The sequence below is a fragment of the Lissotriton vulgaris genome, unplaced genomic scaffold, assembly GCF_964263255.1.
Source record: "Lissotriton vulgaris unplaced genomic scaffold, aLisVul1.2 SCAFFOLD_2758, whole genome shotgun sequence".
Taxonomy (NCBI): domain Eukaryota; kingdom Metazoa; phylum Chordata; class Amphibia; order Caudata; family Salamandridae; genus Lissotriton; species Lissotriton vulgaris.
Genome location: NW_028253228.1, coordinates 11946 through 300303, shown reverse-complemented (window position 1 = coordinate 300303; position 288358 = coordinate 11946). Strand labels below are relative to the sequence as shown.

Genomic DNA, 288358 nt, shown 5'->3' with positions numbered 1-288358 from the left:
TGTGTTTACATACAGAATCAATATCGCTGTGCCGTTACATATATAGCTCCAGATGTTACCACATGGCAAGTACAGCACAATTTACCTCTGTTTCGCAGTAGGCAACATGTATTGGCAATTTGGCAGGGGTATATGACTCCCGTATACCGTCACCTCCAATTGAGGGGTAGGACCTATCTATTATATACATACATACAGCGAGTAGTCAAATGCAAACATGTCCATTATCACAATTACATTAACGTGTTTGCAATACAATTGTTGAATAACAATAGACAATAAAGCATGGGAGATAAGAAGTGAGCAACATCTCTGATTGCAAGACATCTTCATTGTTTTATTTTTTTTTGTTATCCTTGAAGTCATAACTAATAAACTTAATACGAATGCAAATGTGAAAGAGACATCAAGTACACAGTGAAACATGTATCCGGTGTATTGTGTGCCTTCCAGTAAGGACCTGCCGAGAGTTACACACTTTTTAACAGGTTTGGGTTGCTTTACCTGGTCAAACTGTGTTTGCGCGGATGCCAAGGTGTCATGCGTCTAAGGTTACGTCCATGTAGTGACATGAAGGAATGTGGGGTCATTGTCTAACCTATCAATCATGTCCAAGAGTGTCTTGTGCACACTGCCTATGCACGCCACCCGGGCAGCACTTCAGGTATCAGCTCCAGCTTGCTGAGTCAGGGGGGCACATAATGCTGCGCTAGTGTGTAAGAGAGCCTTCAAAATTCACCTCAGGCCTGTGCGAAGGGAAACTTGCACAGCCCAGCCGTTTCTTCCCTGTGAAGAGTGGTGCTCTCCGCCTATGCCCAGTTTTCTGGTGATTTTAGCCAATGGGGTATCTCCGGAGGGTCCTTGTGTTTCCATCTCTTGGTTATTAATCGTTTTGCGGTGATGAAACCTAAGTCGCAAAATCTGGAGCTTACTCTGCTAGTTTTCGTACGCCTGTAAAACCCTAGGATGCAAACCCCCCACGTGTGTGGCACTTCCATGTCTGTGCTGCTGGCGAGATTGGTTGTTATTGTGTGCTAGTAGGAGTGGAGTCGGGGGCAGTGCCACAGCATGTATAGTAGGTCAGCGTCTAATAAATGGCATCTTGGGCAAGCAGAGGTAGTGATATTAAAATATCTATTAATCTTGTCCGGCGAGAGATATGCCCTGTGCAATATATACGTTTGTATGAGTTTGAAACGTGAATTACGTGTGTGGCACTGTCTAGGACACGTTCCCAGTCACTATCTGTCCATGGTTGTCCTCTATCCTTAGCCCATCTCGCCCGAAGTTTCTGTGGTGGCTTTAACACGTGCATGAGTAGGGCCTGGGAACTTGACAAGAGATCTTATTTAACCTAACACAATCCACACTGCTCGAGTCTTTATTTTTGCACATTGAAACATTTGACTGTGTGAAGTTATCCATGCAAAGGGAGGCAGCGGGTTGTGCTTTTCACAAAATGCTCTATTCTGACTGGTTAACAACACTTTAATGATCGATGCAGAAGGTGAATAACTGACACAATGGTACTTCAAAGAAATTGTTGAATCCCTATGCCATTGTAGAAAACTGGGTTTTTGTTGCATTAGCCCCCCACTTTTTGCCAGGTACCTGATGCAACTTTGACTGTAAGTGTGCTGGGTTCCTGCTAACCAGGTCCCCAGCACCAGTGTTCTTTCCCTAAACTGTGCCTTTTGTTCTACAACTGGCACCACTCTAAACTCCATGTAAGTCCCTAGTAAATGGTACCCTTGGTAACTAGGGCATTGGATCTAAGGTGCGTCCCGAATGGCTGCAGCATGTATTGTTCCACTCTAAGGGACCCTTCACCAAGCTCATGCAAAATGCCACTGCAGCCTGCGTGTCTTGATGTAGAGAAAAACAAAGAGCCAACACAGCAAACATCCCTGTGTGCCATGCCTGCTGAGCACTGCAAGTGGTAGAGGTAAGTCACCCTTAAAGCAGGTCTTACAGTCCTAAGGCAGGGTGCACTATATCCCATGTATAGACATATCTGCATGAGAGGATGTGTCCCTGTGATATCCAAGGCCATTCTTGGATATCACAAGTGCACAGTGAAGCCATAACGAGAACACGGGCAGGACACTTGTGATTATGAGTTCCTCAGCTACATGATGGCTTTATGTAACCACAGATGTTTGGTACATAACATCTTGCCTTAAAAAAAAAAACACACACTGATGCCATTGTTGCTGAAAACCTACCAACTACCAGTGTATTGGCTGACTGGTCTCGACCAGCTAGCCACCAATATGAGTTACTGACCCCTGAGGTGAGAGCCTTCACTCTAGGAGGTCAGGAATAAAGCCTACTCTGGGCGGAGGGGTTTACACCTCCTCCACACAAAAACTGCAGTCCAGGGCTGGAAGCTTCAAAGGCCTCACCACTTTTTTTATGCGACCAAGGCCTCTCCTGACATTGGAGATGCCCTCCCCTGAGCAGCCTTTGAGGGACGTCAGCATCACGGAGACCAACTTCGTGAGTGGAAGGTGTCCCAATGTTTCTCCTGCCAGCTATTTGTCCTAACTGTGAGGATCAACTTTGCGCATCTAGCCTAGCCGACCCAACAACTCTGCATCAGAGCTGCGTGGCCTGTGTTACCGAAAAACCTACTGTGCCCCCTTGCTCCAAGGCCCCTTGCGACCCAAGCCCCCGTTAGAGAGCTCCTGGAATTGTCCCCCTGTGCACCCAGTTTCCAAGTGGTCCCCCTTCTCCGTAGCGCACACCCTTCTGGCTAAACCCGAGCAGTTCCTGAAGAAGTGCTGGTAGTACTTTAGACCTTGTCCCACTACATTCCGAATCCCAGAAAATAAACCACTGAAACCGTTAGGCATAAATGACTTTTCCTTCCATAGTATTGTATTGTGCGTAAAGTCATACAATTTAGAAATATTTACTTACCTGTAAAAATCGATTACAAAAACAGCGCTTTACTTGAGAATAAAGTTCTCGGTTTTACAACATATATAACAAGTAGTACTATTTGTCTAATTTGGCTTTGGATTTATTTTTGGAGTGTGTCTCTCATTTATTGTCTCTGTGAGTACAACAAATGCTTAGCACTGCCCTCTGATAAGCCTAACTGCTCGTACCACAAAAAAGAGCGGTAGTATCATCTACTTTAGCCTCTGAAAGCCAATTGGGGATCCACTGGACTTTCTACACCGTTGACTTCTTTTTAGGGCATTATACAGAGAGCCACCTTCCTACAGTCGTAAATAGCATTCTTCTTTGGAAAGAGCCGAAGCAATTGCCAAAATGTCTTTTAAGGTGCCACAAAAGTGTCCGGTCATAGCAAGAAGTTTAAATCTCAAGGGAAAGAACAGCAGATTGTAGTACAGGTTGCCATCAAGCTGGGTATGGGTAGGATTAAAAGCAGAAGAAATAAGAATGCGAATTTATGCAAATATCTTTGCTCCGTATAATTACCAGGCTTGACATGGCCAAGAGCAATATGTGCACTGAACGAAAATCTAACCAGCAGCATTTTATGTAAAAGATTTTCATGCGGTCTGATGAATAAAAATTGCAGACTGCTGCAGGGAATGTCCGTAACTGCATTTTAGGTCAGAAAAGGCAGCCCCTTGTGCAGAGCTCTCTGCATCGGAGGAGGCAGCCAGCAGGCGTTCAGAGCAATTACTGATAGTAGCCAATCTCACACCTCCCGCTAAGCTGCCTCAGCACTGCGGCCCTCTCAGCGCACTGAACCGTGAAAACTGTGTCCAGCAATTTCATGTGGACTGTGCAAAGGAAGACGCTGGCGTGGGTGGAGCCCCTCGGTCATCTGGCTGCAGCACCACTCGGCAAGGTGACCTTCCGCCGAAAGAGAAGAGGGCGTCACACAACGGCAGCAGAAGCCCTAAGGGCGAAACCTTACTATAAGATCCACAGCCAATATTACGATTTACCTCCGATAAGGAAGGGCTGATTTCAAACTCATTATTGCTGGTACTGGAAGCGACTATGATGTCTTCAATATAAAGTGGTGAATATTTACCTTTAATTGGATACGTCTTACCCTTTAGAGTTAGTCCTCAAACTGTGTGTGCAAGCAGTGGAATAAAGAAACAAGATGGGGTCCCCTCCAGAATGTGGCGAGGGCTCCACTACCACTCCTTCCACTACCCCACCTTCCCACCCTAGACCCTCACGTCTCACTGGCATTCAATGCATTGGGTTGAAACTGGTGCCCAGTGAAAACTTGGTGCCCCCCTTTGCCGCAGGTGCAGCCAAGGCTTGCATTAAGCCCCAGTGTAGATTAGGTTTAAAATACTTTATAAGGTACACATACCATAGAGGCAAACGTCAGTGGACCTGCAGAAACAAGTGCCCCAACTGCACAACATTAAGAATCTGAATTCAATCAAATTAAGCATGGAGGGTGGACTCTGAAGTCTGGGGCGCTAGGGTGCGCAATGGTATGAAATTGCACATCTTGCGTTTTACAATATGCCTTGCAGCTGAACAATTAAGACCTTAACATCCAACAGAGCTGCAACTCGTGACCCAAGAGTGTCGGCTTAGATCAGCCTCTTTCAATGAATTAAAATCTTAAAAATTCTGGCACAACCAAAGGGCTCTGAAGTAACCCTCTCTAATGCTAACCACCGCTAATGAACTCAAGAAGAGGTTACTACAGGCACAAATCTTCTACAGTGCACTACATGAGGCCCTAGTCCTGCCAAGTCAAGCCATACATGACCAATGTTTCTTAAAAGAAAAAAAATCCATCCCTAATGAATACGTTTGTAGAAATGTAGTGCTTTGGCAGCAAAAAATGATAAATGCACTTAGGCATCGACTGAAACTTGAGATCATTTGGGGTGGGCTGAAGGCATGGCTTTTCCCAAACTCACTTTCATATGTGGAATCTAATCATCAGCAATTTCACCAAGTAATGTACACTTTGAGGTCAGAGCTCCCCTGCCTCGTTAAACCATGCTAAAAACCCAACACTCCCTGTCATGAAGATAAAAATCCTGTAACAGAGTGAAATAACAGTTTACTGGAGAAGTTTCATATACAGGAAGTATTTCCACATTGGTGGAAGTACACTGTGGCTTACTGAAAAAAATGTGCATGCTAAAAGGCATAATCTCAAAGTCATGTTGCAACAGCTTATTGCATGGCAAGAATGTAGAGAGCGAAAACCACATACAATATTGTATTAAAGGATATTGAAGAGAGAGCATGGGAGCCCTTGAATAGATTACAAGTCTCTCAAAAGTATACACAAACAGTATGCAGTATGTCTAAGAACATGTGTTAGGTTATGAAATCCATAGGTTAGTTGCAATATCATCCTGTAGAAGCATACTCAGACAAAAAAAAGAAACCTATACAAAATATATTAGAACAGTAAAATAAATATCAAATGGAAAATCGAAACGCCCCTGCCAATGAAAGCAGCGTGACATGTTTCTTAATAACTGAAACAGTGGCACAATTATCGAGAGAAGCAAGTAGCAATTACACTAATTACACTGAATAACTAAGGGACGCCCATATCAGACAACCCCGCTCTCCCATTATGGTGTCACCGTTAAAGTATGTTACTGACAGCAGAACTGTTTTAGTGCTAATCCATCCAACATCTAAGTTAAGTGACTATCAAAACAATATTGGATGCATACACATCATACACCGACTAGGAAAGAAACAATCTATCAAAAATGTGATAAATGGGCCCAAGTAACTTTGTAAAAAAACTGCAGAGCAAATGAAGTTAAACAAACGAGCAAATTTCTCACAGCACTGCTACCTCACAGATACAGAATCGAACACACTAATCACACACCAACCACCCCTATCCTTTTCACTCTCCCCTTCCAGCACTGAAATCCTTTGCTGGCCACCCTACCTACAGTCAGTGAGTCAGTCCGGCCTCCGCATTCACCCAATTACAGTTTTGAACAAGGAATTCCCCCCAAAATATGTTGGAAAATGAAAAATGTAATACCAATCTGAGACACACATTGTGGGAACGTGATTTTAGTGTGCACTCCAAGGGGGTGATGAGGTTTACTTTAAACTCCAATGCCAGATGCTGGATTTTTCTGCAGGAGGACAACGCAATCCGCTGCGGCAGCCTCTGTGGCCACCATCACTTCAGGAAGGTGGCCAGCAGTAAATCTGCTCCTACGGTGAGCTCAGAGGGCACCCCAAGAACCCTGCTCAGTGTCTGCACTAGAGTACCCCATGCATGGAGCTTTTTTGGCCCCATTTATTTGTTTTAAGTAGCTTTGGCTGTGGAGACTTGAACCCATTCCTAAATGGAGACTCCAACCTGTAGACCCACAAGTGAATTATATCTTGCCACGAGAAGTAGTTTGAAACAATTTGTTTACATTTCCCCCAGTAAATCCTACTGTTAGGAAACAACTAAGAGTCTGGGAATACCAAGTTACAACCATCACAAGCCCAATTTCACACATACTTCAGTCAATAGCTAGTACTTGAAAAACAGCAGGAAAAAGCAAAGTGTTCTTGTCGTGCAAACTTAGCTCGGAAGCCAGCGATAATCTGGGGCGCAAACAGGCCTTGAAGAAACACTGACCGGCTCAACATGGTGGAAAAAACCTGTCCCTCTCCAATCCTAACTTTGTCTTTATCACAAATATCACATGTGGAGCAAAACTGAACTAAAAAAAAATACCCAAATTCCCTTTGCCTTCAGACCTAAGAAGCAGACCGAATTTGCAGCACTCCCTAACACAAGGATAGCCATGAAAAGTCACAATGCCAGTCAGTTCCTGGGTGGTGGGCCTCCCTTCTTTGGTAGATGGAAGTGGATTTTGCAGCATTGCAGAAGTATTTGCTTCTGCATACCAGACCAGAGACAAAAAATCGCCTAGCCTTAGGAACAAATAAAAGGGTATATCTGCAATGTTACTTTAGGCTGGCAGCGCCAATCAAGCACCAAGAACCCCTACTTGTGTCAAGTTTCTGAGTAATGCCAGTGTGTGCGTCTGTTTAGTTGGTAGGAGCACCTTTCTCAATAACTTAACCCAATCACTTCACAGTAATTAGCAGATTTTGGGGGGGGGGGGGTTGGCAGGAGGGGGGTAGGTTATAGGTCAAGGAATTGGAATTTTGTATGCTACAAGTCCACTTCTTATCGGATAAAGGACGAAGATTCATGTTGGAAAACTAAAAAAAAAGAAGTCAATGCATTAATGTATAGGGTAAATGTTAAGCCTCGGTTCCCAAGTGGCTCATGGAGTCTTACGTACTGCACACCAGCAGGAACTGTGTGTCCGGCCGCCTTGTGCGTCATGGAAAGGCCTGGGGCACGGTGCCATCATTGAGTGGCACTGTTTGCTGCTGAGGCAAGGCGCACGAAGTTCATGCCAAAAATCATCCTGGGGCACAAATCCAACAAGGCCAGAGGCGACTGGCTGTTGGGGACTCCCAAAGAGAGAGCAAGAAGACAGTCTACAGGCCAGGTAGGTGAGCGAGACACTGGTTCCCAAAAGATTTCTGTACTATATAGCGCTTCCCATCATGGTACTGGGGGGCCCAAAGCACATTCTGGGTGGTCCCATTGATTTATGTATTTATGTATGGATGGTGAATCGCTCCGACTTGTGCTTGGTTCAAGCAAGGGTGAAGCACGTGCTTTATGGGTGAATGTGTTGATGTCTGCCTTTATTACTCGGCTGCACATAAATACTGCATGAGAATATTGTGATGTCCGGCTTCCTGCAGGCAGCAGGATGAGAATGCAGCTGAAGCATCACTGAACATCGACCTGCTGTCACGGCCGGAGTTTGCAGCAGCGGCCTGGACAGGCGCCGATGAACGAGGGGCCCTCTGTCCTGCTCCAAGGGCTGCCCGAGGTTTGGGATTTCCGGCAGAGACACGTCTGCAGGCCGGTCTGGTGGCCAAAGCGGCTTGCTGAAATCCTCTGAAGATTAATCCCCCTCCGGCTGAGGTCCTGCCGCCCCAGGGGAGGTGGGGGGGCGACGGGGACTGCAGAGGCTAAAGCGGGATTTCTGAATGAGACCGTGGGAGGGGAGCGCGGGCGTCATGAGGCTTACAGCGCTTCTGCCAGGCAGAGACCCTCCGTCACCATAGACCCCAGACTTCTAGCCGCCTTTGGAAGGCCTGGCATTGCCATATCGATGCAAGCAGGAATGACAGACTGCTGCAATGGAAGAGTTATCACAGCAGCAAACATCCTGCGCCCCCAATGCCCCATAAGGAACCATGCTATTAGCCCTCACCATGCAATCACATGTGATGCCTAGGCCAAGGTGCTGGTTCCCTTTTACTGCTCACGCATGGAATCCATTCACCAGAATGTCTGGGGTAGAGGCATTATGCATCCTTTTACTACAGATCACATCCCAAGGCTGACCGCTTGGCCTCCACTCTCCGCCTTCGATTTGCCGGAGCGAATCCTGAAGTGCCGATCCATGGCAGATTTTTGCGTTACCTCATGAAATATTTGCATGCACCATATGCAAATCATTTCCACAGCAAGTTGTTATAGTGAAAATCTGGCCTGAACATCATCATCCTGGACCTAGATTGGGGATCACTAGAGGAGGCCATTAGCAAGAGCTAACGTCAACATGGCCCTCCCATCTAGGCATGCCTTCTGTGGCCGCCTCTGCCTTTATGAGCCTTAAGACACACGCCGCAAGAGCAATGACCAAGGAAAGCAACGAACAAGTCAGGGCTACCATCCTGGCTAATCATCACACAAATGTGCTCTGGGAACTTGCGGACCTTCATGATCACTGATGTGAGAAACACTGCAGTCACCAGCTTGCACAAGCAGAGTGACCCCAGGGCCACAAACCTTAAACCACCCCAGCAGCATAAGCAGTGACTTGACAAATGAAGGGCAGTACTTCTTCTGAGGAATGCCTTCGGGGCTGCCAAGCGCAGGTGTCCTTTGCACAGCTTAGCACTGGGATGCCAAGCAGGAGGAAGTAGAGACTGATTGAGCTCTCTTCAAACACAGAGCTCAGTTATGATGAGAGTGCCGAAGCAAACATCGACGCTTTTCGTTTTCAATATTTACCTAGATCTTAGCAGCGAGCCCACAAAAGTTAGTAACATAAGGAATGTAAATAGAGGTGCAGCCCATGTTTACTGGCAAGGATATGAGAAAAAGACTAACTGGATGCAGGATTTGTGAATGGTACAGAACCCACAGGTGTACAAGCAAGAGGACTGAGCAAGTTCCACTGACTAATGTTAAATCTGAGTTCACACGCAGTGATTCAACTCAGGGTAACACCGACTTGCATATTAGTTGTGCTACAAATGCACCCTCTCATACGGTTATAAGGATATCCCAAGTCACCTGGGAGTTCTGTGACCAAATCGTGAAACACCAAAGGAACAGCTGCTTTATAAGGTCACAGAACTACGCGACTTACAATATTCTCTTTATGCATGGATGCAGATCGTGGTATTTGCACACCCTGAACTCAGCCAAAAGGCATTTTACTGTAAAGTACCAAAACAACAGATAAAAATCAGCATGTGGTTGGAGGGGATGCTGGTTTCTTGTCACTGCACTTCAATGCAGTGTTCTTTCAGGAGGGGAGTCTTCAGCTTTTTTGTAAATAAGAGCAGAGTTTTTTTTTTTTTTTTTTAAACCTTTATTCGCAACAAGTAATGGAAGACAAGCATGAGATCATCAATGACGTACATACAAAGCATACAAAGATACAGGTGTAGTGTAGTGCAGCGGCATACATAAAGTGTCCAGGTGTCATATCCAGAGGGGGAAGCACAGTGGGCAGAAATGAAGTTATGGCAACAGCAGTGGCTTGCGACGTAACACATCATTACAGAGCATATAAACATATCAATAATACGAATAACAAGCATATATCTTTCCAAAGAGGAGAGCAGTGACAGGGCCGCGGGCATGTATTCACAGTGCAGTAGTCCCTGAGGGAAGGCATCATAAGCAGCACCACAAGAGAGAGGGATGTAAATCCCTGCTCCCCCGCCGATGATCATAGCATACTCCCTATATCGAAAGAAGCAGCAGTGCAAATAGAGGGACCCTCACATCGTGCAGACTGGACAAGTGGCAGAGAAGCGTGTAAGTCCAACAAATGAAGCCCCATTAACCCACCCCAACCCGATCAGCACTGTCCGAATCAGAATCCTGCACAGCCCTGGTAAGGAGGTACACCTGCAGTGGGCTCCAAAAGTCTCTGGGCCTACAGCGCACAGGCATTAACTCTGCGTAAACATTATATTGGTCCTGACAATAAACGACATCTTTCAACCAGTCCTCGAACTGCGGTATCCTGCCCCTTCCCCAGCAACAGGCCACACGCCTCTTTGCCAGCAGCAGAGTTACATCCACAAACCTACGATACAACGCCGGCACCGCCTTGGTATAGCCCAACAACAGGACCATGGGGTCAAGTGGCACTCCATTGTCGGTCATAACCTGGAGAGCATCATGGACTTGCACCCAGTACTCCGAAACTACCCCACACTCCCACGCCAAATGAAGAAAATCGGCACCTGGCATATGACAACGAGCACACCTATCATCCTCCGCTAGCCGGAACCTGAGCTTCCTAGCCGGGGTGTAGTAAAAACGCTGTAGGAACTTGTAGTGTATGATCTTTAGGCGACAGCTAGAGGAGATGTTGGCGGTAACACCACAACAATACTTCCACTGGTCATCAGAAATGGAAATGCCAAGCTCAGCATCCCACTGGGCCCACGTCCGTCCAGGCGAGACAGCACCATACAATCTAGACACCAAATGACGTCCATCAGAAAGTAACAGCACATGAAGCGGTAGGGTCACACCCGGCTCCCCAGGGAACTCAGGCAACAGCGACCTCAGGCCCTGTCGCAGCCGGACATAATAAAACATTTCAAGCGGGGAGTACGCCCCATCCCCGAAGAACTGCTCCAGGGTACGGAAGGTGCCCTCACGAAACAGGTCACCCCAGGTATGTATCGCAAGACGACTGCACAGGCGTTGGAACCCAGTTTCCTGCAGAAGAGACAGAGCAGGGTGATATATCAAGGGCAACGCAGGCGAGTAGAGAAAAGCAACATCCAGCGCCTTTGCGATACGCTTCCATGCATCAACAGTGCAGGTAACCGTCGTTTGGTGTGTGTCAATGTCCCCAACATTACCCAGGACCATGCCCTCCAATGGGAGAGGATGAGCAACCCACTGTTCAGCGGCTACCTGAGGCATAAACGGCGTGGGGCGCATCCAGTGGTAGGCGTAGTGCGCTTGAGCGCTGACATAATAAAGTTCAAACTCAGGGACGTCGAAGCCCCCGTCGACATAAGGCAGCGTCAGCGTATCCCACGCCACTCGTGGCTGTTTGCCCCCCCAGAACAGCCGAAGCAGCTCTGAGCGGAGACGTGTGAAAAAATAAGCCCCAGGATAATACGGAATGTTTTGAAACAAATATAAGAAGTGAGGTAACACCACCATTTTAATGAGAGATGCTCTACCTGCCATAGACAAATGGTAAAGACATCCACCTTGTGACGCTATCTGCCAACTTAGTTATAGCCACACCGTAATCAGACCCCCCAGGATATAGCGGCATGGATTAGCAAATTTAGCGGCACAAAAATAGAAATTTAGCGGCACAAATATGGAAATTTAGCGGCAATTTTGCGGCATTTTATTTGGCCATTTTTCCTACAACAAACACAGATATCTTGTTTTTTTAGTTATTTAACAACATGAAGCTATGTATATTTGGTTTATTTACAATGTAGACACTTTGTTTCCCTCGAAAAGCAAAAGACTGCCCGCAAGATCGCCGACATCCACAACAGCTTCAACGCCATGACCGCCCCAACAAACACTGAGACTTCTGCCCCCACGACCACCACCAGCACCAACCGCATACTCTCCTGGACCAACATCAACGACGACGACACCATCACGATCATGAACACCATCCACTCCGGATCTCCGTCAGACCCATGCCCACACCACATCTTCAAGAAAGCCAGCACAGCCATCACACCCCATCTCCGGAAAGTCATCAACATCTCCTTCAAGACAGCAACCTTCCTGGAGAGCCGGAAGTATGTTGAGATCAACGCCTTACTCAAGAAACACAAGGCGGACCCCAAGGACCTCAAAAACTTCCGGCCCATCTCCCAGCTCCCGTTCCCGGTGATTATCGACAACAAACAACTGACCTGCTACCTCGAGCATCAACCACAGCACTGCCCTCATCGCCGCCACCGATGACATCAGGACCCTACTAGACAATGGAGAAACAGCTTTGTATCCAGCTCCTGGAATTACTAAAAATGTTTGGTTTCATAAATCTGCTATGCAAAGTTACCATATGAATACCTTTTACCTTTGATAGGGGTGTTTAATGCAGAAATTGGTGTTTCTTCAACTGTTGGCAGTTTTTCCCACATTTTATGAGATCACATTTTGCAAGCTTTTACTTGCAAAGTGTGCTCAAGGAACTCGAGCTTCCAGCACCACTGTAACAAGACAGAGACCATAACACTGGATCCAGTACATGGGTGTGCTGATTAGAACTTTCATCATTGCATCTTCAGGATGCAAGTCTGCCCTGCTTGGAGAGTTGGTGATACCCCCACTCACAGAGGTAGCTTTGGGTGCGTAAGGTAACTTTGTGAATGTCAATTGAGGGTGGTTGAGGGTAACACGCCTTTAGCACTCGTGGCAGCATCTGCTATCACTGGACTCTACTTCCCAACTCATATATGCAAATGTGTTATTTATTGCAGTAATAGATATTGCAGACAAGTGTGCAGGTTGATGTACAGGCTTGCATCGTATTCCTTACTCCATGCTTAATGTGATTTACTGTAGGTTGACATACGGCCTCACCTTCTATAACGAAGAACGATGATAAACCCCTTCACTCGTCACATAACAGATGCGTAATGACTGAGTAGGACAAATATCATTAATTTCACCAAAAAATTACAGAAGCTTTAAACTCTGAAAATGAAAGACAGTTTTATGAAGTAACACAGCCACTGCGAATGTTTGGTAAAAAAGCATCCTCGTATAAAACAAGACTTGGCCTACAAGAATACTATCGCCCTTATGCTTCTTATGGGGTGTACTGCTAGATATATTTTATTTGGTGGGTGGGGATTAATGAATGCTTGTATCAGATGATGTGTAGGTGAAATGAAGAACACCAGGGCCATCAGGAATGCGCAGCCCCCTAACTGTAGAGAAGCCGCTCCCCCAGGGAAGGTGTTTGCAGCTCAGCAGAGTTAAAAACACGCAGCAGGGGCACAACACCCCCTGCATCAGGAGTGGCATGAGAAGTGGGGTCAGAAGCTCACTTCCAACCCCACTGCCAGGCAGGGCGCGGCTACGAGGATATCTACCCCACATGCATCATCTTCCGAATGCCCCTCAAGTTATGCTCGCCACACACAGGAGGCAGAAACCAGGATAGCAGGGCTGAAATCGATATTGTGCTTCTTACCATCACAGCCTCAAGCTCTCCGGGCAGGAAACCCATCTGCACACCAATTCCACCTCGTACTCAACAACCTCACAAGGAAAACATATAAATATCAGAAATTACACCAATTTGAGCTACAAGAAACTTTAGGAATATCTTAAAACTGCTGTAACCCACTAGGAATGGAAGGGCAACAACTAAATAAAAAACAGTAACTCACAGCTAATTCTCATAAAATAGAGTTTTGAGAATAAGCGTGGCTCATATTCTTATGGGAAAACTGTCACTCAATAAAAGCTGCTCTTGCCCCAGCCCTCCATCATTCACCAGAGCTATCTTGACATATGTGTTAGTTTCATGAAAACTCCTGGGCAAACGAAGAATTCAGCTCCACTAACGTTGGTTTTAACTTCATGTTATTTAAACGGATCTCATGATATATGTGCTTCCCTAATCACTGCAGCAAGGCTGACACAGAAAGTGTTTTTGGCCGGGACAGTCTGGGTGGGGGGGCCATGGGCTGCAGCTACAGTGTGGTGATAGGGGCCTGACGCGCCGGCCTGCAGGCCTGCTTGTGAATATCTTGGCCTTGTAACCTTCTGCAACAGGCCGTTTCAATGACGGTGCTCAGAAAAAGGCTTTTTATGCTTTCACTCGTTGCTGTCCGCCCGCTTCCAGATTCACCTTTACTCCCTTGCGCCATTAATTATTCAAGTCTAATGCCCCTAAATACGGTACATAAATGTGCAGCCCAGCCCGTGGCCTTTAGCCCGTCCAGCGCACTTATTGACCAGGCTCAACTGTAGATAACAGTCACGACCCTATGATGAACAAAAAAATATTATCCTAAAGGAATGATTAATACCTGTTCATGAGTGGCACGCACTCAGAGCAAGCCACCACTGTATGAAGGGCCAGCCGCCACGACTTCTCTGGCCCCAGACCCCGATGCAGGGACCCGCGGGTGGCATGAAAGCCAGCTGCCGCACACAGAGTCGGCTGGGTGAGGTCCGGCGGACTCGCTCGGTATGCTGCATGGTCACTCGGAGGCACCAACGAATCAGGGCACAACTACTAACAGTGTGACTGAGCGAGCAGCACGTAACTCTTTAGCTGCCTAACCTCGGATTTAATCCCATGAATAGGATTACAACCATTAGACCCCCAGGATATGGCGGCTTTGGTAAAAATGCCGCGATTTCTACTAAAGTGCCGATTTCGCGGGCACTTTGGTAAAAATCGCGGCATTTTTTAAAAAGTGCCGATTTCGCGGCAAATCGCGAAATCGAGAAATCGCGATATCCTGGAGGGTCTGCGTAATTAAGCCGTAGCGTCTCCTCCTTGAGCAATGACACAACAATACCCAGATACCGCAGTTCCGAGTCACACCACTCCAGGGGGTAGTCAAGTGGGAAGCGATGAACGGCTGCAGTGAGTGGAAAGAATTGGGATTTCTGCCAATTGATATGAACTCCAGATATTCCGCCAAAGACAACAAACTCACGTAACAACGCATTAAGATTCGACTGCGGATCTTTCACATAAAGGGTAACATCATCAGCATACAGGGATATGCCAATCTGCCGCTGAAGACAATTAAACGCGCTCTGTTGATGCAATTGCCGAATTCTACATGCAAGGGGCTCAATAGCAATGGCAAACAAGAGGGGAGAGAGTGGACACCCCTGTCTGGTCCCTCTCGTGATCGGGAAAGGGGAGGACAACACACCATTTACAACCACTCTGGCCATAGGGTCAGTATAGAGTAATTTAACCCATGAGATAAATATTCTGGGAAAACCCATCCTGCACAGGACATCTATTAAATAACCCCATTCCACCGAGTCAAACGCTTTTGTCGCGTCTAGAAAAATAGCAGCCACCGGGAGCTCCGGGGATATGGTCGGAATCAAGGAGAATAATGTACGAAGATTATGGGACGTCGCCCGTCCAGGCACAAAACCTGACTGGTCAGGCAGCACTATAATGGGCATAAGTTCAGAGAGACGCATCGCCAACACCTTGGCCAGAATTTTAACATCGCAGTTGAGCAATGAAAGAGGCCTATAGGAACCCACATCAAGGGGATCCTTTCCGGGTTTGAGCAAAGAGGTGATGGCAACTTCCCTCATAGACCCTGGTAGGCGCCCCACTTCAAGGGATTCCTCAAAAACCTCCCGCAACACCGGAGCCATAATATCTATGTAACATTTATAAAATTTGGCGGGGAGACCATCCAGGCCTGTAGCCTTGCCATTATTAAGAGACATGATGGCACTCCTGACCTCGTCGACCTCCAGGGGCCTACCCAGAAAAGCCCTATGATCATCAGAGAGCCAGCAAAGCGACAACTCATCCAAAAACCCCCCATATCTCACATCTCCTGAGTGCTGAGAAGTGTATAAGTGTGTGTAGTGTTGCAGAAACGTGTCCCGAATAGTCGTCGTGTCCGTACAGCGCATACCATCAGCCAAGACCAGTTCCAAGACATCCGAGCTATGCCTCTGGTGTCTCGTAAGAGCAGCCAGTACCTTCCCCGGTCTTTCACCTTCACAATACCGTCTAGCCACCCAGTATTTTCCCCTATGCTTCGCTTCCCTGACCGCCTCTTCCTCGTATTCCGAAAGTTTACCTCTAAACTGGTGCATGAGATCAGGGTCAGAGCCAGCAAGCAGGCCACGCTCTAGGCGTCGTAGGTCGGCTTCTAAATCAGCAAGTGTACGAACAATAGTCCTGAGTACCCCACAACTCTTGGAGATTGTGACCCCCCGGATCGTAACTTTGAATGCCTCCCATATTACCTTCACACTGTCCACAGACCCCCTATCCTCGGAAAGAAAGCCTCTATTTCCTCGCCCAGCTCTGCCTTAAAGATGGGGTCCAGGAGGGCCGATGGGAAGAGCCTCCAGGGCGGGCGCGGTCGGTGCAGTCCAGGCACCGATACCACAACCCGAACCGGACAGTGGTCAGAGAATGTCCTGGGGAGGTGTGTCACCCCATGCAATCCAGCCACTAGTCCTCTGGAAAGGAAGATATAATCCAGCCTCGCCCAGGTACGGGCCTGTGTCGTGAAATGCGTGCCTTCCTTAACAGTGGGGTGTACATATCGCCAGCTGTCTACCAGCCCTGCCTCTTCCACAATGCCCCGCATGACATCCCTGGCTTGCATGGTTATTTAACCAATAGCCTTGTATATCTTCTTTACCCCAGTTGCTGATCCATCCCTTAACTAGCGCCGAGACGCCCACGGGTATTCGCCGCGCTCTACAAATGTCAATAAATAAATAAATAAATAAAATATTGTACTGATGACTCCCCTCCGATCTGTCCTCAAGAGCCACCATAGCCAGATTAAAATCCCCCCCCCCCCCACACAATATGGGAAGCATCCACAGCAAGTACATGACCCCACAATGCAAGAAAAGAAGCAGGAGTATCAACATTCGGTGCATAACAATTCACAACAAGCATTTACAATGCAATAGGTCTCGCATTTGTGAGAGTTTGAGCTATTGGCATTGTAAATGCCAATGCCTTTTATTTATGTGTTTTGAAAAGCTGCAAGCGGTTCGTAAACACGCACTTTGTATTTCTAGTCCTGCTTACGAGAAGCAAGGCTGGCAGAAAAGAGGCGCAGTTATTCCCAGTCTTGAATCTCGTAAGCAAGAACTATATGTACAAAGTGCGCTCTCGCATATTTTCAAAACACACAAATTAAATGCAGTTATTTGCAAAGCCAATAGCTCAAACTCTCGCAAATGCGAGACCTATTGCATTGTAAATGCTTGTTTTAATTTACATACAAAGAAGACACTGCACAGGCATAAGATGGCTCATTTTATTATCACAGGTAAAACAGTATTAATTTTTTTGCATTGAAAATCTCAGCATGGTTATGTAGGTCTATCGATAGCACAGTGTCAAACGTTTTTGCTTTAAAGTTGATGTAATATTTATAAGTTCTAATCATAACAACAGTAAGCAGAGGTAACATCAATTCTAATACTAATATATGAAGCACTGTGTATCTTATAATTTATAGTCCTTGTTAGCAGTGGCAACTTTAAAATTTGGTTAAAAAGTTGCACCTGGATGTTTTACACATGCAATTTATGCCATGTCAGAAAGCAAGAACTTTATTATGGGTAAAGTACATCCAAATAGGTAATCTGTGTTATTTACTTAAATTTGTAGTACGGAATTTGCACTCGCTACGTGGTTTGCTACGTGGTTTGTTTAAGAATGCATTTTCCAGGAAGGACCCAGCTCTGACATTGGGTTACACTAAATGAAGTTACAGATGATGGATGAATGATGCTACGGGGCAGAAATTATTGCGGGAGGTGCAAGGCTCCTTCGTGCTCCTTCAGAGCAAAACAAGCACTATTGATTGTAAGCTCCAGAACCCTGTGCACACAAAACACTACTGCACGGCATTTTACATCATTGGAGACAGATTCATTTTCTGGATATTTCGACCTTTCAAAGCACAGAAGAGAACAGCTGTTATTACACAGTTATGGGGTGCACAAGTGAAATGTCAGGATATCCGTTTGGCATCAAGTAAAACAACTGTTTGCTGAAGGTACTTGTGAATCCATGATCTTAAAATATTTCTGCTCCCTTTTCAGAGACTTCTGTGCTAACCTTTACTCGTTTTTTTCTTCCTTCCTCTCGGTTATCTTTAAAGCTGCAGTTGGCACCCAAAGGTGCGCTGTGGCTTAACGGCTACGGAGGACGACTGAAGCAGGGGGACCAAGTTAGAGAAAAATGAATGTGTCCATCTGTAATGCATCTAGTGCTCATTTAAAACGCTCGGATACCTTTGGGTCAAGTTTGCACTACATAAACCTACATATGCAAAAAATAGGATGCCACAGGCGAAACCCCAAAGACTAAATGCAATTTGGAACACACGGACGAGTGCTGATGCCTACCACACGCATCATCCGGCACAAATTAAGCACTGCGACCCATCCATCCATCCTTTCCCTCCCACACGTCTACTCACTTATCCGTCCAACCACATATTGCGCATGAAGAACCATTCCCGTGCTACACACAGAAGGCCTAAAGAACGGACTACACTGAAGCTAAAAGAGTGCATACACAATTCGACACATGCGGCACAAAGGAAACACTATTTCACAGAACTTTAAATATTACACACATATTAAACCCGAAAAACCTCCTACATAGACACCCTAAATGTTATGTACATGGAGCCCTGAATGTTTTGCAAAGCAGCCCCAAATACCGTGGCCATAAAACCCCTGGAATTTCCAGAGGCCTTAATAGTCCCCACCCCATACAGAGTACACTTAACACACTAGCCCCAAAGCTTGCACGCAGACCACAAAATACTGCGAATATGTGACCTTAGAAAATACACACAAACTCAATATTCTACTAACGGAACCACAAGTTGATGCACACACCAGAACCCTGAATACCGCGAGAACAGTACTCAAAGGCTGCACATGACATCACCTTAACACATGGGGTGGCGGATATTCCAAAAAGTGCGCAAGTACACAGCATGTAAGCAATGAGGACTGTAAATACATGTGTGAAAAAGTCAAAGCATGCAGCATGCTACAACCAGTTTGTGAAACATTCCTTCCCATTGCTAATAGTGGATGTTCAGTTCTCCGTAGTCCTGCGTAATTAAAGGCGAGACCTTTGGCAAAGATTAATTTACCACCGTTCGCTCTTACTTTAACTTTAGTGTATTCGAGTGCCAAACAGCTACGAAGTGTGTGTGTTGGGGGGATGGTGGGGGCGGGGGGGGGCAGAGAAATGTATACCGCATTATTAGTTGTTAGAATATCAAAAAAATACTAATGTTTACATACTGCATTTTCTTGCTGCACACGTTTGCCAACCCTGATTAATAATTTGATCCACTGGTGCAGCATAATTTCAGTTTGCCTTGGAGATGTAAAGCCACAACAGTAAACATTACATTTATCTAGTACACACTTTGTTACTGATGGTTTACAGACTAAATAGTGTAATTGTCCCAAAAAACAATGATCATGCATGTTTAGGGCTCGCGTGGCAGAGCATGCGCTGCTCCCAGCAATGTTGCTATGCCTGCTTTCACGGGGGCTCAGAGAGGACGACAGGTTGTTGTTGTTGGGAGGCCCCAGCTGCGGGCGGGGACACAGCGCTCCGGGCACCTGAAGTGCAAGGGATACGCGCCCTCCTGGATGGGCGCGCAGCCTGGGTGCACGTCTGGGTGCAGTGGCGGCCGGCGGGAGAGCGCGGTAAGGGGATCTGCGCGCGAACAGCTTCGGCATTTGCCTCGTGTGACTGGAATTAACATAAGCACTTCTGGGGCACTGGGCTGTTTACTGGAGAGTGTTCCTCCAGAATTTATAAATGGAGAATATAAACTTGCGTACACAATGCAGTAGTGGAGATAGGCACCAGTTACAGCAAAGCGTAGAACGTTGGCTCAGCAGCAGACACTTCTTGGCACTTTAATTTATATTGCAATGACCAAATCAAGAAACTTTAAAAAAAGGCGTCAAAAAGTATGAGTCGGTATTAGTGTAGCAGCCGGCCCCTGATGGTTTCCGTTTTGAACGTGGCAGTTAAAGCCTAACTGGGCATGGTGTGCATTGAAAGAATGTGCAGCGAACCAGCCGCGAGGGAATGGAGTGAGTGTGCATTTTGTTATAAATTACTGGGAGGTGTGTTTTTGTGCGGACGCGCAAACTGCTGGGACTGAACAACAACCCCAGCCGGCAGCTCTCCTATGTTGAGTCAGCGTTTATTATTTAAGCCACACTCGAAATTGCCGCCTCTCAAACTACCGCTTCTAATCCCGGCCCCAAAGATGTGAACGTGGAGCAGACGGGGGAATGGAAAGTGAAACTGCAGGCTGACTTGCCTGGGAAGCGGGACAGGAGATGTGCAAACCACGTGCATGTACACCTGCTCAAATCGCCAAAAGCTCTGCGCGTGCCCATCTCCTGTCCTACTTCCGAGGCAAGTCCACAACAATAAGCCTCGCTGGTGACAGCTTCGCGCTGTGTACGCCAGGCTCGACCTAAAAAGGAGGGAAATTGAAATAAAACAATTGACCAAATTGTGTGACCCTGTGCAAGTGGAGAAGCATCCCATTTTTTATGGTTTGACATTGGTCAATTGATTTTAGCAGGTAGATATAAAAGCTCCCCTTCTCCTACACCCACTTCACAAACGACCCACCTCGCCCCCACAGTGGCATCAGCGTGGCCCACACCAAAGACCAAACTTTGCGGCCCCTGGGAAAATGTTTGTGAGTTCCCATGAGATAGCGGGGACAAATTCTCTAGAGTGATTAGCTCATTGCTCAGTTTACTGCAACCGAGGATAGGGGAAACATCTGTCCCTCTACTGAAGATTTTTAAAATACTAAGTCTCCCAATTGCTACTTATGGGGCTTAAGTCTGGGGCATTAATAAGTGTAATTTAATCCAAGCTGAAGAAGACAGATTCTGAATACCCCTTTTGTCGAAGATTACATTAGCGCCCATCCTCTGTTGTGGCTTGCTGTGTGGAGAAACACAGTCGCAGGTCTCAATAGAGACATTATTGCGGATTGCCTCCTGTGCGCTAAAAAGCAAAACCAAAGGAGATGATGGACGGAGTGTTGAACATTGCAAGCACTCACCCCCAGTCAACTGATCTGGGTTTAATCCATCATCATTCTTTAGCTCGCTCTGCCACCCCAGTTCAGACATGGCCATATGCAAATCAGTCTGACCCTGTGCCTCATGGGAACAGTCCAGCCCGAACTGCCAAGCCAGGTCTTCCCTGGACCGGAAACAAGCAGTTCGGGCTGGACTGTTTTTGCATTTGCCACCCGACGTGAGTCCCGTGCTCTCCATGCCACTGGAATCAAGCTATTCTGGCTGATGAGGGCTGAAAGCCCGAAACCCTTTCTAGGATGCTTGTTTCCAGTCCAGGGAGGACCTGGCTTGGCAGTTCGGGCTGGACTGTTCTCATGGGGCACAGGGTCAAGACAGATTTGCATATGGTTGGGTTCAAACTGGAATGGCATGGTGAGCAAAAAAACAATGGATTTAGGCCCAGATCTCTGTATTGGGGTGAATGTATTACATTCTTCTGCATTCTGTCCACCAACTGTTTTTGCATTTATCACCCAGAGTGGGACGGGTATGCTCCGACGTGAGTCCCATGCTCTCCATGCCACTGGAATCAAGCTATCCTGGCTGATGAGCGCTGAAAGCCAGAAACCGGTCCTAGGATGCTGGTTTCCAGTCCAGGGAGGACCTGGCTTGACAGTTCGGGCTGGACTGTTCCCATGGGGCACAGGGTCAAGACTGATTTGCATATGGCTGGGTTCAAAATGGAATGACCTGGTGAGCAAAAAACGATGGATTTGGGCCCAGATCTCTGTACTGGGGTGAATTGTTCTGCATTCTGTCCATCAACTGTTGTTTTTGCTCCTGTGCGATAAAGGCAGGTACATTCGATGGAAGGTGTATGTAGAATCTAGTCTACGTAAGGCAGGTTACCTACAGCTGTTTGAGAACCCTGGGGGACCACACATTATTTGCATCAGTCACTACTACGCTATATGAAAAGCGATGTCACCCTAATCCAAGTTAGTTTTTTCATATGCCAACGTAAGTATTTCCCGCCCTTAAATAAAAACAAAAGAAAAGGGAGCCCACATCCTTCTGGAAGTGCAACCCTGCATGTTAATGCATGTGCATTCTTAACAACTTGCATGCCAGAAATAAGAAGCAGCCTGCAACAGCGGCAACCTCAGTGCGCCTTTTCCTGTCTTTGAGCATTGGTAAAAAGCATTGGCAGATCCAGCAGGCCAGAAGGGGTGAGACCTATTGGCTTTGCCAATGCTTGTTCCCCTTAGAGCCAACACGCGTTTCGTCATGATGGGGTGTGCTCCACAACTTCCTCTGGGCCGTATGTTCTATGAAGTTTCCTTAATGAACTCAGTCCTTAATCCAGGTTGTAATTCCGTGCCGGGTAAAATCAACAACTATCTTCACAAAACTCTCCACCATCTTCCACCTATTCTCTCGTCTTATAATTCTCGAGTCCATCAAGTTCAATATTTTGAAAGTATTTGGTTGATCCAGAAAAGTTCTCCCTGAATATCCCTAGCTGTGCATCCCTCTGCAAACGTATGAGCAAGGGTACTCTACGATGAAAAGGAACATCCAGTGTAAGCTCTTCTGCATGTTTAAACAGCCATTAAAATGGATTCCCCTACACTTTACACATGCTGATGACAACCAAATCTTTTAAACATCCAACAAAAGTGCAGATCCAATAACAATCAGGAGACATCTCCAACTTTCTTAAATTAATTCTTCAAAAAACATTTGTCAACTGGCCACAGATTAATCCTGGGAAGAGAATGTGTGCCCAGGTTGGACTGATCAAGAAATCCACTTTTGGAAAAACTGGTGTCTCAGCCCAGTAGGAATAAATAAGAACAGGAGTTCTCCCATCAACTTGTCCAAGTCACTAACTACGCATGCCAGTGCATTAATGTTACATTCAAAAATCAGTTTTACAATAATTGCCTTTTTAGTTCCCCATCGAACCTTGCATATTTAATCATGAACCCTTTTCCTCATGATTATGTAAATATTTGAGGGTGCTGATATGTGCTTTCACACCTAAATGTGTAAGCCAACAGATACAATCACATATGATCAGTACTAAAATCATTACACTAGTGATCAGTGGCCAAAATGGTGCATGACGAGGCCAGATCCTGTGCAAAAACGTGTTAATGGTGCCACGCTGCTGAGGAACATGCTAAAGTAAGACTTTCCTCCTTGCTTCATATCATTAAATTGTTTTTATTTGCTCAGTGACACTTACGCCCACTGGAACCAAGCTACACCTGGCTGAGGAGCCCTAACTTGCATTCATTGGGTAAATACATTCTTTTTTGCCTTCAGATTTAATTTTTTGAAGGAGTGTTAATGTTATCGAATTAGCAAGAATATGCTGTCATCTGCATTTGAATGGCTCCCGATATCCTCTCGCACACTGATCTGTTTACTTTTTGACTGCCTTCTGGAAAAATAGCCGGAAGTCCAGTGCTTCATTTTAATTAGCACTTTTACAAGTCTACCAGTGGCACTATAACACAATACCTACAGCCAATACTGGCAATTCAGCCAACAGAATATTGCACTGTGGGACTTATGGGTTTGCTTTTAACGCTGCATTATGAGTTAAAAGACATGCAAAGTGCAGTTGGCCAAAAAGTCATGATTTGGAAGAGGTATTATACACGACATGGAGTCATGTATCACATATTGAGCAGCAATAGCGCAAGCTTTGCTTCCTTGAGGAGCATGTACAGCTTGGCAGCAGGAAAGCAAGCTACTGTTTTTCAAAGAAAGCATCAAGTGTCATTTATTTTCCCTTCACAACAGATTCGGCAAGGCAGACTAGCACACGCTTTCATCGTTGCACTGAGGCAGGTGCAGGTTGTAGCACCTACGAGGTCCAGCCGGGACTCTGAGCGTCCCTCATGAACAAGGGCTTGTTATTAATCAGAGGACTATACAATGAACTTACTAATGATAAAGGACCTGCGAGCCCTTCCCTGCTACTCGTGTCGTACCCACCTATGGCACTGTTCCCCCTACAACACGTAGCAACGACCCTACACCACTGCAGTTCTCGAAATAGTGGCTGGGGGCCTCCCGTTATTTTACTTCATGCCTACTTTCGAAAAAGCCATCCTTTGAAATTGTGACAACCTCACAGTATGGACCCACAGCATACAATAAAAAGAACAACATAGACCAGAATATCAACATCAGACATCATTAAAAGTGACTGGTCTCAGTGCTAGAAAGGGCCCCTATGTCCAGGAATCACCCCTGACCCCACTGCACCCCCTCAGTACCAGGGTCCGGGTCGTCGTCATTCAGCTCCAACACCTCGATGATCTCCTCGTCACCATGAAAGTCTCCGACCTGCGCCCCTGCCACAGCCCCCTCGGCGTCCTCCATGGGTACAAGAGCCCAGCCTGACACACACGGGTCTCTTCCACTCCCACGGCCGGATCTTACGGTGCAGCCTACCGAGGGGGCGTCAGGCAGCTGCAGCCAATGGAAGCGAGGCGTAAACAGGAGTGGACCAATCACAACTCGCATACATTCCGCCGTCCCGCCCTCCCTGTAAACCTGGGAAGCCTGCATGGACAACGAAACTAGAGAAAGCCGGGAAATATAGTTTTTGGATCGAGTCACTAATTGTGGCATTAATCATACTAGACTGTTTTAGTTGCGTGTTTACACTCTATGCGAAGTAGAAAGAGGACAGAACAGACGCAACTGTATTCATAGCCTAATTCGTGCAGTTTTGGAACATTCGAATTACGTTTTATTTAGCAAACATGTACCGTATATGCCACGACTGTAGAAATTTTAATTTACTGTACGGGCATAAGTAAAAATAAATAACTCTACTAATGCTTGCATTTTTCTTTTCGTGTAGGAAATATATTTTACATTGGGTAAAGTTATTCCGTTCCATATTAAAGCAGATACTCGTGAAGATTCCTGACTTTTCCTTACATAGCCGCTTGAATAACTCGAACTATTTCTCTAGCGAACAAAAGTTAGCCCGTTTTTTAAGGCTAAAAGAATATGTAGTACAAAACAAGATTGAAACGAACTGCTGCACGCGCACCAGGTTCAGGCGTGAGTAGTGCACGAGGTTGGAGAGCTCGAGACGCCGCCGTGAGCGTGCACGTAAGCAGGGGAGGATCGCCGGAGAAGACATGGAGCCTGATGCCGATGCCGAGACTGAAAGAGCCAGGTGAGTGGGGGTGTGTGGTATTGGTGGGGGAATGTGTGTATGTGTCTGAGTGTGCCGCTTAGTTGTGTGGGGTGGGGGTTCTGTGCACTCCTGTGTGTGTGTGTGTGTGTGTGATTGAGAGGCGAGAGGCTGCCTTGCACAGTTGGAGCAAGAGATGTGCACGGCTGGGGGGGCGGGGCCAGGGGGCGCGTCCACGAGGTGTAATCGGCGCTCGTGGCCAGATCTAGGTCGCTTGACAAGGATATTGGCAGCAATAGGTCTAGCGAGACCTAAAAAACTGTACACAATTAGTAGTTAGGAAAGCAAAAATGAAGCACTGTTTTTGTTGTAATTCTGAAGTGTGATGAAACAAAGATTTTAATAGGATTTAAACAAATCAAGCCACTTTACTTGGTGGGGCATACACTAATATTAACTGAAACCTGATTTCCACACAATATAATTTGTGTGCAATATAGTTTTAACAGTAAAACTGTATGCCTGTGCAAATTTAGTGGCCATTTCAATGGAAAATGTGCTGTCTGTAACTGACAGTGCACTGCACAGTATGCTTTAGCTACATTAAAGTAAGCCCGTATCATCTCCAATAAAGCTAGTGGGTCGCGAACGTTTGTCATTTTGTCATGGTTCTAAAATGCTTGGGAACCACTGTTTTAGACCATGTTTCCTGTGCGGCAGTTCGTTTACAAATTCTTAAGAGACCAAATACATTCAATGTAGTACAACATAATATTTGAAAAGTAAACAATGCACATTCAAAACTGTTCACTTTAGGGACCAGCCTCTAACCCTCGTTCGGATGAGGGTTGCATGTGGCATCTAAGAAAATACAGCATCAAGCAGAGCTGCACCCCCGCCAGCTGAGCCCGAGTTCAATGAACTCGGGACCATGGGTGTCATTTAAGGGTCGCCACTGCGACCCGTGGCTTGCCCCTTGTGACCCCTGGCACTGCCTTTGGGACCCCTGGCCTCACAGGTGGCAAATCAGTGCTTGGGGCACTGATTAATGGACGCCAGTTGGGGCTCTACTTGTTTATGTTCGGTCACTTTTTTTAGTACACTAATAGTGAATAATGTTATTCAATATTCGAGTGATAAAAAAAATGAACTACACTTAGCTGGAATATGACCCTATCTGGCATCTAAGGTAAGTAAAAATGCTTTTAAATGTATGTTGTATGTGTGCTTGCGGGTGAGAGTGTTTATGTGAATGTGTGTGTATGCGTAAGCATGTGATATGAGTCAAAGTAAAGTTAAATTGCCATGTATTGTCACTTCCCCTACCCCAGGCATTTTGGTGAATTGACGCTCATGCTCTGAACGCTGGCAAAGTATGATCATTTTGTTCCAAAATATCCATCAGCACATCCTCTGAAAATGTGCATTCATTGTAAAAAACAAAAAAATTACAACCCTGGCACGAAAACACGGAAACTCCTAAAAGTAGCTAAGCTTAATTAAACTAAAACAAAGATCTTTTCTCAGAACCGTCAATATTAGAAAATGGAAAACGGGTGACATTTCTGGTCCAAAAGCAACATAAGTCCCAAACTCACCAGATGAATGCATTTTGCACAAACCATATTTAGTGCTCCCGTTCTTATAAGACAAATGCTCTTCCCAAAGAGGGGCTCACATTCCTCAAATGTGCGGATAGGTTTTAGGTTAACAAATACAAGACTACAGTCCCCAGAAGGCACTGCTATGTTTAGATGGGATAAAACACGACTTGAATCAGGGATAAAAGAGCCACATGGGGGGGGGGGGGGAGGGGGAGTGCTCACTTATCCAGCCCCATGGAGGTCCAAGTAAAGTTGAGCCAGGGGTGTGAGACACTCGTTACAAGGCTGACAGGCTGCAGCTATGCCTTTACAAGGTATATTCTCCGCCCCTGTGAGAAGAGGCTCAGAACACTTCACTTTCACTTTCAAAATACTGGCACAGTACCAGACACAATGTGCGATTATCCAGGGGCCGGGCGGGGGGCGACGGAGGGGGGGGGGGGGCCTTAGGGGACAGTAGCGCCTTGCTGGGGCTGTTGCTGCACCGCGAGGCCCCCGCACACCTCTCCAGGACCGGACACCTGTCAGGTCGGAGGGGGCGTTCCTCCTTGGACATGGACAGCAGGCGAGGGGCTCGAACACGCTGTCAGTCAGACACACCCGGGGGTTGGGGAGGGAGACTTACCGGGCCCAGACAATGCCGGTGGGATGGAGAGCCCCTGGTCCCCACAGGAGCCCCAGCCGCTGCTGCTGCCTGCGCTCCGTCGCTGGGACACTTCCTGGTGGAGGCTGGGAGCAGCAGGATCTCGGCGCGTCACGGGGCACGCGCCGCGGCATGACACAGAATGCGTGGCACGTGCCGCAGCCTTACCAGCACCTGCCCATTGCTCCCACGGTAACGAATGCAGTGTGCTCTGTTGATGAGCACATCAGCTGCGACACATAGTTTATTTATTTATTTTAAGCGTTTTTATATAGCGCGGACTTTACCCGAAGGTGTCAGAGAGCTTCACAGTAGGGACAGAACTGATACATGAGGAGAAACAGATACTCGTGAAGATTCCTGACTTTTCCTTACATAGCCGCTTGAATAACTCGAACTATTTCTCTAGCGAACAAAAGTTAGCCCGTTTTTTAAGGCTAAAAGAATATGTAGTACAAAACAAGATTGAAACGAACTGCTGCACGCGCACCAGGTTCAGGCGTGAGTGGTGCACGAGGTTGGAGAGCTCGAGACGCCGCCGTGAACGTGCACGTAAGCAGGGGAGGATCGCCGGAGAAGACATGGAGCCTGATGCCGATGCCGAGACTGAAAGAGCCAGGTGAGTGGGGGTGTGTGGTATTGGTGGGGGAATGTGTGTATGTGTCTGAGTGTGCCGCTTAGTTGTGTGGGGTGGGGGTTCTGTGCACTCCTGTGTGTGTGTGTGTGTGTGTGTGTGATTGAGAGGCGAGAGGCTGCCTTGCACAGTTGGAGCAAGAGATGTGCACGGCTGGGGGGGCGGGGCCAGGGGGCGCGTCCACGAGGTGTAATCGGCGCTCGTGGCCAGATCAAGGTCGCTTGACAAGGATATTGGCAGCAATAGGTCTAGCGAGACCTAAAAAGCACAGTGATCTGCCCAATCCTCCCCCACAACAGTACATATCTCCCGTCAGAGTCTAAGTGTGATCCCAACTCCTGGAAGGCAAGCGATTTTTTAATCAATATTGCAACCCCCCTTGCATAAGAGGAGTACGATGAGAATTTCCTCACAGTGGCCCACCTCCCTCCAAACGCATGTGCCGGTGACCGGCGCAGATGTATTTCCTGTAGAAGCGCCACCTGTATGGCATGTCGGTCCAGATACTGCAGCACATTACGACATTTCCTGGCATCATTGAGCCCACGCACATTCCAAGAAAGAATCGATATCCTATCCAACACTTCGACCGACATTACTCATAAGGAATACGTGCCAAGGAACCCCGAAACCCTGCAACAGGCACACCACACGAGCCAGAACAGTAGGCCGTAGCCGCCACACACTCACTCCACCTAGTAACCCGAAAACCACAACCATCAACGCCGTCTTCCAAACCCAGAACCAACCCCCCCCCTCCCAGAACCAAACAGAGCACAACCGTGCAACAGGCACGCAGCGCTACACGAGAACATTCTGACCGCAGCACATCCAGCAAGTGAATGTAAAAGTACCAAAGTGTCCCTACCTCCCACCACCCACCTGACCAACCCCAACCTGTCAGGACCCCCTACCACCCCCCCTCCCCACACCCCAGGCATCCATCCATTCGTCCAGAAAAGCAGTCGCACAACAAAGTAAAGTGTGAACATAGAAGGGGAATTCCCGTTGGGGGTGCCCACCAGAGGTGCACCTCACCACCCTCTCACACTATGCCGCCCTTCCAGCCGAGTAGGCAAAGAGACAAGGCGGCACAGTGCTGGGGTGGGTGCCCGGAGCAAAGAATAGAAAAAACCAACCATCGCCATCCCAATAGACACACCATACAGCCTCTCGGAGAGGTCCGGAGGTTCACCCAACCGCCCACAATAGCACACGTCTATGGAAAGCCAGCAGTCAGCGGCAGGTGTAGCAGTATCAATATGAAGTGTTCAACACAGTCATCATGCCATCAAAAACCTGGTCAGGAGTCTTCTTCCTCTCCCGCCGATTGGCGATCATTCTGTCCCAGTCCATCCTGGCGGCCAGCAGCAGCCCGTTCCCTCCTCAGCCGCTTCACAAAGTCTTCCGCCTGCTGCGGGTTTGTGAAAAAAGTCTGCTTCGCCTGATGAGTGATCCTTAATTTTGCAGGGTAGAGCAATGCGTAGTCCACCTGGAGGTCCCTAAGCTTCTTCTTAACCGCCAAGAATTTACGCCGTTGTTCCTGCACCATCGGAGTGAAGTCCGGGTATATGGTGAAGTTGACCCCCTCGAAGGAGAGCGAGCGGGAAGTGCGAGCTGCATGAAGAGCCGCATCACGATCCCGATAGTTCAGGAGGCGAGCAATGATAGGGCGCGGGGGCGCACCGGAGGCCGGTCGCGGTCCGAGCGAACGGTGTGCTCGTTCCACAATAAACTGGGTAGAAAAGGCTTCCGCCCCAACTGCCCCAACCAAAAGCCTCTCCACATACGTTTCCATCTTTCCAACATTCGTCGTCTCCGGCACACCCACTACGCGAATGTTGTTGCGCCGACTCCTCGCCTCCAACTCCTCATTCTTGGCGGCTATCACTCGTAGGATATTGTCCATCCTCGCCAATTGAGTGGTATGAGTGGCCGCAGTGTCATCGTGATCCGAGATTCGCTGTTCCGCCGTAGTCAGGCGCTCTTCATGGACATCAAGTTTCTGTACCACCGCGTCCATGCGGGAGGATAGTTTGTCCACTTTGTCCACTATGGTGGCGAAGCCCTGCCGCATCTCCTGCATCATCTGCTGGAAATCAGGGGTGGCCGGCTGTGAGACAGCATCAGCGACAGGTGGAGGTGGAGATCGTGAGGTCCCAGCCTCCTGTACTAGGCGGGCGCCCCTTCTGGAAGCCGCCGAGTCAAAGGAGAGCTTAGGTTGCTTATTATCCGGTTTGCCCATGGTGTTACACACACCGCATGCACTAATGGCGTGAACAGGGAGGCAAGGGGGGTCGATCCTCGATAACAAGCCCACGGTCAACCAGGCAATGCACTCAACAGGAAACGCGACGCAAACAATGTCAACAGTGGGTTGTAGAATGCACACCTCCGCACAGAACCACCAGCATCCTCAGTGCAGACACAGCAGGCCGACACTGCCAACAGAGCAGCCGTTTTAAAGATAATAGGACATAGTCCAGAGGGGCACAGTGATGACCCCGTCCACCACACCACAAAGTAGAAAGGGTAATGCCACTCACAGCCCTCGAACAGGGACAGCGTGTATGAGTCAGCTCCAGCAACGTTCCGCAGGATCCAGGGTGGTGCAATCCAGGATCACCGGGCAAATCAGGCGCAGCAGGGGACAGCCGTGGGCTGTGGCAGGCGAATGGCGCCAGCGCCGCGACATCCAACGGAAGATTCTCGCCGCGAAGTCTGACACGGCAGGTTCCGCAATACAGCGACCGTTGCAGTGAAAAAGGGCGCCAAATGGTAAAAGTCTAGGTCCGCCGTGTCATGCCAACTAATCCCATATATAGACCTTATGCCGATGTTAAGTGATGAAGCACAGCAGGGAGTGACTGTGTAGTCAGTGGGGTACACCGCCAAAATATCGAGTATGGCAGGCTCCACAATTGCTGCAACGATAATGGCGCCAAATAAGCGGAAAGCGGCCCCCCCGCAGTGCGAGTAGAATATGTCCTCTCACCAGCAGCAGGTCACCTCCGCTCGTATCACGCAGACCGCAGGCGTCCAGGAACAAACCACAGAGGGGGGCACGAGCAGGCATGCATGCCCCGCCACTCCCCTCCGTGTAATGGCCGGTGTCCTACTCAGGGGTTAGATCGACGCCCCTGCCACAGCTCCTCAGTCACAGTCCAGAGTGACCCCCGTGATACCGCTGCTCCCCCTGTGCCGCCGAGTACCAGCCTCATGTGCCGCCGCCGGCCGCGTCCAGGCAGGCAGCAAAGGAGAGTCCCTGAGGGGGGAGGGGACAGGCCTCCTCCCCACGTGTCAAGCAGCGGGCTGGAGTGGGCCGGGACGCCGGACCGCGGAACGTCTGACCTCCAGAGCGTCAGGCGGCAACTCTTCGGGAGCCTCTAACTCCGGCAAGGAACCACCAATCGGTGCGGGAATCGGACCGAGCGCAGACTGCAACTCCCCAAGGCAGATTCTTGGATCAGGTCAGGGGACGGCGACGATCCGTAGGATAAATGGCCGGATGAAAGCTCCGGGCTGCAGGAGCCTCACGGCAGTGCGGCCATGCTGCAGTGCGCCCTCTAGAGCCCCCCAAATAAGAGCAGAGTTGACGCAGTCCTGATGGACACAGCGATATTTTTCCAGATCCTAGGTGGATCGATGAAGAAGGCCAGTTGGCTTCTGTATTAGCTCACAACAACTAGAAAGCTTTCAGGTGACTGTAGGCAACAGCCTCTTGTGGACCATACCATAAACTCAAAGTGGGCTTAGAGTCCAGCCACCGCTTACCATTGGTCAACTTTATTATCACTCTCATTGGCTTGTTTCTTAATAGATGTCTCACTTCCGCTTCGTGTTTGTCCCTCCCTTGCAGCATAGCCTCTTTAACAATCCTTTAGACTGGCTGACTTACACCATCCACTGCTCACATTTAGGAACTACTTTTTTCTTTCTTTAAGCCCTTAATGAGAGCACAGGTGCTTTCAGTATCTCTCCCTCGTGTTCCACTTCTTCTGGCACCAAATCTCCACACCGCCCCACTGACCGCTCCATGTTGCTCTCTGCTATCTAATAAAAAATCCATAGGTCAGACCGCCTTTTCCAATCAGGAACTTGCTAATGTTTTACACTTCACAAGATGTTAAAGGTCCATGAACAATCTGAAGATAAATCCAACTAAAAATGATTTTATCTTAATCCCCAACAGTTCAGAACATTTTTATTTGCTCCAAGATGGGAGCATAATATAATCAAGCAAATTTAGTTAGACATTTAGGGATTAATATGGATTCAAATCTATTATTGAAAAGTCAAGTAGCACAGTTAGCCAAACCTAATTTGGAATTTAAAATGCTTAAAAAGCCTGCTTCCTTTTCTTAAAGAGAATGACCCTTCTGCAGTCATTACTGCAAGGATACATTCTAGACTGGATGATGGAAATGACAAGTATTGGCCTCACTAAAAGCCATGAAACCAAAACACTAACTGTCCAAACTTCTGCTGCGCAACTGATTTTAAAAGGACAAAGAATACAAGAACAACTCGCATATCGTCAGTCTTACAGATATTACACTGAACCTTCACTGTGCAGTTTATCTGTGTATCACACACGGAGAGCTGGATTCTCAGGAGGAGAGGCACCCAGGCTGCATACACAAACAAACCCCCACACACAGCTTACCATGCTGCAACCACTGCAATGCACGAGGTCTCTTGCCCAACACACACAAAAAAACAGAGTCACATTAACAACAATACTCAGACCCACACTGCTCTGCGGGTACTGAGTTGGTCTGCAAGATACCCATTCTAACTAGTCCTCTTTCTCCAACCCACCCCATACTGTCTCAATGAGCTGGTTCCGAGTCTCTCCTGTGCCTACGTACCCATCAGCCTCCCAACCCCCCCAACACCATCACACTATTTGACCTGTGGAGGAGCCCCCTGATTACCATCTGCATCGTAAACCAGAGTCTCCTCCGACTAATCTCCCAGGTCGGTCTTTAGGGCCACCCACCGGTTGGCAGTATCTAGGGAGGTTTGACCATGGAGATCTGCTACCACTCACACTCTGTCAGTCAGCGCTCGCTCTTTTGATAGGGTGGTTGGCGACCTACTCTGCATTGCCTTTCGTTGTTGCTTTCATTCCCGCCATTGCCGGACCTGAAATCGCTCCTCCTCCACAGGAGGCTGGTACCCCCCTCCTTTTGAACAAGTCCCATAAGGCTTCCGACGCCGCAAAGAATCGAGTCTCTCCTCGATCCATGACCTAAATCTGTGCCGGGAATAGGAGAGCACACCAGATAGCCAACTTGCATGGGTTTTGCTTAACCACCCAAAAGGATTCCCACTGACACTGGACTACCATCGTTTAGTCAGGGAAGATGTGTACCAGTGCACTGCCCACGCTCCATGTGCTCTTGCCGCCTGCAGTATGGCGTCCTGATCCCGAAAGTTCAGCAGCTGGTCCACCATTGCACGGGGCAGGGAATCGGGGTAGAGGACCCTGAAGGAGGCAGACAGTCGGGCACCTTATGGGCTCTCTCCACTGTAAACCAGTTCAGGGTTTACTTCTGCAATACCTCCGATGACAGCCATTCTTTTAGATTCAGCACTGGGGCCTCCATCCTCTCCGGGATCTCTACCACTCAAATATTGTTACAGTGGGATCTGCCCTCACAGTCATTCAGTTTGTCGGCTAATGAGGCCACCACTCTCTCCAGGGCCCTCAAGTAGGTGCTGTTCTCAGTCACTGTCAGGCATAACTGGGCTACAGTGCTCTCGGTTTCTGCCACCCGTCCACCAGTTTATTGTGATCAGCCGAAGTAAATGCACCTCTTGCGATACCGGGTCAATTTTCTCCTCTAAGGCCACCATGGCCTCCTTTATTGCTGCCAGAATGGTGAGTGTGAGCCTCAAGGGCGCTGTCTATTAGTGGGATCGATTGGTCGCCTCCTGCGATACCGGGTCAATTTTCTCCTCTAAGGCCACCTTGGCCTCCTCTATTGCGGCCAGAATGGTGAGAGTGTGAGCCTCAAGGACGCTGTCTATTAGTGGGATCGATTGGTCGCCTCCTGCGATACCGGGTCAATTTTCTCCTCTAAGGCCACCATGGCCTCCTCTATTGCTGCCAGAATAGTGAGAGTGTGAGCCTCAAGGACGCTGTCTACTAGTGGGGTCGGTTGGTCGCCTCCAGGCGTGCAGCCCCGTCCCCTGCAGTCTAAACAACCTTAGGGCGGACCATGGTGAAGCACTCCGGGAGCCGCCACCAAAAGGCCCTGGCTGCTCAACCCCTCTGTCGCCACCATCCAAGCAGGGGGGAGTGGGTCCCGTTCAGGAGTGAATAGGACAAGCACCATCCAGCACAACAGTACCTCTGTCCAGCCGTTCAATTTTGATGCCTCCAAACACAAAGCCCAAGGGGTGGGTGAGGAGGGGAGGGGCCCCATCCCCACCGTTGTGTCCATGCCTAAGTCTGTAACCTCAGCTCTGTCTCACAGCCGCCAGTCGAAGGTGACCACCAGCCTATGCAAAAGGGGGCCCACAAGCCAGCACCAGTCCACAATCTGCCCCCCTGCTCCCCCAGCAACCTCAAGCAATCCTCAGGGGGCCAAACTCCGGGTCACTGCTCCGACCTGGGGTGTATGGTACATCTTAGTGATAACCCTCATGGCCCTGGGGCCATCAACCAACCAAGCACAGTTGGGATCTCGGTGACTTGTGGACCGGGATCGGAGCTCGGTCCTCAGTCGACCAATGCTATCCTGCGTCAAGCCGCGCCCCTATGGACATTACACTCGTTCCTAAAGATAGCTTTAAAATAAATTCTGAGGTCCTAGTCCAGCATGCCCTATACTGTCCGCTTCAGGATTTTGTTTATGGAAGGAAAAAAAAAAACTGTTTGGTGCAGGGCTCAATCAGCTGCTGACACTCGGAAGAACCAAAAAAGAACACAGCACAGCTGTGGCTGAGCACGTCGATCCTCCTGCCTTTACTCATGCCCGAGAGGCCTGACAATGCTGGGTCACAACAGACCTGGCTGTGTGCATGACCCAGCCACACTCCACAGGGCATGAGAGCTGTTGTGGAACCTGGTCCAGCGCACAAATCTCCCAGAATTCGACCTTGTGTCACATATCCCTTTGACGTCTTCAAAGAATGACACACAATGGAGTCTGCGACACCTACCATCACATCTTAAAAGACGTGGCACCAGTAAAACTGCCAAAAAGCAAAATAGGGGGAAAGGAATAAAGCCAGGCTTTGAAAGGTAAAGAAGGCATTTAAGCGGTCTTTGCAGCTGAAAAAGTACTGAAATTAAGATAGAAGGTAACAGTTAATTTACAACAGGCAGTTGTTTGACCAAAAATTTCTAAAGAATAAATGTCAATTATTTAAAACATAAAGAAGGAAACCCCACACAGTTTCACAGCTACTACTGCGATATAGACCATATCGCAGCAGTAGCTATGAAACTACGTGGACAGCTGAAAAGCATTCTTTCTACTTCAGTCTGGAGAGCAGTTTGGCCCTTATCTCAGTATCTGGCAAGAGCTCCATGAAAAAGCAATATAATTCTACGGAACAGGCCTTAAGCTGGTTCAAAGACATTGCTAAATTAAGGCTGTGACTGCTGAGTTGGAAATGCTTAAAAATAACCCTTTTCCATACACATTATTATGAATACTACAATTACCTGCATCCAACAGCACAGTCAAACACTGCCATCAGGAGCACTATATGGCGTAAGAACACACTAGTCAAATAACCTTTTTCTTGAGCTCATCCTGCAGGTGTAGGCTTCTAATAACAGCAGTGCACAGGTTTACACCTCACACTGTCAGTTGTAGTGGGCTCCGATCTAAAGTAGAGTTCCCGATTTCCTGAAAACCGGCGCTGGTACATCACAATGGAGGTTACCCACCCAAAGGAATGAAGTTTCATATTCAAGCCGGAGAAATGAGCCTAATTTAAATTGTTCAATATTCCTTTTGGTAGACTCGATAAAAGACCCGGAGAGCCACGGAACATGTATGACTGGGGTGTATTGTTTTTCCAAGTGATGCAGGACCTCTTGCGAGTTAAGCTTCTGGTGTCTCTGAATGTGCTTCCAGGCTCCAAGGCCAGAATTCTATGCATCTCAACCAGAAGGGAATGCCGAATAGAAGGCATAGATAGAGGACCCAGCAGACCGAAGACGCAAGCAAGTCTTGATGCACTACTTTTGGGAGGGGGAGGGGAGCACGGCAGGCAGTTTGGAAAAATAATACATTTGACATAAACCAAAATAAACGAACCCGCAAGACATGCCATTATATATATTTTAAACTATTTGCTTTCTAGGGTGTTGCTCTTTAGGGTCTAAAGACCTGTTGAAGAGGAAGTCATAACGCTGAAGAAGCGAGGAGGGGGTGAGTAAAGACTGTTAGTTGGGCACCCCACGTGGGGTAGGCAGAGAAAAAAGTTGCTATGTCAATATTGTTATGTTAGCCACACTCTTGACCCAGATGGAGAATCCCACGAATTAACGTCCACATGTATGATCAGCTATTGCCATACACACAGAATGGGTAAAACTCTGATACACCATGCCCTAAATTTAAGATTGTGTAAATGTAGGGTAAATAAGTTGACGTCCTGCGCGGCGTGTCTGTTGGTGGAAGTGGTTATTTAATATTGTCACACAGACATCCATTCACCAAAGCCAGGCACAGCAGTATTGTTTTCACACTTTCTTTGACCCAACATATTAGGGGGTCCCTGCCCCACACAGTCCGATCTGTTTGGAGGGGCTATGAACAGGGGAACGAGCTGGAAAATGACAGAAAGTCAACATTTGTCTTGAGCCCTTTTTACTAACCTTCCTGCTGCTGCCTTTGTGACAAGTGAGACCAGGGGTAGCAAAGCACAAGCCAGGGGGTACACTAATGTTACCCCTGGGGCCCAAAACTGCTGTGTACGACCACTTTTGATTTATGGGGACAGCCATCAGAGAGCTAGGGTGACCAGACGTCCCGGATAGCCCCAGTTTTCTGAAGACTGCCCCGGTGTCCCAACACTTATCTTAGTTTTAAATGCATGTCTCGGTTTGTAGAACAAAGGTCAGGTCATTCCACGAAGCAGAATAGAAAGGTAGGCTCTCCTTTCCTTTCACAGGGGCCTCTATAGTCTCAAATAATTAAAATATATGTTTCTGTTAGGAAGCACACAAGGAGGTCCACTGCATGCTCCTACCAGAGGAGGAGAGCAGGGGGCGGAGATTCTGCAATAGAATGATATATATATATGCACATACACACACACGCATATACATACACATACATATATACACACAAACACACACATACACGGTTACGCAAAAAAACGGGACAGGCCAGATATGGACGCAAGACTAATGGCTTTATTCCAATGTTTATATTTGGCCAGTAGGGGATTTTGCTTCTCAAAATCTGGTCCCCCTACCGAGAGCTCATGTGAACAATGATGAGGCTGGCGGATAAAAGTGAAACCAGCAAACACATACTGAGACTCATAAGGGTGCCAAACATGCTGCAGCATTCTCCCACTCCAGTGGATTCAGCATCGTGGCATACACCCACCCAACCCCTCAAATTCTTTACCTTACACTAATAGTTGAGGCTCCTTTAACCAATACATACTAGGTGCTTTTAGGCACTGCTATAGAAGGTAAATGCAAAAAATAGATGAAAGATGGCGAACGGTTGTCACATGGACACGATCTCTGCCCTAGTTTCGCCCAGGCCTCCAGGCTTCTCAAGTCCCTGTAAACAGCATTGCGTGTAAAGTAGGAGGAACGAAGGCAGGTTACAGAGATTCGAAAAATCATGAGCTTTTTGTCAAATAACAGAAACCGGGTGCAGTGGGAGAGAATATTCCAGGTCAGGCTACAAGGAGCTGGGAATCCTTCTGATCACGAACCCGTCTTTCTGCAATGAACTCTTAATAATGAGGGCTTCTTTCGATTTCTATGTGGCATAATCGAGTCTGAAATGCCAGCTCCGTCACCTGGTTTCCCAGCCCACATGCAAATGACTCAGCGAGCAGGGTTATTTACAGCAAGCCCACACACTGCCCGGAAAAGCCACGAAAACACAGCATAGTAATGATGGAAGAAAACAACAACACAAAATGTAATTATTGGTCATCGTAATGGGAGGCTCTGGCGCAAGAAGCATGTTTTCGGTTTCAGACATCTGTTTGACCTTGCGTGGTTTCAAAGGCATGTACAGCACCAAGCACTGCGTTCACCCTCGATGCGAGGCAGACCCTCTACTGAGGTGCACAGAGTCCTACTGCCGAAGCCGCACTGTGCACAGTAGGTCTGATAGTTGCCTTCTGGCCTCGAAGGAGTTCTAGACTAGTGAGTAGACAACCAGCCATATCCTTGGATGAGGATGCTCTTGCGTGCACGATTGCTTATTCAAAGAAATGACGGATGCTGCAATACACGACTTTTTATCCAATGGTTTGTGTATTCTTCCCCTGTATGAAGACACCTGCAGTGTAATGGTTCATTCGGAAGACATCCCCCTTGTGATAGCATGCGCTCTGAAAGACTAGGAGCACCATCTCTGAAACCTATTGTTCGATGGTATCGGTATGGTACACTCCAAGCTAAAACAAGGGCATCTTTATGAGCTATACATACACTTGTGGCCCCAAAACCCAGCCATCCATCCGTTCAACTCAACCATGACCAGCAGCGTCAGTGCGGGGACGCCCATGCGGCACTGATGGTGTACACAAAACGCCCGCTACTTTCCCAGTATTGGAACCTATGCTGAGCTTTGCGAATAGGCCTCAAAGCGAACCTACGACACACCCTGCAACAGTAATTAGAGAAAATAAGCTCTGCCAGCTTGTCATTGCTTTGATTTAATTGGAGCACCAAACTAGGACCAGTCAACAGAATCCTTGCTTTTTCTGTAGGCATTCCGTCTTGACTTTTTTTCTATTTTCAAGCTGACCCACACTTCTTCAGATCCTTGAGCTCCTTTATCGGCCTTTTCTTCAACTTCATATGATGCGTTAAATTTTTCAAAGTTTCGGTCTGTCTAATACTTGACACTGCTGCAGGACATCTACACCACTAGAAGAAGCTAAAAAAGTATTTACATTTATGAGCTCCCCGGATTGCTGGCGAGATGGTTGAGGTCACTGGCAGCCTACACAGGTCAGATAGTTCCAGTGGTTAAAAGTGGCAGTATCTGTGGTACGGGCTATTGTGTGTTATCACAGTGCTCTGGCCCCAGTTACCACTCTACACCCACTGAATAACGATGTTATTACTATGTAGACCTCACACTCCCAAGTAGAGCTGGGTCGAACAGTCATGGCTTACTCCAAGAATAGGTTTTTATTAACAAATAATAATGCAGGCTGGATGCGCTTTAATAAACAGAATAAACCAGATGTTTCCAGCACATCTGTAGATGCAATGTAACCAGACCCAGACGTATTTATAGCCTTGCCAAAACCTAGAGAAGAATCTTCTTGTATGAGGACAGATCGGGAAGTCTCATTCGCTTTCGGAAGTAATCTGGCCTCACTCAGCTTTCTTATTATGCCTTTGATACAGTCCACATTAATGGAAGTAAAGGTGTCAGACAGACCGTAACAATGTATCAATTATAGTAAGATTACATATGTCTTTCATTTAGGCCTTTCCATTGGTCCTGGATGCAAAGATTAGATTCCCTGGCCATCACTCGCAAACAAAAGTGTGTGGATATTTCTATTTGAACCACATGCTCACGACAAACGTAATCACCTCTAGGTGCTGAAGAGTCTTTGGGTTTTCTACAAACCGAGAAGACGACAAACCATATAGGGGAGGAGTATAATGCAGATACTAGTAATCTCATCAGCTACAAATCTAGGTGAGAAAAGTTTGATCTTCAGCACTACCTTTACTCTAACCCTCCCCTTACACACAACACAACCATCACAAGGGTCCACACAGAGTGAAAGCAAAAATACCAGCAGCCAAAGTATTTGTTTCTCAAGCAATAGGAAATGAAATTACTGCCTACTTCCTTCCCCTGTTCAGTTTTCTGAAATAACAATGCCACGCCTTAAAGGATTCAATGGTGTGCAGCAACTAAACACTGAAGGTTCCCGCAGCTTGATTCTGGTCTTTCAGCTAGCATCAATGTCGACAAAAGAGCTTCTGCCTCTTCATATTAACTTGCTGAAGTGCTGTTCTGTGGACGTACACACATTGCAGGGCAATCACCGATCCCCAGCTTCAACAACCATAGCCCCCACACCTCCGACATCAACATCAGCCTCAAATTAAATCTTCAGTGGGAGGAGGAGCCAAGCCGGCGACCGCAATGGCCGCCTAGTCCCTCGGCTCCGATCATCGTCTCCTGACGAGACTACATCCTGGGTGCACCGTTGCGGCAAGACGGAGGGTACGGGGTCGTGAAAGCATCCGATCATCGGGGGTGCAATCCCGAGGTCCGTGCCTGCTTCTGGAGGCGAGAAAACGTCGGCGATTCTAGCGGCCCGCAGCAGCTCTGAGACCGGGGTCTCGGCCATCTTGCGAAGCCGGACCCCGAGTAAACAACAGCGGCCGCCGCTGACCTGGAGGGACCGGTCAGCTCTGAGGGGGCGTGTGACGGCGCTTCTCCTGATTGCAAGCGAAGATCGAGACTCTCCCTGTGCCCCTGCGTCCCCGGACAGTGCAACATTGTATCCACTCCGCCGAAAGGTATTTTCTTAAACATCCCGACTTCTGCGGGAGGCTCCCTAATTTATCGCGAGCCACTCTTCACCTGCACTAATTCCGGCGGCACCTTTTGCTTGCTCTTTGCGACCCTGCCGGGGGGACTACATTGTTCGCCGCTTTCCAGCCTGCGCCCCGGCCCCACACCGGCCCTGATCTGCCCGTGCTACTATGGGTATGGAGACCGCGCCACCAGGGGTACACAGAACTGCTTTGCGCCTCGACGCATTCCTTGCTTCTTTTGCTGCCCTCCGTGACACCTTGGTGCAGGGCGCCCTATTGTTGGGGGGCAAGATGGATACCATGATCCTAGCGGTGGAGTCAATGATTTCGCCTGGCCCGCTCGTGTACTGTGAGACGCCCTCTTCAGCGCCAGGAGGTTTCAAGATGGCGCCTTTCACAGCAGCTAGATGGTCGAAAACACGGCGTCTTCTCACCTTCCATATGTGTACTGTTGGATGCACCGGGCGTTTTGGACATGCTAGTCTGGATCTGGCTGCAATATCCTTTCCCAAAGACCTGCTGCTTGATACTCTTGCGCTGTTCCTGCTGTACTTTAACATTGGACTGGGGCTCTCCTTTGTTGCTTCGTTGCATGGAGTTTGGAAGGGCTGTATCACTGACTGGTTTCACATGCCGCACTTGCTGGAGATTGGTACTGTCGCTGATTCTGGTACTTTACGCAAGACTGGACAAGGATAAATATCCCCCCTCCGGGTCACCGTCCTCTGTGCTACTACTGTGAGGGCTGCGTGACACGTTGACCTCCGTGATGCTGCGCCGAGTTGACTCTGTTCTCGGATATTTTCCTCTGACCTGACTCTTGCTGCTTTGGTTCATGTACTGCGCTCAATAATTTCACGTACAAGAAGGGCCGAGGGACTGCTATAGGCTGGCTTCCATTCTTGCTTGTGCTTTTGGTTGCAGGGGGTATTGCTTCACGACATTGCTACTACAGTGGGTATGAATGCTTTGGGTATGCGAACTGTACTGCTTTGTGATTAATCCTGTTTTCGGTGTGTTAAATCTCGCGCGCCGCTCGTAGATTTCCCTACTGTGTATACATTGCTACATGATTACCCCTTGTGCTGAGATGTTCACTTGCCGGCGAGGGGGCACCGGGTGCCCGGGAGCGGGTTCGCTCCTCTCCTCCTCCACTCTTTATAATTTCCCTTCTGTGGGGCAGTTCCGGGGCGACAGGCACGCTGTTAGTGGGTTAGGCCGTAGCCATTACAGGGGTGCAGGGTGGCGGGTGCGGGGGGGGTTTGTTGTTTTAGTTTGTTTTGTTCTATGGTCCCTATCGCTCTTTTCCGGCTTTGGGAGGGTCTTCCTCTTTAGTGGGGCTGGCGTCACGGGGTCTCACACCTTTGTCTCTTTTTCTATACTTGACTTCTCCATATTTCTCTATCCCTCGCTCTTTAGGGGTGGGCTTATGGGATCGGTCTTGGTAAAGTTGCCCTCTATATCGTCGCTATTGTTTAGGTTTTTGCGCTATGGCTGCTTGATGGTAGAGTTGCTTTACGTATAGCCCACCACCGAATACCACTGGGGTTTATCCCCCTTGCTTCTTCTCTGTCTTTATGTAAGGTGTGTGGTCCTTGTTGTTGCAGCCCCCTCTCTTCTTCTAAATTTAAAAAAGAAAACCTCATATCCTATGTCGCACACCCCACAGTCCTTACAATGTACTTTGATGTATCCTGCTAGTATATTGACCTATTGCACGCTATTCTCCTGTTTTTATTGACTGTCTTTGCAGCCGGCCATGATGGTTGTGGGCTTGCGCATGTATATCCTGATTTTCCAATAAAGGTTTTCAAAAAAAAAAAAAAAAAACATTAAATCTTCAGTGAGACAGTCACAAATCAACAAGGCTCTGGGGTTTTCCCTTCAGGATGGATGCAATAGTCTACAAAAAACACCCCTTCCATTTTGTGTAAATGAAAATAATACCCGTGTGATCACGTTCAATAATAGATGGAGGGTGTGACCTAGTGCAGCACTGGCAGTCTTTACTCAGAAACATTTATTCCCACACCCACAACAAACTTTTATCAACAATCGCTGCTTGCAAACCCAGAGCATGGAGAATGATACAATGCTAACTGCATTGCCAGAGTTAAGGCCCCTAATATTACATCAACCTCCCTTTCCGATTAATTCTGTACAACCACTCTTCCACAATCTACTAACAGTCCAAAAACAACCTACAGCTCCGTACAGATGTAGACTGTATCCTTGCCTTTGACCATGTGCACCCAGCACTCGACTCCCTGTCGCTACACTCTCACTTAAATACCACATACATGCATCAACTACCTCAACACTGCACCAAAGGTTCATCTAAAACAGAGCCTGAATACTCCAATGACCAGCTTACTCTGCCTTCACCATCTACTTCCTGAACACAGCACTCACTTCCCTTCCAACATGTAATGAATGAGTCCTGACTCAACTTCCCTTAAGAGCCAAAACATCAATACAGCACAAACTGCCTTTTATCAACTACCTTCTGAAAAAGACATCCATTGTGAATCATGCACTAACTGACCTTAACTTGGAGACGCCACACACAGCTATTCACCCGGGCATCTACCCAGCCGAAATAACACACCAAGCGCTTTTTGAGCAAGCACAGCCTGAAAATTAGACAATGCCCCTTATCAACTTCTACAACCTGGACACTAGATCAATCACCATTCACTATCTAATGCCTCAAAGTTGCTCTTCCAACAAGAACACCCCAAATACTTCAACTACCCTTCCAAAATGTACATCCACAAAACAGTACCAACTGCAACTTCAGCGTCTAGAACTCCAATGCTGCATAAATTGACGTTACAGCATCCACTAGTGTGGACATGACAGCAACAGATTACAAAGTACACAACTGAGCCATACTTGTTAAAAGATATGGTTCCTAAAAAGATATGGCTTGCAAGGCCACAGAAGAAGTGGATTTTATTCAATTTTGGGGAACTAGAGAACATCACTACGATGCATTGGAGCACTCTACATGGGAAGCAGGGATATTCCATTAGGTACAGGCTACAGTTGTCTCAATTAATGTTTACAACAGCAGCAATATATGGGCCTTTGCAACTTAAGGATAAATGTACAAATCTTGAGTTACTTTGGAAAACTACACAATTTAGACGGGGTTGATTATCGGCCAGGTTAGTGGGATTGGAGAATATGTAGAAGAAAAATGACAAATTGCTGGTTTGTCTTCTTGGGTTTGGATTATTTCGGGATTTCAATAATCAGCTAAATGAGGCTTCAAATGTAAGAACGTTTAACTAGGTAGTTGGCGTTATTGGTGTTAATGGGTCTGTACATGAAGCACAGGCATGTATTCTACCCAGGCTGGTCGGGGAGCCGCTAGAGGATGCCTTGTGTGTGTGTGTGTGTGTGTTTGGGTGATTTGATCTATGCTGGTCTGTATGACCTAGCAGTGTCATGCAAAGGGGTATCTGAATCAGAAAGGTAGTACCTATGGGTTCAGAAACTAGGGTGTTATTCTCTGTTATGTCCACAAGCATGATGTTCCTTCTGCCAATGTTTGACCAGCTAGCTTCTCCTAATCTAACCCTGCTACTTCCTCATTTCTCCCAAGCAAATCTATCCAGGCACAAAAACTTGCATCCACTTCGGGTGCTTTTAGTGTTCTAAAAACAGTCCATGTTGGCCTCGGTTGAAGAAACCAAACTTGTGTCAACACTTCCGAGCAGGTCTATCACACAAGCTTGTAGTTTCATCAAACCATACACGTATATGATGTCTGAATGGATACTACAGAGTACCCACTGTTTGTGGTCAAGCCAGGCACAGCGTACTAAGTACTGAGCAACCCACACAGCAGGTCTACCTAATGTTCTGTTCTCGCCATCATACCATCCATGTGGAAATCTATAGTCAGCCCAAACGTGCTCAAAAATACTTGCCACTCGTGATTTTGAGGGCAACATGTTTTCACGTGCTTTTTAACGGTTTCAGGTTGTCTAGAGTTTACTCATGGTGTATTTGGAGGTGTTGAGCTTGATTAGAACTTGCTGAGGTTTGTCTTGTAACATTACGTAGAGATACAATGAAGAACTGCCTGACGATAGTTCGCCATACTAAAATCTTGAAATGAGCAGCAGGCATCCATCAAGTGTTGATTCCAGTCCTAATCGAAGTACTGTGTAGATCTGCCATGGCTACAAATGTTCAAATTTAAACTAAAGTGTTTCCTTTAACGGTCAACAAAAATATCTCAGAGGAGCCAACATCGGAGTGTCTTGGCATCAGACTTACTAGATGCTCTTAATTAGCATGATGCACATAAATAATACTACTGCTAGAAATTTTAATAAAAGAACAACAAATAAGTTAAAATGGAACTTTCCAGTGTATAGAGAAATTAACTCATGGGCATTCAGGGACAAAGTTCACCACACACGGGGTGAAGAAACCAAGCACTGGCCACGGGGTGGCACAATGTCCTGAGCCATAGGACCTAAGCCTACTAGAAGGACTCTGGAACTACCAGGTAAAAATGCACTTCATTCCGAGACCTACAGACTGAGGATTGCCCAGACAGGCTAGGGTCCTATCACTGCCTGGCTATGTGGCTTGCAGTTTTATAAGGAAAGGGTTTAACAGGGTAGTCTCCCATTCTCTTTGTTTGCCGAAGTCTTGTCACATTTATTTACTGTCCAGCCCTCAGGTCCATGGAATGTTTAAGGGCAGCAGAGGAGGGGGACATGGGTAGGACTTACAAAAATCTAGGGACCCATCATAAAATAATTCTGGGATCCATGAATAGACTAAATGAGGTGGCCATTACAAATGGTAAAAACATGTATGGAACTTAATACACATGGTTAAAGTTGAAAGTGTGAGGCTTCTGAACAGATCAATTGAGCAGTTTAAAGCGAGGTAGTGTGGAGAGTAGGAAAACACTGCCAGAGAGAGGTGCTTTCATTGCTTCAGGGAACACTTCAAGTGGCTCCCAATCAACACCAGGAAAATGGAAACACAGTCCCTCATCATCCCCTGATTGTACTACGGCAACGTGCTCTATACCGGCACCACTACCAGATCCATGTAGAGACTACAGCTGATACAGATCGCAGCGGCCAGACTGATCCTCAATCTGCCTAACAGAACCATCATCACCCAACACCTGAAAGTCCTCTGCTGGCTCCCAGTCCAGAAAAGATGAGATTTAAAAATCCTGAACCACTCATACAAAGCCCTCCACAACCAAGGACCTGCCTACATGAACCACAGACTACACTTTCACCAGCCCGAAAGGAACCTTCGCTCAGCACACCTCACCCTCGCAGAGATACCTCGCCGCCAAAGCCTGCAATGCCACTCCACTCCGCACTGCATCATCGCTGACAGACTTCAGGAAGGGACTCAAGACTAGGATGTACGACTAAGACCAGCAGCAAGCGCCTGGATACCTACGGGGTGAATAGCTGCGCTCTACAAATAGGACTTGATTAATTGATTGACTAGCCTTCCAAACACTCAACTCATCATCTATTATGGGCAGTGTAGACCAAGGCTCAGCAACAATTCAGCTCTTAACACCACCTACGTAAAGTGTACTTTGCTACATGCTGATCTAATCTTTAAGCTGTACAACCACTTGCTAACAGCATCGTTTAAGAAAGGGTGTCTTCTGCTAAGCTATGTCAAAACTTATCTCTACCCCAATCCGAAAATTCTCAAGTTAAGTAAAAAAAATATCAGTCTGACTGAGAATCAGGAAAAAAGCTTCTTCCTCCAAACTTCATTAGTTTGAAACCAAGAAATCTGATACAGAACATATGGGATATGTGTAAAAAGCCACGTGTTTGCATAGGATCTTCTGATGTGCTTAGTTTGGGTTCTTCCTCTCTCCTTATAAAGCACAGATCACAGACGGACAGGAGCTCGAAGTAATTTAATAACAATCCCTTCAAAAGTCAAATCCAATATGACCTATTCCAGCCAACTACAAGGCTTAAGCCTTTAAGAGAAATAAAGAACTTTTCAAATGCGCACAAAGATGTACCTCTACTGAGGTTGCTGTCTAGTTTGAAGAGGACATTTTCCATTTGAAAAGAAACTATAGATTGCAAAATAATACAAGTCATTAAAAAATCGCAAGCTTTTCAAAAAACAAGGTTTACTTTCTTCAGCTGAAAGCAAGGTCTAAAATTTCTCAATCTCGAAATATTATCTAGCGAACTGGCCACAACCACGATGAATAGTGATTTTCAGATAAATCCCTCCTCTTCTTCCTGATCAAACTGTATTTTAGCTCAAGCATATTAAAAAAAAAACACTGGGATAAAATAAGATGAAATACATACAGTTTCACATTGTCAATAAACCCTACGAGAATGGCTGGATGTGCAAACATCCTGCCCCACATGCTTGGATCAATCATTGTGCATACCAACACTGGATGTGGTTTAAAGAAATACAATTGTATTAAGACATTTTCATTTAAATACATTACCAAAAAGCTAGTCCCTACGACAGAGCTCCATTGCCTTGCCGGCGACTGACATGACCCCAAAGATATTATGTGACACACACAGTGTTTATTGAGGAGTCTGTACAAGGATGAAGCCAATAAGATTGTGATTGTTAGTACACCTTTATTGTGTTTGTTCGAAAATTGATCGGAACAAAGAAGCATGCCAGTAGAATTATTACATGCAATAAACAAGAGTGTTTGAAAGAAAAAGAGGATGCAATGGTGGATGCCGAATGAGACCCACAAACTGTTTTTAGGCAGATGACATAGATGATGTTTCAATACAGACTTAGAAGCTCTTGTGTAACCCAAAGAACTAAGCCCTTCTTCAATGTCAAACACAGAGAAGATAAGCAGCTGAAGGAATATAGAATAAAACTGCATATAATAAAGCAAAAAATATTTCTTTAAATACGATGCATTGAGGCAGCCAATTTTAGAACTTTGCTGCCACCACAGAAAATAATTTGCTTCCTCATCTACTCAAAAGCTATTGAGGAGTCTGTGGAGACTGATATTTGTTAGAAACATACCAAGACGCTTTCTCATTGGATCCAGATGGGTTATTTTGTTCTCCTAAAAGATCAACAAGAACATAATATAAAATGGCCAATCAGGCATATTGATAAAGGTTTCCCTTTTTTTTAAAAAGGGAATATAGAATAACGCGTCACCTCAAGTGCTGCAGCTTTCAGTCAGATCATAAAAACAAATCCATACAGATACCTCGTGGCTCATCAACTGCTCTCTTCACTTCTCCACCCTTAAGACCATGTGGTGCAGTTTTCTGTTTTCAACATTCTGGGCTTACCGCTTCAACTGCGCTTTCCAGATCCAACTGAAAGCCCAGAGCTCCAACCAGAAAGGAATTAATTCCATTTTAGATGCTTCATCCATTCAGATCTGGACTTAGCATTATGTTTGGCATTCATTTAGAGAATATTTCACCTTGAGGTCATAATCTAGAGACCATCATAAGCTGGTGGTGGCTGTACCTTGTAGCCAAACTCAAAATACAGCCCCCCCCCATCCGCCTTCACAATATATATAATCCGCCTGGAAATCACTACCCATTCATTGACGAGCTATCTAACTTTCTTACCCAATCCTCAATTTCCAAATCTAAAAACATCTTCATGGGAGACTTTAACCTCCATTGGAATGATACTAAAGATCCCTCAATCTCCCTCCTCTCTGACCTTCTCGAAATTAATGACCTCCAACAAATCTGTCAGTCACCAACCCATTCCAAAGGAGCCACCCTTGACGCTATCATTACCAGCAAAGATCTAGCCCTCCTATCTAACATCATTCCTGTTGACTGGTCCGACCATCACCTTATCCTGTTCTCTATAACCAACTCTGCCTCCACCCCTCCATCCAAAACTATTAAACCCATGAAACTGATCAGAAATCTCAGTCGTATCCCTCCCGACTTACTTGAATCCAAACTTCATGCCCAGCTTCTCGCTATCCCTCCCTCCCTTAACACGAATGAACTAACCGAACAATATAACAAAGCTGTCACTGCTACCCTTGACCTTCTAGCCCCTCTCAAACTCAAAAAACAAAGAAATATCCCCTCCAAATCATGGTTTAACACAGACCTAAACATTGAAAGACGTAGACTCAGACTGACTGAAAGATTATGGAGACAGCACCCCTCTCCTTCTAACCTGGCCCACCTCAGACTTGCTAGATCGTCCTACAAAAAACACATCTTTAGACAAAAAACTTCCTTCTTCAGGTCACAACTAGATCGAGCTCAGAATAGGCCAAGAGAACTATTCAACATTGTGCGCAATCAAACTGCTTCCGCTCCCCCTGTCCCACTGGCCTCGAAGACTAGATGTGAAGAAATAGCTCTCTTTTTTCAGACAAAATTAAACTAATTGAACAATCCTTCCTCTCTACTGCGATCCCTACCACCAATCCGAACATCTCTCTTAATATCCCACCCTCCATCATAACTCCCCCCTACACCCTCTACTGCCCATCATAACTCTGATCTCCCTCACCCCTCCTTGCCCCCTAATTTCCTGGACTCCAATCATCCTAACTCTCTTACTAAAAATAATGCAGCTTGGCTTAACTTCCAACCAGTCAAGGAAAGAGGCGTCTTTAACATTTCCAAACTCAAGCCTTCCTCCCACACCAAAGACCCTCTCCCCTCCAAACTTGTCCAAAACCTCAAACATATCATCACCCCTTCCTGGACCTCTATTATCAACAGTTCCCTTGCCACCGGCTGTGTCCCCACTTCATTGCAACTAGGCCAAATCACCCCCATTATCAAAAATCCTTTGGCAGACCCAAACTACCTCAATAACCTTCGTCCCATCTCCAACCTTCCCCTTTTTTCTAAAGCCCTTGAAAAATGTGTTCTTCTCCAATTAGATAGACACATCGAACACTTTAACTTACTAGACCCCTTCCAATCTGGCTTTAGGAAAGGATGCAGCACTGAAACCGCCATGCTAAACATTGTTGATGACATCCACCACTCACTTGACAATGGTGAATCTAGCCTTCTGATCCTCCTTGATCTCTCTGCAGCGTTTGATACTGTTAACCACTCTGCTCTACTCAATGTTCTTAGAGATCGATTCGGCCTGAATGGTACGACACACAAATGGTTCGTCTCATACCTACAACACCGTTCTCAACAAATCAAAATCCAAAATTGCCTATCTAACCCTACCTCCATCTCCTTAGGAGTTCCGCAAGGATCCATCCTCTGTCCCTCTCTCTTTCACCTTTTCATGGAACCCCTCACACTCATTCTTAAACAAGCTGGGATCAACTACCATCTCTATGCCGATGTCACCCAACTCTATTATAAGATTAAAACTCATGCTGACATCCTTCACCTCAACAACACTCTCATAAAGATTCAAGCCTGGTTCCACATTAACCACCTCAAACTCAACCCTAAAAAAACTGAAATAATTCTTTTTTCCCCTAAAAACAACAAGCTCCCCATTCAGAATTGGATCTCTGACCCTAATGCCCTCAACTGCTCCTTATCTTTGTCCTCCTCAGTCAAATCACTAGGTATCTCACTTGACGACCTCCTAACCCTCATGACACACATCAATAATTCTGCCACAGGATCCCTCTTCACTCTCCGCCACCTTAAGAAAATCAAGCCCTTCATCCCTATCAATGACTTCAGTCAATCCAATCCCTTGTTCTTTCTCGCATCGACTATGGCAATGCCATTCTCACCGGAATTCCCAAGATCCACCTAGCACCGCTTAAATCTGTGCTTTACCTTGCAGCTAGGCTTACCTCAGACTGCAAGCGATTCGACCACATCTCCCCTACCCTTTAAACCCTTAAATGGCTCCCCATTGAAGGTAGATCCACTTACAAAACTGCCTGCAATACACACAAAATTCTCCATCTCTTCCTTTTTATCCCCCCCCCTTCTAAAAAAGAAAACCACCCAGTCTGGATCCTTTTCCGGCATCGCTCCATGCATTTGGAATGCCCTTCCAATTGACCTTCGTTGCAACCCTTCCTTCTCTAGCTTCAAAGAAGAACTCAAACTACATCTCCTCAATAAATATTGGGGACCATAATCCATATCTGTTCTCTTCCACTGGCCACATCTGTCCGAACCTAGATGCATCCGCCCTCCCTTCTTTTTCAGCCTTACTTCGCCCTTCCTCCTCGTCACTTCCACCTCCCCGTTTACCACCTTCACTCTTCCCTGCACCCCCCCCTTCCCTTGTCCACCCTCAACACTCATTTCTGCCCCTCCTGCTCTCTTCCTTACTAACCCAACAGACCACCAACCTCCCTATCCTCCTCTGCAATTTTCCGGCTCTCTTTTCAATTTTTGCCTTGTTATTTTTGATTATCACATCTCCCACATTTTGGTTTGCTTATTTCCCATATTTATCATTTTGGAATATGTCTTATATGTTGTTTATGTACATTGATGCTATGTATGACCCATGTCTTACTGACCTTCTTGTCTCAAAATGTAAAGCGCTCCGATACCCCTGGGTCCAGCCAGCGCTATATAAAACCTCTAAAATAAATAAATAATGCTTGCCCCATAGTTACCACCCCAACAGTTATCAGAAGACTACGGAAAGTTACTTTAGAATACCCTTGCACTTTAGCAGCTTGAATGGACATTGTTTCTGTTTCACAGACTGTTACCGTCTATGTTCACTTGGGAGGGGAGGGTACATTAAATTACATTATTGCTGAGGATGCTGACCTTTGCTTTGATGAAAGTTTTCTTATTTAAGAAAACTTCCTTAGTTGTCACTTCCTTCAACTCAGTAAATGATTTACTATTAAGTAACCCCAGCAGTCCCACACTGGGGAAACTGATGAGGTATGACCCTAAAGTGTACAGTGAACGATTTGAAGAATTTGGGTGATTGATATAACACTGTCCAGAGTATTTTAAGTCTGAATTGACATAACTTTCGGTGACTGGGCTGTCCGGGGTTAAACTGTCCATCATATTCTGGCTACAAATTCTACGGTAGGGGTTACAAATCAGATCAAATGAGAAAATTATATTTAGGAAATGTATGGTAGTAAAGGTCTGCCATGAGGCTTTTAATGTTGCGTGTCAATATCAGTTATCCTAAATGTTAATCTGGCCACAGCTACAACCAAAGGTCACAAGCAGGTTTCTCATGTTAATCTGGCCACAGCTACAACCAAAGTTCACAAGCAGGTTTCTCAGCCCCAGTATTAAGTATTAAAACCAATGTGTCCTTCTGGGCTGAGGTGCCATTTCCAGTGTTTAACCAAGCTTTGCAGAATGATATGGTCCATAAAGAGTGGCCCGGAAGTACCCTGGCCCAGATAAGCAAAAATGATGCACAGAATGATCCCACAACTTCAGTCAGAACAGTCCTACTAGATATTTTTTTTACTTAACAGAGTTTTATATAGTGCGAACTTCACCCGAATCGGGTATCAGAGCGATTTACATTGCACCAGTTGCATTACAGGAGGACACATTAATTTTTGTTAGGCACAGGGAGATTAAGTGATTTGCCCAGAATCACAGGATGTTCAGCGTCATTGCCTATACACGAACCCAGTGCAAGATTGATGTGGTAAATTATAATAAAATCCTCCATGTTTCGAGATGTCTGCCCAAATGAAGTCATTGGTTAGAAACATGTGCCAATCTGAAAAAACTTCACAGTACATAGGGTGCAGGTTTAAGTTGTACTACTATTAGGCCCAGATTAAAAGAGTGGCATGCAGGAATGGTGTACTTAGTACACTGTGTAAAAAATATTACACAGCGCGGAGATATTTACTGGGTGCAGCAATAACATCTTTTCCTATGTTTTTCACTTGGAAATTAATCATAGAATGCAAAATTACTATTTAAATCACCCAATTACACAACTTTTGCCTTTTTATTGGCTTGTTCGACAATTAAATGCCAGCAGATGAGACCTACCAAAATCTGTCAGTGGAGAACAAGGTATGTGATACTTGTTGCACATTTTGAATTCTGATGAGTGCGCACAATCATGCTTGCACATGGATCATAATTTAACCACCTGCTTGTAATCAGGCCTAGGAGTGTTTTTTATGTATCATCAGCTCTCTTACGAACCACTGTAGATGTTGTAAGCTACAAGTTGTCATCGTGTTTGAATTGGGGAGAACCGCAGCAGGGAAAAAGTCGAATTAACTTTAAACAACCTCTCAGGTTTTTGTCTTGCTTTCTGTAGTGATGTTTTGTAAATGTTTTCTCTACTTTTGGGAAAAAAATTGAAGTTCCAAAAAAGGTAACAGTTCAGGTTAGCTTGCGTATTTATTGTATTTCTATCATTTAATGTTGTTTGAGCGGTTGATGATTAACCAGTCCCATTTAAACTTTTGATGCATAGAGGGGTTAAAAAAAAGCTTTCTTGATTGCGGATAACTTTAAAAAAAAAATCTTTATTGAATTTGAACAATAACAAATCATGTATATAGTCAAGATATGATTGGCGTATTTCATCCTGCATCACAGTACAATTATGCTATACAATGGGCGCAATTAGGGAACAGCTTGCCTTCTCCGTTCTGTCGGGAGCATTTCTAATTCTATTGTTGGGAACACACACAAATCACCTTGATAGGCATTCCATTTCCCCACTTTTTATCCCATTTTTTAGGGAACCCTCTGACTTTAAACACCTCTTTTTCCGCAACCATACACTTATCCAGTTCCCTGGTCCACAGCCGAAGTGAAGGACTGTCTGGGCCCCCCGCCCTTCCCCCCCCTCCCTATCTCCCTCTTGACCAAACGTGTAGCCCAGTGTCATAAATTGTTGTTCAGTATCCGTTAGATCTGTTCGTTCCCATATATTGAGGAGGCCCAGCCGAGGTGTGAGGGTGTTAGTTTTCTCCAATGCTTCAAGCATACTTTCCATGGCCTCCTCCCAAAGAGGTCTCCCTCCCAGGCACTCCCATATCATATGATAGAAAGAGGCGTCTTGCTGACACCCTCTAAGGCATGCTGCACTGGCTCTTGAGCCTATCCTTGCCAGGGTTGTTCCCGTGAGGTAAGACCTCTGCAAGATCTTTAATTGGATAAGTCTGTATCACAATGTTATGGCTGCCTCGCGAGGGGACATCAGTGCAGACTGCCAATCATTGTCGTCTATCTGACCTATGTCTTGTTGCCACCTCTCTCGGAGTTTATGGAAGGTGTCAGGTAGGTTTTTACAGAGTTTTTTGTATGTAAGTGATATGGCCTTAGTGAGAAGTGGGCCATCAAGAAGCCAGTCTTCCCGAAGGGACGAGTCTGGTAAATCCGTCATGTCTGGGTTGGCAGTAGTGAGGGCATGCCTAATCTGTAGATATATAAATGATTGCGGATAACTTGAGTGTGTATCTGGTTAGATTTCAGTTACACGAAAGGTGAGGCTCAGCTATATCTCAAGGAAGTGCTGAGAACAAACTAAGGCAGAAAGAAAGTCACTTCAGATTCCATTAAGCCAAGGGAACAAACTGCATGTAGTTAAGTGTGGTCGCTGGAGTCTACATAGACAGTGTTCAGCTTAATTAGTTTAGATGCTATAACCCAAACCCACTGGTTATGCATTTGCCCTGGAGAGTTGGGTGCTTAAATATCGAAAACTTTTAATAAAAACAAGAGTTGTGCTGCAAAAGAGTCCTGTATCGTTGTGTCAATATTAAAGCATGTGCTAGAGCGGTTCAATATTTGGAACTGGCTATGTCAACTACGGCAAGAAAATGAAGTAGCAATCCATTAAACAACATGGTCTTCAGAGGGTTATGTCAAATAAGTGCAAGAGCAAAACGAGGGCGAAAGGTTACAATAAAGAGATTTGTCAATGTATATATACACATTTTGTTGCTAGCACTGCAGGAGGCACTTTTTGCTATCCGTTGACAGCAGCGGTAATGAGGATAAGGGAATATCCGAAAACAGATGATTTTGTCTCCAAGAAAAGTTTTGGAGGATGAGGAATGGAAAGGTTATAAATGCACATCTTCTTGTGGCTGATAATGGCAAAGTGACTAACAGCCATCCCCTGAATGTTTTAAGTAGGCCACATGGGTGAAACCCGAGTGTAATTTAAACTGGGGTGTCGATCAGATTAAATGGTGAAGACCTACATTGTGATGTTTCAGAATGGTTTCTTGTCTGAATTCAGCAGCAGTTCATAATCTGCACCCTGAGCCCATAAGGACTACAAGAGTGGAATTATCGGGAAAAAGGAAACTTGATGGTTCAAACATGCCTTGGCATCAGATAAGATTTAAACTTTTTGAATAAGCTTCACTAAAAGAAAGAAAGCTTGACACTCTTTACTATAACAAAGCAATGAATCTGAAAACAACAGGTGTGTTAAATTGAAAATATATATACTCTTGAACTACACCAGTACAACTTTAATTCAATAGGATGCAATTTTGGGGGGCGGGGGTGTAATTAGATTTATGTTACTTGCAGGACTGTTCTGGGGATTGTTACACATTTCTGTTTTCCATAACATTTAAAAAATATAAATGTGTTTAAAAAACGTGTTTGAAGGGGTAACTATACAGACAAGCTCTGAGAAGGGGTCTAGATGTCCATTTGTCTAGGCAGTCCACTTGAATACACACTTCAGATTTGGTAGCTGAGTAACAGAAACCGGCTAAAATATATCAGAGTTGAAGGCCTGAAACACATCCGTGACGCCTGTAGGGAGGGGTGGAGGAGTTAAACCATAGGACAAAAATAAAATGTGTGGATACAGAAAGGGGCCCTTAATTAGCACCTTGGTATGGAGTGGGCGCAATAGGGTACCTCCACATAGGTGTGGTTCACGTGGATAAATTAGAGATAAGGAACCTCGTCGCAAAACAAAGCGAAGGGAACTAAATGATCGAAACTCAAGGTAATCCTCAGAGAACATTCTGTGACATGAAGATTGGGGGTTTCCTTGGACTTATCTGTAAACAGAGCTTTGGGAACATCTAGTTGAGTATTGCTATCCTAGGTTTACATCCTTGGACGGGGTGTGCTCTACACATATGTGTGATCCCTCTTGGTAAATCCCTTTGGTAGGGCACAAGTCCTAAAACAAGAAGTGGGGGAATGCTGTCACCGGAAATGACGTCACAACAGGAAGTGACGACACGAAAGGTGGCTTGCACCATCAGCCTCATTGCCTCCCCACGCTCACCCCTTAGATGCGATTGCATCTGAGAAGCCAGTGTGTGAGCAGCCTGCTGAGTGAGCTCCGATCTCGTCCCAGAGAGGCCAAAGAGTGAAGTCCAGCTGTCTGGCAGGGGGGGTCGGCGTCCACCCAGTAAATTTAGTGGGGGGACACCATCCACCCACGTGGTACCCCGACTCGAGCCCGGGCTGCCTCCTTCCTAAACATTGCAACCTCCACCTAAGATGGTTTCGAGCCCTGCCCTTTGTTGATTAGGGCTGCCTAGGAAAGCCTTCAAATGACATAGGGGGTTTGGATGGGTGGGGTCTGTACATACTTGGGTTCTCTCCAAATGCAATATTTTTGTTTTTCTGTCCGCTACAATGTCAAGTGGCATGGGAGGGGGTTATTAGTGCATGCATGGGTGGGGCTAAATATATTTTTGGGACAGTCCAAACGGAAGAGCGCAAGAGTGGCCCTGAAAACATTAATTTGGGGTTCATGGGGCTCAAGGTACAACTTGCAGAAAGGAGTGAACACAGATTATATTCTTGGGGTGCTAATCAACACAGCATCGCCCCCAGGTTGCTCCACCACTCACCTGTTGAATTATCTCCGGCACCTCCTTCGCCCCCCAGTGGAACCACCTCCCACACGGCCTCCTCCTCTTCCTCCACACCGCGACCCCGAGCCGTGCTCCTTCCACCGGTGGCAGCAGCAAAGGGGGCCGCGGCCTCCTCTTCGGGCGCGGGTTCCTCCATGCCCTGCCCTGGGAATCCGTGGGGGGAGACGCGGGCCCCTCCTTTAGGCTCCCATCCGTCCCCGCGCGCGCCCTCGGTTGCCTCCGCGTCCAGCAGCGACACCGTTAGCTGTCAGACTGTCAGTCAGCGCGCGCTCCCGCGCCGGCCATCCCAGCGCGTCATCAAGCCCCGCCCTTCAACAGTGACAGTCACGCCCTTACGTCGGCAAGCCAGGCCTCTGGAACAAATCGCTCCGCCCACCTCGTTCACCACGCCCTTCACCGTAGTTCCCTAAATCGTTCCCTTACTGAGGAGTGCGTCAATTTTTGCGCGACACGTTATTACGTCACTACGTACACCATAGTGCGACAATGTTCCTCGGCTTTACATAGCAGCAATTGAACGCTGGTAAAAAGAGAAATAGGACTACGGACGGAAACGTGCACGTTTACTTCCGGGTTACTGCCAAACCGGGACCGATGGAGAGACCGCCGTAAGCCCCCACCGTCAACAATGGGGCGGCACTCGTCAGACTCGGACGAGGAGAGCAGAAGCCGAAAGAAAAAGAGTAGAAAGCACAAGCGGTCGTCTTCCAGCAGCTCTTCGGACAGCAGGACCGTGAACCGTAAGAAATCGGGAAGGAGGTCGCGGTCCTTGTCTCGAGAGCGCCCGTCCAATTCCCACTCGTACGACCGGCGGCGCAGGCACGAGTCCAGCAGCAGCTCTTCCTCCTACGAGTCCCGGAGGAAGCGCAGCCGGTCCAGAGACCGGGGGAAGTCCTCCAGGTCCCGCAGGTCGAGATCCAAGAGCCGCTCGAGGCGCCGCCAGCGCTCCCCCAGCCGCGGCAGCGATGTGTCGAGCCACAGATCCCACCACAAGGGGTCCCGGGGGCACTCCCGGGAACGAGAGCGGCGGAAAATTAAAGAGAAGGAGAAAGCGAGAGAGAAAGAGAGGGATCGAGGCAAAGAAAAGGAATATAGCTCCAAGAGGATGGACCCCAACAGCATGATTCCAGGGATAGAAAACATGACTCCGGCGGAAAAGGTCAAAGCAAGGCTGCAGCTGGTCCTCCAGGCTGCAGCAAGAGCGGACGAAGCGTTGAAGGCGAAGGAGAAGAAGGAGGAGGAAGAAAGGCGCAGGGAAGAAGAAAGGAATTCTCTGTCCGAGCAAGTTAGGAGAGTGAAAGAAATCGAGAACATCGAAAGTGACTCCTTTGTCGCACAGGCTTTCAGATCAAGCAGGGAAGCAAAAACTGCACCAGGAGCAGAGGAAGCCAAGCACGAATCTCCTGTTCTAGGTACAGCTGCCGCGGACACCGAAGACGACGACAAGGAATCTAAACCAGGAAACTTTTCTATTCCTATAAAATACCAGGATGACAACTCACTGGCACATCCAAGTTTGTTTGTTGACAAGGCCGAGGCTGAGGAACGGTGGTATAAGAGATTGGTTTCTCTGCGACATGAGCGATTGATGGGCAGTCCTGTGGCCTGAGGCAAACCTTGGTACACCATTGGCACTGGATAGTGGGATTTCTGTTTTTTAAATTTTGCTACTGATAGTATGCCAGATTCTATCAGGCCGAGCTTACCATACTATATTTCCAAATCAACAGAATCTACAGACTAAAACGTGCAGCGGCAAGAGAATAATTAATTAACTCCCTAATCTCTCAGTTGATCGCCTTTTATGTATTTGACAGATTGTTCATTATCTTTTGGAGAACCTGCAAGAGCAGTTCATGGAACAGACATCTTGCTATATAGTAGCTGATGGAAAAGATTGGTATCTACAATGTAGTTGTGTTTTTCCATTGGTTTGCGTTAGGCGTCTTCATTATCTTTTTTATATTTCATATGAAAAAGGAACACTTCAACTAATCGGATGCCAACGTCAGAAATGGATATCAGAAGTGAACGACCCGTTTCTCATTTATTACAGTTGTGATTTTTCTGTGATCCTAAAAGCAAACACATATTTCAAATGTCTAGGTTGTTGACAACTCGCGGTAATAACACGTCATATGGGGCAATTTTGGTCAGGTCATTGCAACTATATTTTACAAGAGGCAATCACGCTTTATGAGAATTGTAACTGTAATAAATGTGGTTAATTGTTGTGTTTTTGTTTGTGTTCTCTTTGTTAAAAAGGGAGCACCAACGGAGTACGGCTGTTCGGTTATCATACCCCCATCCCAAATGTGCCACTGGTTTCAAGCTAGCCTGGCAGATGAGGGGTGATGCCCCGAAACTGGTCCGAAGATGCTTTTTTCCGGTACAGGTAGGACCTGGCTTGGCAGTTCGGGCTGGACTGTTCCCATGAGGAACAGGGTCAAGACTGATTTGCATATGTCTGGGTCCAAGTTGGGGTGGCATGGTGAACAAAAGAACAATGAATTTAACCCAGATCACTTGATTGGGGGTTATTGTTTGATTTGCTCTGCATTCAATGATGGCAGAACCAATTAAGTTTGCTCTTAAAAGCGCAATGCCCTTTTAAGAAGTGTTTCAAATGTTCTGTATGTATAAATACAAGTGTGTCCGTAATTTCATTCACATCCACAAAGTGCTCCTTTCTGACTGTGTGGCTTATAGGGTGTAGGGTAAAAGTCTCCTACAAAGAGTTGTCGGGTGAGGTGTGTTAATTTCAAAGATGAGCTTAAAATATCGAGTGCCGGCCAGGAAGCTATGCATAAGAATATGTTGCAGAACTGCATTAGAACAGATTCAGCTACATTTACCATTAGCTACTTCCTTCCAATTACTGTCTGTCATACAGATTGAAAGAAACTGTTTTTTTATTGCTTTTTGAATTTCCATATTATTTGCAATTAGTCTTCAGCTTGTGGCAATTGAGCTCTAGTGTATATTTGTATGTAGGTACAATGAGGTGCCTGCAGTTATCAATATTATAAAGTCATTGTCATGAAGGCTCTCAGCAAATAGAGCATTATAGAGTAGTGCAAAATCTGAAATATTCTAAGTCCCAAGTGAGCAGCAAAATCAATAGAGAGGTTGGGGTCAAGGCGGATGGCGAAGAAGGCCACTGATCAGAACCTTTTAAAATACGCTTACATTATGGCGGGTTGCTAGGGACTATAATTATTGTTTCCTATTCCCCCAGGTTGGGTATTGCCTCAACACGCCTCCAAATGTTCTTATGATGAAATATTAGCATTTTTGCACATTTTGCTGGCATTAGATCAACACTCCTCCGAATGTTCCTATGATTGGATATTAGCCTTTTGCATGTTTTGCATAAATTTGCCAACTGCATAGGCACCCGCCAGCTTTATTTATCAAATAATAGCATTTTTTGTGCACTTTCTGTGTAATTCTGCTCATTGCATAGGCCCCGGGCATTTTTGTTATAGTGGCCACTGACCAAACAAGAAAGAAGATCCACACGAATGTACTTTACGCTGTACCTCACGTATGCTACAACATTCGAGGCAGCCTGGTTGCTCTTCTGGCATAATGTTGCACTTTGAATAGTTTAAGAATAAGAGGGGCCCCTTATAAACCCAACTGGACTAGGGTACTTGCACAGTGAGACGAGAAATTCCCTTGCGTAGTTTTCTATACAAGTTTTGAATACCATACACCACTTTGCACCCCCATCAAATACACTCTTTCATCTTTCTCTCTTTTCACACCTAAAGATTGAACCATATATAACGGGAAAACGACTATAAAAATTAAAATATGCACATAATTTTATTAATTACATAAACACAAAATTCATTAAATTGAAAAACCTAACAGTAAGCTAGATGTCTCAAAGTTTATAAAACACAATACATAACAATTTGAATCCAACATAGTTAAAAAACATACTGGAGAGTAAAAAAGCCAGACAGGTATACTAAGTCTTGACAGGCTGCACATCCATTGCTACACGCTATCACTATCATTGAAAAATGCAGTTCACAATTCGCTTTTTTGAACAATGCTAGATACGTGGATTGTGTATTAATTTGGCGTCGATGTGTTTCGATGGCTCATTAAATCATTCCATCTTTTTCAAGACCAGTTTATAGACTCTCTGTGCTCGTTATATTCTTTCATGCATTCACCTTCAATGAGATGGTAGACTGCCTTGTCTTCATTGAATTTGTCTATCCCATGGGAGTGTAGACAGTGGCCCACGATCAATTACAATGTCTCAATGTTAAAACTCAGGGCTGATTATGTCAGGTATCTTTGACTATGTTGTGGTATATTTGTAAAAATCGCCCCTTAAGCCGGGGAGATAGTATAGCCACCGGGAAACAGATTGTCTTATTAGTCCCAATTCTTTTTAAGTTACTTAATTTCCTTAAGCCGGGGTCTTGCTCAAGGTTCCTTTTATAATTAGGGTCAGTATTCCGTCATTGCGGGCTGTTCAGGTGCGTCTTCAGTCCGCTGTAGTCTTTTAGCATAAAGCATTTTTACAAATATACCACAAATCTTGGAGCCATGTACAGAGTGTCCAATCTAAGATACCTGACATAGTCAAAGATACCAGACTAGTTACATGAACAACCGCAAACTATCATGAGTGTATATGCTAGAGAGAGCCCCCGGAAGGTATTTAGATATGTTATGATCAAGATGGAAAGAATTAATCGAGAACACCAGGAACAACGTCAATGGAAATAAACATTACTCTGCACTGCAGAAATAATGAACCGTGAATAAATGAAAGATATCCAATTGTAAAAAATATGGCAGGGGCCTAGATTGAGGCATAATTTACATGAGTTAGGGAAATAGACTTCTGTAAGTCATAGCAAGATCGTTTCAAAGACCATAACACTATTAGTTTAAACATGTAAAATCAATAGTAAAAATACATACTGTGTGTTGTTTATAACAGACATGCATATAAATGTGCAAGAACATTAATTAGCATGCTTCCAACTGATGTAGCGTGAGTGCAAGTATTCATGCAGCATTCTGAGTCTGTAACTTGCAACTAAAATTCATTATTTCAGTATTTAGCCTAGTCTAGGGGGAAGAACACGTGAGAAATTGTTGCATGGACTTTTTGAAGGAAAACCTATTCTGGGCATCTCCTGTAGAAGCTTTGTTTCAAAGCATGGTTGATGTGCTATGAGTGAGGTAGTAGAGTACATGATCGCCTCTGATTCCTCACTTATGATGTATTTTTAGGTGGTGAGCTTAGTTGTTGAGGTCAAATTTTTGGCAGTTGCTTAAAGCTGGTGAACACATGCAAGAGGTGACTGTGCAATGTATCACACAGATAAACTGCAGCACACCCAGCAAGAGGTGGCGGTGCATCAAACACAGAGTCACAGGCATATATGTCTGTCTGTGCTGTGTTTAGCTCAATAGCCGTTGTTTGACCACTTTGATGCATTGTCCAGCATGAGTCCTGGCCGGATTGGTTTAGAAGCTTAAACATGATTTGTGTTTCGGGAAGAACGTAAAAAAAAGACTTTAATGTTTATTTTTCTTCTAATGTTCCCTATAAACACCTGCTTGCACGTTTTATGGCTTCATTGATTGGTTAGCGTAAGATTTAAGTTGAAACATTAGTTGTCCTTTGGACTCAGAATCACATATCTTGTGCATTAAACCACAGTGGGTCCACCCTTCAGGTTAGTGAAAATGTAATACTGAGATATAATATGGAAAATAAATTCACACAGGTCTTCATTGGTGACTTCAAAGTACATTTACATTTTTTGGCATTAAAAGAAGCAATGAAAAGACAATATATATTGAGAGAGAGGAGTGTTATTTTCTAATTTGGGGCATGTTGCAGGGCAAATAGTTAATTCCAAGGAGGACAGAATGTGTGTTTTACGCCATGGCCTGGTCAACAACGCATGGGTGCAATTTTCAAACCGTTGTCAAAATCACGTCCTTTGAGTTAAGGCTTTCTATAGAGGGCGCTGTTGCCGAGCAGATAGCGCTTCTGTTTCTTTTCGGCAGTGAGCGTCCAAGGATCCCCGGCATCTAGTAACTACCTAGTTGTTGTTTTGGTAAGGGAAGTTGCTCCTCCAGCTTTGCCGATTTCAGATCCCGGTAACTTTTGGTTAAGAGTCCTGGCAGATAATTGTCCTCTGTCCAGCTCAAGACATTTGTAGGACACAGAGCAGGTGAACGATGAAAATATAAATGAAATACTTGTAAAAAGGTGATCAACAACAAAAGATGCACATTTTCCTGCGTCAAAACCTGAAAAATGCCAACAAGCAATGTGACAGTAAAACTAGCCAACATACCAATACGCTGAATATCTATAAGTATGGCAATATTTAAATAGCAAACCCATTAAAGTGAGAGGCAGAAATTCCGTGTGCATTGGGCAGAAAAGGCAAAGCTCCGCAATATGTCAGTAGGTGACTGCTCAGGGGCCCAAGCCAGAGGACCAACTGAAACTGCAGAACAAATAGCAGCAGTTGTTAGTAAAATATGTAAAAACAGAGATGAACAAAATCGAAGTGCATGCAACAATATACGGTACAAATGAGAAGCTACAGACCACCCTGCAGGATGTGACAGTAACGTGTGCCACAGAGGTAAAGCTGTCGGCAGATGGCGACAGTAAAATGTACCACACAGGTAAAGCTGCTGACACCTGACAGAAGGCGACAAGGAAATGTACCAACCAGGTAAAGCTACTGACACCCAACAGAAGGTGACAGTAAAATGTACCACACAGGTAAAGCTACTGACACCCGACAGAAGGTGACATGGAAATGTACCAACCAGGTAAAGCTACTGACACCCAACAGAAGGCGACAAGGAAATGTTCCAACCAGGTAAAGCTACTGACACGCGACAGAAAGTGACAGTGAAATGTACCACACAGGTAAAACTACTGACACCCAACAGAATGTGACAGTGAAATGTACCAACGAGGTAAAGCTACTGACACCCGACAGAAGGTGACAAGGAAATGTACCAACCAGATAAAGCTACTGACACCTGACAGAAGGCGACAAGGAAATGTTCCAACCAGGTAAAGCTACTGACACGCGACAGAAGGTGACAGTGAAATGTACCACACAGGTAAAACTACTGACACCCAACAGAATGTGACGGTGAAATGTACCAACGAGGTAAAGCTACTGACACCCAACAGAAGGTGACAAGGAAATGTACCAACCAGATAAAGCTACTGACACCTGACAGAAGGCGACAAGGAAATGTACCAACCAGGTAAAGCAGCTGACACCTGACAGAAGGCGACAAGGAAATGTACCACACAGGTAAAGCTGCTGACACCCAACATAAGGTGACAAGGAAATGTACCAACCAGGTAAAGCTACTGACACCTGACAGAAGGCGACAAGGAAATGTACCAACCATGTAAAGCTGCTGACACCCTACAGAAGGTGACAGTGAAATGTACCAACCAGGTAAAGCTGCTGACACCTGACAGAAGGCGACAAGGAAATGTACCACACAGGTAAAGCTGCTGACACCCGACAGAAGGTGACAAGAAATGTACCAACCAGGTAAAGCTACTGACACCCGACAGAAGTTGACAGCAAAATGTAACACACAGGTAAAGCTCCTGACAGAAGGCGGCAAGGAAATGTACCAACCAGGTAAAGCTGCTGACACCTGACAGAAGGCGACAAGGAAATGTACCAACCAGGTAAAGCTGCTGACACCCGACAGAAGGTGACAGTGAAATGTACCAACCAGGTAAAGCTACTGACACCCAACAGAAGGTGACAGTAAAATGTACCACACAGGTAAAGCTGCTGACACCTGACAGAAGGCGACAAGGAAATGTACCACACAGGTAAAGTTGCTGACACCCGACAGAAGGTGACAAGGAAATGTACCAACCAGGTAAAGCTACTGACACCCAACAGAAGGTGACCAGGAAATGTACCAACCAGGTAAAGCTGCTGACACCCGACAGAAGGTAACAGTGAAATGTACCAACCAGGTAAAGCTACTGACACCCGACAGAAGTTGACAGCAAAATGTTACACACAGGTAAAGCTCCTGACAGAAGGCGACAAGGAAATGTACCAACCAGGTAAAGCTGCTGACACCTGACAGAAGGTGACAGTAAAATGTACCACACTGGTAAAGCTGCTGACACCTGACAGAAGGCGACAATGGAATGTACCAACCAGGTAAAGCTACTGACACCCGACAGAATTTGACAGCAAAATGTAATACACAGGTAAAGCTCCTGACAGAAGGCGACAAGGAAATGTACCAACCAGGTAAAGCTGCTGACACCTGACAGAAGTCGACAAGGAAATGTACCAACCAGGTAAAGCTACTGACACCCGACAGAAGATGACAGTGAAATGTAACAACCAGGTAAAGCTGCTGGCACCCGACAGAAGGTGACAGGGAAATGTACCAACCAGGTAAAGCTGCTGACACCCAACAGAAGGTGACAGGGAAATGTACCAACCAGGTAAAGCTACTGACACGCGACAAGGAAATGTACCAACCAAGTAAAGCTACTGACACCCGACAGAAGGCGACAAGGAAATGTACCAACAAGGTAAAGCTACTGAAACCAGACAGAAGGTGACAGTAAAATGTACCACACAGGTAAAGCTGCTGACACTTGACAGAAGGCGACAAGGAAATGTACCACACAGGTAAAGCTGCTGACACCCGACAGAATGTGATAAGGAAATTTACCAACCAGGTAAAGCTACTGACACCCGACAGAAGGTGACAGTGAAATGTACCAACCAGGTAAAGCTGCTGACACCCAACAGAAGGCGACAGTAAAATGTACCACACAGGTAAAGCTGCTGACACCCAACAGAAGGTGACAGTGAAATGTACCAACCAGGTAAAGCTACTGACACCTGACAGAAGGTGACAGTAAAATGTACTACACTGGTAAAGCTGCTGACACCTGACAGAAGGCGACAATGAAATGTACCAACCAGGTAAAGCTACTGACACCCGACAGAAGTTGACAGCAAAATGTAACACACAGGTAAAGCTCCTGACAGAAGGCGACAAGGAAATGTACCAACCAGGTAAAGCTGCTGACACCTGACAGAAGTCGACAAGGAAATGTACCAACCAGGTAAAGCTACTGATGCCCGACAGAAGGTAACAAGGAAATGTACCAACCAGGTAAAGCTACTGATACCGAACAGAAGGCAACAAGGAAATGTACCAACCAGGTAAAGCTACTGATACCGGACAGAAGGCAACAAGGAAATGTACCAATCAGGTACAGCTACTGCCACCCGACAGAAGGTGACAGTGAAATGTACCAACCAGGTAAAGCTGCTGACACCCGACAGAAGGTGACAGTGAAATGTACCAACCAGGTAAAGCTGCTGACACCCGACAGAAGGTGACAGGGAAATGTACCACACAGGTAAAGCTGCTGACACCCGACAGAAGGCGACAGGGAAATGTACCAACCAGGTAAAGCTACTGACACACGACAAGGAAATGTACCAACCAGGTAAAGCTACTGAAACCCGACAGAAGGTGACAGTAAAATGTACCATTAAGCAAAAGAATACTAAGTTCCCCGGGGATGGATAATAAAGTAAGTGTAAAGATATGGAGACAGAACGTAAGCAGGGAACAGGGTGTTCCCTTATTGGAACTAGGAGACCTCACACACCCAGGAACCTAGGTGTCATGCTTCATCATTGGTCTCCTGCTCCTCGTCAGACTGGCGCTGCAATGTCTGACGGGCGCCGTAGGCGCTCTTTGTTGGAGATCTTTTGTTCCAGCCAATGGTTTGAGTGCGTGTGAGGGGTCTGGTGAAGGTGTAGTCGTGAGCTGGGGCGCCTCGCGTTGGGGGTAGGTTCTTCTCCTTGGCTGTTCGTGCATCAGGTACCTTACTTTTCCGAACAGCCCCACTGGAACAGACTGCGGGGCCCTTTAGGGTTACTCTTAGGGTCTCCCCTCTAGAGCAGGACCAATTGGCCTGCTCCCTGATTGACCCAGTGAGGTTGTATCTTTCTTCTTCAATTTTAATGTTTACCTTATTCTCACTGTGTAGTACCTAACACCCGAGGTCCTGAAGAATTGCCAGACAGGCAAGAAACATGTCGACCTTTTTAGAGTGTTGAGTTAGCCCACTGTAGACTAAGCAGTTCCTTTCTCCCCTCCCACCATTTTAACTAAGGGAGTCAGCCACGTGAATAAAGTCCCTTGTGGATTGACTCACCTTCTTTTAATTTCACTATTCCCTCACGACTACACCTTCACCAGACCCCTCACACGCACTCAAACCATTGGCTGGAACAAAAGATCTCCAACAAAGAGCGCCTACGGCGCCCGTCAGACATTGCAGCGCCAGTCTGACGAGGAGCAGGAGACCAATGATGAAGCATGACACCTAGATTCCTGGGTGTGTGAGGTCTCCTAGTTCCAATAAGGCAGAGGTCTTCAAACTTTTGTAGGTTGAGCCCCCCCAGCTTATTTTTTTTAGATGTTGGGCCCCCCCACCACCTGACAGAAATGTCTGGACTCAACCGCCACGCGCACATTCCGGGCATATTCAGCGAATAACATTCAATACAATAAGAGTGCTTAGTAAACTGCAGGTTTGTGAGTAGGTGGGTGTGGTGAAATGACAGAGGCTTATTACACAGCTCAAATGAATACATAATTCTTATTTATAAGCCTGCCTGTGTAATTTTAAAATAAACTTTCAGGGACATTTTAAGGATTTTGGGGCCTGTGGGCCAAATGTATTTTTGGGGCCCCTGTTCGGACCAGCTTTGATTTTATGATCAAGTCTCTGCTCTTTCATGCCTTCTTTGGTCAAATACTAAATGTGTGTACATCGGATATTCAGGGATAGTGATGTGTGTTTTCAGTATGTGACACAACAGTAGTTCACTAATATTACTGTAAATAATCTGTCACCACCTTCTATTTCTCATATGTGAGGTCATGTATTGATCTAAAATAAACTTTTTATATGGAAGTCGCATGACGCATAAACACATTTTGTCTGTAAAATGTATGTAATACACATTAAAAATGAATGGTTGAAAAACGATATTTACAACATTGTGTTTTAAAATGATTCAAGGTCATGAGGCAAGACTGTAGAATAGAGCTGGCACTTTCAGTCCCCCCCACCCAACCCCTTTATTTATTTATGCGTTTTTATATAGCGCAGACTTTACCCGAAGGGGTCAGAGTGCTTCACAATAGGAACAGAACTAATACATGAGAGAACATTACAAGTGAACAAATTACAAAAGCAAACGCTATATTACATGAGGCAAAAGTGACAATCATGAGCAAACAAATACAAGAGAAAGTAAACGGAGCATTATGTCCCTGGAAACTTTGTCTCCGTTCTGGGAAGAGCTAACTCTCCCAGGAGGGGGTTAATTCACAGAGCTGACATGCTTCAGGTGCAGTGGGAGGTGAGGGGTCTCCTCTGCTAAAAACCAAAAGCGTGTCCCACTGCAGCTGAAGCTGTCAGCTCTGTGATTAACCCCCTCCTGGGAGAGTTAACATGACAAAAGAACAGGCACCTCCTGCGCTATCGATCTCCCTCCCTCCCCCTTCCACATACTGGAGTCCGGAGTGCTTCAAGAAGACCTGCACGGACAGACAGACGACTGCAGGGCACAAAGGTCAAATTGAAGTGGAGTGCGCGCCCCCCCTGGGAAGGTGGCGCGCCCCCCCAGTGGGGCACGCCCCACAGATTGAAGAACACTGCAATAAGGGAACACCCTGTTCCCTGCTTACGTTCTGTCTCCATATCTTTACACTTACTTCATTATCCATCCCCGGGTAACTTAGTATTCTTTTGCTTAATAGTTGACTGGACACACACTCTGGACCCCGTTAAACATTGTCCACCACTGGTTCCCAATTTTGTACCGAGTAAAATGTACCACACAGGTAAAGCTGCTGACACCCGACAGAAGGTGACAGTAAACTTTAACACACAAAGTTACAGGACACCCTGGAGGAGGTGAAAGTACAATGTACCACACAGAAACAGCTGCAGAAAACTCTTGAGGTGGTGATGGTAAAATGTTCTAGACTGCGTAACTGTACGATAAATAAAGTGTCTGAATACCTGGCAGCGAGTGACCGAAGAATATACTACAGAGATGAAGCTTCATAATACCGGACAGCAGGTGAGAGGAGGGATGTTAAATTCCCATAGCCTGACTCCCAGGACATATTAGTTTTCATGAGTATTTTGTCCTTGGGACAAGTTGGCCCAACCCCTTGCAGCACAAACCCTTTGGCTGGCAGTTTGTTGTACCACATTATGGACCAGGGAAGGGCACTGTCTGCAGTTAAGTTAATATGTTTGCCCATATGTTAATGCTGTTCAAACTTGTATTTATAGTTCATTATTTGACAGTCTTTATTATTAGGGTGAGCGCTCTAAGTAAATGTTGTAATCTCTGACTGTACCACTGACTGTTTCCAGTATAAAAATGTGTACACATGTTTTCAAAGCTTAGCAATATGAGGCCATGTATAATGCTCCCAGAATGCTCTCTGATTAGAGGCAAATATTTGCAGAAGCTTGAAAGCAAGATTGATGAGTCTTTGCTTTCAAAATAAAATGTTCATAAAAAATGAAAGCTGGAAAAAACAACATTTCAACAAACTACTGTAAAATTTCAGGTACCATTTATTTGCCGTATCATTTAGTAACATGTTAAAACATGTAGTATTTCCCAAAAATATTCATAATGGAAAATCAGTGTCACCAAGTTTCAATAAGATTATGGGAAACAAAAAAAAACAAGCAAAGGTCTGAAATTGGTGGTCAGCTTTTCAGTTTCATCAATGTGTGAATTGTTTTGACATGCTTTTTGTAAAACCGTATTGGTCTAGGAGCTGCCGGGACCTCAGCATTATAACAAATATTGGCAAAGGCAAAAATAGTTTTTGGTCTCAAAAAGCACACACTGCCACAGTAGTTACTGGTCCCTAACAAAACTACTTTGTGCTGTTATGCTCCTTGTGAAAGAGCAGAATTCTGTCTCTCACAGTGAAGCTAGTCAATACAGAGACAGAATTGTAACAATTGCAAAAGGTCATGGTCAACGCCAGACCAAATTAGGGGCCCAATTATTAAAGAGAGTTTCAGAAGTGCACCCATGGTATATGTCCTTGCATTAAGTGCAACTATACGGCTTTCGTGAATTCCCAATATTAACAGAAGTAGGACAAGAAAAAGTACTCTTAGAGAATATTTGTGAACTGCATTTTAGCATGAGCAAATATGCATGTTTAGATTTGCTGATTCCAAAACCTGAGTGTTTGCAAGTTTACTTTCCCTCCAACCACTTTTTTGTCAACTCTTGAAGAAGGTTTACGTCTGCCAATTACAGGAGTAAATGTCCAACACTTCTCAGTATGGGAAAAGATTAGAGACGAGTTGTTGAAAATCCTTAAAAGATGCAACTAAGTCGGTTTGCATAGACTCAAAATCACACTCTAACCCTGGAACTATTGCTTACCACTACCTTCAGCCCCAGTATGTAGATCTGCGGAAACGTGGCAACATAAGGGGATTGTAAGTATTCAAACATTACTATGGTATGAGCCCTGGCAAAATCAGAGAGGCTATATACGAGCTCTTATATTTATTTTATTTATTTATTTGAGTTTTATACAGCGCTGGCTAGACCCGGAGGTATCAGAGCGCTTTACATAAGGGAACAACGTGTTACAAGTTGCAAAAGTTTCACAATAGTTACAGAATGAATAAATATACAATACAGGAGTGGTTTAAATCATAAGATTGCTGCCATAATTTGTCACAGCACTACACAGCACCAAAGTGAAAAGTGGATTTTGTCACAGGACAAGTAGGTTTATGCAGCAACCTGCCCCATGGACAAGTAGATATTTTATTAAATTCCACACCCCTGAATGAGGAAGCTGCAGAATACGGGGCAGCGGGTGACAGAAGAGTGTACCGCAGAGATGAAGCTGTAGAATACATGATAGCAGCAGATGACAGAAGAGTGTACCGCAGAGATGAAGCTGTAGAATACATGATAGCAGCAGATGACAGAAGAGTGTACCGCAGAGATGAAGCTGTAGAATACATGATAGCAGCAGATGACAGAAGAGTGTACCGCAGAGATGAAGCTGTAGAATACATGATAGCAGCAGATGACAGAAGAGTGTACCGCAGAGATGAAGCTGTAGAATACATGATAGCAGCAGATGACAGAAGAGTGTACCGCAGAGATGAAGCTGTAGAATACATGATAGCAGCAGATGACAGAACAGTGTACTGCAGAGATGAAGCTGCAGAACACCCTGCAGCGGGTGACACAACAATGTACTACAGAGAGGACGCCGCAGAATACGTGATAGTAGCAGCTGGCATAAGGTGCAACAGAGATAAAGTTGCTGCAATTGGCATTAAGACATACATTAGAACCCATGATGATGGTCAGTGATCAGCCCTGTGGAAAAACCCTAGTCCTTATAAGCGTAAACAACCATAAAAACTGAATATCTTATAATAAGAAAAAATGGAGGTAAAAGAATGTCTAATGAACCTGTCAAACTAATGCACGCTATAAATCACATATTTTCCCCATGACTTACCATACGCAGTAGCTCGAAATATATTTGTTACCTAGCATTTTACGCTGGGCAACTAAGAGCAAACACTCTGTATTAGAAATGCAGAACCACAGTGGCAGCTCATGAGTACACAATAAAACAAAAGATTGTGCACGTGTGGGTGAACCGATACCTGGAGTTGCAGCTATCTCTCTGATAAGCACCTTCACGCACCACATCTGTTTCCTGTAGTTTTTGTGTCTGGCCGAGCCAAGTCCTCATGGAAAGTGAAACCTTCCTGCCTCTTATAATATGGTGACGCATAACATATCATAATAAGACTGCTTATATTCCAAAAGAAACCAGCACTGGGAAAGGCAATAAGTGTGGCCTTGGTAGGATGGTGTGTGGCTCGTTTTGTCCTCATTGCAGGCATATGCCACAAAATGTTTTTTTTTAAAGCTTGCCACTGCCTAAACCTGGTTGCCAAATGCTTCCATTTAATTTTTGTTTTAAAAAAATTGCAGGCACCTAAAATTTCAATGGTGCTTTTCAGAAAGCGGGTGTACTGAAATAGGTAGAGAAACCGTTTAAAAAAAATGTAATGAACTACATGGGAAAGTATGATTCTTAATAATGTAAAGTAAAGAGTAAAGTTAGTGTTGGATTTACATTATTGCAACCTGAAGATATAGATTAAATGCACAGAAGTGTTTAACAAGCATTAGAAATGCAATAGGTCTCGCAGCATTAGAGTTAGTGCTTTTAGAATTGTTTATGGGTTTTTTTGTTGTAAATTTTTTGCATTTTTATTTTTTGTAGCCAATGCTAAAGAATTACAAATCAAAAAAGCAATAAACAATTGTAAAAGCTTTAACTAAAAATCCTGTGAGACCTATTGCACTGTGTGAGGGTGAGGTGTTGAGGGTGAGTGAGGGTGGGGGTGAGTGAGGAGTTGAGGGTGAGTGAGGTGTTGAGGGTGAGTGAGGTGTTGAGGGTGAGTGAGAGTGAGAGTGAGTGAGGGTGAGGGTGAGGGAGGGTTATTGTGAGTTAGGGTGAGGGGTTGAGGGTGGGTGAGGGTGAGGGTGAGGTGTTGAGGGTGAGTGAGGATGAGTGAGGGTGAGTGAGGGGTTGAGGGTGAGTGAGGGTGAGTGAGGGTGACTGAGGGTGACTGAGTGTGAGTGAGTGTGAGTGAGGGTGAGTGAGGGTGAGTGAGTGAGGGTGAGTGAGGGTGAGGTGTTGAGGGTGAGGGGTTGAGGGTGAGGTGTTGAGGGTGAGGTGTTGAGGGTGAGGTGTTGAGGGTGAGGTGTTGAGGGTGAGGTGTAGCGGGTGATTGAGTGTGAGAGGGTGAGGTGTTGAGGGTGAGTGAGGGTGAGTGAGTGTGTGGTGTTGAGGGTGAGTGAGGATGAGTGAGAGTGAGGGTGAGTGAGGATTTGAGGGTGAGGCGTTGAGGGTGAGGCGTTGCGGGTGAGTGAGGGTGAGAGTGATTGAGTGTGAGTGAGTGTCAGTGAGGTGTTGAGTGTGAGTGAGGATGAGTGTGAGTGATGGTGAGTCATGTGTTGAGGGTGAGTGAGGTGTTGAGGGTGAGTGAGGAGTTGAGGGTGAGTGATGTTCAGGCTGACTGAGGGTAAGTGAAATTGTATTTATGCGTCTCAGAGGACTGAAATCAGTGAACAGCGAAATGGTCTTGAGAACTGTCCAGTTTCCGTAAGGTTGTGGATTTCTTGTTCCTACAGTACTTCCAATGGCTTTATTGGCTTTATTTTGGTAGAGATTTTTTTCACAGCAGACTTACATGTGGGAGAAGAAGTATGGCTTTGGCGTGTTCCTCCGGTCCTTGGCCAAGATCAACTTGATCTCCTGCTCCCTGACGGACCATCGGGGCATTAGGGAACATAGTGAACAAGCTGCAGTGTTATAGTCAGAGCAAATACACCACTTGCAGATGTCATGAGGAACTGATAACGGCAACTATCTTTGGCACTGACAGTAAGGTTTGAACCCTGAAACCTTCAGAGGAGGCATTTGACCAAGATGCGGTTGGAGCTCGTGAAGCATACATAGAGAGCTCAGGAAAAACATGAGCTCATGCCAGCACACTCGTTGCTAGTTATTATATGCCGGTGATGTGATTTCCAGCGGGTGGGATCATGCCTACAGCCGCAAGGGTCGACCTGATGGCCCTGGAGTATTAATGCTGGGGATACCTTTTCCAGATCTGTTTGAGGCCTGGTGAATATTTATAAGATGAAGAATCTGCAGGAAACCGTGTCCATCAAAACTGTCATCTACTAGGCAATGATTTAAAAAAAAAAAAAGATCCTAGGAATTGAACAATAATCAAAGCTTCATTTCTGCAAAAAATAATAAAATAAAAAAAAAAGAACCAAGGCAGCAGGTGATGAGATGATATTTTTTTAATAACGTCTATTGAAAACATCCGTTTCCTTGGTGCAATCAAATATTTGTCCCATGGACTGGTGCAAGACCTACCTTTTGCTTATTCTTTTTTTTTATATAGCATCCCTGTATACTTAAAAAGGTAACTATACAGCTTATTGTCCAGCATTGGATTTAATCTTGTAAATCGGACATTGGTGTATTTGTACGTTAGTTATATATGCATATCCACTAGAATACCATGACAACACTTTATTTCACTTAATTGGAGATATTTGTTCACAGCTGCTCATTTCCAAAGAGTTTAAGTAGTTGCAATGTTTTCACAAGCACTGAATGGGCTTGGTATTAATGTATGCGATAGTGAGCTATGCTTATTACTGATCAGGATTATGGCAATGTTCGCGAAAAATAGTATGTAGTCTTTGCAATTCACTGAATAGGTTAAGGGTTTTTTACAATGTTAAAGATTTAGGAGTTATGCGTATTTTGTGTGAAAAGATGGAGATTTCCAAAAAGCCAGAACCTTCCTCTCGGACACAGTATTTCGACTCTCTGGTAGTTAAACAAGGGTAGCACCTAAACAATAACGGACCGGTGCGCTATATTCTCCTCTATTGCTAGGCAGAGTGCCAGAACACAAGTGCACGCGCAATCCACACACGCGCATTGTTTGTCTTTCCTCTCATGCATGCAAATGGACTGGTGAGTTTAGGGAAATTGACTGCCAGAAAATGCTTCTCTTTTCACGCCAATGTTTAAGCGATACTTTGACTAACACAAGATTTGCATGAGTAAACCAGGCTTTATCACGTGTAAAAAAGACACTGGACTGAATGGAGTTCACGCAGGCTGTCTCACTGCGTTCCAATTTTAAACTCTCCTATTTTTAAAGGGCACAAAGGAATATTTCTTGAATAGACGTTTTCTGCAGGCATCTTACGAGATGTTATCTTTGCTTTCGATTCGGAGAAAACTGCTCTAATAACGGCTGTAGCCTGTATTCTTAGAAGTGTAACTGCGTGTGCAGACAGGATAAAATGCAACACATTCTGAAAATGCAGTATTCAAAATGAAAAATAGTCACCCAAATCTGTAGAGCAGTTAAGCACCTTCTGCCCAACGTTGTTCATGTTTTACTTTAGGACACAAATCAAAATCATCTTTCTGCAAGTTTTATTTTTTATTTACTTCTTCTTTACTTTGACTGCACGCTCCTGAGCCTGCGAATTCTCCTTGATTGATTCAAAATTTCAGACCGGTTTCTAGAGCCATACGCACGCTGTAATTATGGTGTACATTGCAACTGCATAGGATTCAAAATTGAGGACCATTTCGACACTAAACAGTTTTTGAGGTATTTGCAGCGTTTACAAATGTACTGAGTAGGTGTACAACGTCTGTCATTGCCAGTGGGGTGTACATGTCAAGATGAAATTTGCATATTGTACATTGCTCATTGGTGAGCCTATTTAGTGCGGTTGTGTAGATTTGCCGGCGGTTAGAGTGCGCAGGGCCGCCTGCAGCGGGGAGTGAAGCCAGCAGGCGTGTGAGGCGGCCGGGGAGCCGGGGAGGAGTGCGGGAACAGACGGGAGGAGAGTGGGAGGAGAGTAGGAGGAGTAGGGGAGGCGAAGCCTTCAACAACAGGAAAACAAAAGGGGAACAGCGATACGAGGCAGACATCAGCAGTACTCAAATTATCGGACGTCTGCTCAATCTATACCCCAGACCCCGGGTTTACATGGGTAAATCCACGCAAACTGTATAGTACCTCATCGGCTAACACGCATCTCTGTCAGCGCTGCCGCGTGGGAGTTTCTTTTTGCGTGCATAACAATCAGGAGATTCCAAGCAGCATGCCAGTGTGTCGGAGTGCCAAAGGAGCGCTGTGTTCCGGACGGGGTGCATGCATAACGTCAAAGCGCACAGCCATTTTGAAAGCAAAAGTTTGCAGTATTTAATGCAGCGCACTGGAACAGTGATGTGCACACTTATTTGCATATTGTTTTAGCTGAACGTCTGAGGCACACGTTTGAGACCCCATAGAAGTAACACGGCTGGAAGGGGAGGGGGCGGAGAGGGGAGAGGTGCGAGTAAAATAAACAAAAAAAAAGAAGCCGGAGGGAAGAGAGGGGAGGGGGGAGGAGAAATGCGACACGGCGGGAAGGGGAGGGAGCGGAACGGGGGCGGAGAGGGGAGAGAGAGTAGGCAAGGCGACACGGCGGGAGGGGGCGGAACGGGGGAGGGGGCGGAGAGGGGAGAGGTGCGAGTAAAATAAACAAGGATTCAAAATTGAGGACCATTTCGACACTAAACAGTTTTTGAGGTATTTGCAGCGTTTACAAATGTACTGAGTAGGTGTACAACGTCTGTCATTGCCAGTGGGGTGTACATGTCAAGATGAAATTTGCATATTGTACATTGCTCATTGGTGAGCCTATTTAGTGCGGTTGTGTAGATTTGCCGGCGGTTAGAGTGCGCAGGGCCGCCTGCAGCGGGGAGTGAAGCCAGCAGGCGTGTGAGGCGGCCGGGGAGCCGGGGAGGAGTGCGGGAACAGACGGGAGGAGAGTGGGAGGAGAGTAGGAGGAGTAGGGGAGGCGAAGCCTTCAACAACAGGAAAACAAAAGGGGAACAGCGATACGAGGCAGACATCAGCAGTACTCAAATTATCGGACGTCTGCTCAATCTATACCCCAGACCCCGGGTTTACATGGGTAAATCCACGCAAACTGTATAGTACCTCATCGGCTAACACGCATCTCTGTCAGCGCTGCCGCGTGGGAGTTTCTTTTTGCGTGCATAACAATCAGGAGATTCCAAGCAGCATGCCAGTGTGTCGGAGTGCCAAAGGAGCGCTGTGTTCCGGACGGGGTGCATGCATGACGTCAAAGCGCACAGCCATTTTGAAAGCAAAAGTTTGCAGTATTTAATGCAGCGCACTGGAACAGTGATGTGCACACTTATTTGCATATTGTTTTAGCTGAACGTCTGAGGCACACGTTTGAGACCCCATAGAAGTAACACGGCGGGAAGGGGAGGGGGCGGAGAGGGGAGAGGTGCGAGTAAAATAAACAAAAAAAAAGAAGCCGGAGGGAAGAGAGGGGAGGGGGGAGGAGAAATGCGACACGGCGGGAAGGGGAGGGGGCGGAACGGGGGCGGAGAGGGGAGAGAGAGTAGGCAAGGCGACACGGCGGGAGGGGGCGGAACGGGGGAGGGGGCGGAGAGGGGAGAGGTGCGAGTAAAATAAACAAAAAAAAAGAAGCCGGAGGGAAGAGAGGGGAGGGGGGAGGAGAAATGCGACACGAAGGGGAGGGGGCGGAACGGGGGCGGAGAGGGGAGAGAGAGAGTAGGCAAGGCGACACGGCGGGAGGGGGCGGAGCGGGTAAACAAACACGGACGTGCACGCGCCCGTGACTTTTAAGGTCAATGCGCATGCGCATAAGCTTAATGCGCATGCGCATTGACCTTAAAAGTCACGGGCACTGCAAGGAATCGCCACGATTCCTTGCAGTTAGATAAAGAGTTGATGAGCCCCTATAGTCTCGCTTGCTCGATGCGCATGCGCATCGACAGGCGAGACCTAAAAACGAAATAAAATATAACAGAAAAAAAATATTGGTAAAGAAAAAGGTTTGTCCTGTCAGTCCTTGAGCACATGTGCTCTTCTATTTAGGTGGCGGTGCTCAGGAAAGATACTGACACTAAGAGTGCAAGAGAAGCAATGGCTGAAGTGAACTTGCATATTATCCCAGGCTGTATTCTGCGGTGAGCTTCCCATCCAATCAGAGGGGAAGCCCACGACCCCAAATCATCACAGCAACCTTATGCACAAAGAAAAAGAGGATCAACATGAATGTTATCCAGTGCAATTGACAGAAAAGATGTGGAAAAATAACAGTTTTACAGCAGACTCCAGACCACCCTGGAGAAGTACCTTGGGAGAAGTATCACTATTCTGATGTGGGACCTCAGTTTCAAGATTAGAAGCGACAGCACTGAGTATGAAGAAGTCATGGGCAACCATGACCTTGGTGACATGAATGAAAATGGTGAAAGGCTTGCCGATCTCTGTGCCTTAAATCGGTTGGTGATAGGTGGTAGTGTATTCCCATATAAAAGAATACACAAGGCAACGTGGGTGGCACCAGACCATTCAACAGAGAATCAGGTTGATCATGTATACATTGCCAAGAAGTTCCAGAGGTCCTTCCAGGATGTGAGAGTGATCAGAGGAGCAGACGTGGTATCTGACCATCACCATGTCCTGACCGGGCTAAAGATGAAGAAAGCATGGATGGAACCGACAAACCAACGTCAGCCATATAAGCACCTCCTCGAAGATGCACAGAAAGGGATTAAATGCTAAGTTTCCCTCAGTAACAAGTTTCAAGTTCCACAAGACATAGAGTACGACAGAGTCCCAGTAGAAAATCTGTGGGAGATGAAAGAAACAGCAACATCAACCTGCTTGAAGGTACTGGGTCCGAAGAAATACTAGCATCAAGGATTAATCTCCAATGAGACTCTCTGCAAAAGCCAAAAGAGAATGGAAAAGAAAGCTGTAGTCAATGGGAGGCAAACTTTAAATTGCGGTCATCACACCACAATGCCATTACTACCCGGTCATTACAAAGACCGCGTTGTTACCACGCAAAGCCATTACTATGCAAGTCATTACATCGACTTGCAGTAGATGGCGCGCTAACATTAGGAATAGTATAGTTTACTGTTCCAACACCTGCCCTACTGTTACGTAGGCTGGAGTTGGAATAGTAAACTATAATTTTTTTATGTCAGCCCGCCATCTATTGCAAGTCGATGTAATGACTTGCGTAGTAATGGCATTGCATGGTAACAACGCGGTTGTTAACGACTGCGTTGTAATGGCACGCGTTGTGATGACTCGTGTTGTAACGAGTCAAATTCTAGTCAACTCCAGCTGAACAAGAGCCGAAAAAGTGAAGCTCAATGTGAATACACCAAAACCAACAAGGAAATAAAAAGAAGTGTAGGAGCAGACAGGCAACGGTTAATCGTTGGTCTTGCCACAGAAGCATGGGAAGCAGCAAGCCATGGAAACTTGAAAGAACTCTACAGCAAAGCAAGGAAATTCTTCGGCAGATACAGCAAGCCAGAAAGACCTGTTAAAGACAAAGCTGGGAAGACTATCACGGGTAACTAAGGCTAACCAGAAAGATGGGTGTATCACTTTAAAGACCTGCTGAACCAGCCTATGCCACAACCTCCATCAGACTTACAGTGAGCTGACAAGGACTTACCAATCGACTTCAGCAGACCAACCAAGGAAATAAATACGGCAAGTCATAAAAAATTTGAGAAATGTGAAGGCAGCAGGTCCTGACAGCATTTATGCATAGGCATTCAAGGCAGACATTGCAACACCAGTAGATATGCTCTGCTCCATGTTTGGGAGGATGTGGGAAGTGGAAATGGTGCCATTAGACTGGAAGGAGGGATATCTGATCAAGATCCCCAAGAAAGGTGACCTGAGTAACTGCACCAACCGCAGAGGAATAACTCTTCTATCAACCCCAGACAACGGGTTCAACAGAGTCATCCAAAACAGAAAGACTGAACAAGTCAACACTACATTGTGAGACCAGCAAGCTGGTTTCCATAAAGATAGATCCTGTATTGTGCATCTTCATTGAGCAGTTGATGGAATGGAACTCCCCCAACTTTATCGAGTATGAGAAGGCATTCAACAATGTGGCTAGAGAGACCCCTTGGAAGCTTCTCCGCCACTATGGTTTGCCAGATAAACTCAGAAGAATCATCAGGTTCTCCTACAAGGCAATGGCCTGCACGATGTTCCATGGAGGAAAACTCAAAGTAGCCTTCCAACTGAGGACCGGAGCCCGCCACTGCTGTTTACTATCACCTTTTCTCTTCCTGCTGGTCATATACTGGATCATGAAGACATCCACAGCAAGGAGAGCAAATGGGATCCAGTGGACACCTTGCACGCAGCTCGATTACCTGGAATTTGCAGATGATCTGGCCCTACTCTGCCATGCCCATGTGCAAATGCAAGAGAAAACCAACAATGTGGTAGCCTCGTCAGCACAATTTGGCCCCCACATCCACAGGGAAAAACTAAGACCCTGAAGGCTATCACAGTCAGCACAACTCAGTCACTCTTTCAGGTGATGCACTAGTAGTGGTTAAGAACTTCACCTTCCTGGACAGTGTCATAGACAGGTAGGGCGTCACAGGCGCCAATGTCAAGGCAAGGATCGGCAAAGCAAGGGCTGCCTTCATACAGCTAAAGAAGATTTGGAGCTCCAGGGACCTTACGCTGCAAACCAAGATCAGACTTTTTAAAACCAATGTTAAATTGGTCCTGTATGGAGCAGAAACTTGGGGGGAAACAATGACCACCACTAACAAAGTCCATACCTTCATCAACACCTGTCTGAGAAAAATCCTCCAAATCCGCTGGCCAAACACCATCATCAACAACGACCTATGGCAGCAGGCGTCCCAACTCCCTGCTCCTGAACAAACCATGAAAAGATGCTGGGGATGGAGAGGTCACGCCCTCCGCAAGCCCACATCAAACACCACCAGGCATGCACTGACCTGAAAGGCTCAAGGAAAGAAGGCAGGCCAAGAAATACCTAGTGTTGAGCCCTCGAGATGGGATACACCTGGAGTCAGACTGAAAGGAAAACCCAGGACAGAGGTGGCTGGAGAGTCCTGGTTGATGGCCTATACCCCCAGAGGGGCAGTAGGCATTAGTAAGTAACTCAGTATTCTGCAGTGGGGGAAGATATAATGAGAATGGCAGCTTAACAGACAAATTGTTAAGGAGGGCTGAGTATATATTTGCAGTTTTTTTTATTACATGGGACAGGAGTGACAGCTAGTGCTGTCTGTAGGCGAGGTATAATGAAAGAAAGAGGACTCTGTTTTCAGATAGAACTAGAAAAAGGACAATATGTTCTGTAATGGGACTGCCCCTCATGTGCATCCAGCATGGGTATGAGCCACCAAGTAGCCTGGGGTTGTAATGGGGGTGAAAACGATTGCAACTGCCGGCTCTACGTAGATAAAGATAACAGGCAACACCAGAATGCTATACTTCCTAAAAACAGTCCACAATTGTACAAGTGAGAAAATGAGAGGAAAAATCTCCTAACAAAAAATGGAGGCAACGGGCAACCCAGGGTAAATTGTTTGAGCTCTTATGGAAGCGCGTCTTGGGGCACAGACACTCCATCTCCCAGAAGACCTTGAGAATCGGATGACATTTAATTCAGCTACATAGCGAGACTAGGGAAGAGCTGAATATGAAGTGGTCAATCCACCAGATGGAATTTCTCCATCAGGGCATTGTAAGTTGGGGGGAAAGTTACCTAGGGGAATCTCTCGTACATTTAGTACTTTTTCCAGGAATTGGGGTATTTTCCAGTGCAATCTCTCTGTAAATCAGGCGCAGAACGTCAGCCATAGACTTATCTGAATGTTTTTGGAAGAAAATAAAAGGCAACATTTACAAAAGGTCGCTGCCAGAACTCCTCCCCTTTGATTAATTTTAAACATCTCCTAGATTAAAAAATTGACAGAAATTGCATCAAATGACCTCTGACCGCAACCACAGTGCAACTGATCAAACAGAATTTGAGGCTGACAAAACTATAAGAAGTAGAGAAAAGGGCTTAAAATAAATGTAAAACGAATTCCTAGCTTAAAATGCTCACAAAATAAACAAAATCGAGGCACATGTGTTGTATTGAATATCATGAGCAGAGGTGTACAACATCTTTGGAAATATATGTGAAAATCTGCAGAAGTATTTTCAGATTTTTGTTTCATGTAAAGCTAAAATCTTTTGGGGGGGCTAGGAAACTTGTGGAAGTCATTTAGTGGTTCTCAATTTAATGCTAAATATAGGCCTCTGTCTCTCTTCCATACATCTCTCAACCCCTCTATATGCGACATAGTGTGTCACCTGATGTTATGGTCTCTGTAACCTTCACACATGTGTCTCGTCAGCTTCCCTGTGTGTTGAGACCAAGATCCCTGCTCCTGCCACATCTTTTGTTATCCCACTTTTCATGCGGCTGCCCTGGGAAGGACATAGATGCTTGCCAGATTCAGTCATAGGAGAAGGTCTCTGCTGTATGTGTGGCTGAATAAACTTGAGCCAGTGAGCCAATCTGTATAAACTTTCTGTGCCAGGGTTGTCACAAGGGGGTCGAAGGGGAGAGGGTGGAATTATGCTCCAATCCCACATTTGTAAGGCCCCATGTCCTACAGTAACTTCTATTTGTAGATTTTTATCAGCAAGAAAGCCCGCTGTCTTTATTGCGATTGAAGCAGCTTATTTGACCAGTCCACTATAGGTCGCCAGATGTCACATTTTTGCTTTCCATGAAGAATTCTTTTAGGTCGAGGTTAGGTATCTGCAAGACCTGCTGTGATCAGTATACGGAGTGTACTCCCGCTTGCCTTTGGTTAACTCCAGCGTTGCTCTTTTTAGGTCGAGGGACCGTAGGCCAAGCCGGATGTCCAGAGAATTATTGTTTCTTAGAGTGGCTGCTTTATCCCGCCTCTCTTTTCGTCTCTCCTCCATTGGCTGGCTTCCTAAACGGAGGCCAGCCATTGGAGGAGAAGGGATTCACTCTAATAAAGCCCCGTCTCTTTCGGATTCGGGGGCGTGTTTTTGGCGTTCTTTCGCCCTGTGACGTCATCCATCACTCAGAACGCCAAAACACGCCCCGCAATCTGAAAATATCAGAGCTTTGCGGCGGCCATTTTTTTTTGTTGTTGTTGTGAGGAACAGCTTGGAAATACTGTCAAATCCACCCAAAAATGTTTGCTGTAAAACACGAGGTAAGCCAGCGGGGTCCCCTTCCCCGGGTGGCAGGCAGAGCCCTGCAGTAACAGCTGTGTGTGTGTTTTGCCTTCTCCTCGCAGGCGTCTCGAGGCACCGCGGCCGCATAAAGGGCTGAGGGTGAGAGAAGAAGCCGGGAGCAGCAGGCAGCCCGGGGACACCATAGCACCGCCGCCGCAGAACAGATTCTAAGCATCAAACAGCACCTTCAAAGCCGGGCGAGAACACAGCATTTTTCTGCCACTTAGCCCCATAAATTCACTTTCACACGACGAGTATAAATAATTGTGTCTGGCCGGCCAATGTTGGGGAAGTGATAAGTGAGGTAACACGGAATTCCACGGGCCTCGGAGACGGTATTCTTTACAAGCGTGTGATATTCCTGTTTCTAGAGTTACTAGTTTTGGCTCCAAAAACTTTATTTTGTAAAGTTAATGCTATAAATGAGGCCTTTCTCCCGCAGATACAATAAGCTCTCCTCGGCCATTGTGGGCATTGTCTGTCTGTTTCAGCCAGGCCTTCACGGTTTAGAGGAATCAGGTTACACGAAACCGGCCCCGTCGTTGCTGGGAGCGGCTGTGCCGTGGGTGCGGGTGACGTGTGGGCCCCGGACATGCCAGGGTTCGCGCTCTGGGTATAGCATAAAACGGTAACATTTACCAATCGGCATAATGCCATAGCACCACCGCCGCATGAAGGGCTGAGGGTGAGAGAAGGAGCCGGGAGCAGCAGGCGAGCCCGGGGACGCCATAGCACCGCCGCCGCGAGATGGGCTGACTGGAGGAGCCCAGCTGGCAGCTGCATGTGTCCCTTCTGATGCTACTGTCCATGCACACCAAGGGTAAGAGGACCGTTACTATCTAACTCCACAGACGCGGGGTGGCCTTAGTCAGAGCCCACTGGGAGTCCGCATAAAACCAGCAATTTATAGAGTTGCATTTAATTCAGGTGCAAGCGCCGTTCCCTGCCGAAAAGTTGATACATACACTCCGACTCCTGGCAGTGGTTTGTTTCGGTGATGCGGATTTTAGTTTTTTTGTATTTGAATGCAAGCTGCTTTTCAGAGTTCAGCACCGGTCCGGCCTTATATTCCACCTGTCACTGCCCTGTAGTGCCACCCGATAGCGCTCCCATCCCAGGAACTTCTTCCACTGTACCGTTTGCTTTATCAACACAGTTGTGTCATGGTGTGAGAGCATACACCGGCATCCTTTAATGTTCTGTTACACCAGAGGACATTCGATAACTCCTGCACTGCCTGACATGATCGCTCTGAGTGTGTAGGGTTAATTATGGCTAGAAGGAATTTAAATGCCTTTGTCAGCGTCCCCAAAATAGCTGTACCAGCACTACTGTTAAAGTTTTGTGACAGCCCAGTTGCATCACTATGAGGGTTTGCTGGAGCAGCCCCCATTGTCGTCCCTATGCCACTGTTGCTCCATAGCATACTTTCATTGATAAATTGCGAAGCTATGGTCAAACAATACCCTTATGTCTACTTTAAAATCATACGTTTTGTGTTCTGCTCACACCATTGTAAGAAGTTCACCATACCCCTGTAAGTCTTGTCTATTATTCTTTTGTATCAATCACATCTCATTTTAAAGCATCTCCTGTTTCCATAAATCTCTCCTGTTTCCATAAATCTCTGAAGTTTATACAGAACATACAAAAGTGCTAAACTGATCGTCCCATCTGTCTATTTCATATTAACCAAACGTCAATGGCTGAAAGTCTATTTAAAATAGTATGCTTAAAAATGACAGCTGTAGTTCAATTATTTTATTATCAATAAAAACAGGACAAGCAAATACCTTGTTATAATGGGATTTCAAGACACATCACTTTCGCTAGATTTTTTTCTTTTCTTTTAATTTTTTTAAAATCATCAGCAGAAAAGTGGTCTTTTTCAAACTTTTTTGTCTAGCAAACGTATTGGGTTTCAGAAAAAGGGGTACAGTTGATATTCATAGACTCAATGTATATGGAAGCAAAGGTGAGAAGTTGGACGTTTCTCTGTGAACTGCTTCTATAGGCTGTCGTGCAATAACGTGAAGGTGTTGGGAGTTCTGTAATTTAATGCTTGGCTATAGCTGTTTTTGCTGGTGTACAAAATTGTCCACCGCTGGCGATACAGGAGACTATGCACTGTCACAGTTCGTGGTTGGTGTGTAAAGATTTCAGTCTACCTATCTTCCTGGCTGAAGCATAATTAGGGCTCCCGGTTTTATGGTATTTATATTTTTAACATTTCTGGCTGTAATTATCCATATTTATTTTTTTGCCCATTTTATCAGCATTTATCCATATTTGTTTTGCGTATAAAGGAAGTTGTAAAACTGTATATTTCCATATTTATTTAACTGAGAGACGCGCACTCATACTTTGAGGTCTATCGTGTTTTAGCTATTTAAGTTGCCAAATATTACATAACAGTACATTCATTGGCCATTTATTTAACGATTAAGCTATTGGTAATGTAAATGACAATGCCATTTATTTAACATTAAAAAAATATATAAAAATAAATGTCATGAGCAATGCCAATAGCTCTACCTTTAATAATGCCGAGACCATTGATTTGATTTGATTTTGATTTGAAAAAAATTTGTAAAGCGCGGCTAACACCATTAGGTTTCTTGGCGCTGTGCTGGGGCGTGCTGAAAAGAAAAAGATGTGAGACAGGATCTAAAGGTATGAGATAGTGAAAAGGTAGGTTTTAAGAAGTGATCTGAAACCAGAGTATGAAGGTGCAAGTCTAAGGGAGAGTGGGAGGGAGTTCCAGAGGGATGGAGCCAGAAGAGAAAACCTCAGGCCCCCGTGTTTTTTCCTCTTGAACCTGGGGATGGATAGCAGGGCCATTTGGGATGAACGTAAGTTGCGGGACGGGGTATAAGAATGGAGAAGGGAGGAAATAAAAGAGGGACCTAAACCAGAGAGAGACTTGAAGATAGTGCAGCCCAACTTAAATTTGCAGCGGGCGGATATCGGCAGCCAGTGAAGACTCTTTAAAAGTGGGCGGACATGCTGATCTTTTGGCTGGTGGAAAATCAGGCGGGCAGCCTGATTTTGTATCAGCTGGAGTCTTCTCTGTTGATACTCAGGGATGCCGACGTACAACGCGTTAGCATAGTCGAGTCGACTGATCACTAACACCAGGAGTGCTAACGTGAGCGCTTCGGTAGTAAGTAGGCGAGATATTTTCCGGAGTTTCCTGAGTTGGAAGTGGCTGGCGGACACCACTGCACTAATCTGGGGAGTCATAGAGAGGTCATTACTAATAATGACACCTAGACTTTTGGCAGAGTTGACTGGAGAGGGAGGGTTTCCAAGGCTGGCAGGCCAGATGGAAGGTTGCCAGGGGTTGGAGGCTCCCCCGACAAGAATCAGTTCAGTCTTGTCGGGGTTAAGCTTCAGATGGTTTAGGCTCATCCAGTCACTGATAAAGCAGAGTGTGTTTTGGAAAGTAGAGATGGAATCCTCGGAAGAGTCAATATTGAAAATCAATTGAATATCGTCCGCGTAGTTGAACGCAGTAACGCTCAACCCGCGGAGAGCACGGAGTAACGGAGCTAAATACAAATTAAAAAGGAGAGGGGATAGTGAAGAGCCCTGGGGGACACCACAGGACAACTCAACCTGAGTGGCGGAGAACTGAGACAGCCTGACAGCTTGTTGTTGTTCCGTCAGGAAGGACTGAACCCAGTCAAGAGCAGTCCCTCGGATGCCGGCCTCTCCGACACGGTCGACCAGGATCCCATGGTCGACCGTGTCGAAGGCGGCCGATAGGTCCAGAAGGACAAGGGCTTGTCGGGTGTTAACATCAGCCCCTCTGCGCAGTTCGTCCAGCACGGAGAGAATGACAGCCTCCGTGGAATGCGCAGGTCTAAACCCTGCCTGTTTAGAATCTAAAACACACGAGTCCTCGATGAAGGAACTGCGTGTGTGGGTAACGTGCGATTCCAAGACTTTGCTGAGGAAGGGAAGAAGGGATATAGGGCGGTAATTGCTCAGAATGGAGGGATCTGCCGAAGGTTTTTTTAAAATGGCAACCACCTCGGCCTGTTTAAAGGAACACGGAACTACCCCGGTGGCCAAAGAGTTGTTAATGAGGGCCAGGGGGGGCTCGGGGCAGGAGATGAAGGCAGCTCGAAGGACCGAGGGAGGGCAGCAATCACGAGGAGAACCAGAGGAAATTTTGTGCAGAAGCGAGGAGAAAATGACCGTCGAGATAGGAGGAATAGCAGTGAGAGTGTGAGAATTGGAGTATTTAGAGGGCTCAGTAGTTAGGGGGTGAACAGGCGAAGTGTGGGCAGCAATACTGGATTGAATTTTTGCTATTTTTTCGATAAAAAATTCGTTCAGGGAATCGCACAGGGCTTGGGAGGGGAGTGGCCCTGGTGTAAGTCTGGCTGGGTTGGATAGTTCTTCTACAATAGCAAATATGTCCTTTGACTTATTTGTGGAGTCCATAATTTTATTTGAAAAATAAGTAGATTTGGCCAGGGCTATAGCGGTTTTATAGTTTTTGAGTAGAGAGGAAAATACCTCCTTATTCTCAAGGGAGTACCCTCGGCGCCATCGTCGTTCTGCTTGGCGGAGGCCTAATTTAAGACCATTGCATTGTAAATGCTTGTTTCCTGTCTCCTTACTGGTTGCCGCTATCGATACTTTACTTCCGTTTTATGGCAAGGAACACCGGCCAACTACTGTAGTTGTTTATTGTGTTTCGTTTAGGAACTACTTTTATTTCGTGGTAGTGATACTTTATCACCACCGCGCCTAGCACAGCGCCTCTTTCATGTTTTGTTTTTTATCACCATTGCGCGGGCACCACACTTCAAGTTTTTGTGCTGTGCTTTTAAGAATATTTTTTTTTATTAGTTTGGCGCCCATTTCACGGACCACCATGCACATAACGTTTATGTGCGCGGGCGTCACGCTTAATGTTTCAGCACGGCACTCACTTTCATATTTACAACACGGGAGCCGCACTTTATGTTGCAGCACTGCGCCTGATTTTATATTTACAAAGCCAACAACCACAAGTCTTGCATATGCAAGACCTATTGTATTACAAATGCTTGTTCAATACTTAGATGCTCATGGCTCCTGACAAAAATAGAAGGATCAGGCAGTGAAGCCCACATTAAGTTTTGAGCCCTGGCTTCTGTCACGGATGCGATATGCAGGAACCTGGACTGCGCCTTAACACCAAATCATTACCGCAGTCAAGAACAACAGATTGGGTAACCTGTGTTCTAGTGCAGCCCAAATCTTGTCACCAGTCGTTCGTCCTCGCTTCCTGATGCTTCAGCCCTTTTCCTCTTCCTGTGATTCTTTAAAAAAAATATACAAAATCTGAAGCAAGCTGGAAAATGAGACATCATGAAGAAATTGCACAGATTTGATCAGCCCCTAATTATAAGGGGGCATTTTGTAGATCCCTTATGGGCCCCAAGCTGTGCCACTTCTATCCATGCACGTGCTTCAGAGTGCTGGCCCTGGGCCCCCTGCTGTTTGCTTTAAGGGAGGATGGGAGCGAGAGGGCGCCTGAATGCATCTCCGAGCTCATGTGGGCGCTAGGGACCCAGGGGGTAGCTCCTCTGAAGGCTGTGGCACATCACCTGCACGTTGCTATGGAAACAGCAGGACACAGCTGCTATCCCTGGTGATTCTTAAGTGACATCCTTGAATACTCGCCGCTCATATGGCGCACAAACCTAAGCATAAATAGGAGGTTATTTTTACTTCACTTAATGCCACATAATTATCACAGTTTGAAGAATTAGAGGCCAGGCCAGTGTGGGGCAGGTCTGTGGGGCTCCTGACATCTAACGTGGGCACAGGTTGCACATTGTGTGGTCAGTTTGCACTTTTGTGGTTTCTGTCATAAATGTTTCACTGATGAAACTTTTGCACATGAACAAGGTCGGAAGGAGGTAAATGCACAAATCGAGTGCAGTACAATTCTGTATGTTATTCCTCATTCTAAGCTGGAAAAGTCAGGACGGCGTTGTACAATGACTGCAATATATGGTAACAGATTTACTCTGGGGTCATTTTACCGCAGGGTAATTCCACCAACCTTTGTAGGAGGGCTTTGAACCTTTCACCTTCAGGTCACACACAGATCCCTGAACTACACAGGGGTGGAAAGCTGATAGATTCACACCTAATCCGATTGGATGTCAAGTTGATCATTCCCCGGAAAGGGCGATATTTGATACTGCCCAATCAGAAGTAAAACAGGCATTGGCCATGCAATAGGTCCTTCCTTTGCAAGCCTGATATTCTTTTGAAACTGTTTTTGCATAAGTAAAAAATCTTACAAGTGAAAAAGAAATAAATAGCAATGATTTCTAAAGGTGACATCAACGTGTTTGCCAAAAAAGTGAGTAAAAAAATGACCCATTGCGAAGCTAAATACATTATACTAATGAAGGCAGGGATTGGTCTACCAGGCTGGAAGCAACGTAGATTCCTTTGTAGGTGGGCGTGGCGCTGTGCAGAAGCAACATTCTGGGATTCTCTGTGAAAAGTGGGAATCGCTGAAGTGACTGTTCCACTGCCCCCTAGTGTAGGCTGTGGTAAGCAGAGGCAAACTGTGGATGACACTTGAACAGACCAATGGATGGCTCACTGATAGCCCTTCTATGTATATGTAGCTGAAGGTTTTTTATTAGGATTTTATTTGAAAACATGAGGCTAGTTGAGATTGCTAAAGCTGTCTCTAGCAAGACCTAAGAAAGAACTTCACCCCTGCCAAATGTGTCCTAGACTTTCTCACTGCGGAAAGTCAACAAGATATTGGCGACCAGCTTATAAAACAGATCCAGTAAACATTTAAGATAGAAAATAGCTGATCTTTACAATAACTTTTTTATATAGCTCTTGGTACCACTTTTCTGCTGCTTCTAAGTGCTGCAATTAACAGGGATTATGAGTGATTCTCCCATTTAGTGGTACCCAGTTTACCAACCTCAGAAGAATGGACGGATGAGTTGGCCCTTGCTGGCGTTCAGCCTCCTCGCTGTGACCAAGTTTATATAGCTCTTGGTACCACTTTTCTGCTGCTTCTAAGTGCTGCAATTAACAGGGATTATGAGTGATTCTCCCATTTAGTGGTACCCAGTTTACCAACCTCAGAAGAATGGACGGATGAGTTGGCCCTTGCTGGCGTTCAGCCTCCTCGCTGTGACCAAGTTTATATAGCTCTTTGTACCACTTTTCTGCATCTTCTAAGTGCTGTAATTAACCGGGATTATGAGTGATTCTCCCATTTAGTGGTACCCAGTTTACCAAACTCAGAAGAATGGACGGATGAGTTGGCCCTTGCTGGTGTTCAGCCTCCTCGCTGTGACCAAGTTTATGTAGCTCTTTGTACCACTTTTCTGCATCTTCTAAGTGCTGCAATTAACAGGGATTATGAGTGATTCTCCCACTTAGTGGTACCCAGTTTACCAAACTCAGAAGAATGGACGGATGAGTTGGCCCTTGCTGGTGTTCAGCCTCCTCGCTGTGACCAAGTTTATATAGCTCTTTGTACCACTTTTCTGCATCTTCTAAGTGCTGTAATTAACCGGGATTATGAGTGATTCTCCCATTTAGTGGTACCCAGTTTACCAAACTCAGAAGAATGGACGGATGAGTTGGCCCTTGCTGGTGTTCAGCCTCCTCGCTGTGACCAAGTTTATGTAGCTCTTTGTACCACTTTTCTGCATCTTCTAAGTGCTGCAATTAACAGGGATTATGAGTGATTCTCCCACTTAGTGGTACCCAGTTTACCAAACTCAGAAGAATGGACGGATGAGTTGGCCCTTGCTGGTGTTCAGCCTCCTCGCTGTGACCAGGTTTATATAGCTCTTTGTACCACTTTTCTGCTGCTTCTAAGTGCTGCAATTAACAGGGATTATGAGTGATTCTCCCATTTAGTGGTACCCAGTTTACCAACCTCAGAAGAATGGACGGATGAGTTGGCCCTTGCTGGCGTTCAGCCTCCTCGCTGTGACCAAGTTTATATAGCTCTTTGTACCACTTTTCTGCTGCTTCTAAGTGCTGCAATTAACAGGGATTATGAGTGATTCTCCCATTTAGTGGTACCCAGTTTACCAACCTCAGAAGAATGGACGGATGAGTTGGCCCTTGCTGGTGCTCAGCCTCCTCGCTGTGACCAAGTTTATATAGCTCTTTGTACCACTTTTCTGCTGCTTCTAAGTGCTGTAATTAACAGGGATTATGAGTGATTCTCCCATTTAGCGGTACCCAGTTTACCAAACTCAGAAGAATGGACGGATGAGTTGGCCCTTGCTGGCGTTCAGCCTCCTAGCTGTGATTTGATTTGATTATAAACTTTATAGAGCGCACAAATACTATAGGCTTCAGTGGAGCGATGGAACATTTACTGAGCAGTGAAAAGCCATGTCTTTAATGCCTTTCGGAACAGTAGCAGCGATGTTTTTTTTTATTTGATAGTGGAAATTGGTTCCATGTCTTCGCTGCATGCAGCAAGAAGCTTCTCCCTCCCTATCTGAGCTGTTTGAATCTTGGGGTTTTAATCAGCTTTGTGTTGCCTGACCTAAGATTCCTGGTTTGGTTTGTATTGTCTGAGGTTGTTTTTTAGAAATTGGGAACCTATCCCCTGGGAGGCCTTGTATGCCAGGCAGGCTGATTTGAATGTTACCCTTTTCTCCATATTGAGCCAGCGGAGATTTTTGAGTCTGTGAGCCACCGGCTGTGACCTGGGGATGTCCAGAACTAACCTGGATGCAGCATTTTGAAGGTGCTGTAGTTTTGCCATCAGTTGGTTTTGTAGCCCAGCATATAGTGTGTTCCCGTAGTCTAGCCTAGATAAAGCCAGCATGGTTACCAGTGTTTTGCGCATTTCTACTGGAACAAATGATGATAGTTTTTTTTATTAATTTCAGGACATACCACACAGATGATGAGATTTTATTGGTCTGGTCCTGAAAGATTAATTTAGAATCAAATACAAAGTCCAGATTCCTGACTTTGTCTACCGGTGAAGGGCAGTTGCCCAGACTGTCTGGCCACCTCTTGTGAGACCAGATGTTGGGTTCCACCCCTAGCAGCATTACCTCGGTTTTCTCACCGTTTAGTTTTTAGGCAGTTTTGTTGCATCCACCTGTTGACTTGTTCCATGCAATTGCAGAATTTGTCAGCCGTTTCGTCTGTGTTGTGGGAGATTGACACCACTATTTGGGTGTCGTCTGCGTAGGACACATGGAGAAATCCACAATTTCTGATGATGGTTGCTAGAGGGGCAACATAAACATTAAACAAGGTGGGGCTCAGGGAGGAGCCCTGAGGAACCCCCCAAGGAGACTTAAAGAACTTGGTGGTGTAGTCCCCTAAATTGACTGAGAAAGTTCTCTCCCTCAAATAGGATGAGAGTAGTGCCATTGCTGATTCGTGTAGTCCAATTTCAGCTAGGCGGGTCAAGAGTATGTCATGATTCACGGTGTCGAAGGCTGCTGACAGATCTAAAAGAATCAAGGCAGCCTTACCCCCTGCATCGACAACACTCCTGAGCTCTTCTGCTGCCATGATAAGAGAGGTCTCAGTCCCGTGTTCCTCCCTGAACCCGTACTGTGAGTGGTCTAACGCCTGGGTAGATCTGAGGAATCCGGCTAGCTGAATATTCAAGATTTTTTCTAGAACTTTTGCCTGGAAAGGTATTCTAGATATAGGCCTAAAGTTTGCTGGGTTTTGAGAATCTAGGCTCGTTTTCTTTTAGTAGTGGCAGGACCAATGTGGCTTTCCACGCATCCAGGAAGAAATTTGCCTGTAATATCTTTGAGAAAAGCCGGTGAAGCTGTTCGCTAAGCAGCTCCGGGAACAGATGTAGCACTCTAGGTGGGCATGGGTCTGATAGACCGCCTGACTTAGTAGTCAGTATTATTTGGCAAATGTGTTCCACTGAGGGGGTGGTAAACCGAAAATCTGGATTTGTGGTCTCTGTGTTTTTGTTGGCTATATGATGTATCTTTGTTGGCAGGGGATTCTGATTGTTGGCTATCGAAACTGAGCAGTGACCAAGTTGCCCCTCGGCAGGGCAGCAGAACTGAAGAATGGTTGTCTGACCTTGAGAAAGGTGCCCCTGGCACTCCCAGCCTCAGAGTGTGCCCAGACTCCTGAAACTCAGGTTGGTGCTGTGAGTGTTTCCTGCTACCACTGCCAGGGGATGCTTGGAACCGGTACCAGAGCATCTCATGAGCCAAGACGTGGGAAGCCTCCAGAATGCCAAGCCGCCTGAAAAAGAACCTGATTAGATACCTAGAGCCAGGCGAACGCCACCCCCGGGGACGTCACAGGGTTCCGAGCCAATCAAAAGTCTGAATGAACATCTGAGACTCACTCTCACGTGGCACCTCTGCAGTCCCCATTTAAACAAGAACCCCATCTCCTCCTATGAGCATCAGGCATCTACTAGCATCAGACGTCTACAATCATCAGACATCTAGAAGCACCAGACAGCCACAAGCATCAGACATCTAAAAGCACCAGACAGCCACAAGCATCAGACAGCCACAAGCATCAGACAGCCACAAACACCAGACACCCACAAGCATCAGACATCTACAAGCACGAGGCAGACCTGAGGCAAAGAGGTGCCTCCTTAATATATGGGAGCCCTCCGACCTCTCATCAAGGGGTAAATTGTCGGGCACACTAGGTCTAGCGATTGTGAAGAGGAATATTGCAAGACTATGGGGGGCGGCTGCACCACCTACTCTTGGCTCCAGGAAGAAGGACATGGACTGGAGCATGATGCAGGAGAAGACGGTGTGTGTGGCTCGGGGATGCCCGTGGAAGTGGGTGGCGGTATGGTCTAATTGGAATGAACACAGGGGAAATATCTGTGAACCCCCATGTACAGCCCGTGACGAAGAGCTGACCACTATATGATTGGAGAAAACATAGCATTTATCCTGTATTTGGCTATGATTTGATTGAAATGTAATCCCTGTGAATAGAATGTATGCCTGTGTCTTGTCTGTATGCCTTGGAAGTGACACCCAATGTTTGTTTTGACTTATGCAAATAAAAGATAATAAAAAAAATTAAAAAGCACCAGACAGCCACAAGCATCAGACAGCCACAAGCATCAGACAGCCACAAGCATTAGACAGCCGCAAGCATCAGACATCCACAAGCATCTGAAATCTACAAGCATCAGACATCTAAAAGCACCAGACATCTACAAGCACGACACAGCCACAAGCATCAGACATCCACAAGCAACAGAAATCTACAAGCACCAGACAGCCAAAAGCATCAGACATCTACAAGCACGAGACAGCCACAAGTATCAGACATCTACAAGCACCAGACAGCCACAAGTATCAGACATCTAGAAGCATCAGACAGCCACAAGCATCAGACATCTAAAAGCACCAGACAGCCACAAGCATCAGACAGCCACAAGCATCAGACAGCCACAAGCATCAGACAGCCGCAAGCATCAGACATCCACAAGCATCTGAAATCTACAAGCATCAGACATCTAAAAGCACCAGACATCTACAAGCACGAGACAGCCACAAGCATCAGACATCCATAAGCAACAGAAATCTACAAGCACCAGACAGCCAAAAGCATCAGACATCTACAAGCACGAGACAGCCACAAGCATCAGACATCCACAAGCATCAGAAATCTACAAGCATTAGACATCCACAAGCAACAGAAATCTACAAGCATCAGACATCTAAAAACACGAGACAGCCACAAGCATCAGACATCTACAAGCACCAGACATCTACAAGCACCAGACAGTCACAAGCATCAGACATCCACAAACAACAGAAATCTACAAGCATCAGACATCTAAAAGCACGAGACAGCCACAAGCATCAGACATCTACAAGCATCCGACATCTACAAGCACCAGACAGTCACAAGCATCAGACACCCACAAGCATCAGAAATCTACAAGAATCAGACATCTACAAGCACCAAACATCCACAAGCATCAGACATCTACAAGCAACAGATATCTACAAGCATCAGACAGCCACAAGAATCAGACATCCACAAGCATCAGAAATCTACAAGCATCAGACATCTACAAGCACCAAACATCCACAAGCATCAGACAGCCACAAGAATCAGACATCCACAAGCATCAGAAATCTACAAACACCAGAAATCAACAAGCATCAGACATCTACAAGCACCAGACATCTACAAGCATCAGACAGCCACAAGAATCAGACATCTACAAGCACCAGACAGCCACAAGCATCAGACATCTAGAAGCATCAGAAATCTACAAGCATCAGACATCTAAAAGCACCAGACAGCCACAAGCATCAGACATCTACAAGCATCAGACAGCCGCAAGCATCAGACAGCCGCAAGCATCAGACATCCACAAGCCTCAGACATCCACAAGCATCAGACATCCACAAGCAACAGAAATCTACAAGCACCAGACAGCCAAAAGCATCAGCCATCTACAAGCACGAGACAGCCACAAGCATCAGACAGCCGCAAGCACCAGACATCTACAAGCACGAGACAGCCACAAGCATCAGACATCCACAAGCATCAGAAATCTACAAGCATCAGACATCTAAAAACACGAGACAGCCACAAGCATCAGACATCTACAAGCACCAGACATCCACAAGCACCAGAAATCTACAAGCATCAGACATCTAAAAACACGAGACAGCCACAAGTATCAGACATCTACAAGCATCAGACATCTACAAGCACCAGACATCTACAAGCACCAGACATCCACAAGCACCAGAAATCTACAAGCACCAAACATCCACAAGCACCAGACAGCCACAGACATCTACAAGCGCCAGACAGACATAGCTATCAGACAGCCACGAGTATCAGACATCTACAAGCACCAGACATCTACAAGCACCAGACAGCCACAAGTATCAGACATCTAGAAGCACCAGACAGCCACAAGTATCAGACATCTAGAAGCATCAAACATTCACAAGCACCAGATGTCCACAAACATCAGACATTTACAAGCGTCGGACATCTACAAGCGTCAGACATCTAGAAGCACCAGACAGCCACAAGCACCAGACGTCTGCAAGCATCAGACATCTATGAGCATCAGACATGTACAAGCGCCAGACATCTACAAGCGCCATACATCTACAAGCGCCATACATCTATAAGCACCAGACAGCCACAAGTATCAGATATCTAGAAGCATCAAACGTCCACAAGCACCAGACATCCACAAACATCAGACATCTAGAAGCGTCAGACATCTACAAGAGTCAGACATCTACAAGCGTCAGACTGCCACAAGCCTCAGACATCTAGAAGCACCAGACATCCACAAGCATCAGACATCTACGAGAATCAGACATTTACAAGCGTCAGATAACCAGTAACCACCTCACACGGAGCGAACAGGACATGTTTGTTTATTATCCTACACGTTAATACACACTCCACAGCACCACGGGCATTTAGCTGCTAAGAGTATGCAAAGAGCAGGCCACAACTCAGCTCGCAGGGCAAGGAGCTACTGTTCATCCTTCAGAGACAAGACACAGGGCAAAGCTCTGTGGCTGTTTCTCAGACACAGAGCACACACTGCAGAGACTCCTGGTTTAGTTGCCTGGCGGTTTCTTCACGCTGCTTTGTTATGTTGAACTCCACAGCTTATTTCATTGTGCTCCTTAAGTAGGTTATCAGATAATTCCATGTCAACAACACAGTGCATTCTGGGAGTTATAGTCCTGCTCAACTTCACGTGCTCTGATAGGATTACAGTTCTAGATTACAGTGGAAAGGAAAGGCTGGGTTTGAATATGATGTCCTCAGCGATGTAGACTCTGATGGCATTTCTCTTGCACGCCTTCAGAAGAGAAGCTTTGCCTCGGCCTGGCTACCAGATGCCGAACTCTGGGGCAGGGCCGTTTCTAGGTGTTTTGCCGCCCTAGGCGAGAATTGAAAAATGCCGCCCCCTTCCTTTTACTACCATCACTCTCTCCCCATGTCATCCAGGCTAGAACTAAAAATATCCACCCCAACAGATCACTCCATTTCTCTCGGCCTCCAACCATGCCAGCTCTGTACCACAACTTTATCCAAATTTTCAGACTGGACGACCCAGTGCGGTACCAAGTTAAGCAGAATATATCATAAGTATGGCTCCCAGTTTTTAGTGGTTCTTACATATAAATACTGTCAGAAAACAATACATTTTCCTGTCAGTATTTGTTTTTAAGTATGCAAAAATACAGAAAATAGATCTTCTTCACCCTAGCATCAGTCATGCGTGTCAGGTCAATAGCTATGCAAACTGACATTTAGGGAAGTAAAAAAAAAAAAAGATTTCCTAATGAAGTTTAAATAACTACAGCAATACAGCGGTCTATGCTGCTCCACAATGGGAATGATTACAGGTGACTGTATTGCACTCTAAATGCCTAGAACTCGCTGATCATCCGAACATAAGTAAATATTTGTCTGTTAAATTAATGTGGAAATATACCCATTGTGGCATCTTTTTTTACACTAAGCACAAAATGACTGGGCAAATACAGATAAAATGACCAAAAAAATACAGTGGATAAACACGAATGGAAAAGTAAAAAAATAAATACCATAAAAACAGGACCTCTAATTATAAAAAATAAATCCATGAAGTTGACTTGATATGTTTAAGCTACCACCATACTGAAAACCATAAAGCTGCAAGTGTGCTTCTCACACATCATCCATCACACACTTCTAAGCGCTGCGGCTCATTCCACGAGAACAGCACCTTGGCAGTCATCAAGCATCACGTTGAAACAATTCCCACCCAGAATGAAAACAAAGACAAAAGACTTACCGACCACAGACCCTACCCTAGCGTGCTGCCCATGTAGGCAAGCGCCTCAGCACTCCACATGGGGATTGATGGGCTAGTAAGCAAGCGCTATATAAATGCTGGTCTGAAATACAATACAATAACTATTTCTCTGCACATTACACATTCTGACCACTCTCCAGACACTCCCCCTTCGGACCTTGCCCTTTCCGTCGATTCGCCTTGGACGTTTCGGCAGAGAGGATGCAGGCCACCGCGAGGAGCAGCGCCCAGTCAGCGGTCACCAGGGCATGGCGGGTCGGGCTCCTTGACCTAGGCATCCTGTTAATGGCGGGACAGGCCGCTTCCGGGTATTGTTGATTGACAGCGCGTGACCTCTTAATTCAAGATCCCTCAAGTTCCTGACGGGCAGGCAGTCTGTGGCAGGAACAGGTAAGCATGTTGGCTGCTCACCCTGCGTTCATGGGCAGGTAGTGCCCAGCTGGTAAACCTTTCCTGGAGTTGTTTTGCAGGACTGAGGGCGATGTACTGGCACAGTTTTTACTAGAAGGTTTAGTAGGTGGACAGTGGGTGCATAGCTGGCACAGGTTTCCCTGAAGTTGGTCTTATTGTTAGACAGTGGGTATCCAGGGGGCACAGGTTCACAGGAAGTTACTCTTGGTGGACAGCCAATGCCCCTTGGCACAAGCTTCCTGCGAGTATCACTTGCTTCTAGAGAGTGAGTACTTGGTTAGCACTTATTCACAAAGTGTATTTCTTGTTGCTCCTAGTGGCCTGTGTCTCATTGTAGGTGCAGACAAGGAGGCCAGTCCGTGTGGCAAGACAGCAAGCAAGAGCTTTCCTATCTTCCGACTGCATGAGGAAGAACAGGAGCATTGCACCGTGGCAACTCCTGCGTTGCATATGGGGGTCCCCCATGGGCTCCCTCGCGCGAGGGGACTCTCAAAGCTTCTGCCACTGCTGGCCTTATCTGCGGCCTACTCATTGTTGCTGCTGGTGGCGTTAGTGGGGGTGAGGAGTGCACTCTGTGCTCACAGGTCAGAGCACCTCCCTTCCCTCACCTAAATCACCTATTCGGGTTTAGATTTGAGCTGAGGGGTTCTAGGAGGTGATAACGAAATGGAACGAGTGCTGACAAGATTATATATGCAGTACCTGAAGAAAATGGACTGCGCAGGCGCCCTTGAGACAAAATGAATGATTCAAAAAGTATGATTAAAAGTGTGCTCCTATACGATTAGGCGCCCTGGGCTGGTGCCCAGCTTGCCCACACTAAAGGCTGGCCCTGGCAGTACTGCTGGGGGTCATCTTCCTGCCTGTGTGTCACCGCACGTTGTGTCGATAATTTCCCGTGCCATGTTGTTGTTGTGTGACATCAATTTGTCTGACAGGGCAAGGCTGGTGGCACTAGGGTAGCCTCTAAAGTGAGACCCAAAAATATTGATTGAGACATGCGGTCAATAATAATTGCTATAATGAATCGGATTTAGCGACAGGTCAACAGCGCTCAGCAGAAATTAATATTGCTCCCTCTTTCTTTCTGTGTTTTTTCATGCATGCTAGTGAAAAACACCTACAGGCCGACCAAGCTCATTTGCATGCAACTCAAGCAATGCGGCTTCCATCAGAAGCTTTTGTTATACTCCTACCATAGTGCTGTACCATTATGAGACGAGGTCGAAGGCCATTCAAGCCTTCCCAAACCTATGTTTTTTGCCGCCCTCCCATATTTGCCGCCCTAGGCAGCCGCCTAGTCCTGCCTAATAGTAGAAACGGCCCTGCTCTGGGGCATTTTCATAGCCTCGGGGCTGCCTCAGAACCTACTTGCAGGAGCCCCGGTCGCATGGGCGTAGGAAGTGTGGGGGACGAGGGGGATATATCCCCCCCAGATTTTGGAGTGGGGGGGACACGGGGGACAAGACTGGGGGGACGAGGGGATAAATACATTTCCGCTCTCCTTTCTGTATTCAAGGGCTAATTGCGCGCGAAAGCGCTTTGTACAATGGCCCTGCCCAGGCTGTACTTGACCTACGACTTGCCCCCAGTTACCTGTGATCAGGCCCTGATGGTGCTAAAAGGGATTTACCCACCCCCACCCACCGTCATCGTGTGTCTCGGCCCGGGCTGGTTGACTTGCTCGGCGGGGCAGTGTCTGGAGTCTTATCTCCAGAGCGCCCGATGTTTTCACAAGTCTTTTAAAGACCATTTACATCCCGCTTGGAACTGGTTAAGGAGGCTTTGTTGTTTTGTTAACTGGTTCGTAACCCCTGTGTCTCCACTCAGCCTATTTCTGTACTTTGTATTTAGTTTTTACTGTCACAGTGGGAGAAAGCATTCAATGAAAAGGCATCTGACAAGTAGGGATGCCACCCTTCCAAAAAAAAAAAAACGGACATTTGTTGTGTTCTTCTTTAAGAGTCTGCAAGAGAACTTTAATAATATGTTGTTACTTAATTTTATTTTTTGTTGTCATTTAGTCTTTAATGTTGGTTTCCCAGAGCTATGTCATGCTGCTTTATTGGAATCTTTTAAACCTGAATAATTATTTTCCTGTGGGGGCATTCATTTCTAAGCGTTGAATGCAAATGTACAAGCTTTTGTTGCACTTGCATCATTGCGTAGCATTAAAATCAGTGGTGTTCAACTGTTGAAGCGCCTGCTCTTCCACATGAAAACTGCTGCCACATTTTATGTTGGGGTTCAGTGCCTTATAGACAATCTAGTTTAGCCACGGTAAGGGCATTCTCTCTGGGATTTACAGCTTGGAGTCAATGCCCAGAATAATGAACCTCTGGCAATACCCCAATCATTTGAAATGCTGTAGGATAACTCATCAGAGTCAAACTTTGTGATGGGGGGGCTTGAGAAACTTGACACCTTCTGCAATTATATGAGCTAGAATCAGAATAATTTCTCTCATTGTTGAACTCTGCTAAAGTTAGTATTTTATAACTTCAGTCATGTTGGTGTCATTGTATGTGTGAGCACTGTAAAAGTTCTACAAAACCAGAAAATATTGGTGCAGGTATAAGCTTGTAGTGCATTCTTCATTGTTACAAGTTTGATTACTTTCAGTTATGTGCAGCACGTGTTATAAAGCTGATATCTGTTGCCAGCAAGGCTTGCGTTTTGTAAATTCAAAGGGGGAAAACATTGTAGATCAAAGATTTTCCTGGGCTGCAGCGGGGCAGATGTGAACCTGAAACCATTATTTTGTAGTTTACCACAGTGGTGACCATATTACAATTGATGCTAGAACTCCTGTTCTGCTTTGCAGTTTTCTGCTGCACGGCTACAGCGTCTGGAACTGACAAGAGTGCCTGTAACAGGTCGGAGACCAAGAGACTATTTCGATTGAACTCAGCGTAACAGAGTGAATGATTTTGCTGATTCAGTGCAGGCAGTGTACATATAAAGTTGAATGCAGGCTCGACTGTGGCACAGAGTGGAGAGAAGGTCCCACCCCCCACCTGACACAGCGAACAGAGGAAAGGATGGCAAACCGAACAGAACATAGGTGAGCAGGGTATGGTCCTGAGATAGGGCAGAGGAAACGGGCAGAAGGAATACTTTATTGTGGCTGGACAGAGGGAAAGATGCTGTAAATGAACCTTTTGATTCCTCCTACTGGCTCCCACTTCCAGGTTAAGAGAGCCCCTGACACAGGGATTGGAGGTCGTCCTGCAGCTGCTTTCATAAGATATACAAGTTTAGTAATTTCCATGGGGCAAGAAGGCAGCACTCTCCATTCCTCCCTACTGGCACTTCAAGCACTGTTCACATTATGTTTGTAGTCAAATGTGATCGAAACTGTATTTTAAGCCTTCTAATAATTAGTAAAATAAGACCCATCATTTTGGTGTCTCTAAAGTGAAGAGCTTTTTTGTGTTGTGCTGTTGGTAGTGATGACCGTTACAACACACATTGTCCATGAAGTTAATGTAGAGGCACCCCACACTCTGCCGAGTGATTACAAGATCCCTAGTAAATGTAGAGTTTCAGCAGTAAGCAAGGAGCACCTACTAGGACGATACATACTGTGATCTCCAATTGAAATTCAGGAATTGTGTTCTGAAGAGCCTCCAGACAGCCAATGGTGCAACAGGTATGCTAGAGGATGCTTGAAGCCATTAAACAATAAAAGTAGTTTGGCACTCAGCATGACAACATCCAGATGGAGGATCATGTGCATCTGATGGTGTTTTGATGATGATGTGCTGAGATTTAGGAGGAAATCAAGTGATGGAATTCCAGGGGGGTTCCCCTTTTAGATGGGTCCGTTCCCCCCTGTGAAGGTAATCCTCAAAAATGTCTTTGGATGCTGGGACCTTAGACATGGATGACTTATGAGTGTGTAGCACATGTGTGTCAAGTAGGATGTGCGTGTAGATTAAACGCTATATGAGGCCATGAGCACTCAGGAATCCATTTTGATTTCCTGTTCTGGCGAAGTGCATAAGGTAGTGGTTAGAAAGAGCCCAGACACCATTATGAATTGTGGGGTTCCTCCAATGCATTACTGGTATCGTTTGTGGTCGACCGGACTCTAAGGATTGGCATGAAGGAGACTAAGGTCCTTTTGTAGTGTTAGGAAACCCTTTGCCCCTTCTAGCTCCATTCTTTCCTGACGGTGTTCCCCACAGAAAGATGAGGGAAATTGAATGGAGAAGCCTCCATCTTTTGTGCCTTAGTTTGGGGTCTCCTCTGACTGGACAGTATAACCCTGCCTTCCTGCTGGCACTGGAGCAAAGGCTATGGCTGTAAGGAATACACCAAAGACGAGGACTGTCTGAAACAGGTCAGAGAGCTGAGTCTGTCTGCGGACTTGCTAGAAGTACTGGACAGAAACCACTTGCCAATGTGCCAGAATTCCTGCATCTTTGTAACTGGAATTTAATTCATTTACCACTTCAAAGATCATTTTACTAGCACAACTTTTAACCAAAAGGCTTCAGTCTGTGGCCAGGCTCTATACTGTGCATATACAACTCACACATCAATACAGGGATACGTTACTCCGGGTGTTTGGGTATACATCCTGCATTCAGACACCTCACTCTGCATTCTCATCACTCACCCTTCACTTTCACCCTCGCCCTGCACTCATAGCGATCGCACTGCTCATCATGCACTCACGCAATTCACCCTCCTCCTTTGCTACACCCACATGAGCGCATTGATCAAACTGCATGCACATGACACTCCACTCACTTGTCCCTTTCACTGCTCAACCTACACTCACAGCCATCATACTGAACTCACGCTGTTACCCTACACTCACACCATTCATCCTCCTCTTACCCTGCGCTCACACAAACACACTGCTCACCCTACACTCACAGCGACCACACTGCACTTATGCCCCTTGCCATTAACTCATGCCGTTGTCCCTCCACTTACCCTGTAGTCACATCAGCACACTGCTCACCCTGAACTCAGTGATCACACTGCACTCGCACCGTTCACCATGTACTCATGCTTTTCACCCTGCACTTACACAAGCACACCACTGACACTGCACTCATGTGCCACTTTGCTCACCTCGCTGCTCAATTTGTAGTCTCACTCAAGCAAGCACATTTTCATTCACATGGGCACAACACTCGCCCTGTACTCGTACTCATATCACTTAAACAAGTACAGCACACACCCTGAAGTCACACCAGTTACCCTGCATTTCATCCTCTCACCCTGCCTCTCAGTCTGTATTCATACAGACACCCAGTTCATCCTACCTGCACACAGAGACAATAGTGTTCCAGACTCATAGGAACACACCACTCACTCTGCACTAACTCCTCTCACCGTGCACTCACCAGTCACTCTCACTGATCACCCTTCCCTCTTGCAGCTCACCCTGCACCACACACAGGCGCATCACTCATCCTACATGTACACCGTTCACACTGCCTTGCACTTGCTCCTCTCACTGCATGCACTCATATCACCAGACACTCACATGGGCCCTCCTCTCACACTGCATTCATGTAGCTCACCTAACACTCACATCGACACATTTTTCACCCTACACTCGCACCACTCATGCTGTATTCACTCACACTATTCACCATCATCCAGCACTTACATGAGGACACCTCTTACTCTGCGCATATAAAAAAGACACAACTCTCATGAATCAACACATTTGTACAAAGGCACCCACAGAATACCGGCTCTTTCGGTAGTACTAGATGCCTACTTAATTCCATCTGCAAAAATGAGGCTGGGGCAAGAGGGGAGAGTGGACTGAGAATGTGGGATGGCACAAGGAGGGAGACTAGGGCGGAGGCTTTAGGGTATGGTGCTGGATTGAAGAACATGTGACCGCTTCAGCCATTCCTAGCTTTCCATTCACCACAAAGCTTCATCTTGAGACATGCAGTTCTTTTCTTACATTGCAAGTTGGGTCTCAAAAACCCCAAAATGTAAAGTGTTACTTGATGAAATCCATAGTTGCAGAAGAAGTCAAGCATTTCATAAGGTCAGCTGGATGCTGTAATACCACATGTTAGAATGTGGATTCATTAATTTACAATACTGAAACTGCTTGATCAATTCGTGAAACCGAACATAAGCCTTGCACAGCTATTTTAAGAAGTGCATTTTTCATTCACATCATACTTGTAACAAACATTGTCAAGGCAATATATTATTATTTTGAATAACGTATAGAGAATCTGTTTTTATTAAGTTTCACTAAAAGGCAAGGCAGGTAAAGCAGAAACAGCAGGGCAAGCTTTTCTAACACAATAAAAGCAAATGTACTAATTGAAGAGTGACTGTGTGTGTGTGCAAGAGATATAGTGAGAATGTGTGTGTGAGTGTATGTTTGTTATGCATACAAGTGTGGTGCTGGTCTGGCACACTGGGAGTTATTCATGCCTTATGGACATGGGCACTAACAGCATATGGATGGGACTCGTTACCTATGGCCATCTGCAGACCTTGACATGCTTCTATGAAGGCACCATCAGTGGCTGTGGGGTCTCAAACTGTTTAACTGATAAAGCTGATAACCCATTCATACCCAGCAGTAGGGACACAGAACACCCACCACCACACCTGGCTGAAGGTCCTGATATGATGCACATAATTCTTAGCATATGGGCTGGATCCACAGCAAAATGTTGGAACTGATATTTGAGGTAACTCTTGTCATAAGATTTCCAGTACTCATTTTATATACATGCTCTCAATGGCATAATTCTGACTCTTATATACTGGAGGAAATCTTTTAAGGTACCCATGACTGTGGCTGCAGTATTCCAAGGTAACATTCTGGTACTGTCATTTGGAATGTAGTCATTGGCCTAAGTGGCTCACCCAAGAAAAATTAGGACCTTGGTATAGTGGAAGTTATTTCTGATTTAAGACATTTAAAAAATATCAGATTTACTCCTAGGAAAAGCCAGCCTTCCAAGGTGCACCATGAAAGAACTGGAATATATTTCATGAATGCCCCTTAAGGGTCTGCTGCGTTTTCCGAAATTTGATCCCAATTTTTTTTAACAATTCTCTGTAGTTGAAGTCTACTCTCCCTTAAATCATGTACAAGAAATCTGTTAAATCATTTTTCTTGCTGCAGTTTGGTGGTGTTTTACACTCCACCACCTACATAGATCTTTTTCCTCCTATAATGGCTATGAGGTTAGCTCTGACCCCACTTCTGTAAATGCTTGTCCTACCCCATTGCTGGGAGCAGTACTTGCTTTAAGGCGATGCAACCGGTACAGCCGCACCTGGCGTTGACTTTGGTGGGGGCACTGTGTTTAAAAATAATATTTGATTTAGAAGTAAATGAACTTCCTTGTGCATCAGGCAGTTTTCCACCAACAATAAAAATGTCAAGATAACGCTGGTTATTAATGTTCCTACTAATAAGAGTTCGAAATGTTGTCTAGTGGAAGTTTTGGCTCATCGTAAAGTAGGGCGGAGGGTTAATGTGCCTGCTTTAAAGAACGTGTACCTTGCAGATCATAGAACTGAGTGAACTATGAGTAGCACTATAAAAAGTATACATGATTTTTCCACATTTGTCTAATTACTTTGTGAATACAAATAACAATAAATAATGCTTACAAACTGTGACAACATGCGTGCCTTTCTCAATGTTTCACTTTTTCACTCTGATCATATAAATGGGCGTATGGTCATATGCAACAGGCGATTTCTATAGGGTCACTGGAAAGACCACAAGGTTGTCCCTGTCCCCCCCAGAAATTTAGTGTCTCCTACGCCCCTGCCCGGTCGAGCGCTCACTATACCTATAAAACTCTTCGCTTTAATAAATGCAGATCAGGAACATCAGAGAGGGGAGTTCAGATTTACTAATTTGATAATAAGAAATCTAATGACATATTTCGTTCTTTACGATGCTCATGCTCCCCATTCACTAACAGCGCCTTGCCGCGAGTTTTAAGCACTATACAAATGTCACTACAATTCAATATAGTTTCGAAGAAGGTAGCTCCTTCCAGAGGGGCGTCAGCTGGCAAGAACGCCAGTGCCCTTGTTGTTCTTGTGCACACACACAAGGGCCGTTTAGAACAATCGCTTTTTATCCAGCGCCCCTCCCACCCAGCTGCGCGTGCACAATGTCAGAAATTCCGGGCAGGAGTGCAAAAATCCGCGGTCTAATAGTTTCCCGCCCACGGTGAGTTGGAGTTCCAAGTAGCTGTTGTTCGAGGCTCAGAATCCCAACTTGTTCAGCACTGTGAAAGCGATGACTTCAAGTGGCCATGCACCACAGCTGTCACAGTTTCACGAGGGCATTTCCCTACCCCTTCCAGTCTCACTCATTGCGGGTGACTCCCACTCCTTGCAGCTCAATGTCACTCTTGGACAGTCTCCCCGGCACGCTCACTTCAATTGATTCTCCTGTGTAAAACTCTCATATTTTTTAAGTAAAACCCTAGGGCCAGCACAACAAATCTCATACCTGTTGGCTCTTGGGACTTGAAATCTTTGAAGTCCCAGCTCTCAGCTAACACTCTGAGTGATCTTGGACTAAGAAGTTGTATTATCAGGCTGCCATCAGGATGTTCACTTTTATCGTTTGGGTGTTTGAACAAATCTTGCTCCAATAACTGTCTGAAAACAAATGAAGGTAAGTTAGGAATAGGTCTGGGCGAAATTTTAATTACTCTAGTGAAATTTCTAAAATGTTGGTTTATATCAAACTCATTGTGCTTTTTTGTGTAACGTTTTCAAGTGGAGCGTGCCTTGCATTATAAAAAGACTTGCATGATACCAGAAGACGGGTCCATACAGAAAATGTTTTGTCAAGGGACAGTGTCTGCTAAAACCTGTCTCTTGTCAGTATCTTTTAATACTTTCTTATACTTATGGTGCTTAAAAAATACAACATGAGATACCAGCAAAATACAATTAGCTCTAAAAGTGTAATTACATACATTTTTATGTAACTTCACTAAACTTTGCTAGACAAATATGTACAACTTTTGCACACACCTATTTATGAGTTCCCACAAAGTTCCCAGTGTTGCTTTAAACTCCTGCAGGAAGGGGATGAGGGATTGGAGACTAATATTGGAACCACTTACCTAGAAATTTGGAGAAACTGGTTTTAATTTCTACTTCAGCACGCAACCAATATATGGTGGATGCCTTGCATCATGTTGTAAATATGTGCAATGCACATATGTCATATCAAATGTTCAGTTTGCTATTTAGTATCTTCTCAATTACATGTTCGCACTACTCATCTTGTAATCCTCTGACTTACAGCATCTCGTGGTTATGACACTCCTGCTGCAATAGAAATGTTATCTCCAAATCCCAGCCACTACTGTGGGATAATTGTGCGCTATATCAAAGCCCTAAAATGAAGGGCAAAAACTGCTTTTTCAAAATCTCTTACGTGTTGGAGCTTCCCACGTAACACAGCACTGGTCAAGATTGGCAATCCCACCAATTATAAAACGTGTATCCGGCAGTCGTGATTGGCAGGGGTGGCTTTGTGGAGTCGTATAGGAAGTTGTTCAAGCATGGTTATGACTATACATGCTCCTGAGCTAACTTTCAGCCAGGGTGGGACCAGGATAGAATATAGGGCTGGGCACCAAAATTAAGGTAACCCCCTCATTAGCGAATCAGATAGCTAAAATAGTGACCAACGTTTGTATATTGGGCCAGTTTTGAACTTGTAAAGACCCGCTGTATAGGTGTTTTTCAGGGAATGGGAGGCTGTATGCATTTGTGCTTGCTGCAGTCAATGTTTGTTGAAATTTAAAGGAAAGTAAGAGTAACAAACCTCCCACCAGAACATGAAACAGGCCCACAAACAGCCAAAAGAACTGACTCACAGGCTATGTCAGACCAACCCTCTTGGCACCACTAAACTGCCTGTAGGCCAGGCCCACCCTTCTTTCACCTTGCTTTCCACACTGTCATCTAGACTGAATCGAGGTGCACCAGGACTACAGCACCCAGAGTCCACAGGTTGTTAAATGAAACCCTAAGAGTGGAACATAGTGTCTCTAAACAAAAAAGGAAAAAAAGTCTAAATCCTTCCCTCTTCTATCCCTCTACTATCCTTTTTAATCAAATAAGAGACTAACATGTCTACTTCTCAAATTTCCTATTTCACTATACTAATTCACCACTAATCCATTATGGGTTCCAGCGTAGCATGCTACTCGCCGAAAAAAGCGCTCAAGACCTCATTAGGGGTAGCAAGCACTTTATAAATGCAAACCGCTTTTCCCTCGCTATCCCTCCGCTATCCTTCCCAATCCAAATAACTGAATAACATATCCGCCACTCAAATTACTTTAATATTTCACTATACTAATTCAACACTAATCCTTCATGGGTTCCGGAGTAGCGTGCTACTCGCTGAAAAAACGCTTTGACGCCTCGTCAGGGGTAGTAAGCGATATATAAGGTCAATTACAATACTATAGGCCATCTGGAAACTACCACACTGTGATCGGTCTGGGTACAAGCCCAAGAAAAAACTGCTGACATATATCCAGACTGGGCCTTATAATTTATTTATTTATGGGTTTATACTGCGCTTGAATCGACTCCCGAAGGAGTATCCCTGCGCTCACACACCAGTGTCGCCAAAAGAGTGAGCTAAATCAGGAACAGGAAAGTTTTCAGCCTTTTCCTGAAAGTTAGATGGTCCGAACATTGCCTAAGCAGAAGAGGGAGTTTATTCCATAGTGCAGGACCGACCACTGACAGGGCTTTACCGCCCTGTCTTGTCTTTTTCACAGTGGGCACTCGAAGGAGAAGCTGATTGCTGGACCTAATGGTACGGACAGGGTTGTATGGAATACATTTTTCTGCCAGATATGAAGGTCCTAGTCCATGTAAACCCTTATGGACCACGCAACAGGTCTTAAACTTCACCCTTTGGCGAACAGAAAGCCAGTGTAATTTTTCTAAGAGGGGGATCTAGGAGGGGCATTTAGGACCAGCCTCGCAGCGGTGTTCTGTACCACTTGAAGCTTACCAAGTACTCCATTGTTGGCCGATGCCAATAGCCCGTTGCAATAGTCGAGACGACTAAGCACCAGGTCCTGCACCAAAGTTTTTCTCGTGGTATTTGGGAGTAAGGGAAACACTCTATGTAGGAGTCCTATAACATGAAAACAGGATCCCACTATGCTGTTTCCATGCTGCTTTAAAGATAACTCCTGGTCCAATCATACCACCAAGTTCTACACCACCTGTTTGGGTTCGGAAACCAGGCCTAAATCGGACGGCCACCAATAAGGTGTCCATAGCATTTTGGCATCCCCAAAGAGCATAGCCTCCGTCTTACCCACATTACATTGTAGGAAGTTCGAGGTCATCCACTGGGAGGCTGCCTTCATGCTTTCGGAGAACGATTTTTTAACCTCGGAAGTAAGAGATTTAAATGGGAAGAGGAGCTGAGTGTCATCAGCGTATGACACTGGAATGAAGCCGAAAGCTCCCATAATCTTAGCCAGGGGGGCCACATAGATGTTAAAAGGGGTAGGGCTCCAACATGAGACCTGTGGCACCCCCTTTGTAATCTCTACCACCGCTGATCGGAATACTCCCATGTTGACACATTGAGTGCGATCAGATAGGAAACTCCTCAACCAGGCCAGTGCTATACTGTCAAGCCCAATCTCTGCAAGGCCCCCGAGCAAGATGTTGTGGGATATAGTATAGAACGCTGCCGGTAAATCCAACAGCACCAGGACCACCGAGTACCCCTTGTCCTTGTACATGCGGAGATCGTCTGTTACTGACAGCAGTGCCGATTCGGTGCTGTAATACGGCCTGAAGCCGGACTGAGAATAGTCTAGACTCCCAGTTTGTTCGATAAAGTTCGAAAGATGTTTATTCGCGTGCTTCTCCGTGAGCTTGCTCAGGAACGGGAGCAGAGATATGGGCCTGAGGTTGGACAAATCCGTCCATGGAATAGAGGAGTTTTTCCGAATGGGTCTCACCCGTGCCTTTTTCCACTCCAATGGAACACAGCCCTCGGCAAGCGAGAGGTTGACAAGGCACTGGATCCTAGGACCGAGCGCCCTGCCAACCACCCGCTTGATTGTAGCCGGGATGAGGTCAGATGGACAGCCACTCTTGATTTGGTCCACCAGGTCCTCCACCTCATTCAACGAGATGGCAGGAAACGTAGTAAGCACACCAGAATTAGCTGTATTCTTAACCTGAGGCAGTGCTATAGGCCAACTTGTAGATAGATTAGAGTCAGTGATTTTTTCATAAATCCTGTCTATTTTAATGGTAAAGTAGTGGAAAATATTGTCGCATAATTGTTGCGACGATAGATCATGACTCTCGCAGGCTACTGGTTTTATGAAGGTTTGCAGAATCTGATACAAGACCTTGGGGGCGTTGCCTGCTACCGTGAGTTGGGAGGCAATGTGATTCTTGCGGGCTGCTCTAATAGCTTTGTGATGAGAGGTCAAGGCCGTACAGTAGCAGATTCTGTCAGCCTCCAGATGAGACGATCTCCAGACCTCTTCAAGCTTCCTACAGGCCAGTTTAAGAGACCGTAGATGCTCAGAAAACCATACTTCCTGCTTTTGTGTGGGGCGGGACTTATAAAGTTTCAAGGGAGCAATGATTTCTACCGCCGAATGGATAGCCAGCTTATATTTGGATAGGGCCACCTCAATATTATCTATGGGAGCGATGTGAGGCTCTACAAACGTCTCTTTAAAAACCTCCTGGGACATTGTATTCCATTGTCTCCGCCACAAAGGTAGGGACAATGGTTGACTGAGGTGCTTGCCTGAATTAGGCATCCTAAATTCTAAAATGAAATGGTCTGTCCAATTAACCTGCTTGGGAGGGTGACATACAATCGAAGGTGAATTGGAGAGTATTAAGTCTAATGTGTGCCCTGCCTGATGGGTGGGGCCCATGTTATGCTGTATAAGATCTAATAATGAAAGATCTGTCAGTAAAGCCTGGGCTACCCTACTATCCTGCAGCTCACTGTGGACATTGAAATCCCCTACAAAGTAGAAAATCGCTGCCCGGGTTAACATGTGGGGCCAGTGCTTCCACTAAAGAGACAGAGAAATTCGTGCAAGGGCCAGGGGGCGATATACCAGAGCCCCTTTCCAGCTGTTCCTTGCCGAAGTATTGATCTTAAAGATCATCAATTCCAGTTTCGAGGTACAGTACTGATCCAATATGGAGAGAGTTATACCACTTCTGTGGACTATGGCTATACCACCTCCTATCTTACTAGGACGATCTAGTCTGACTATTTTGTATCCATCGGGGATCCCCAAGGTAATGGCAGGAACCGAGTGGGGTTTTAGCCACGTCTCCGTTAGGAAGCATAAGTCAGGTTGTTGGGTTGAGATGAGGTCCCAAACCTCCGTATGATGCTTGGGCAACGATCTAATATTACAGAGCAGGCTTCTCCACCCTGGTTGCATGTTAGAGACATCCCAAGAGGTTGTTCCTTGTTGGTAAAAAGCATTGTCATTATATTGCGCCTGAAACTGACAATGCCGACATGAGAATGGCCCTTCCGGGAGAGACCCCCACCTCCCTGACCCAAACCACCAGAGGAGCTTGCTTTATAGGTGTACTATGGCTGCAATAGCACCAGGTTGTTAAGATAATCCTTGGCTATGTAATTTATTCTCATTTCAATTCTGCACGTCAATTGATTTTTATGTGACTCTAATCTACCTTTTATGGGTGTTAGTCAGAAAGCTGAGGGGTGTCTAACAACGCTGCAGCATAAATCTGCGTACAACTTGAACACCATATTTTATTTTCTTCCAGTAGCTAATTCTTCCCAGTGACTTAGCTGCCAAGTTTCCCAGGTCCATGTGTGATGAGCTGCTCCAGTCCAGGCTTTTTCCTTTGCATTTTGGGGTCTGTAGTCCTGGCTTTATATGTACTTACCAAGACTACAAGTCCAAGAACTCGACGAACAAACCTGACCTGGAGCAGCTGGCCATGCATGAGCCTGGGAAACTTGTCAGGGCTGTAGGGAAGTTGGCAGGTGAGCCACACCGAGTCTGGTGGCCGCGATGCAACCTATGCCCTTATTTAGAGCGGTTTGCTAAATCTGTGGTAACGCTATTGATGTGGTAGCGCACCCAGAATGTGCTGAGTCAGCACTTCGCCCACATAAATGGGTTATATAATAAGATGCACAGTGCTGATATACCATGGCCAACATAAACAGCAAGTACAGGCATCATTGGAATAATAAAAATAACTTTACCACAAGGATGCACGAAACCACACCATTATCGCCTGGAAGACGGATATGTTGCAGGTATATTCATCAAGGTACTGAGTGTTGATCCAAGGGCAGCCAGCGATGATTGCCAACACCACCAGGGGTACGTACTTATAGTGTTGAACTGTTTTAGGGTTCGTCCCGCATCTGGACCCCGAAGCTCAGGAAATGTCTGTTCCCAGGGTGTGGACTGGCCTAAAGGGCAATCGGGCAGTGCCCTGAGGGTCTGGTCTGACACGTCGGTGTGTGGGCTGTTTTTTGGCCTTTTCTAGGCTGTTTTATGATCTGGTGGGCCGGTTTTTACTTTTGATTTCCCTGATATTAAAACAAATGTTGCTTGCAGCAAGCTCAAATCCATGCAGTCTCCCATACCTTGCAAAACACGTATACAACTTGCCTTTATAAGTTCAAAATGGCCCAAGTTTGCAAACATGGGCCACTTTTTAAGCTTTCAAATTCACTAACGGGGGGCCAATTTTCAGTCCCAATGCGACCCTGGATACTCACTTTCTGGGTTTAGTTGTACCAGGGCAGCACCCAGTTGTTCAGGCTTCCAACTGTCTGTAGAATAATGGGAGGGCTGCCATTCTCATGCCAGGTCCTACAGTATGAGCTCCCATGCACTTGGTTACAGCCCCCTTAGTGCTCCTTCTTGTGGGTGCTTTCCTCAATAGAGTAATCTCGATTGTCTGTAACTCCACCTGCAAGGTTCATAAAATGCTACACAAAATATAACAACAACGTAACTTATATAGAACGTTGTAAAGATGTGCTATAGGCTGGTGGTAGGGTAGAGTTTGCCAGGAATGTACCACCAGAAGGTTTGCCTTGTGGCTCTGGGTTTATAGATCCCTTCTGGAGCATCACCCACCTTGGAAGTTGCACAGCCATGGACAGTGGGAAGTGGCCTCCAGAACCATGTGTCTTTCATGGATTCTCCATTGTCCAAAGCTGGGAGTGGAAAGAGGGAGGGCGTTGCTTAATTTGTGCCAGTATTTGCCACACCCTGACACTGATTCTCACGCCTAGTCAAGAGGTCTTGGTCAAATCCATAGTTTTTTTGCCCGCCACACCACCCCAGTTCAGACCCAGCCATATGCAAATCAGTCTTGACCCTGCTCCTCATGGGAACAGTCCAGCCCGAACTGCCAAGCCAGGTCCTCCCTGGACAAGAAACAAGCATCCTGGGACAGGTTTCGGGGCATCACCCTTCATCAGCCAGGCTAGCTTGAATTCAATGGCACAGTGAGCCCAAGACCCAAGTCTGGGCATACCCGGCGCATTTAGGATAAGAAAGCAAAAGACACAAATGATGGACGGAACGCAGAACAAATTAAATATTCACCCCCAGTCAAGAGATCTGGATTACCGCAGCATATTTCTAGAGGTGGGCAAGCCACTGAAAGCTCAAAACAGGCTCAAGACAGATGCTTGGCTCAGCTCGAGATCGTCTTGGAACCTCAAGCCCAAAACAAGCTGTGCTTTATGGAGGCATGCGGTCCATGTAACATCGAATTAAGAACAAAGCAATAACCTTTGATGCCAGAAAGAGATCTAGTGGATGAATTGCACGGCGTGAAACAGGGAAATCTTGCCTCAATCCCAGCTTCCTTTCTTGAACCAATTGTGTGATAGTAGGCAAATAATATGTTTCAATAAGCCTCCTTTTCATTCGTTATCACATACAAGAGCGCCTTCAGATAAGGGGAATTCTGGGTGCGAGCTTTATAAAATCCTCTTGTGTTTGATTTAATTAACTAAAATGTTGCTCCGTGTATAATAATAACTTAGGTCACACACAAGGCACACATGACACCTGGCTTGCCTTTTAGTTTACCAACAACATTTGCATCACTGCAGGGGGGGGGAGGGGGCATGAATGTCTCTCAGTTTCTTTTTTTTAAACTGCCACTTTCAATGAATACTTCTCGATGCAAAGATACAATCTGATGTGCAAAGGGAGAATGCTTTCGCCCATTAAAAGAAACAGGCCTATTTTGAGTTTTGGAGACACCTTACCATATTCTAACATGATGTTTGTTGCATGATTTACATGCCACATATTTTTACGGCTCGGCTCCTAGAGCCAGATAACCCTTGGCTCGGCTCTCCCTGTTAATTTGTTGACTCGACCACCTCTACATATTTCTCTAAATTGATAAATGTGTGGTAATCCAATCATTCCATGTGTTTTTGTGCATTTTACTACCGCTCTGAATGAGGGTCTTTTTATTCAGAGTGCTGCAAAGCCACGTGGCCGACAGGAAGCGCTGTAAGTTATTCTTGTAGGGTGCATTATGCTCCACCGGCCTGGCACGCGCCCATCTGTAGGTGTACCAGCCTAGCCCAAAGCACTGCAGTTGCTGCTACAGGATGTCTGTTTACCTGCACTGTGTGCGTAAGGCGGGGTGCCTGGAACCACCGCCACCCCATGCAGGGCAGGGGTTAAAGCCTGCACCCAAGAAGGCGGCGCCACCTGGACCTGCTCCCAGAGGGGCTGGAAATTGCAAAAAACACAGTTGATGGACAGAATGTAGAACAATGTCATACATTCACCCCAGTACAAGGATCTGGGCCTAAATCCATCGTTTTTTTGCACTCCACACCACCCTGGGTTAGACACTGGCTATATGCAAATCAGCTCTGACCCTGTGCCCCATGGGAACAGTCCAGTCCGAACTACCAAGCCATGTCTTTCGACAGAGGGGCTGGGGTAGGACAGTGTACCCTGTAGGGCACACGCCAGAGCCTTGAAGGCAGATCAGGGATGGCCCGAACCAGCCGGATGAAAGTATGCAGGGCTGCCCCGGGGCCACGAAGGGGGCCCTCCTAAGTGGGTGGCCCCCCCTTAGTGCCACAGGATGGCACACGACGAGTCATCCTCCCATTGTTTGGGACCCTCGAGGGTCCCCCATCCCCATGTCACTTCCGGGCACCCCCCTGAGGCACCTGAGTTGGTGCAGTGTTATTGGGTAAATTGGGTGCAAAAGAGAGTAGTTGTATAGAAAGAGTGCAGGGCTCAACAAAGAGTGTGAGTAACCCAGAAGTGCTTTATTTTGCCAGGATCGAAGGTTGGGGTGTATGGCCTTTCGTGCGTCTGGAGGGTGGCACAATGGGCGTCATGCAGGAAACAGGGGCATGGGTTGGTTCCAATATGGAACAAAACAAGGACCCCCTGATAAAGGTAAGTTTCCTGGGTCAGGGCAAATATTTTATGAAAAGGGGAGACAATTTATGAAGGGGAGATGGTTTTCATTCGACGAAACCCATCTCCCCTTCAGATCATTGAAAACATCTGTATACATAATATTTTATATTCACTGATTCTCTAATGAAAGAACTTTTTATCGTTATTTGTTATTTCTGTCTATGTCATTGATTATCCTCATGACTATTTTTATCAATTTTATCTAATTAAATTCTCAAATGCTAATTTTGTGCTTGATTATCATTATTTTTTATTAATTTGTTATTACTTGAACTCTGCCAGTATACTTGCTTTTGCCTGGGTACGTTATTTTTTCATAAACATAGGTTGGTTCCACCACTGAGTTAATTCGGTTGGTGGGTCTAAGATTGCCCTGGAACAGATTGCTGAAGATAGCTGCGTCACAGACCTGGGGTGTCTCCCCTCTTAACAGTGGGACATAGACTGGGGAGGCACAAGTTAACTTTCCTGGGTAGGAAGGTACTGCTGTAAGAATTAAAGGCCTCCATGGGTAAGATGAGCAACTAATTGGGGGGCATTGAGTTATATGGTTCCGGGATAACCCCCGTTTAGTATGGCGAGGATCACAGTCGGGAGGCCAGGAATTCTCGCGCAGGACAGTTAAGAGTGCCATGGGTAAATTCACTGAAGAGAGGGGGTTTACCTTTATCGGGCATGGGTTTTAGCATGCAAAGTCCACAGGGTGTTTTAATTAAGATGGGGTTCACCTGTCCAGGGTGAGCAGGGGACCTTGTACCTGGAAGAGGCCTGGGAATCAGCAGGATGTAGGTAAAGATGCCTACCTTGGTGGGGGGCCCTGGGGTGACGGTGGCCCCACCCAGTGCTGTGGCGGAGTTACAGGGCGATCCAGAGGCTGAAAGGTACAGAAGGGTACCCTCTGCAGGAGCTCAATAAGGGTGCTAAAGCCAAATATCCCCAGGGAGGTCCTCGCGTTGGACCCTGGAGGAGCGACGGCGCCCCGTTAGTCCTCCGGGCGGTTGTGGAAATGAGCAACCGGGGGTTGCCTGCAACGCTCCGCCCCCCCTTAGCTGGGGGGCGTAAGGGGTGGACTGGAGGTCCACCAGTGGGAGGGGCTATCCCCTCCCCCAAATCTAACAAACACCGGTTGGCTTGGGCCACAGTGTATTTTGGCTCATCAGGTGGGCTGGCGGCGAGGGGCTGCCTGCCCTGGGATCGCCTGTAAGATAACCCACCATGTTGGCATATTTGTTATGCAAATAAACCTGCAGCAATTTTCTCCACTTAGAATGTGTCTTGTCTCATTATTTCTCTAACTTATTGCTGTGGGAGGGATGGGGAGTGTTGCAGATATTGGCAGTATGGCCCTGTGCACAGGCAGCACAATGGACACACTGATTGCTCTGTGTTTCCTCCTCTGGTTCACTGGCACTGGGAGGGGGAGGGGTCTGCACCCAGGGCCACAGCACAGGATATGGGTTCTGATGGTCGGAACCGGGACCACAGCACTGGATGTGGTCCCAGGACTGCACCAGGGGCCACAGCACAGGATGTGTGTTTTGAGGGTCGCACCAGGAACACAGCACTGGATGTGTGCTCTGAGGGCTGCACCAGGGGGCACAGCACAGGATGAGTGTTTTTTTGTGCAAATTTTTTATTGTAAAATGCATCTTGAGGGTCGCACCAGGGACACAGCACTGGATATGTGCTCTGAGGGCTGCACCAGGGGCCACAGCACAGGATGTGGGTTCTGAGGGTCGGAACCGGGACCACAGCACTGGATGTGGTCCCAGGACTGCACCAGGGGCCACAGCACAGGATGAGTGTTTTTTGTGCAAATTTTTATTGTAAAATGCATCTTGAGGGTCGCACCAGGGACACAGCACTGGATATGTGCTCTGAGGGCTGCACCAGGGGCCACAGCACTGGGTGTGTGTTCTGAGGGATTCGCCATGGGCCACAGCACTGGATGTGTATTCTGAGGGCTGTACCAGGGACCACAGCACTGGGTGTGTGTTCTGAGGGATTCACCAGGGGCCACAGCACTGGATGTGTGCTCTGAGGGCTGTACCAGGGACCACAGCACTGGGTGTGTGTTCTGAGGTCTGTACCAGGGGCCACAGCACAGGATGTGTGTTTTGAGGGTCTCACCAGGGACACAGCACTGGATATGTGCTCTGAGGGCTGTACCAGGGACCACAGCACTGGATGTTCGTTCTGAGGTCTGCATTAGGGGCCACAGCACTGGATGTGTGTTCTGAGGGCTGCACCAACAGCACTGGATGTGTGTTCTGAGGGCTGCACCAAGGCCACAGCACTGGATGTGTGTTCTGAGGGCTGCACCAAGGCCACAGCACTGGATGTGTGCTCTGAGGTCTGCATTACTGGCCACAGCACTGGATGTGTGTTCTGAGGTCTGCATTAGGGGCCACAGCACTGGATGTGTGTTCTGAGGGCTGCACCAAGGCCACAGCACAGGATGTGTGGTCTAGGGGCTTACTAGGGGCCACATAACAGGTTGTGTCATTTGATAACTGCACCAGGGGCCACTACAAAGGATATGTGCTCTGAGGGCTGCACCAGGGGCCACTGCACTGGATGTGTGCTCTGAGGGATTCGCCAGGGGCCACAGCACTGGGTGTGTGTTCTGAGGGATTCGCCAGGGGCCACAGCACTGGATGTGTATTCTGAGGGCTGTACCAGGGACCACAGCACTGGGTGTGTGTTCTGAGGGATTCGCCAGGGGCCACAGCACTGGATGTGTGCTCTGAGGGCTGTACCAGGGACCACAGCACTGGGTGTGTGTTCTGAGGTCTGTACCAGGGGCCACAGCACAGGATGTGTGTTTTGAGGGTCTCACCAGGGACACAGCACTGGATATGTGCTCTGAGGGCTGTACCAGGGACCACAGCACTGGATGTTCGTTCTGAGGTCTGCATTAGGGGCCACAGCACTGGATGTGTGTTCTGAGGGCTGCACCAAGGCCACAGCACAGGATGTGTGGTCTGGGGGCTTACTAGGGGCCACATAACAGGTTGTGTCATTTGATAACTGCACCAGGGGCCACTACAAAGGATATGTGCTCTGAGGGCTGCACCAGGGGCCACTGCACTGGATGTGTGCTCTGAGGGATTCGCCAGGGGCCACAGCACTGGATGTGTGCTCTGAGTCTGCACCAGGGGCCACAGCACTGGATGTGTGTTCTGAGGTCTGCATTAGGGGCCACAGCACTGGATGTGTGTTCTGAGGGCTGCACCAAGGCCACGGCACAGGATGTGTGGTCTGGGGGCTTACTAGGGGCCACATAACAGGTTGTGTCATTTGATAACTGCACCAGGGGCCACTACAAAGGATATGTGCTCTGAGGGCTGCACCAGGGGCCACTGCACTGGATGTGTGCTCTGAGGGATTCGCCAGGGGCCACAGCACTGGATGTGTGCTCTGAGGCTGCTCCAGGGGCCACAGCACAGGGTGAGTGCTTTGAGAGCTGTACTCGGGTCTATAACGAGGGCCACGGAAATTATGTGGCAGGGGAAGACAACTTATGTAACAGGGTTGACTAAATTATGCTGCAATAAAAGGCAAATTATGTGATAAGAAAAGGCATATTAAGTACAATCAGCGTAATGCAGTCCATTTTATGACAATCTTTATTTATTATTTGTTTTTTTTTACTCGTGGGAACACTGTCTGGAAAAAGATTTCACCTCATTAGTACCAGTGTAACAAATAAATACAGTAACAAATAAAAAGTATTCCCTTGGACCAACTACCAATATTCAACCATACATCAGGCAAATTCCTCTCATAAGTGTATGTTTTCGACAACCCCACATATAATTATGTGGGGTCAACGCGTTTCGGTGTGCAAACAAATATAGCACCACCTTCACCAGGACCGACTGCGGAGCTGCATCGGATGTATGCGAATCTGAGAAGTATCGTTTGAAACTGGGTTTGAAAAAAATCAAGAAGTCAGATTGGCAAAAGTAGACGTCATTTGAATACCTTATACGATGTGAAGACTTTACAAACCCAAAGAACAAGGAAAATATTTCACAGATTTTAATCTTAGAACGTAGCAAAAAAATTATCTTAGGTGTCCTGAACAAGAAAGACGTTAAGCAAGGCCTTTTCCCTTATGAAAGGAGACGCGGCCGCTGATACTACTCACACTAAATCAGACGACCCAACACCTACTGAGAAGAGTTTTTAGTGAATATCAAACAGACATTAAGGTCTGCCTTTTTAACATCCATTTTCTAAGGCACACATGATTATGTGATATTCCTTTTAAAGAGACACTTATCATGAAAAGTCCTGGTGAAGGCGGTGCTATATTTTTTGGCACACCGAAATGCGTTGATGCTTCTGAGGTGTTAAATTCGAGGAATTATTGAGTAAAAGGATTTTCTATATAATATGACTACGATATAGATTCAATCAAATTAAGTGTTTACTGATGATTTTTAATATGTCACCTGTTGTTGTCTCTTTATTTTGTTGATGGATTTGTCATATGAAATGTTTTTATGAATTGGGGACAGTATTTTTCTTTTTTTTTTAAAGAATTGTATTATTGGTCTTAGTTAATGTACATTAAATACATGTTTGTGATTTTTAGATAAATATGTGTATTTTTATAATTATATGTGGGGTTGCCGAAAGTATACACTTATGAGAGGAATTTGCCTGATGTATGGTTGAATGTTGGTAATACTTTTTATTTGTTACTATATTGGGCACCCTGTCCCTTGGATAGTAGGGCCTCTCCCATTTATTTACATAACAAAAAAATACAGCAATAAGCACATGTCAACTTTTGCCAAGGGCCTTTCACCGCGCAGGAATAAGTCACAAGGTTGGTAGTAACGTTTGATCCATTTGAGCTAGAAACACATTTTTTTTGTTGCTAATATCTATAGATTATGCAGCAGATAAGGGATTATGAGGAAAGTGTGTCAAGGAAAACACCGCTGCCACAGAATCCCATAATTTCAGCAACACTGGCTATACCACAGGATGTCTGCTCTGAGGGCTGCACCTGGGCCATGAGTTGCTCGCGCCTGACATGGTACAATCCGGGGTCTCTAACATTGAATGTGGGTGTGGTTTCAGACTCACGTTCTAGAACATTCTTCGAGCTCTAATCTGATTTTTTTTCTCATTAAAGAGGAATGTGGTATCCTCGGGCTCTCCAGAGTCCTGCTTCCCTGCTGTTCTGGATGGAGAATTGTATGTTCACAAAACCTCTCATCGAATATTTCAGGTGCTACCACGTCCAGGCAGGATATCCGGAAAGAGGAGGGGCGTTCCTTCATAAGGTACAAGTGGCAGATTGCAATGACCCCATCCCTTCCCCTTGCCAGGGGGTTCTCTACACAAAAGGCCCTTTCCAAGGAAACTAATACAGAAATACAATTACGATTAAAAAAGCAATACGAGCAATGGCAAAGCCGAAAGGGCTGGCCCCGGAAAACTGGAGCAGTGTGTTGTTTTCTTTAATATATTTTTTAAAACATGTCACATATAAAAAAAGAAGTAAAAACAAATTCTGCTGAGTAAAAGTGGTGGCCAAATTATTTCAATTAAAAGAGTTTTATTAAAAAATAAATGACCCAGCCCAAATAATTTAACATAATCAATCAACCAGGGTTCATAAAGTGCCGCTACTCACCCGTAAGGACCTTAAGGCGCTGGGTGGAGAGGGGTGAGAGGAAACTGCTTGTCCGTCGAAGGCGCTGTGGTTCAGAACAGTGAGCAGCCTGCCTAGCAGGCATATGCAGCTATTGAAACCCTTTGTAGTTTTAATGCGCATCACAGAAAAATACATTTTTTTGGGGAGCAAAGAAAATATATCAGTGTATTTGAATTACTGCAACCTCAAACACATGGTTTAAACACACCAGTGTGGCCCCACAAATAATATTTTTTAAAAAAAAGAAAAATAATGTCAAATTGAAATATTGGCCCACCAGCAATGCCATTGAAGTGCACTTATTTTGTGCCCCATGTGCACATGGGACCAGAAAAAATGCTGCCATTCACAGTGCAAGAGAGCCAATGGGCGGACCAACTGATCCAAGCTGAATGCTGTGGTCAGAATCATCAGGATGTTACTGACAGCTGGAAAGGCCCGTGACTGAAAACATCTGTGTGTGTATGTATTTGTTTTCCATGAGGTTGGTGAGAGATCTAAAGCTGTCTTTAGACTAGACCTAAACAGAGATCATTGATCAGCAGCAGATTAGAAAACACAGATTAGAACACCACCAACATACATAAGCCAATCTGTGAATTTAGAATGGGGTTGGACGCAGGGGTGCCCACATATTTTGGGGGCTTTTATTATTCAAAATGCAGTGGTATAAAAACCGTATTCCACAGGAAGCTAAAATATGGGCACTATTCGATAAATTACCTTCACAGTGACGCCTCCAAACTCCTCTGCAAAGCTCGTCAGAGCTACTAGAATTAAATGGCATAGAGACTACATTTTGTTTTTAAAAAAATGCAAATTGAGGGTCAGATTCTCGAGCAGTATTACTTTCATCCATGTGAGCTGGAAACATTTTAACATCTTTTTTATGAAACCTGCAAATGATGTGGGAATGTATGTGGCAAATGTGATAAATACATACGTATGCACTAAATGATGCACCCTCAGAATCTCTTCGCCCCATTGGCTGTCACAATTACAATGAATGTGCATTGTTAGCTGCACTTAAAAGAAAATTGCTTTTCAGCTAACTATCCCAAAATAAATATGTAACATAAAAAAGTACGTGAAGGGTAGTAGCATGTGTAATATGGTACAACATCGCCATCTTGGATTTCTGGCAACATTTAAATACACTTGACTCTTGCGGTTGTTGATGGCACTCGAACCCGTGTTGACAATATTGGGCTAAATTATAAAGACAGACATATGTGTCCATCTCATGGGGAGGTAAGGGTGAAATATGATAGGGTGGTTAAATAGACCATTTTATAAGGAACATTTATATTCGAAGTAGTGTGGCTCACTGGTTAGAGGCAGCAGACCCGAGAGCAGAGGACGGCCCGGGACCAGGGTTCGATTCCCGGCGCGGCAGGTTTCTGGACCAGGGTCAGCGGACTTGATAATTCTCTCGCCTCGGTGCCCACTCTGATCAGCGATCACACTCGGCAACTCTGGGCATTAGCTTGCCTCATCTTCACTAACGGCCCCACCAGACCGCCGGGGATGCCTGGTCTCACCCTGGAGATACCCATTAAGGGACCATCTCTCAGGGAAGCCAGGAAGGGTTTCGCAGCGGTCGAAGCGCCTTGGGACCCTACGGGTAAGTAGTGCGCTATATAAATGCCAATACATACATACACATACAGAGGGTATAGGGGTATTGATCTACAGCAGCAAAAAAAGGTTGCTTTTTGCTGAAACGGTTCAAATGTTACTAGCAATGCAGTGACAAGTGTTGCCACGTGGTGGAAGGCCCTTTTCAAAACTAGACTGGTCACCTTTCTGTTGCTTATTGCTATATTTGGGTATTAAACTGGTACTAATGAGGTGCAACTAATTCCCATACAGTACTGCCAAGTTTAAAAATGATGAAATCATGCAGTAATAGTTTTACAAAATGTGCCCCATTATGCCGCATAATTCGCCTTTCTTGTCGCATAATTTACGCGACCCTGATGCTTAATTTGGCCCTCGCCTGCTGCATAATTTCAGTGGCCTTGTACTAAATTTCTCTATTATGGTTAAATGTTTAAATGCTCTCTCAACATGTTCTGTAATCTCAGGTAGGTCAGGCCCCAAATGGAGATAGAAACCGGTTAAAATACAGATATGCTTGCGATATCCTGCTGTGAACTAGCAGGCCCACAAAGATATTCGCAAGAGAAGCCATCGGTGAGATGGAAACACTGTCTTTAAGAATATTTTTCCAGATTCAAGAGATTGCGATTGAGATAAGAGAATTTCATATCCCTGGCCCCTATACAAAGTGCATATGGGCCAGTTGGCCTGTTTCCTAGTGGTGAGGTAGGCCAATCCGGGCTGTTTTTTCATGCAAAAGCACATGTTTTTCATAGATCTTAGAAAATGTACTGGGTGTTGGTTGATGGCGTGGGAGGGGAAGAGGTGGGGGAGCAGAGTTTTGAGGGGGATCATTAAGGCAGTAAAGACATATTATGCAGTGCACTGTTCTTTCCTGCCCCTCCCCCACATCCACACCCCCCTTAGAAATGGACCTGCCTGCATGTGCGCATTCATGTGTGTGTGGGGGGGATGGGGCAGAGTTTCAAGCATGTGAAATGAGACCAGAACAAAAGGGGCACACCTTTTTTTAAATACAAATTTAGAAAAAACATTCAGCTTTTAACATAAAAGATAACAGTGAGATGTGGGACGAGGCCATAATTCAAATGGTTTCTGGTTAGAAGCACAGCTTCCCTTTCTGACCACTTCCAAAGTGCTCTACAAATCAAAAAAAGAGTGACCCGCACCAGTATATATACCAGATTCTCGAAGATATGGTCTCTGAGACCCTCAACCACTTATCACGAACAGCACTGTATATTGTCTCCATTGGGTGATGTAGTGGGCAAGGTCATCATTGGGTCTCTTACTTGGGTACTGGATTCTCCAAGTGAGCATCGCCTCCAGCAGAAGGGAGATTGTCTGGGTGAAGACAATGGTAGATCAATGCATGAAAAAATAAGAATAAAATGACCTCCTATACCTGTGAATGTGGTTTAATGAAAGGCAGGATAGGGGGCAGATTAAAAACAAACAGATGTGTTCAGACATGTTATTAGTCCTTAGCATCTGCTGGCTTGGTCAACATGTTTCGGCCTTGTGTGGCCCTGTGGGTCTGTTGGCCATCATCAGGATCTACTTAAGCAGATCCCTGTTTTGGTTGGTATTCGGAGGAGAAATCAAGTAAGTGCGTTAACTTATGGATCTTTGTTACCGGTGTGATTATTGCCAGTAACGTGTCATCGTTATAGGTGTAATTGTTGACTGTCTGCGCGGGGTTATGATTCCCCCATGGGATGCAGGGGGGGTCAGGAGGGTTCTGTTTTTGCCTATTCGTCTAAGAACCATCCGGCACATGCATTCCTCATATCACTCCTGTCAAGAATGCTCCCATTTCCAGGTTGTAGCCCTCCGGCTTACAGAAGAGTCTGCGTAGCTGAGAGGAAGAGTCAACGAAAAGGTCAATCTACATAAAGTAATCTCCAAAAAGTAAATTATTCATAATGTAATGTCAGGTGTATTCATTTAAAATGTAACCTTACAAGAAGGCATTCATACTCAAGAGAAAGTACAACATGCAATCATATTGAAAAAAACAGTAACAATTTACTCCTTTAATACGATAAAATAAAAAATAAAAACTGTGATGAATAGAAATGCTGAATTTCAACTTTGTCCATTCACCCATCAAATTAAGCACAGCTGTATCACTGGTGACTGGATCAAGCATACGTTACGTTATACGTCTTTAAATAGCATGGAATCCACCACAGAGGTAGCTTCAAAGCGCTGTAGGGGTTTGGCTCTCCCTCAGACTGCTTTTCAGATTCTATTGCAGGCAGCAGTATGGTGTTTGTGAGTTGTAGTGAGTAGCAAGCAGCAAGCAGCAGTCAAGTGTTGTTTTTGAGTTGCAGTGAGTAGCAAGTAGCAGTCAAGTGTAGTTTGTGAGTTGCAGTGAGTAGCAAGCAGCAGTCAAGTGTTGTGTGTGAGTTACAGTGAGTAGCAAGTAGCAGTCAGGTGTTGTGTGTGAGTTACAGTGAGTAGCAGGCAGCAGTCTGGCAATGTTTGTGAGTTACAGTGAGTAGCAGGCAGCAGTCTGGCAATGTTTGTGAGTTACAGTGAGTAGCAGGCAGCAGTCAGGTGTTGTGTGTGAGTTACAGTGAGTAGCAGGCAGCAGTCTGGCAATGTTTGTGAGTTACAGTGAGTAGCAGGCAGCAGTCTGGCAATGTTTGTGAGTTACGGTGAGTAGCAGGCAGCAGTCTGGCAATGTTTGTGAGTTGTAGTGAGTAGCAGGCAGCAGTCTGGCAATGTGTGTGAGTTACAGTGAGTAGCAAGCAGCAGTCTGGGAGTGTTTGTGAGTTACAGTGAGTAGCAAGTAGCAGCAGTCAGGTGTTGTTTGTGAGTTACAGTGAGTAGCAAGCAGCAGTCAAGTGTTGTTTGTGAGTTGTAGTGAGTAGCAAACAGCAGTATGGTGTTGTTTGTGAGTTCTAGTGAGTAGCAAGCAGCAGTCAAGTGTTGTTTGTGAGTTCTAGTGAGTAGCAAGCAGCAGTCAACTGTTGTGTGTAAGTTACAGTGAGTAGCAAGTAGCAGTCAAGTGTTGTGTGTGAGTTACAGTGAGTAGCAAGCAGCAGTCAGGTGTTGTTTGTGAGTTGCAGTGAGTAGCAAGTAGCAGTCATGTGTTGTGTGTGAGTTACAGTGAGTAGAAAGTAGCAGGCAGGTGTTGTGTGTGAGTTACAGTGAGTAGCAGGCAGCAGTCTGGCAATGTTTGTGAGTTACAGTGAGTAGCAGGCAGCAGTCTGGCAATGTTTGTGAGTTACAGTGAGTAGCAAAAAGGGGGTGGTGATGAACAGAGTGTCTGAGTTAAACAGACCACTCTTACCCAGTCCAAAGATCAGGGCTTGATCCATCACCGTTATTTATCTCACTGCCCCATCCCAGCTCAGAACCTGGCTATATGCAAATCAGTCTGTCCCTGGCCCAGTGCATCATGGGAACAGGGCAGACTAAACTACCAAGCCAATTCTTCACCAGAAAGGAGACAAGCTACCGGGGACCGGTTTCTGGCATTTCAGCCTTCTTCGGCCCGGCTTGCTTGAATCCTGATGGAGCAGTGAGAAAGGGACTCATGTCTGAGTATACCCTGCCACACCTATGGTGGCCAAAAACGATTTACAAAAAGGGGGTGGTGATGAACAGAGTGTCTGAGTTAAACAGACCACTCTTACCCAGTCCAAAGATCAGGGCTTGATCCATCACCGTTATTTATCTCACTGCCCCATCCCAGCTCAGAACCTGGCTATATGCAAATCAGTCTGTCCCTGGCCCAGTGCATCATGGGAACAGGGCAGACTAAACTACCAAGCCAATTCTTCACCAGAAAGGAGACAAGCTACCGGGGACCGGTTTCTGGCATTTCAGCCTTCTTCGGCCCGGCTTGCTTGAATCCTGATGGAGCAGTGAGAAAGGGACTCATGTCTGAGTATACCCTGCCACACCTATGGTGGCCAAAAACGATTTACAAAAAGGGGGTGGTGATGAACAGAGTGTCTGAGTTAAACAGACCACTCTTACCCAGTCCAAAGATCAGGGCTTGATCCATCACCGTTATTTATCTCACTGCCCCATCCCAGCTCAGAACCTGGCTATATGCAAATCAGTCTGTCCCTGGCCCAGTGCATCATGGGAACAGGGCAGACTAAACTACCAAGCCAATTCTTCACCAGAAAGGAGACAAGCTACCGGGGACCGGTTTCTGGCATTTCAGCCTTCTTCGGCCCGGCTTGCTTGAATCCTGATGGAGCAGTGAGAAAGGGACTCATGTCTGAGTATACCCTGCCACACCTATGGTGGCCAAAAACGATTTACAAAAAGGGGGTGGTGATGAACAGAGTGTCTGAGTTAAACAGACCACTCTTACCCAGTCCAAAGATCAGGGCTTGATCCATCACCGTTATTTATCTCACTGCCCCATCCCAGCTCAGAACCTGGCTATATGCAAATCAGTCTGTCCCTGGCCCAGTGCATCATGGGAACAGGGCAGACTAAACTACCAAGCCAATTCTTCACCAGAAAGGAGACAAGCTACCGGGGACCGGTTTCTGGCATTTCAGCCTTCTTCAGCCCGGCTTGCTTGAATCCTGATGGAGCAGTGAGAAAGGGACTCATGTCTGAGTATACCCTGCCACACCTATGGTGGCCAAAAACGATTTACAAAAAGGGGGTGGTGATGAACAGAGTGTCTGAGTTAAACAGACCACTCTTACCCAGTCCAAAGATCAGGGCTTGATCCATCACCGTTATTTATCTCACTGCCCCATCCCAGCTCAGAACCTGGCTATATGCAAATCAGTCTGTCCCTGGCCCAGTGCATCATGGGAACAGGGCAGACTAAACTACCAAGCCAATTCTTCACCAGAAAGGAGACAAGCTACCGGGGACCGGTTTCTGGCATTTCAGCCTTCTTCGGCCCGGCTTGCTTGAATCCTGATGGAGCAGTGAGAAAGGGACTCATGTCTGAGTATACCCTGCCACACCTATGGTGGCCAAAAACGATTTACAAAAAGGGGGTGGTGATGAACATGAATTACCCGGGAGCTTGTTTCCTTCCCAGTGTAAGAATTGGCTTTTGTAGTTTGGTTTGCCCTGTTCCCATCATGCACTGGGACAGGAACAGACTAATTTGCATACAGCCAGGTTCTGAAACTGGGATGGTGCAGTGAGCTAAAAAACGGTGTTGGATCTAGCCCTGATCTCTTGACTGGGTGAGAGCTTTCTGCTTGATTCAGAGACTCTGTCCCTCACCACCCCTTGTTGTAAATATACAGTGAGTAGCAGGCAGCAGTCTGGCAATGTTTGTGAGTTACAATGAGTAGCAAGCAGCAGTCTGGCAATGTTTGTGAGTTACAGTGAGTAGCAAGTAGCAGCAGTCAGGTGTTGTTTGTGAGTTACAGTGAGTAGCAAGCAGAAGTCCAGTGTTGTTTGTGAGTTGTAGTGAGTAGCAAACAGCAGTATGGTGTTGTTTGTGAGTTACAGTGAGTAGCAAGCAGCAGTCAAGTGTTGTTTGTGAGTTCTAGTGAGTAGCAAGCATCAGTCAAGTGTTGTTTGTGAGTTGTAGTGAGTAGCAGGCAGCAGTCTGGCAATGTTTGTGAGTTGTAGTGAGTAGCAAGCAGCAGTCAAGTGTTGTTTGTGAGTTGCAGTGAGTAGCAGGCAGCAGTCTGGCAATGTTTGTGAGTTGTAGTGAGCAGCAAGCAGCAGTCAAGTGTTGTTTGTGAGTTGTAGTGAGTAGCAAGCAGCAGTCAAGTGTTGTTTGTGAGTTGTAGTGAGTAGCAATCAGCAGTATTGTGTTGTTTGAGAGTTAGCGTGAGTAGCAAGCAGCAGTCAAGTGTTGTTTGTGACTTCTAGTGAGTAGCAAGCAGCAGTCAAGTGTTGTTTGTGAGTTGTAGTGAGTAGCAAGCAGCAGTCAGGTGTTGTTTGTGAGTTGTAGCGAGCAGCAAGCAGCAGTCAAGTGTTTGTGAGTTTTAGTGAGTAGCAATCAGCAGTCAAGTGTTGTTTGTGAGTTGTAGTGAGTAGCAAACAGCAGTATGGTGTTGTTTGTGAGTTACAGTGAGTAGCAAGCAGCAGTCAAGTGTTGTTTGTGAGTTCTAGTGAGTAGCAAGCATCAGTCAAGTGTTGTTTGTGAGTTGTAGTGAGTAGCAGGCAGCAGTCTGGCAATGTTTGTGAGTTGTAGTGAGTAGCAAGCAGCAGTCAAGTGTTGTTTGTGAGTTGCAGTGAGTAGCAAGCATCAGTCAAGTGTTGTTTGTGAGTTGTAGTGAGTAGCAGGCAGCAGTCTGGCAATGTTTGTGAGTTGTAGTGAGTAGCAAGCAGCAGTCAAGTGTTGTTTGTGAGTTGCAGTGAGTAGCAGGCAGCAGTCTGGCAATGTTTGTGAGTTGTAGTGAGTAGCATGCAGCAGTCAAGTGTTGTTTGTGAGTTGTAGTGAGTAGCAAGCAGCAGTCAAGTGTTGTTTGTGAGTTGTAGTGAGTAGCAATCAGCAGTATTGTGTTGTTTGAGAGTTAGAGTGAGTAGCAAGCAGCAGTCAAGTGTTGTTTGTGAGTTGTAGTGAGTAGCAAGCAGCAGTCAAGTGTTGTTTGTGAGTTGTAGTGAGTAGCAAGCAGCAGTCAGGTGTTGTTTGTGAGTTGTAGTGAGTAGCAAGCAGCAGTCAAGTGTTTGTGAGTTTTAGTGAGTGGCAATCAGCAGTCAAGTGTTTGTTGGTGAATTGCAGTGAGTAGCAAGCAGCAGTCAAGTGTTGTTTGTGAGTTGTAGTGAGTAGCAATCAGCAGTCAGGTGTTGTTTGTGAGTTATAGTGAGAAGCAAGCAGCAGTCAACTGTTGTTTGTGAGTTGTAGTGAGTAGCAAGCAGCAGTCAGGTGTTGTTTGTGAGTTGTAGTTAGTAGCAAGCAGCAGTCAAGTGTTGTTTGTGAGTTGTAGTGAGTAGCAGACAGCAGTCTGGTGTTTTTTGTGAGTTGTAGTGAGTAGCAAGCAGCAGTCAAGTGTTGTTTGTGAGTTGTAGTGAGTAGCAGACAGCAGTCTGGTGTTTTTTGTGAGTTGTAGTGAGTAGCAAGCAGCAGTCAAGTGTTGTTTGTGAGTTGTAGTAAGTAGCAGGCAGTGGTCTGGTGTTGTAGCGAATAGCAGGCAGCAGTCAAGTGTTGTTTGTGAGTTGTAGTGAGTAGCAATCAGCAGTCAAGTGTTTGTTGGTGAATTGCAGTGAGTAGCAAGCAGCAGTCAAGTGTTGTTTGTGAGTTGTAGTGAGTAGCAATCAGCAGTCAGGTGTTGTTTGTGAGTTATAGTGAGAAGCAAGCAGCAGTCAAGTGTTGTTTGTGAGTTGTCATGAGTAGCAAGCAGCAGTCAGGTGTTGTTTGCGAGTTGTAGTGAGTAGCAAGCAGAAGTCAAATGTTGTTTGTGAGTTGTAGTGAGTAGCAGGCAGTGGTCTGGTGTTGTAGTGAATAGCAGGCAGCAGTCAGGTGTAGTTTGTGAGTTGTAATGAGTAGCAGGCAGCAGTCCGTGTTGTTTGAGAGTTGTGGTGCATAGCAGGAAGCAGTCAGGTGTAGTTTGTGAGTTGTAGTGAGTAGCAGGAAGCAGTCAAGTGTTGTTTGTGAGTTGTAGTCAGTAGCAGGAAGCAGTCAAGTGTTGTTTGTGAGTTGTAGTGAGTAGCAGACAGGTGATTGTTAGCAGAAGTGAGTAGCAGGCAGCAGTCCGGTGTTGTTTGAGAGTTGTTGTGAGTAGCAGGCAGCAGTCCGGTGTTGTTTGTGATTTGTAGTGAGTAGCAAGCAGCAGTCAATTGTTGTTTGTGAGTTGTAGTGAGTAGCAGACAGGTGATTGTTAGCAGAAGTGAGTAGCAGGAAGCAGTCAGGTGTTGTTTGAGAGTTGTTGTGCGTAGCGGGAAGCAGTCAGGTGTAGTTTGTGAGTTGTCGTTTTTAGCAAGCAGCAGTCAAGTTTTGTTTGTAAGTTGTAGTGAGTAGCAAGCAGCAGTCAAGTGTTGTTTGTGAGATGTAGTGAGTAGCAGACAGGTGATTGTTGGCAGAAGTGAGTAGCAGGAAGCAGGCAGGTGTTGTTTGAGAGTTGTTGTGAGTAGCAAGCAGCAGTCAAGTGTTGTTTGTGAGTTGTAGTGAGTAGCAGACAGGTGATTGTTAGCAGAAGTGAGTAGCAGGAAGCAGTCAGGTGTTGTTTGAGAGTTGTTGTGCGTAGCGGGAAGCAGTCAAGTGTTGTTTGTGAGTTGTCATGAGTAGCAAGCAGCAGTCTGGTGTTGTTTGTGAGTTGTAGTGAGTAGCAAGCAGCAGTCAAGTGTTGTTTGTGAGTTGTAGTGAGTAGCAAGCAGCAGTCAAGTGTTTGTTTGTGAGTTGTAGTGAGTAGCAAGCAGCAGTCAAGTGTTGTTTGTGAGTTGTAGTGAGTAGCAATCAGCCGTCAAGTGTTTGTTTGTGAGTTGTAGTGAGTAGCAAGCAGCAGTCAAGTGTTGTTTGTGAGTTGTAGTGAGTAGCAAGCAGCAGTCAAGTGTTGTTTGTGAGTTGTGAGTAGCAGGAAGCAGTCAGGTGTTGTTTGTGAGTTGTAGTGAGTATCAGACAGGTAATTGTTAGCAGAAGTGAGTAGCAGGAAGCAGTCAGGTGTAGTTTGTGAGTTGTAGTGAGTAGCAAGCAGCAGTCAAGTGTTGTTTGTGAGTTGTAGTGAGTAGCAGGCAGCAGTCCAGTGTTGTTTGTGAGTTGTAGTGAGTAGCAAGCAGCAGTCAAGTGTTGTTTGTGAGTTGTAGTGAGTAGCAGACAGGTGATTGTTAGCAGAAGTGAGTAGCAGGCAGCAGCCCGGTTTTGTTTGAGAGTTGTTGTGAGTAGCAGGCAGCAGTCCGGTGTTGTTTGTGATTTGTAGTGAGTAGCAAGCAGCAGTCAATTGTTGTTTGTGAGTTGTAGTGAGTAGCAGACAGGTGATTGTTAGCAGAAGTGAGTAGCAGGAAGCAGTCAGGTGTAGTTTGTGAGTTGTCGTTTTTAGCAAGCAGCAGTCAAGTGTTGTTTGTGAGTTGTAGTGAGTAGCAATCAGCAGTATTGTGTTGTTTGTGAGTTGTAGTGAGTAGCAAGCAGCAGTCAAGTGTTGTTTGGAGGAGTGTGGCTCAATGGTTAGAGCGGCAGACCCTGATGCAGAGTTCTGGTCCGGGACCAGGGTTCAATTCCCGCCTCGGCGGGTCTTGGGCTCATAATTCCTTGGACCTGATTTCTCGCCTCGGTGCCTATTCTAATCATGGGTCCCACGCTGCAACTCTGGGCAATAGCTTGCTTAACCTCCACACTGGCCCCAACAGCGCTGTGGATGCCTGGCTTCACCCTGGGGGTGCCCAGGAGTGGACACTTCACAGGGAAAGCCAGGAGGGGTTCCACAGCGGTATGAGTAATAGCGCCAGGAAACCGCTTGGTGACAGTGCGCTCTACAAATACCTTGACATTTACATTTACATTTACATTTACATTTGTGACTTCTAGTGAGTAGCAAGCAGCAGTCAAGTGTTGTTTGTGAGTTGTAGTGAGTAGCAAGCAGCAGTCAGGTGGTGTTTGTGAGTTTTAGTGAGTAGCAAGCAGCAGTCAAGTGTTGTTTGTGAGTTGTAGTGAGTAGCAATCAGCAGTCAAGTGTTTGTTGGTGAATTGCAGTGAGTAGCAAGCAGCAGTCAAGTGTTGTTTGTGATTTGTAGTGAGTAGCAAGCAGCAGTCAATTGTTGTTTGTGAGTTGTAGTGAGTAGCAGACAGGTGATTGTTAGCAGAAGTGAGTAGCAGGAAGCAGTCAGGTAAAGTTTGTGAGTTGTCGTTTTTAGCAAGCAGCAGTCAAGTGTTGTTTGTGAGTTGTAGTGAGTAGCAATCAGCAGTATTGTGTTGTTTGTGAGTTGTAGTGAGTAGCAAGCAGCAGTCAAGTGTTGTTTGTGACTTCTAGTGAGTAGCAAGCAGCAGTCAAGTGTTGTTTGTGAGTTATAGTGAGAAGCAAGCAGCAGTCAAGTGTTGTTTGTGAGTTGTAGTGAGTAGCAAGCAGCAGTCAGGTGTTGTTTGTGAGTTGTAGTGAGTAGCAAGCAGCAGTCAAGTGTTGTTTGCGAGTTGTAGTGAGTAGCAAGCAGCAGTCAAGTTTTGTTTGTGAGTTGTAGTGAGTAGCAATCAGCAGTCAAATGTTGTTTGTGAGTTGTAGTGAGCAGCAGACAGCAGTCTGGTGTTGTTTGTGAGTTGTAGTGAGTAGCAAGCAGCAGTCAAGTGTTGTTTGTGAGTTGTCATGAGTAGCAAGCAGCAGTCAAGTGTTGTTTGTGAGTTGTCATGAGTAGCAAGCAGCAGTCAGGTGTTGTTTGTGAGTTGTAGTGAGTAGCAAGCAGCAGTCAAGTGTTGTTTGTGAGTTGAAGTGAGTAGCAGGCAGTGGTCTGGTGTTGTAGTGAATAGCAGGCAGCAGTCAAGTGTTGTTTGTGAGTTGTAGTGAGTAGCAATCAGCAGTCAAGTGTTTGTTGGTGAATTGCAGTGAGTAGCAAGCAGCAGTCAAGTGTTGTTTGTGAGTTGTAGTGAGTAGCAATCAGCAGTCAGGTGTTGTTTGTGAGTTATAGTGAGAAGCAAGCAGCAGTCAAGTGTTGTTTGTGAGTTGTAGTGAGTAGCAAGCAGCAGTCAGGTGTTGTTTGTGAGTTGTAGTGAGTAGCAATCAGCAGTCAAATGTTGTTTGTGAGTTGTAGTGAGCAGCAGACAGCAGTATGGTGTTGTTTGTGAGTTGTAGTGAGTAGCAAGCAGCAGTCAAGTGTTGTTTGTGAGTTGTCATGAGTAGCAAGCAGCAGTCAAGTGTTGTTTGTGAGTTGTCATGAGTAGCAAGCAGCAGTCAGGTGTTGTTTGTGAGTTGTAGTGAGTAGCAAGCAGCAGTCAAGTGTTGTTTGTGAGTTGAAGTGAGTAGCAGGCAGTGGTCTGGTGTTGTAGTGAATAGCAGGCAGCAGTCAAGTGTTGTTTGTGAGTTGTAGTGAGTAGCAATCAGCAGTCAAGTGTTTGTTGGTGAATTGCAGTGAGTAGCAAGCAGCAGTCAAGTGTTGTTTGTGAGTTGTAGTGAGTAGCAATCAGCAGTCAGGTGTTGTTTGTGAGTTATAGTGAGAAGCAAGCAGCAGTCAAGTGTTGTTTGTGAGTTGTAGTGAGTAGCAAGCAGCAGTCAGGTGTTGTTTGTGAGTTGTAGTGAGTAGCAAGCAGCAGTCAAGTGTTGTTTGTGAGTTGTAGTGAGAAGCAAGCAGCAGTCAAGTTTTGTTTGTGAGTTGTAGTGAGTAGCAATCAGCAGTCAAGTGTTGTTTGTGAGTTGTAGTGAGTAGCAGACAGCAGTCTGGTGTTGTTTGTGAGTTGTAGTGAGTAGCAAGCAGCAGTCTGGTGTTGTTTGTGAGTTGTAGTGAGTAGCAAGCAGCAGTCAAGTGTTGTTTGTGAGTTGTCATGAGTAGCAAGCGGCAGTCAGGTGTTGTTTGTGAGTTGTAGTGAGTAGCAAGCAGCAGTCAAGTGTTGTTTGTCAGTTGTAGTGAGTAGCAGGCAGTGGTCTGGTGTTGTAGTGAATAGCAGGCAGCAGTAAGGTGTAGTTTGTGAGTTGTAATGAGTAGCAGGCAGCAGTCCGGTGTTGTTTGAGAGTTGTGGTGCATAGCAGGAAGCAGTCAGGTGTAGTTTGTGAGTTGTAGTGAGTAGCAGGAAGCAGTCAAGTGTTGTTTGTGAGTTGTAGTCAGTAGCAGGAAGCAGTCAAGTGTTGTTTGTGAGTTGTAGTGAGTAGCAGACAGGTGATTGTTAGCAGAAGTGAGTAGCAGGAAGCAGTCAGGTGTACTTTGTGAGTTGTAGTGAGTAGCAAGCAGCAGTCAAGTGTTGTTTGTGAGTTGTAGTGAGTAGCAGGCAGCAGTCCGGTGTTGTTTGTGAGTTGTAGTGAATAGCAAGCAGCAGTCAAGTGTTGTTTGTGAGTTGTAGTGAGTAGCAAACAGGTGATTGTTAGCAGAAGTGAGTAGCAGGCAGCAGTCCGGTGTTGTTTGAGAGTTGTTGTGAGTAGCAGGCAGCAGTCCGGTGTTGTTTGTGATTTGTAGTGAGTAGCAAGCAGCAGTCAATTGTTGTTTGTGAGTTGTAGTGAGTAGCAGACAGGTGATTGTTAGCAGAAGTGAGTAGCAGGAAGCAGTCAGGTGTTGTTTGAGAGTTGTTGTGCGTAGCGGGAAGCAGTCAGGTGTAGTTTGTGAGTTGTCGTTTTTAGCAAGCAGCAGTCAAGTTTTGTTTGTGAGTTGTAGTGAGTAGCAGGCAGCGGTACGGGTTTGTTTGGGAGTTGTAGTGAGTAGCAAGCAGCAGTCAAGTGTTGTTTGTGAGTTGTAGTGAGTAGCAAGCAGCAGTCAAGTTTTGTTTGTGAGTTGTAGTGAGTAGCAGACAGGTGATTGTTAGCAGAAGTGAGTAGCAGGAAGCAGTCAGGTGTTGTTTGAGAGTTGTTGTGCGTAGCGGGAAGCAGTCAGGTGTACTTTGTGAGTTGTCGTTTTTAGCAAGCAGCAGTCAAGGGTTTGTTTGTGAGTTGTAGTGAGTAGCAAGCAACGGTCCGGGTTTTTTTGTGAGTTGTAGTGAGTAGCAAGCAGCAGTCAAGTGTTTGTTTGTGAGTTGTTGTGAGTAGTAAGCAGCAGTCAAGTGTTGTTTGTGAGTTGTAGTGAGTAGCGGGCAGCAGTCAAGTGTTGTTTGTGAGTTGTAGTGAGTAGCAGGCCGCAGTCAAGTGTTGTTTGTGAGTTGTAGTGAGTAGCAAGCAGCAGTCAAGTGTTGTTTGTGAGTTGTTGTGAGTAGCAGGAAGCAGTCAGGTGTTGTTTGTGAGTTGTAGTGAGTAGCGGGCAGCAGTCAAGTGTTGTTTGTGAGTTGTAGTGAGTAGCAGGCCGCAGTCATGTGTTGTTTGTGAGTTGTAGTTAGTAGCAAGCAGCAGTCAAGTGTTGTTTGTGAGTTGTTGTGAGTAGCAGGAAGCAGTCAGGTGTTGTTTGTGAGTTGTAGTGAGTAGCGGGCAGCAGTCAAGTGTTGTTTGTGAGTTGTAGTGAGTAGCAGGCCGCAGTCAGGGGTTGTTTGTGAGTTGTAGTGAGTAGCAGGCAGCAGTCAAGTGTTGTTTGCGAGTTGTAGTGAGTAGCAGACACAATATTTGAGTACTTGGTTTTGACAATTACAAGTGTCATAAGTTTGCTGGGCGTGGCCGGGTTCCTGGGCCACCCTGCCTCCATCTAGGGCCTGTTTCCAAGTTTGTCGGAATCCAGGCACATTTTAATTTCACCAGTTAAATAACGATATCCTGGGGTATGTTAATTATCTGGTGCGATTAACTGCACCTGTTACAAGTTCCTGCGGAATAAATTACGGTTTTGGTCCTTACTGCATCAAAATGTGGGTGGTGTGGTAAACACCATACATTGTTCCCCTGCTGAAGGGCGGCAGCTTTGACGTGCCTAAACTTAACGAAGGGTAAACACTGGCTGTGGTAAATACCATCCAGATTGTAATGTTAACCCTTGCGTAAACAGGAGTCTACACAGGAGTCTACACAGAGGAAGGAAACCACTGATACACTCCCTGCATCTCCCAGTGTTCCCTGCTTCCACGAGCTCTCGTGCGCTTCCTTCTGCCGAATCACTCCACACCCTGCTCCTAGAAGACCTGCTCTGAATCTCTCAGCACTATCTGCTCCCTCATTGTCTCCCTTCTTCCTGCTCAGCTGTGCTCCTAGAAGCCCTGTTCTGAATCTTCCAGCGCGTTCTCCTCCCAGACGTCCTGCTAAACTCTGCTCTCGTTGGACCTGCTTCCCGCCTCTCTTCTGTTCCTGCTCGCCTAGAAGTCTCTCGGCGCTATCTGATCTCCTGGGTTCCCACTGCCCAGCAGCACTGCTTGGTGTCTCCCAATACTTCTTGCTCCCAGAAGCCCTGCTTGAGTTTTCAGGCGCATCCCGGATCCCCTGCTCGAGTCTCTCTTCACTTCCTGCTCACCTAGGCTCCTAGAAGCCCTATTCCGGGTCTCTAGGCACTGATCTCCTGGGTTCCCAGCAGCACTGCCCTGAGTCTCCCGTTACTTCTTGCGCCCAGAAGCCCTGCTTGAGTTGCTAGGCGCATCCCGATCCCCGGCTGAGTCTCTCTTCCCTTCCTCCTCCTCCCCTGGGTCCAGGCCCCGGCACACCAAGGGTTACAAGGAAGGCGGCTCCTCAGCGGCTCAGCCCTCGGCAGTCCCTTCTCAGGCTGCTCAGTCGCACACCTGCTCACTACAGCCCTGGGCTCTGCCCTCCCTGCGAGAGGAAGTGAGTCCCGAGAGGAGGGAGGGGGCTCTGTCCACGACCCCCCGCCCCGCCATACATGAGGGACCCGGAGCCGGGAGAAGGAGCGACTCATCCCACCAGGAACTCCCCGGAGGCGCACGGAACAGGTGAGTGCACGGGCTGGGGGAGGACATACGACCCCCCGCACCCCCTTCCTTCGGTCAATCCGTTCACTTGTCTACCCGGCACCCCCCTTTACGTGTCGCTGTCCATGGGGACATCCAGGTGCTCCCCACATGGAATAACCCCCACGACTTTCACCGACGGTGACCTCAAACAGGAGCGAGGTGTCAATAGTGCAGCAGGTGCAGTGGCACAGAGGACCAGGCGTGTGTTTAAAGGGCTCTGGGCCCTATTTTGAATCTGTTTTTTCTTTCGCACTGTTTCCCATTTCCCTGCTTGCATTGGGGTTCTGGGGCCCACTTTTAAATCCGCTGAAACTATAGCGTATGTCTTTGTCTTCAAAAAATACTTTTTTAAAGAGTTGTTTCATCAAAGAGAAGATGCGTTTCCCCGCTGTACCCTCTCGAAGTAGGCATCTACTCTCAAGGAGTGGTGGCAGAGCTTTCGAGTTTCCCAGTTCCGTGCGAGAGTAACGTTCCCGTTCCAGGTTTTTCTGTTGATCCTGTTATTACACCAGGACTACAAGTCCCAGAATGCAAAGAAGACACTGATACTGGTCGATTTACTGACACATGGATCTGGGAAACGTGGGAGCTCTGCAACTTCCCCCTCTAAATAAAAACACTGGTCCTCTCGTCACAATGGCGTTTTCCTTGAAATGGGGGTTTCATGTCAGTGGGGGCTGGAAACGAGGCGCCCTGGTGACAGAGAGTAACCTTACCCAGAAGAGGTTTTGTCTTTAAGATTGGATTCACATCATTAAATAGTAACTTATAGTTATTTAAATGCCAGCCTGCCATCAGTAGCTGTAGTAATCACATACAGGCTTATTAGACTGTGGGCTATTAAACTGTAGAAAGTCAAACATAACTTTTAGCAATAAAATGACATCTATTTAACCAGCCTGGCACCAGGATATGGCTACCGAGTAAATCCAGGCCACCCAGTGAGGCGAGGCTTCTCTTTAATAACTCCTTGTTTTCAGGGCTGCTCATTCCATCCTTTCAACTGAAGGAACAAAACTACAACTCCCACAATGCTTTAGGTTGTTAAATGAAAACCCCGTGTCCTTGGTGACGGGGAGTCACCTGTAACCCTTACCACAGATAGTGATTCTCCTCTGTTGTCAGATTCGGGGCAGGAATGGCCTTTGTGCCCTGTTTTGACCAGAATAGTGCTGCGAATGAGTGTATTTACCCCACATGGAGGTGTGTGGTGACCCTCGAGGCACTGTTCGAGCACACACTAGCTCCAGGCGCTAGTGAACATTCCTCGCTCCTCCTGGGGAGGGCCGGTGGTGCACCAGGTCTGACCCACCCTGTTTACCTGGCCGGGCTCCCAGCTCGTGGTCTGCGCCTTGTGCTATCAGTGACACACGGGTCACTTGAAGGGTGTGTTTGTGAGAAAGGAGGGTGACCCGGATAGCCCAGTCTCGGCGGACCCAGCCAAACCCTTTTAAACTATCTCCAAGTTTTACGCACTGGCTTTTATAGCTCCTCGTACACCTGAAGAGGGCTCGAAGCGCATCTGGGTGGTGAGTCTCTGGTTGCTAGTGTGTGGCGTTATAGAGTGTGCTATGTTCGAAGAGGGTTGATGTCTGGAAGAGAGCTCCAATTTTGCTGGGCATCTTTGGAACAGCTTTTACGCATGCAGTGAAGAAAGACGCGTAAAAGAGAGTCGCGTTTTACGCATACATACCCTCAGCTGCTCCTAAGCATGGAATAAAGGGGGGAGAGATGGCCTTGCATTGGGTGCTTGCCCTCTGGGAAGGGTGGCTGGGTGTCTCTGCAGGGTGGGGGTGCAGGTCTGCAGTCACGGATGGAAAGAGTAACTTTACTGCTTGAGACTGTCGGTGTGTGATCTTATAGACGGGTCTATGCTTGGGTGTACCTTGAAATGTATATATTTAACAGAAAGGGGTCCTAAAAGATTTTCGTAGGCCACGCCCTCTTCCCAGAGTACATCAGGACTCCCTGATGGAGCATGCCACAAATTCTGGTGTGGGGGGAATCCCTTTATCCAATCCAATGGCAACTGGCGAGCAGGGCATGAGAATAGGGTTACAAAAGAAATAAGTATTTCAGACCCTAAGATACAGTGGCAGGAGGCCTTTCATGTATTGGTTACTATTTGCACTAAAATGCCCTTCTAATATCTATAGCTAAACCTATTTTAATCTCATGTGATCTCGTTTCTCTTATAGCTTTTAAATAGGGCTCCCGGTTTTATGGTTTATATTTTCTTGACATTTCCGTCTGTATTTATCCATATTTATTTTTTACATTTTGTATCTGCATTTATCCATATTTTATTTCGGGTTTTATAAAACAACTGCAGCAAAAATAGTACATTTCCACAATTATTTAAACTATAAATATAAACTCTTATATGAATTTATGACCGATTTCAATAATATGAAGTCCAACATAGATGATAAATAAATGCATATACATGAACATATAAACATTTTAGTATCATACTTTTGCATATACACTGGAATTAAAAGCCTCAGAACTATATATTTTTTATTTTCTTTTTAACTGCTTATCTGTAAATGTACAAAGCTATTGGCCTGACAGTCATGACTGACAGTATATAGAATCACACAAAAAAAAGACTAATTTCCGTTTTTATCCACATTTACATATAAATACATACAGGAAAATAAATTGTTTTCTGTCTGTATTTAACTGTAAAGATCAGTAAAAACGGAAAGCAGGGAGCCTTACTTATAAAGCGCCCCATAAAACCAAAGGCGCGCTGTACATAGCTGTAAAGAAATAGTTCTATAGAACTGGGGGTTGGAGGGGGGACAAACAAATAACAAATGCAGTTATAACTGGAGAGAAGGCTGGTCAGATGGCTGTAGAGAAGGGCAGAGTCAGCACAGGTCGACAGGGTGGTATGGGATGAAAGGGTCGCAGGGTTTCCAGGGGAGATGGATGGACCCAGGGTGCAACCCTGCGAGAAAGACCCCCTCCAGGCCCGTGTTTTTTCCCCAAGCAGCAATTTGAGAGGGGTCACACATTATTATTATTTTTTTGTTTTGGGGTGGGATGTTTGGAAAATGTTGTGAGGCTGCCCTCCCCAGAAGTCCCTTGTTCTCCCAGCCCCTACCACTGTGAAAAGGCAAAGTGCATCTTTTGTCGCCATCCGTCTGATAGTGAATCTTCCCAGGTCACCTGACTAGCGAGAAAAACAATATTTAGTTGGCGGAGAAGGGGGGAGGGGGAGGGGTGACATTATCGACGTTTACCAGTCTACAGGTCACTCCTTTGTTTAGAGGCAGCTGATCCAACAATGTGTCACTGTTCGTCTGGACACCAGCCCTTTGACCAGGTGGGTCAAAGGTCGCCTCTTAAAATTATATCACTACCACTTAGCTCTTGAATAGGTTTCTGTTTCTATAATTATCACTACCTTCTGCCTGAGCTATCTTTAGACAGGCAATACTGTTCTGCCCTCTGTTTATACCACTTTAAAATATTGTGGTAATTACTAGTTTGTTAGTAAAGAGGCTTTGAGGTCTAAATCATTCTGTCTCAATTTTAAATTTAATGTTCTGACTTCCTCCCTGACAGCCTGCAGTGTGCACAGTCCTTCGCCCGCCTGCTCCCTCTTTTTGTGAATATCCCTGACTAAGAAACTGCCTACCTGCAGATTTGTCGTTTGGTACTCTACACACTATTGGTTCGCATTAGGCCTGGGTGTGAATTTCTGCTCCGCTCGTGGAATTTGCAGAGTTTTACCCACTCTGTGCTCCGCATAGAATGCTGAGTATATAAAACTCCACGTAGCGGTGTAGAGTTTTTCCTCTCCCGCGCCTCTGTTGGAGAGCGCAAGTTTCTCAATGCTGGCGGTTGCGGCTGGTTGTTACCACTCGCGTTGAGAAACCTTCTGTTCGCGTTGATGAAGCTGCCGCTCGAGGAGGACATCTGTTTAAGTGACAGAAGAAAGCCGCATGCTTTTGCGCTGTGCATGGTGCAGTTTGTGTTGTTTTCACAGTATCTGCCCCACCCCGTCGTGTAGCGCTTTCTTTCCTTTGTTTGCCTCCTTCCCTCGTTGCTTTCTTCCTTCTGGGCTTCTCCATTGGGGGCTGCTTTTCCACTCAGTTGCCCGCTTCCTCCTTCCAGCTAGCTGTTGACGCCATCACCTGTCCTTTCACTCCTCTGTTGTTATCCCCTCCCCACAATCCGCCTTAAGTGTTTTTTCTTTTCTTATTTACTGATCCATCTCAGATCAGTAAATTAAAAGAAAAGGGCACCTGCGTCATTTTGTACCTGTGCATAAGTAATAGAGCATGGGTGTGCCTACAAAATGGCAAGGCAGCTGTATATTGTTCTTCTTATTTTCAGGTTTTTGGAATTTTGCAGACAATCTTTCTAATGCTCTATAACATGGCTAAAAGGCTTTGGCAAAGCCAATAGGTTCCAAAGGTGTGACCCATTGCCTTTGCCAAAGCTTATTTAACAAGTGAGCACCTCTAGTAAAAATAAATAAAAAGTCTTGTAGGATAGTGGCAGGAAACTGGTTTGAGCAGAAAATGTATCGACAAGACTTTTTGATGCAGAGTCGCTCACATAATGTTAAGTAAAATTGCTTAAAGCAAAACTTCACAAATTTCATTTAAAATGAATATTTGGGGGCGTGGCCAAGATGGTGGGGTGAGCGGACGCTTCCTCCCGTAGCTCCTCCGGCCCAGCTCCGCTTGAGCCCCGATTTCTGCGCTTCTCTCCCCCCGCGGCTGCGTCGCGGGTGAGAGGACTGTGCCGGAGTTCGTGGGGCACATTTTGGTGCCACTTTGGCTTCTGTGGCCCCGGGGGAAGTTCCCGAGAAGTTCATTCTGAGATCGCTCCGAGGAGTGGAGCCCGGGTCGCCCCGAGGAGAAGAGCTTGGAGGCGGAGCGTAGTGCGGCGCTGTCCGCACGCCTCGGCTGGCCCGAGTGCTGAACAGCGGAAAGCCTGTGATCCCGGGGGAGCGGACTAGACGGACTCCGCGGAGTGAGGTGGCTCCCTGGCCGGTGCCCTGGCGGAGGGCACCATTGCTGGACGACGGACCTTAGCCCTGCACCGGCGGTTCCCCCCCCTACCCAGGGCCTCGAAGGGTGACGACTTGCGAACTCCGCGCCTGGAGGCGCTGGATGGCGGAGTTCGAGCAGTGCCCGAGCCGGACAAATCAACTGGTGGTGGAGGAGGGCATTGGTTTCATGCTCTCCGGACCCGTTACCATTTGAGACTCGCCCATGGACTTGCTGGCCCGGGCTGCCTTCTTGGGTCCCACCCTCCCGCCATCTTGTCTTTGTGTGGCTGAGCCCAGTGATCCCTGCCCGCGTCCTTCTCGCACGGGAGCCTCGGCTGGTTCTGGCACCAACTCATCTGCTGCCCTCCCTGGGAGCACGAAGCAGGAGGCCTACACTTCGGACGTTGCTGCCTGTCCTACTGGCCCGGGGGCCGTCTTGCCCAGGCCCAGACCGCCATTTTGTCGCCTGTGACGCACTACCCTTGTCTTCGGCGAAGGCCTCACATCTGGTGGCCACGAGCGGCGGAGCTCGCCTACAGCAACTGACCCTGGGCTTTGCCGAGCCCCAAGATGACTGGACGACGAGGTGCAGCGCGAGGAGACCGCACTCTGCCGGAAATGCTCGGCAGGTCCCAGCAACTACGCGACAGGACGCAGCCGTCCCCGGGGGCCTCCCGGGCATCAACGGACGCAACTGTGGGCGAGCCGCCGGTCACGCGGTCCTTCATGGAGGACCTATTCAGCTCCCTCAAGGAGGACTTTCAAACTCTTAAGACCGAGGTGGCTGGAGAGGTCCGGGAGGTGCGCAGGGAGGTCGAGGGCCTGGGCGAGCGGGTCGATGCTGTGGAGACGGCGGCTCAACGCCGCGATGAGGAGATAACCCACCTCCAGCAGGATGTCCTCCGCCTCCGGGAGCAATGTGTTGAGCTCCAGGCCCACTCGGAGGACCTCGAGAACAGGTCCAGGCGGAACAACATCCGGGTGCGGGGTGTTTCATCCGCGGATGAAGGTGCGGACCTGGTGGCTTACCTGCAGGACCTGTTCCGCGACATCTTGGGGGAAGGAGCGGACTTCCCAATCCGCATTGACAGGGCACATAGGGTGGGCCGCCAACGCCAGTCATCGGCACCCCCGCCTGATATCCTGGCATTCTTGCCGGATTTCCCCCTAAAGGAGCGCATCATGACGGAGGCCCGCAGGAAGCAGCCACTGACCTTCCGAGATAGACCTGTGGCGCTCTATCAGGACCTGTCCGCCATCACACTACAGAAGCGCAGGTCCTTCCGCATCGCTACGGACTTTCTGCGAGAGCACGAGACAGCCTATTCCTGGGGTCACCCCTTCCGTCTTATCTTTCGATGGAATGGGGTGCTGCATCAGCTTCGCTCCTTACAGGATGTCTGCGGAGTGCTGGGTCTTACTGCTACGGAGGAGGAAGGGGCTACACCCGCATGGAGGCGCCCCGAGCGGCGGGGCCGACGGAGGTCGAGAAGGCGCCCATCGTCAGCACCGGCGAGTCGTCCGGACTCGCCCACCATCAGATCTGAAATGGCGGAGGCCCTGAGGACTGCGGCCAGGAACTTGCCTGAATCTACTGGTGTGGCCTTAACGGCCTAATTTTTCTCCGGGGGGAGAGGCTCTTAGCTTTGACGATGCTGGGCTGGGGCTGGGGGGGCGAGGGGGGTGGTGTGTGGCTGGACGTCCACTTGACTATTTTCTACAGACTCGCCCATTTGGGCCGGACTGAGACTATGGGGTGTTGTTTTCTGCTTTTTGTTTTGGCTGGTTGCCATAAGGGGGTTTTGGGGGGGTTTCACTGTTGGTTTGTTGTGGGGGGGTCCCGTCCGAAATTGTCCGAACGTGTACGATGCCGCTTTTGGCCTTCCCTGCACCCCTACCCCGCGCGCCCCCTCCGCTGATCCCCCGCCTGCGGCATAGCGCGTTGTTTCCCCGGAGGCGATGCCACCCCTGAAAGTTGTGACCCTTAATGTTAAGGGTCTGAATAACCCCGTGAAACGTAGGGCGATCCTTTCCCTGTTGGAGGGGTCGCAGGCGGATATCTGCCTCCTGCAGGAGACCCATTTACTTTCCAGGGATTGCCATAGGTTGCGCTCTGCTAAGTTCCCCACGCAACTCTTTTCCTCTGCTGCGACTAAGACCGCTGGGGTGGCCATTCTCCTAGCCAGCTCCTTTAGGGGGGAGGTGTTGTATAAACATGCTGAGCAGAAGGGGAGACTTTTAGTGTATCGCATGCGCTTGGGTGGTGTTGCCTTTACGGTTGGTTCGGTTTACAGCCCAAACGACCACCAGGATCGTTTCCTGGAGTCGGTGTTGGTGGACGTTACTGCCTCGCCCGATCGCCATATCATCTTGGGGGGAGACCTGAATATGGTCTTCGACTCCACTTTAGATAGGTCAGCCCAGCGCTTCCCGCAGACAGGGGAGCTTTCTAAGGCGGTACAGGACCAGATTGCGGAGTTGGACCTGCATGACCTCTGGCGCACCATGCACCCCACCGATAGGGACTACTCCTATTTCTCCCACGCACACCGCACTTATTCGCGGTTGGATTATCTTTTGGTGAGCGGCCCGCTTCGCTCGGCCGCCATGGCGGCGGACATCGGGGTCTTGTCCCTGTCCGATCATGCGCCGGTTTCCGGAGTCTTTGCGTGGCCGGCGGCCCCCCCTTCCAGAGGGATGTGGCGGCTCCGAGACACGCTTCTCCATAAGAAATCGGTAGTGAAGCGGGTGGAGGAGGTCATCCAGGACTACTTGACCTACAATAACAACTCTGACACGTCCCTGTCTACGCAGTGGGCTGCTTTGAAAACAGTCGTCAGGGGAGAGTTTATCTCCATTTCCTCGGCGGAAAACAGGGAATGCCAGCGCAAGAGGGAGGAACTGACAGCGCAGGTTAGGGAGCTTGAGCAGGTCCAAGCAACTGAAGGCGGCACGGAAACTCCTCTCTGCGTTGGATCTGGATCGGGCGGAGTACGCAGCGCTGCGCCTGAAACATGCCTTTTACACCGGCGGGGACAGGTGCGGTAAGCTCCTGGCCCATAGGCTCAGGGCCGCGCAGCAACGCAATGTGGTGAAGGAGCTGGTGGGAGTGGGTGGGACCCCGGTTTCCGGTGACGCGGAGGTGGCAGATACCTTTCGTTCCTTCTACGAGGCACTGTACGCTTCAGAGCCTTCCCCACCGGGAGAGGCTGAGGCCTATTTGGATTCCGTGACCCTCCCGGCCTTGGACCCCTCCCAGGCGGACCACCTGGAGAGGGACATTCACGTGGAGGAGGTCATCTCCGCGATCGCGCGGCTGAAGCATGGTAAAGCCCCGGGTCCGGATGGCTACACGGCCTTGTTCTACAAGACCTTCTGTCCCACTGTTGCTCCTCTCCTGGCCCGCTTGTTCAATTCCTTCTCCGAACCGGGTGCCATTCCACCGGACCTCCTCTCGGCGACTGTGTCGGTTATCCCCAAGCCGGGGAAGGACCGGACCTTGTGCGGCTCGTACCGGCCCATTTCGCTCCTAAATGTGGACCTCAAGCTTTATACCGGAATCTTGGCGGCCAGACTGGGTCTACACCTACCAGGTTTGGTGGAGGCGGATCAGGCCGGTTTTGTACCCGGTAGGCAGACGGTCGACAACACGAAGAGGGTCACGCACGTGCTGGAAAAGGCCTCACGCGTCCCGGGGGAGCGGATGCTTCTATAGGTCGACGCGGAGAAGGCCTTTGATAGGGTTCATTGGCCATATCTCGAGCTGGTTCTTGGGAAACTGGGGATCGGCGAGAAGTTCCGCACTATGGTCTTTAACTGCTACAGGCGACCGTCCGCGTCAGTGCGTGTCAATGGACACAGCTCCGGCAGCTTCGCCATTGAGCGAGGCACGAGACAGGGTTGCCCCCTCTCGCCGCTCCTCTTTGCCCTTTATATGGAGCCGTTTGCGCAGCGGATCCGCGACAACCCGGACGCTATTGGGGTGAAGATGGGGCAATACACACACACTGTCAGCTTATACGCGGACGATGTCTTGCTGACCCTAGATGACCCCAGGCGGTCACTCCCTGCCTGCGTCCAGGAGCTGAACGCTTTTGGCCGCGTCGCGGGCTTTAAAATGAACATGGCCAAGTCGGCTGCGCTGGATGTGTCGCTTTCTGCCGACACCAGGCGGGACCTTCAAGGTCTCTTCCCTATGCAGTGGTCCTCCTCTACGGTGGCTTACCTGGGCATTTTGCTTGCCCCCTCCCTGCCTGCTATGGTCGCGGCTAACTATTCCTCTCTGGGCAAAAAGATCAAGGAGGAACTCGGCCGATGGAACAAGGGCCTACTTTCGTGGCTAGGCCGTATTGCGGCGGTGAAGATGACAATACTACCCCAGATCCTGTATCTTTTTCGCGCTCTGCCTCTTCAGCCCCCGTGGGTTGGATACGGCAGGCGCAGGCAGACATCTCCCGCTTTGTGTGGCAGGGCCGTAAACCTCGGATGAAGCGGGTCCTCTCCATGCTTGCCCCGGAGGCGGGAGGTCTCGGAGTCCCGGACCTCCGGAAGTACTTCCAGGCGGCGCAGCTCCGGTACCTGGTGGAGTGGAGCCGGTGGGAATCGGACAAACACTGGCTCTTTCAAGACCAGGCAGTTGCAGGCCGTACCCTCCAGGAGGTCCCGTTCCTGCGGCGCATCCATCGACCACCTAATCTCTACGCTTCCTTTATCACCCGGGTCCCGCTAAGAGTGTGGGACGCGGTGTGTGAGCTTCGGGAGCTCACCACTTTTCCATCGCCGTTCACTCCCATTGCTGGCAACCCGGACTTCACCCCGGGTCTGGAGCCGGGGGCCTTTTCCCACTGGGTGAGCGCGGGATGTAGGGCGCTTTTCCAGATCTACGGGCCGGAGGGCGTGCTCCCCTTCCAGCAGCTCCGACAGGAGTTTGGCCTGACGGAGGGGGACAGACTGCGTTACATGCAAGTCCGCCACTGGGCTCTTCAACCCCCAGTGCGTGACGTCGCCGCCCGTTCGATTACGCCCTTTGAGCGATGGTTGGTAACCCGGGCCTCGGACGCCAAACTCATCACTGATTTGTATAAGTTTCTCCAACCCCCGCCGTTTCATTACCATAACCCAGGGAGGGAGCGCTGGCACAGGGAACTGGGCAGGACCCTGAGCCACAAGGAGTGGGACAAGATTGCATATCGGGCGAGGCACTCTGCGTACCACACTGGGCTGACGGAAACCTTCACTAAAGTGTCCACCTATTGGTACTACACCCCGGAGCGGCTCTACGAGATGCGCAAAATAGGCGATAAGGGTTGCTGGCGCGGCTGCGGACAGGAGGGTACCCTCACGCACATTCTCTGGGAGTGCCCGGTGCTGTCGGCCTACTGGAAGGAAGTCTTAGATGAGGTGGACAGGCATTTTGAGATCGAGCTTCCGCGCTTCCCCGCGTATGTCTTGCTTGGCCTCCCCAATGATTTGATGTACCCGCTGAAATCCCGCAGGGGCAGGCAGATTGCGATTGCGCTAGGCTCCGCCGTCCAGAATATACTGGTACTTTGGCGCACCCCCACTGCCCCCTCTATCACTGGTTGGTTGCATAGGCTCTGGCAGGTACTGGGCATGGAGAAGATATCGCTAACGGTGGCTGGGAATGTTGACCAGTTTGAGAAGCTCTGGCATCCCTTTTTGGCACTGCTGTCCACGGAATTTCGCGAGCTTACGTGTCCACGGTACCTGCGCCTCCTTAGGCTGACGCCGCCGGCGCCAGCGGCGGAGTGAATGTGCGGATTGGGGGCCGAGGGCTGGGGGTGGGAAGTGGAGTTATATGCTTCTAATGCTGACTTTCGGACGGGGATGTTGGGGTATTGTTTTCTCTTCTTTCTTTCCTTGCTTTTCTTTCTCCTTCCCTTCTGGGGTCGAGGGGCTGGTGGAACGGTATGCTTCTCTTTCACTGTGTCGCGGAGTGTTATTTTGGCTTGACCTTGCCTAGGGAGTGGGGGCCTACAGGGGGATCGTACACAATGCCTTATTGCCTATGTCTTTGCCTTGTTACCCTCTGGGGCACCCTGTCTCCCTCTTTTCCTTCTGACTCGCTGCAACGTTTTGCTTCTTGTATTGTATGTTTACCTGACTTCCTGCTCCCCTCCCCGTGTTCCTTTTTTATGCCTTAATAAAATACTTTAAACCTAAAATGAATATTTGGAATTTGGACAATTTTGCAAGCATAATTCAGTTGTTAGCCAGGCCCAGCCCTAACAAGAGGACACAAAGCAATGAGTAATTAAAGGTTCTACGTGGACATATATTGAGCCGGTGTCTGTCGGCGTTCATGAGTCTGCCATGCGTAAACAGATGGGCGATAGTTTAAGGTCTTTTCCAAAGACCGGTCATCGAGGGTGTCCTTGGAAGCCTTTATGCACCATCTACGACGACCACTTACGATAAAGTACCCAGTGGGTTAACTACAATATCTGCTAGACCCAGGGTTGCTGGGCTTCCCAACAGCATAGCGGACGCGGAGTTGAACTTTCTGATGTCTCTCGAGTAATTCAACGATTGGAATGTTGAACAGCCAGTATCCCCCCCCCCCCCCCCCCACACACACACACAAAAGCATGAAATGTGCCAAGTGGCTGTCTTTACATCATAATGAGATATAGCTAAAGACTGCTGCTTTAGAAAGAATTTTGAAGACTGGGCCCGGATTGAAAGCGATCTCTTATTAAGAAATGCTCTATCACTATCCTTCTAAAAGTGAAAACCCAAATATGATGCCCATTCCTGGGCCTTTAATGGAGCATGAAGATCCGTTCGAGAGATTCAGCAGCTTCCTAAACATGCTCTGCAAGTTCCAGCTGCTGGTTTATAAGCAGAGGAACTGGAAATAGGGGTGTGGCAGGGTTACCTGTAGCACCCTCCCATATCCTTGACCGATATTCAGATTTAGAATTTAAAAAATGTGTTTATTCATCTTGAAGCATTTAGTGTGTGGTCCAGTGGTCTCATGGCAGGCAACTTTGTGTGAGAAAGTGCTGCTAGTTCTGTTAAAGCGGAGGGCTATGTTTACTATCCCTTTCTCTGACTGCATGTGTCAGGTATCTTGTCATTTTAACTGGTGATGCTTTTGCTGGGGTCCAAGTGAATAGGAAAGGCCACAGCAGTCCAGAGTTTTTTTTTAACACGTTTATAAAGACGTGTTTGATTTAATAATTAAATCACAAATATCTCAAAATATATATCACCGGCATGGAAAGTGTAATCAAGACACTTAAGTTGTGTGATGCTGTGAACCAGTGCCCACTATGAAAGCTATTCAAGCACCGCTTTCTCTGAGGGCGGTCGTGATGTGTTAGGTCAGTGGTTCCCAAACTTTTGTGACCCGTGGCTCCCTTGACCTAATTGGCAGTTGGCCGTGGCTCCCCACCATTTTTTTTTTTTACCGGTGGGCGGGTGAGGGGGCGGGGTCACCGGGGCGCAGCACACACTTTGGGAACCACTGGTCTATATCATCCCATATATACAAAGGCAACTGCTCTAATGATGTACTGAAGGCTACGTCCCGGCAATCAACTGGCATGCCACTATGTTTATCATGTTTTGAGGTAAGAGCAAACATATGTTTTAATTGAAGCTTTTTTAATGGGCAGGTCCTGTCTGATATTGGCTACCTGCAATTTTTTTGCTTTAGTAGGGAGATTTCTGGCACTTCTCAGCACTTTTGCAACAATAGCATTTCATGATTTCCATGCACTGGTACATATGAGAAAAGTCAGGAAATCATTTCTGCACATTTTATACAAGAATAAGTAACTATTTGCTTTTATGTTTTAGCACTTCCGTCCTTCTGTGACTCGTTTTACTTTCCAAAATATGTTAGCTTTCGGAACTTTAAATACATCTGCACACCATGCCTGAGCTTCTCTGATATTAAAATATAGACCTAACCAGTGTTCCCTCTAATTATTTTTGCCTCTGTGTGGCAGTGATCTGTTTGTGTGCACACATTTCTTGTTTGTATGCGCAACTGAGTGATATTAGCAAAATTGTCTAACAAGGATTGACAAAGTCTGCTCCCTGCACTTAATACAAGTATACCCCTCATCCTGCACTCACAATACAGCTAAAAACGTACCCACAGGCACATACTCGCACAGCACACTCCTCATCCTAGACTTATGAAGACTCATTGCTTACCCTGCACTCACACACACATTGCTCACCCTACATTCAGGCACTTTGCTTACCCCATAATCAGATAAACTCATAAATGCACATAAATTCTGCATTCAAGCACATTATTCACTGTACACACACTGACATACTGCTTATTTCACGCTTACACAGACACGAGTCACAATACATTCACACAGACAAACCACGCAGTCTACACTCTGCAAGCAATACTTTCACCTTGATCTCCCTATGCACATCACTCACTCTGCCCTCGCATTACTCACACTGCACTCATTTAGGCAAACAACTCATTGTATAGTCATAAAGCCACACCCAAACACTGCACTCACAATACACACTATTCAACCTGCACTCAAAATACGCGTTGCTCGCCCTGCACAGAATGAACACTTCCTCATTCTCACACAGGCACACTGCTGACCCTACATTCACACAATTCACCTTGCACTTATCCAATCACTTCACTATGCACTTCTGATGACTCTCACTCCTTCCAGCATGTACTATGCCCATTACTAACCCAGCTCTCACTGTAAATTCACAAAGTTGCATCCCTCACCCTACACTCAAACTGGTATACTGCTCATCTTCCCCTCAACATGCACACTGCTCAGTTGTACCAGATAGGGAATCATACATGTATTTGTGAATTACCCTTTTATCCAAGTGTTTGTTGGTGCTATATTACAAATGCTTATTACCCAATTTAGTGGTACACATAATCTGACTACATTTTCCTTAGGGGGTCTTTTTTTAACTACAGCTTAGATTTACTTCTGCTCCCGTTCACCAATCATGGTATTGCTAATTGTCTTTTCAGAATTTGTTTTATGTGATTTGTTTTCACAAATTGCTTGTAGTAACCTCTGCTGTACGCCTGCCACTCCCATACAGGAATTGTATTATTAAGAGCAATTTTGGAGAAATCACACATGTGAAAAAGAAAGGGAAGCAGCTTTCAAATTTGCACACAGGGAAGAATGTGATATCGAAACATTTTCAACAAAGTTGGTTTATTTAATTTACCGTAAAAATATAAGTAGGGAAATGTGCATCCTAGAGGTGGAGAACAGCATGTCCGAGATGCAGATTATTTTATGGCAGTAACTTTCAACCGGCCTCATTTTTTTTCCAGCTCTGCATTTCTCTACCTCCCTAATTAAAGGTTCAACATGACACTATTTACTTGGAACGGCTGAGGCTTTTGTAGTAGCAACATCTTTTAAATACAAGCATCAAGTTAAAGCTTATGCTTTTATTATAAAAATTGTAGTACCCGCACGAAAATGCTTGCAAAGTGTTTAGATCTTGTCTGCTATTGCCTTCTCAAAAACAGTTTGTCACTTGATTTTCTTCAGAGAATGGCGATGGTGGGGCAGGGGAGTCGCACCTTCAGGAGGAAAAGATCACACTTACTAATTAGCAGGCCATCGAGAGCGCTTCTCCTTTCAGCAGGAGATTCCTTTGTTTTGTGCGCTCCTTAAGGCCCCCTGCCCGGGGATAATAGGCCAAGACGCTCGGGGTGCACTATACGCAACACGTCACAGGGGAAGGGATGGAACATTTCTCAGGCTGCAGTTTCCACTACCCACATCCTGCGCCGCGGCGCCCCTGGCTTCTCATCACGGCGCACCGGGGCGCCGCGGCGCACACTTTGGGAACCACTGTGTTAGGTGCTACTTATTATAGCTGCAATACTTGATTAGTGCAACACCTTGTTTGCTGGTTTGTGGTGGAAAGTGTTTAAAACCCCCCAGAACATTCTATTCCCTCCCACTTATGGCTCCAATATTCCCTGCCAGGTAGCCTACGTCTCAAACGCTGTGGAGGCCACATTTGTTGCCTGTCAGAACATTGGAATGTTGAGCGACAATGGAGTAGCTCCGGGCTTAGAATGGCTGGTATAAGATCGGAGCTCCAACATTCCAATGTTTGTCTTTGTTTCTCCTTTTTAATTTACAACATTCTACCCTCAGTGGGTGGAATGTTCTAATATCCTTATAGCCCTTCTGCCTCAGGCTATACCTATTGTTAAAGGCCTTCAACCTTTTTATAGGTCCTTGCATGAAGCACAGGCTATAATTTTCGTTCACGACCTTTAACAACTGGTATAGCCCTCTGCAGAAGACTATAAGGCTATATTACTCAACAGATTCTGTTTTAGATCGCCACCCTCTTACGTAAAAGCAGCTTCTCTTTGACACTTTTGATCCTGGTGTACTTCTCTGTGAAGCCTGAACCTAGCTGTATATTGAGACTGCCTTCAAAAAATTACTGGGGTACCAAAAACGCTGAGCATCCCAGTGGAAGAGATCATCTTATTGGTTGGTGCAGAACCCTGAATTGGCCTTACTCTAGCATCCAACTAAAGAAACTGGCAAAGACAATAGGTCTGAAAGGCAAGACCTAAAGCTGGCCTTTGTACAGGGGGTGCCCTGGGTGAAACTAAACGTGGTGCCCCTTTCCACTCATCCTCCTTAGGTCAGGGGCGGCTCTAGGCTCATGGCGGCCCTGGGCAGGGAGCGTAGGTAGGGGTTCCCGGAAGAAGGGGTCTGTGGGGGGCGGAGCGCAGAGGCCAGTTAAGAAGTGAGGGTCAGGGTGTTTGGAAGTTGAACAGAGGCCACCAAATCCCTGCCAGGGGCTGCCACGCAAATAAGTATCCATCCTCAGAGGATTATTATATTAAGGATATATACTGGTGTGGTGGCTCCTGGGGTTTGGTGGCCCTGTGCAGGTACACAGCTTGCACATGCCTAAGGCCGCCCCTGTTTAGGTGAAGGCAGCTGCATTAATGTGCGCCAGAAATATAAAAACAAAAAAAGCAGACGAGTGCCAGCAAGTTTCAGAAAAAGTGTTTTAACACACATTTATTTGTACCCAAGTCATCGGCCTGGGCACACAAAAAGGCCAACATTTGGGGATTGCCTTTCTGCAAGACACTGCTTCAGCAAAGTTTTATGAAAAGATGGGGGTGGGGGTCTCTGACAGAGGAATGTTTTCTTAACTTCACTTGGATTTTAAAAAGAGGCATGGATTAGTTCACTTGGTGAACTACACATGAATACAAGCGAGACCGCTTCTGCTCAGGCCCACGGCTCAATCTGCATATATTGATGGGTCGGCTCAGCGAGAGAAAGGGAGTCACACTTCCGGCCCGTTGTTAAAACTGAGGTAACAGAGGCTTTCTGCCTCCAGAAAGGCCACTCAGTCACCCACTGGCGGCATCCGAACAGCACAGACACTACCTAAATCAGCCCCCGGGCTGCCCAAAAAAGTGTCCCACAGCTGTAATTCGGATACCAGCCCCTCGGCCATTGCCCAAGTGCCCGCATTACCAATCCGACCCTGCCCAGCGCCCCTCTAGAGGGCGACACTCCGGGCCTAGGTACAGCTTGCACATGCTAGTCTTGGGCCCTGGCAAAACCTATTGGCTTAGCTAGTGCTTGTTTTTGATCTCTTTAGTTTCATCCACCCATCTTTCCCGTTCATTATTACCCCCAGGTCCCACTATACGAATACCTCCATGATCTAATGGGTTCCACCCACGCCCTGTGCTCATACCCTGCATGGAAGGGCATGGCGTGTCGCGAGCGCATGCGCACAGCAACCCAGCCAGCGCGCGAGCGCAGGTGTCTTCGCGCGCTTCGGAGTGGCGCGAGGCAGCCTGGCCTGTGCTGCGGGAAGCATGGAAACAGGCAAACAAAAGCACCCTGTGTGGGCCACGGCAGCCTCAGCGGGTGCCGCTGAGTCACAGAGCCGACCCCCACCTACCAGAAGTGAGTGCGTTCTCCGTCACCCCCCGCCCCCTCGGCCTCTCTGTCCGAGGGAGCCGAGACTGGCGGAGCCCCCCTTGCTTCCTCCCACCCTCTTTGAGGCCTTGCCCCCAGGTCTGAGTCACACCCAGTCAGGCAGGGAGCCCAAGGCTGGGGCAGGAACACACACACACAGACACACATGACGTGATGGGCACGTTCTTATGTCAGACACACTGCTCCAGGCACAGAAACTGCTCCCATATGCCTCGCTTCTGTGGTTGTCTCTGTATTCTCGCCGGTTCCTCGGTGTGCACCGACGCTCCCTGCAGGACAGCAAGGGTGCGTTGTGTGTTGTACCTGGCAGAGACGTCTTGTCCTCGAGGCGCCCCTCCCTGGCATTTTAAAGTGAATAACCTGTCAAAAATGGAACAATATCCCTCAGTCTGTTAACGCCCCACGGTCTGTTTGGAGCCAGCGCTTGAAATCAAAATATGAGCGTGCTGGGCTCACTGTCCAGGGTACCTGTTTGCTGCTGAGACGAGCTGCTGGTACTAGACTGCTCAGTGCTGGGAAGTTCGGTGCTTTCCCTTTCAAAGTGAAGAAGTGAAGGTTCACGATAGCTAAGGTGACAATAACATCCAAATCACAGCACAGCTTGGGGCTAGTGTAGATTTTATTTCATACAGCTGTGGACAGGTTCAGCTCAGGCCTATCGACCGGTCCTGGGCCACCTTTTCGTTTAAATGCGAATAGTTATTGGCCCAAAATGCCTTGAATTTGTGCCTCCTTGCCTGCAGGTGGCAGGCATTGGCATTTGTTTATGGGGATCAGACTTATCTTTCCTCATAAAGAGGAAAGGTGGAAAAAGGAGGAAGACCACTGCAGGAAAAGAGGGACAAAGGGAGAAAGCAACTTGAAAACGGAGATAAAGAGACAGGAAGTGTAGGAGGGTGGAAGAATGACGCTAGGTGGAAACTACACTAGGTAGCCTTGGGATTCATGGGAAACAGGCAGGGAGTGTAGGGTGGAAGAAAGAGGCATGAGGTGGAATCAAGACCAGGCAGCCTCGACATTCATGAGGTAGAAAGACGTGAAGCGTAGGGTGGTGGGGAAAAAGAGGCATTAGGTGGACTCGAGTCCGGGAATACCAATATTTTGGCATTGGCAGGATAGGTGCTGTTTCTCATGCTCCACAGAGATGAGCATTATGTTATAGTTCAGGATACGAGCCATGATGGGGAACAGCGACGCTCCCACTGGGGGCCTGGTGTGCCCTTTCCACTGTAAACCAGTCAGATAGCCCGAGGCCGGTAGGTGCAATCATAGTATGGAACCAGTCTTCTACATATTGTATGCCGTTGGGGCCTTCCATTCCTTGTAGCGTTCCAATGTTTCTTAAGTTGTTAAGACAAGCTCAGCCCTCAGCCTCTTCTGTGCATTCTTATAGCACATCTGCTTATCGTTGGAGTTGAGCAACTGTAGAGGTTTGTTCCAACTGCCACGGCGTTACTACAGCATGGGTACCTTAGTTATTCTTATCCTTGTCTGCCAGCTTCCAATGGTCATCTTGAAGGAGACTGAGATCGGTGGGGAGTGCTTCCAGGTGCTGCTCTATGACTGCTCTGGATTCTCGTATTTTCCTTAGGATGATGTCGAGATTGTCCTGCTGTTGGACCGCATTAGTGAAAGGTATATAGTCTTCAATTAGTTGCGTGGAGGAGCTTTTGGATAGAGTGGACTGGGATTGGGACAGCCCTTATGTGGTGTTTTCTGGTGTCCAAGCGAGACGACCTGGTCGGTTCACTTCGCCTCTCTTTGTGATAGTCCCTACTCTAACTGCCCCTCGTCCGGTCTGTTCCCCTCCTCTTCCCCTCACCCAGCTAGCTCCGCCCTCCCCGACTACTAGACTGCTAACTACACTATAGGCAGCCTTAGTGTTTGTCAAACTCAGGATTCTGTTGTGGTGCAGTGGAGTCCCAAGAAAAACTTTGCCTCCCAACACACATTATTTTGTGCAGCTAAATGACTCTTGGCCAGTTTGGCCCATCCTCCTCTGTCGATATTTGACCGTTTTGTCCCGCACTCTTGTATCACTTGGTCCCTCTTCCGAGTTCACTGCTATGGTGACCAGATCGCTCCAAGTCTAGACCTTACGGCTCATTGACCTTATGCATGCACTGCAGGGTTCTGTGTTTGATCTCATGGTCATGGGTTCGAATCCTGGCATGTACAGTCAGTCTTTCATCATCCTAAGGTCTGTCAAAGGAACACCACGAAAAGGCACAATTGAATTAACCCCTTCGATGCTCATTACGGAACGGTTCCGTCATGAGCATCAGTCGAGCTGTGCTCATGACGGAACCGTTCCGTCATGACCACAACCATTTTCATTAGGGCCCAGCACCGGCGGTAAATCTGCACCGCACGGATGAGGTTAAGCAGCAATAAATATGTAGCACCAAGAAACCCTAATGGGACATTTGATTTACAAATACCAGTGGTTGTTACAGTGTGTCACACCGGCACCACCCTTACCGCCCCAGGCTTTTACAAGTAATATTGTTTCATTTGAAGAAATCCAAGACGGTAGCTCCCAGAATGCATCTGCCACCCAGATCTAGAGGTTGGACGAGGAATACTGGGTACCTTTCAAGAAACGCAACATTGTGTAATTTGACCACAAAAATGGGAGACATAAAGTGCATGTTGTAGATTTTACATCCACTCACTACCTTATGGAGAACTATTTTGAATAGAAGTCGATGGCTGTATTGTTTTTTTCAGGCTTTTCTTTGCGGGTGTTGCAGGGGGGAGCTTCATGACTATGTAGTGAGGGTTTAAATGGGTATTGTGTGCAGCTACAGCACTGAAACAAGTTATGCACAGTAGTGTTTTTTTAGGATTGGTGGTTTGTGTTGGCTGATGGCTTCATGTAGGGAGGACATTGGTTTGAGGTCCGAGGCTTTCATTTGACCTCCTAGTTTGCTCCTTCTTATATTTTAAATTGTTTCAGTTGAGCTGACTCGGGACTAAGAGTCTAAGTCGAAAATTCTGGTTGAAAAGCAGCCTTGGCTCCAAATTGTTAAGCGTATGTATTTTGCATTTAGTTTGTAAACACTACGTTTGAAAATGTTTAGGAGAAAAAGGTATTTTTAAAAAAAAAAACATTTTGTTGCAGGGATTTTGCTCTGTAACAGAGCTATACATGGAAACATAGAACATCAGGATGTAGGGACTGAGTCACCATACTACGTCCATATCTATGAGTCTGAGCCCGACTAGCTATAGTGCCCCAACTGCTCTCCTAACCTTACCAGAGAAACAAGGGAGATGGCACCCCAGAGCACAACACGCTCGACCCTCTCAGGAATCTCCATAACAGGACACACCCTTTAGCTCGCTCACTCATACTTGTCCACAATAAGATCACCAGGAGACACAAATGAAGTTTAGAATATTTATTTTAACTATTGTGCTCTGAAATGCAGTATACGTGCCACAGTTAGAAAACAAATGCATACTAAAAATACTGTTTGCATGGTTAATACTCCGTATAGCATGAAAAACACATGTCCTTTTTATAAGACAGAGTAACCTAAACTCCCCTCCCTTGCAAATTAAGCTGAATGATTATATATGAAAGATCTCCGGGATTACTGGCAGACCCCGTACCTTAGCATTCAAAGATGGACGTTCTATATCCCAGCAGACGCAGTGCTCTTGTTTCAGAACTCTTTCAAAGTGTGTTTCTGGCTCATGCGCTAATCTATATGATAGCACATGTGTGCACATAAACAACAGCTGCATTTTGTTAGGTCTGGCCCGAAAGAATAACAAGGGACATTGTTGTTTGACCTTGTTTATGGTGTTCAGACTAAATCCCAGGAAAAGAACAGACTGCGAAAGCATATGCAGGTTCTGTTTGAGAGTACAATGTGGCACAAAAGTAAGCTTGTTTATATAGTAACGTGTGCTAATGAAAACGAGGCCTGCAATGTACACAGTTAGGCTAACATAGGGAAAACGACAATGGGCCATGCAGGAAACACACAACAATCTTTTCTTACCTGGAAATTGTATTTCCTGTTGCAAAATCTCTTTTAGCTGCACCAATGCAATTAGATTTTGATCGCTTTGCAATATACAGAATTGAAATTTACCTTGTCCATAAAATCTTCAATTAAAACTTAAATTGTCACATACAACGGTAGCAGCCTTTTAAAGGAAGTCTTGCCGAGCCCAGCTCCTCCGAAAAGTAGACAGTGCCTCAAAGTATGAAGAGAATTGAAAAAGTCAGGATAACTGGTATGAAAAGAAAAATGTGAGCTAAAAAGGGTGAGGATTTTTGCAAGTGTGATGGAAAAAAAGAAAAGCAGACCCAAACTGGATCTAGGCTGGCCACCAATTAAACATAATTCTGCTTCTGTGAGTGGCAATCAATTAAACAGGCATAGAACCGCATCTGGGTGTGGAATCCATTAAACCGCCCGATAATTCATCTGTTTGTATCTACTAGTTAGACTCAAAACTGCATCTGGACAGGGCCTCCCAATTAAAAAGCCCCCAAACTGCCCCTGGGTAGGGCCTCCATTAAACGGCCATCACACACTGTCTAACTTGCTCCAAGGCCTCTGGTTCTCTGTCCTGTGGGCATCTTTAACCAGCATCTCCCTGTGCTCCCTGTCCTCGCTGGCTGTGTTTCCTTTGTCATTTGATAATTTACTTTTGGGGGGGGTGCGTGGGGGGTCTGGTGTAACAAAAGCAAGGCTGGGCCTTACTCTTAGAAAACTGGTCAGGCTGTCTGCAGAGAGACCTCTGCATGCCATTTGCATAGTCCATCTTTGAGGTTAGTAGGGAAAGCGTAGAAGTGACACCATTTTGAATCCTCAAGTTATTTGAAAGTATGTCTAAGACCTCTAAAGTGAAGGCGATATGATTGGTGTACTGCGAGGAGAGGAAAATTATTTTAGATGGGTGAAAACAAAAGCCATGATTGAGCCTGGACATAACTGTGTTCTAAAAACGTCCAAAGCTTCAACATGTGCACCTTGCAGAGAGTTACACTTCTAAATATTTTAGCATCCCTATTCTCCATCTATTTTTGGATGTCTTCCTTCTAAGGTAATGTAAGGAAATGCATCTTTTTGCATGGTTGCCCCCCACATTTTGCCTCAATGTTGATGCACTTTGCCCGAATGTGCCTTGGGTTCCTGCCATCCAGGTACCCAGGGCCTATGTTCTTTCCCTAAACTGTACTGTTGCGAAACTCATTTGGCAACTCTCTGGCCACAGTCGCTTGTAAAAAAGTACCCCGGGTACCAAGGGCACTGTGACCAGGAGAGGCCTCTAAGGGCTGCAGCACTTATTGTGCCACTCTTAGAGGCCCTGTAACTTAACACCTACACACTTCACTTTGCTCTGCACCAAAACATGCAGCCTGCAATGGCATAGTCGACTTGCCACACATCCTTGTGTACTATGCCTACAATCCACTGCCCTGGAATAGGTCAGCCACCCCTCTAGCTGGGTGAACTATACCACTGGTGAGGCTGCAGGTGCATGAGCCCTGTGCCCCTACAGTGTCTAAGTCCATTCTTAGACATTGTAAGTGCAGTGCTGCCTTTAAGAGTAAATGTTGCTGGGAGTTTGTCATTACAACCTCCACAGCACCATAATGTCTTTACTGAAAATGGTGACGTGTGGTATCAAACGTCTCAGTACATCAAACCAACACTGATGCCAGTGTGGAATTTATTGAAAAATGCTCCCAGCAGGCATCTTAGAGATGCCCCCTGAAAAACGACTTAACTCTAGTGTCCTGGCTGGGTGGTTGCTCGCCAGCTGCCATGACCAGACATATTTCTGGACCCCCTGGTCAAGAGCCTGCCGCTCTCGGGGTCCTGAAACAAAGCACATCCTGGGATGAGGTGCCAAGCCTCCTTCCCTAGGAAGGGCTAGGCCAGGCCCACGAAGGGGAAGCTTTAAACGCTTGCCTCCTTGGTAAGCTGCTCCAGCCATTTGCTGCTCCCAGCAACTGGCCGCCACCGATTCTGACCTCCACTTTGGGTGGCAGAATTGGTGGGAAAACTAAGTTAGCAGGGGAGGTGTGCCCACCTTTGCCAACTCCACCCCTCAGGTGAGGGAGGCGAGGTGAAGCACAACTTTCAGTCCCCGTCATCTTGAAGATGGGGGGGACTCAGCCAACCATAGTGAGGCTTATGCCCCCCTCCCACTGGAGCGTGGCATGATAGGGGGTGTACCCTCCCCAAGGAAGGGACCCATTGGGCTGGACCTATACCTACCTGTAACGCCCCAAAATGTTGTATTTAGGGGCAACCCCAAACCATCCCTCATCCAACGATATGAAGAAGACCAGAAGAAGCTGTGCTGAAAGAAGAGGAGGACACCAACGGACTTGGCCCCAGTCCTACTGGCCTGTCCCGACCTTGACCTGCTTCAGCGTATTCCCAGTGTGTCCTGCAGCCAGCAGCCCCCAAGAACCCGGAGGACGTGCCCTGCCTTCCCAAACCAGACTTTGTCTCTCGTGAGCAGCGGATTGCTCACCCACAGTCTCTGACTCCGGCCAAATCCGCAAGTCTGCAATACTCTGCACCCGTTGCCCACGGCCCGAGTGGGCCAACACCATGAGGAGGTTTCCCCGGTGATCCTGACCTTGACCTGGTGATCCCTGGCCTACCTCAAGTCTCCAACTAACGCCCGGAGCCCCTTTCCGGAGGATTCCCCTCCCCTTCCTCGACTGGAGCCGGTAAGAAGAATCCGATGCCAAAAGACACCCCTGCACCCGACATCCCACAGCCTTGGGTGGCCCAACCAATGGTGGCCCAGCATCCTAAGACACCCCAACTTACCTCTCCAACCAGAGGTCACCTCCAGAAGATCTTTGTCCCCCAGCCTGCAGTGTTTGGTGCAACCGGAGAATCCCCATTGAAAACAACAGGGCACCGGACACCGAAACAGCACCCTGTGCCGCTGTGGGTTGCACCTTGTGTGCTTAATCGGATCCCCCTTGTCCCTGAGTGTAAGTCCACAACCTTGTGGCCTACTTGTGAGCAGCCACCAACCGGGGGCCCCCTATCTCCCATTTGGATAACCGTGGAACTCGGCACCCGGCCGCTCTAGTGCCGCCTAGGGTGCTCTGAGAGTGCATCCTCGACCCTGGGGAAACCCTGGTTGTAACCCCAGAAAAACAAACCTAAGTACTTACCGTTAAACCAATAACATTTTCTCCCATAGGACCGCATTGACTACTTTCTTGTGAAAATTGTTCTAAGAGTGGAATTGGTTGGTATGAAACCCTAAGAACCTGCATATGTACAAAAACCGATTTACTTACCTTTCCTCTAGGAAATGTCCCAGTGTGATATCTAGGCATATCACACGGAGTAGAGAAAGTAACTTAAAAAGTAATCTAAAAAGTAACGTGCAAAGTAATCTGAAAAGTAATTCCAATAGTTTTTACAAACAAGTGACTTACCTGTAACCAATCCAGTTGCATTCAACTGCATTCAAACTGTATTTAACTGCATTATTCTTGTTAAGTATTATTACACTTAGCTGTACCGGGCCTGGATTGGTTTTAGAAAATAAAATACAACTAAATAATATTTTTATACAAAACACATTGGTCCGAGTTCAGTCTTTGAGTGTGTGAACTCATATCTTGCCTGAGTGTGTACAGTAAATGCTTAACACTACCCTCTGATAAAGCCTTACTGCTCGCCCACACTACCACAAATGGAGAGTAAGGTATTATCTACTTTAGCCTCTGCCTACCTTTAGGGATCCACTGGTCTCTGTGCACACTATTCCATACTTTGGTATAGTATATACAGAGCCAGTTTCCTACAGGTAGGCAAATAAAAAAAAAATAGTGCTGCTCCCGCTTACAAAGTGCATGTTGTTAGTGTCACGCCTGTGGGGCTGCAACATTCCTTCCTTGTCTAAGACCTGCCAACTTAAACAACAATTTTACTGGCTGAGAGGGGGCGGGGCTGTGAGCGCAGCCAGACCTGGCCATATGTGGAGGTGGCAGAGTTTATAACCCAGTATTGCCCACGCTAACTCTTACCACTGCCCCCACCCCAAAAAAACAAATAAAGGCTTTTGAGGCTGTTGCCTGCATCCTGGTGAGGTTGTATAACCCCTGATGGGCATCAGCTGTACACGACCTCCAAACACGACCTGGAAACCGACTCTCTGTTGCGGTTTCGAGCTCACTTTGTGCAAACCTTGTGATACTGGCTCTTCACCAGGAATCCGTGTGAAGAGAGCCAGTGTCTTGCGAAACATGGTGGCACAATGTGAGTTGGCACATCGTGGTCTTCAACACCTACGCTATAGCTAATTAAGTTTACCGTCACCTAGACCACAATCTTTATAGTTACGAAGTTGTTTGCAACAGCTGTGTCCAGTCAAAATTCTGTTGCTTCCTTGATCTTTGGACCTCAGCCCTTGCCTGCCCTCTCACTGTTTCTCATGGTTGTTTCTACTTTTGTGTCCTGCACCTAAAAACCCCAAAAAATGGCCTCCTTGGATTAGAAAATCCTTCTGAAGGAATCTAGGAGCCGGATGTGCATGCTATTAAAACGTTGGCTTGCCACAATGAAATGTCCTCAGCCCACTGATTAAATCAGTATCCACACACCTTTCATCCATATGGAACGTGCCGTTGCACTTGAATTTAAGATTTTCTGAGTTTTTGTGAGGGCAACATACTGCTTTTGGCCACATCCAAGTGCCATGCATGGGAGTTGGAGTTAGTTTTATCTCAAGACTGCATTTTATCTCATTGATGGATTTATTTTTCTCATTTTGTTTCTATTTTATTTTCTTTAGTTTTGTATAGCAAGAATAAGATCCTCTGGTATCTGAGCATGTAACATAAGAACAGTTGCATACTGCAGCTAAGAAATGTACATAATATTTCTTTAAATTTCGCGTATTCTCTTATCGATCATTGCTTAGAGACAAATATTTCAATGCATTCATCATAGTCTGTTGTGGTGTATACTCCAAAGGACTGCAGACCCTGTATGGTGCCCTATGGATATCTTGATTTTGGATGGCAGATGTAAAAGTAAATGTAAATGTGATGTAAATGTGTGTGTCTTGTAAAGCACACTGCTACCCGGAGGCGTCCTGGTGCTATAGACCGCTGGGGAACCCGTCCTGGCTTTCCCTGTGAGATGTTCCCTCTTGGGTATCTCCAAGGTGAAACCAGGCATCCCCGGCGTTTGTGGGGGGCCGTTGTGGAGATGAGGCAAGCTAATGCCCAGAGTTGCCGAGTGTGATCCCTGGTTAGAGTAGGCACCGAGGCGAGAATTATCGAGTCCGCTGATCCTGGTTCATGACCCTGCCGCGTCGGGGATTGAACCCTGGTCCCGGGCCGTCCTCTGCTTCCGGGTCTGCCGCCTCTAACCTGTGAGCCACACCACTCCAAAAGTCTCTCTCCCCCACCCCTCTCTTTACTGCCTTACTTATGATGCAGCTCCTCTTGGAGAGGGTGTGGGCAAGCAGCCCGACCCAATGTGGATCTTAGAGTCTGAGCAACCATTTGACTTGGGCAGGTTTCGTTTTGCAAGTTTTAAATTTTTTTTATTTAATGAATAATTTTCAGTATGGAGCTGAGATGGGAAGATTCCACTGGCAAAGGATTTAAACCATGGTCCTGTAAGTCTGGCCAGAGCAGCTCTTGAGCTATCACACTTATCAAAGAAAATGTCCTTTCTGTAGCAAAATGTCTATGGTTGTAAAAATGAATCTAGTTGAATGTGCTACAATATATGCTATTTAAACAACTTATCCACTAAAATTGATCCTGGATAGCACAATTTGAGACTAGTTTGAACATTTTTCTAGGTCAGAATTTGGACTTCACCACCCCTCTTCCCCAACACATACTCCATCTGGCTCAAAGAAGTGTGTGCAGGTGGGCATGATTGCAACTACGATGCACATATTTGTTATTAAAAAAAAAAAATTAACAGAAGCCTAAATCCAAGAACTCAAAAACACCTCTTCTAGTGGAAAAATAAATTTAGTAAAACTGAAGTTCGTTCAAACAACCATAGAAGAACAACACCAAGCCCAGTTGACAATATATTATTTTACTAAAAAGAAAAGAAAAAAAAAGACCTAATCTGCTGTGAATTCTGGTTGGAGATCATAGTCTTAATACCCTTAATATAACCCTAAAGTTTATCCCACATAAAATAAAGAATCCTAATTCTAGTCCCACATTCAACCTTAAATGAAATAACTAAATTGAATACTTAACAATAACCTAAACATATGCTAAAAGTATAATGTAAATACAGTAATCTTGATTGTATCCATATTTACCTTTTATCTTAATGCTCAATCAATATAGCAGAATTTTCAGTAGTGGTATTCTCAGAAGTAATATTATCAATGTAGGGTTAACTCGTTGTATTGTGTTCAAGGTAGATGCCTGCAGCCTTTGATGCACAATATTTTCTGTTTGTACAAGCAGTTGTATGAAACCTCTTATTTGCTTCCATTATTTTCTGAATTGTCTACGGTGGAAAAATCTCTCCAATAGCCTAGTGAAATGGTTGGATTCGATTAACACTTTCTTAACAACTTGGAGCTTCTATGAAAATATTATCGAACTGCAAACTGAGACAGGTGAAGCAATTGTTTGTGTAGAAGCTACGTTTTTACACTGCCTGTGGGTAATTCGAGCAGGAACACACAGCCTGATTCATCAAGCCGAAATCGGCTCGCAAAGGGCCAGATTCTGAGAATCTGGCCCTTTGCGAGCGCTATTTTTGCATTTGGGATTCATCATCCCAAATTCAAAAATCGGTAATAGCGATTTCGCAATTTTGCGAGGAATTACATTTAAGGAATCTCTATTTGAGATTCCTTAAATGCAATTCATCATCCATTTAAAAATTGCGAATTCGCAATTTCGGCCCGCTATTTACCGCGAGGTCAAACCTCGTGGTAAATAGCGAAAACTTAGAAAAATGCTTTTAAAAGCCTTTTTCTAAGTTGCATGTTGCACACACACGTCCTTTGGACATGTGTGTGCGCAACACCTGTTTCAATTTGCATTTAAGGGGTGCTACAGGGTGTCCTTTGGACACCCCTGGCACCCTTAAAATCGCTATTTTTTTTTTTTTTTTTTTTTTTAATTTTTGAAAACCTTTATTGTGCAGATAGTAGCTTACAAATACGGGCCTACAACCAATTAGGCCGGCCCCGAAGCAATCTGAAAAGCACTTAAATCAATAAAGAGGTTTCACTGCAGTCACCCAGTATATTGCAAACAAGTAGTTCAATCGTAGAGGAGCTGAGTGGGACCGCCGGATGCAGGATCAAAGAAGGTTAATTTTATAATAGAAATTATAGCCGGATCAGTTGTAGTTTAATCATCTGAGTGCCCATAGCGGGCCACGAATCAAGCAGCAAGACATTAAGGCATCAATAAAAACGGTTAGCAGCAATAGTCTACAGCAATCAGAATATAGATGCCATATTTCCAATCAGAACCCACCGTAGCCCTCCACGTGCACACAGACCACCAAATTATTATACTTACTGAATAACCAGAATGGCAAAAGGAGTTACAGGCATTCTCTATGCTGACCCAGAAGATAAGAAAAAGGGGGAACACTAAAAAAGAAGAAAGGAAGGAGGAATGCCGTGCTGCTGTACGCGCCCCCACAGCAATAAGGGCAAGCAAAGTGATTGGGGACCACGTTATTGGGGGTGGGGCGTTCAAGTCAGGATATCCGTGCAATCCATATCGTATAAAGTAAGAGTACCCCACCCCCCCAAGCAATCACTCCGTGGAAAACTCGCACAGCCACGGCGTCCTAAGAAAGGGACACAAAAGAGCCGTAGAAACTAAAAAACGGTTAGAAAAAGACCCCCACCCACCCCACCCTGCACCCCTGCAGAAGGCTACGGCCTACCCCCCCAGCAGCGTGCCTGTCGCCCTAAATAGGAGACCCGAAATATAGGAAAATTTAGAGGAAAAGGAACAAAAGAGACAAAAAGCAAAAAGAACCAAGAGGAGAGGAGAGCCACCATTCGGCCTCTACCCCCCGCCATCACACACATTAATGCAACATCAAAACGAAATCGACAGTCTCGGGTATCATAAACCTTCGAAGGAATCGTCCATAATTTCATGGTTGAGGGCACTCCTCATCTCCATCCGCCAACCATTAGTCCTCCGGGTCCAGAACCGGCTCACCCCTGTCCTTCCCTAGCCATCGCTACTGCTCTTGGTAGAGTTGCGGGTAGCAAACAAAACAAAGTGGAGAGGCCATATGGTCGAAGCGGGACAGACCATGGGAGCAAACCAGAGGACTCCAGCAACCAACGGCCAAGCAAGAACTTTGTGCGGCAGTCTAGACGTTTCAGCAACGACAACGGGAACCACAAACAGTGTGGGTACAGTCTCACCGCCCAGGAAAGTAGAGTCGTCCCCACTGGATAACACTGGGGTCTCGCCGGGGCAGTTCGAATCGGCAATCTACGTTTTGCCCCGATCAGTCGAGCAGGAACGGGCTCCGACGCAGTGCCCAAGCCCGCACCCGCCACGATCAAGGCAACCCCGGGATCTGGGGCCGCTGGTGTATAGTCTTGCCGATGCACAGTGACAGAACTTCTCACGGCAACAGAGGGGGACGAAACAAGCACACACTCGGAGCCGAGCCACGTCCATGAGGGACGGCCCGGCAGCAATGGCAGCCGTCCTTCTCTCCAGCACAAGGGCGTCGAGGGCCAGGGTCACGCGTAAAGTCTTTAAGGCGTCAAGGACATCACCAAGCGTGGGCTCCCGCTCACATGACCAGACCCCCGTACACTTCGGCAACACAAATTCGCCATCCTGGTTCAGTCCGTGACTCAGGGCGCCGGCCGCCATCTTGTAGATCCAGCCGCGTCCCCGTGCGCCTCAACTTCTGGAGCGGGCTCTCAAGCAAGGCCACCATGGGAGCTCCCTCGAGCCCCAGAAAGGAGAGCCACCAAAAGGGGGACTGCCAGCGCCACCGCCCCGCGGGTTCCACACGCCGAATCCGGGCGCAGGGCTTCAAGATGGCCGGACAAGGCAACAAAGGGGGGAGCCTCCTACTCGGTCTTCCCCCGTCCACGGTGTGCCGCACCTCACCACGGGGCCCTCCGGCCACTGGACCGGGCCTGATCCGTTGCCATCGGCATAACCGCACCACGGCCTCTCTCAGCCGACCTCTCCTCTTCACCAGGGGCCGCCGTCGACGCCATCTCGCCGGCTGATCTCCGCAGGCAAGTCCCCGGTCTCTACACCGCGGAGGCCCCAGACCAAGCAGGGGTGTAACTTCGGATCCGCCACTCGCAGGAGCCCCTGGGACAGATGGTGAGTACAAGCTTTCCTTCGATTTTCCGAGTCTTTCCGAGTATGTCGTCTCGGGGCAGGATGTCTGTCAGGATATATGTGTTGGGCAGGAAGGCTAGCGGAGCCGAGCTACATTGCGGCCATCACGGTCGCGAGCTTGGCTCCTCCCCTCTAAAATCGCTATCTTATTTGCGATTAGCTAATTGCTAATCGCAAATAAGGAATACTCCCCATTCATTCCTATGGGCCTTTTGGCCCATAGGAATGAATGGGAAGTTATTCCTTATTTGCGATTAGCAATTTGCTAATCGCAAATAAGGAATGTGTAGGAATCGCAATTCTTTTTGCGATTCCTACATGAATCCCGTTTTGCGAGTCTGTAATAGCTATTCCTTATGAATCGCTATTATAGACTCGCAAAACGGGTCTTTGATGAATCAGGCTGTTGGTCCCCTCAAGTAATCCCTTCACAGGTATTTAAAGAGATGTGACCTGCTTGAGGGGCCCTTGGTGATTACATATGTAACCTGAAGTTAAATATGTTTTTAATGGAGTATTGTGTTGTTGAACTTCGTTTATTTGAAGTTTTTGAACTATGATTCATAACCCGTTGTGTATTTTATTAAATTTTTAAAATTCTATTTGTATCACTGTTTTATGTGGTTTTATGCTTGCTTTTATGGTATTTTACCGAAAGAAATCACCTTTGATAACTAAAAATATTATCCAGGATTTGTTGGTTATGCATGTTCTTTACAGGAGACTGAAACCCATACAAATTAGTGAAAGTATCAGGAAAATAGATTTTTTTCTCAAGCCCAATTGTGCTTTGTTTGCAAGTGTGATTGATACTTGTTCTATAATTAAGATAGAACACAAGAGTTTTACACTTTTTTTGTATTTTTAATAATAAATGGTCTGCAAGTGCTCATCTGTAAACTCTTCATACTATTACGTGTTATCCATATTGCATCTTGAATATACACTTTGATCGCGGTTACCCAAAGAATAGTGTAAGATTGACAAGTTTCAGCAACAGTAAATGTATAAATTCACACAAACAAATTGCATCACTAATGGAACCATACACAATGCACGTATTGACAAAGATTACGTCTTGGTAATGATCATGGAGTGGGGATGAAGGATATAGGGAATGAGCGGGCTTTCATTCATCTGAATTTTGTAGAGCGCTGCTAACCCCTCTCCAAGGCTTAAGAGTGCTATGGATTGTGGTGATTAGCAGGATAATTCTGTGCAAACCCTGGTAATGTAGAACCAATTAGTCTCCGTTAGGGGTGAGGCGTGCCAAGAACACCCATCGGTGAAAAAGAATGTAAAATATGATAAAGCCGTAAAGGGAACATGATCCTGAAATTCAAGGGTGACAAAAGCGTGCTTCTGACCAGCCAGAGACTGGAATGTTTTTTGGGATGGGGTTAGAACTTTCATAAAGTCACTCTTCAGGGTACTTCTAAAATAAGTGAGGGAGTGGGTAATGGCTGGTTTGGATGGGTGTTGCAATGTAGTGGACCATGTAACTCAACAGATCTGAGCACTTAATGGGCAAAGGTGTTCGAGTACGCCTAGCAGGTGGAGATTGGCGGATTGCAGGTACCGAGTAGAAGTGTGCCCTGCCGTTAGCCCCGATAGGTACCCGGGAGCAGTGCTGTGCATGGTTTTCAGCACAACGGTAAGTAATATGCCTGATAATTTATTTTGTGACTATGAGCCAACCGTGTGTAGATGGTTTGGCAAAGTGAAGTTTGAATAGGACAGAACTTGTTGCTGTGCCAGAAAGAAAACTGATAGCATAAAGGGAGTTGTGATTTACAACAGAATAGGATTTTTTTTTAAACCAGGAAATCCACAGTGATTCATAGAAATATTCTTAACCTGCTTTGTTGCAAAGTCACAATGGTTGAAGTACTTTTTTTTTATGGTGTAAAGCCTCTCTGCAGGTAAACATGTAAATATACTTGTAGTCTTAACTCGCCCATATTAAGTTTGGGCATTCTGTTTTCTGGTATATATTTCAATTTTATCTGCCCTCGCCTATGGCAGAGTACGGAAAGGCCTATACCTTTTTAAAAGTATTATTATTCCGTGTCATACTATATCAGAGTTTGAAAGTCTTATAGACATCTCGTCCAAAGTATCCTTTGGAGAGCGGAACCCCACATTGGAGCCTTTGTTTCCAATGAACAGTCCTATGGCATGCATTATTGACAGATTGTGTAATATTTATTGTTGGCAATTTCTTGCAAGCAGTGCTAAAGAGCCTGGCCTAACAGGCAGAACTTTTGTTAATGCAGTATTAAGGATTCTGTTGCTTACCTAATCCATTTTTAATATGCACGTTGCACTTTCAGTCTTTATAAGATTTAATTGTTTATTTTTGTTTGGGTGTACTTAATACACATGGTCACTTTATTGCTGATTCGATGTTGGCATGGTCTTTAAACAAAAAGGAGATTTGTATTAGGTGTCCTGAGTTTACTAGACCTGATGACCATATAACATCTGCAATGGTATTCTGCAAAACGTGACCTGTAGCACAAATAAATTGACGGCCCAATTTGATAGAACTATTGGGAAAGTGATAATCTAAAGATGTGCTTACTACAATCGAACTATTGGGCAAGTGACAATAAAAACGGCTAAAGTATCGTGATGCAAAATGGGCACGCAGCTCTTTATGTAAGCCTTGATTAAAATCATAGGTGCTCTGTTGATTTTTATTTTTTATTTTACTTTTTACCAAAATTGTCCGTTTCAATTACAGGCTTTAAAGCTTTGTCTTTAAACTATACAAAATGTTAGTCAAGTGCTCAGTTTTATGCCAGGAATTTAAGACCTCCCTGATGGGTAAAATGATAGGAATAAAGCCAACACGGAGATGATGGACGGGGCGCTGAAACTTTTCAGACACTCTCCTCCAGACACAGATCTGGGTTGAATCCATCATCTTTCTTTAGCTCACTTCGCCACCTCAGTTCAGACCCAGCTACATGCAAATCCAGTCTTGACCCTGTGCCTCATGGGAACAGTCCAGTCCAAACTGCCAAGCCAGGTCTTCCGTGAACTGGAAACGAGCATCCTAGGACCGGTTTTGGTGTAACACCCTTCATCAGCCAGGCTCGCTTGAATCCAGTGGCAAAGTGAGCAAGGGACCCACGTCTGGGCATACCCTGCCAACTTAGGGCGAACAAACCAAACACAAGGAGAGGATGGACGGAGCGCTGAAACTTTCCTGGTTGAAGAGGGCTGAAAGTCTGAAACTGGTCCTAGGATGCTTGTTTCCAGTCCAGGTAGAACGTGGCCTGCAGCGGTTAATTTGTAAATCAATAAGTGCCAGGCACAACGTCTTGAGAACATGCCAGCTTGCACCATCCATTGCCCCTGCCAGCACTGCCAATTACAGTACCATTACAACTATTAACATCACACTTCTACAAATGTGACAATTCTTATTGTTCAAGGCCCTCAAAGTAATACAATTGGCTTGGGTGATGTATATTAAATTCATAAACCGCTGTTGTGCTCGTCACCTACTGGCAGACTGTCACAAGCGCAGGTGCTAAGAATTAAGTGCCGGTGCCGAGCACCGGAAGCCACCGGCTCAAATTAAGTACTGAGGGTCTGGCAGTTTGGGCTGGACTGTTTTCATTGGGCGCAGGGTTAAGACTGATTTGCATATGGCTGGGTCCAAACTGGAATGGGTGGGTGAGCAAAAAAACAAAGGATTTAGGCCCAGATCTGTGTACTGAGGTGAATGTATGACATTGTTCTGCATTCTGTGGAGAAGTGTGGCTCACTGGTTAGAGCAGGCAGACCCTGAAGCAGAGGTCAGACCCGGGACCAGGGTTCAATTCCCGACGCGGCAGGGTTGTGAGCTCAAATGTCCATGGACTCGATAATTCTCGCTTCGGTGCCTGACCTAATCATGGGTTCACACTCTGCAACTCTGGGCATTAAGCTTGCTTAATCTCCACAATGGCCTCCCCGCGGCGGGATGCCTGGCTTTCACCTTGGGGATGCCCTGTAGGGGCTATCTCACAGGGAAAAGCCAGGACGGGTTCCCAAGGCAAGCGCGGAGATACCCCTTCGGGGGTCGATTCAGGCGCTATATAAGAAACAATAATAATAATAATAATTCTGTCTATCAAATGTTATTTTTGCATTTGTCACCTTGAGTGGGACGGCTATGCCCAGACATGGGTCCCATGTTATATAGCTGGCTCCAAACTGGAATGGCATGGTGAGCAAAATAAAAAAACTATAGATTTAGGCCCAGATCTCTGTAGTAAGGTGAATGTATGACATTGTTCTGCATTCTGTCCATCAATTGTTATTTTTGCATTTAAAATAATAGGAATGCCAGTTAGGGTTTGGGATATTAATCTGTCTTATGTATGTGTACTAACTTATGGGGGTTGAGGTTGGGTTTTACCTTGTTTACCTGCCTGTTATTTGGTGATTGGAGATTGATTATGTTCTAGATCATAGACGATTACCGTAAAAAAAAAAAATGTTTGTAATTCTGCTTATCGAGGTCCATGGGAGGTATAGTGGAGGATCATGTCTTAAGATTTTTTTTGTATAAGATTTTTAGGAACGTTTATTAGTAAATGGATTAACGTCGGTATAAATTGTTTTATACAGTATAGGTACACTCTAATTGTGTTGGGATATGTGGCTGTGTTGTTTTTATGTGCCTTTTTGACTCAAAGCTAAAAATAAACTAAACTTGAACCTTGAAACCATAGCACTACAAGACGCTGAGACACCGCTAATAATTGCTTACCACAGAACCACCCTGTACTGACTCACCGAAGACCTAGACAAAAGAGATGGTGAGTGGCCGCATGAACATGTTTTTAAAGAATCTCACATCCTTGAGTGGTAGCGACTCTCGATGGTTGCACATCCATTCCATTCACCAGGCGTGGTCACAACAAAAGCTATTCAAATTTCCAGTAATTTGCATGCGTTTTTTGGTTTGGGTTTTGACAACACCGCAGTCAGCCATGTTGCTAACAATGTATATAGAGTGGGCTTCGGCTCCGCCCTTTTCAACACTGGCTTTCTTCAACCAGCCTGCCTCTGGCATTTGTGTGAGACTTTGACAATCTAGGCTAGTAGAGTATTTATTTCTCACTAAATGCTATTGTCTATCTGCATGTATCCTTCCACCTCGAGTGCAGGTATTAAACTGCCTGAGGGACTACATTACTACATTATACCCTCTCTGTAGTCTCTATTGGGTACTTCCTGTGTGCCTCATTTTAATGTGCTAACGCTGCATACATTGCCTCATTCTTCGAAGACCTATTGGCATTCCTAGTGCTTATTATTAAACATGCATGTTGTTTTTACCCTGCACGGTTCACCAGTTCATTGACAACTTTGTGTTTTAGGCCTTTGAGCAAACTGCAGTCTGGGTAATTTTAGGATATGTGATCAGTTCTTAGGGCGGGGATGGAACGTCTTAACACCTCTCCTGTGGCTCAAGTAAGAGTGAGTCAAGTGCTTTGTTTGGAAGGGTCTTCCTTTCCATGAGGGGGAGGGTCTTGCAACCTTCCAAGCTCGCCGAAATGTGCATAAATTAGCTCAAGATTTATGCCATCTCTGGGTGCTCGTCCAGGGTTTCTCTTCTTACAGCCCCTTGCTATGGCAGCGTTTCTCCTTCGCTGCATGGGCGTGGGGGCCTTCTGCTCCTCCAGTGACCTGTGTGTGTCCTCATCAGTGTCTTGGCAGTGTGGGATGTTTTATTTTGATTGTCTTGCCTGTTTGTTCCTCAGCTTGTTTTCTGATGGGGCTGATAACCATCTACCTGGTTCCTGACTCCATGTGATTGGCACGGATCTGCTGCTCTGCGTCAGTAACATTTAAATCTTAGAATCTCGCCCTGGTTTGTTTTCGTTGGTGCTTGTGTTTGATGGTGTTGACGCAAATCTTCCCATCTAGGACAGAGTGTTACTTGTTGTCGTGTTTTGGGCTTTTTGAGGGTTGAAGGACGGGTCTTTCCGTCCTTCATGTTCTTGGACGTTGTCCCATGGGGTTGGCTATCGTGAATTGCCTCCTTCCAGAAGCTGCTTCCTTGTTACCTTGTTGTGTGCCAGGAGCTGAGCTGGTGTTTCAGGTTTCTTGTTTGTTTGATTGTTGAATCTTTTTAGTGTGCACTTTGGATCTGCGGTTTTGTATCCTAATTGCGGACAGTTGCTGTTTCAGTGTCACTGTGACTGCTTTGCCTTCTGTTTGTGTGCGATTAGGATTTTCTCCCACTACTTTCTCAGGTGAATAAAGTTGTTGAAGTGCCATTGATTGCTTTGATCATGCTGGTGGTTTTGTCCACCTCGCGTTGGGTACTTTCCAGTGTGTTTAGAGGAGGCAGGTTTGGAAGAGCTGCTGTAATTTGACCCATTACTGTTTTGCGATTAATTACCTCACATTGCAACAATATAATGCTGCTGACCTGGAGTTCAGGGGTGTCGTATATTGTATTGCAGAGGTTGGTCTTTTTGGCCACCTTCATGTTTAATCAACATTTCCCAGGTAGATGTCACCTAGTGACGTCACAGAGGTGGCCAGACTCCTGCAACGAACCAAGAGGCGAACAGACATCCCCCCTGTTGTAAGATGCCGACACTAGCGGCTTAGTTCCAACTGAAATCATCCCAAAGGCAACAAGGGAAACTTCATCAAACATGCAGAGGGACTCTTCACAGATACAAATCTATCCAGATGTTTGTGTAACTTTCAAGCCTGGACACATGACGACCGCAGATAACCAGTTACCATGGAGTACAATATTTTCATGCCTGTTTCTATGTAGACCCCTGACATTAAGAGTTTAGGTGTTATATGCTTATCCCATAGGTCTGTTTTTGAGTCCACTAGAAGGCCCCTGTGAACCCTAAGCGTTGGACACTTTTGATATTGCAAACTGAGGAGCCTGAGCAGGGACGCTCTTTGAGTAACCGTGCGCGCTACAAATCACCTCATTCATTCACATCAACAAATGCATGACTATGCCCTTGTGGTGACCAACCAAGACACAGGCTAGCTTACAAAAGTTTGTAGTTACTAAGTTATGGTGTTTGCATAAGTCTACCCAAAGTTGCATTACCCGCCGAAGCTTTCTGGAGGAAGGTTCCATGCTGCACCAAAACGCAACCAGTCACCACAGCTTATAAAGCCACTAAGTCGGTGATGATTTTTTTCTGTGCCCTTTTAGTTTTGTTGCAGTTTTTTTGAAAATGTTATTTTTTGTGGAAGAGGCTGGAGCCTTGGCAATACCAAAAGCAATGGTTAAAAGACAAAATATTTTTTGGGCACTAAAAGCATAGATTACCGTGGCTCTGACTGGAACTACTTTGTATGAAGATGTGCACATCGGGAAAGGGAAGAATGTGTCACTCCCAGAAAAGTTAGGCAATGGCTGAAGTGGGCTGTCCCGTTGCCCTACGCCATAGGTTGCAGCAGGTGGAAGAAAAATGTGAATGACTCAACAACAGACCAATGGACGAAGAGGGCGGGGTGAAAGACCCTATAAATGACATAGTCCAGCCCTATTGTTTTTACTAAAGCTAAGACCAGACCTAAAAATCAATATGTGCCCCAACACCTGAGATTCTCCTAAAAAACTTTGCTTTGCCTAAACCAGAGTGTGTGGATGTTTAGACACCAGGTCCCGGAGACCTAGAAGAAATTCCTGAAGTTCTCTAACATAGGGCGGCAACGTGACCTTTGAAACACTAGATATTTTGTTGTTTGGGGTGGCACCCTTTGGAGATCTCCCACTCAGCCCGAGCCCTGTGTATAATTGTGAGATTGGTAATTTTATTTGCAATGTAGGGCCCACTCCTAAATTTTGGCTGGTGCCAGGGCCACTGGAATTATGCGGAAGGAGAGGGCCACATTATGAGGCAGGGTTGAGTAAATTGCGTGGCAAGAAAAGGCAAATTATGCAGCATAATGCGCACATTCTGGCAAAGTACTACTTCATTATTTTGATTTTTTTTTTACACTGGGTTACTCTGTCTGGGCATTGGTAGCACCAGTTTAACACCTAAATATAGCAATAAGCAACAGAAATGTGACCAGCCCAGCTTTGCAAAGGCCTTCTGCAGCGCTGTAACACGTATAGCTGCATTTTTAGTAACTTTTGAACCGTTTCAGCTTGAAACAATTTTTTTTCCTCATAAAATCTGTTGATGGTGGATTATGTGGCAAATGCCCTACATCTTTAATTATGCGGAAATCGCCGTGGCCGCAGAATCGCATACTTCTGGTGGCACTGCCTGAGGCTTGCGAAATTGCTTTATTTGTGGCACCTCTTAACCAAACAAACCCTTGGGAAAAACTCCAACGCTTGCCTTCCAAACACCGCACATTCCGAAGGCACTGATGCGGCCACCACGTGCCCAGGGCCTGCAGCCCCGGCTGGTGGCCGGTTACATAACATGCGGTATTGTGCGCTGGCACGTGGCGGGCTGTGCTTGGCTCTCTGCCCTCGGAGAAGGCAAGGTCTGGACTCCTAGGAGTAGTTTTGGGGTCGGGGTGGGCGGCGGTGGCCATGGCGCGCCCCTCCCCTGTGTTTCGCATCCTTTTCGGGCCGGTGGCGCATTCCTGGGGCCCGCTCCCGGCCCTCGCCTGGTTTCGATAAGCCGGTTCCAGCTTGTGCCGGAATGCGGACCTCCGAGCCGAGCTCTGCCGTAGAACCGGTCGGGCCTGCTGCTCGGGCGCGCTCTTGCACTTGGCAGGGTGTCGGGAAGCCGGGACCGTGTGCATGTTTTGAGAGTTTGCAGTCAAATGTCGTCGGGGGAACTGAAAGAGCATTGTTTTGGGATTTCAGCGGGAGCAGGCCTGCTGTAGGTCGTCGGTTTAGTGGTTGGCAACGGCGTGTGTGTTGGGTTGTATTGCCAAGGGCTGCAGCAGGTCTCTGTTACGCAGTGCCCCCCCACACCAGAGTAATAGGGGGGCCCTACCAGCACATATTCTGGACTGCTATGGCCTGCTCTGCCAAAGTTCCCATGTCTATGTGCAACTAGATACTCCAGTTCAGATTTTTTTTCTTTAAATTCTGGGGCTTGTAGTCTTGTTCCATTAGAAAACAGGACCACAAGTCCCAGAATTCGTAGGGAAAGCCCAGCGCTGGAGCACCCCATTACGCATGGACCAGGGAAACTTGGCAGCTATGTATTACTGTCCCTCCCCCCAACCTTCGATAGCCCGGGCCTTGTATTTGCCTCTGGCGTGAGTATAACCCGTGGAATGTTGATAGCGCCACTGAAGACAATGGAGTTACTCAGGGCCTTTAATGGCTGATATAGCCCTTGGGCTGTGACACTAGGCTATTCCTCCATTTTATAATTTATAACATTTCCCCCTTACTGATTTAAAAGTTCTAATAGCCTTACAACAATTCTGCCTCAGGGTAAGCCTTTTCTTAAAGACACCCCATTGCTTATTGGTATAAGCTGCCCCCTTGTGGCTCAGCCTTGAACTCCGAGTGGGCCATCATGCTATATTAGAACACTGGAATGTTAACAGTACAATGAAGGCCATGGAGCCGCAGCAGGCTATGAACACTGCTAAAGGCGTCTGTCAATTTTCCAATGTGCTAATCCACGCCCTCGGCGCTGTTGCTCCACATGCTGTGGGAACGGCGCAGGGGAACGCGGAAGGCCGCGGCTGTAGATGGGAACATAGTGAGCCGCACCCGTCCCTCCTGGCGTTGCTCTGTGTGTTATTGGAGCCTCTACCGAGGAGAGCTGGGAATTTTGCTCACTTCTTGTCTCCTTCGGCTCTGCCAAAAGAAGGAAAACAGTTTGGCAGAGGGCAAGAAATATCGGGGTCTGACTGCTGGCCACTATGACATGCCCTGTGCGCTTTAGATTCTGTCATGCACGCACAGCAAGAGCTCTGAAAAGCACTCAAGTGTCAGAGGTGCGAGGGGTTTAAAACCCCTTGTGTCTCACAGGAGACTGTTTTTTTTATTTAGTACACTCTCCCCTCCAGAGGCAGTGTTCTGATAGCCTGACAAACTAGCAATCTATACTGCCTTTAAAGGTCTACGCCCTTGTTAGAGGCCTAAGGCGAATGCCAGACAGGCCTTTAACAGCTGGTATAGCCTGCTAAGGAAGGTTTTAAAGCTGTATCAAAAAATTGGAATGTTGGGAGCGCCACTAAAGACACTGGAGTGGCTCAGGGCCATTCATGGCTGGTGTAGACCTTCTGTCCCAACATTCCAAGATTTGTCTTTTTTTCTCCCTTTTTAACTTGAACATTCTACCCTTAGTGACTGGAATGTTCAAACCCCCTTAACCCCATTCTGCTTCAGGATATTCTTTTCGTTATATCCACTGCCCCCTCCCCGAATTCTTTATCGGTACTCGCCTCCGGCTCTGGCCTATAAATCTGATTCAGGTCTTTAAGAGCTGTTTTAGCCTTCAGCAGAGGACTATAATGCAATATTAGAACACTGGAATGTGGAGCACTCCATTGAAGACATGGAGTGCTCCGTGCTTCTACAGGCCGTTAAAGGCCCGCAAAGCAACATTCCAATATTGTTTTCACAAAGGCCTCTCGGAGCCGAGGGGATTTAAACGCCCTTGGGCTCTGAGAGGCCTTTGTTTGATTTGTTAGAACATTCTGCCCTCTAGTGGCAGAATGTTCTATTCTAATAGCCTTCTAGCCCTTCGTAGCTGGGCTATCCCGGCTATTAAAGTCCTGCTCCCTTGTTAAAGGCCTGAGCCGAAACGCTTTAGCGGGCCTTTAGTAGCCGGTATAGCCCGCGGAGGGCTATAAGGCTATATTAGAACACTGGAATCTTGGGAGCTCCTTTGAAAATAATGAAGTGGCCCAGGGCCAATAACTGGTGGGTAGACCTTTTGCACCAACATTCCAATATTCTGTCTTTTTGTTTCCTCATGTTTCATTTAGAATATGTCCTGCCTGAGGCTCTCTTCTGTAACATGGGTTCAGGGACATTAAAAACAGGCGCAGCCCGAGGCAGCTGGATATCCGAGAACAGTGATTGTCCGAGCACAGACCGGGACGCATACGGCCCTCCTGACCTTCACATGCGGCCCCCAGCTGAAGGACCACACTAGGCTGCTGAGAGCACTAACATTCATAAAGATGGTAATTAAACAGGCAGGCCTTTATTTACGCTAACTGGAATAAAAGAAAAGAAGCAAATGAGGTGTCCATCACCATTTAACTTTTGGAACACATTCATTTTAAGACCTCTTTCAACAAACGTGTCAAAATAAAGTATTTTCCAAATTGCAAAAAGTGTGTTTCACTAACATGCGTTTCACCTTAGTACATCAGACTATATCAGTGCTTTGAGATGCGCTTTTTACGAGTGCTAATTTTTAAAATGAACATAGATACAGTCATGCCGCCTCCCAACCCAGCATTAATTCCAATACTGAACTAGGAGGCAGGTCAGTGATCCCGAGAAACCCTCTGGGTGGTCCGGGTTGTTATTATAGATGGACAAATGTATAGTTTATTAAGTCAACACACAAGTGAAAGTTTTATACAGCATATATCTTGCCCACATGTATTTCAAGGGGCTCTTATATGTCAAAATGAAGAAAAAGGGGGCAAAGCGAAATTAGACACTTGCCTAGGATCACACAATGTGTTCAAATGGGGAGGCAATGATTAATCCCAGGTTTTGTGGTTTCACATTGTGCAATTCTAGTGCATTTCAATTCAATATTTATGTGACTTCCTTTTTGCATTGTACTCTCCCATGGTAGTGATATCAGGCAGAGATGTTTTGCCGTAAAGTGGAGTAGAGGGATTGTGACTCAGATACAGCATAACAAAAAAACGCCCCACTGCCACCCTGCTAGCATCAGTGCGGCCCTTGGTAACACCTTACTTTGTGGACCTCTGGGAAAATGTTTGCGAGTGCTCATGTACTAGAACTTTAATATGTTGGGAGCTCCGCTGACGAATTGAGTGGCTGAGGGCCGTTAATGTCTGTTATAGAACACAGTCTCCAAAATTGCAGTGTTTGACTTTCTTTCTTTCTGATTAATTGAGAATATTCTACGTATGGTAGGTGAATCTGCTTGCTACTTCGATTTTTACTGGTCCTTAAAGACCCACTCCCTTGTTAAAGTGCCCCTGCTGTTGGCTCAGAGCCTATATCTCATAAATGGAATTAAAAGCTCCTATAGCCCTCAGCAGACTATATACTGGGGAAAGGATTGCCCAGGATGCGCATTCCTGGTTTCAGAGGGGCAGCCTAAGGCTGCAGCACAGTTTAGGGACCACCACAACACTGATAAATACATGTTGGAAAGCACTACACCAGCCCACACTTTACTCTTTATTTCTCGAGTTCTCCTGAGCTACCTCGCCCTGACCTCCAGCTCCCCCTGATGGCCACAAATGGTATCCCGGTGCGGACCAATCATGGGCTATCTGGTTTATGCCATTGTCTGTTATAAATGTATGTGATTACGTCTTATGTTAAATTGACGCACTGTGATTATATGCTGTTGATACACTGCCATTACAAAGCAAACAGAATTATGTATTTTTGATATCTAAAAGAAAGAAAAAAATGATGAAATAATATACAAAATAAAATAAAAACATATCTTTTGATAATAATCACAGCACTATGTCGTTTGATCTATTGTATAATGTCCTGACATAATTTTATACATTCACGCTTGCCATTCGCTTGTCTTTCCCCTCTGTTATGCCCTTGGGCACACAGCTGCAGTGCACCAATGCTGCCCCGCCCCAACATACAAGCTTCACTGGTATTTCTGTACTGAACCCCTGCCACACACCTCCACCAATGCACCGCTTTCCTGACCCGAAAAACTCCCTAGCATATATCCGCGTTGGTTCCATGATGCACAGATCCACGACCTCCCTCCTTCTGGGCTTGTGGTTGTTGATGCCAACAACATGACCCCCTCCCGCACAGCTCGCGCCAGAGGGACACAAGCTGAAGAAACTGCAAACCAAGCTCATCGGGGGGGGGGGGGGGCTCCAGCTCTCTGCCAGGCCTCTGGAATCCACCGAGCAATCCCACTGTGGAAGGCACACTTGTTCCTCCAAGGTGTCCTCTGCCTCATCCTAAAGAATGTAAGAGACATCCTGAGAGGGCAGTGTCTGTAGAAGGCCAGAGGGCCTGGGGCAGAGTCACCTGGGGTGGGAGGGGAATCCACTGGGACAATGCAATTTTGTGGCTGTGGCGTTTTCCACATAATTAAGGATTTGCCAAACCTGCTGCACAATCTACAGAGTTTTACAACATAATTGTTTCTTACTCAAATGGACAGACACGTACTAAAAATGCAGCAATCTGTGTTGCCTCGTTGTGGAAGGCTGGTCACCTTTATGTTTCTTATTGCTATATTTGGAGGTTACACTGGTAGAAAGGAGGTGAAACCTCTGCAGACAATGTTAGGATGTGTACAAATATATATAGAAGAAATACTATCACAAAATGTGCCGCGTCATACTGCATTATTTGCCATGTTTGCTGCACAATTTTGTCGACACTGCTGCATAATTTTGTCCCCTCCTACCTCACTATGGCAGTGCCCCTGGGTATGTGTCAATTATACCCTAGGCTTGGAACACTGGTAAGCTGTACTTCCTTGATTTCGTTTACATGGCTTTTCTCTGGCAATGAAAAACGCTGGTAATTCTGTAATTGCAGCAAGAGTGGCAGAGTCCGCGTGTCATGGTCCCTAGTGCAAAGAAGGAAATGGGCCCCATTCGATATGTAAAATACAGCAATAATCTGGGTTCAATGAGCCCCTCAGTTCTCTGGACCCCGGTGCCACTGCACCTGCTGCACCCATGAACAGAACCTAGCAGCAGGGCACTCCCATCCTGCTCAGACATCACTAAATGTCTTTATTTAGGGTACACTGCTGCCCTGCCGCGAGGGCCCTTCCAAACTTGAGGGGTGGGTGGCGACGATTGCTTGCCTTTTATGACCCTCTTCGTGCAGATAGTGGATAGCCCAGGCTTGTCTCGATCATCCTTGGGGAGGTTCCACCGTGTCGGTACCACAAACATTCTGGGACTCCAGGGCGGGGATATTAGTGTAGCAGGAGCAGTAGCACCAGGGCCTTTAGGTGTGAGACCCCCACTGCACTCCAGTTTGGCACATCATTTACTCCCGAGTCATTGGGTGGCAGGGGCATTTTCCCAGTTTGCATTATGCCAACGGCACGATTGGGACTCTGCGGTTTTACTCCACCTGAGTGTTTTGCATAAGCGGCCCTGGACCCTCTAGGCAGATTTTTGGTGTGGAAGGTTTCTCCAAACTTTTTTATGTTTAAGAAGGCACAAGTGCTGTCACTTGTGATAAATTTAATTAAAAGGTACTTGGAGTCCGCCCATGGTTTACATTCTTTGGCTTCAGTGTCACTCTTATTTGCTGGCTCCTGATTGGTAAGCGTGTGCCAGTTTCGCTTTCTGTTCGCTCATTTTTCCCTTACATTTGGCATGGCCCTAGTACTGATTGCTTCTTTTTTAGGTTTCAAGTGCACAGCGCTTGCGCTATGCTTGAGAAATCTATTGTTTTTAATATAAACTTCAAAGAGACTTGCATCCCGCCTCCTTTCTTTTCTGACTTTTCATTGGTTCCTGTGCGTACCACTTACATTTCTTTCATTTCTGTTCGCTGTAGCGTATTTTCCTGTATTTACCAATGCTTGTTACTCGTCTGCTTCTCTTATTAGTTTCCCACTGCCGAAATACTGTTAACATCTGCTTTGGTGGAATTATATTTCATAAAGTTTGGCCTTTTTCTCCTGCAATGTATTTATAAAATATTTGTCACTTGAGAGATTAAGTGATTGATTTGCATAGAATCACAGGATGTTGCGCAGCCGCTACCAAGACTCGAACTGGGATCCCCAGCTCTCGGGTCAGCAGCTCTGGCCGCTGCGCCACATCCTATCCACTCCTATGTTGTCAGGGAGCTCTTTCCTTCTTCAGGATGATGACTGAGGAAAACAGTTTTTATTTATTACATTTATGGGTTCCGGAGTAGCGTGCTACTCGCCATAAAGCGCTTCAACACCCCATCAGGGGTAACAAGCACTACATAGATTCAAACCTTTAACCCGCTTCTATCCCTCCTCCTATACTTCTCAATCCAAATAACTGACCAATATCCACCACTCAAATTACTTTTATATTTCACTATACTAATTCACCACTAATCCTTTATGGGTTCCGGAGTAGCATGCTTCTCACCAAAAAAAAGCGCTTCAACACCCCATCAGGGGTAACGAGCGCTATATAAATGCAAAACTTTTTTCCCTCTTTTATCCCTCCGCTATCCTTCTGAATCCAAATAACTTACTAACAGATCCATCACTTCAATTACTTTCATATTTCAGTATACTAATTCAACACTAATCCTTTATGGGTTCCGGAGTAGCGTGCTGCTTACCGAAAAAGCGATTTGACGCCTCGTGGGAGGTAGTAAGCGCTATATAAATGCAATTACAATACAATACATAGGCGAAACCGATGCCTTCCCAATACTTGTGCTTAGTGTACTTCTGCTGCTCATGCTGGGATTAGGTACGATTTTATTTTCTTTTTCATCGTTGTTACTTGTACCCTCCTGCATCATTGCTTGCCCGTTGCCCCCTACCCCATCCGTGCTCGCTCTGTCATTATTTTTGCCCCCACACTCCTGCTTTGTTGCTTGCCCCGAGATTTTGCTTGCCCCGTGCCCCTACCACGTCGTACTTGCCCCTTCAATGCTTGCTGCTTGTTCCTTCCCCTGCACCCCTACTCCGCGCTTTTTGTTGCTTGCCCCGTGATGCGACAGCTATATGGGTTTAGCAATGTTTTTTTTTTTGCCATGTTGTATGGTATAGCGGCTATTGTGCGGCATGTTTGACAGTTTAAAAAAAAAAGAATAAAAGGGGACTGACCTAGCTGGTGTACACTGCAATATTACACTTTTTTTTAAATCTCAGCTTACAACACACATTGCATTACAAATGCTATAGGTGTCACGTTTGCGAAAGTTATAACTATTGGCATTGTAAATGACACAGCTAATAATTTAGCTATTTTCAAAACCAACACATAAATAAAAATATTGTCATTTACAAGACCAATAGCTCAAACTTTCCTAATGTGAGACCTATTGCATTGCAAATGCTTGTTTTTTTTTTATCTCAGCCATGCTGCACATGGCTAAAAAGACACAGAAAAACTCAATTGATCTCTCATAGGTAAGACCTATTGGCTTAGCCAACGCTTGTACAGATTGTTATGGAAATGAATGTCTCCAACACTTAAAAGACTGAGATGAGCTTTAAAACTACAGATTGTTTTGAAATGTGGCAAAATTGATTTAAATGAATAACTTCGGAAAATTCGGATTGAAGGGAAATCCCACGGACAGCCACTCGTGCCACTGTCCCAGAAGAGGATTACCAGGGTGTGGGCGCTCCTACAAGTAAAGAAGTGCCACGCTGACCTGTGCCCGAGCCTGGTCATTCCACTGGATTTATTAAAACCATCTTTTTAAAGCAAGACTAGGCCTAACTCCTATAGTGCTCCATAGATTGCTTTGTAATTGAATTTATATAGAACCTACTACCCCTGATAAGGTGTTCAAACACTTCACGCTAATTGGCAGAATGCTCCGAAACCCAAGGGTAGTGGTTAATCCAGAGGTTATTGGTTGCTGTTGGTTATCGGAATTAGTTTTGTGCTCTCAAGGAAACCCTTCCACGCGCTGGCTGCTGTTTCTCAGTCGTCGATTAAATAGAGCGGGTTAGCTGTGAGAATCAGTGGGGCTGTGTGAGTTCATGCAGACCATCGCTGGATTAACAGCTAAGCTAGAGGCGATTAGGTATTGTCTGGGTGCAGGGTTTTGTTTCCGAGAAGGAGCGGCTGTGGTCAATGAAATAAGGTGCGGCCATTTTGAGAAATGCAATAATAGGTATTGAGGCAAACATGCCCGCAGCGGAGAGGAATTCTGGAACTGGAGAGAGGACGCCTTACACACGCGTCCCAGGTATAGATGCCGGGCCCTTTCTTGGGAGCCCCATCATGGTACATCCGCAGTTCTTAATTTAATAGATACTGGTTCCCACACATGGAACACTGGGGTAATAGTGCGTTCTAGAGTTGACTTGTACTTGCTTATTAATCCCGACACCCCATCATTGGACCATCTACCATCTGTATATTATTCAAGCCCTGATGAAGCTCAATCTTTATTGAACGAAACGCGTTGGCTGGAGCCTTTGTTATGATATTGTTGAAATAAAGGAAATCAAATACAAAGGAACTTCTCCCTTTACATAATTTGGAAAAGACAATCTAGTGGTGCATCTCTCCATTCTCACCCACATGCATGCGGCTGAGAGTAGGCTGTTCTCCGAAAATGGAGAGGGTCATTCGAAAGGTGAATAACAGCTCAATTCAGTATCCAGAAAGGAATGTTTTGTAGCAATCTCTACCACCGGACAGGTGATGTATGATGTGCACCACTGTCCTGGGACCTGCAAGAACCTTCAGGGAAGTGCTTCTCATTTTCGAAAAAGTGCTTTAATCAGAGGGTGAAACGAAATATTGTGTTTTGTAACACCCCCGCCCCTCCCTCCCCGAGTTGCTGCTCTGTCTGTTTGCGGCTATGGCCTTTGAAGGATTCATTTTGGGTCCACCTGGTCAACAAAAAAACGACTGAGCTACCACAAGGCCAGCTAAGCAGTAGCACTTTATTAAGTGTGTGGTTTTATGTAACTGGGAGGAATGTAGGGTCCAATATTTTACTTTTCTGCTCAGAATATATAGAATTGTTCTTTTAAAAGTAAAATCTATTCAAACTATATAGTTGCAGTGTTGTCACCCGCATACAACTTAACCAGCTGGTATCGATTATGGACAACTCTGGAGTTGGCAACTGTATGACGCTGCAAGGTTTTCCAGCCTCCTCTTCGGGATAAATACTCAGAAGCAAAAATTACACACAATATTTAAATTGCATTTAAAAAAAACTCTTTAAGCTTTTTTGTCCTGGAAAAAACATCTTTGCTGGGAATTGGCACCATGATAGAAGCCTCTGTTGATGAGTCAGGACCTCAGCTGAAGGACTGTGCCTGCCCCCACCCCACCCCCAATCAAAGATCCTGGTGGGACCATCCGTTTAAGGGCTGGAACCATGCCTTGAGGGCGCAGAGCCTCCTATGGAGGTCGGGTCCCTCTCCTTAGACCTCAGTCCTAGTGCGACCCTCCGGTGAAATGAAGGAACCTCACTTGAAAAGCCAGGTCTCTCATGGAAGGCACTGGTGGGGTCCTCGGTTGAAGGGTCAGAACTGCGCTGCCGGGCTCAGCGCCTCAGTTGGAGGCCAGGGCATTTTCCTTGGACCCCAGTCCAGGTGTGACCCTCTACTGAAGAGCTGCAATCTCTTCTGGGAGGTAGTGACCTTTCCCTTGGCCAGGCTCCTACCTTTGAAACTATTTCCATGGCTCCATCCTCTGTGGTCCTTTCTGAACCCCTTTGGATCCCTCGATTGGCCGCTTTGATCCCCGTGATGGTGTTGCGTCTCCTCAGAAGTCTCATTGCTTCCTCTCCACCCGCTCGCTTGCCTCCATGTTATGGTTCAGAGTCTTTCTAGGAAGAAGGAGGATGGGATGAACCATGGTATCTTCTTGGTTGGGGGGGGGGGGGAGCAGAGTGCCCCAGCTCTGGCCTGAACTCTCTCCAGGGTGCAGATCTGGACTGGTGGATGGTGCTGACATGCACATACATGCTTCCTCTGCTAAATCCACGTGCATACAGACACCTCCATGCCACTGATAGAACCGAAAGACGCATCCTTCATTTAGGCCACCCCGCTCATGGTGGAGCCCTTCCAGCAGGCGTGTCCACACCATTCAGGCATCTGCCCCTGAAGGTCAGATGATTGGGGCATGGAAACTCTTCAGAAGTGTTGTGCATGGAAACTCTTCAGAAGTGTTGTTTACGACGGTTCATCTCTACCTCCATAAGGGTGGTCCCCATAAGCCATGGCACGTGTACCAGAGTGTTGAAATGTGCAATATGTGAGGGAGAACGTTGTGGTGTGGTCCTGGGCGGTGAGATATTTGGAATAAAGCCCCTGCACCCTCTCGGCTAGGGTTTTGTTTTAGGAGGCAGTGCCTCCTAGTGAGAAATTCAGTAAAGGTGAGGCCACTGGAATTATGTGGCAGGGGAAGACCAAATTACGCAGCTGTGGTGCCTGAATTACTCCGCAAAATAAGTATGTGCACATTTTTGTTTTGATCTTAATTATATTATAATTTTTACTGATACTAACACTGTCTGGGCAAAGGTTTCGCCTCATCAGTACCATAGTCATATGTATTGTACAGTTAATATTTTTAAACATCTGCTGTTTTGTAAAGGTTTTTATTAAGTACTGTTAAAAAAACCCTTTTCAAGTGCAAGTGGTAATAAAGTGCTGAAAGCTAGTAAAAATTGTGCACTTAGTCCATAGTGAAATTTGTTACACCTGGCCTCTTTGCAACAGTTAGTGTCCTGAAATGATTTAACCTTGAAAACAAATTGCACAATTCAGTCCGACATCTGGTTGGTAGGTTCAGGCAGTCCATGTCCAAAAAACAAATTTTGAGGCTGGGTGCCTGCTGTTGTTGCTCCGGCCTTCCCCTGGGCATTCAGTTAAAAATTTATATAGTACATTGGGACACATTACTAAATTTACATTGTAGGTATCCATAGGGCACAACAAGGACAATAAACCATCCACAACTTTCCTACCCTTTCATGATTACTCCAGTCTCTCTGTACTTGTGCCAGGGTGCCCACAGTATCTTCCATTTTTTTAGTACACCCCCCTACTTCTATATACTGTTTTCTCTGCCCATTGGCACCAGTCGAGGTTCCGCTGCCATTCCTCCCACCGTGGGGGTGACTGCGCCCCACACCCTCTAGCAATATTTAGTTTCGCCACCCCACTCCATCCATCCCTCCCCACACTCCATCCCTCCCCCGCCCCATACTCCATCCCTCCCCTGCCCCACACTCCATCCCTCCCCTGCCCCACACTCCATCCCTCCCCTGCCCCACACTCCATCCCTCCCCTGCCCCACACTCCATCCCTCCCCTGCCCCACACTCCATCCCTCCCCTGCCCCACACTCCATCCCTCCCATGCCCCACACTCCATCCCTCCCCTGCCCCACACTCCATCCCTCCCCTGCCCCCACACTCCATCCCTCCCCTGCCCCACACTCCATCCCTCCCCCGCCCCACACTCCATCCCTCCCCGCCCCACACTCCATCCCTCCCCCGCCCCACACTCCATCCCTCCCCCGCCCCACACTCCATCCCTCCCCCGCCCCACACTCCATCCCTCCCCCGCCCCACACTCCATCCCTCCCCCGCCCCACTCCATCCCTCCCCCGCCCCACTCCATCCCTCCCCCGCCCCACACTCCATCCCTCCCCCGCCCCACACTCCATCCCTCCCCCGCCCCACACTCCATCCCTCCCCCGCCCCACACTCCATCCCTCCCCCGCCCCACACTCCAACCCTCCCCTGCCCCACACCCCATCCCTCCCCTGCCCCACACTCCATCCCTCCCCCGCCCCACACCCCATCCCTCCCCCGCCCCACACTCCATCCCTCCCCCGCCCCACACTCCATCCCTCCCCGCCCCACACTCCATCCCTCCCCCGCCCCACACTCCATCCCTCCCCCGCCCCACACTCCATCCCTCCCCCGCCCCACACTCCATCCCTCCCCCGCCCCACACTCCATCCCTCCCCCGCCCCACACTCCATCCCTCCCCCGCCCCACACTCCATCCCTCCCCTGCCCCACACTCCATCCCTCCCCTGCCCCACACTCCATCCCTCCCCTGCCCCACACTCCATCCCTCCCCTGCCCCACACTCCATCCCTCCCCTGGCCCACACTCCATCCCTCCCCTGGCCCACACTCCATCCCTCGCCCTCTTGCCCTGCCTCTATCTCTCGCCCTATCTATCTATCTATCTATCTATCTATCTATCTATCTATCTATCTATCTATCTATCTATCTATCTATCTATCTATCTACCTCACATCTATCTATCTATCTACCTCACTATCTATCTATCTATCTATCTACCTCACTATCTATCTATCTATCTACCTCACTATCTATCTATCTATCTACCTATCTATCTATCTATCTATCTATCTATCTACCTATCTATCTATCTATCTATCTACCTCACTATCTATCTATCTATCTATCTACCTCACTATCTATCTATCTATCTATCTACCTCACTATCTATCTATCTATCTATCTACCTCACTATCTATCTATCTATCTATCTACCTCACTATCTATCTATCTATCTATCTACCTCACTATCTATCTATCTATCTACCTCACTATCTATCTATCTATCTATCTACCTCACTATCTATCTATCTATCTATCTACCTATCTATCTATCTATCTACCTCACTATCTATCTATCTATCTATCTACCTCACTATCTATCTATCTATCTATCTATCTACCTCACTATCTATCTATCTATCTATCTATCTACCTCACTATCTATCTATCTATCTATCTACCTCACTATCTATCTATCTATCTATCTACCTCACTATCTATCTATCTACCTCACTATCTATCTATCTATCTATCTATCTATCTATCTACCTCACTATCTATCTATCTATCTATCTATCTACCTCACTATCTATCTATCTATCTATCTATCTACCTCACTATCTACCTATCTATCTATCTATCTACCTATCTATCTATCTATCTACCTCACTATCTATCTATCTATCTATCTACCTCACTATCTATCTATCTATCTATCTATCTATCTACCTCACTATCTATCTATCTATCTATCTACCTCACTATCTATCTATCTATCTACCTCACTATCTATCTATCTATCTATCTACCTCACTATCTATCTATCTATCTACCTCACTATCTATCTATCTATCTACCTCACTATCTATCTATCTATCTATCTAACTATCTATCTATCTATCTATCTACCTCACTATCTATCTATCTATCTATCTACCTCACTATCTATCTATCTATCTATCTATCTACCTCACTATCTATCTATCTATCTATCTACCTCACTATCTATCTATCTATCTATCTACCTCACTATCTATCTATCTATCTATCTACCTCACTATCTATCTATCTATCTACCTCACTATCTATCTATCTATCTATCTACCTCACTATCTATCTATCTATCTATCTACCTCACTATCTATCTATCTATCTATCTACCTCACTATCTATCTATCTATCTATCTACCTCACTATCTATCTATCTATCTATCTACCTCACTATCTATCTATCTATCTATCTACCTCACTATCTATCTATCTATCTATCTACCTCACTATCCATCGCATCACTCAGGGGCACCACAACATCACTATGCGCTACCACAGCATCACTGAACTCCACAGCATCACTCGTCGCCACCACAACATAATTCAAAGCCACCACAGCATCAATCTATGCAACCATTCAACAACAACTGATTCAAATATGTTCTCTCAATGTTTCAAACTTTATTACAAATGTCACAAAAAAGTTAATATTTCACTTCTGTTCTTGTATTTTCATCACAATAAAATGCACTAAACATAATCTTCCAAAAAGATATTTGCAAAAGTTTAAGCTATTGCCATTATAAATTACAATAACTTTTATTTAAGTATTAAATATTGAAAAAAATACAACCCATTGTTGTTTTTAATATTAATACATCTAAGTCATGTAAATACAACACCTATTGCATTACAAATGCTATAGGTGTCGCGTTTGCAAAAGTTAACACTGTTAGCATTGTAAATGACAAAGTTATTCATTTCGCTATTTTTAAAACAAAAACCTAAATAAAAAATGTGTAATTTACAATACTAATACCTCTAACTTTACTAATGCGAGCCCTATTGCATTGCAAATGCTTGTTTCGTAGGTGGCTCTGTGTGTGGCTCTGTGTGTGGGTGGCTCTGTGTGTGTGTGGGTGGCTCTATGTGAATGGCTCTGTGTGGGTGGCTCTGTATGTGTGTGTGGTGGCTCTGTGTGTGTGGGTGCAAATGCAATAGGTCTCGCATTTGCGAGCGATTAAGCTATTGCCATTGTAAATGACAATGCCATTTACTTATGCTTTAAAAACAAAAACAGAAATAAAAATGTCATGAGCAATGCCACTAGCTCTAACTTTAACAATGCCAAGACCATTGCATTGTAAATGCTTGTTTTTATGTTGGGTTGGCAGTTTTGCAGATTCAGGCTGGCGATTACTGCCTGCCGCCTGTAGCTGATAAAGTCGGCGTAGAGTAGCAGTGTTGTTTGCGGTAAGCGATGAGGGCAGATGTATAGGAGGTATATTAAGGCTTCTTTTCCGAGTCCACGTAGGTGGCAGGTGGTATGATTGGCAGAGCTGCGCCAGGCCGGATGGTCATCCAAGAAATTCCACTTCCCCATTCTTAGTACCATCAGCTTGTGTTTAATCCATAGTGGGTAAGCGTTGGTTATGTAGCTCTGTTTTTTTTGTTGTTGTTGTTGTGTTGAGTTCATCACTGACCTTGCGTGCGCATGTTTACAGAAGGCTGCTTTGTCCTATAGTGACGATTTGTTTTTGGCCGTGGCAGAAGTCCAGTTTTTAAAAGCTTGTCGGGAAAGGTATTTGCTCCAGGCTTCTATTAGTGAGAAGTCCCTCAAGAGGTTGTCTGATTGGATCTTGTATGCCGATCGTTGTCCTGCCGACTCCAGTTTGTACCAGATTAGGGCGTGCATGGAATCCAGCGGCGCGGATTTAAGCTGGTTGCAAAAGTTGGGAAAGCAACTGCCCAGGACTGCTTGCTGATGGCAAATTCTAGTCCCACTTGAGCCGGAGATGTGCTTTTTGGCAGGCATAGGGCTGATTTATAGATTCTTGCGGGTAGTTTGCCAACCAACCCTATTTCTTTCCCTTGAGTAACTTTACGGCTGTAAAATAAGAGTAGGGCCAATTTTTGCCTTCATTACCGTGAGAAGTGGGTGGAGACTGGGGCCTTGTAGCTTCTGAGCAATAGACGTGAAGGCGAACAGTAGGATAGAGCCCTGAGTGTTGGTTGAATGAACGTGGCGGGTGAAGTACCACCTGCTGTCAAAGATGACTCCCAAGTGCTTGTAGTCTTTGCTGTGTTCTAGGGCATCACCATTAAGATGCCACCTGTTCCTCAGGCTAGGTTTTCACCTGAAGGCTACCATTTTGGTTTTAGATTGGTTGATGACAAGCCAAGCATGTTTGATGGTGTGTAAATGTATATTGATACTTGTACGCACTACTCACCCGCAAGGGACTCAAGGCGCTTGTACGAATACCGCTGCGGAACCAGTCCTGGCTTTCCCTGTGAGGCGTCCATTCCTGGGCACCCCCAAGGTGGAAGCCAGGCATCCTTAGCGTTGTGGGGGCCGTTGTGGAGATTAAGCAAGCTATTGCCCAGAGTTGCAGAGTGGGACTCCATGATTGGAATAGGCACAAAGGCAAGAATTATCAGGTCCGTGAAATTTTTGAGCCCAAGACCCGCCGTGGCGGGGAATTGAACCCTGGTCCCGGGCTAGACCTCTGCATCAGGGTCTGCTGCTCTAATCATTGTAATTGTAGTCCTGAAAAGTTAAAACTAGCCGTTGTAGACCTATCTTTGTCTGGCTGAGGAGCACAACGTCCTCTGCGTATAACAGATGAGCCATTCTTTGCCCGCCGAGCTTGGAGGGGTGAGGTGGGTGGCAATTTGCTTTGTTGAGGTGGTTGGACATGTCTGCTATGTAAAGGTTGAAGAGTGAAGGTGCCAGCGGACAGCCTTATTTTAGGCCAGAGTTCATTTGAATCCTTCTTGACGGGAAACAACCTTTACAACGCAGTCATTACATCGCAACATTCTTTACATCGCATGTCATTACAACGCAGCCATTACATTGCATGTCATTACAATGCATGTCATTGCAATGCATGTCACTACAACGCAGTTATTACATCGCAGGTCATTACAACGCATACCATTACAACGCATAGTACCCTTACACTATCCGACACTTACCCTACTGTTGCACTCACTGGAGTTAGAATAATAATTTTTACCCCACACTAACTATCCAATACTTCCCCCAAATGCAATGTAATGGTATGAGTTGTAAAGGTATAATGCGATGTAAAGGTAGTTTCTGAAAATGCGATGTAATGGCATGCTATGTAAAAGAATGCGTTGTAAAGGATGTTGCGATGTAAAAACTGCATTGTAAAGGCATGCATTGTAAATGTATACGTTGTAACGTCATACATTCCTCCTTGACACACCATGGCCGTCCCCAGCTTGATCTGCACCCATCCGTACCAGTTGAGCACTCCATTACAGCAATAAGGAACTGAAAGGAGAAAACTCACACTGTGCAAAGCCCCTTCCGCTGCACTGCAAGACCTTTTACTCAATTTTCATAACTTTTTATTAGTTCAACCAGAATCGCATTTGAGTGGTACTGCAGTGTGTTTCCAGGAGCTGCCTGTTGTAGGCTGAGTTGTCCCTTCCACTGCTACTCTCGAAACCTTTTACCCACTTTAGGTATGATAGTGCGGACCTTTTAAAATTCCAGATTAACTTTTTCTATTAGACAGCTACACCCTTTTTATGTGGTTTCCAGGCCCCCACACACATCCACTTTGCCCACTGCAGCTGCCTTCTTGACGGTCTTTTTCTCTGTCACACTACTCTCTTATTTGCCACCCCTTGTAAATGTAATTGGATGTATACAGCGCCTAATACTTCGGACGAGGAACTGAAGTGCTTCTTGCCGGACAGCACACGCTGCTCTGGAAATCCAGGGTTAGTGGTTAGTCCTGTATACTTAGTCTTGTCTGTTCCAGCAAACCATTCCAAGTATTCATTCAATTTCTTTATGGTGGATTAAATAGGAGTTATTTTTGACCATTAGTGTGTGTGGCTGGGGGGGTGGTGGGGGGGGTGATGCTACATGGGCCTGGTGGGGTTCTTGGAAGAGCAAACCCACTCAGAGACTCTCTCATATTGCTGAGTAAATTGTGCCCAGGGAGAGTTGGTGTAAGGGAAGGAGAGGGAATTTTTGGAGAAAAAAGGTGAGGCAATAGTGAGACATTTTGAATGAACGTCAGTTTCCCGGTCAGATTTTAGAGTTCTAGGCATTTTTTGTGCAGTACCATGCAATTTGAGGATACAAGACTGTAGAAAAAAAAGAAGCAAACATTATATGCATGTAAAGATGGTGCTAATGTAGGTATGTTTGATGCGAACTTGACTCGCTATGGAACAACATACTATTGGGTCGTGGGCGCTGTCAAGGGACCAGTTCTGATTAGCTGCAGAGTAGAAAGATCTGCAGAAATGTAACATCCCGTCAGCTAATCTTAATTCAGATCCCTGCCTTACCATGGGGCCCACCTTTGCCCCTCAGCCGGCACTGTGCTGCTCCGCTGTTCGGCCCTGGGGAGCCCTTCTGTGGCCCTCTTTAAGCCTGTGAGCCCCCCCCCCCCCCCCCCCCCCCCCTAGCAAGCCTGCTCCCCGTGGTAGTGGCTAGATTACCCCACAGCACCAACTATGCCGCTGTATCCAAGACGACCCCCCCCCCCCCCCCCCCCCCCATACCACCACTGGGTACCCACCCACCGTCTCCGTGTCTCCCTATAGTATTAGCAGTTGTACTCATTGCCCCCTGCCGGCCCCCCCTTGCCCCCTTGCAAGGGGGGACCTGCAGGGGGCAAGGAGTACAACTGCCTTGCACTAGCTCTCCCCCGCTGCCCCCCTGCGTCTCTCTGAGGGCCCCCAGTTGATCCCAGCAAGTCCCCGCGTTGCCCCCCTGCAGCTCTCCCATGTCATGTTTGTTGGGGTGTACTAAACCCGGTGTTCTCTGCTGCCCCCACCAGTGCCCCCAGCAGCTCCCCTCACCCCCTCCTCACACACCTGTGGCATTAGCGCCATGTCCAGGCAGCGCTCTGCTCACCTGGGCATGAAAGTCCCGGACTGGATTTCTGCTCCGTCCGGACGGGGCTTCCTCACGCCTGACTTGCACTGAAGGAGCATCCCAGTCCGCAGGACGCGTGACTCTACCCCGGATCTCCCGCCCCACCCTCAGACCTGCCGTCAACAGGCTGCAGCGAGTCACCTGGCTGAGTCAACAGCCAGGGAGGGGCCCGGGTGGCACCGCCAGGAGGGGAGGGCAGAGGAGGGCCCAGATCGGAGGGCCACGGGCCAGACCCTCCACTGGGTTCGTCTGCGAGACTGGAGGGGCATTACTGGGGTGGAACGGGACTTGGAGCGCGATCTGAGACACTGGGCGTGGGACAGGAGCTGTGTGGGGCCCTCGAACAGTACAACAGAAGCCGAGAGGGCAGAGCTGGGCAGAACTCGGACCCAGGGCCCCTTCTCACAAGCCCCAGGCAGACTGCTACAGCTCGTGGGGTACATCTAGCAGCCAGGAGGGGGCTGCTGCTGGGAGAGACTTGCCTGGAACAGGAACCCGGCCCCCATAAAGCAACAAGTGGGTGTCCAGCTCAGAACTTGGCGGGCAGTGTGTCCGAGCAGGAGGGGGCCAGGCGCGACCCAGGAAGCAGGAGTAAGATTTCACCCTGAGGGCCCCAGGCCCCTCAACATCTCTAGCAGATCTCACCACGTGGACTAACTCACGCCCAGGGCTCCCAGACCCCCAGACCCCGCTGGACCCGAAGCAGACCTACATAACTGGTGGAGACCCCCAAACTCGTGAATATCTGGACTTGGAGCTGTGGCAGCCTTACCTGTACCCCAGGCCTCTGCCAGGCTCCCCCCCCCCCCCCCGGAGATGAACATGGGCCCTCGGTGACCTGGCACCAGGAGCAGGCAGTGGTCCCAGCCCAACTCTCGGTCTAGGAGTCTCCAGGGGGCATGGCGGTGAGGTTCGAGGTAAGACCCTTCCAAGCCCCGTGCTAGCGCCTGTCCCTCCAGTCTGTCTGCAGACCATGGCCTTTCTTGAGGCCAACGGCCAATACATAAATAAATCCCCTGATAATGCCTGCTTCCGTGTTCTGGAATGTTTTTATTTGACCTATGTATTGTAATTGCATTTGTATAGCGCTTACTACCCCTGACAAGGCGTCAAAGCACTTTTTGGGCGAGTAGCACGCTACTCTGGGACCCTTAGAGGATTAGTGTTGAATTGGTATAGTGAAACATGCAAGTACATTTTGAGTGGTGGATAGGTTAGTCAGTTATTTGCATTCGGAAGGATAGAGGAGGAAAAAAGGTTTGTACTTATATAGCGCCTGTTACCCCCGATGGGGTGTTGAAGCACTCTATTTCGGAAAACCCATAAAGGATCAGTGGTGAATTAGTATGGTGAAATATGAAAGTAATTCGAGTGGTGGAAATTAGTCGGCGCTTTCTGAGTCTGTGTTCCCTTTCAGCACAGTTGTGAGGCTGCTCATGAGTTAGGGAATTGGATTGAATCGAAATTACATTCATATAGCGCCAACTACCCCTGAAGAAGCGCTTTATTATTGGTGATTTCGTTTTGTTTGTTAACTTGGAGTCGTACTGTCGATCTATTATTATTCAGTGGTGCTGCAGATTGCTGTTTTTGTGTTGCGGCATGGGCCTGGGGGTGTGTGTGTGCGCTGTAGGACTTTGCTGTTTATACAACAGTGACAAACATGTGCTGCACATCTCAGGACAGAAGCAGTCGGTGAAAGACTTTTTTTGGGAAGAGTATTGATGTAAATTAGAAACTGTGCCATTTTGAGGTAGAAGCCACCAGAGACATCCTGGGGACATTCAGAAAGTTTCCCTGGGAATGGATTTTGCCCATTGCTTACCATTGTCTTTGTGGTTTGTAACTCCCATTTGCTTGCTTTCTATTTGCAGCTTTATTTGTTTTGGGCTGTCCAGCTCGAGTTTGACCTTTCCCTTGCCAAATGCATATTTTAATGCATTCTTCCACCAGTACTGGATTTCCACAAACAGGCTTTTAACTTCTTGCTTTTATCTGGTCACATTTGCTGTACCTTCAAAGACCGAGTTCAAATGTCAGGCTGTGTCTTCCAGGGAGCTTGGTGTTTACTTTTCTTTCTTGGACTTCAAAGTGAGAGGATTTATATCTCCATCAAGCTGGCTACTGGGGTCTGCTTGAGGAAGGCTGTGTGATATTTTTTTCTAGCACACAACAAAATATAAATGTCTTTAAATGAACTCAGTAGATATTTCAGAATTGTGTCAGAAGTAGAAACGCACAGATGAAGCACGTTTTTTGGTAATTCTGAAGTGTGGTGGAAGCAAATATTTTAATACGAGCAAAACAAACCAGTACATTAGGTGATGACATTTCCACACATTATCGTTTGTGCGCTGTATACATTTTATCAGTAAAACTGTAGGTTTGTGCAAATGTTATGGTCATTTCAATTGAAGATGTTCTTGTTTGGAATGGCGGTGTGCCACTACACCATGCATCCTCCACTCTGCGCCACTCTATTCTGCGCCGCTCTATTCTGCGCCGCTCTATTCTGCGCCACTCTATTCTGCGCCACTCTATTCTGCGCCACTCTATTCTGCGCCCATGCACTCCACACCAATGCACTCCAATCTACTCCATGGCACTCTCTGCCAATCTACTATATGCCAGTCCAATCTACTCTGACTCTATGCCACTGTACTCTACTGTGCAGCACTCTACTCTGAAACAATATACTCTACATCACTCTACTTTGCACCCCTCTACTCTGCGCCCCTCTACATCAATGCGCTCTTCCCCACTTTACTCAAAACAAATGAACTCTAAGCCACTGTACTGTGCACTCTATGCCACTATACTGTGCAACACTGTAGACCACTACTCTGCACCATTGTACTCTACATCACTGCACACTGTACCACTCTGTTCTACTCTGTACCGCTGTATTCTATGTCTCTCTATTCTGCACCACTCTAATCCACTGCACTCCACATCATGTACTCTATGCCACTCTACTATACACTACTCACTCTACGACCGTGTACTCTGCACACTCTGCCACTGAACTGTATGCCACTGCAGTCTACTCTGTACCACTCTAGGCCACTACACTCTGCATCACTCCACTCTACGCCACTGCAGTCTACCCTGGATCACTTGATTCTAGGCCACTCTACTCTGCAACACTGCACTCTCTGCCACTGAACTCTACCACATTTCTCTGCACCACTGCACTCTACTCTACACCATACTACTCTATGTCACTCGACTGCACTCTACGCCACTGCACTCTATTCCACTGCACTCTATGCCAGTCTAATCTGCAGCGCTCCACCCTATGCCAGTGCAGTCTATGACCATCCATTCTAATCTACGTCACTGCACTCTACTCTGAAACAATCTGCTCTATGCAATTCTGCTCTGCAACACTGCTCTGTATGCCGCTGTACTCTACGGCACTGCACTTTACACAACTTTACTAAAAACCAATACACTCTACGCCAATCTACTCCAACACTGCACCGTATGCTACTATAATCTACTCATAAACACTGTACACCACTGCACTTGTCTCCACTGCACTCTATGCCACTACACTGTACACCATTTCACTTTGTCACTTACCTCTGCACCACTCTATGCCACTTCACTCTACACCTGTGCACCTGCGGCCCTCTACTCTGTGCTCCTCTACTATGCACAATGCATTTTGCAGCAATGCTCTCTACGGCACTTTACACTACACCTCTACTCTGCTAGTGCACCATATTATGCACTGCTGCACTTTTTACCACTCCACTGTACACTAATCTAGTCTACTCTACTCCACACCACTCTGTGCCACTCCACTATGTGTCAGTCTGTTGTGCAATGCTGCACTCTGTGCAACACACTGCACTCTGTGCAACACACTGCACTCTGTGCAACACACTGCACTCTGTGCCACTTTACACTGCTCCTCTCCACTCCGCCAGTGCACTTTACCACACTCTACTATGCGCCACTGCACTCTACGTCACTCTACTCGGCACCACTACTCTATGCACTCCACTCTACCCTACGTCACTTCACTCTACTCTGAAACAATCTACTCTACGCCATTGCACTTTACGCCACTCTACTCCACTGTGCAATGCTCCATTCGCCCCACTTCACTCTACTGTGAAATAATCAGCTCTACGCCGCTGCACTATATGCTGCGCTACTCTATGCCAATCTGCACCACTGTACTCTGTGCCACTCTATTCTACTCTGCGCCACTGTATGCTATGCCACTGCTTTCTGCACCATCCTTCTAAATGACCTTGCACTCTGTGATACTCTACTGTGCACTAATGCACTCCCTGCCACTGCATGCTACACTACTACACTCTACTCTGCACCACTGCATTTTACATCACTCTACTCTGCAAGACTGGCACTCCACGTCACTGCATTCTATGACACTGTATTCTACTTTGCACCACTGCACTCTACGCTACTGCACTATACGCTACACCACTCCACTCTTCTGCACTCTTCGTCACTACACTGCGCATCACTCCACGCACTATAATCTATTCTGCAGCACTGCACTCTACACCACTCTACACCTCTGCCCTGTACCACTCCACCATGCACCTCTCCACTCTGCACCACTTCATTCTACTCTGAAACAAGCTACTCTATGCCACTGTACTCTACGCCACTACAATCTACTCTGCACCCCTCTACTCTGCACCCCTCTACTCTACATTACTACACTCCACGTCACTGCATTCTATGACACTGTATTCTACTTTGCACCACTGCACCCTACGCTACTGCACTATACTCTACACCACTCCACTTTGCTCCACTCTGCTCCACTCTTCGTCACTACACTGCGCATCACTCCACGCACTCTAATCTATTCTGCAGCACTGCACTCTACGGCACTCTACACCTCTGCCCTGTACCACTCCACCATGCATCTCTCCACTCTGCCCCACTTCACTCTACTCTGAAACAAGCTACTCTATGCCACTGCACTCTACCCTGCAACCCTCTACCCTGCAACCCTCTACCCTGCACCCCTCTACCCTGCACTCCTCTACCCTGCACCCCTCTACCCTGCACCCCTCTACCCTGCACCCCTCTACCCTGCACCCCTCTACCCTGCACCCCTCTACCCTGCACCCCTCTACCCTGCACCCCTCTACCCTGCACCCCTCTACTCTGCACCCCTCTACTCTGCACCCCTCTACTCTGCACCCCTCTACTCTGCACCCCTCTACTCTGCACCCCTCTACTCTGCACCCCTCTACTCTACACCCCTCTACTCTACACCCCTCTACTCTACGCCAATGCACTTACACCTCTTTACCCAAAACCAATGCTCTCTAAGCCCATCTACTCTGCACCACTGTACTTTACACCACTACACTCTAGGCCACCGTCCTCCACTCTACGACATTCCACTCTGACGCTCCACTCCATTAAACTCTACCCCACTCTATGCCACTGACTCTACAACACTCTGACACAACACAGCTTCGCCCTACAACACTTTACGCAACTCCTTCTATGTCACTCCATGCCACTTTACTCCACTGTTCGAGGCATGTGGGCTGCTGAATTCATATCTGTGCATAGATCGCCGCCTAGTGTTGGGTCCGGATGATTGCACATTGTTGTCCTGGAAGAGTCTTCGAAGTATCACGAGATAGGTGGCTCCTCCCCTGGACTACAGTGCGCATGGGCATCGCCTCCATCCCCAGATTGTTTTTTTCCGTCATTGGGTTCGTATGTGTTTCGGTTCCCTCTGTCGGAATCGATAATAGTTTAACTTTTCTAACTTGAGACCAAAAGGTCTTTAGGCTTGACGTCGGTATCGTTTGCGTTCGGGTTTGACTATTCTTCAGCTCCGAACTCTTGCTGCCCTTCCGCGTGCTGTCGGCTCGGACGGGCCTACACGACGCTCCAGACATGGAACGAACCCCGTTCAAGAGGTGTCCGGTGTGCACCTCCAAGTATTCACACCTCGACGTGCACCCAGTGTGCAACAAATGTCTGTCGCCGGACCATGACGAGACCAGGTGTATGGCCTGTTCAAAGTTCCGGTGTAAGAAGACTCTCAAGCTTCGTCGGGCCGCTAGACTCCAGGCCGAGTTATCAGCGCCCCCGCCAGACAACATCTTCGAAGAAGGCGTTGGAGCCGACAATGTCTTTCAGGTTTCGGACTCTAGCCCGGCGTCGGAAGAAGAAAACTACGACGCGGGGGACGAGGAGTTCGATGAAGTCGGCGGAGAGGTAGGGGACGACGATGGGGCCATTGCCACCGTGGAGGATAGCTCAGAGGAGGAGCATCCTCAGACTGACTCAGGGGTCAACCCCCATTATACGGCCCAGGTCGAGGGATCGCCTTCGGGCCTTACCCAAGACCTTGTTAATTGTCCCACGGCCTCGCCTACGGGCCCGGCCGCGGACATTTCGGATGTGCCACTCCCATTGAAGAAAACGAAAGTGAAGCCATCGGGGTCCACACCACCGGTTTTGAAACCGAAAGTGAAAGTCGCTCAGGCGGGACAGAAAGCTCCTGAGGCCTCGACGTCAAAGAAATTCAAAATGGCCGACTGCAAGAGCCACGCCAAGATGGCCGACCCGAAAACCCCGGTGTCGAAGCCGAAGGCGAAGACGACCGACGCGGCCGCGTCGGCGCCGAAGGTGGTCGAGGTCGATGACCCGAAGAAGGCTCCAAAGAAGCGTCAGGGCGACGCCGAAGCTCTGGCTGCGCCGACTCCGGCCGTCAAGGCCAAGGATGGTGGTGTGTCGGCTCCGAAAACTGTGCCTTTCGCCGACCCGTCTTCGGACTCGGGGAAATCGCTTGAGCAGGTCCAGCCCTCTCCGGCCTTAGCCAAGAAGGTCGTCGAGTCCCTGCAGAGAATTCGGAAGGACGCTGAGGCTCCCGAACCGAAGGATGTGGTGCCGAAGCCTACACCAAAGCCGGCAAAGGCGCAGACGCCTATCCGCTACACGCTGCCGCCGAAGACGACGCCAAAGGCTTTTGCTCCGAAGCATGGGGCCGGGGTGCCTCTGAAGGCGGTGTCAACGCCCAAGGCCTCCTTGGTGGTGCCGAAGCCTCGGCTCCAGCAGCTTGCAGATGAGGAACGTCGGGAGGTTATCATCGACGCCAACACCGGGAAGCTCTCTCTCCTCAAACGGAAGATCACCACGGAGCCGGTGTTGGAGCCTTATCGTATTCCACTCAAAAACAAGAAGGACTCTGCGGGTACTTCTGCCCCTATGGAGCCTGCATCTCCACATAATTTAGAACTTTCACCAACGCATTCCAACGCTGGGGAAAGTGACGGAGATGAAGAGGACGAGTACAACTATCCCGCTTACTCGGATCCAGAGGAGGTACATGAGCCTTGGTCTGCCGGAGGCGACCCTGAGGACCCTCAGTCGGGTCAGGAACCGCAGCTTTTTGCTGCAAAGACTTCTCCGACAGAGGACTCTGCAGCCTTCAACGCTCTGATTGAGAGGGCTGCAGCTAATCATGATGTTGACCTGCATTCAGATCCTGTGGATGTAGATTTTCTGTTTGACACTTTCTCAGTGGCTGAGAAGTCAGTCAAGACATTGCCAATGCTAAAGGGAGTGCTGAAACATGCGCCAGAGGTTTTCAAGGAGCCCACTCGGGCGCGAGTCGTCAATCCTCGTGTTGATAAAAAATACAAGGCAGCGCCCTCGGATCCAACTTACATCAAGGGACACTTGCCACTGGATTCTTTGGTGGTATCCAACGCACGTAAGCGGGCGAACTCGCAGACCACGGGTGACGTTCCTCCCCCAGACAAAGAGTCGAAAATCTTTGAAGCCTCAGGGAAAAGAATTGCTGCGCAGGCAGCTAATATTTGGCGCATTTCAAACACGCAGGCCCTACTTGCACGCTACGATAGGGCGCATTATGACACCCTAGAAACACTTCTGCAGCACTTGCCTGATCAGTACAAGGAGGCAGGGGAAATGTTGATTCAGGAGGGGAAGCTGATCACCAACGCTTCCATCAAATGTGCGCTGGACGTGGCTGATACCACCTCCAGGGCAATCAACACTAGCGTGTTGCTAAGGAGACATGCATGGCTTAGGATATCAGGATTCAAATCAGATATACAAACCACCATCCTGAACCAAACAGTTAATCCTGACCACCTGTTTGGCCCTGAGGTGGATGCGGCACTTGAAAAAATGAAGAAAGACACGGACACTGCCAAGTCTATGGGGGCCCTCCAGTCTCAGCAGTTTCGGGGTGGTTCCTTTCGCCGCTCCAATAACAGAGGCACCTCAAGGGGTCAGGCATCACAGTCCACACAGTATTACAAGACCAACACCCAGACCTCATACACCAACAAGAGTAGAGGTGGTTACAGAGGCAACAACATCAAAGGCAGGGGACGTGGAAACAACAGCTCCAGGTCCTCCACAGCCAACAAACAGTGACGCCTTGTCACTGCCCCCCGACCACACAACACCGGTCGGGGGGAGACTCCAGCAGTTCCTGCCCGCGTGGAAATCCATCACCACGGACAGGTGGGTCAAATCTCTTATCCAGTACGGTTACTGTCTGGAACTTACTTCCACTCCACCAAACATACCTCCAAGAAGCCGTCCTATGTCCGGCGAGCACTTGCACTTGTTGCAGCAGGAGGTTCAAGTCATGCTGCAAAAAGGGGCAATAGAGCTCGTCCCACTGCAATTAAGGGGAACAGGAGTTTACTCTCTGTACTTTCTAATCCCCAAAAAGGACGGATCCATGAGGCCCATCCTGGACCTCAGGCCCCTCAACTGGTACATTCTTTCGGAGCACTTTCATATGCTCACGTTGCAGCAGGTCCTCCCCCTGCTTCGACAAGGGGACTTCCTGGCTACGCTAGATCTAAAGGATGCGTATTTTCACATCCCCCTGCATCCTTCCCACAGGAAGTACCTCAGATTCACGATTCAGGACCAGCACTACCAGTTCAGGGTTCTGCCTTTCGGGGTCACCACGGCGCCAAGGGTCTTTACAAAGTGCCTGGCGACTGTGGCAGCGCATCTACGACGCCAGAACGTCCACGTCTATCCCTATCTGGACGACTGGCTCATTCAGGCAAAGACAGAACAGCAGTGCGCGGACCACGTGTCCCGCACAATTCACCTCCTGCACGATCTGGGATTCTCGCTGAACTATCCAAAATCCCATCTCCAGCCCGCCCATATACGGCAGTATCTGGGCGCGACAATAGACACTCTGGCAGCCACTGCGCAGCCCAATTCAGTGAGAATCGCCAGTATCCAAACGCTGATCCAACAATTCAGACCTCAGCACTCGCTTCCAGCGAAGGTGTTCATGCAGTTGATAGGCATGATGGCCTCCTGCATCTCCATCGTCCCGCACGCGAGGTTACATATGCGTCCGCTTCAGGAGTGCCTAGCACGTCCGTGGACTCAGGCTCACGGACAGTTGAAAGACCTAGTGTTGGTGAGCGGTCGGGCATACAACTCTCTGCATTGGTGGAATCCACAAAACCTTTGCAAGGGCCGACCGTTCCAAGAGCCTGTACCACAGATTATCCTGACAACGGACTCTTCTCTCCAGGGATGGGGAGCGCATGTACTCCACTACACAGTGCAGGGACTATGGACACTACAGCAAAGGAAGATGCACATCAACTTTCTGGTAATGATGGCAATCTTCATGGCCTTGAAGGCCTTCAAAGTACATCTATGCAACAAGGTCGTGTTGATCCGGACGGACAACATGACGGCCATGTACTACATTCAGAAGCAGGGGCGCACACACTCTCCGCAGCTGTCTCATCTGGCTCAGAGCATGTGGAAGTGGGCCATTCAGAGCAACATCTTCCTCATGGCAGAGCATCTCCCGGGCAAGGACAACCAAATGGCGGACCTGCTCAGCAGGCACAGCCACCAAATGCACGAGTGGGAGATACATCCATCAGTACTCCAACCGTACTTCCAAAGGTGGGGTCATCCAGAGATAGACCTGTTCGCCACAAAGGAGAACGCAAAATGCCAAAGCTTCGCCGCCAGGTTCCCACACCCGCAATCGCAGGGCAATGCGATGTGGATGAACTGGTCAGGCAGATTTGCGTACGCTTTTCCCCCAGCACCTCTGATACCGCTGGTGGCGCGGAAACTCAGGCAGCACTCGATAACTCTCATCCTGGTTGCTCCAACGTGGGCTCGCCAACCATGGTACACCACGTTTCTGGAACTCTCCGTGGTACCGCATCAAAGGCTTCATCTCGCACCCAGCCTTCTGACGCAGAGCCATGGCGACATTCAGCACCCAGATCCGCAACAGCTCAACCTGGCGATCTGGCTCCTGAAGTCCTAGAGTTTGGCTACCTCAATCTTCCCCCCGATTGCATGGACATCATTCGGGAGGCAAGGAAGCCCACTACTAGAGCTTGTTATGCGGCTAAATGGAAGCGATTTGTCATTTACTGTGTAAACCACAATATTGACCCGCTAGATGCTTCCATTCAAAACATCATTTGTTACCTGTTCCACCTGTACCAATGCAATTTGGCGTATTCTTCCATCCACATTCACCTGTTTGCTATGGCAGCATACCTCCAGAATAGGCAACACCTGTCACTCTTTAAGGTCCCTGCTATCAAGGCCTTTCTGGAAGGACTCAAAAGGGTCATTCCACCAAGGACCCCACCAGCTCCAGAATGGAACCTCAATGTGGTTCTTACAAGGCTGATGGGTCCTCCCTTTGAGCCACTGCACTCTTGTGAGCTTCAGTTTCTGACTTGGAAGGTTGCTTTCTTGGTAGCAATTACATCGCTGCGGAGGGTTAGCGAGTTGCAGGCGCTCACCATCCAGGAACCTTTCTTCCAAGTACACGCTAACAGGGTGGTACTCCGCACTAACCCTAAATTCTTACCCAAGGTTGTATCTCAATTCCACATGAACCAGACAATTGAGTTGCCAGTGTTTTTCCAAAACCCTGAATCGCTGGCGGAGCGGATGCTCCACACCCTTGACGTTAAAAGAGCCTTGATGTACTACGTTGACAGGACAAAAGATTTTCGTAAGACCAAGCAACTTTTCGTTGCTTTTGCCTCACACCACAAGGGAAACGCTATCTCCAAAGCTGGGATCGCTAGGTGGATCGTGAAATGCATTCAGATCTGTTATGCTAAGGCTAAACGCACTCTCACAATTCCACCAAGAGCCCACTCCACCAGAAAGCTGGGGGCCTCTATGGCTTTCCTAGGTAACATTCCCTTAGAAGATATTTGTAGAGCAGCCACATGGTCTACCACACATACTTTTACTAAACATTACTGTGTAGACGTGCACTCCAAACAGCAGGCAGCTGTTGGTCAGGCTGCTCTCAAAACACTTTTTCAGACCGCTGCAGCTGGCACGGGCGGCCGCAAATAATAGGAGGACTGCTATGTATTCAATGCACAGATATGAATTCAGCAGCCCACATGCCTCGAACTGCAAATGCTACTTACCAGTATGCATCTGTTCTTGGCATGTAGGGCTGCTGACATTCATATCGCCCACCCTCCTCCCCGGCGCCTGTAGCAGCTGCAGTATTCATATACATATATACATATGCTCATAGCATGGGCATCACTCACATACTTCACTCCATCTCTGCCAATGGCTAAAAACAATCTGGGGATGGAGGCGATGCCCATGCGCACTGTAGTCCAGGGGAGGAGCCACCTATCTCGTGATACTTCGAAGACTCTTCCAGGACAACAATGTGCAATCATCCGGACCCAACACTAGGCGGCGATCTATGCACAGATATGAATGTCAGCAGCCCTACATGCCAAGAACAGATGCATACTGGTAAGTAGCATTTGCACTATTATACTACTCCACTCTACGCCACTCCACTCTACTCTACATCAGTCGACTGTATAATGCTTTACTCCACTCTATGCCATTACACTCTCCTACACAACTTCACTCTATTACACTCCACTCTGACTATCAACTCCCCTCTGCGCAATACACTCTATGCCACTCCACTCTATTCCACTCTGGCACTCTACACACAACACACCACACCACTCCATGATGCTCATACCAAGCTCCTCAAATCTACTCTGCACCACTCTACACCACTCCAGAACACTCCACTTTACGACACTCTGCGCCACTCTCTTTTACCCCACTAACTCTTAGCCATGCTGAACAGCAGCCACTCTGGTGTACTACCTGGCTAAAGCATACTGGCAAAGCCAATATCTCTTACATAGGCGCGACCTATTGGCTTTGCCAATGCTTGTTTTGTTAAGCTGGTAATAAACACTGATTTCTTGGAATGCTGGCTCTGGCTGGTAATTCAACCCTGCATTCCAGCAAATTTCTGGCTACTAAGTCCGCAAAACCCTAGCCATTGTTTCTAAAGCTGTTGGAAGTCTGAAATGTCTTGCGCGGCGTTGTCCACAATGGCTGGGCGTGGGCGAGCGATACCGGTGCAGACTTTGTTTTACATTCCAGTGTTCCTCTTGCCCCTTCCTGGTTTAATTAAGCGATTGCATTCATAGGGCGACTATTCTCATAATATTGTGGCCAGGTTGTTACAGGCCCCGCGCTCTTGTATATGGGCCCAAGCGTAGATTTCTGCCATATGACCACTTTTGGAACCCCCAACAGAATTTTATGGCTGATATAAGCACACATGAGTAGTTATGATGGCTGCATGGGGACCACGGACCCATTAAGGGCCACCGACCAACCAATCCACCTGCTCGGTCTGCGTTGTTTTAGGACCGGCTGGGCAGCGCAGCCGGCTGTTGTGACTTGTTACCAGTTCTTTGTATAGAGGTTTTGGCCCCACCCATAGGATTATCACTCTCTTGCCACCTGCCATTGGCTGTTAGATGCATCATTCAGCCTCCTATGGGGGTGGGGGATGGGGGGGGGGCTGTATTGAAATGTACAAAAGACTATTTCTAATCTCAATCATCGCACTTTAAATTCTTTATCACACTGATGTGATAGAGTTATGGTGGCTTAGTGGACTAATGTATCCCCTGCAGGGACCTGTGTTCGACCTCATGGTCACAGGTTCAAATCCCGGCGGGTCCACTCAGCGGTTCATCCATCTGAGGTCGATAAAATGAGTACCATTGAGTTGGGTAACAATAAACATCTGTCATTCAGCGCCTTGAGACACACGGGTGATAAGTGAGCTTTACAAGTACACGTGTTATGGACTACAGAAAATATTTTGTATTAATTGTTTTGTACAGCGGAAATACACCACATCACACTGCTACAGACTGAGCATGTAAAGTGGTACTCACAGTCACTGACTAGAGTGAGTGTTGTGCATCCAGTGCGACCCCCCCCCCCCCCGCCCCCCCCCTCCTCTTCCTCTAGCAGACCTTGATGTTGTCCTGGGGACTCACAGAAGTCGACAAACAGCTAGTTTCTATCTCCATGGGCAGGTAAGGCCTAGGATAAAAGCCCTGGGTGCTGTGGAACCCGGTGCTTCCCAGCAGGTAGACTTGGAACCAGTATAGACACACTCTTTAGGTTCACTGCACATCACGGGTACTACAGGCTTCGATTTACTACAACTTTGAAAGCATATTTTAGAAACACCGGGACGGCGAGAAAATGTATAACGAATGGAAAGAAAGGCACTAGCCCCCCAACCCTGGCCCTGAAATGCACTACTTTTTAGGTGGATGTGCACTTGTAAACTCCTATCATTCCCAGAGCAAAAGGCTAATAGCTAAAGAGGGCGGACCTATTGTCTCGTCCTGTCTGCTGTGGTAGGCGGGAATCACATTTGAATGACAGTTGAACAGACCAGTGGGTTAAGAGGAACAACCAAAATATACATTCTATCTATCTATCTATCTATCTATCTGTCATAACATTATATAATATGTATATGTTTGCGTGTGTGTTTTATTTAGGAATGCTTTCATTCTATGACGCTGAAGAGAGAGCTAAAGCTGTCTTAAGGTCAGACAAAGGGGTGATGAGAAGTGCATTTGTTATACCAGGAAACTGTTAAAAGTGCATTTCAGTAAAATATATAAAAGTGAAACTTTCCAGAGTTTAGTCGGTGTGTTTGTGATTTGCTTTGTGCCTGGCATTGGACCGATATCTACTTTGCTGTGATGTTGATTTTCTCATCGGACTATAACTTTATCGACCCCACATCTGTGTAATAATTGTCGCTGGTTGTATGAAGTAGTTTTGTGAATGACGCGTCGTAATGATGCTGCCCGAAAGCACGCGTAAATGCGTGGCTCTTGTGCATACATTTCCTGTTTAACGTCACAATGCCGAGACCACTAACTGAAAATAGGGTCATTTCCCAGCCTGACATCACACCGTGGTCTCTGACAACAAGGTAGCTTTCCTCTTTTTTGACATCAAAATGTATCTTTCTCTATCTGACAATAAGGTCACTTTCTGTCAGACAGTAGTGTAGCTGCCCTGTCTAGTGTCACAATTTAGTTTTCTCTATTTGACAATATGCAGCTATTTCTGTGACAACAATGTGACTATCCCTGACTGGCATCACAATGTAGCTTTCCACCTGAAACCACAATGTAACCTTGAGGCCTGTCCTGGCAGAATTAATTTCCTAATCTGGCATGCTAGTTTAGCTTTCCTTGTCAGGTTAGCTAGTGTGACATGGGTTAGCTAGTATGACATGGGTTAGCTAGTATGACATGGGTTAGCTAGTATGACATGGGTTAGCTAGTCTGGCATGGGTTAGCTAGTCTGGCATGGGTTAGCTAGTCTGGCATGGGTTAGCTAGTCTGGCATGGGTTAGCTAGTCTGGCATGGGTTAGCTAGTCTGACATGGGTTAGCTTGTCTGACATGGGTTAGCTTGTCTGACATGGGTTAGCTTGTCTGACATGGGTTAGCTTGTCTGACATGCCGGGTTAGCGTTCCTAGTCATACATGCCGGGTTAGCTTTCCTTGTCATGCATGCCAGTTTAGCTTTCCTTGTCATACATGCCGGGTTAGCTTTCCTTGTCATGCATGCCAGGTTAGCTTTCCTTGTCATACATGCCGGGTTAGCTTTCCTTGTCATGCATGCCGGGTTAGCTTTCCTTGTCATACCTGCCGGGTTAGCTTTCCTTGTCATGCATGCCGGGTTAGCTTTCCTTGTCATACATGCCGGGTTAGCTTTCCTTGTCATACATGCCGGGTTAGCTTTCCTTGTCATACATGCCGGGTTAGCTTTCCTTGTCATACATGCCAGGTTAGCTTTCCTTGTCATACATGCCAGGTTAGCTTTCCTTGTCATGCATGCCGGGTTAGCTTTCCTTGTCATGCATGCCGGGTTAGCTTTCCTTGTCATGCATGCCGGATTAGCTTTCCTTGTCATACATGCCGGGTTAGCTTTCCTTGTCATACATGCCGGGTTAGCTTTCCTTGTCATACATGCCGGGTTAGCTTTCCTTGTCTGACGCAGCCATGTAGTGTTCCACGTATAAATGTCCTCTTTCGTGCCGTCATTGGTATCCATTTCCTGGTCTGACAGCGGATATCCTTTTCGTGCCCGTCATTGGTAGTCCAGTCCCGCCCTGAGCTCGTGCAGTAGCTGTCCATGCCTCTCCTCCCTCTTCTCCCTAGTCTACACTGTGATGTCACGCTTCCTTTCCCTGCATGACATCACAGTAAAGCTGTCCCTGACACCTCAGTTTCACTTTCGTTTCTCTCTCTGAAAATAAACTTGACACAATAATAACAATTATTTACAGCACATGTGCTTATGAACCTACATTCACACGTTTATTATTACAGGGCCAAAGGTCACATTCCAGTTTATTATTCCAGAAGAGTGAAGTACATAAGTTTCACTGTTTATTGCCTCACAGATTGCATTGAGTATTGTATCATATATATATGCCGGATTCACATAGAAGACAAGGCAGACCCAGTTTAATGCTTTGATTTTATTTTTCAGAAGCCACCAAAACCCTCACGACGCGTTTCGGCAGATCCCTGCCTTGATCACATGACCATATATATATATATATATATATATATATGATACAATACTCTTTCAGGGTTAGAGTGCCTCATAAATTAAGCAGCAAAGATGCAGAGAACGGTGGGTAGTTTCCAAGTTTAGGTAGGGAGCCGCTCTTGTGTAGAGCACCTTACAACACCAGTGAGACTCTGAATTTGCTAACCTAAAATGTCTGTTTTCCTAGCAAAGTTTTTAAGCATAGGATTTGCACCCTGCCATCCACGCCGAGATTGAAAGGGACAAGGTATATATTTAATCGGCCCCGCCCTCCCTCCGCTCACATTTCACGCCCTGGCTGGTATTTCACAGCAAGTACTAATCTAATCTCTACAGCTGGGCGTTGCCAGGTGTGCTTTGCTACCGAGATTTAATATTTTTAGACAGAGACAATCATTTGATGAGTCAGCGGTTATATTTGCACAGCTCTCGCCGCGCCGCAGCCGGGTCCGAGCACAAACATTCACTTTAATTAAAATCCTGGCTATCCATTGAACTGCCCAGGATCAGAGAAGTTCCGGTTTGGAGACCGACTACCCCCACTGTGTCTAGTTGTCTAATTCCTGCCAGAGTGGGTCTGCCCATCGTGCCCCGCCCTGCCCCAGATGGAAGAGAGTTGATGGTTGTGCCAAGTCTTCAAAGAGCCTCTGTTAAGGCCTCTAATTGTGGCTGCTTACCATCCCTTCTACCCACCCAGACCGCCTGGCCATCCTCCTCACCCACTCTTGCAGGTACCTGCCTCTTTTGGCTCATTCATTGTCTTGTCTCCATGTCTGCCCCTCCTGTTCTGTCAGTTCTGCCTTTCTCTGTCACTCTGGAGAGGTGTGGAGACCTCTGTTTGCTTTCCCCTTTCATATGCCCTTTGAGACAGATCTCCATGTCTTTTCATCAATTCTGATTCACTGCTTGCTCCTCATTTTAGTGTCATGCTTCTTTTTTGCTCCTTCATTGTCCTGCAGGTGGGGGTTTGTTTCACTTCCCTGCTCTCTTTGCAGCAGGCAGCCATTGTTCCTCGTATGCTGTGGGCGGTCTGTCTGCCTGCCTGTGCCTTTTGTAGGGCGCCTGGCTGCCACCGCCCAGTTCTCTTTTTGAGTAGGTCTACCACACCCTTGTGGTGGGACCGGACTGCACCACTAAACACTGCGCTGTGGGTGGTTGGTGCTTTGAAGGACATTCTCTGTGCTATGCCTGGGTTGCCTTTCCCAGGACCATTGCCTGGTGTTCAGTTGATTGTTTCTAAAACCCTCTGCAGGGCTTTGTATTAGAGTCCACCATGTGGTAAGCAGAACGTCCAACTCGCGTTGACCACGTCTCTACTTTTTAGCCCATCTCATGGTGAAGAGGACCCCCACTTTGTGGTGATCGGGGATCTGAATTCGGGCCCCTTTGTGATCAGCACCTCGTTTTGAGCACTTTTCAACTTTTGAGCCCATCTCGTCGGCAGCAGGTTGACGTCCACCTCATGGTGAGCACTGCAGGGATTTGTTTTGGTGCCAAACTCATGGTGAACAGGACTTCAGGGCCCACCTCTTGGAATCCCACCTCGTGGAATTGGGGCTTCCAGCATCATGATGAACAGTGCTCGGTTTTCGTGTCCACTCCTGGTGAGCAGGTGAACTTGAACTCCCTGTTTAGCCGGGCTCTGTTCTACAGCGTGCCCCGTGGTGAGATGCTCGTGTTTAGGACCTGCCTCGTGGTGATCTGGCCTGCCTCATGGTGATCTGGGCTCTGCTCGATGGTCTGCCCCGTGGTGATCTGGGCTCTGCTCGATGGTCTGCCTCGTGTTGATCTGGGTGCTGTTTAAGGGCACATCTAGACTGAGAAATGCTCTGTTCTAAGGTTTGCCGCGTAGGGAGTAATTCTCCGCTTGGGGCCGGCCTCCTTGTGAGCAGGGCTCTGTTCTAAGGCCCATCCTGTCGTGAGTATGGATCTACCGCGGACCCATCCTGTGGTTGTCAAGGTCAGCTTGGGCCCAGTCCTTGGCCCAGGGTGTTGGGGGGTCTTCTGAAAATGTGCTATGAGAGCCAAACCTTTAAAGTAATACCTCCAAATTTGATTATTGTCTGTGTAGAGACTTTGCCTGCGGCTTCCTGTGCCCTTCGACAGTGTGACCAGAATGGCCACTTCCTTGCCCAAGCCACTCTAATATTGAATGTGTGTGTGTGTACTTGTGTTTAATGGCATCACGGGGGCCGTGGTTCTTCTTGTTCCACCGGATGATTGACAGCTGTGGTGTCTTCACTCTTGTTCCATGGATGATTGGCAGGGGTGGAGTGCTGAGTCTGCTGGGGACGGTGTTTTCTTGTTGCACAGGTGGTTGGCTGGTGTGGTGTCAGTCTTCACTCTTGTTCCAAGGGTGATTGGCAGGGTTGGAGTGCTGAGTCTGCTGGGGACGGTGTTCTCTTGTTGCAAAGGTGATTGGCTGGTGTGGTGACAGTCTTCACGCTTGTTCCAAGGGTGGTTGGCAGGGGTGGAGTGCTGAGTCTGCTGGGGACGGTGTTCTCTTGTTGCACAGGTGGTTGGCTGGTGTGGTGACAGTCTTCACTCTTGTTCCAAGGGTGATTGGCAGGGGTGGAGTGCTGAGTCTGCTGGGGACTGTGTTCTCTTGTTGCACAGGTGATTGGCTGGTGTGGTGACCGTCTTCACTCTTGGTACTTGTTGGTGGGACTGACCTTTCGTGGATGGGCCACTGCTTAATTTGTGAAAAATAAATAAGTGCCAGGGCTCCAGTCAGGAGGCCACTGCAGCTTGCACCACACATTGCCGCTGCCAATGATGGTAACAACACAATTACTAACGATCACACTCCGAGTGTGACAATTCAGACTTTTCCAGGCCCCCAAAGCTATTAGAATGGCTTTGGCGGTAGGTAATAGTAATTTTTTATTTATATTGAATTTATAATTATCTGTGGTTGTGGTCATCTCTAAATTAGCCAGACAGACTGTTACAAGCGCTGTTGTTGACAATAAAGTGCCGGTGCCAAGCACCAGAAACCACCAGTTTAAATTAAGCACAACAGGCACTGGCAACCTTCCTTTGGTTTCTTAACTTTTGTGATTGATTGGGGAAGCATAAACATAACTTATGTTTTGTAAAGCGCACGTTCACCCCTGCCGGGCATCTTGGCGCTGAATAACAGATGTTTATTGTTACCCAACTCAATGGTACTCATTTTATCGACCTCAGATGGATGAAAGGCTGAGTGGACCAGCCGGGATTTGAACCTGTGACCATGAGGTCAAACGCATGCCCCTGCAGTGGATGCACTAGTCCACTGAGCCACCAGACCCGGCTTAAGCTAGCAGTCTCAGTTCCGCTGTCAGAAACCACATAGGCAGCGCAATAAAAAATGTAACCTCCGAAATGAGACTGGTACCCCTGACACAAAAATAGAGTAATTGGCCTGCAGTGCTCTGCTTCGACCCTCTTTCCATCTGCAAGGCCTGCTGGGCGTCTGCTCATTTCACTGGCAGCTACTCCCTTCCCTAGCAGGCGGTCCACTATTTCTGCCAGTTCTCAATAGGGCATTTTTAATATTAAATATTGTATTTTTATTTACATGAATTGCTAGCTAAAACCGTATCTGACCATCAAATTCTCCACTTTGGAAAGTCAAATCTGACTTTAATTGCCTAAATTCACTCCTTTCTGACAATTTTACTTTCTGACTTAAAAATACCGAGCCAGACGTTCCTTGCCTGCTTTTCAGGTCCTCCAGGCGCAAAGCTTGCTTTATAAGGTGCAGCTGTGAATATTCCTCGGCAGTCCCTGTTGGCTTCCTGTTTGCTGCTTGTTATCCTCCTATGTTCCCCAGTCTCCCTCCAGCCCTCGGGCTACTTTCCTTTTACTCATCTCTACCCTGGGTACCAGTGCCAGGGTCCTCATCAAGAGGCCAATGAAGCTCGCACCACACATTGCCCCTGTAAATTTTTTCAAATGTATTTTTTGCTGGTTTAGCGCGCTGTGACTCCAAAAAGCACCCTGGCATTGATCAGTTATTGAAAATCCCTGCCACGCAAGGACCAACTGGGTAGAAGATCCGATGTTGAGTGAGTAACACAGTGAATTAACCCCTTCGCTGCGGCGGCTATTCCGCCGCACGCAGCGCTAATGGGGAGGCGGGGCCGCGCGGCGGTCCCGTGCTCGTGACGGAACCATTCCATCACGGCCCGCAGGTGAGCTGTGCTTGTGACGGAACGGTTCCGTCACGGCCCCGCCCGCTCTTTAGAACGTCAGCGCAGGCGCGGAATTCACGCCGCGCAGGCGTGGCGAGCGGGCCGTGACGGAACCGTTCCGTCACCATCACAGCCCACTCGAGGCTCATGACGGAACGGCTCAGTCACGAGCATGGGAGGGGTTAACATAGCGAACACATTTCTAAACACAATTTAACATTGAGCTCAATGGGTTTTTATACATAAATGCAGTTGATAACTTTATAGATTACTTTTGGAACTCCAGGACTGGATCCTAGATTCAGTCCCGGGAGCTAAGCTGAAAACAGTCTAGTAAAAGCGTTTTGGTTATTGCAGTGATTTTCTAATGAATATAACTGTATTTTAAAAGTTCACACTTAGAAACTTTTCTGTGAAAATCCAGCAATGTTATCCTATGGGAGGAAATTCAGGTCTCAGGTAAAGTACGTTCTCGTTACTTTTGTAATCCAATACTGTACTCATAGGCCCAGCACTGGGATCTCTACTTAGGAAAGGTAAGTAATTACGTTTCAGTAGTTGGTACGATTTTTAAGGAATATTTTGAAGTTTGCAAAAATAGACACTTAAAAGAAATTTCACAGAAAAGCAGTCATTGGTTTCCTATGATGAAAATTCAGGTTACTAGTTAACACGGTTAGGATTACTTTTGCTGTTCAGTACTGGGCTAAAAGGTACAGTACTGGACTCTCTCCTGATTACAGGTGAGTACTTCGGAATTCGTTATTCGGCTGATTTTAGATGAATATTTTAAAGTTTCAAATCTTCACACTTTGAAGATTTTTCGAGTCAAACCAGTCAATGTTATCCTATGGAAGGAAGTGAGTTAACAGTTTGCAGGTGAGTACTCGACTGGTGAAGTTAAAGTTCTGGGCATAAACTCGGGGTCTCCCAGGGTCAGCAGCACAGGGGCAGCCGGGTGCAAAGAGAGTAGGCCCAATGTAATCCAATGGAGGATAGGGGGGCTGCGGTTGGTGGCTGCTAGCAGGCAGGCCACGCTGCTCTGGGAGCTGAGCTCCTGATCACTTATTCCGGGCAAGTGGGGAAGTAGAGTAGGGTAGTAGTTGCACTTCCAGCGGCACTCGGGCGTCTGGGTGCAGGGTGCTTTTGATCCGTCAGGCGCTCAATTTTATCAAATGGAAAAGTTAAAAAGTGAACCAAGGCTGCAGACTTTGGGACGGAGATTCTTCAGGTGCGACCACCACTTCGAGAGGTAAGTTGGGATCTTGGAGAAGAGGTAGGTACCCCAAAGGAAGACACAGGGAGCCGCAGGGCGCCAGGTGCAGGGGTGTCTTTTGGTGTCGGGGAAATCTTACCCTCAGCTGGTCACGGTTGGTGGGGTCCCTGGTTCTGAGGCTGCAGGCGTCGTCGAGGAGGGTCTTTGGGCACTGGACGTCTGGTCCCAGTCGCTGGGGGGACGTCCTCGTGGTCTTGGTTCACTCGGGCACGGGCCAGGCTCGCCGGGTGCAGAGTGGGTTGGATTTGCGATTCCTGGCTGGCACCAGGGGTATTGCTGTTGGAGCAGAGCCTCTGCTCATGTGAGTCAGAGTCTGTTAGAGGGTCACGGCAGGCAGGTTCTCCGGGTGTTCCAAGGTTGCTGTCTGCAGGCGTTGCCGGGATTTAGCAGGAGCAGGTTCCAGGATCGACAGGCAGGTAGAGCTGGGGCCAAGTCGGTTGGTGTCGTCCTGTTGTTAGCAGCTGCACGGCGGGTCTTCTTCCTCTTGATCTTCTTTCTTGTTTTTCTCATCGGGATCTAAGGAAGGAAGGTTCAGAGAGCCCCTAAATACTTAATTTAGGGGCGTTACAGGTAGTCTAAGGGCAGGGACCAGTAGGTCCCTGTCCTGGGGTGGGTACACCCCCTAGTCTGCTCCTCTTCAGTGGGAGGGGGGCAGGAGCCTAGCTGTGATTGGGCAGGGCTCCCCATCTTCAAGATGGCCGGAGCCCGGGGTAGTGCTTCACCTAGTCTCCCCCACCTGAGGGGTGGGGTTGGCACAGGCTGGCAAACCCCCCTTCCTGACTTAGGATTTTCCCGCCAGTCTTCCTGCCAGAGTGGGGTCAGAACTGGTGGGGGCCAGTTGCTGAGTACAGCAAGTGTTCTGGAGACTCACAAAGGCGGCATGCCTTTGAAGCTTCCCCCTGCCTATCCTGGGGGAGGAGACCTAGCACCTCGCCCAGGATGTGCATTGTTGCAGGCCCAGGAGAGCGGGGGCTCTCCTACCCAGGGGTCCAGCAACATGTCTGCTGTGTGGCAGCCTAGGCAGCCTTTCAGTCCAGATGTGGATTGTAGGTTAGGTTTTCAGGGGGCATCTCTAAGATGCCCTCTGGTGCATTTTACATTAAATCCCACACTGGCATCAGTGCGGGTTTAATGTGCTGAGCAGTTTGATATCGAACTTGTCAGTCTTCAGTGTAGCCATTATGGTGCTGTGGAGTTCGTAATGACAACTTCCCAGTACCATATACTCTTAATGGCATCACTGCACAGTGCCCAGGAATGGCCCTGGGTCCTGTAGGGGCGCAGGGCTCATGCACCTGTGCCCGCACTGCTGGCATAGGGCACCCAGCTAGAGGGGAGACTGAGGTATGCCAGGGCAGTGGGTTTTGTGGGCATGACACACCAGGATGTGTGCCATGTCGACTCTCTGTTTAGTTCTGTACTTAGATACTCAGCCTGCAAAGGCAGTGCATGGGTGTCAGGGTACATGATCCCTAAGGGTGGCACGATAAGTGCTGCAGCCCTTAGGGGTCTTCTCTGGTCACCATGCCCTGAGTACCTAGGGTGCCATTTGCTAGGGGTTGACAGGAGACCAGGGATGCCAATTGGGTTTTGGTTTCTTCACAGTTTTAGGGAAGGAACACCGGCCCTGGGCACCTGGTTGGCAGGAGCCCAGGGCACACTTAGCCAAAGCACATCATCAGTTCACCAAAAAGTGGGGGCATACCAATGCAAGGAAGATGGCACTTTATCACAATTAGGGATCCCTAAGATCCACGTTTTGAGTTGTTTTGTGAAAATGGGTTCTGATTCAATATGTCAAATTTTCTACGGAGAGCATTCCAGTCCTTTGATCCCAAGACTGCAAAAGATTTCCCGCCCCTTGATTTGAGTTTGAACGTAGGGGGTTTGAGGAGGTTGTCCTGTGACTACCTGAGCGTCCCTGATACCGTATATTGAGTAAATCTAGCGATGAGCTATTTTGGGCCGGATTGCCTATATGCTCTGAAAGTAAGTAGGAGAATTTTAAACAAATTCCTTTTATGGACAGGCAACCACTGGAGGGCATTCAGAGCTGCCGACGCAGAGGAACGTCGGGGAGTTTCAATACTACTCTAGTAGCGGCATGTTGAACCACTTGTAGTCTCTGGATGGTCTGTTTTGACAAACCTGCATGCAGGCTGTTACAATAATAGAGTCTGGATTTTTTTTAGGGTTCAGGCCACTGTGTTCCTTGCCTCTAACTGAAAATAATCAAAGTGCTTTTTTTGTGATTTTATTAAACCAAAACAAGATCCTGCTACTGCAAGTGCTTGCGGACAAAATGACCGAGAGGTGTCGAATTTTACTCCAAGGTTTTTTACCACGTTTACCGTTGTTGGAGGCGGGGCAGGGGTCTTATGCCACCACAAAGCTGGACCAAACGTATTGTGCTACCCGAGCTGCATAATCTCAGTTTTGTCGGTGTTGTATTTTAAATGGCTGCATTGCATCCACCAAATTACTTCACCTAGGCAGTGTCTCAAATTGTGTTCTGATCCAATGGAAGCTCCAGCCAACGACAAGATTAACTGTTCATCGTCGGCATGGGAAGTGGCTTCAATGCCAAAGGAAGTGATCAAATTGATCAGGAGAGCCATATATCTGTTAAAAAGTGCTGGGCTGAGCGATGATCCCTGTGGTACCCCAGAGGTAACCTTTCTGTGGGGGGATACAAGAGGTCCTATAACATGTCTATTTGTCCACGGTCAAAGAGAACTGATCTAATCCACGGCAATGGCAGATTGGAATTGCCACATCTCTCAATGCGTTGCAAGAGGATATAATGCGAGATGGTATCCAATGCGGCTGATAGATCGACTAGGATCAGCAGTGCATTATTTCACTCTTCCAGGGTGAGCTTTAATGTGTCGGCAACCTTTAACAGGGCGGATTCCGTGGAATGTCTTGGATAGCACCAACACAACCACTAACCATCACACCCTGCAAGTGTGACAGTCCAGACTACTCCAGGGTGCCAACGCTGTAAGAATAGCTTGGGTGGCAGGAGTTATTTATTAATTCAATATACATAAAAAATGAGTAACTGTTGCTGAGCTAGTCATAAACTAGACAGACAGCGCCTGTAGGAAAGTAGAATCTGCTTTCATGGTTAACCCCCCCTTTTTGTCTGGTGTCCGTCTGTTAGGACTGTATTTTGCTGGCATCTTGCCAATCAGGACCCCAGCATCTGTGCTCTCTCTCCCAAAATGGCTTTGGTAAGTGCTTTGGTACTTCACAGTTGGGTACTGCTGTATATGGTGCTAAGTTACCCGGGGCATAGGTACACCAGGGGTCTCTCATGGGATGCAGCATGTTTTGAGCCACCCATGGGAGTCCACTTAACCCGTGACTACAGACTGCCATTGCACCCTGTTTCAGGTGGTGCTTCCACCTCTCACAACAGATGTATGTTTCCTTATATCAGAGGACACTACACTTAAAACCTATAAGTCACCCCTACGGTAGGCCCTTCAGTCCTGAGGGCAGGGTGCATGGTTACAAGGCTGAGGGTGCCCCTGCATGAGCAGGACACCCTTACCAACCCCGAAGTCTATTCTCCAGGCTTAGTAACTGCTGTCAGCCATTTTAAGACATATAGTGGACATCAGTCATTACGAGATGTCTAACTATATAATGGTTGCACCAAACCTGGTCATGTTTGGTATCAAACCTGTTGGTATCATACCCCAACACTAATTTCGGTGTAGGAGGTATGATCCCATGTACTGGGGGGCCCTGTCGGTGAGCCCCCCCCCTGTACTCCCAGGTACAACCTTTTAGGGTCTGCAAGCAAGTGCTGCTGCCGACCACAGACACAATACTGCCCTCCTGCTGCTGTGCTGAGCTCGAGCAGGAGAAGGTAGAACAATAGGCTTCCTGTACCCGGGCGGTGTGAACACCTCCAGAAAGGACTTCATTTTTTGGGCTGGGGTGGGGGCGCTTTTCAGCACCACCAGACTGCATCAAAGGGCACATTTGGTGCCCTCCTTGCATACTCCAGTTTGAGCCAGTTCAGGAACCCTTTTTTCCAGTGCGTGTGAAACTGGAGATAGGACAGGGGAGTATCCCCCCCCCCCTTTGTCCAGCCCCTTCCTTGGGTATTCAAAGACTCGCCGTGGGTGGGTCTCCTTTATATTTGTATTATTTTGTATTTTTTAACAGGGGGTGCTGTGGAAAAAAAAACTTCTAATCTTTCCCCAGTCTTGCATCTCTAACAATCGCCAACAATCGACATTCTCGAATTTTGCTTTGTTTGACGTCATCTGAGTTTTTGAGATGTATGGTGACCTCATTCACCGGACGGCCCACTTTAATGTTTGGTTTGGACAGGATCATCTCCGGCAATAACTGCTCAATCTCCCGCTCTTGGCTCCAATTGCATCTCCATCAATGTATTTGCGCTTGCGTCCTGGACGCAGATAGCTATAGGCTCGCCACTTGCAGATGTGGGCGCGGTGTTCTAGAATCAACTCTGTGGTCCAGTACGCGCCTTCTTGACACTTTGTAGTGCTGGTGACTCATTCAACAAATTACATTTTCTCAAAGTAGGGTTACTTGGACTAAGTTGTGTTGAGCTTAGGATAGTGTGTGCGTGGTTCCACCCGGGGGACATCTCAGTTTCACTTAACTGCCTCATTTTCAGGGCCCTGAATGGGGTGATCAGGGCTTTGAATTGGGATCAGACTGTGGTGAGCAGCGCTTGGTGATTGGATTAGACTGTGGTGAGCAGCGCTTGGTGATTGGATTAGACTGTGGTGAGCAGCGCTTGGTGATTGGATTAGACTGTGGTGAGCAGCGCTTGGTGATTGGATCAGACTGTGGTGAGCAGGGCTTTGAATTGGGATCAGTCTGTGATGAGCAGGGCTTGGTGCTTGGATCAGTCTGTGATGAGCAGTGCTTGACGTTTGGATCAGACTGTGGAGTGCAGGGCTTGGTATTGCAACAAGGCTGGTGAGCTGAGCTCCACTGCGCTTTGAGCTCCGATGACACTTCTTGATCTGCACACGTTCATTTCCTTAACATTGTTTTCTTCCAATTTCCCTAAGTCAACTCTGTATCACAAATGAGGGTTGGTACAATTGGGTGCCCGCCCAAATAAACAAGTCTTTTACCAGAATAAACATCAACTAATAGACGTATTATTCTAATGTGACCACAAGAAGCCGTGCATCGATCCCGCCAGACAGCATATGACCCGAGCACAAAGTAACTGCACAGATATCGAGAATTAAAATTGATTTCTCCATTCTCGGCATCTACAAATTTCTGTTGTTGGGTTTTCAGCTTCCAGATCTTTGAAGTTAACTGCAAACTGTTGCTTCTGTGAAATCTAAAAGACATGGTCTTGAATAGCGGCTATCTACACATATGGCCTGTGGCAAAAAAAACATGCTTTTCTCACAGCAAGGTTGCCAATTCCAGGAATATATCAGTTGCTGCTAATGGGACAAATGGATTCTGACTTGTAGAATACGGAATGTTGAGATTGGACTTCAGTACAAATGTTTCCTTAGCTTTATCGGTTCCTCACGAAGCAGCTGTAAAATTTAGATCACCTACTATCATCTTTGTATCCCAGTACAACAATCAAGGGAAGTTCTTTTGATTTAGAATTGTCCTGCTTTGGAAGCAGGCCAACGAAGATTATCAAAGATATTTGAGAAAATTTTCCCACTGGTTCTGCGAGATGCAACAACAAAAAATTCAGGTCTTCAGGATAAAGAATGAAAGGAGTTTAGCTGTTCCCTTCCTGGAATCTGTTAGGTGGAAAATATTGTTTGGGTGATAGGACGGTGAGAATGATTAACTAGGTTCTTATAAATTTCAATCTTTTATCCTCCACACTATGGATGAAAGTAAAATCAACTGGAAGAGTGGCTGTTACATCATCTCCAACATAAAAATAATGGTTGTTTTTCTATGAATTGTGGAGAGAAAACGGAATTCTGCACCTCTTCTGAGGAAATTCAATCTGCTGCCCACTTTGCACCAGTCTTGAATGATTGGGTTATTTGCTATTAGGTTTAAGGGCCTTATTTTGGGTCATTGGAGAAGAAGCTCCATCCCAAACATGCCCGAGGTCCCAACCACAGTATTACAGATGCATTACAGCCTACGGATCCTGTAATACATCGAACACAACATACACATTTGTTACGGAGTGTCCTGCCCGCAAACGCTGAAAAAGGCCCAAAAAAATGCTTGTAAGTGTTAACAAGCGTAGTTTGAATGAGAAATAGAACGTGATTTAGTGAGTAACACAAATATTTTTTTTCTGTTTTGCTTAATTTTTTTACGAGTTGTAAAAGTAACTTGGAGTAGAATGGAATATTCCAGTAGTAGGCAATACCATACAGGAGGTGGAAGTGATGCATGGGACCAAACGCTCTTCGGGCTTCTAAATAAGAAGCCTGAGCACAAAGTAACATCCAGAACATATATTTTCTAGCAACTGCATGTGGTTATGCCATCATGCCCGATGCGGACACTGACAATGTGCCATAGAAGACCACATTTTGGTGTCCATTTGTCAATCTTTAAATCTCTGTGTGCTTAGAAGTTAATCTTTCTAAGCACTGCTTCATTTCAGTCTGTTTCTCCTCTCTTGGTTATATTTTGGCTTTGTGTGCTATGTCTCCTGAAATAGGATGATGTTCCCCCTTTACATGCAGTAGGAACAGCACTTTGAGGTTAGTGTGTGGTAGGGATTTGCATATCACTGTATTGTAACATTGGAATGTTGGGAGCTCCATTGAAAACAATGGAGTGCTCTGGGCTTATAATGGCTGGTTTAAGCCTGGAGCTCCAACATTCCAATGTTTCTTTGCTCCCAGCTCTGGTTGTGAACAAAGGCTTCAGGGAGCCTGAGGGGATTCCAATCCCCTTAGGCTCCCATAAAGCTTTGTTCTTTTTCATTAGAACACTCTACCCTCTAGTGGCAGAATGTTCTAATAGCCTTATAGCCCTTCGTAGATGGGCTATACTGGCTATTATAGTCCCTCTCCCTTGTTAAAGTCCCGAGCCGAACGCTGGAGAGGGCCTTTAATAGCCGGTATAGCCCTCTACGGTGGGCTATAAGGCTATAGTGTCGCTTCGAAATGCTGTCATAAATTGGGTACCTTTAGCATTCTGGTGTCAAGGTTTTTTCATCAAGCAGGGTCTGTTTGAGTTGGGTCATCATTCGGTGTAGTTTTGGGATATAACATAGTCCTTCATGAACTGCGTTGAAAGCATCCGTTGGAGGCGGAGTGATCTACCAAACAAACAATACCATAAGGTGAGAGAATAATGCTCTCCTGGGTGGAGCCAAAGGCTACTCTGCGTATGTTTCAAACCACAGGTGATGCAGACAGGATTTTTTCAAGCCGGACCTAAAAAGCAAGATAAATATTGCAACAGCAGCCATTCACTTATAAGACGAGCACAACATTCCATAAACAAAATGTGTTACTTGCATAACTATACATAACTGTTTAATGATGCACATAAATTTGTTTGCTATTAACATTTTTTTTTAAGGAACTGAATTACTAGTAACCATCTTTAAACGAGCAATGCCAGTATGACTGTATTATGAATGAAATTGCCTCTTGTGTCGTGATGTTTGGCCACTCAGTAAGCCATTAGACATGTACTCTGTCACTCCTCTTTGTACTCGTACATCAAGTCATCCATCCACTTACGCATTCCTTTTTTTTTCACAACAAAGTTTATTGGGGCACATACACATTCTTGCATTCACCCTCTGACCAATCACAGTAAAGCACACACCATTTCAACAATATATGGAATGGTATACATTACTCGTGGCTGCCCTCGTCCGGTCCTCCTTTTTGTGCTGCTGCCAGAGGAAGACAAACACCATCCATTACTAGTTATCTGAGGCACTTTACAGCATTACAATTGCATGTGTGTGCCCCTAAAAGTTCAAGCTCAGGGAGCTGGCTAAGTAAACAAAATGATCACAGTTGTGAGGAGGGCAAGTTCTTTTTTGTGGAAGCACACAACTCCTGCCCAATCAAAACATGTTCTTCTGTCTCCGAACATGTGAGTGGAGGGAAAGTTCTTCTCTGCTGATGCTCACATAATGTCTGGCAACAGCTTCCCTCTCAAGCCAGACTGTAAATAGATGAGCCACGACTTATGATGAAAAGCATTCATTGACAGTCCCTTCTTTGCTTTGACATATGAATGCATTCTTTCAAGCACCTTTGACTTGGAAGTAATCTTTAGTAATGGAGTAATGGGTGAAGTAATGCAAATAATCTTCTCTTGTTATCTAATCCGGGCTAAAGTAATCGGAGTAATCAAGAGCGGAAGTAAGAAAACTGAGTAAATTCCTACAGTCTAATCCAGGGTGTAGAGACCAGAGTAATCATTTGTGATACAGTGCAGGGAAAAGTAATAGGAGTTTTTTCTTGTAATCTAATATAATGTAAATATATCAAAGTGAGGAACATCTGTAAAGGAAATGGATTTTGTGTTGCTTGCATAGCCTCGACGTGTATCGTGTTTCAGTGTCGAGCATTCCAAGATGGTCCCTGATGCATGTGTTTTGTCTCGCAGGTCTCGGAGATGGAGGAGATGACCATCTGGGAGCAGTACACGATCACCCTGAACAGGGTGAGTTGAGCCAGTGTGGTGATTTGTGAAATCTGGAATATGGATGGGGGTACGGTCAGTTGTGACCTGCATACTCATGAAAGGCACTCAGGTTGCAGCTTGGCATAGACCCTTGTGCTCACGAACTGATGGCTTGTGCAATAAACCGAGAAAAGCCAACTCTGTGTGTGCTTTCATTATCCATGCCTGGTCTGTTGCACAGGGAGTGGCTAGAGCTTGCCTAAGTATGCCAGGTGAGTCTGCATAAGTACTTCCTGTGTCTGTTGCAGCAAAGCCTAGAAAATCTGATCATCTTAGAACAAAGTTTCTTCGAAGTACCAGGGCAACACCTGTATCAGCTCTCCTCCATCATTCGTTAGGTAAAGCAGAGTGAGTCCACCCTGCAGCAGTGTCCTGACACTGTGGAAAGAGTAAGTTAGACCTATCTGAGTACTCTAACTTTGATTGGTTTTAAATCTGCCTCTGGTAGCGTATGTAGATAAACTGCTTTCCTCATACCCTTCTTTTTTTTTTTTTTTTTTTTATCTGGTTCTAGGTCCCACGGTTTGGCTTTGGGATAGCCATCTCTGGGGGCAGGGATCGTCCTGTTGGCCGCGAAGGTGACAACTCTGTGATTGTGTCAGATGTGGTGCGTGGAGGGCCCGCAGATGGGAGACTACAGTAAGTAAACACAAAGAACTGTTAAACTGGAAGTGCCTGAGCACTCCAGAGGTCCAAAGACTCCTGTGTCCCTAAGTAGTGAACCACTTTTTGCTCTGTATATGCCTATTGAAGGGGCATACAAGTGCTTCTTTACACAATCGAGCACCGCTAACAATCGCAAATAGGCATTTCAGAACATTGCTTTGTTTGACGATATCAACTTGGGCATTTGCAGGTTAGTTCCTTTCTGCAAGGTCCAGGGGACGGGCCAGCACATTTTCACCTCTATTTTGTTCATCATAAGCTCTCTAGGACCCCTGTTGAGCCTGCATTTCTGCTCGGTACTTCAGTGGCATGGCAGGTTTGTAGGATTTATCAATACTGCGTTTGAATCACCTATGGTTAGAAATAAACCACAGCATTCCATAAACTCATGACGGGTTTGGAGTTCTATGGATCTTCCATCCGCTTCTGTACAGTCCATCCACTCTAGAGTTCCCACTGCTTACTGTACGAAAGGTCGGTACTCCTTAGTCTTCCAATCACCCTCTTCATGGGGGGCCAGTTGATACTCCTAGAGCCTCATCTCCTGATGAAGGGTCAATTAATTGCCTCTAGAGCCCCAACATCTCATGAAGTGTACTTAGTACTCCAGAACCCCCCCCCCCCTCCCTCCGTCTCACGATGAATGGTCCATGAATTCTCCACAGAGCTCCATCACCTCATGAAGGGCTGGTAAATGTTCCTTAGAGCCTCAGTATCTCATCATGGGTCCATTAATGCTCCATTGAGCTCCATCACCTGATGAAAGGTTAGTTATTACTCCATGGACCGCCATCACCCGATGAAGTTAATACTCCTTAGAGTCCCATCACCTCCTATTTGGCTGATTAATATATGTACAGCCCATCACCTCATGAAAGGTTGGATTAGTACTCCATGGATCTTTATGACCTCATGATGGGAGAGTTGGTAACCTGCAGAGCAACAATACTTCATCGAGGGCCAGTTGGTACTCTAATAGAGCCGCATAATCTCCTGAAGGATTGGCTGATCCTCAAAAGAGCCGCAACATGTCGAGGGCAGTTAACCATGAAAGGGTTGCTTGTTTTCTCCCTGGCACTACCATTTTGTGGGCGCTTATCCAAATCCCTGCATAGCCTCATGAACCGCTGAAGACTTCATCAGCGGTCCTTATTGATCTGATCAACCTCTGCTGATTTGTTAATAAGTATTAGCACTGTTGTTTACATTTTGGTTTGGGTGTTGCGCTATCCCTGGGCTGGGATTGGTCACTTCAGCCACTCTCCTTGGCTCACACTTTGACTGCACGACCTTTCCTCTTGCCCACTCCCCACTGATATTGTAGCTGTGGGAGATGCAGCATTGTCTTGGGGTAGTGTTTAGTGTCCAAGGTTCCACTCTTCAGGGGTGCTACAAATGGCAGGTCCAACGGCAACGGCACCAAAAGGTGTGATGAGCGGGGCTGGCATTTTTTGAGCCCACCATTGTGGTCTTTCACAGAAAAAAAGGTGACAGAGACAAATGGGAAACTTGAATACTGTGCAAAAATTTGAGACCCAATCAACCACGAATGTGTGTATTGTCCCACCACCTTTCTTGTGCCTCATGGCCTCTTGTGCATCTTGCCCCATGCATCTTGCCCCTCTTGTGCCTTTGCTGCACTGCTTCGCTCCTTGCTGCACCGTCACCCCTTGCCTCTCTTGTGCCTCTTGCTTCTCTTGTGCTCCTTACCTCTTTTGTGCATCCGGCTGCATGCCCCCGTGCCCCTGATTTTTATTTTGCCCATGTCTATTCTCTAGTACTCCCCCCTTTGCCCCCACTTCCTAGCACCCCCTGTCTCTCTACCATCACCTGCATTTCTAGTATCCCTCCTCCTGACTCACTTGTACCTCACGTCTCTCTAGTCTACCCTACACCCACTCGTTACTCCCTACCCTCTCTTGTGCTCCCGACCCCCCCCTACCTCGCTAGTACCCCCTACCTCGCTAGTACCCCCTACCTCGCTAGTACCCCCTACTTCGCTAGTACCCCCTACTTCGCTAGTACCCCCTACTTCGCTAGTAGCCCCAACCTTGCTAGTAGCCCCAACCTTGCTAGTAGCCCCAACCTTGCTAGTACCCCCAACCTTGCTAGTAGCCCCAACCTTGCTAGTAGCCCCAACCTTGCTAGTAGCCCCAACCTTGCTAGTAGCCCCAACCTTGCTAGTAGCCCCAACCTTGCTAGTAGCCCCAACCTTGCTAGTAGCCCCAACCTTGCTAGTAGCCCCAACCTTGCTAGTACCCCCAACCTTGCTAGTACCCCCAACCTCGCTAGTACCCCCAACCTCCCTAATATCCCCCTCCCTCCCTTATAGCTCTTTGTTTCTGTCTAGTGTATTGTGGCCTCTAGTGCTCCCTGCCTTAACCTCGCTAGTTCCCCAACCTCGCTAGTACCCCAACCTCACTAGTGACCCTAAGTCACTTGTAACCCCTACCTCGCTAGTACCCAGCCTCCCTAATATCCCCCTCCCTCCCTTATAGCTCTTTGTTGGTCTAGTGTATTGTGGCCTCTAGTGCTCCCTGCCTTAACCTCTCTAGTGCCCCCTGTCTAATACACCTCCTCTCTAGCCCCCCTTTTTAGTTCCCTTCCTTGTCCTGTCTTGTACTCCTTGCCTCCACTCGTGTTTCGTACCCACCCCCCTTCTTTAGCGCTTCACCTCTGTTTCTTTAATACCTCTCTGACGCCCTCTGCTCCCTTTTACTCCTTTCTTTCCATTGCGATCTGAAGTGGTGAACCCTTGAATAGGGTGAAAGCGGTCCCTGGTGACATAAAGTGGGAAGAGGTGAGTGAAATGTGAAAGAAAGAGGTGCACGTGTGTCTCCATCACTGGTGGGTGGAGGCTGGTATGAGGAGGCTCGTTAAGTGCTGGGTGCGAGTGGCCGATGCGAGGTGTGGGGATTACAAAGCCACATTCAGACTTCTTGGATGAATTTACATTTCTCGTTTCTTGCCAAGGACCAGGGACCGGATCGTGATGGTGAATGGAGTCTCCATGGAGAACGTGGCTTCGGCCTATGCCATCCAGACGCTGAAATCCTGCCCGAAGCAGGCCAACGTGGTAAGACTGGGCTGCCACCCAATTTCCACAAACCCCTCTCCATTTCCCACTCCATTCTCCCATGAACCCCCCTTTTCCCACACCCATCTTCTGTCGTCACAGTCTCCAAACACTTTCAATTCTCCTAATCCAGTAATCGCAACCCTGTTTTCTCTCGCCTCTAATGGCCTAATTGCTCCAGAATCCCTTGCTATACTTTTCTCTTTTGCCCGCTATCCCAAGTTTTGACAAGTTCTAATTGTTTTAATGACGTCAGTTCTTGTAGGTTGTTGCCCCTCTGCTTACTGGCCCTAGCTGGCTCAAATCCTATTGAGTGTTGCCCAAGTGATGCCCGGTTCTAGCCATATAAGTACTGTATGTTACTACTTGTATGCCCACTGGTTCCAATCACCTCTATCCCTGTGGAGATCTGTGGAGGTGATTGCTGGTTCATTCTGGCTGGATCCCTGTAGAGTGCTGTGCAGGTGATGACTGGTTCTATTTTACTCTGTCTCTGTAGAGAGCTGTGCAGGTGCTGACTGCCTCCTTGCTATACGAAGAGTGCTGCGCAAGTGCTAACTTGTTCTAATTCGCCTCCATCCCTGCAGGGAAAGGGATTATTCTGTTAACTTTCTCCACCCATGGGTGTTTCTCAGCTGCTTGTAGCTCCCTTTTCTTGGTGTCAGACTTTGCACCTCGATGAGTTGCATTCGCATATTTATTTATTTTTTTTTTCCAGAGTTTTATATAGCGCGAACTAGAACCGAATCGGGTATCAGAGCGCTTGACATAGCACCAGTTACGTTACATGATGACACACATTTATTTTAGGCACAGGGTGATTTGACCCAGAATCACAGGAGGTTTTAGCGTCGTTACCGAGACTCGAACCCAGATCTCCAGGTCCGAGGTTCAGCGCTAATTACTGTCTCCATCAGGTTCACACTGCATATTTTTCTGGGTCAAATGCTCTGAAGCCGGCTGAGATAGGAGTCATCACATCGGCTTTAGGATATAAATATATTCTCGATGCTGAGGGAGCTAGAAGGATGAGCGCCAATCATGTGCGTCCAACATAGCGCGTATCATTCCTTGCAGCATTTGCACACCCTTCAGTGAACCTGTTGTCTTCATGATGAGTTTACCTAGCTGGTCTACACATTGCATCTATAATGTACCTATGCCTTCCTTAATATTCCATTCTGACTCCATCATATACATCCGCCATGTTGGACCTAAGTGAAACAACGCTCATAAATCCCACTCTATATTCCTGCCCATAGTGGGCAAATTGCTGTCATTGTGGGCATGGATATCTACATTACGAAACCCCACCTAGTCGGCAAATATCCTTTGTAGTCTACATTCATTTTACTTCCCATGCCTCCATTACACTTGCCCAAGTAGCCAGCCGGTAGGTCTGTTTAACATGCTACGCGATGTAGGTCCATTTCTGAGTAAAGTTTTGCTTTTCTTCTTTCTCATTTGCAGACGGTGAAAAGACCCCGAAAAGTTCAGGTACCGGTGAGCAACAAACCCAGTCCTCTGAACATTCAGCCCCCATCGAGTAACTCCTATCGTTCAGGAACTACCCACGCCTATGATTCAGATGAAGGGCGCAATGGACACGGCGGGGAACCCACCTCCCCTGCTTTGAGCTCCGACAAGGGTGACCAATACGACAGTTACAACCGGGGGCAATACCGTGACTCTGTGGACCATAACCGGGGATACGATGGGGACTCTTCCAGTGAGAGGAGCTCTGGGAACTACCGTAGCGACCATCGCCAAAGGCAGTCTGCTAGTGACAAAAGGCGAAGTCAGGATGGCAGCTCAGGGAGGCGAAGCCAAGACAGCTATCGGAGGCGCAGCCGCGACAGCGGATCTGAAAGGCGAAGCAACAGTGACAAATATGCCACCAACGGGTTCAGTTATGACCCGGATGATCGTTCCCACGGGCTTGCTCTTACTTCTGGTTTCAAGAGGTTGCCAAGTCAGGATGTGCCGCTGAAGCCCATGAAATCAGTTCTCGTGAAGCATAAAGACAATGAAGGTGAGTTGTGTCTACGGGTACGTATAGGGTGGAGGTGGTGGACAAATGGACAAATTCACTGATGATTTTGATTCAGTGGACCAATGTGATGGTGATGTAGCTTACACTGTGTGTACCCGTGGTAGTTCATGGTTTGCTTTGTGCCGCTAATTTATTGAAGAGACCATCCGATGAATGATGTCACAATACATCTCTATACACCAGATGACATCACACAAGCGGACATTCTAGAATGCCTGTTACAAATGATTGTTGAAGAAACAGTACTGGGCAAAGGGAACTGTTTTTTTCCTACACTGGATGGTCCTTTTAGTTGAAATTATTACATGGGTTTGTTAAGGGACCTAGTTGGTTAACAGTTGAGTAAACTAGTTGAGTTGCAGGATGAGGGTATTTGGTTGCTGTCCTTTCCTCATTGAGTGAATGATGGTAATGTGCATTTGGCTTTGTGCCTGGTTGAGTAGGTGAGTGCATTGAGCGGCTGAGTAGTCTAGTGGGGAGTGGTTGGTAGGTGGTTCTTTTCTGTAGCTTAGGTTGACTCCATTTGACAATGGGTTAAATTGTGGAGTGGATTAAATAGCAAGTGGTATTTGCACAGCTTCATTAGTGAGGCGGTTAATACAAAGATAATGAGTAAGTGAGAGTGGTACGCTGAGAGGGTGGACAGCATGATCTAGGTCTTGGAGAGGAGGCATGCCCGATTGCTCGTCCTCTGTGAGGATGGGTGCCTTTAAGGAATTGTGTGTGTAGAAGGGGATCAGAGGGTTAAATTGAACAAGTCCAGCCCGGTGCTAAAACGTTGGATATTGCATGGTGTCAAATCTCCATAAATGTCAAATAATCCATTGCTTTTAAGTCTGGTCCTCTCATTCTGTGCTGGTTCTCAATCAGATTTCATGCTTAGTTCAATCTGGTTAGTGTGGTCTGAATTCTGGTTTTAGTAGCGGAAGGACATTGACTTCTTGCAGGCATCTGTTGCCTGATTTAGTCCTTCAGGCCGCACCTGCCTAAAGAGAGAGTATTGTTAATTTTGGACACTAAGTTTGTGAATCCATTTAACAGGGCATGATCTTTGTCCAAAGAATACAGAATGTTTTGAAAGTTTAGAATGTTTTGAACGCGTGCAAGGCTGCACTACCTACTTTGACTGTTGTTTCTACTGTACTGTTTGAACTGTATTCGTTTTAAAATCTTTTGAGAAGTTTTTCAATTGTTTGGGGCACTCGCTATAAGAACAAATGGCAGATAAGTGTTGAATATAGAGTGTGGGACAGACCTGTGTAGTGGATATTGTAGCATTTTTCCCTTTCCCTAACAGTCATTGACGTTGTCTTAACTTTCCCAGAATATGGACTGAAACTGGGCAGCCAGATCTTTATCAAGCACATCACGGAGACGGGCCTGGCCGCCCAGGAGAGCGGGCTGCAGGAGGGAGACCTGATATTAAAGGTATGCAAGCCATGACATCACCGCCCTATTGAGAGGCGCTAATGGGAAGGGTGGTTCCAACGGCAGGGTAAGTGATGGTCCAATGAGTTTCTTATTAGAATACAACAAATTCAAAACCCTTTTGAACTTAATTACATTTTTCACACTCGAGCATCAAAATTAGTTTAGCATATAAATGTGGCTATCAAGGTCTGAGAAAGTCACAACAAAGTTCACAATTTGTTGAACTCCTGGCACACAGAGTCATGCTCTCTTACGAATGTTGAGTCAGTTTACCAATCGCATTAATTTTCTTTGTGAATCCCTCCTATCACTCGACACGAGCATTGACCACGGCCGCCCTGTTGACCATGTCTGCCCTGTCTACCAAGTGTCCACCTTGAATTTAGACCTGGTTTCCTTTTTTACCACCCACGGGATTAAGCTACCAGGCTGTATCAGGCGCTATAAAATGTCTCCTAATCTGTGACCAATAAACCAGCTATATCGATTGGACTAGGTGAAAACAATCCTCTGGGGAATACACCTGATTGCATTCAATTACAAAGAACCAAACAAACCTGTTGCATTGAAGTTTTGCCTACTATCAGGGGTTTGTATTTTTGAAGTGTTGTAACTCACACATAACCAATAAACTTCTTGTAGCATTTACTCTGCCAGTTGGTAACAAGAGACTTCAGTAATTGCACTGTCAAGACTCCCCCACAATCCACCATCTGCCCACCCCTAACTTCCGCACCTATGAGTTATCATAATGTTGAAGCTAGTTCTAGCAATTTAAGTTTGAACAATCTTCATAGAGCTGGTGTGAATTCCCAGTGTTACTGGAACACAGCAGTGCAGGAGACAATCTGCCCTTTTTCCTTGTTCTTTGGGTCTGACTGCTAATCAAATGAAAGACCAATAAGCACCCCTAGCGTATAGCGCTGCATCAACTCTGCATTTCTTTAGAGCTGACTTTGTGAGTGGCCCTGCATGGTTTCAGGGGTATTTGTTTTGTAAAAAGGGCAGTAAGGTTAGTGGAGATAGCCAGGCGAAAGCACTCAGACGGAATCATTCCTGATTATCTTTGCTCTCAACCACCCATTGCACTTTACAGATTAACGGGGTCGTCAGCGAGAACATGTCCCTGGTGGACACAAGAAGGCTGATCGAGCGGTCCGACGGGAAGCTAACGTTAACTGTTCTGAGGGACAATCGACAGTTCTTGGTCAACATCCCAGATGTGGAGGACAGTGAAACAGGAAGCCGGAGCTCGCGACTGGATGGTGAGGCCCTCACTCAGAGGGGGTACAGGATGGGGGGAGAAGAGGTCTACAAGCAGGCTTCTGGGCGAGGGTGGCTCAGAGTAACACCACTGTCGACAACAGGTGTTCAAGAGGTGGAGGAACTTTGTGGGCCAAGTTATACAGGGGAAGATACAGAAATAAGATGTACCTGCATGGAATTACTTAGGATGTGTGTTCCCCATTGGTTACTTTTTCAAGATGAAGCATGGTTGATAAATTCATAGACAGTGGCATCAAAATGGTCTATCAGTCAAATGGTCCCACCGTCCCAATATCTCTCACAGATTTTGGAGACATCCTAATGTCCTATTTTAACTACCTCCTTTCTTGCCTCCTTTTATATGGCCCGGGCCTTTATTTGTTTTTGGTAGGTTGGTAACTCGTACCATCACCATTGATGAAATGGGCAGCAAAATCATAAATTGAAATTCTAGAATTAGTATTAACCACTGGCAGTGGCTTTGCATGCATTCCATTTCATTGTTTTTGAATCGCTATACCACCACAGATGGAGACCAGCCATACACAACTCAGTCTTGGGCACAAACCTAAAGGGCATTCCAATTGAACAGCCTGTCTGGGTCCAATATAAAGAGGAACACACACAACATACACCTGTTCAGTTCAAATGTTTTATGGACTATCTTTATTTGGAACTGCACAAATGCAAAGATGAGCCTTGTGTCGGATAGAAGATTTGCTGCTTTGTAGACCAGACTGATTTGGCTGCATTTGGACAAGCCCAGGTGTCGGGTGGATGTCCTAGTTTCAGATTTGTTTGGTAAAAGACACATGGTCTTTGCTTCAGGGCAATTAACTGTTTTGCAGTAGGCCTTGTTCGTTCACTCACTCAACAGTCCTGCTGCAAGAAGTTTCAGAACCTTGAAAAAGTTGCCTGAGTGGGTTACGTACCTGGATTCTCTTGTGTGTCGTCTTTCTTCCCCATTGCTTAGGGCTGTTCAACTTGTTGTATGGTTTGTGTGGCTTAATGCAAGGATGGTTTGATCCAGCACCTTAAGTGATACTGCGTGATGCCCTGGCCATGGGTGCACATCCTCCCTTTGGATGCGGTAAACAAGAATAAATTATGGACACGGGAGGCGTATGTGTAGTGGGTGGGTGGGTGTAGTGGATGTTTTGAACATGGTGCTAATAGTCCATGAATAGTGGCTCAAAGGTTGTAGACCTGCTGCCTTAGGAAAACCTATGAATGCAAATATACTCAGACCTGTCTCTTGTGCCTTACAATCCCTTCAAATCCCTCAGCCACTGCCATACTCTTACTGGCCACCAGGGGTCGCTTCTCCAGTAGGGAAAGTTCAACAGGGGACAGTATTGTGGTCAAGGGGACAGCTGAGCCTGCTTTGCATTGCTTCTAACCAGCTCATAAAATTAATTTCTTCACAGAAATCTCAGACATCGGCTCAGACAACACTCCGCCTCCTTCCCTGCCACCCCCGCCACCACCAGTGAGCCAATCAGATGAAGAGCCCAGCTCACCCCCGTAAGTATCCATTCTTCGTGAAGCCGCCATAGGGAACCAGCACAATCTCCAGACATATATCCAGTTCCACAGGCACTTCAACTTTACTCCCTACCACTTGCACTTTTACTAGTAGTTTCTTACTTTTAACAAGGTGGGTTATAACTTAGCTATAACGGCTAGATCGGTCGACCTCGAATCTGGGGAACTGGGATCGAGTCTTGGCAATGACGCTGAACATCCTGTGATTCTGGCCAAATCACTTAATCTCCCCGTGCTCAACAAAAATGAATATGTCCTCATGTAACGCAACTGGTGCTTTGTAAAGCGCTCTGATACCCGATACGGGTCAAGTTTGCGCTATATAAAACTCTGTAAAATAAATATCATAGACTTGACCATATTGTCCATTACTATTTGCTTGAGATTGGACGGGACTAGTTGGCTTATGTTCCATCGATGGCTATGGAAGTAATGCAAATTCTTTGTGAGCTACCAGTGAGATCATCATTGAAACACTGCTAGATTTTTTGGCCTGGCCTCGAGACTGGCCAACTAGTCTCACCAGCCTCATGTTTTCCTAAGAAACATAAAAATACATACACATGTATATACGTAGAAAGTTTTTCGGGCAGTCAGCTCTTTCATTCATGTAATTCATGTTTAAGTGTCGCTCACATTTTGTGTCCGCGGCGCCGGCTGCAGTCTAAAGAGTGGGGCAGTAGATATGTTTGCTGTAGCCCTTGCTTCCTTCAATGTGCTGACAGCACAATGCTCTTTCACATGCCCACATCGAACTATAAAGCAGCCAGCTTCAGTGCAAGGGTGGTAGGCCTGTTTCTGCTTTGATTTCTTGGTTTTCTTTTTTTATTAGTGCAATGGCTCATTAAAAAAAATATATGTATTTTTGGAATCATGCACAACACTTTTAGGCAGCTATATTTTTCCTTTTTATTACTTTCACTGTTTTAAAGTCTATTGTATATACTTGTAAAAAACTTGTAAATAAACTTGTAGCCTTGCCTAGGTCAGATCTATTGACTTTGACAATGATTGTTTATTTTGGGAGCAAGAATGACCTGTGTGCACTTGAAGGTGCGTTGGGCTAGAGTACCAGCCTGACTTAAGACATGGCTCGTCTGATGTGAGAGGGTTCTTTTTTTTATTATTTATTTTTTTACTTTGGAGCAGTCATATGAACCATTTTCTTAAAGGTCTTGTCTTTCTAGCAGTTTTAAAACTCCATTTTAGTGAGGCTTTGTCTTCTGATGTTGCATTGTTGCGTGTTAATCTAGGTTCCTGATCGATACTGTGACCTTATGCCCCTATTCGGCTATAAATCACTTTATTCCCTATATTGGCATAACCGTTCAAGTGCGATTTTCTGTAAAGTCATCTCTGGCCTCACACGAACAGAGCCACAGAGCCACATTCCAGCATGACTCTCTGCTACTTCCTTTGCGACCAATTAGTGCAATGACAGAGCAGCAGTCACTATCTGATATTCCTAGATAACACTCCGAGTTCTTCAACAAGATAAAAACTTAGCAAACCTGGAAATCCCCGCTTGCTATGTTTTGATTAGTAATGGAACTCTAATGAGCAACTGATAACTGTCACTTCCTAGTGACATCTTTAATTGACGTCTTATGTCCAGCAAACTTGCGTCAAACCCGGCACCTGTCAGGTATAAATATTACCAACGTTGCCTTAAGCAATGAGAGAGATACGAGCTGTGAGTTCGTTGCCTGTTGCTGATGCCAGCTGCCTGCATGACCCCGTGTTGGTAAAAACTAGCACTCTGTCGCTGCAGCCGGCTATCCTGTGGTGGTGAAGCTACTGATTACCATTATCGCCGCTACAGCGCGACCTATGGTGCAGTACGCTTGAGGAGCCGTGCAGCCGTCCTCTGCGAAGACATCCAGCCCAGCTGCCCGCGGACGCTGTCACCCCTCCTTCCTCGACGCGCTGAGAGAAGCCGCTGCCTTTCTCGTGCAGAGAAATCCAGTCCCTGCGCTTCCGGTTTACCCTCGCAGGTGACTGGGATATCGAGAGAGACCCCTGAAGGAGATACCAATCCTCCATCATTCTATTCAGAGGTATGGTGTTGACTAAACCCTTAGACGAGAATTCTTGAAACAAACCTTGGCAAAACCAACTTAACTTAAGCTACTTACTTACTCCCCTTCTCACGTGTTAGGCTTAGGTCAGGCACACCGGGGTAGGCTTAGTTAGAAGCACCAGTTGAGTATGTTAGCCTAATGTATATATGACTGTATATATGTTTTATTACTTTTAAACCATTGTATGGCTAAGAAACCATATCAATGCTTTTACAGTTCTATTTCGCAATTCTTATCTTACTGTACGTACTTTTTATAATAACAGTTATTGCAATTGTGGCAATACATTTCTCTTGTACGAGAAGAAAGACTGTTCAATAAATGTTAACCTTTATTGATACACGCCCGTCTCTATTTCTCTACATCTCGTGAAAGTAAACTGCACCAGACTGACTGAGTGAAATCTATGTCTATTGTTTCACACGACCCTAGAGATCGACTCTTGATCTGAGGAGCAAAGTTGTCATGTTGCACGGTTGTTGGAAAACTGAATCCCTTCTTGTCTGTGCCAGGGAAGCTGATCACTTCCTATGCAGAGAAGAAAGTTTCCAGTGACCTCTGAGCTAGTTGGTAACACAACCCAATTAAGTTTAGCATAGTCAGTGGAGGCCTGGAATATAGCCAGTTCCACGTCGATACTACTGTTTATGTTATTCCAATGCGCAGGGCCTAGTGGGAAACTAGGAACTACACTACATGGCGCCCTAACGTTTGGTAAGGCGATAAACTAACGTAAGACTTGTAGAGTAACTCAGTCGTGCATATTTCACACCCCTTTCTCCCGTAAATACTCCAATAGACGTCTGGAGTGGGTGAAAGGTTAAAATCCGCCCGACCTTAGTAGGAAGAGATTCCTATGTAAAGCTCCGGTTTATTCAACGTTGAAGGATACAGTGTTCCAAAATATTGTGCATCTAATCTTTGTCTCCTTGGAGACCTACTCTGCAAAGCCTGCATTTATAAAAATGTCAGTAGAAACCAACGGAACCTCTGGGGCCGCAGTAGATGCGACTCAGCAAGGTCCCGAACAAGCAGACCCGGATGCTATTATCATCCCGGTTCACTTAAGAAGATCTATAACGTTAAAACTTATAGAAAACGGACTGACACCTCAAGGTGGTACAGTAGTTTTCGTGATAGAGGCTCACGAGTATCGGCAGACAGAGGTATTCTATTCATGGATAAACTTTCCAGCGGCAAACGCTATAACACAAGAGTTTCACTATTACAAAATAGAGGAACCTCCGGATGAGTACGCCCCTTTCGAGGAGGTTGAAATTCCACTTAAATTTCAAGAGCACCTGCTCTGGTTTAATGGCGCCCTAAAACACAATGATCACATAACCAGGCTCGGTCCACTAGGTAGACCAGGAGCAACGTGGCCGGTTCTAGCCAGCTACACACCACATCCTGACATCGCAAGAATGTCAAGAGAAGAGCTGTTAGCACAGCTAAACACATTAATAAAGATACATAGGCAATTAGTCCAATATGTAATGCGGATTGCTACAATCCAGCCAGCTGTTAATACACCACAGCTGACCCCTCATCAGGGGAACACAAATAAAATTACACCACAGAACATACAGTCATGTCTTGGTAAAACACCCGTAAAACGGGAACAAATTCCTTTCTGGTTAGCCCAGAAAATCACTCAAATAGAGGCAGTATTTCCTGATACTACCCCTATTGAGAAACACAGAATCTTGACCATCTGCCTTCCTATGGGAATCGCACCACACGTGGAGGACTGTGACACTTGGGGTACAGTCTTTGCTTCCATTTACACAAAAACACACGGTGTTCCGTCTATGGCGGTAATACCAGAAGTGCTAAAACAGATTCAAAATGAATTCGGTCCAGAGCCCGCTTTAAATCTAGGTATGAAATTACTGAAAGATTTCAAGCAGGTCACGGCTATATTATTAGCCAATGTAAAGGGAGAAGCAGCATCTGTGGCGATTCGCCAGAAGTTGAGGGAAACAGATATAAAAGATCCTGTTGAGCTTGCAAAAATCATAGAAAAATGCTATGAAGAATTAGGTAGAGACAGCTTGGGTGGGAAACCAGTAAAACCCCAACTGCTCGAAAGTCCTGAAAAATTATTTATTAAAAATAATTTAAACACTCCTAAAAAGAGCTGGGATGGAAATAAACAATCCACTCCCAAGGAAAAAGTTTTCCAGACCAGAGGAAGGTCTCCTCGACGGAGGGAAAGAACTCCGACTCGAGAACACCAGTCTCCCCAGAGGGAGTCCTCTGAGAAAAGATATAACCTTAGAAATAGGGATAATATAAAAAAAACCTGATAGATATCAAAGTATTGATACACGTCCCTCTCGATCTTTTCCACAGAATTCGGAAAGAAGAGGACGGTCAGACCCAGGAGAGCACACCAAGTCCAAAGACAAGGAAACTGCTCAAAATAAGAAATCTCAATTTCCTAAAAAGAAGGTAGCCAGTATTAGAGTAATTAACCATGCCGAGAATACTGAGGACACAGTTGAAAAACGGGGAGTGGGCATTGACAATGTTGGACAGTGCAGCAGAGATCAGTATAGCGCGCAAGAACTTGATGAGTCATCTGGAGACAGTGGACACGAATGAATACATTCAGGTTGAAACTGCCGACACCGGACTTAGCGAGCCCCATAAAATATACGAAATAACATTGCGTATGGAGGGTGATAAGACTAGGAAAATTAAGGGTCTATTTTGGGATAAGCTCTCAAAAGGCTATGATATTCTGTTAGCTGAAAAAGATTGGCCCCCAGAGTTTGTCAGGGAGTGCCCTCGTGGCGAAGAAGTAATTATGCCTGCCTTCTCGAATCACATACCGATTCATAAAAAATACACATATGCAAGGAAATGGGCAGTAGCCCAGGCACCTGCATTGTATAAAAATCATGTAGGATGGGATGAGGATTCTCCGCCTCACAAAATCCAATTAAAAAGTGAACCAACTGCCCAACGGCAGTATCCCATAAAGCAAGAAGCTAAAAAACAGGTCAGGGAGATCTTAGATCAACTTGAGTACCAGGGGGTGGTTGAAACATGCACCTCTCAAATGAACAATCCTTTGTTTCCTGTCTCCAAGCCAGACAATTCATATCGTCTAGTTTTGGACTACAGACACCTTAATACATGTTGCAAAACTTTTGCAGTACAAAACTCGCATAGTGCAGCCCTAATGAATAACATAGTTAGGAAAAAATACAAAACGACATTAGAAATTTCTAATGGTTTCTTTTGTCAAAACATTGCACCAGAAAGCAGATACTTGACCGCTTTCTCCGCATTTGGGTCGCAGAAAAAATTCTGTCGACTCCCACAGGGGTTCAAGAACAGCCCAGGACTATTCTCAGCTAGGGTAACAGAGTTACTACAAATCTATGATGATGAAGCATTATCTTACGTAGATGATATTTATCTCACAGACGACGACTTGGATACTCACTTGAAAAGAGTGAACACCATTATACTTGGGTTCGCAGCAGAGGGTTACAAATTCAACTTTAAAAAGTCCCGAATTGCCCATCTGACAGTACTATTTTTAGGGTACGAATTATCAAGTGAAGGGAAAAGCCTAGCGGACAACTTCTTAGAGAAGTGCGCTGTACTCCAAGCTCCAAAAACGCTGAAGAATTTACAATCAATACTAGGTTTTCTGAATTTCGGAAGAACTTACATTCTAAATTACGCAGAGAGGGTTAAACCTCTCTACGAACTAATTAAACCTAATTTAAAACAAATCAATTGGACTCAAAAACACACAGAAATTTTGAGATCACTGCAAACAGACATGTTAGCAAAAACAAAATTATATTCACGTGACAACACGATCGATCTTGTAATCCGAGTCATCCCAGGAAGATGCGGATTCACATACCTAACCTCTAATGAGGGAGAAAAGGTACCAATTTCAATTAAATCTCACTTGTACACACAAGCAGAAAAAACATTCAGTCACACAGAAAGAACTGTGAACGCAGTGCAAATCGCACTAGCAAATGAACGAGAACTAGCACACGGCAAACGGATTAATATCCTTACAGCGGAATCCGCCTTCGAAGCGCTATTCAGCCCAGTAAACCTGCCTACAGTGTCACTGGATCCGAAATGGATACAGTGCATAGATTCTCTAGGAGCGGAAGACGTAAAATACTATTTCGCCCCGCAATACGAAGAACTGAATGATTTAGAATATGAAGAAGAATATCCTCTGCCAATCGAAATCCTGCCTCTCCCACAATACGCATGTATAATCTATACAGATAGCTTTGTACAGCATTTTAATATAAAGAGTAAATCCTACAATGCAGCATGTGCGATCATTAAATGTCGTTGGCTGTGCGGTAAAATCAAACCGAAAATAACAAAAACTGAATCAGTTAAGTACTGTTCGGCTCAAAGAACTGAAATCAGATGTTTAAAGATGGCGCTCGAAAATGCAGAACGCGAATTCCCCACACTTATAGTGTGCGATTCTCATTTTTGCGTCAATTCTTTCAATAACAAACTGCAGAGTTGGATCGAAAACGACTACAAAGATGACACAGGTGCCACAATAAAGCATAAAAAGCTCTGGAACGAGGTAGCTCTTTTACACAAAACTACAAAAGACTCACGTGATTCACGCACAGAGTCTTCAACGTGATGGCGTTCACGTTGCAGGGAATTCATTGGCTAATACAGCCACCGCGGAAGCAACTAACCCGGCTTCCGTAGCCACAAAAAAGCGTACAGATAAGTATATAGACGGGGAAACCATGCTGGCAGTAAAAACGACCGTAAAAGGCGACTGTGCAGCGCTACCCGTAAACTATCCACTCAATTATGCATACATAATCGATGCAAACTCCGTTCCGTTTGCTCAAATCCCTGGAGTGGGGGATAGAGTAATTCCAAACACGAACAGGAGAATATTTTTAATAGCAGATGCACATATGGGTTTGGGTCTGAGACACCAAACAATTAAGGTTTCTCTGACTGAATTACAATCAGTATACTGGTGGCCAGGAATGAGTGTAGAACACCAAATATATGCAAATAACTGTGAAAACTGTAATAGGGATCGCAGTAGCGAACCTTGCTACCAGCTACCAGTCAGAAAGAGCGTAACGCTGCCTGCACCCCAACCTGCGTCCTATTAAATAGTTAAGACGAAAAGCACTTTTTAAAAAATGAGTCCTCCAGCACTCGGCTGACGCCTAGAACGGTTAGAAAAGATTTGCGAGTCTTTATCGGCACATACGCAATTACCACGTTCCATTCTGACCAGGGTCCTGCTTTCAGCTCTCGAGCCTATAAGGAGGCCATGGCTGGCATGGGAATTGGGTTGCGGTATTCTTGTCCGTCGCACAAGTGTGGTAGAAAGAAAAAAACGGGACATAAAGCAATCTATAACAGCGAAGGTATTAGGTTCAGGCGCTGGGTGGGTCAAACATTTAATAAGTGTCCAGACTAGTCTTAACAACATGCCAAGAAATTCTCTAAAAGGTTTCAGCCCATACGAACTACTGTTCGGAATTAGAATGAACGTTCAGGACCTCGATAGTCAAATGTCAGTGGTACAAGAAGAAACAAAGCAGTTTAAAGTAAAAGACCGTTTGGCTGTTTTACAGGAACTGAATGAAACAAGAAAATCATTAAGCAACATAAAGTTAAAGCAACAGCCAAGTACCACTGACGAGGCACCACCCGCAACAGCCCCAGCAAGGCCTGTCTGGATTCCAAAGATTGGGGATCTAGTCAGAGAAAAGATCGCGGTGAAGAAGGAATTTGGGCCTTCTTACAGAAAAGCAGTACCTGTCTTAGCAGTCACCGGAACAAGATCAGTTGTGCTACCGCCCCTTGCTGGTAAAAAGGAGAACAGAGTCGTGTCCATCGACCTGGTAAAACCACAAGCATGTGGCCTATAATCAACAGTAGGCCCAGTGGACTCCCAAGAAACAACAGAATGCCCAAACTTGCAACAATCCAAGAGGTTCAAACTGAAAGACTCATCACATTCGATCAGCCTGCAGTGCACAATGAAGGACTATGCAATACAGCCATGGAACTCGTGCCTCTTGAAACACAAATTGAAACAGTTCGTCAAGAAACACCTGTCTACACTAATGTGGCATCAGAAAGTGCTACCGAGAGACAGATTGAAAGAACAATCCCATCAATTGACAGAACTGCCTCTGGTTATTTCATCAACTTCGATAACTTCTCTGAAGATTTAAACGACCCCGAAGTGATGCCAGAAACAAAAAAGTCTTTTAAAGAAAAAGCAACGGAACTCTTTCATCAACTGAAGGAAATCTACCTTGTTTCCCCTTGGCTAGAGTTCTGGTTCGGTCTAGGTGTATTTTTCCTCCTGCTTTGGCTCATCATGGTACTGTGTTTGGGGAAAATTCATTGAAGGAAAATATATTACAATGGACACAGCAAGTCAGAACATCAACCTAGTCCTGAAACCACACAGATCATCCCACGTGAAGAAAAGAGAACTGTCAGCAGTAAATGTCACAGCAATTCCAATACCTGGTGGGGTAGTATGGGAGAAAACAGACTATGAGATCTATGGTCCGGTCGAAATCCTGAAGTATCCTCATCAACTAAAGGTTTCCTTAAGTGACTTTGTGACTCCTAGTACATTCTCTGATGATTGGGACTTTAACAGTATTAATGACATGATGTCTGATTTAGTAATGTCATCTAGATTCACAGATCATGATTATTTACAAGGTTCATCTAGTTATGAGCAGTTATTCTGTTACACCCACTATGGGGATCATTACTTGCATAAATCTGCACAGCCTAGAAATGTTTTTATGTATAATCAATGGGAACATTGTTCTACACCACCTAAAAGCAGCTCTAAAGCATTCTTTGAGAAATTCAAATATTTTTCAGGGTTTAACACCAGTGATGCAGAAACGTTTTATTACAAACTGTTAGATAAAACAGGAATGAAAACAATGCTGACAAATTCTAAATTGATATATTCAGAAGCATTTTATGACAAAATGATGACATTTGGTTTTGATTATTGGAAAAATAATATTGAAACGAAAACAATTTGGGGTACAAAAGATTGGCAGGTGCAAGGCACAGAAGCACTATTTAGAACCTGCATGATACCAGAACAAATGTTATTTTTAAATGACACAGTACACCAAACATCTTGTCTTGGCCTAGCTAAGATCAAAGAACTTAAAACACCGTCTATACCAAAGCCAATACCTGAAAATACAACCGCAGATATTGAATTAGACGTGTCACAAATTTTACATTTCAACAGAACACATCCTGATTGGAAAAAGTGGTTAATCTGGCCTACAGACACAAATAGCTGTCAAGATAGGTTCCTGAATAAAACACAGGGGTTAAAAATGACCAGATTAGACCCTAGATACTCCCAGAGACAACATCCAGGGATTATAACAACATACAGTGTAGGGAAACTCTGCCTAGAATGGCTAACTACATCCACACTGGCTGAAATTAAGCAACACTTGTCTTTATTAAAAGATGGTGCTGATTTGCGCGATTTCATTCTTGGACCACGCAAACAGCGTCAAAAGCGTTTCATAGCGACCAGCATCTATGCTTCTTACAACGAGGCTTGGAAAGTAAAGCAAATTGAAACTGCTGAAAAGATACGAGAAATTGATCGTATTAATTTGGAGAAATCACTTTCTGTGGTAGACAATGGGTTAATGACTCTGTCTTCCAGAATATATTCGTTGGACAATATTGTATCCTCTGCCTTTGATGTGATAGACAGAGATTTGCTAATGTTACAACATGGCCAGTCTCAATTACGCTCTATTATAGAATTAGGCTGGACGTTGCAAAACCTTCGTTCAGGCTATGTGCCTTGGCGTTTAATCAACACAACGTCATTATTTTCCAGTTTTAACCTTACTGATAAACAGATCAGTTTGGCACAGAAAGGAGCAGACTATACAATCCTGAGCATCGAAAGACTCGAGAGATTACCATTGACAATGTCAGAAAGTCCTGTCATTGAATGGATAATACACGGGATTATCACAATTCCGATAACAACTTTCCGATTTCATAAGTGCCTTGAATACATACCTGCTGGCCAATATGAACAATTGGGTAAAGGATACTTAAAATCCGAATGGAAATTACCATACACTCATTCTTGCTATAGTGACAGCGACAAAAATGTATTTCTTAGTGGTGAGAACTGTAAACACTCACTAAGCGGTATACTTTTGTGTCAGGGTAGTAATTTACACGGAGCATGTGATGGAAATTCAAACAACCTTTCATGCCACCAGCTAGTCACACCTGCAACTCAGATAGAGCCCTTCTTTATGCAACTCGCAAACGGGAGTTACATTCTAAGAACGGATCACAGGTGCTGTGGCCTCGCGCCAGGGACAAGTTATCTAGTACAAGTAACATCCACGGTCAAATGCTGTATGCAAGCATTGTTTCCGAGCGGGCCTCCAGACATAGTGACTCCCCTCTGGCCTCGTCTGAATCTCTATTCTATACGAATTGATACATTAAGCAAAATGAAATCTGTGCTTTTACAGACAACAGTGCCTATAACGTCATCTAAAGAGACGTATGATCTTCTAGTCGCAAGGACGGCTACTGAGGTCCATGACCTTTTATCAACAAATTGCCCCGTGCATTTCGTAGAAATGTGCAGTCAACTCCTTAACATGTCTAGTGCAACAAGCATCCCAGGCATATTTAAGACAGTCTTTACGGGACTGCTAACACCCTTCCAGGCAATTTTGGGAATCTTTCCTAATTTTGTGCACTCCATTTTTGGTGGTATTCCACTATTTTTGGGACTCATCGCAGGGATTCTATTTTTGACCATCCTGCTACGTTATGGCAAGCCTCGGCTCAGACATAGCTCCCATGGGAATGGAAGAGACAATCCTAGCAATGCGCTACAGGGACAGGATAACTAACGTCCTCGGATTGGCCAGGCTGAGAGATCTAAATATGACCTGGTTCCTTTCATTCAGACCGATATGGCAAAATTGCATTTTACCTGTGCTACGGTGTATGCTTTGCGGCGAGGAATGCGTGTTGGACATCTGTCTTTCACTTCCATCAGCAGTACCAATGGACGTCGATACTTTGCTAAGTCCAATAACGGCTCACGCATTGTGTTGTCCCCAGCGGCTACCAATCCTGATGACGGCATTTGTGGAGACTCCTGTACTACAGCCAAGTGGTAACAGTGGAGCGAGTGACAAAAGCAACATCACCCAGGTACAACGTGCTGCGAGCATTGCTGGTCCCGGATGACAGCAATCATTCTCACACCTGCCAAGTTACAGCGCTATCTAATTTGGTTGAACTATCACCTGATTTTGTAGACCAATTCTTTGCGAGCCTGTCTGATACGATGTTCTCACCCATAGAGAAACAATAACTTTTGAGAAGCTTTCCGACACACAGTGTTCCCATGAACTCTGAATTCGGCCTTCAGTTTTGATCAACAAAAACTGCCAGGAGCTTTGGAAATCTATTTTCTTTGAATTGGACAATTTTTTCTAATATTGACCTTTTTTGGCACGAACAATTCTTTGCTTAACGTAAAAACTATTCTTAGAGAACAGAAGCTTCACACTTCTATTTCTAAACACATCTAGAGACATAACAACATAACACCAGCCTCTAGCACACATGTTATTACAATGCATTTTTATGTGATGATTTATCTCGCATTTTCTTCTGTCAGAGATACTTCATGTGTAATTCTTTATGCAGAATCGTTCATTGATTTCATATGCAATACTTTTGAATGATTACTATGCTTTTAAAACTACGTACAGTACCTAAATTCCATGTATTACAAGTACGCCTATTTCGAATGCATTTATGTATTTTGGGGTGGGCTATGTTACACAATGTTACACATGCATCTAATTGCTTAGTTTTAGTAATTTTGATGGACATTACCCGTGGAGTGGGTGTTGCGTGTTAATCTAGGTTCCTGATCGATACTGTGACCTTATGCCCCTATTCGGCTATAAATCACTTTATTCCCTATATTGGCATAACCGTTCAAGTGCGATTTTCTGTAAAGTCATCTCTGGCCTCACACGAACAGAGCCACAGAGCCACATTCCAGCATGACTCTCTGCTACTTCCTTTGCGACCAATTAGTGCAATGACAGAGCAGCAGTCACTATCTGATATTCCTAGATAACACTCCGAGTTCTTCAACAAGATAAAAACTTAGCAAACCTGGAAATCCCCGCTTGCTATGTTTTGATTAGTAATGGAACTCTAATGAGCAACTGATAACTGTCACTTCCTAGTGACATCTTTAATTGACGTCTTATGTCCAGCAAACTTGCGTCAAACCCGGCACCTGTCAGGTATAAATATTACCAACGTTGCCTTAAGCAATGAGAGAGATACGAGCTGTGAGTTCGTTGCCTGTTGCTGATGCCAGCTGCCTGCATGACCCCGTGTTGGTAAAAACTAGCACTCTGTCGCTGCAGCCGGCTATCCTGTGGTGGTGAAGCTACTGATTACCATTATCGCCGCTACAGCGCGACCTATGGTGCAGTACGCTTGAGGAGCCGTGCAGCCGTCCTCTGCAAAGACATCCAGCCCAGCTGCCCGCGGATGCTGTCACCCCTCCTTCCTCGACGCGCTGAGAGAAGCCGCTGCCTTTCTCGTGCAGAGAAATCCAGTCCCGGCGCTTCCGGTTTACCCTTGCAGGTGACTGGGATATCGAGAGAGACCCCTGAAGGAGATACCAATCCTCCATCATTCTATTCAGAGGTATGGTGTTGACTAAACCCTTAGACGAGAATTCTTGAAACAAACCTTGGCAAAACCAACTTAACTTAAGCTACTTACTTACTCCCCTTCTCACGTGTTAGGCTTAGGTCAGGCACACCGGGGTAGGCTTAGTTAGAAGCACCAGTTGAGTATGTTAGCCTAATGTATATATGACTGTATATATGTTTTATTACTTTTAAACCATTGTATGGCTAAGAAACCATATCAATGCTTTTACAGTTCTATTTCGCAATTCTTATCTTACTGTACGTACTTTTTATAATAACAGTTATTGCAATTGTGGCAATACATTTCTCTTGTACGAGAAGAAAGACTGTTCAATAAATGTTAACCTTTATTGATACACGCCCGTCTCTATTTCTCTACATCTCGTGAAAGTAAACTGCACCAGACTGACTGAGTGAAATCTATGTCTATTGTTTCACACGACCCTAGAGATCGACTCTTGATCTGAGGAGCAAAGTTGTCATGTTGCACGGTTGTTGGAAAACTGAATCCCTTCTTGTCTGTGCCAGGGAAGCTGATCACTTCCTATGCAGAGAAGAAAGTTTCCAGTGACCTCTGAGCTAGTTGGTAACACAACCCAATTAAGTTTAGCATAGTCAGTGGAGGCCTGGAATATAGCCAGTTCCACGTCGATACTACTGTTTATGTTATTCCAATGCGCAGGGCCTAGTGGGAAACTAGGAACTACACTACAGCATTAAAGTGCTTAACTGGTTAAAAACAAAAAAGTGCCAGGGCCTTAATCGGGAGGTTGCTGCAGCTTGCACCACTCATTACCCCTGCCAGCGCTGCCAATGTCCCAACTCAACCACTACCCATCACACTCCTAGAAGCGTGACACTCTACTCTATTTCAGACCCCCAAAGCTATAAGAGTACCTTGGATGGCAGATATTAGTCCTTTTTAATGTATATTGAATTAGTAAACAACTGTTGTGCTCATCTCTGGATCAGACAAACTGCGCCACCATGTGGCTGACTGTTAAAAGTGCCAGTCTTGACAATGAAGTGCCAGTGCCGAGCACAGCAAACCATCAGCTCAAATTAAGCTTGTGCATTGACCAATATGAACAGTTTCTCTGCGTTGTAAGTGAAGCAGCACATTGAGGATGATGGTGTTTGATCAATTTGATCAAGTTTGGTGTGATTAGGCTTAATTTCATCATCTTTCCTTTATAGGTTATATTTTTAGGGTATGGCTGGAGATGCGGGCGAGAAGTGCATGGACTATGTCTGCAAGTTATGAGGAAGGCTTGAATTGTGGCTCAAGTTTGATTCAATAAGGTGAATTTTGCATAAGGGCCTCGTCTGCAAAGCACTGGATTTTCTTCTCAGACAGGACCTGTATGCAGAAGTAAAGCAAGCCTGCTAGTGCTGTTTGATGACTTGCTTCAGTAGCATGTTCGCCCTGCTTGGACCTGTTCTGTACAATCCTTTGGTGGGTGTAATTTGGGGCTAGGCGGTCCCACTTGATGAACCGAGGCAACAAAACTGCTTCATGTCTTTCACGTGTCTTCCTGAGCATTAAGTTTCGAATTCCCGCGTGAAAAGATGCTTCCACATTCTGGCTCCAGCTCTTGTCATGGTCAACAGGCTCACTGCCCAGTAGTTGTTAGCTACTACTAGGGACGAGGCCCCGATTCCGAATTTTGTCTTCTTCTCAACCGGTTGTGTAGGTGGAGTGTGTTGGTTCTCTTGCAAGAAGGTCCCTCCGAAATCTTTTGCATTGTAATTTTCACTGGTGTTAGGCAACAGTAATGCAGTTATGTTGAGTGGCATGTCATGTGCAGTGTTCCTTTACTCCTGTCCGTGCTGGAGCTTGGAGATGTGGTTCTAGAGTGGGAGTTTGGTGCAAAAGCCAGGGGACCAGCACCAAGTAGGTTGTAGAGCTGGGCAGGACCCTTGATGTCTGTGTGGCTACAAGGCTACCCCTTGAAGTCGTGAGGTGCCCGGAGATGAGTTTCCTCTCCCGCAGCGGGATGGAGTGAAAAAAATAAAAAAGATAAATTATATAAACAGTAGCATAGGGAATCTCCTTCTGCATTTTCCAAGGAGGGTTTTGTTGCCGTGAAGAAAGTCCAGGACCTATTTCAGCCCATATAGGACTGAAACATGTTTACTGATTATCACATTTAGGGCCTTCCATTTGCAAGGGCCTAAATACCTCTCAAAAGGGTTTAGACGCCATTTGCCATCACGGAGCCTTAGCTCCTCAAACCTGAATTTACTGGTGATCCCGACATTCAAGCTTGTCACCAAGGGGGGGGAAATCCCTTGTTGTGTTGAGATCTAGGGCGTGGAACAAGCTTCCACCACAGCTCCGGCAAATCCCCGCAGAGAGCCAGTTTAGGAAAGCCCTGAAAAGCTGTATCTACAACCTTACGGATACCGCTTGTAAAACTTTAGTGTAAGTGTGCAGCTCCTCTTAACTTCAGCAGTCAGCCGGCCCGGTCCATCTGGGTACGGTACTCAGCGCCAAGATGCTCCTTGGAGTGATAGCGCGCTATAAAAATGTGCCTTTACATTACATTACATGTTGGCATTAGGGTCATAGGACCATAAATACTCCCATCAACCTCTTTTTCACACTTTTAATAACCCTAGCAGATCCAAAAATAAAGGGATACCAGGATCTGTCTGCGTTTTTTAATCTTTAATTCCCCCTGGCCATATCACCAAGAGCATCCTGAAATACGGTCGAGCCTCCCCTGACTTTTAGGGGTCGGGTGACCCAATGGTGAAGCATGACACCACTTGGGTGTGAGGGTAATAAAAAAAAGTAATTGTTTCCATCCCCACTCCCTAGTGGGTCTCTTCACAATAGGGCTTCCCATTTGTACCTTATCAGGGTCTACCATAGAAAAAACGTCGTCTTCATCAACACATTCAAGGAGTACTTTTTGTGAATTAGTGACAAGCTTAGGTTGACAAAAGCGGCCTTCATTGTGGGCTTGTTGTATAGAATAGACGTTGTTTTCTACTCATTGGGTTAGTGACATTATAGCTATGTTTAGTGTGACCTATACGTGTGCAATTAGACTTGAGTTCTTCTGTTTCCCTGGGTAACAACTTACACAGAAGCATTGGCAAAACAAAAAGGTTTTGTATAATATGCTCTTCGCTTTGCCAATGCTTGGTTGCGAACGGACACATGAGCGTAGACAAAAGTAACAAAAAAAATCGATGGTATATTAAAAAGCTTGCTTACTTGTTGTAAGCATACACTTTTCAGATACCTTTATCAGTGCTCACTCCTCAGTATTGTTGGGCTGCTCGGTGACTGTCAAATAAACCTGAAAATATTACAAGGAAGGTGGAAGGATACATCCAGACGGCCAGTAGAAAAATGGTGAAACTGAACTACTCCTATGGGCTGAGCTAAGATGTGATCGACAGTATCCTAAGTAATGGTTGAAGATTCTAAAGCAAAAGAAGCCAGTGGCCGAAGGCGGCGGACAAAAGACTCTTAAATTAAGTGTAAAACCTAAAAAGGTTGCAATAAATGACATTAGGCACTAGACCGTGGAAACTTAACTAGCTTTGAATATATGATTTAGATAACACCCTGTTCCATTTGTTGAAGAGAAATTCATAAATCACTATCTTTCCTCTTCTCACCTCATTTCTTCTGTTTCTTCAGGTCCTGCCTCAGTGCCACTTGTCTCCTTAGAGCTTATTCCGTTGTGTTTTTTTCTTATGACTGTCTCTCCCAGTGTGCTTCACCGGCCTGGGTCTCCTGGTACTACCTGTCTCTTTTGGTGCTATCCCACTTCCCTCCTCTTTCAGACGGATGGCGGAACCTCAGCTCTTATTCATCGATGCCCTTGTTTTGCAGGGAGGTCCGAAGGATCAGTGGCATTACTGCAGCGGTGGCCGAGGTGGAGGTGAGCGATGTGCCCGCTGCCACCGGTGAGTCAGTTCTACTCCTAAAAAAAGCTGAGGGAGGGAGGGTGATGGAATATGTGCTTATTTTGCCACCGACAACAGCTTAAAACATTCACCATTGTAACATATGCGTAACTTGATGAAGCCCCCATGGTTCTTGTAGTACCTGCTCTAGTAGGCATGATATCCAAGGACGCTTCAATGACAGCCACCATCACCTTCATTGTGTATTTTTGGCATTTTAAGTAATCAGTCTTCAAAAGCAGGCGTTACCGCTTTATTTATAGGGGTCTAGGTTGTTGGTAGTAAATTAAACTCCACCACTTTTTTAAAACTAATGTATACGACACCATGCACGTAATCGATGGGGACTGTACTGAGTGATCAGTTCAGTAATTTTGGCAGGTGTATCGGAATTTTGCAGGAGCGTACCATCCGGCTTCAACTGCTCTTGGTTTAAATCTCTGCTTCAACATAAAGCATTGTAGTGTGTATTTTGGCTAAAAAGCTAAATTACAAGAATTGAATAATGCGCTTGTTTGACATTAGTCCAGTATGGCCAATCCTTTTCTTGTCATTCGGTTGCCACTGACTACAATGTTGTGCTGCTTCAGGAGTAGAGTTCATAAACTTTGGTTTGGGCTTTCATGGTGAATTCACATTGGTCATGCAGACCATAGGCTTATAAAGAAATCCAAGCCACAGGACATAAACACGTTTTATGAATGGCTGCTTTCCATGACTTTGACTGGTTGGCAGCAAATGATGTTGTTTGACAGGAGCACAAATACTACTCTTGGAATTGAGTGAAATTGCATAACATGGGCGTGAGTGGCCACGATTGGGGTTGCTGTTTCATGGCACCAAATAGACAGCAAGTCTCTTGAATTGGTTAAATTTTATGACCTAAATATTAATGCAAGCATAATGAGATGGTATAATTTCATGGTGTATGGATTTGTCCCATAACAGATCTGAGAGTGGTAGATGAGCCGGTGACTTATGGTACCCAGCACTTAACCTCCAATATCTTAGCGGGCGACGGAGAGTCCACTGGGTACGGTGATAATCAACACTTTTTTGTGCCAGTCCTCTGTTTCAGTGCTCTACCCTTTCTCAGAACCAATCCTTCTACCTCCTTCCATTATCACTGCTAGCACTAGAATATTTTGCATTATTTTGCAGGTATAGCCCAGATGCCCGGCTTGTGCAGTTTTACAAAGAGGGCAGCATTGGTCTACGGCTAGCCGGAGGTAACGACGTTGGCATCTTCGTGGCTGCTGTGCAGCCCAACAGCCCTGCTGCCAGGGAGGGATTAAAAGAAGGGGACCAGATACTTCAGGTATGTCCCTTCCCAACTCTGTGTAGGAGATTGTACAGGTGTGTTGGGTGGATGATGACAAATTAGTGCCATAGCTAGAAGGGAGTGCCGCGTGGGGTTATGTTGTGTACTAGGGCACTTTATAGGCCTTGAGGTATTGTCTACTGTCTGGAAGGATAGTGGGAAGGCTGATAGTGGGCCAGAAGCAGCACAGTGTTTACAAAAAAGATGTGGCGTTGGATGAAGTCATAAACCGACACAGCATTAATGCAGAAAGTGATGGTATTCTGCACTCTTTCGATTCTACAGTAGATAAGTGTGCAAAATGAACTGGCCAAAGAATCATGTCTCCTAGCATCCCTTCCTGACGCTTGTCTTTATAAATTGAGTGTCACCAATATTGCGGTCGAACGTGGTGAGGTAACACAAGAGAAATAGACCTGGCTTTCTGTAAAAGATGCACAAATATTTCTACTGCTGATCATGGCCGGACTGGCTACCGGGCTTTTCTTAATAAACAATGCAAAACAAATATTTATAAAAGTATGCTTTAAAGCTATTTGATTTGTATTGTTAATTTATAAGCGCAGGCAACTAACTCCCCAGCAACAAATCATGGCAGTCCTGGACCCCACCCTGCCACCCCAGCAAAATTCCCGGTAGCCAGTACGGCCCTCCTGCTGACCCGGTTATTCCTTATAGGCCCTGCTCCTTGAAGCTTGAATGCTCCTTGGTGACTTGTTTCTTGTCCCACTGAACCTTAGTTGTTTTTTAATCTTCTACCTGCATGCAACAGGTGAATGAAGCCAGTTTCCAAAATGTGACGCGTGAGGAGGCCGTCCAGTATCTCATGCAGCTGCCGCAGCACGAAGAGATAGTGTTCCTGACCCAGGGCAAGCAAGACAGTAAGTGAGACCATAACCTTTGGGGTCAAATCATTTATAATCACCTAATCAAAGGAGTACAGTTGTCTGGCAGACCTTACTAAATGACGACTTACCACATTGCTTGCTGTTTCCATGAGCTCTTGGGGTGGACTAAGAACGTTTAAAAAGATTTTGTCACCAATCTGTTCATGGATGTTCTTTCAAATAAATCTCTGCATTCCTAAAGATCTCACTGGCTCACATTGGTTTTGTGGTTATGACAGTCAGTGGGCAGCTTGTACTGGGGTCTCAGGTTTTGGTCTAACCTTAGTTTCTGTGTTTGGTCTTTTGTTGACTTTGCTTTCAATTGACAGTTCCTAAGCCTGGTCTTAATTTCTGAGTTCCGTTGCTTAGTTTCTAAGATTTATGAAAAGTTAGAAGAAAGATATTTTAGTATAGTTGGATTTGGCTGTAGGGTCTGGTTTTGTTACAGGGTAAGTGGACAATTTTAGCAGAACATCTTTGTGTTTGAATTGGTTTTGGCTGTTTGGTTGGGCCTTGTCCTGCTTTTTTGTTTAATGAAGTGATGGCACTTGGAAATGTTTCATGTTCGATGGACAGTCTGTACACAAATAAACTTTTTCACTGAATTCCATCATGTCTGTTCTACCTTAGTGGAGATGTGTGCAGGACTGTTGGTATTCTTTTCTTTACTATTGGTTCAGGTTGCATCTTTTTATTAGATAAACTGTTACTGTAAAGACTTTGGAGGGTTAGGGCTTTAATCTTTTTATTTACATTTTGCTGTTCCGAAAGGACCAAGAGCTAGTAGATGAAAAATATTTTTGCAAAATGCTCAGTTTGCTTTATTTTTTGTGACCTGCTCAGTTTTCTTTATTCCTCTGTTTACTTGAATAATAGTTCAAGCTTTTTCCGGCTCTTTTTTCATTAGCTTGGCTTAATTGGTGCTGAGGGTTTCAAGCAACAACAGTTAGAAAAGTGTGAAAAAGTTGAAAAATGTATTCAAATGTAAATGCAGACAACAAAGTAAGAAAATAGTATGCATCATTGGGTGCATACTAATAAAACGTCAGGTGTGAAATTGCTTTAGGGTCGATATGAAGTTTGTTACTAGCAAATACCTCCAAACTTCACCTAATAGTGTTTATTGGGATTACTAGCATGACTGGTATAGTGGGGTACAAGTGAACCTGGCCTACATGCGGGGGAGCTTTCACCACACTGAGCAAGTCCTCCTTCGGTCTTTGAAGAAATTGCGGCGTTTCAGTCACTTGGACGAGAGAAGCACACAGATGGCGTCCATTGCTAGAACGACGACCATGGATCATCTTGATAAGCGGTCCTTGTGGAATTCTTAAGACTAGAAATAAAGGGCCAATGGGAGAAGGCATTGCTGACTTAGCAAGCTAAATCCACAAATGAATGGAGTATTTCCCTTTGGTTGACTCTAAAAAAAAAAACTAAAAGCTGGGATCTTTTGAGCAGTCATTGTCTCAGATAGGTCTGACACAGACTTGGTGCATTAGGTTTTTCTAAAACACTGGCTTTCATTGAGAATGTTGAAAATCAAGTAGTTTAGAAACAAATGTTCCTTTGAGCATAAGTCGGACAGAGACAAGGCTAAGGTCGGATCAAAGACTTTATAGCAACTCAACTGCTCTTGTCTTCTTTCTTGGTCAATGCCATTAACCGCTTCCGTGCGTCGGACGGTCCCCGGCTGTCTGTCACAGTGGGTGTGTGCGGAGGACGGCCCGGGGCCGTCAGAACCGCGCATGCTTCAAATTCTCCAGCACCGCAGGGGAATTCCGGCCGAGCAAAGTGGTTGAATGTTGAAATCCACTGTAGTACCTGTCCCAGTGCAAACCACATTTGATGCCGCTTTGCTGCATAATCTGAATTTCAGGGAAGAAGCCTAGAGGCACTGGCTTAGAGCTTCTTGCGGCTCTTCAACAAGTTCTTACTGGAATGGGCGGGGATGACTCTTTTATTATATCCCTTACTACTGAAGGAAAAAGAGCAACAGAGCTTCTAAGACTTGTTCCACCAGAGGGAAAGCAATTCTACAAGTCTTACAGGAAGTCCAGATGGTCCCAGAGTGCCTGAAGATTGCTCAAGCATAGACGGTGCTCTAGACGAAGCAGTCTTTATTGTGTAGATGCCACTGACGATCACATAATTTCACAGATGGAATAGGAGCTTGAAAATAAATGATTTTCAGTTCAGGAGCCCCCTGCTTTACATTTTGAAGGAAAACTATAACCGGAATCAGTCAGATTTCTGGCCCTATTGGGAATTCCCCTGCAATGTACAACCCTCTGCAAACACTAAGACAGGTTTGGCACCTTTCCAGGACATCTTAGCTGTCCTATCAAAGTTTAAAGTCGTCATCCAATGAGTCTTAACACAGTCCTGCATCACTAACCGTTGCCTACGATTCGTTTTATAGAATGTTGCTTTGTTTGATGATGTAAGCTTTGATTTTGAGATATATTGTGACATTATTCACCGCATGGCCCCGTTAAAACTTCCAGTAGCTACGTAGCAGAACAAGGTGAACCACAGGGATTCTGGCAATGTTTTTAAGGGTTTGATTATTTTTGGTGAAGAAGAAAGGGATTACTGACACCAGTGCCCCTAAGACTGGGTATTCCTGATGTCTCACAGTGGCATACATTTGAATGAATCTTGTGGGGACGCCCCTGCAGAAATAATTTCCCCAAAAACAAAAAAACGTGCACATTACTTGCTCAACTCTAATTGCTTACTGTGGGAATTCCTATGGGGAAATAATGTGTTAATTATGGGAAAAGAAAAAGATTTGCAAACCATAAACCTGCTTCCTATCCATAGCCCTGACAAATGGAAATAAAAAATGTTTCACGTTTCAGAAAGCCCTATCTGCTCCAATTGTGTTGATTGAAAAAAGAAAGTTTAGAGGCATAAATGTGCCATTGCTATTCAAGTACATACTTTATGCCAGTGTAGCCACTCTGACGCAAGCAACTCTTTCTTCAAGCCTTCAGTGGGCTACATTTTAACCGGACGGGTCTGTGCCAGCAGACCTTTCCATGTTCTCTGCAAGTGCAATTGTAGAATGTAACATAATCTGTTGAATTGCAACAGGTCCAAATGTTTGCTGAGATCAAAATGTCTCCTGTTTCTGTGCCCGTGGGTGGAGCTATAGTTCCGCTGAGCTTCTTCTAGCACTGGTTGTATTTTCATGCATCTGTGCTCAGAGTTCCTTGATGGAAGTGTTGGGTTCAGGTTTTGCCTGGATTTGGCTCTTCAGCTGAACTTGATCCTGGTTTTTGGCTCTGCACATTCCTGGTGCTGCAATTAGTAATTAGCATGCAGACTTTGTTGCTGACTGTGGTTTCCTTTCTTTAATCTTGGTGCATTTGTGTTTTTGTTGTTGTTAGGTTTAGTTCCGGTTCCATTATACCAGTCTGTGATGGGATGTGACGTTGCCTTTCGTCTGGATTCAAATGATTGGTTGTGTTAAATCTTGGTTCTCAGCTGTGTGTATTCTTTTGTGTGGCTACACAGGTGATCTTTGCTGTTGCCTTAGGTAGCAGCTAGATACAGTGAAGCCTTTGCTGTAGGGTATATTTTAGTTCTAAATCTGAGGCTGGTGGAAGGTTTTGGTTGTTGAATTTTCTTTCACTCTAGTTTGGCACACTTTTTAGGGTTTAAGTCGGTTTTGTGTTTGAGGTTGGTGTCTCCAACAGGAACATGACATGTTGACCATTTGTTACATATTGGTTCTGTGCTTATAGTTTTGTAATATGGTATTTGAACTGGTGTTTAACCATTGTACCATCGTATGCTGCAAGTATTCTAGTATGGTAGGGGTATTTTTGGTTTCTTCTTTTTTGTCTTGGGTTACTGCTAGTTCTGGGAATAGTGTTTTTTTGGCTTGTCGGTGGTCTGGTCTTGACAGTATGGCACTGGCCTTGCATTAGCTGAAGGCAAGTGTTTGATCTTCCTGATTTGTTCATCGTAATGATGCGTTAGCTTGAATCTATAGAGTTGCGCCCAGTGATGACCAACCAGGTGGCGCCTAGGTCTGCTCGCTTTATGTTCAAGCTGAAGACTGCAGTAGATCATTCGAACACCTATAGCTATATTAGTATCATCCTTCTTATCTGTCCCCTTCATATAGTCTACAGGAAGATGGTGAAGTCAAATGTGGGGGACTCCTTCCATATCCGCACACACTTTGACTACGAAGCAACAACACCCTCTGGATTGAGCTTCACCCGGGGTGAAGTCTTCCACATCGTGGACACCATGTACCACGGGAAGGTGGGCAGCTGGCTGGCCATCCGCCTGGGACAGGACCTGCAGGCAATGGACAAAGGGATCATCCCCAACGGGAGCAGGTACGATTCAATGCTGCCCGAGGTTAGAATGATAGTCTGTAACGAAATCAGAACCCAAGAGGAATATTGATGGTCTGTGGGTGTAAGGGTTAAGCCTAGCTTAAGGACAGGGAAGTACTGCTTCCAAGGCAAGAGTGGTGGGTGTAGGGGACAAAATCTGAACTGCGGTGGTTAGGCTGGATCATGACGTAAACATGAAGCGGTTTGGTTCTAGGGAGACGAGGGGTTGAGGCGTTTATGAACAGACTGATAGTAAGATAATAGGGAGCAGTCTGGTGGTCCTTAGCTACTTATTTTTTATTTTATTATATAAAAGAACTTAAAGGATTGTCTGAACAAATGCCTTTGGGTGGAGGGTGATGATGTGACATTTTTTTCAGCGCTTTTGAAACCTTTAAAGTGTATTTTATTAAAGGGGAGCATGTGGTCCTGATGGGAGAGCTGAATCATTATCTCCTGTGGGGCCTGTGATTTCCCATCTTGGGTACATCAACGCAATAAATCTTAGGATGGTTGGTATTAAAGGAAATGGGGCCACCTTCAAGAAGTCAACCGATATATATAGGAGAAGGTAGCAGTGATTTGGATCAGCCTGAGATCCTCAGACATATGTTTTGTAGGGGAGCAGGAAAGTAGTAGAGGAACGATCACACCTGGTACATACAGCAATCTGTCTCTCGTTGTCCTCGTCCTCTTATTCCCGAGTCTGCCGCCATCTTGTCTCCTCAGGGCGGAGCAGATCGCAAGCCTGGAGTCCATGCAGAAACCCAACATGCCAACTTCTTCTGGACCACGGGCTGAGTTCTGGAAGCTGCGGGGCCTGCGCGGTGCCAAGAAGGCTCTGCGCAAGAGCCGAGAGGACCTTGCTGCTCTCACCGCTAAGGCCAACTATCCACCATATGAGAAGGTGGTGCTGAGAGAAGGTGAGTCACTCTTAACGTAAGCACCCATGCCACTGCCTCCCGAATCCTCTCTTGCTCCCCTCCAGCCCCTACCCTTCACCGCTGTTGTATGTACTGTATGTTGTCTTGCAGATTTTGTTCATGCATGTAGAATAACGAGTTATTCATTCTGACTGTACCGTCTCCCTCCCCAACCACAGATGCACACTAACTGGAGTGCTGTATATAAGAAACAGGCTTGAGGTTCATTCAACAGTTTGCCCAGAGACATTGTCTCTTATTGGTCACTGTGTGTTATTAGAAGTGTCTGATAGATCCACTTGACTAGACTGGTTATAGAAACTGGTGTATGTTTGTCGCTTCAGATCCAAGAGGTAGGATTTGAAAATGTGATCCCAGCAATCTCTGGTACTCCGGAACACAATGTTCTTAAAAAAAAACACCTTAGAACCACTATGTTCATAAACATAAAGGTTGATTTACACATATAATAAATGCACTGTAATCCGTAACGTTGGTATGTGATGTCGGTCTGTGTGACTGGTATATTGTGATAGTTTGTGTGACTCATGCTTAATGTCTCTTGCCTCCGAGTACAATTTGTGACATTTTTGTTCTGAGTAGAACGACTATTTTAGGTGATATATTTCAGTGTGACGCCGGGTCGATTTACACATCGTGAGCATACTATCAAGCTTGATGTTAACTAGCTACTGAGACCTCTGTTAATTAAGTTGAACAGAAACAAGTTATACACATGCAACTAAGTGAGCATGCAGTATGTGAATCTGGCTACAGCACAGCAATGGCCACATAAATCAAGTCTTCGGACATGGGACATCAACCGTTCAGTCTTACCTTATACAGATGAGTCCTAATTTGTGATGACACAATGGTTCTGCAGATCTGTGTAAGTGGTCCCACATGATAATGAATTAAAAATACATGAATGTAGATGTGTTGCATGCAGTGATGGGACATTGGCTTTAGGATCCGATCTCCGGCAGAGTTCTAGCTGCTCAGTGTGTTTTTGGTAAGAGAAGCACCATTGCTTCAAGAGGGGGATTTGGCAGCATGTCTCCGACTTGGAGTGGCTTTGTTGATTGCAAGGTACACAAAGCTAAGCATGTGAACAGTGGGATTGAATGGTCATCTGTTTCTTCGATGGCCGACAGCTTCGAAAGAAAGCAGTAGCTAACCAAGAATAGTTTAATTGAGCCGGATTAAAAGACTTGAAACTGATACTGTAATTTGAGCTATAGCTTAAAGTTCGAACCAAAGTTTGACCACCAGTTGCCTACGATTGGAGACTGGAAGCTTCGTGGGAGCCTTGATATAGGAGCCCAGAAGATTAACCGGAATGGCTGCCAATAACCAAGGATTTCAGATTTTCAGTTCTAAATAGGAGCGCAGGCATTACTGGTGAAAGTTGGCAAATGGCCCAAAGATGGTCACTGAAGTCTGAGGAAGAGGCCAGGCCTCTGTGCTGAAGGTTAAATTAGAAGACCGACTAGAGCTGGGTCTAGAACCCAAATGTTGGCAGTGAAGGCCACGGTACTGAAGGTAGAGTGTGAACCCAAGCCAGAGGTTGTAAAAGGACACGGGTATTAATTCTGAGCAATGGCCTCAGCGTTGACACTTTCAGTTGGCCAAGAAACTATGCACCACCTATATGGGAAGTTATCCATTAGTCCATGCATTGCGATTGAAGTTGACAGAGTACCCAGGCATGGTGCTGAAGGTCAAGGAGACCTACAATGAGAGGCAACGCTGAAGAAGTCCAATCATTGGTGCAGACGGTGAACCAAGAACTCGTACACAGACCATGGAGGGTGAACAAGGACCCAAACATTACCACTGAATGCTGCCCAGGTGTTCAGGCATTACTACTTTGTGTTGATACCAAGCCCAATACTGACATCAGAGATGTTTAGCTACCCATGCAGTGGTACTCAAGATAAGGTGAAAGCAAAAGCATTGATTTTGTGAGACTAAGAGTTCTGGTACTGATGCTGAAGGAAGATTTGAAAGCCCATTCATTGGCAGTGAAGGTTGAAAGAGCGGAGTCATTGGAGAGTGATGAAGGCACTGACTTACGTGTGGAGATGAGAGCCAGAATCCGTATGGATGCTGGTGACACCCAGCTCCTGCTTCTTTCCCTCATGCTCTGTACCAATAGAGATTGCACTTTATCTGGAAGCGGGTGGATAGTAATCAAAAACTCGATGCCAAGAACAGAGACATCTTTATAGTTGATGACTATCGGGACCTTTGGCCGGACTGTTACTGGACCATGGAACTTGGCGCTATTCCGGAGCCAGCAGTCTCCGTTAAAATGCTGGGTGTGACAAATGATTTCCGGCTTACAATGTCAATTCAGATTGCGTCTACCATTTCAGCTTGTAGTTACCAAAGAATGGGTTGTGGGGGTGACTGGTGATGCTCACAGAAGGTTGGTAATGAACCTAGTCACTGATGCCAAGATATGAGCGACGAACAGCACGTTGGATTAAATTCTGACTGAATGCTTAGGAATTGTTATTGATTTACAAAAGGGGGTGGTGATGAACAGAGTGTCTGAATTGAGCAGACCACTCTTACCCAGTCCAAAGATCAGGGCTTGATCCATCACCGTTATTTATCTCACTGCCCCATCCCAGCTCAGAACCTGGCTATATGCAAATCGCGCAAAATGCAAAATATGCAAAAAACGGTGTTGGATCTAGCCCTGATCTCTTGACTGGGTGAGAGTTTTCTGTTTGATTCAGAGACTCTGTCCCTCACCACCCCTTGTTGTAAATAGGAATTGTTATTGGAATGTGTGAAAGTGCTTCATTGTCCAGTATTAGAGGGTGAGCGTGAGATAGAAACCAGACACAAAGTGGGGTGGGCAGACGTTTTGTTATTGTTATCGACGTATGGGGCCTAACTCCTTTAAGCTACAGTATGATGAGACTCAAATCTGGGTAAACATTAGAGGTATTGAGCTGGTGTCTTTCTCAAGGGCCCTCTTAGTCACATTTTCCTTCTCTTCGCAGCAAGCTTCAAGCGACCCGTTGTGATCCTGGGGCCCATCACCGACATCGCAATGGATAAGCTGAGTGCAGAAATGCCAGACGAGTTTGAGGTCGCTCGTAAGTGTCTCCATGCAACTCCAGAATGGATATCCACTTCTGCAGAATACCAAGCATGATGCCTCTATGATCATTCGCTACGAAACACCGACCTCTCCTCACGCAGATGTTAAAACCATCTTCTAAGGGACTATTTGGGGAAGTGGGTCAGGGAGGGATAGTATAATAATTTGGAAATATGTGGGGTGGGGTAGATGGCAGAGCACAGACCCTTTGAATTCCCTGTTCAGGGTGGTGTCTCCTGTCCTATTGATCTTTTCCCTCTGTTCCCACTGCAGAGAGCATCGCCCGAGAAGAAGGCTCTTCGAAGGTCATTAAGCTGCAGCTGGTGCGGGCGATCGCCGAAAGGGTGAGTGGAAGAGGTCCCCTCCAGTGTCCTCTATCCTGGGGCGAATGGGTGATCAAAGGGACTTTGTAAATGCACAGAAGAACATATGAAATCACTTGGCACATTGGGTTCTCGGCTATATGTGTGGCCTACATGGTAGAACATACTAGCTTGACTCTAGGGGCAGATAACAACAAATTTCTCCTTATTACTGAAGTTATGAGCCTCGGAATTTTGAGGATTGGTCACTTATCTTAAAATATGGACATGCATTTTGTGTACGCTAAGTGTACAATAGTCTCCCCAACCAATACACGTGATAAGCTTACAGCTGGAACTACAAGTGGCGTTCTCATCTTACAATTTCCCCCAATGGGGCCTTTCAGTGTTGTTTACCGCAGTCATGTGTTGTTGCATTACGCATTCTCCTACACCACATGGCTGAACTGATGCAAGTTGACTTTCACTCGAAGGCCCTTGTCTGCTGTAGAAACTGTTAACTCCAGCCCAGCCAGGAGGTGTCATAAGGAAACATATTTTTTTGTGCATTTACAACGATGAAATATGAAAACAAGTTAAGCATGGGTTTCCTTTTTTTAAAAAAAATGTCATTTTATGATGCATACTGTACTGGTGAATATATTTAATTTATAGAACTACAAGTGTCATGTGCATTGGGAGCTGAAGAAACAAAAGTGTTATATACAGGACACTGTTTACTTTCTGTTCTTGGCACTGGTTCTGTAACCTTTGAACCAGGGTGAGCAAGTGCCTTGCTACGTGAAAGTCGAGCATAGCAGCTGCTTCCTCTGCCAACCCCCCAATCATGTTCATGTTGTTACCCACACAGGATAAGCACGCGCTGCTTGACATCACCCCGACTGCGGTGGAGCACCTCAACTATGTGAAGTTCTACCCCATTGTAGTCTTCTGCAACCCTGAGAACAGGCAGGGGGTGAAGGCGATGCGGCAGTGGCTAATGCCTGGTTCCAAGAAGAGCTCCCGTCGCCTCTACAGCCAAGCCGTCAAAATGAGGAAAGCCTGCAGCCATGTCTTTACCGGTAGGCCACCTCTCTCAGTGCAGGGCTGTCTTCAATCTCCATAGGCTTCAAGGGTATATGATCCTGTGGAATAATGCAGCTTCTTCACTCTCTGGGGTCCAGAACCTTGAGTTAATTTGTCCATTTTAGGCAGGATTAGTAACTTGTAAGAATTGTTCTTTAAAATGAGTTGACGAGAAGGTAGGCGCAGGTTTTGCAATGTGCATCCTTTACCTCTGGACTTCCTGCCATGACAGCCTCATTCCACAGGCTCAAATGGTGCAGGTGTGTATCCTTCTGCAGGCCGGAATAGATTCCGCCCTCCTGCCTGCTGGATTCAGAGAGCTGCTATGTGCTATGGTTGCATGGACTGTTTGTGGTATGTCCCTCAAGTCTGTAGGGTTTAGTGGACATGTGTCTTGTTTCCTTGCTCATGTTGGGTTGGTGATTGTATCCACTTCTGGAAGGCTCTATAAAGTATTTGTGCCTCAGTGTGGTCATTTCTGGCTCTTATCCCTCCACATACAAAACTTGTTCCCCTCTGTGTCTTTTGTCCCTATGTTGGGCTTTAGTGCAGACTTGACTGACCCGCCATACTGACATGGTGTCTGCCTTACCTGACCCGACATACTGACATGGTGTCTGCCTTACCTGTGGATATTTAGTAGGTGCGGTCTCTGGTATTCTTCCCCAGGCTGCACTGTCTTTGTTTTCTCTTTCTCAGAAGGCTGTTATCTTCCACAGTATTTTTCTTATACTCAGCGGGTGTTGAGATGTATCCGCTGTGTCTTGTCTCTTCCAACAGAATTTGGTGTTTGCATCTGTCTCATGTATACAAGTGGTTGAAGCATCCCACCTCTCTTGCGCTTATACATGCTCCGAAGTTAACGGGTCCTGCATCTCAAGCTCTTGGGCTGTGACTGCTCTCTCCTGCCTTTCTTTCCAAGTGATGAGATGTTGCCTGTCTCGCTTTCATCCCTGCCTCTTTCTCTACCTCTCTCGCTTTCCTGCCAAACTGTCACAGAAGGTTGCCTGTCTCTCCTGCCCATGCCATGGTGTTACTTGTCTCTCTCTTGCCCTGTGCAGTATGTTAGCGTTTCCCATCTTTCTTCTTTCTGACCGTGCTCAGATGGTGTCTTTTCTTCCTCCCTCTGCAGCCTCCCTGTCCCATGGGCAGTTGAATGAACTAATGGTTGTGTTTTATTAACAGCCACCATCAACCTGAGCGGCGCCAGTGACTCCTGGTACCGGAACCTGAAGGAGATCATAAAGAACCAGCAGTCTCGCCCTATTTGGACCTCAGAAGATCAGGTGACCGGAATAGTCTCATCTTGTGGGGGCAATGAGGAGAAGTTAGGGCTTTTACAATTATCATGCAGTTACCAGCTACTGCTGCTTTTTCTTTTAGTTTTTCCCAGCAGACCCTGCTTTTCCCTTGGTCCTGTTCATTTAGTTTTCTATTTCCCAGCAGCCCATGATCTTCCCTCCTTTCCTTTTCATGCAGTATTGAATTTCCCAGGAGACACTACTCTACCCCAGCCCCCCTTCAATGTTTATTTTCACTGTAAATTGATACTTGTATAGCGCACTACTCACCCGCAAGGGTCTGAAGGCGCTTGTATGAATACCGATGAGGAGATTAAGCAAGCTATTGCCCAGAGTTGCAGAGTGGGACTCCATGATTGGAATAGGCACCGAGGCGAGAATTATCAGGTCCGTGGAATTTTGAGCCCAAGACCCGCCGAGGCGGGGAATTGAAACCTGGTCCCGGGCTAGACCTCTGCATCAGGGTCTGCCGCTCTAATCATTGAGCCAACCTTCTCCACTGCAGCCATTGCTCCCTCCAGTCTTGCAGATTAAATATATAATCTCCCAGCAGCCCTTGCTCTTTTCTCCTTAGGAACACATTGTTTTCAGTCTCCTCATTAAACCCTCCTCATAAGTACAGTTTTGCTCATTTATCATTTGTTCTGTTCCACATGGACAGACTGGCATATCCCGCGGTCCCGTTCCTTCAGCACACGCGCATTCAAGGGGCCGCCCTGTTCTCTGAATCATAACTTTGGATGCTGCGTGCCCCAACCCACCTTGGCCTAGTTGTTTTCTTAAAGGAATAAAATAACATTTATTAGGAACAAGGAAAACTTCAGTTCATTTACTTATGGTGAAATATTTAAAGACAGATAAAAAAAATTCAATTGATAAATAATGTTTGCACAATGCCTTGAAAATAGGAGTATTTTGCAACGTTATCTCAGTGACAACTCGTAATAATGATTTGATTTCTTGCTGACGTGTGAGGCCCATCCAGAAGAGATCAGTTTCAATGAGCAGCAATTGCTTTATAACACACACAGCCTGCCCAAACGCCAGCAATTTTTTAGTAAGTCCTTGGTGTATGTTTCTTTGTAATTAGTTATTTTTTTTTATCTCCTGCCGCATTCAGGCGGAGGTCGTTCCGGACGATGACCTTCTGAATGAGTCTGCACCCACCAACACAGACTACCTGAGTTGCGACAGCCGCGCCAACAGCGACTACGAAGAAACGGACGCTGAAGGAGGCGGGTACACCGACAACGAGCTAGACGAGGGTTACGACCAGCCCGCTCTCGCCAGGTCTTCAGAGCCCGTGGAGCTGGAGGAGCCTTACATGAGCCCCAAGGTGGCCGCGGCAGCGACTTACTCTGCTGCTCCCTACTTGTCATCTCAGTACTCTACTGAGGACTACTCGGTTGCCCGCTTCCCTGCTGCATCCTACTCCCCGACACAGGTATGTGAGCCGACACGAGATCCAGTGACGACCTGCTTCCCTTTTAGCGTATCCCACTAGAATCCAGACTTAAATCTCATTGCTTTACACATAATAATAAGATATTTGTATTTGTCTGGCTAGTTGTGTTTCAGATCTCTTCTGAAACACAATTTAGGAAGGCCGTTAAAACCTGGCTCTTTAACCAGGCTTAATTTATAGTTTCTTGATCGTTGCCTGTCTCCCGTGTGTCTCTTGTCGCTCTAGCGCCGGGACACCTCCGTGGATGTAGCTGTTCGCACTCAATAAATGACTGTATTTTTATTATTATTATTATTATTAGTTGTTGGAACAGTCAGTCAGGTAATCTTTATTCGATCATTTCACAGATGATCATAAAAGACAAGCATAATATAAAACACACAAAATTAATTGTTGGAACTGTTTTTTTCTGGCTCCTTTGCTCGGCAGTGTTGTTTTGGACTTTAGCTCTGTGACTGTCTGTCTGTACCCAGGATACATGACAATGCTTTGTACTTCTGATGCTTTGCCTCCACGTTGGCGGTGTTCTGTGTCTCCTCGGCCAAATGGTAGCACCGTATTCTTCTGGCCTAGTGATTCCACTACAGAACTGTGTTCAACTGGCTGTATGGAAACGCAGAGTGCTGATTACCCCATACCTCTATATTTCTGCTTTTCCTGTACTTTAAGAAGTGCTATGCTTTACTGTCACTAAATCACAAGATATCGTGGAGACCCATTGACACATGGGGGGAGGCCCCTGTTTGTGTGGTAGTATTTTTAAAAAAATTAATAATATAGTGTAGTCTCTTTTAATTTTACTCAGATGCCTGAAAACTCTGGCTTGAGGCAACGGCTTGTGCAGTGCGGTGAACAAGGTTGGCCAGCCTTAGATTTGGGTCGAGAGTTTCTGGATCCTTTGCACAAACACTGAAAACTTTGCGCAAGAAAAACTTTTCTAAAAGACTAGAGACCCCATCCCTTCGGGAGAGCTCCAGGATGACCCGGGCTCACTCCTACATAATAATACTGGCCATAGGATCCATGATCCCAAAAAAATTACTGTTTACGGTTTAGGAGTTATAATAACACATTGGGATGTATGGGTTTTCTTCCTATATAGTATATTTACCTAATCTAGTTATGCAACTGCTATAGAAAAGTTAGTTTGCAGGTGTCAGTACAGATACTGGCTTTAGCTGTCTTGAAGTAGCTCTTACCAACACAGTACACACTTCACACCAATAGATATACAACATACAAAAAAGGGGCTTTGGGTCATCTCCCTCTATATCCATTGGGTTGTTTGGGGTCACTCCATTCAGGCATTTGTTCAAGGGGCTGTCCGTCATATTTTAGATCAGCCTATTTTCTATTGTGGATGTATATAGATGCAGGTTACTGTAGTTTATGCTGAACGCTTTAAAGGTAATGGATGCAAGGTGGTTAGGGACAGCCAGGCGCGACCCTTCCTTTGCCACTGCAACAGGATTGGCATTGCAGGCCCTGCATCTGGTGGTCATAGGACTGTCTGAAGCTAGTACTACAGCAGCTTGTAATGTGCTTGTCAGCGTAACATCACCCCTGATGTACTTGCATCACTGAATGATGGATGACCTCTTCCCAGCCGTGAGCATCCATTTTCCTACGGGCTCCCTAATCATGTGCGTAGATCAGGAAGCATACGAACCAGCCACTGCTTAAGACCTCAATGGCTGTTTGGAAAATGGACTGCGATATCTGGTGCTAGTAGCAATTTTCATACAGTATGTTGGCCTCCATTATTAACAAGTGTGAATATTCCCCAATCCAAGATGGCCACCATTTAAGTTCATAGACTGGTTTCTGTTAGGTTTTTCTATTCAGCTCCTCATTTGTTTTTATTATCTTTGTCTCTGTTCCTGTTGTGCACGTTTAGTTGGAGGCGGGCAATGCTACTTACCATTTAAGTAATGGCATTGCACACCCAGAACGTGTTATTTATCACACACCTTACCACAATGGCTTGTTGGCTTTATGAAGAGGCTAAGCCTGGTTTCATGCTTCTGAACAGTAGAGGATGACCGGGGTCAGAGTGCTTTAGGCACACTGCCTTATGGTCTCATCAAGGGCATGCACAGAGTTGCATTTAATATGTGGCAGCCGGGTCCAGAATTTATTAAATTAAAGAAGACCTAATAAAAAAATTAATGCATGAACTACTCCGTGTCATAACACCTCATATGTTGGCTGATTTGTAGATCTTACTTGAGAACTAATGTACTCAATCAATAAAATGTGATACAAGCCAACAGGTTTGGCTGTAATGTGTCAACAAATGTAAACACAGGCATTCACAAACGTTGTTTGTATGAATTCTGCGCACAAATGTTTATCACTTTAAAGCCGTCTGACTGGCTTTGCTAGTGTTGGGAAATGGTATTAAAAAAAAAGAATTATTTCTATGTAGAAATCATTTAGGAGAAAAAGAACTGAATGTGACAAACAGCATAGTTGAGTTTATTTTCCAGAGTTAGAATAACCCCTAGTGCATTCTAATGGAAGAACTTCCTGGAAGGCTGAATGATGCATCGCGGGCTGATAGCATGAGGTCACAGAGCAATACTCCTCCTGGTGGAGCTCATCCCACTTTATCAATATTTTATGTGCCTGTTCGTACCAGAGCCCACGCTGGAGCTAATGTTTTGTGGAGAAGGAGATGGGAACAGTTCTTGCACATTGCTATGAAATGTGTGGTAATGTCATTACTGATTGTGGTATTTGTATTACCGAACTGTGGTATAACAGCAAAACATCTGACATTCTGTAAATTACGCCATCCGCGGTGGTGCTTATTTCTCCCAAATGCAGCCCCAATGCACATAAACAGCAGCCTGTGGTCCTGAAAGTGCATCCACTGATGCCCTATAAATGTTCTCCTATGTTTTTAGAGGTAAGCTTTTACGTGTTAACCGATGCCACTAAGGGCCTTAAAACGGTGTTTGATATCACCCGGTAACTCCTCCCCACAGTCCGTGAATACGGTGGTGGTTATTGAAAACTACGGTAAGTGAGTGATGATCGGAATGTCCAGGAATCACATGTGAGACCCTGTGGGTTGCGTTCGAAATAATGAGTTACAGCGGAATCTGTAATTTGATTCCCAATCCTTCCCAGCGTTTCACCTTCAAATCCCCCTGCAAGGTTATACAGGGTTCAGGGCCGGGTAGCATTAAGGAATCTTAAGGGCTTGTAGCATGCACTCCCAACATTTGCTAAACCGAAAGAGGGAGATTAAAAAAAAAAAAATAATAATAATTGGGGGGAAATATTTTTCTCGTTGACCTATATTGAAGTGGGGACAATTTCAGGTGATAGAAAGCTACATAAAGGCCATTTTGGGCTTTAGAAAAGGGTAATCATCTGCCTGAATTGGGTCTGTGGAAATGTGTGTTATAGGGTTCTGGGAAGGGTATTGTGTTTTTTTTTTATTACACATTTTATTGTTTTTGCATATCAACGTTAACAGTAGAAAATATATCTCTGGCCTCATGGGCCTTACGATCCAGCACCAGACAGTATGCATGTAGACTACAATTACTTTTGGGCAAACCCGAATACCTGGCGGCCAAACTCAAAAAAGCCTGTCAGGCCAGGAACCTCAGAAGCTCAAACTCCCTCCTTCTCATCCCGCCAAAAACTCGAAAACTAAAAACTGCGGCTCGTTCCTTTGCTGAAAGCGCGTCCAAAATCTGAAACTCCATTCCCCCTCACATCAGAACTATTCCCATCCTTTGTAAAATTCAAAAGCCAACTCAAAATCCTGTTCCTCAATCGTGCCCTAGGGAGTCGATAGGAGCACTCAGAGTGGGGTAACAGACACCCAGCACCGCTCAATCATCATTCGCGAGAGTACGAAACAGATGTTCCCTTTACTACAAAGCTGACCCCTCAACAACCCCCTGCATTATTACTGTGTTGTTCTCTTGTCTAGTTTGTTGTCTCTGCATTGTATCCTCTGTAAAGCGCTCCAATACCCTCGGGTCAGGCCAGCGCTATATAAAACTTCTAAAATAAAAAAATATATATGTTCAAGGTATGTGTGCTTTAGATACACATGCTTTGCATAATCCTGCCATCTGGTGTTGGATCTGGATGTTTACAAGTTGTTTTTCTTCGAAGAAGACTTTTCCAGTCATAAGGTAAGGTGACTCCTCCTTTCTGTGATAGTGCAAATGAGCATTGACTCCATTGTTATATTGTTTTCTTTGCGCCTTTGGGTTCGGACATGTATTGCAGTGCTCTGATTCAAAACAGTCAATAGTGATCCCTTCAGTACGCAATTTAATCTACCCTCTTCAGTATTGTGTTGAAATTTTTGGAAAATCTAACTATTCTGAAAAACTAACTGCGGCCTTCGGTCCTAGATCTTTTCCTTGATTGACTTCTAATTGGAAACCCAGCGTACCGCCCTCTGCCGATGGCAGGGAGGCCATTTCAATTCTGTCCTCAATGCCATTCCAAATATCTGCGCACTGACCAGCATAAGGTCTGTAACCTCTGTCTCTCCCTGGAACATAGAGAGGAACACTGCAACATGTGTGTTGGTTGTTCTGATCCAAAAAGATTCTGCAGGACCGTAAGGCTCGACGAAGACACATGCAGTGGCAGAGTACGAGGACACCCCTGACATCTTCGGAGAAGATATTGAGCAAGAAGAGATGGATGCGTCGGCAGCAGAAGAAGAAAAGGCCTCCTCCCTTCAGGACTTCGATTCCGAATTTGAGATCGAACTGGAGTCCCATGACGTTCCAGCTGGACAGGGTGCCGCGAGTACCAAAACCCCATTACCCACCAAACCAGAGTCCATTAAACAAAAGGCTATTGGGCCTCCTCTACCATCAGGCCATGGTAGGCACCAAGACTCTGATTTCAACCCCGCCTTCTGGCTTCGCACCGAAACAGCAAGTCAAGCCTTCCGGCTCGGGCCCAAGCTTAGACAAAACTCTTTTGATTCCGAAACATCTCTGATCGAAAGAGAAAAAAGACAAATCTGCTCGGTACCAAAACAAAGACGCTCCCTTAAAGCGAATGGAACCGATTTTGGAAAATTAAAAAAAAAAAGTTAGATCTCAAACAGAAGGAAATCCATATTGATCCTGATACTGGCACATAACAGCTAAACCAGTAATACCTTCAAAAAGGAAGGCAGGCCCTGAATACAGAATCCCTCTCAAGAAGAGGGATTTTCAGGGCTATGCGAGCTGCCCTAACACCATTGCCTGTGCGCTAACACCAGGCAGTCCAGGAAGGTGATTCCGTATCCTCCCCCTCGTAGTATTCTCCCATCAGTGCTGTATCTACATGGGTAGGTACCTCACTGGGTGTTACATGGCACAGATGCTTCTTTCCATGAGAAGCACCCAATGAGCCCTTCAGAGCTCTCCAGAACTCCTGCTCATGTTGTTGTACACACACCACTTGCAAAGCTGCGCTTCAAATTGTGACATTTCAAGGAAAATAGAGAAATGGACTGTCTATGCCAAATTAAAAAGCACAATTGAGTATTCTTACAAATGCAGTAGGACCAAGTTAAGTTATTGAATTGCACTGGCATGTTAATTGTTTATATATAATATAGACAATCTTAAAATTGTGAGACCAACAGACTCTGACTAGTTTGTTCTTAATAGGTATATCAAGGGCAGGACTTAAATGTTATTATATGTAAGGTTTCAGAGTGTACCTAACTTTCTAATCCATTCATCCTCCTGGAGAACCACCTGCCTTTGTCCTCCCTACCCTGAGAAAGTCAAGTTCCCACAGGGGGCAACTTAGTCCCTAATTGGAGTGCAATAGTTGTGTGGCTTTGTGCAGCAGTGATCGTATTCTATCATTTGTACAATGCTTTTTAGCCTTTTGTGGGGCATCGCAGTGCATGTTCATACAAGTCGCACACAACTTCATTAAGAGGTGCGCTGTTGGCAGAGCGCTGTATATGTTGGGATCCTATGTGGGAAGTGTTTAGGTGTTGTGTGTGAGTGACCGCAGAGGTGCTCCTATCCTGTCATGGGGTGCAGCGCCCTGCAGCGGATGAGCCGATAGTTTTACTATGCAGGCTCCGTACTATGTTTCATGTTAGAGGAAGTGTGAAATGTTTACCTGTTGTAGGTAACGCACAAGTTACTTACCTTCGGTAACAATATATCTGTAAGAAACAGTAGTTAGTATTAGATTCCTTACCTTAGAATATCCCCAGGCGTCAGACTGGATCCGGAAACTTTTAAGTAGCAATACCCCTGCGCGTCTGTTGGCGTCGTCTGCGGCTCCGCGTCCGTCGTTGGTGCCGGGATGACGTCGCCGGAGTACTTGGACGTCGCCCTCGCGCGCTGACGTCAGTTCTTATACACAGCTTTTCCGTGCCCGAAACGCAGAGCCATGATAAAAACAAACACTGGTGCCATGAAACTAGGGCCCTGAAAGGGGATGACCTTAACCCTAGATATCGGTTCGCAGACCGGGGAGGATGGGTGGGGCAGTAAGGAATCTAATACTAACTACTGTTTCTTACAGATATATCGTTACCGAAGGTAAGTAACTTGTGCATCTGAAAGAAACAGGTTAGTATTAGATTCCTTACCTAGGAATATATACCCCTGCAATACCAACCCCGGTGGTGGGTCTGCGAACCAATAATCGCACCAGAAAGTCCTGGAGGACGGAATGGCCAAAGAAGCCATCCCTCCGGACTTGGCTGTAGTGTCTTGCGAACGTGTGCAGCGAGGCCCACGTAGCTGCCTGACAGATGTTCTGCAAGGGGACTCCCCGGCCAAAGGCAGTAGTAGCCGCCGTGGCACGAGTGGAATGGGCTTGCAGCCCAACAGGAGGCTCCTTTTTAGCCAAAGAGTAGCATACCTTGATGCACAGCATGACCCACCGAGAGATGGTTCGCTTTTGCACCGCCCGACCTTTCTTAGCGCCCACGTAACCAACAAAGAGTTGGTCATCCACCCGGAACTGGCATGTGCGATCCAAATAGAATGAGAGTGCGCGTTTTGGGTCCAGACGGTGGAGCCTCTCTTCCACTTTAGAGGGATGCGGAGGTGGAAAGAAGGTGGGCAAGGTGATGGACTGCCCGATGTGGAAGGCTGTGACTACTTTGGGCAGAAAAGAGGGTCTTGTCCGCAACACAACCTTGTCCGGATGGACAGAAAGGAAGGGAGGCTTGGATGAAAGAGCCTGGAGCTCACTCACTCTCCTGGCAGAGGTGATGGCAACCAGGAAAGCAGTCTTAAGGGTAAGAAGACTGACAGGACAATTGTGAAGTGGCTCAAAGGGAGCGCACATCAGAAAAGTAAGTACAAGGTTCAAGTCCCACTGTGGCATCACTAAAGGAACAGGGGGGAACATATGAGTGATGCCCTTTAAGAATCTTAACAACTGGGGACTTGAACAAAGAAGGCTGATCAGGTAGCCTTCAGAAGGCGGAAAGGGCAGAAAGGTAGCCCTTGATAGTGCCCAGAGCAGAGCCCTGCTGGGCAAGAGAAAGAAGAAAGAGGAGAACCTCAGAAAGAGGGGCAGAAAGGGGATCAACAGTCTTTGCTGTGCACCATGGCACAAACTTATTCCACCTACAGGCGTATACCGACTTTGTGGAAGGACGCCTGGCTGCCAGAATAACATCACAAACTTCAGGAGGCAAGTCATATGGCCTCCACTGTCGCCGCTCAATCTCCAAGCATGGAGGTGGAGGCTGGACCGGTTCGGGGGCGGACCGTGTCCTGCTGCTGCGACAGAAGGTCCTCCTGAAGAGGCAGACTAATCGGGGGATCGACAGACATACTGAGTAGCTCGGGATACCAGTATCTTCGTGCCCAGTCCGGAGCCACAAGGGTAACTTGGGCCCGGTCACGCCTGATCTTCAGCACTCTGGGCAGAAGTGGTATAGGCGGAAAGGCGTACAACAGACCGCAGCTCCACTCGGGACGAAAAGCGTCTCCGAGCGAGTGCCGCCTTGGAAATTCCAATATGCAGAACTGATGACATTGCGCGTTCTCTTCTGTGGCGAATAGATCTAACCAAGGCTCTCCCCACTGCTGAAAGAGGCCTTGCGCCAATGTCAGAGTTCAGACGCCATTCGTGATCCATCATGCACCAACTGCTGAGTTCGTCCGCCCTGGCGTTCAGGGAACCTGCCAGGTGTTGAACCACCAGGGTCACGCCCTGATGTTCCAGCCACTGCCAGAGGCGCAGAGCCTCCTGGCAAAGGGTCCACGACCCCACCCCGCCCTGTTTCCTGCAGTACCACATGGCGGTGGTGCTGTCCGTGAACACCTGCACTACACTCCCCCCAGACAGAGGGGAGGAATGCCTTCAGTGCAAGCCGGATCGCCCGCAGCTCCAGAAGGTTGATGTGGAGTCGGGACTCCGCCGGAGACTTGAGGCCTCTGATCTCCGCCTTTCCCATGTGGCCTCCCCAGCCCTGGAGGGACGCGTCCGTCACAACTACGTGCTCCGGTTGGGGTAGGGAGAGGGATCTACCGCTGACCCAATCGTGGTCCGTGAGCCACCACTGCAACTGTCTTGCAGTGCCCTCCGAGATCTGCAACTGTCTTGCAGTGCCCTCCGAGATCAAGGCATGGTCGGACAGGTCGCCCTGATGCTGGTCCCACCGCAGAGCCCGCATCCGCCACCTGGCGTGATGCACCAGAAGGATGCAGGAGGCCATTAGCCCCAGAAGCCGCAATGTCAACCTGACAGACTCTGGATAACGGCTGAAAGATCAAAATCAGAACCTGAATATCCCGAACCCGCTGTTCGGGAGGATAAACCCGAAACTGCGCCAAGTCCAGAACCTCTCCTATGAAGAGGAGCTTCTGAGAGGGACACAGGTGTGTCTTTGGCACATTGATGGAGAACCCCAGCAGGTGCAGGAGGTCGGCCGTAGTCTGGAGGTGGCCGACGACTGTCTGGGGCGAGCCCGCCTTCAACAACCAGTCGTCGAGGTAGGGGAAGACTGAAACCCCTAACCTGCGCAGATGAGCTGCAACCACCGCCATCACTTTCGTGAACACCCATGGGGCGCTGGTAAGGCCAAAGGGGAACACAGTAAACTGAAAGTGCTCGTGGCCTACCGTGAACCGCAGGTAACGCCGGTGGGCCGGCAGGACGGGGATATGAAAATAAGCGTCCTGCAAGTCCAAGGCTACCATCCAGTCTCCTGGGTCCAGGGCAGTTAGGACCTGAGCTAGTGTCAGCATCTTGAACTTCTCCTGCCGGAGGAAGCCGTTGACCTTCCAGAGGCATAATATAGGGCGTAGGCCCCCTTTGCCCTTCTTGGGTACCAAAAAGTAGTGGGAGTAACAACCACACCCTACTTCTGGGCCAGGAATGCGCTCTATGGCCCCCTTGGCCAAGAGGGCCGTAACTTCCTCTCGTAGAAGTGTCAAGTGATCCCCCAACACGCGGTGGTATCGCGGTGGCATGGCTGGAGGGGTCGCCTCGAAGGGGAAGGAGTAGCCCCTTCGGACAATTTGCAGCACCCACCTGTCCGATGTGACACTGCGCCAGTGGAGGTGGTGTTGGCGAACCCTGCCCCCCACTGGCGTCACATGGGCCTGAAAGCTCGGACTAGGAGGGATTCGAGGCGGACTTGCGGGGCGGGTGTGGACTGGCCTCGCCGTTGTCCCTGACCGCCACCACAGCGGTTTCCACGTCCGCCACCGCGCTGGACGGTAGTCTGTGGCCCGTGGCTGGCAGGACGTGTGGGGGTGCCCCTTCCTTGGCCACGAAAGGAGCGAAAGGCAGCCGATTGCTGGCCCGGGGCCGAGAGGCCCATGGACTTGGCTGTATCCCTGGAGTCCTTAAAGCGGTCAAGCGCATGATCTGCCTTGTCGCCAAAGAGGCGACGGCCATCAAACGGCATGTCCATAAGGGTGTTCTGGACATCAGCTGAAAAGTTGGCGGACCTCAACCAGGCGTGGCGACTAATCACCACAGTCGTTGCCATCGCTCTGCCCAGTGAGTCCGTGGTATCCAGTCCACACCGGATGGAGTACCGTGCTTCATTGGGTGAGTTTAGTCTGCCCCTATGCCAGACATTGTGGCAGCACGTCGGCGACAGTGTCCCACAGAGAGTGGGTATAAAAGCCCAAGAGGCACGCGGTGTTGACTGACCGCAGCCCTAAGCTTAGGGAGGAGAATACCTTTTTTCCGTATAGCTCTTATCTCTTTGATTCCCGATCGGGGGGAGCCATCGGGAATGCGGTCTGGGAATTAGAGGCCTGGATGACCAGGCTCTCGGGGTGGGATGGGTGGAAAGGAAGCAAGGGTCACCCAGAGCTGGGCGTCTGGCCATGTTCCTATCTACAGGCTGACCTGTAGCGGGCTTGGACCAAGTGCCCAGAAGAACGTCAGACAAGGCCTCATTAAACGGCAGCAGAGGCTCGGCCGAGCTTGCCCACAGTTTAAGGACCTCAGTGAAGAGGTTAGTCTTCACGGCCGCGCCGGGGAGCTCCAGGCCCAAGGCCTTGGCCACCTGCGTCAGTACCACACTATAGGCAGCCCCCTCCTCCGTAGCCACGGTAGGAGGGGAGACCAAACCAGTGTGCGGCGAGGTGTCCAGACCACTGGCCTCCCCTAGCTCACCGGTCCAGTCCTGATAAGACTGACACTCCCGTGCCAGAGGGTCCTCAGACCCCTCCCAATCCCCCTCGCCACCCATCTCCCGAGACTCTGGACCAAAGGATGGGGCAGGGTCATAGAAGTAGAAATCTCCCATCAGCGTCTGATATGGCGCCGACGGACCCGAATAGAGGGAGGGATCGGGGACCGCGCCGCTCTGAGACAGCACCGGGGGCGACACCCTGGGGGCCGGCGCCGGTGAGGTCGTCCGGCAACGATCCGGGCCAAGTATCATGCGGGAGCTGGGACCAAAGTCACCAGCGGCGTCGGGTGGAAGCACCCGACCCGCTGGAACCCCCAGTCAGGACCACTGGGCCTGAAGGCGCCGCGGAGCCTGACGGAGGAGTGAGCGACCTCATGTCCATGAGGAAGGCCTTGATCTCCTTCAGCGTCGCGTTTTGCCCAGGGACAAACTGGTATGAAGTAGGCCGCGGAGGCGGTGTTGCCCAAACCCCCGGCCGCGTCACGCGAGCGTCGGGGGGGGGGGGAGGAGACTCGGAAGAGCAATGACGTCTCTTCGACTTCTTGTGCTTACCTGAGGACTTCGAGCCCGAAGACCGAGGACGACTTCCGGAGCTATGGTCTCTTCGACTTCTTGTGCTTACCTGAGGACTTCGAGCCCAAAGACCGAGCACGACTTCCGGAGCTATGGTGGCTCCGACCCCGCGACCGGTCCCTCGACCTCCTCGCGGACCGGGACCTCTAGCGGCGCGGGCCAGACTGCCTGAGCTCGAGTCGCTTGCGACTAGCTTTAGACGTCGGGGCTCGACAGTCGGAGCAGGCCTTGTCGTCGTGGTCGAGGCCCAGGCAATGAAGACACCGCGGTGGGGGTCGGTAACCGACATCAGTCAGTCGCAGTCGGCGCAAGGTTTAAACCTGTGCATCCTTACCGGCACCGTTTGAGTCGTTAGACTTCGAAAAGGATCAAAAAATTATCGAAAAAGTTTAGTCAAAAATTGACTAAGGGGTACCACTTTTTCCGGATCTGCACTAGCAGGCGCGGAAAAAAGAACAGACGTCTGCGCGCGAGGGCAGAGTCTAAGTACTCCTGCGACGTCATCCCTGCGCCGACGACGGACGCGGAGCCGCAGACGACGCCTACTGACGCGCAGGGGTATTGCTACGCAAAAGTTTCCGGATCCAGTCTGACGACTGGGGATATTCTAAGGTAAGGAATCTAATACTAACCCGTTTCTTTCAGATTTAGTTGTTAGGCACTGCTCCACAGGATACTGCCTTGTAACCACCGACGTCTCCCAGAACCCCAGAAAAGTCCTGATACTATTGGTCAGCAGTTGTTATGGGCACGGACGCAAGAGATGGAGTAAAATTTACCTCGCCCGTTCCTTCCATTTTCATGGTTTCCAATGAGGACTCTTCGGGGTTCAATATAGGCATAGCTTTGTGTAACAGTTTATAGTTGTGAAACATGGCTGTGGTGTTGCTGAAACCACATTAAATGTTCTGTCTCTCAGCAGGAAGGAGATGAAGAGGGAGCTAGTCAGCCGCAGGGGCAGTGGAAGCACCATCTCAGCAGGTAAGAGAATAACAAGAGGGGGTTCCCTGCTTTTTTTTTTCTTCCCAAAGTGAATGCACCAAGCCCAAAATGCAGAAAAAATCTGAATAAATGGAAAATGCTGGCTAAGAAAAAGAGGCGCAGGGAGATTTGTGGCCCAGAGACTATGTGGCTGCCTTTGAAGCCCAGAGACCAGGATTCTAATCCAAACTTTGGTACTTGGACAAGTATTGATTGTTTGGTTTGGTTCTAGGCAAATCCCTATGACTTACTGTGCCTCAAATGTAATATATGTTCAATATGAAATATTCTGAACTAAGATATCTACATGTGATGTATTGTCTTTATATTGTGGAATTCTTCACCAGAAACATTGCGCTCCAAAAAAATTACATTTTGTTGCTGGTTCGGTCAGTGTCCTTAAAGGCAATTTTCTTGTAATTGTGCACCACCTTCTGGTGGGATCGTAAGTTTACTACTTTACACTGCCTTATGGAGGCACCAACTCTGTCACCACTTCTTTAGTCCACTGTGAATGTATGTACCAAATCCAGCCACTTCTGGACTGAACATTACTTCTTTGCAAATGCTTCTTCTTTTTTACATGCATTTAGATAGCCAAGCACGAGATTCATTCATTTAAATGAGTCCTTTGCACAGTACGAAACTTCTGGAGTTAGGACAGTTATATTTGAGAGCAGCAGACATGGCGTCGTGAAGAGCTTGGGAACAAGATTACAGGCGCCACATGGTGGCCGACTTGCCCCGCTTGAGCATTGCTCCAAAACCACTCCAGTGTTGGTAGTTCACTTACACTGGACCCAAGGGGTCTTGTTTATTTTTGGTTCACTCGTAAAAAAAGAATCCACCTTCACTCGTTAATTTTGGTTTTCTTTAATCCTCCATAGCTCAAAACATGCTATTAAAGAATTCTTTTTTAAACCTATAATCCTAGCTGGACCTTTTGTGATAAACCTATAGGTTCTGCTATTGTGCAAGTGTCATAAGTAGAACTTGTAAAAATGTTATTTCTCTTGGGCTTATAGAAGATAAACTTTTCTGTATTCCCGTCCCCATTTAAACAATTTAGTACGATAATCTTGTGTGCCTTAGGATGCTAGAATATTGCCCAAAACAATTAACAGGTCTAAAAATAGAATAAAAGCCTAGGACAAACGCATAATTGGCCAGCCGCTATCTTGGATATTTTGAGTTGTACTCAAAAATGAAATGAAGACAACTTGGGCTTGCTAACGCACATTGTGTAAAACATAGGTTACCAAACACAAGTGAACAAAAGAAAACGTTGATCTGCAGTTAGACCAATTGTAATTATAGGTTTAGCAGTAATGACTTAATCATAGATATATTCAGCTATGAATATTAATAAAATAAAAAACATCAATAACCTGTAAAAGTTTTTATTTTTTGTGATGCCAAAAAGTAGGATCCTGACAAGTACATCCTTGTTTTGCTGGTCAATAGAGCAAACCGTGCACACTGTCCCAGTACTTAACCCCAACCAGCTGCTCAGTGTAGCAAGTTTCGTTTTGGAGCCCCGTGTGAAACGTTTTGCTATTTCAAAGCTCCTCTAGCAGCAAGACTGTCTAAAGGCAATTTGCTGCATCAAGCTCCCTCATGTGGCCATTTGTGGTGGTGCAGTGAGGCAGCTGCCTACATGTGACTTAAAGTATCAACCGTCCTGTCAACAAGTGAACACTTAGAAGCTCGGTTACCTCAACAACGTATTCAGCTACAAGATGAAATCGGAGGTTGCATAGCGAGACTTTCTGATTTTACTAAGCAACGAATTATAAAGTTTAATTATTAACTACCACACACGCATATATATCAGTCTTCTCTGTTTATGAAGTACATATGAAAACTTGGACATTGCATAGGATGGAATGTGATTTAAGTGAAAAAAACGAATTTGAGAACCTAAGTTGTTGAAAGAGATTTTGGGAGAATCATTTGTGAGTTTGAATAAAATTGAAAATTTTTATTTAAAAAAAAATCAATCTAGTAATAAATCTTAGATCTGGAAGAACATCATTTTTTGGGGGGAAAATACACCAAAAAACGTAAAATAATTCCTATAAAAGAGGGGATTTCAAAAACTTCGTAGATTACAAAAGTAAGTAAGAAAAAAAAATTGCTATAGAGTTGCAGTAGTCCTTTTTTTTTCTTTTCTTCTTCTTTGTCTCCAATGTTATATGCCTTAATAGAAGAGTTGCCCCAGAAGGTGTCCAGCGGCAAAAGGAAAGCGGGGTAAGAAAAAGGGGCTAAGCAAGGGAAAAAAAATTCTAAGCCAGTTCTTCTTTAAAAAATAAATAAATACACACGTAAAAGAACAGTGCAAGGTTAAATGAGTGAGAGAATGGGGAAAAAACAAAAAAAGCCTAGAGAAAAGTGCAGTGGATTAGGGTAGAAAAATGGGAGAAAAAGAAGCATCTATGTTGTCTTCAACAAAAACAAACCTGTTACGTGTGATTTCGAATTAAAATATATTTCCCAAGATGGACTGGAAAAATGGAGAGTGCCAAGGATCTAATACATTTTGAGAAAACAGGTTAGGTGAACTGGATTGTCAATCTGGGTGTTTTTCTGAAATATGACATATTAGATTTGTATGCCTTACCTGAGTTGGCCACAAGATGGCAGACCTCAGCAAATCATGTGATCTATGACGCAAGAAACTGATAAACCAATGGTACAAGTGAGTTGGATTGAATCTGGGTTCTAAGTAATTTATCGACTAACACGCTCTTATCTGCCCCCGCTAGAGAATACGAACATGATGCCTTGAAGAAGAAGTTCAACCGAGCCAGGAGCTACAGCTCGGGAGAAGAGGATGAGGAGGAAGAGTATAGCTGGGGAGGGCCAGCTACTGACCTCTAACCCTAGCCGCTGCTGGGGGATTCTATTCACCTTTGTGCTTGGTAGAACTGCCTTCCTAACACGGGACCAGACTGATGAATACTATGGCAAGAAACCATGCGGAAGCCTTCATCACTCCACAGTGCCTTGGGGTTTGGTGTTGGGCCAGCCCGCGCCTCGCTGGCCTGAACCGGTCTCTCTTTGAGTCATGGAGGGACAAGATAGGAGTAAACAGTACCACTTGGGCCCCTTGGATGTACAACCATGACAAGCTCCTCATACAACAGCAGGGAAATTTGACAATGTATCTCATAACACTTCGTACAACCGGTTGTCGTAAGGAGAAAAAGCAAGCGGTACAAGGCTTAGAGGAATATATTGCACATGCCGATGAGTCTAAAAGGATTTAACCACTTCAGGAAAACGTTTTTTAAGCAAGGATTTTTTAATGCCTTTTTTTATTTTTATTAAACAAGAACCAAAAATCAAATGTTGAAGCACCTCTGGTGGAAGATCAGGTCTGGAGCTGCACATTGGTGTTGCATCAGCGGAAAGATTTCTTACGAGCAAGTTGGGACACGCGAGCACAGGACCTTTGAACGGTTGTAAATACATGGAATTGCCTCGGTGCCTTCTTTCAAGGGAGTGCCTGGGATTTTTTTTTTTTAAGACTAAATGAGCTCCATATCTTAAATCACCAACACGAGCTGCAGTGTCTTCAAACTGGAGAGCAAAGTTTAATTCTGGGTATATATACACACCCCACCAATACGTGTTCTGTTTATTTGTAATAAATGATAATAAAATATTTTCATGTTTGTGATAAATTAAAAATGAATTTTTACATTTATTTTTGTATACTGCATTTAATCTTTGACACGAACTTTGAGCTAAGTTCTGCCTCTCCCACCAAGTCCAAAAAATTAGAGGTAATTTGTATTCATTATGTTAGCGACTTTTTGATTAGTCTGAAATCATGCTGGGAACTTTGTTCTCTTGATTCCCCACTCTATCTTTACTAGTACCCAGTACTTTATTTGAGCCGGTGATTGCAGGCAGGGCCCATTGACACTCATTTTTAGGGGAAAGGGTTTAATTTATCATTGGCCTTTTGATGAATTTAGCTTGGAAAAAAAACTGTTTTCTTCAAAGTGCAGCGAACCGCAGACTTGTTAGGAACTAAAGTGTTTAGGTTTTGTTTAACTTTCAGAAATGAATTGCTGACAAAATACACAATAGCGAGGGCCAGTGGATTAGTGTGACACTGTGGTTACAGAGTTTACTACATAATTATAGATTTATTATATTTGTCTATTTTTTCAGATTTCACAAAGGTTGTTGCTTTTAGCTGAAAAAGACAAGACGAGTACTTCCAGTGAATGTACTACATAATTTGCATTTTTGCCATATAATTTAAATCACCTTGCTGCCGATTTGGTCTGAATAATCATACTAGCCCTTACATTGGAAAGCTCTGCGGCGTGGTTTGTTGCTATCACAATGAAACCTACATTTCTCAGGGAACTGTGAAACATGGACCAGAATAAAACTGGTACTCATGCCAACCATGGAAATCACCAGTGTGTGTGTCCGCTATGCCTTATTTTGTTTTGATCTGAGACACGATCCGCCAGCAGATGGACTTTGAGAGGCTACATCATTTGAGTTTTGGCCTCTCTCGAAATTCGTACTTTGTGGGCTATGAATAATTTCGCTACCTGTCTTTTAACTACTTTTAAGTCGTATCTTACAAAATTCTTGTGCGCTCTCAAGTCCAAATTGTTTGAGGTTTTCCGCTTGCTCGGACTGGTGGCCAGTATGACAGGGTGTCGAAGTATGATCCTTCTTACAAACCTTTTTGCATTCAACATGGTGCAAGTTGCATCCTATCTCTACTTTAGAGAGGATGTTGTTGAGCTCACAGGTATACCTGTGTGGATAAGTCGTTGCCAGAATTCTTAATGTATGAGCTTGAGTAATGGAAGTGAATGTATGGGCTTATTACCAGGTATAAGTTTGTGCGTCAAGTGTCCTGCCTGCGGAGGACTAGGAGCCACTAGATATACACAGCATGCTGGTTTTAACCAAAAGATCTGAAAGAAACACGTTAGTGTTAGATTCCTTACCTTAGATTCCTTACCTTACCTTAGAATATCCCCAGGCGTCAGTCTGGATCCGGAAACTTTTGCGTAGCAGTACCCCTGCGCGTCGGTAGGCGTCGTCTGCAGGCGTCCCCTGCGGCTCCGCGTCCGTCGTCGGCGTCGTGCGCCGTGATGACGTCGCTGGAGTACATAGACGCCGCCTCCGCGCGCTGACGTCAGTTCTTCTTTTTTCCGCGCCAGTGGACGCAGATCTGAAGAGCAGTACTCCGGTCTTTGACCAAGTTTTTTCGAAGTTATTTTCTCACTTTGTGCCTGATAGGATGCCTGGGTTCAAGCACTGTGATGGCTGTGAGCGCACGATGTCGGTCACAGACCATCACCGCCTCTGTCTCCGGTGTCTGGGCCCCGACCACGACGTGGACTCCTGCGTCGACTGCCGGGCCCTCACCAACAAGGCTAGGCGGGAGCGGTCCCGCAAGCTACTGGAGCTCCGGGTGTCGGCCCCACGTCGAGACCGGGAGCGGTCGAGAGAGCGTTCGAGGGAGCGGTCGCGGAGCCGCGCCGGGCGTTCCGGAAGTCGACACCACTCGTCATCCTCCTCAGGTAAGAAGCACAAGAAGTCGGGGCGTCGTCATCGCACCCCCGACTCCCCCCGACGCTCGCGCGATGCGGCCGGGGGTTCGGGTGACCCCAACCCCGTGGCTCCGCGAGAGTCACCGGCGCGGCCTGCCCCATACCCTCAGGTCCCTGGGCACGGTGCGACGCCTGAGGAGATAGAGGCGTTCCTCATGGCCATGAGGGCCCTATCTCCTCCGGCGGGTTCCACGGCGCCTACGGGCCCAGTGAACCCGTCCGGAGGCCCTAGCGGTTCAGCTGACCCTACCTCGACGCCGTCGGATGCTCCGACTCCGGCGCCGATCCCGGCGCCGCTAGGGCCTTCTGGGTCGGCGCCGGATGGACGCCCATCCGACCCCGCGCCGATTCCATCGGGGTTGCCCCCGACGCCGCCTCCGCGCGACGCCGGTTCCTCGGTGCCGGCTTCGGGCGGCAATGGGGCTCCGACGCCGGCTCCGGGCGGCGCCGTCCCCTTACCTTCCCCGACGCCGGACACGGCGCCGGACGGGCGTCGCACGACGCCGGTCCCGGCGCCGATGGGGCCCATGAACCCCGAGGAGCCGGTCTTCATCATTGACTCCGAATACGGAGAGGATGAGGAGTACGGTGAAGGTTGGGAGGGGTCCGAGGACCCTCTGGCTCGCGAGTGCCAGTATGACCCGGACTGGACAGGTGACTTGGGGGATGCCAGTGGTTTGGACGAATCTCCTAACCCTGGTTTGATCTCTCCTCCAACCGTGGCATCGGTGGAGGGAGCTGCCTATTCTGTGGTGCTGATGAGGGCTGCCAAGGCCTTACACCTTGAGCTCCCCGTCGCGGCCGTGAGGCCTAACATCCTCACCGAGGTCTTCAAACCGCAGTCATGCCCAGTGGAGCCACTGCTGCCGTTTAATGAAGCCTTGTCTGACGTTCTGTTGGGCACGTGGTCCAGGCCCGCTTCAGGTGCGCCTGTTGATCGGAACGTGGCCAGGCGCCACCGTCCTTGTCCGGACGACCCCAAGTACCTGTCTACCCACCCCACTCCTGAGAGTCTGGTGATCCAGGCCTCGACCTCCCAGTCCGCATTCCCGTCGGCCCCGCCCGACCGGGAATCCAAGAGGTATGACCAGTTTGGCAAAAAGGTCTTCTTGTCCATTAGTTTGGGCCTGCGGTCTTGCAACACCGCCTGCCTCTTGGGCCGCTACACCCACTCTGTGTGGGATACGGTCGCGGAGCTGCTGCCAGAATGCCCCATGGAGGTGCGGGCAAAGCTCAGTCAGGCTGTGGCTGAGGGCCGAGATGCAGCAAAATATTCAATTCGGTGTGGTCTTGATACGACCGACTCGCTGGGCAGGGCTATGTCTACGACGGTGGCGATTCGTCGCCACGCCTGGCTGAGATCCGCCAATTTTTCGGCTGATGTCCAGAATACCCTAATGGACATGCCGTTTGATGGCTGTCACCTGTTCGGTGACAAAGCGGACCACGCGCTGGAACGCTTCAAGGACTCCAGGGTCACGGCCAAGTCCTTGGGTCTCTCGACCCAGCGTCAGCAAACGAGTTTGTTTCGTCCCTTTCGTGGCCAAGGAAGGGGCGCCCCCACACGTGCTGCCAGCCACGCGCCGCAACAATCCTTTCAACGCGGTGGCGGCCGTGGAAACCGCCGTGGCGGCGGTCGGGGACAACGGCGGGGTCAGACCACACCTTCCCCCGCAGCATCTACCCCAAAATCCTCCTAGTCCGTGCTTTCGGCCCCATGTGACGCCAGTGGGTGGCAGGGTTCGCCATCACCACGCTCACTGGCGCACGATCACTTCGGACAGGTGGGTGCTGCAAATCGTCCGAAGGGGCTACTCCCTCCCCTTCGAGACCTCTCCTCCAGCCATGCCACCGCAGAACCACCGTGTGTCGGGGGACCACTTGAAAATTCTGCAGGAGGAAGTTACGGCCCTCTTGGCCAAGGGGGCCATCGAGCGCGTTCCTGGGCCAGAAGTAGGGCGTGGTTGTTATTCCCACTACTTTCTGGTGCCCAAGAAGGACAAGGGGGGCCTACGTCCTATCTTGGATCTAAGGAACGTCAACGGCTTCCTCCGGAAGGAGAAGTTCAAGATGTTGACGTTAGCTCAGGTCTTGGCTGCTCTAGACCCACAAGACTGGATGGTAGCGTTGGACTTGCAGGACGCCTATTTTCACATCCCCGTCCTGCCGGCCCACCGGCGTTACCTGCGGTTCACGGTAGGCCAGGAGCATTTTCAGTTTATCGTGCTCCCCTTCGGCCTTACCAGCGCCCCACGGGTGTTCACAAAGGTGATGGCGGTGGTCGCAGCCCATCTGCGCAGGTTGGGGGTTTCAGTCTTCCCCTACCTGGACGACTGGTTGTTGAAGGCGGGCTCGCCCCAGACAGTCGTCCACCACCTTCAGATGACGGCAGACCTCTTGCACGACCTGGGGTTCTCCATCAATGTGCCGAAATCACACCTGTGTCCCTCTCAAAAGCTCCTTTTCATCGGAGCGGTTCTGGACTCGGCGCAGTTTCGGGTTTATCCTCCGGAACGGCGGGTTCGGGATATTCAGGCTTTGATTCCCATCTTTCAGCCGCTATCCCGGGTTTCGGTCAGGTTGACGCTGCGGCTGCTGGGACTGATGGCTTCCTGCATCCTTCTGGTGCATCACGCTCGGTGGCGGATGCGGGCTCTGCAGTGGGACCTGAAGTTTCAGTGGGCCCAGCATCAGGGCAACTTGTCCGACCACGTCTTGATCTCGGAGGGCACTGCGAGACAACTGCAGTGGTGGCTTACGGACCGCGATTGGGTCAGGGGCAAGTCCCTCTCCCTTCCCCAACCGGAGCACGTTGTCGTGACGGACGCGTCCCTCCAGGGCTGGGGTGGCCACTTGGGAGAGGCAGAGATCAGAGGCATCTGGTCTCCGGCGGAGTCCCGGCTCCATATCAACCTATTGGAGCTGCGGGCGATTCGTCTGGCACTGAAGGCATTCCTCCCCTTTGTCAACGGGAGTGTGGTGCAGGTGTTCACCGACAACACCACCGCCATGTGGTACTGCAACAAACAGGGCGGTGTGGGGTCGTGGACCCTTTGCCAGGAGGCTCTGCGCCTCTGGCAATGGCTGGAACGTCAGGGCGTGACTCTGACGGTTCAACACCTGGCAGGTTCTCTGAACGCCAGGGCGGACGAACTCAGCCGTCGGTGCTCGATGGATCACGAATGGCGTCTGAACTCGGACGTGGCGCAAGGCATCTTTCTGCAGTGGGGAGAGCCTTGGTTAGATCTATTCGCCACCGAAGAGAACGCGCAATGTCATCAGTTCTGCGCGTTGGAGTTTCCAAGACGGCACTCGCACGGCGACGCCTTTCGGCGCGAGTGGAGTTGCGGTCTGTTATACGCCTTTCCGCCTATACCACTTCTGCCCAGAGTGCTGAAGAAGATCAGGCGCGACCGGGCCCAAGTTATCCTTGTGGCTCCGGACTGGGCTCGAAGATACTGGTATCCCGAGCTACTCAGCATGTCAGTCGGTCCCCCGATCCGCCTGCCCCTTCAGGAGGACCTTCTGTCGCAGCAGCAGGGGACGGTCCTCCACCCGAACCTGTCCAGTCTCCACCTCCATGCTTGGAGATTGAGCGGCGGCAGTTGAGGCCATTTGACTTGCCTCCTGAAGTCTGTGATGTTATTCTGGCAGCCAGGCGTCCCTCCACTAAGTCGGTATACGCCTGTCGGTGGAACAAATTTGTGGCATGGTGCACAGCAAAGGCTGTGGATCCCCTTTCTGCCCCTCTTTCGGAGGTTCTTCTGTTTCTTCTTTCTCTTGCCCAGCAGGGCTCTGCTCTGGGCACTATCAAGGGCTACCTTTCTGCCCTTTCAGCCTTTTTGAGGCTTCCTGATCAGCCTTCTTTGTTCAAATCCCCGATTGTAACTCGATTCTTGAAAGGCATCACTCACATGTTTCCTCCTGTTCCGTTTGTGATGCCTCAGTGGGATTTGAACCTGGTTCTGACCTTTCTAATGTGTGCTCCCTTTGAGCCCCTTCATTCTTGTCCTCTCCGTTTCCTGACTTTAAAGACGGCTTTCCTGGTTGCCATCACCTCTGCCAGGAGAGTGAGTGAGCTCCAGGCTCTTTCTGTCCAACCTCCTTTCCTGTCCATTCATCCTGATAAGGTGGTTCTGAGGACTAGACCTTCTTTCCTGCCCAAGGTTGTTTCGGCCTTTCACATCGGGCAGTCCATCACACTCCCTTCCTTCTTCCCGCCTCCGCATCCTTCAAAGGATGAAGAGCGGCTCCATCGTCTGGACCCAAAACGTGCGCTTTCATTTTACATGGATCGCACTCGCCAGTTCCGGGTGGATGACCAACTGTTTGTTGGCTACGTGGGTGCGAAGAAGGGACGGGCGGTCTGTAAACGAACCATCTCTCGATGGGTCGTCCTCTGCATCAAAGCGTGCTACTCTTTGGCTCGGAAGGAGCCTCCTGTTGGGCTGAGGGCCCATTCCACTCGGGCCACGGCGGCTACCACTGCCCTGGGCCGGGGTGTCCCCTTGCAGGACATTTGCCAGGCGGCTACGTGGGCCTCGCTGCACACCTTTGCG

At 46.8% G+C, this 288358-nt stretch overlaps 3 protein-coding genes and 1 pseudogene across 6 annotated transcripts in view; 3 read left to right on the top strand and 1 right to left on the bottom strand.

Annotated features, from left to right (window-relative positions):
* LOC147661116 (phosphatidylinositol 4-phosphate 5-kinase type-1 gamma-like) overlaps positions 1–56959 on the bottom strand; it is a gene marked incomplete at its 3' end in the record, with an annotated part of 76054 nt that extends 19095 nt beyond the window's left edge. Inside the window, exon 1 of the mRNA XM_086951326.1 lies at positions 56637–56959. Coding sequence (XP_086807452.1) covers positions 56637–56796 — 160 coding nt within the window. The remainder of the gene's footprint in view (positions 1–56636) is intronic.
* Positions 56960–57173: 214 nt separating this feature from the next.
* On the top strand, positions 57174–58893 carry LOC147661115 (serine/Arginine-related protein 53-like). Its single transcript, XM_086951325.1, has one exon. The coding sequence runs from the start codon at positions 57289–57291 to the stop codon at positions 58267–58269; it is 981 nt and encodes a 326-aa protein (XP_086807451.1). The 5' UTR covers positions 57174–57288; the 3' UTR covers positions 58270–58893.
* An 11794-nt stretch (positions 58894–70687) lies between these two features.
* Positions 70688–80271, top strand: LOC147661114 (uncharacterized; annotated as a pseudogene).
* Positions 80272–136132: 55861 nt separating this feature from the next.
* LOC147661113 (tight junction protein ZO-3-like) lies at positions 136133–281898 on the top strand. 4 transcript variants are annotated; one of them, XM_086951324.1, is made up of 21 exons: positions 136133–136910; positions 224348–224404; positions 224940–225064; positions 228065–228167; positions 229638–230199; positions 231545–231648; positions 232748–232916; positions 234345–234441; positions 251193–251266; positions 252215–252299; positions 252428–252584; positions 253360–253468; positions 257613–257832; positions 258562–258755; positions 261773–261868; positions 262147–262217; positions 263047–263257; positions 264447–264547; positions 265683–266006; positions 278147–278205; positions 280971–281898. In XM_086951324.1, the coding sequence occupies exons 2-21, from the start codon at positions 224357–224359 to the stop codon at positions 281083–281085; spliced, it is 3024 nt and encodes a 1007-aa protein (XP_086807450.1). In that variant the 5' UTR covers positions 136133–136910; positions 224348–224356; the 3' UTR covers positions 281086–281898. The 4 variants fall into 4 exon arrangements, with proteins under 4 accessions (XP_086807450.1, XP_086807449.1, XP_086807448.1 ...); XM_086951323.1 differs by having other exon boundaries at positions 136687–136910; positions 278144–278205; XM_086951322.1 differs by lacking the exon at positions 136133–136910 and adding an exon at positions 194532–195250.
* Positions 281899–288358: the final 6460 nt, after the last annotated feature.

Excerpts from the sequence above, each read along its gene's own strand:
- LOC147661115 (XM_086951325.1), top strand. The coding sequence starts at position 57,289 with ATGGGGCGGCACTCGTCAGACTCGGACGAGGAGAGCAGAAGCCGAAAG.
- LOC147661113 (XM_086951321.1), top strand. Across the intron at positions 225,065-228,064 it reads CCCGCAGATGGGAGACTACA|GACCAGGGACCGGATCGTGA; the intron begins GTAAGTAAACAC and ends TTTCTTGCCAAG. Across the intron at positions 228,168-229,637 it reads GCCCGAAGCAGGCCAACGTG|ACGGTGAAAAGACCCCGAAA; the intron begins GTAAGACTGGGC and ends TCTCATTTGCAG.